The sequence below is a fragment of the Crinia signifera genome, chromosome 2 (genome assembly GCF_055691185.1).
Source record: "Crinia signifera chromosome 2, ASM5569118v1, whole genome shotgun sequence".
Taxonomy (NCBI): Eukaryota; Metazoa; Chordata; class Amphibia; order Anura; family Myobatrachidae; genus Crinia; species Crinia signifera.
This window is the reverse complement of record NC_139218.1, coordinates 223,251,421-223,539,778: the sequence shown is the minus strand read 5'-3', so window position 1 is coordinate 223,539,778 and position 288,358 is coordinate 223,251,421. Positions and strand designations below refer to the sequence as shown.

The 288,358-nt window shown below is 44.5% G+C and overlaps 4 protein-coding genes across 4 annotated transcripts; 3 read left to right on the top strand and 1 right to left on the bottom strand.

Moving 5' to 3' along the window:
* Positions 1-56,434: 56,434 nt before the first annotated feature.
* NHSL3 (NHS like 3) lies at positions 56,435-142,823 on the top strand. Its single transcript, XM_083173846.1, has 7 exons — positions 56,435-57,000; positions 113,267-113,416; positions 115,649-115,698; positions 135,518-135,626; positions 136,797-136,913; positions 137,295-140,105; positions 140,227-142,823. Exons 1-7 carry the CDS (start codon positions 56,826-56,828, stop codon positions 140,229-140,231), a joined length of 3,417 nt encoding a protein of 1,138 aa, XP_083029972.1. The 5' UTR covers positions 56,435-56,825; the 3' UTR covers positions 140,232-142,823.
* Positions 142,824-142,864: 41 nt separating this feature from the next.
* Positions 142,865-190,400, bottom strand: YARS1 (tyrosyl-tRNA synthetase 1). Its single transcript, XM_083173847.1, has 14 exons — positions 190,244-190,400; positions 183,653-183,751; positions 169,596-169,742; positions 169,033-169,208; positions 165,374-165,503; positions 165,204-165,284; positions 154,112-154,204; positions 153,623-153,758; positions 153,452-153,537; positions 146,864-146,999; positions 146,315-146,412; positions 145,417-145,610; positions 143,752-143,893; positions 142,865-143,174 (listed from the first exon to the last, which is right to left on the bottom strand). Exons 2-14 carry the CDS (start codon positions 183,707-183,709, stop codon positions 143,064-143,066), a joined length of 1,587 nt encoding a protein of 528 aa, XP_083029973.1. The 5' UTR covers positions 183,710-183,751; positions 190,244-190,400; the 3' UTR covers positions 142,865-143,063.
* S100PBP (S100P binding protein) lies at positions 190,333-241,455 on the top strand. The gene is made up of 6 exons (XM_083173849.1): positions 190,333-190,491; positions 191,327-192,479; positions 219,322-219,419; positions 227,397-227,497; positions 238,692-238,779; positions 240,793-241,455. Exons 2-6 carry the CDS (start codon positions 191,349-191,351, stop codon positions 240,929-240,931), a joined length of 1,557 nt encoding a protein of 518 aa, XP_083029975.1. The 5' UTR covers positions 190,333-190,491; positions 191,327-191,348; the 3' UTR covers positions 240,932-241,455.
* Positions 241,456-248,850: 7,395 nt separating this feature from the next.
* Positions 248,851-250,827, top strand: LOC146058491 (protein FAM200A-like). The gene has a single exon (XM_083170780.1). The coding sequence runs from the start codon at positions 248,851-248,853 to the stop codon at positions 250,825-250,827; it is 1,977 nt and encodes a 658-aa protein (XP_083026906.1).
* Positions 250,828-288,358: the final 37,531 nt, after the last annotated feature.

The window sequence follows — 288,358 nt, the reverse complement described above, 5'->3', positions numbered from 1 at the left end:
GTGCTGAGGGAAAAAATGTCTTGTTTTACTTACCCAATATAAATTACAATACAAACATATAGACAATTTAAGCATGCAAATTCATATAACATCACCACCCATGTCACAGACATGTTTTATCACAAAAAGACGAGAGCATATTTTTATAAAAATGCTGCTAATGAATTACTCTCATTTAAGCCTTTCGGCGCTACTGTGTCCAGTTTTGCAATCCACCTTGCTTCCCTTTGAAGGAGAGCTCTTTTACGGTCACCACCCCTCTCAGAGGGGGGTTCCCAATCAATAATCATATATTTCAATGACAAAATTTGGTGACCTTCTTTTACAAAGTGGACTGCCACCGGCTTATCCGATGCATCCGTATTATAGGCCAATCTAATCGAAGACCTATGTTGTGTCATTCGTTTGCGGAAAGTCCTAATTGTCTTCCCTACGTATAAATACCCGCAGGGACATTTTAGAAAGTAAACAACGTAGTCCATAAGACAAGTTAGACGGTGTCGTAACATTATTTTGGTGCCTGTCTGAGGATGGTTGAATGTCCTGCCAGTTATCATTGACCGGCAAGTTATACATCCCAGACATCTGTAACACCCAACCTGTTGGGAAAGCCATGTCGGTTTCTGTTTAACTGATGTGATGGGCATGTTCGGTCTCAATAAATAATCTTTGAGATTCCGGCCTCGTCTCACACTCAATAATGGTTGGTTTTTCTCCATCTTTGTGAATGCAGGGTCAGAAGAGAAGATATGCCAATTTCTTTTTATGCCATGCTATACACGTCTTAGGCCTGTATTGCACTCAGTACCCAATACCATGGTTGGCGTTCTTCTCTGTACAATGCCACTTGTATTCTGCATTTGATGTTTTCTTCTGGCTTTAGTAAGGCAATTTTGTATATCCTGTCTCCTGTACCCACGTTCACTAAATCGCTGGCAGCACTCTTGGAGTTGTTCCTCAGCTTTTACTGGACTCGAGTTGTTACGTAAGATCCTTAGGAACTGTGAGATGGGCAATTTGGTTTTCAATGAGTCCGGGTGGTGGCTTGTAGCCCACAACATTGTATTCCGGTCTGTGGGTTTTCGGTATAACGTATAACCCAATTTGTCACCATCCCTAATTAATGTTACGTCTAAAAAGTTTATGGATATACTACTGATTTCAGATGTGAACCTGATAGGGTGATCAAGACTATTAAGGTTTTTTACCATCTCATGGAACGATTGTTCAGTATCTAACCATAACAGGATCACATCATCAATAAACCTTTTATAATACAATATCTGGGTACCATACTTAGAAAGAATGTGCTCATCCTCATACCTTTGCATAAAGATATTAGAGTAGGCCGGAGCCAAATTAGACCCCATAGCGGTCCCGGATAGCTGAATGTAATAATCACCCTGATACAGGAAGTGATTATTACGAAGCACCATATCTAACAATTCCATCATAAATGCTATCGGGGGACCGCTATAGGGCCCTATCAACATTTTGTCTTCAACCGCCCGTATCCCCATATCATGGGGTATTACGGTGTATAAAGATGATACATCAAGTGATGCTAACATACAATTTTTCGGTATATCAGTTAGTTTGTTGATATCATCCAGAAAATGACCTGTGTCACGGAGGTAACTCTTGTCGCTTATTACAAATGGCTGCAGGAAAAAATCCAGGAATTGAGCTATAGGTTGTAAGATCGAGCCGCGTGCAGAAATTATTGGCCGACCAGGAGGGTCGACCAACGACTTGTGCACTTTTGGCAACAAATAGATCAGGGGGCACAAAGGGTATTCAACCGTCAGATAATCGAACACATTATCATCTATCCAAGATTGAGTGTGTCCAATTTTTAACACTGCATCAACTTCACGTTTAATCCTAGGCATAGGATTAAAACCCAGTTTTAAATATGTGTGTGAATCAGTCAATTGTCGTCTCACTTCAGCATCATATTTTTTGGAGTCCAATAGGACTACTGCCCCACCTTTATCAGCACTACGTATGGTTATTGAAGTATTATTTTTTAGATCAATTAGAGCAGTTCTTTCTGCTTTACTAAGATTATCATGCATCTTAGTATTTTTGTTATCATATAGTACTTCATGATTAACCATACGTAGAAAGTTCTTAATACTGGTGTTGTTAGAATGAGGATCAAAAGTACTCCTGTTCTTAAACAATGTATTGGATAATGTCTGAGGTGAGTTCTCCTTGTTGTCGAAGAATTCCCTCAATCGTAATTTCCTACCCATCTTGTGTAGATCAACAGACCACTTAAATGGGTCCATTTTATTGGTTGGTATAAAGGACATTCCCTTCGACAACAAGGATTCCTCAGCCTCAGAGAGCTGGTGTGAGGATAGGTTAAAAATCAATTCCCTTTCTTGCCCTTTCTGTTTCTGTTTCTTTCTAGTGATCCTACCCCTTCTAGGATGGGGTCTCCTGTTGCATTTATCCGGGACCTTGTCCCTGCGCCTAAAAAACCACTAGATGGGGGTTTACCATCAGAAAATTCTCTATCAGAGGATGATGAGTACTGACTACTTTGTCCAGGGCGATCACCACGTGGTCGTCCCTGTCTCCTATTGCCCATAAATTTAGATCGTGTAGTATCACCAGATAACCAGCGATATACACCATGATATTTGTAATCCATATCCACACTTTCTCATTTTTTCCTTTTAAAGGATACCAAATCACCTTGAAATTTATCAACTTGGGCTTGTAGCCTAACTAACCAATCCTCTTTTTTATCTTTTTTTAGAGTTGCTGCATATTCTGCATCAAAACTTTGTATTTCCCCTCTAATTTTGGTTAACTCCGCTCCCACCTCTTCAATCACCAAAATGAGGAGATCCAGGGAACATTTATTCAACACCCCACACCATCGTACACAGAATGCTGGATTCTTGCGCCCGATGGTGGGGGTGTTGTTAACCCTGAATCCCCGAGGTATTTGTTTTTTTCGATAATATTCAGACAAGAACTGTCCATGAAGAACTAGTTCTACCTCACGTCTCTTAAGTTTTAATAATTTATGAAAAATATCAATAGGCGACTGTTCAGGTAATTTGTCAAAATCCAGACGATTAAACAAGACTTTTTCTATTTCATCATCAGTAAGACTGACCAGATGACTTTCAGCCTCACTTAACAAGGCATCATTCAGGATGCCCAAACTATGGGCCATGCTGGTGATTTAAGAGGATGAGCACACTCTATAGCACAAATACAATCTGGGTGGCAATGGAACAAAAACAAGCATGCAATTTATATACTAACACTTAATAAAATACTTATCCAAATTCGATATAATCACTGATCCATGTTCAAAGCATATAATACATCATGATGATTTAGAAAAATCTTCAATTTACTTCATAAACATCAAAATGAGTAGGGTGCCAGTCCAAAAGAGTACTGCCAGTATCCTTTGTATATCCAGGGAATGGGACGACACTCACTATTAAAGTTCATCAATGCTGGGGTGCACACTCAAAAATAGGCTTCCATGGAGGAAGTATTTGGTATAGTTGTGGGTACAGAAGGAGGTCACTCGCCAGACTGGAGTTAAAAATGATTATTTTTATTTCATTTCTTTTTATTTACGCTGCCATCACATATGGTCAACGTTTCGACCCGAATCAGGGCCTTTTTCAAGACTTGTAAGACAGCCATATCAGATAATACATCGAAATAGTAAAGACACCTATAGCAAGAAAAAATATACAAACAGAAAATGTGTATAAGTCACCAGGTGGAATTAGATTATTCATCCATATATTACAATACAGACTATCCCCAAACTGGTAAAATTCTATCAATGTCACCTCCTTGCAAACAACTTAGCAGAATGCTTAACTCTTAACTATTAAAGCTCATATATTATCGATAATACATGCCAAACAGACCAAGTGCTTCATCAATACATACCATAAAGTGTCCAGAACGCTGCACCACGAGCTGTTAACGCATATCAGCGTTTACTATCCACCAACCTTTTAAAGCGTCATTTGGCGTGAAAAACGTCAGCTGGAGCGCACGCCAGCCTCCATAAAAATAATCATTTTTAACTCCAGTCTGGCGAGTGACCTCCTTCTGTACCCACAACTATATATATATATATATATATATATATATATATATATATATATATATATATATGGAGAACAGACTCTTGTTTCGCGCCACTTATTCTGTATTACTATGTTTGGGCTGCCGGACTTACAAAGACCCCTGTTGGATGGGGACAAGGAAAATGTGGACAGCAATTGAAAGTTGGCGCCCCTTATTCAGACCTTTAATGATTGAGTCTGTATAGCCTTTTAACAGATTTCAGAATAATCAAAGTAAAGTCCAAAATTCATATAAATTTATTAAAATGTCTCTTGTTCAATGTGACTGTGGTACTTGTTTCAGACCATAAAAAGTTCAATGGTAAAATTCACAACAATAAATAGACGATCCCAACGCGTTTCGTCCCTACATGGGACTTCATCAGGGGTTCGCTATGAACATAAAAGATACACATAGTTTTTAAATATGACAATTCATACATCCATTTGTTTAAAAATAACATGGTATACGGACTTCACTTTTATAGGATCTATAATACTAACATTTAATTGGCTAAATTAATCTAAGTGCATCGATTGATGGTACATAACGGAAAGATGGAAGAACAGGTGATAGGAAGTTGAAAGAAAAAGGGGGTTTTCATGAGGGTTGTGGATAAAAGACATACCAAAAAGCATAGATACAATTTCCACAAATTTTCTTGAATAGGATGAAGCTTCGACAAGATGTTAATGTACTAAGTCCTTTCCCAATGTGCCTGGTGGAAAAAATGTACCATTTTATAAATATCTTTCTGATAGTTCAGAATGTACATTACGTAAGAATAGGGAATTTCTAAAGGGAAGGACTCTTAACAAATGTTTTATCAATTCTATTCGGGTGATTACACCATTCACAATCGATAGTCCAAAAAGGCACTTACGTTTTGAACTTTTTAGACCTTGTCGCAAGATTTCAATCTGTGCGGAGGGCTTTTTAGTCCATATATAAATGAAATAGCTGTGGGCATATATACAAATTAGAATGTACCGGGCATGGAATTATAATCGGACCCCCCCTTTCAGGAGCTGTGGTTCATTATTATACTGAAACTATTACCTTAGGATTTGGAGGATCTTGAATACTTTTTTTTTTTGCTAATCCGTCAAAAAATATATATATATTAAACCATTGTCCACCATTGCAGTATTCCATGCACTCCTCTCTGCTTGGCCCCATTCAGCTGTTTGTGTGTGTGTGTGTGTGTGTGTGTGTGTGTGTGTGTGTGTTTGTGTATATATATACTTCTTGGAGTGCTGTGCCTGTAACCCTTTGCTGTGTGGCTTTTCTGCAGAGCAAATTGTGCAGGACACAGCACGCCGTGACAACCCAGTCAATTTTGTCCACCCTCAGGTTAATGGCAGTGTGGAAAATGCGAAACCGGCTAGCCAGGATGCCAAAAGCATTTTCCACAACACGCCGTGCCCTGGATAGCCTGTAGTTGAAGATCCTTTTGTCATGGTTCAGGCCCCTTTGCGCATATGGCTTCATGACGTGCTCGTGCAGGCCGAAAGCCTTGTCTGCCACAAACACAAAGTTAAGCCTCTGTTTAGTTTCCTGGGCAGACGGCAAGTGAAGGGTGTTCGCTGTGAGCCTTTCGTAGAACTTTGTGTCCTTGAAAGTGCCACCATCCGATGCACGGCCATTCCTTCCTACATCCAGAAATATAAACTCATAGCTCGCATTAACCACAGCCATCAGTGCAATACTAAAATAGCCCTTGTAATTAAAGTAGTAGGAACCACTATTGATAGGCTGGGCTATGCGGACATGTTTGCCATTGATGGCTCCACCGCAATTTGGAAAGTTCCATCGCTGTTCAAACTCCTCTGCGATGACTTTCCATTCATTCACGCTGGTAGGGAACTGAAATTAGAAGTAAATAGAATTGATTAGTAAACATGTTGTTCTATTTTTTTAAAGCTTGCTGACGACCCACCTCCAACCCTGGACCTGTCTGCGCTATCTGATAATGCATGCACATCGAGTGAAGCTCCTACTCCGGCACGCACTCCGCCACCCACCCTGGAACCCACTCCCCCGTGCAAAAAAATTGCGTGGCAAAGGAAAAAAAGAAGAAGCAGCAGCACATGAAGAATTTGTGATGCGGGCACAGCGAGTCCTGCAAAGAAACCCGGACAAACATGACAACTACTTCACTTATGTGGCAGAGTGTGTTCGCAACATGGCTCCGGACCAGCAACTGACTTTTGAAAAGTTATGCATGGAGTTGGTGTATAATGGCAGTTTAGGGTATCTCAGCAGTGGCACTAAAATAGTTGGCATGGGTAGTGCACCAGAAACACCACTGTCATTAGAATCACCAGTGCCTACTCTGCCTGCCACCGTACCAGGCCAGTCGAGCACACTTCCAACACATACCCAGTCGACACCCACACAGCCTTCTCAACCCTCCAAGTACCGTCAATTCTACAGTTCTTTACTGATAGAAGATCCAGAGTCTCCTGTTTTTGAGGATCTGTCTTAAAATATAGGCTATTTTGTCATTTGCCATCGACATGGTCTCAGCTGCAGGTATGTGATGGCCACTGCTCACATGGCGTACGGCGCACATCAATGGTGCCGGGACCATTGCATCTGCGCCATGCGCCATGTGGGCCGCAGCCTTTACATATCTGCAGCAGACATCCTCTGCCACACAGTACCTTATCCCTACTGTTGTAAGGGCCTGTTTCATCAGTTACCAGAGTGTCTTTTTTCTTGGTTTTCTACGTATATGCTGCTACCTGTACTTGCATTACCAGAGGGAGAACAGGATTCTCCTCAATCTGGAGAGCAAACTCAAATTATTGCCCTTTTTTCTTTGCCAATAGTATGGGGTACTGAGCGACAGACATGGTCTCAGCTGCAGGTATGTGATGGCCACTGCTCACATGTCGTACGGCGCACATCAATGGGGCCGGGACCATTGCATCTGCACCATGCGCCATGTGGGCCGCAGCCTTTACATATCTGCGGCAGACATCCTCTGCCACACAGTAGCCCGTACTTATTGGGAAAGTTTAAACTGGGTCATACATACTTAAATGTTTATATATAGTGTGTTTTTTTGTACAATATCTTTTATATGGTATTATGATATATTTGTGTTGACACAATAAATCTATTTACTATTTTACTATTTACACATGTTTTACATATGAAAGGCCTAAAAAACCTGTTTCTGTCCTAGGCCTAAATTATAAATAAAACAATTTTGTTTGCACAATAAAGTGTACGGTGTATTTTTCATTCTTACCTTGCAATACTGGTACTGCAGCACCTTCACAATGGCTTTGCAGGTCTCCGGGATGATGAGGCCCAAAGCTTGCGGGGAGATGAGGAATCCAAACTTCAGGTCAGCAAGAGACCGTCCTGTCGCCAGAAACCTCAGGGTCACCACCAGCCGTTCCTCAGCAGGGATAGCCATGCGATACTTGGTATCCTGCTTCTCGATGTGGGGAGTCACCATACGCAGCAATTCCTGGAATGTGGCATCATCCATCCTCAAAAAGTTCCGGTAGTCGTCTGGGTTATTTTCCCTGATGTCCCTGAGCAGTGGCATGTGCGAACGAGTATGACGCTGCAGTAGCCACTGCTTTGTCCAGCATGATCTTTCTCTCCTGCGCTGGGCCCTCTGACGTCTGAGATTCAGCACAGCATAATAGAGCAGGTAATCTTGCTGGTGACGACCCATCACTGCATTCTCCATAGTGCAGGGTTAAAAGACACTTTGTAATGGCAGGCAAAACAAAGTAATGTGTAAAATAGCTATGTCCAGCGTTCAGCAGGTATAAACCAAGCCTCACTAGTAACAAAGCAGAAATACACTGGTTTAAAATGGCTGCTGCTATTCCTATCCCCTCTGCTAGTCCAGCCCCTTCATTTAAATTTCAAAGGCCAATCTGACGACGGTCGCATGTGTTCTTGCAAAAAAACAAAAACCAGCAATCTGACCGTCTTAACGACCATCACGGGCGCATCAGGATCGGATCTAGATCGTTCCGCAAAAAAAAAAACATTTTTGCTAATCGTTTGCTAATCGTTTGCTGGGGACTGCCTGCGAGCTCCCGGGAAGTCCAAGGGAAATCGTCCCATGGTCGTCTATCGGTCGTGGACGACGGAGGTCGTCCTGGTATGTACCCCACATAAGGGTCACAGATGTTCATGTCATACTTGCCTACCCTCCTGGAATTGCCAGGAGGTTCCTGAAAATTGGTTGGCCCTCCTGGACACCCCCCTCAAAAGGTGGGCAAGTACCCCGCATCCATGCAGTGTTTCAGGGCGGGGCTAAAATGATGGATGGGGTTTAATGATCTCAGCTTCCGTCCCGCCCCCTGAACTGCATATCAGTGTCATCTCTCCGCTCCGGGCTTCTCCTGGAGAGGAACACTAAATAATAGTAGGCAAAAATGGTAGATGTATGCAATAATTGTTCTCTTATTGCCATCTCAGTATCACAGTTCTCATACGCAAAGGGTCTGATTCAGAGATTAATGCAGATCACACAGCCACTGTGCCTTTGTATGCAGCACCAACATGAGAAGGAGGCATCTTGTGGAAACACTAGATGCCTCCTGCCAGCTTCACTGATCCACTGCTGTGTCTGAGGATGCAGCTTTGGATCGTCTGAGTGAGCATCGGTCATATGAGGAACCCTCAGGTTACTCAGGATGGCTGGGAAATATACACTACTGAAGCGACCGAAGCTGTGTGCACACCCTGAAAATGGGTTTGACACACCCCTGTTTTCTGAAATGCTGCTTGTCACTATTCTGTCACCACCCCCAAATGGCAGCAGGATATCAATCATGCTGCAACAACCAACCAATCAGCTCCAGTCAAACAGTCTGTGACATGGCAGTAGTGGCGTAACTAGAAAATCTGGGCCCCCGCCGGAAAATATCGCTGTCTCCTCCTCTATCATCCTCAAAAATTGTTTGCTGTAAGGGGGCGGACATTTTGTTAGGGCTATTTATTCATAAGCAGCAGGAGCCAGGAGGCGCGCCGGGATGCAGACAAGTAGATCTGTGGGTCCCGACGTGGCAAGCAGAGGGTTAAGGCAGGTCCCGGGCAGTGGCAGCGCAGCGATAGCCCCAGCAGACCCCCGGCACCCACACTTAATCAGCGCCTCCCCGCTATTGCCACTGTTATGCCACTGCATGGCAGTAAGGAGCTGATTGGCTGCTTGTTTATCATTCTAATTTTATCACTTTTGAAGCTTAGTGCACCTGGCCCACTATCTGCACTGCAGTGTGGTTTAAAAAGCAACTTTCAAAGTATTTGTTTAATCAGTTCAATGGTCTGAATCCCCCTTTCACCTTCATTTTCAAGTTCAACATGGTCATGTTATATCTCTGTTGGTATCCAGGGCTAGGGAAAAGTCACATATAATGAATTGCCAGAAGGCACTATATAGGCAATAACAGAGAGTCTGATATCAGCCTGCCACGAGTTACGCTGTGTGACTGTGACAGAGCAGAGTTTGGGTGGTCACATGGTCATTAGGCACTGTTGGAAAAGGAAAGGGAAGCCACTAATGTTATCAGTGGTATTACTATTCTTTGTAAAGGACTTCTAGTAAGCAGTATTTTACTAGGAACATTATAGTACAGTATATGATATCTTACACATTCTGAGTGTACACTATAATCAGTAAGTGTAGCCCAGAGCAAGCTGAGATTGTCCTTTGCACTGACATGTTCCAAGGAATGAAATTGCTGGAGGTGTGTACTCAATCCTACTCATATTTCCCTCCACGCACACTTACACTGTCAGTGTGTCACCTGAGCAGGTGTACGACCCTCTCCTTACTGTGCCTACATTTTGAATTTAGCATAGACTCCTGAAGTCCTTCTAAGGCACTAACCGATGTCTTGGACAGCCGCCTTAGCAGAAGCTGGAGGGAACAGCTGTGCATGATATTCCCCACCTGCCCCAACCTGCCCCTGCTGTGTTGTAGGGGGCAACAGAAGCAAGATTTCATTTCTGCACATTCCTGTTCTCCACAGACTTTTTTTCTGCAAATCACTTCAAAATGTAGTTCTCCAACATAGCATATACATTCCATTGGTGCAAACTTAAGACAGAGGCACACTTTCACTATTCCAACACCTGAACAAGTAGGACTGTACAGTTAAATATTGACTGCAATGATTAATGTCTACAGGGAAAAAGAGAGGAGAAAGCCTCACCCTGAGCAGTGACCTGGCAAAGCTGATAGTTACTTATTGCCTAGAAATCAATCAAGGACTTTGGTACAAATAATGTCTGTGGGAAGGTCTTACAGCACTGTATGAATTATGCTATATTCTGCTGTGAGGATCCTTTCGTCTGTGCCCTGTCTCCCAAAGCCATTCTCCTCTTGCTGTACAGTAGGTAAGGGGTTAATGATCTGTGATCTCACAGGATAAATATATCCGTATCTGGCTGAAGGCCTGGAGCATGGGTGCGTCCTACAATCTTGCTGCAATAAGGCAGGGGTGTACACAATGTGTGTGAACAGTTCAGACGGTGCAAAGCTCTGTGCAATTTAATGTACAAACTGCCACATACTGATTGAATATTCCCTTCAAAGGTATATGACCAATACAGTCCATGCCAATAAGTATCCCTCTTTTTTTCAGCACAGTGTATATGAATTTTTCTGAACAGAGTTATGTACAATGTTAATTTGCACTGTTCTGTATATACTGTAGATCAGCACACCTCCATGTCATAGGTACAACTAAGAGCGGTCTACATGACAGTGACACTATAGGAAACTACCCAGGCTGTCCTGCACTTCCTCTATCCTGTTCATGTCCTGTGTAAGTGATGCCACAGGGGAGGGGACTAGATGATCCTTGTCAAGGACACAGGGAGTCACTTACTGTCACCTGCAGTTTTGTGTTATCAACAAATCATTACATAATGTAAACATTACAATGCAGCCTCTCCCTCTCCACAAACATGCAGTTCTGTACATGGCAACTGAACATGTGTACATTTATTATTAGACACTACTTGTGCACCAAACATGTGAATATCACTTTTTGAGATACAGAAGTTACGATAGTAAAGTCTTTACTATCAAAGCTGCAAATGTGCACTAAACCTATAGCAGCCAACAGGCAATTATCTTTTTCCATCCAATGCATATTTAACAATAAAAGCTGTACTGAGTGGCTTTATTGGATGGGGAGGCTGAGAGACATGAGAGGGGGTGTTGCTGAGTCATACGGGGGTGGGAGACTCAGGCACAGGTGAGATGAGTGCATTGCTGAAAATGGAGAGACATGGGAGTGTATGTGTTTGAGCCAGGACAAACAGGGGATGGTGCTGGAGAGACACAGGTGAGGATGAGGCTGAAGTGATACAGATGATTAGTGAGGATGGACAGATGGGGAATAAGTCAATAGCTGACCAACCTGAACCTACCAAGGAGGTAGCTTCCCGGCGATTGGCTGACAGGTCTCAGCCAATCAGTGGCTACTCATTAATTTGTATGAGCTTTTCTTTTTAAGTGCGCCCGCTGGAGCTGCCCGGCTGCGGCTTCCCCTGCCCGGCTCCCTGGTCCCTCCACATGGCTCTCTGGTCGCCAGCATACCCTGCCCGCTGCCGTCCCCCGCCCGGCACCAGGCTGCACATAAGATTTAGCAAATGTTATGTGCAGCCCGTCCGACCTCCCGACTCCTATCCAATGGGCACAGGACCATGCATCGGGTGGGACAGGATGTCTACATGTGCGATTTGGGCTGATTTCACAGCTCGATTCTTCCGAATCAGGTGAAATCATGGCCAAATTGCATAGTGTATGGGGGCCTTAACTGATATATGTCCGGCAAACCTGGAGGTTATGCTGCTGGTGCAGGGCTGGATGCCTTTAGAGATACGTGCGACTAATAATATGGGCAGAAACATGCTATTTGAAGGTGTGGGTTTTTAGACCTTTCATATGTCCACTAGCTAAGCCGCAAAAGCTTGGAAAGCTAGTCTGCCCTGTTTGTGCATGTGTGAGAGCGAAAGAGATGTAGTTTCACCCACTGCCAACAGACGGCAGTGTTTCAGCTACACACGGATGCTAGACATATATATATATATATATATATATATATATAGATGATAGATTCATTGTATAATTTAGTGTATATAGATGCAACATATATTTGCTGATAATGAGCACATTCCATTCCATTCATAGTCACAAATCAGGTTTCACTTACAATTATTACAGAGCTGCCACCCAATAGCTGACATACTATAATGACCACTAATTTTAGCGCTTATCTAGGGGACTGGATGTATTGCCCAATCACCGGCAGAAACTAGAGCAACAGGCACCTATGTAATGAAGAGTTGTACATGCTGTATTATATTATTATCATGGTGCAGGATGTTGCCGCCACTCCCTGATCTGGACACCGATACTAACCATATGATGTATGCCCAATGAAACTGATGCAACTGTAGTGCAGATCAGTTTAATTGTAGATGATAAAACTGGCTTGGAGTGTATTTAGGGTCTGATTTAGAGTTACTCGCAAAGCGTCTACAGTTGCAGGCAGTTGTAGGAGCCTGATTTACTAACTTGTGCAAAATGCAAGAAATCATTCAAATTATGAAGCATTTAGTGTGTGAACAAGCGGAAAAAAAACGAACCGTCCGTTGATTTTCATCAATTACTTTAACCATCAACACGTCACTTGCACCAGCCCCATGCTCAATGCCTAATTAAGGGTTCCAGCCGCCTAGGCTAATACAGAATTACTCCCCATACAGTCTATTTTTTTTCCAAATTTTATTTAACCTATCTGCTCATTGTCAAGGGGTTACATGCACATTGGCAGGTTCAGGAGAGGAGGTACATTCTGGTTGCCATGGGAAGGGGGTGGGGTACATGCTTGTTGCCAGGGGTGGGGGTTACATGCTAGTTGCCAGGGGGTTACATGCTTGTTTAGCAGGGTATTACTGCTTAGAGCGCACCAGCACTCCCAGGATCCACAGGTCTACTAAGACCTTTAGCATCTGTCTCCTAAAAGGCTGCAACCATTTTTGGGAAGCTGTTTTTGCAGATTCCATGCTGTCCGCAACTCCGCATGGTATCTGTAGTGACCATGTTACTACTGCTGCGCTGATCCCCCCCCAAAAAAAAAATCCAGCACTCCAGGCTGCAGCCTGATCAGCCTTTTGGTTCAGGATACCCTTCTTTGTACACACGACTCAAAACAGAGCTTTTGATACACGCCCATGACACTCCCATAAGTCAGGGTGGCTATGTGCAATCACGGTGTCACCGCCCAGTTCCCATCCAAAAATGCCCTATCTTACTGAAAGAAACAGTAGATTCAGACAAGCTGCATCCAACTCAGGAAGGACATAGGCCATGGCCTGATTAAAGGTTCCAGGTGCCATAAGCTAATACACATGTAGCTCCCCTTGTAATGCTTCTAAACACACGTGTATGGGTGCTCAAGGACTCGCCATTCATACTGCTCATATACGTGTAATAAAGGTTATACAACTGCCATGTAGGATCTAATGCCCGTGGCATGTAAAGGAAACTTTTGGTTTAGACTGCCCAGCTGGCACTGTAGCACAATGTACATAAGGTGATGGTTCTCTCCCCCCCCCCCCCACCCCCTTTCCCCAGTCCTGGCACCCTGGGCAGCAGCCTATTTAGCCTACTGGTTAATCAGGCACTGACATATACAAATATGTGAAAACTCACATTTGTACATATGCTGCATACAAACACTTGTGGCTAACAGATTTTCATCTCATCATGTCTAGGTTAGTTAAAAATTACAGTTGTTTTTCCCACTGTGCCCCTGATGCAGTTTAGCAGTGCTCATAACAGTGGCAGTAGAAAGAGGCACTCTGGGAATAACTTTCGCAGAACAGGAACAATTTTTTTTTCCCTTTCTGGATAGTGGGTTTCCTGGAGTTTGGCAACAAAACGTCCTTGGCCTCACACAATACAAGTGCTGAAAAGTTTGCAGCTTGGGCATTGCCTAATATGTAATCTGTCACAATGTTCCATCTGAACTTCAAATATGTATTTAAAAAAAAAAAACTCCAAATGGTTTTGTTTAGGCCCGGTACTCTCCCAAACCAATATCCTCCCCGGTGCCTTCCGGTAATCAATGGATAGAGGGTATAGGAAACATACAGCAGCACTTAGAGAAATATTTCAAACTTGTATTAATCGAAATACCATAGTTTCAGGGCTGGCATGCCCCTTTGTCAAGGTGTATGAAGAGGACACTGTCAGAGCTCTGATTACTATGACACCTTACTCAGCTGTGTAGTCCTTGTAACGGGTGGGCCGGCCTTGGATACACAGCACTCACCATCCATTTGGTATGCATGCAGTATGCGACCACTTTATTTTAACACAAACCACGGAAGCTCACTATATATATATATATATATATATATATATATATATATATACAGTCTCGTAGGAAGGAACAGACAGCGGCACTCCAAGGGTTTTCAACAGCGTGTATTAAAGCAAACCAACGTTTCGGGGTATCATTCACCCCTTTGTCAAGGTTTAAGTGCACTTAAACCTTGACAAAGGGGTGAATGATACCCCGAAACGTTGGTTTGCTTTAATACACGCTGTTGAAAACCCTTGGAGTGCCGCTATATATACATATATATATATATAGATAGATAGAGAGAATAGGAAATACTCCTCTAAATGCCGCTGTATGTTTCCTATACTCTCTCTCTCTCTCTCTCTCTCTCTCTCTCTCTCTCTCTCTCTCTCTCTCTCTCTCTCTCTCTCTCTATATATATATAGCGAGTGCAGAGCTTCTTCCGTTTAAATAATATGGTCACATACTACATGCATACCAAATGGATGGTGAGTGCTGTATATTCAGGGCTGGCCCACCGATTACAAGGACTACGCAGCTGAGTAAGGTGCCATAGTAATCAGGGCTCTGACAGTGTCTTCTTCATTGCTTCCAGCACCCTGATTACTATGGCGCCTTACTGTGCGCTGCTGCTCGTGGTAATGGGGACAGTTACCTACCTGGCAGAGAGCGGTGGATAGCCCGGCTATATTCACAGGAGGTCCACGGCTATCTCAAATCTCGCACCGCTCCCAAGCCAATTGGAGCTCGAGGGAGACACTACTGCTTCTTCTGATTGGCTGCGGACCGCGAGCTCCAATTGGCTGGTGAGCCGGCTCGATATTTCAAGTAGCCACGGACCTACTCTGAATACAGCCGTTTTGGCCCACCACTCCCGCCCGGCTGTCCCTGCACATACTAGGAATCTATTCCATGACTTTTTGGCACTTCAGAATGCTATATAATATATCACAGGAGAACAATCAGCTGCGACCTGAAATACAGGAAGTGTTTTGAAATACATTATCTGGAGGACTGTACAGACACTGGGTTCAAACACCATAACTGTACCAATGATACGGTGTACCATTCATTAGAAGGTAATTCATTCGCATATCTTAATAATATGGGGATACTCATTTAAGTGCATTGTACAACTAGCAGCAGGTTGGATGCTATAGTTCATATCAAAATTAAGGTAAAAAAGTGGAGCAATAACTTTGCAGTGGCGACTCCAGAGCTTGACAATACAAAATGAATGAAATAGTCCCAAGGCACAAAGCCTGAATCCTGCTGCCTCACAAAGGAAAATGAGGATCACCAAAGTCCTCCAGTCGGGGATATGTTGCAAAAGAAACCAAATGTGACACTATGGATGTGTGTCAGGACTGCCATGTATATCTTGTTTGGTCTGTTGTACCTCTGGTTACACAGAGGTACTGCTGTTATGTTCACCTTGCAGTGCCTCTGGGCGAGATGTACTAAAGGGAAAATGCGGTAAAACCCCCGTTTTACCGCATTTTCCTATGTACTAAAACCCGTTCGCAGCGGTTTCGCAGGGCAGGGTATCGCCACCTTTGGGTGGCGATACCCTATAGAAGCCTATGGGCTTCTTTTCGCCGCCCGCCGCGTCGCCGACCCCCCCTTTCCCCCCTCCCTTGGGCTTACCTTCTTGCAGGTCCTCCTGGACCCCGGAAGGTAAGCCCTTCCTCCCCCTAGCAACGCAGCCGGACGTCCTTCCGGCTGCAGGGGGAGGAGGAAGCGCCGGGGACAGCTTGCTTAGCTGTCCCCGGCGTGAAAACTGCAGAAGCCGGCTGGGAGGTGACGGAGACCCCCCGCAGACCACAGTACAGGTATCGCGGGGGGCCTCCGTCACCGCATCGCGATGCCAGCCGCATATGTTAGTACATATGCGGCGGCATCGCGGCGGGGGGGGGCGCGAAGGGCGGCGATGTATTTTAATACATCCCGCCCTCTGTGTGGTCAGAGGTGCTGATTTATTTGTCGGCAGTACCTGTGGGTGACCAGAGGTGCTGCTAGTGGGTTCTGCCTGCAGAGCAGTGGTCTCTGAGAGCAGTTCCAGCTGGTGTAATTAGCTGGACTGGGCTGCTCTCGGAGTGCCATTCCCAGCTGCAGCACATTCTGATCATTAAAGGGCCTGTCTCTGTGTGCTGCAGCTATTGGTTGGCTCTGGTTTAAAAACTGCTATTGCCCTGAGCTCAGGGCCAGTTATGGAGTTTTTGGGAGTTGTTTGGAGCCTTGTCCTGTACCTTGATTCCTGTACCTTGATTCCTGTACCTTGATTCCTGTACCTTGATTCCTGTACCTTGATTCCTGTACCTTGATTCCTGTACCTTGATTCCTGTACCTTGATTTCTGTACCTTGATTCCTGTACCTTGATTCCTGTACCTTGATTCCTGTACCTTGATTCCTGTACCTTGATTCCTGTACCTTGATTGATTTAACCTGATAAAGCAGTGAGTTTTATCCATCCTGCCTCCGTTTGTCTGTTCCTCCAGCAAGTATCATTGCTTCTTGTCGTGCAGTCCATTGGGACTCCTAACATTATAACTGGCCATACCGACTTTCTGGAGGGAGAACAGTGAACTTTGCTGTGTGTCATTATGGAGCCTAACCCATCTCAAAGCCTGGAAGATCAGATCAGAGACCTGGCCCGTATTATGGCAGGCTTGTATCGGAGGGTGCAGGCTTCCGGAGCAGTGTCCGATGTGCACCTCCCCAAAGCTGCATCCGATGCCTCAGCCGATGGTGTGCCCCCAGGAGAGGTGGACGATCCCGTAGCTGATGGTGTGTTCCCAGGAGAGGTGGCCGATGTCGTTGCCGATGTCGTATATCGCAGTGGGTCCGATGTCCAGGTCTCCGCCAGTGAGTCCGATGTTCCGGTCTCCGCCAGAGGGTCCGATGTTCCGGTCTCCGCCAGAGGGTCCGATGTTCCGGTCTCCGCCAGAGGGTCCGATGTTCCGGTCTCCGCCAGAGGGTCCGATGTTCCGGTCTCCGCCAAGGAGCCCGATGATCCGGTCTCCGCCAAGGAGCCCGATGATCCGGTCTCCGCCAAGGAGCCCGATGATCCGGTCTCCGCCAAGGAGCCCGATGATCCGGTCCCCGCCAAGGAGCCCGATGATCCGGTCCCCGCCAAGGAGCCCGATGATCCGGTCCCCGCCAAGGAGCCCGATGATCCGGTCCCCGCCAAGGAGCCCGATGATCCGGTCCCCGCCAAGGAGCCCGATGATCCGGTCCCCGCCAAGGAGCCCGATGATCCGGTCCCCGCCAAGGAGCCCGATGATCCGGTCCCCGCCAAGGAGCCCGATGTTCTAGCCCCAGGAGGGGGTTCTGTCTGTCTAGCCCCAGGAGGGGGTTCTGTCTGTCTAGCCCCAGGAGGGGGTTCTGTCTGTCTAGCCCCAGGAGGGGGTTCTGTCTGTCTAGCCCCAGGAGGGGGTTCCGTCTGTCTAGCCCCAGGAGGGGGTTCCGTCTGTCTAGCCCCAGGAGGGGGTTCCGTCTGTCTAGCCCCAGGAGGGGGTTCCGTCTGTCTAGCCCCAGGAGGGGGTTCCGTCTGTCTAGCCCCTGAAGGGGGTCCCGTCTGTCCAGCCCCAGGAGGGGGTCCCGTCTGTCCAGCCCCAGGAGGGGGTTCTGTCCAGCCCCAGGAGAAGGACGCTATTGCCCTGGCCTCCGGGCCTGAGGACGCTATTGCCCTGGCCTCCGGGCCTGAGGACGCTATTGCCCTGGCCTCCGGGCCTGAGGACGCTATTGCCCTGGCCTCCGGGCCTGAGGACGCTATTGCCCTGGCCTCCGGGCCTGAGGACGCTATTGCCCTGGCCTCCGGGCCTGAGGACGCTATTGCCCTGGCCTCCGGGCCTGAGGACGCTATTGCCCTGGCCTCCGGGCCTGAGGACGCTATTGCCCTGGCCTCCGGGCCTGAGGACGCTATTGCCCTGGCCTCCGGGCCTGAGGACGCTATTGCCCTGGCCTTCGGGCCTGAGGACGCTATTGCCCTGGCCTTCGGGCCTGAGGACGCTATTGCCCTGGCCTTCGGGCCTGAGGACGTTATTGCCCTGGCCTTCGGGCCTGAGTCTGCTGCCTCCGTGGCCTCCGGGCCTGATTCTGTTGCCTCCGTGGCCTCCGGGCCTGAGTCCGTTAATGCCCATGTCATGGAGCATAAATTGAGAGCCGCCGTGTCGGCTGTCAGTCGCAATGTCCTTTCTTTTAGTACACTATCACTTGCCATGCCAGAGGTCCGTAAGGGTCCACCCGAAGTCCCAGAGGTCTGCAAAGGTCCTGTCTGTCCAGTCCCAGAGGTCTGCAAAGGTCCTGTCTGTCCAGTCCCAGAGGGTCCGCCTGATGTCCCAGAGGTCCGCGAGGGTCCGCCTGATGTCCCAGAGGTCCGCGAGGGTCCGCCTGATGTCCCAGAGGTCCGCGAGGGTCCGTCTGATGTCCCAGAGGTCTGCGAGGGTCCGCCTGATGTCCCAGAGGTCCGCAAGGGTCTGCCTACCGAGTATGATGATCTAGCCCCAGAAGGGGGTCCATGTATCATAGACCCAGGAGGGGGTCTTTCTGCCCTTGCCTTTGGGCATGAGGTCCCGTCTGCCCTTGCCTTTGGGCATGAGGTCCCGTCTGCCCTTGCCTTTGGGCATGAGGTCCCGTCTGCCCTTGCCTTTGGGCATGAGGTCCCGTCTGCCCTTGCCTTTGGGCATGAGGTCCCGTCTGCCCTTGCCCTCGGGCATGAGGACCTGGTTGCGTCTGCCATTGGATATGTCGATCATGGTGAAAAAAATTTCAGAGTGACCAAGATCCAGCCAGTGTCTGCCATCTCGGAGGTCCTGTCCACGTCTGATGTCCTGGTGGTGCCGGAATGGACTGTTGCTCTGCCCAGTGAGAGAAGCCTGAGCTTGAACTTCCAGAAGGCGTCTGGAATCCGCCTTCTCAAGGGGGGCATTATGTCAGGACTGCCATGTATATCTTGTTTGGTCTGTGGTACCTCTGGTTACACAGAGGTACTGCTGTTATGTTCACCTTGCAGTGCCTCTGTGTGGTCAGAGGTGCTGATTTATTTGTCGGCAGTACCTGTGGGTGACCAGAGGTGCTGCTAGTGGGTTCTGCCTGCAGAGCAGTGGTCTCTGAGAGCAGTTCCAGCTGGTGTAATTAGCTGGACTGGGCTGCTCTCGGAGTGCCATTCCCAGCTGCAGCACATTCTGATCATTAAGGGGCCTGTCTCTGTGTGCTGCAGCTATTGGTTGGCTCTGGTTTAAAAACTGCTATTGCCCTGAGCTCAGGGCCAGTTATGGAGTTTTTGGGAGTTGTTTGGAGCCTTGTCCTGTACCTTGATTCCTGTACCTTGATTCCTGTACCTTGATTCCTGTACCTTGATTCCTGTACCTTGATTCCTGTACCTTGATTGATTTAACCTGATAAAGCAGTGAGTTTTATCCATCCTGCCTCCGTTTGTCTGTTCCTCCAGCAAGTATCATTGCTTCTTGTCGTGCAGTCCATTGGGACTCCTAACAATGTGCACCGGCCACTTTTCGCGTTTTAGGTTTTGGGTTCTGATTACCTTCAGGTTCTGGGTTCTAATAGGTTTTGCCAAAACACCCCCTCAAGGTTTTGGATTTTGGGTTCTGATTTAAAAAAAAAAAAAAAAGCATAAAAACTGCTAAAATCTCAATAACAATAATAACTGCTAAAATCTCAATAACAATAATTTCCACTAATTTCCAGTCTATTACGAACACCTCACAATATTGTTTTTAGGCCAAAAGGTTGCTCCAAGGTAGCTGGATGACTATTATAAGCGACACAAGTGGGCGGCACAAACACTGGACTAATATGGCACACTTAGCATCACCCCTGGACTAATACAGCACACCATGAATTATACGGTAGACTTGGCTCACCCCAGGAATTATGCGTCACACAGGTGGGCACCCCTGACCTAATACAGCATGCATGGAGTTATACGGCACAGATGGCACACCCCTGGACCCTGCACATGGCGGCAAACATGGAATTATATGGCAGACATGATATGGGACACTGGGCAGCACAGCTGGACTTATAGCAGGCGGCCATGCACTAAAAATGTAAAATGTTTTTTTCTTCTTTAGTTATCCCCCACAGCAGTTCCATATAGCAGCCCCCCTTAGTAGTGCCCACATAATAGCACCCTTAGTAATGTCCCCTTAATAGTGGTAACTTCAGTAGTTCCCCCTTAGTAGTTGTACCCTGGCCGCTCAGTAGTTGCTCCTTACGAGATGTACCCTGGCCGCTCAGTAGTTCCCCCTAAGTGTCTGTACCTTTTAATTTTCCCAGTCCAGCAGCCCCCATTAAGTTATGCATCCTGTTAGTTCCCCCTTGTTTGTCCCCCACCCGCTGTAGCCCCATAGCTTTCCCCTCTGCTGTTTGTCCCCCCCTGCAGCCCCCATAGTGTCCCCCTCCTGCTGCAGTCAGCACGCTTTTCCCTCTGCCGTTTGTCCCCTCCCTGTAGACCCCATAGTGTCCCCCTCCTGCTGCAGACAGCATGCTTTCCCCGCTGCCGTTTTTCCCCCCTTCAGCCCCCATAGTGTCCCCCTCCTGCTGCAGACAGCACGGACACATCCGTGCTGTCTAACTTTCACACACAGACTGAAGATGGCGCCGGATGCCAGAATTTATATAGAGATCCGGTCTCGCGAAAATCCGATGCGGGATGATGACGATTTGGCCTTGTTTTCGACCCGAATTATCGGCGGGATGACGCGAACGTCTCAAGAAAGCCTCCGATAAGGTAAGTTCGGGGGGGTTTGGATCTCTAGGATTCGAACCCGCTCATCTCTAGATGATAATCAGCTCTACCAAACCTGCCCTGACCTGTCCCCATCTGTATTGAGCCGCGTCTCTAAATGCCTTTCTGCTGTTTCATCCTGGATGTCAACTCGTCACCTCAAACTTAATATTTCAAAAACAGAATTAATTATATTTCCGCCTGGTTAGTTACCAACCTGATATCTCTATTGCTGTTGAGAAGATGACAATCACTCCTACCTCTCAAGCTCGCTGCCTAGGTGTTATCCTTGGCTCTGAACTTTCCTTTGTTCCTCACATCCAATCTGTCTCAAAATCATGCCACGTGCACCTAAAAAACATATTCAATATTCGCCCTTACCTTACAAAATACACTGAAAAAACTCTAATCCATGCTCTCATCTCATGATTTATTATTGCAATAGTCTCTTTATTGGCCTTCCCCAATACAGACTCTCACCACTACAGTCCATCATGAATGCAGCTGCGAGGCTAATCTTCCTAGCCAGATGTTCATCGTCTGCAAAGCTACTCTGTCAGTCACTTCATTGGTTACCTGTATTCTACCGTATTCAATACAAAATTCGGTACATATGTATTATCACGGCACCCATTACGTAGTTTGCGTAGTGGTGTAATGAGAATACCAATACACCACTATGCTCGCTACGTAATGGGCGCCGTGATAATACTGCTACCCTAACTTTTCACAATATTTTAATATTCAAATGCGGGTGGTAGGCAGATGGTGAGCGGGAGACGGAGCTCTAATGCGGTGCCGGAATACATAACTATGTACGCCAGGAAATGGGGAGCGTGGCATCAGTTGCTGTGGTTACTGGGTGACAGGACGAGCGTGTGTCTGGTGAGCGCTCCGCCCGAGCTGAGCGCAATGGTGACCCCCTTCGCACCTGTCATCTCCATCGCTGCTCAGGGATCTCTCCTGAGTCGCCCCAAATCTCCGCCAGGACGCATCGGGGAGGCCTTTCTCGTGGTGCCACCTTTCCTCACCTCACCGCGGCGGATGTTCCCGTCACAGCTGCATCCTGTCATTTACTGGAGGCCCTCGCTGCTTGCCGGTTTTCGGTCAGTTAGGATCCATTCGGTGAGAGGTCAGAGGCAGCCAGGGAGCTGGATTTGGCTGGTGAGAGGCCGCTGCTGAAGGGGTGTATTATCACGGTGCCGGCTACGCTACGCATTGTAACATATACCGGGAATCCTAGATACTGACCTCTATAGTTTTTCTATAGTGGGCAGTACAGATGGTGTAATGGTTAGCATGGTTGTATGGTTAGCGATGGTTGTATATTCTCCTCGTACTTGCGTGGGTTTCCTCCGGGTACTCCGGTTTCCTCCCACAATCCAAAAATATACTGATAGCTTAAATTGGCTCCCAACCAAGGGCGAAATATCAATGTCGATATAAATATGACCAGATGGATAACAAGTGAAGTGCACAGTTTACGTACTTAAGGCCGGATGTACTAAGCTTGAAAAGTGATAAAAAGGAGAGTGATAACCCACCAGCCAAGCAGATTGTAACTGTCATGCTACAGGCTGGGTTTGAAAATTAAAGATATGAGCTGATTGGTTGGTGGTTTATCATTCTCCATGTTATCACTTTTCAAGGCTTAGTACATCTTGCCCATTGTCCATAAACCACTAACCCTTTATTCCTAGCTATGTGAGAACAAAGCGTAGCACAACATAGCGAACCTTGTCCGTGTATGATACACGCTATACCGATACCTATAAAACAGTATATTTTCGCAGTACTTAGTACCCAATTTGAGTTCACCTTTAAAGGATAATGTCTGTATTAAACCTTTGTCGCTAAATGCGAATAAGCCAAGACTCAAGTATAACTCAAGAAATAAGGAGATAGAGTCTCCAAATAATGTATTTAGTCCGTAGCGGACAGCAGGGGGTTACAGAAAGAGAGAAACAGTATAACACAGTGTACAGTTTGTCATACAATACAAAGTATGCTTTAAAATACTAGGGGGAAAAGAATCAGATACAAAATAGAATCAGCCACACTATAGAAAATACACACAGGAATGCAAACAATTACTGTCTCATCTAAAGCGCTGGCGCTACCCGGTGGAGCTCGCTATGGGGTGAATTTATGAAGCTTGGAGAAGTGTTATCTATCCCCATAAAGAACGTTATGAGCAAGGTGATAATGGTTCAGCCAATCAGCTACAATGTGTAAATTGACAGGTAAGAGCTGATTGGCTGAACCATTATCACCTTGCTCATAACGTTCTTTATGGGGATAGATAACACTTCTCCAAGCTTCATAAATTCACCCCTCAATTCTGTCCAGCTTATAGCCCAGGGAAATGGAGGGAAGAACAGACTGAGTTTGGGCTGTGCTCCCACTCTTATAGTGTCCAGAGAGGGGGAGGCAGTGAGGGTCATTATTGGTCATGTGATCAGATGTCGCTTCTTGCGGATTTCTTGCAGGCGAGTGAACTTCAGTGTCCTTTGTCTTCAAGCATCGTCATAGGGGTTGTATATCAACACTGAAACCAGCTGCAAACCTGATTTCCTAAGGTTTCTCAGGGCACTTGGCAAAATGACCATTGATTATGGAATTGATCCATAACTGTTGGCCGTTAGGACTTGCAAACTTTTAACGAGGACCGGAGTGCTGCGCATAAGAGATGGAACCTATAGATGCTAAATATGTCCAGAAAAGATAGTGTATTATCAGTTAAACTATGTGCTGCGAATTAAAACCATATTAACTATATTTTATTACTTGTGAGTGTGGGATATGAATTTATGTGTATTAGTATGGCAGCGCCCTGGGTTCGCCTTATTACAAAACTTGGATGGCGGCCATACCATTCTAAAATGGCGTGTATGCAATTCGACTTTGACAGTAACTACCATAGGTGCAAGGGGTGCAGCTGCTATGGGGCCCATATCTAAGTAATATGTTTTACTTACACCATCAGTAGCTAAATAGGGGGCCCTTACAAACTTTTGCTATGGGGCCTATCTAGTTGCGCCCCTGCTCCCAACAAAATTAACCCTAGAATGTCTGTGTGTGCATGTACATGTGGTAGGGAATATAGATTGCAAGCTCCACTGGGGCAGGGACTGATGTGAATGTTCAAATATTCTCTGTAAAGCAAGGAAACAGTGTGCCAGCGCTGGCTGTTTTAAGAAAAACAATACGCGGTTCAAAGATACAAAATTACAAATTGATTTATAATAACAACAATATTAAAAACACTAGCTAAAGGTGAATCGCTCTAGGTGGTGCTATGTAGCACTATATTATGGCATCACTTGCACAAAGATAATAGATTAAAAAGAGGGCTGTATATTACCATCCCATTGCACCTGGTGGTGTTTGAGCCAGGGTATAGTGAAAAAGTGTCACCTTTCACTATACCCTGGCTCAAACACCACCAGGTGCAATGGGATGGTAATATACAGCCCTCTTTTTAATCTATTATCTTTGTGCAAGTGATGCCATAATATAGTGCTACATAGCACCACCTAGAGCGATTCACCTTTAGCTAGTGTTTTTAATATTGTTGTTATTATAAATAAATTTGTAATTTTGTATCTTTGAACCGCGTATTGTTTTTCTTAAAACAGCCAGCGCTGGCACACTGTTTCCTTTTTTTCTCTATACAATTGGGCCTGACAAACCCAGTGCCAGCAGCTGTTGATAGCGCGCCACACAGTACCTCTATTCTCTGTAAAGCGCTGCGGAATATGTGTGTGCTATATAAGAAGCTGTTAATAAATAAATATAGTGGAAAATATATACAAACCAGGGACTGGAAATTAGAGACCCAGGGTCCTTTGTGTGTATAGATATTATAAAAATGTGTCTTAATATAAAATAAAGGAAAAAGATGGACAAGAAAAAAACATCAACATTCAGCTGGTTAGTTCCCAACCCCCCAACAGCATTAGTAATGGTGGCTAAAAGCTTTTTTTCCTTACTGTAGCAATCAATAACACATCTTCAGCATCACTCCCCAGAGATGGTCCATTTGTATTATGTGACTGATTGGAGCAATGTGGGGGGTGGCTCACACTATCAGCATGCCTAACCCCTGTTCCTTTCCAACTACAAGTGATGTTCCTCTGCAAGTAAAGCTTCTGGAAGGGATACATTTTATATGACCGAATGTGCATAAATCTCACTGCAATCAATATGTAATATATAGTGTTGTTAAATTTGACATATATACATATATATATATATATATATATATATATATATATATATATATATGAGCCAAAAGAGACCGGCACTCCTGGATAGGACACAACTGACTCCGGTGCACATCCAATAAATAAATGCACTGTCCAGAAAGGATGTCACTCGGAGATGAATCAATGCAAAAAGAATACGCGACAACTGTATATATACACACACACACACACACACACAACGAAAAACACGGGCGCTCCATAGTGCAATTATCATAAGTTAAAAAGTATTTTATTTAAGATCAATCCACCACAACGGTCAGTGTGACGTACCACAAGTGGCGGTCTACACACACCGCAAAGATTAAGGCATAAAAAACGGTGCTCAACACGTCATTACCACTGCTGGAGCGGTCACTCACGTCTGGGCTCCACAGTCAGGACGACGCTAGGCCACGCCCCTACACGTTTCATCACATGGACTTCGTCAGAGGGCTGCGTTTTATTCATTCCAGTGTATTCCGAGTTGGATTTTTAAAGAATAAACATTTTATCAAATGATGCTTTGCACCATGGATCGCTCCTCTGTTTTGTTGTTCTAGATATATATGATAGTGTAGGTCTCATTAGTCACATGCTGCATAACTGCGATTGATATACACTGGATGCAATTACATGCAATTGCTTTTCCCATTCATTTAATTTTCTCATTAATTTCAATGGGACAATGTATACAAACTCAATATTAAAATGTCTGCTAAAAAATAATAATATAATAATAATAAAAAATTGTGGATAAGATATGGCTGTCTTTCAGATTCAAGTTGACTATAGTCACAAACCATACTGAGCGATGGATGCTCACAATAAAACAGTGGAGTATAGGCCTAATTCAGACTATCCATGCAAAACCACAACCCATGGCAGCAGGCTGCAGGTGGGGGCGCCTACGGCAAGGCCGTCTGAATGCAATACAATCTAGTACAAAAAATATTTGCAGCACATACATTTTGTGCTGTGCAATGTGATGTGCGCGGGAGCATGCATCACATTGCACCCATTAAATTGTACCTTGTATGAGTACTTTTAGACATATGTCTTCCAGCTAATGCTTAACCCTAACCCCCGTTGCCTTAACCTAACCCCCCACCCCCCTTCTAAATGCCTTACCCCTCCCTCCCACCCTGCAGCCTACCCCTAACCATTTAGGCACTATAGGGAAAGTGCCTAAAACCTCACCCCCTCTTCCCCGGCCTGACCCACCCCAGCATGCTAAGGATCGGCATCCCTGCACTGAGGATTCCAGCGCCGGCAACTGAATTGATGGATTCTGCCGCTGGTCTCCAGGAAAAAAGCAATAGAAGCCCATGGGCTTCTATAGGGCAAGGCGGATATAATGATGGCATTGCCCATCACACCCAAGCCTCGGAATGTATATGTGGTATGCGGCTAAATCTCTGAATACTGAATTTTTGGCCACTTGCTGCATCTCGCCCATTGACTTAAAGCAATAACTGGCCTATTACTAGTGTATGCTGCATCAAAATCCAATAATGATGTAAACAAGTACTATAAATAACCACCACCTACTTTCACCAGTATATCCACTAATTTAATGTTTTAAAATAATTTTAAGAATATTCTTATTTGAAGCACAAAAGTGTTAACTATAAAATTCATTAATTAAATCAACAATCCATGAGCGGGATGAACTAAAGGAAAAAAGGTACTCTTTACCTAGATGGGCGCCCGCGATTGAAATTGCGGGCGTCGGGGGTAAAAATCGCGGTTATCGCGGGCATCGCGGGTAAATCGCGGGTACATAAAAATCTGCTACCCGCGATGACCGCGATTTTCCCATAGGGAACAATGTTAAAAAGGCTGATTGAGCGCGATTTTCATTTAAAATGCCTCAATGCCCGCGATTTGGCCATAGGAATCAATGTTAAATGGGCTACAGAGCCCAAATAGGCACAATTAACCCTTAAATGTCCCCCCACATTTTTAACGCCACCCCACGATCCACGCCAACCCGAAGCGTGGCGAGCGCAGCGAGCCCGCGAGGGGCGGCGGTACGCGTCCTCCGACCTTTTCATGCCCTACTATCCACTAGGGCGTGGAGTGAGAATAGAATAGTGTGGCGAGCGCAGCGAGCCACCGAGCCCGAAGCGTGGCGAGCGCAGCGGATACCTTCACAGGTAGACGCGTCCCCTCGCGGGCTTCACAGGTGTCCGCGTCGCCACGGACACCTGTGAAGCCCGCGAGGGGACGCGTATAACTGTGAAGGTATCCGCGTCCCCTCGCGGGGCTCGCTGCGCTCGCCACGCTTCGGGCACGGTGGCTCGCTGCGCTCGCCACGCTTCGGGCACGGTGGCTCGCTGCGCTCGCCACACTATTCTATTCTCACTCCACGCCCTAGTGGATAGTAGGGCATGAAAAGGTCGGAGGACGCGTACCGCCGCCCCTCGCGGGCTCGCTGCGCTCGCCACGCTTCGGGTTGGCGTGGATCGTGGGGTGGCGTTAAAAATTGGGGGGGACATTTAAGGGTTAATTGTGCTTAATTGGGCTCTGTGGCCCATTTAACATTGATTCCTATGGCCAAATCGGGTCCATTGAGGCATTTAACAGTAAAATCGTGTCCATCGGGCCTTTTAACATTGATTCCTATGGCAAATCGGGAGCATCACGTCGCGGGCATCGCGGGTACATTTATGGCCGGCCGCGACGCGACCGACACGATTTCCATGTTTAACATGGGTTTCAATGGGAAATCGCGGGCATCGCGTCGGTCGCGTCGCGGCCAGACATAAATGTACCCGCGATCACCACGACGGGCGCCCATCTAAGTAAAGAGTACCGGAAAAAATGCGATAAAACCCCAATTTTCAGGGGTTTTACAGCATTTTAAAATATAATAAGACCCGGCCACCGCGTTTTCACCTTATAGGGTATCGCCATCCTTGGATGGCGATACTCTATAGAAGCCTATGGGCTTCTTAATGCCGCCCGCCACCACTTATCACACTCCCGGCCATAACTCCTCCACCTCTTAGAAAACACAGCCGGAGGTCCTTCCGGCTTCAGGAGGGAGGAGAAGGGGCAAAGGGCTTCAACTTCCTGGCCAGAGAGAGTCCAGGGATGTGACGGAAACCCCCGCACACCACATTACAGGTATCACGGTGGCCTCCGTCACGGCACTATGATGTTAATCACATATGCTAGTACATATGTGATCAACATCAGAGCCAACCCTAGCCTAAATGACGCCCTAGGCAAGATTTTGGCTGGTGCCCTCTAGCACCGCCACTAGTTCCGCCTCTGACCATGCTCCTCTTTCCCAGCACCATCAACCCTCATCATAGCAGTCATAATTTTGGTGCTCCTACCCGCAATATTTTAAATAGAAACAGTGCACACATTCGGTACGCAGCCCAAACAGGAGTGTGTTATTGCTGGGAAGAGGCATGGCCACACAATAGTACCCCCAATTAAAATTATGCCACACAGTAGTGCAACTTTATTCACATTATATCATGCAATGGTGTCCCTTATTCACATTACATCGCACAGTAGTACCACTTTACCTTATACAGTATACATTATTCCTCACATTATACCCTTAGAAAAAAATCCTGAGAAAATATTGTATTTTAAGCACCTCCATGGCCACACTGCAACCCAGAACTAAGCAGAGGAGAAGAGCTGCAGCTGCTGCTGTCACTTAAGGGGAGGGGGACCGGGGCCCCCACTGGGCACTTCCATCAGACTTTGGCCTGGGTAATTTGTACCCCCTACCCCTTTCTCTCGGCACCCCTGATAATACCACACAGTAATGCCTCTTACACATGACACACATTATTAATGTCGTTATAAACATAAAGACACACATAATGACCCTTACACACATGCCGAACACTATTGCACAACCAACCCACCCGCAGACAGCACTCACACAGCCGCTACCACAGTGACCTCTGCCTCTGCTTGGATACAGATGTTTCCTCATACATCTTGCCTCAATAGGCCATGCAGCTCCTTGCCAGTTCTGCTAACGTTGGGTGCCTTTTTTGCTGAAAATTCATCTTATTTGCATTATTATGTGACCAGGACACACAAGGAGCTTCCGATGATTAAAATGATATGCGGCATGAATATATTCTGTGTGCGACTGTGGCTGTACCTGAATACAGAATGCTATGTTACAGTGATTTCCATTAATACACTATTTCATATGCAGATACAGCCTCACTCACACACAGAATATAGGCCTGCTGCATATCATTTTAATCAGAAGAAGCTGCTGGTGCCCCTATGCATTCCAAACTCCCTAGGCATTTGCCTATGCCTAGGGCCGGCTCTGATCAACATCAGTGCTATGGGCGGCGATGTCCATGCATATCCCATCGCAGGTACAGATGGCTAAAATTATCGTTTATAACAAGTTCAAGGACATGTCAGAATAGAATGTGAAGCAATACATGGCACAGCATTGTCTGACTGGCAGAAACCTGAACTTTACTTTCTCAGTTCTCACAAGTTCACCATCCTTGAAACCTGATACTGAAACTACCTGATAGTGATTATATCATGTTAAACTGTGAGCTGCACTGATAGTAACCACCATGAACAGGTTGCTAGGAATATTCAAGCAAGTAGACACAAAGGTCATTTGCACGGTGAGAAAAAAAAAGTGCCATTTTGTTCTGTCACAAGCCTTAAACCAATTTAGCAAAGTGTATTAAACCAGGTCTGGAAAAATACATCTCATTTTATGAGAACAAACTGACAGTGTGCACATAAATTTAGCTCTTTGCTATTGTGTACAGTAATATGTGTTTTATGATCATTTGTATCCAAAGGACTGTTGTAATTCTGATGCTTAGAAGAAGTGCATTATTGTATTATAATAAAGTGTCCCCTCTGCCTAATTCTCTGGGGATTAGGCTGCATAAACCTTCCTGTGTGGGCTTCCACCATTACTAAGATGTTTATTTTTTTAAACAGATTAATAGGATACCGTTAATAGGATACTGCCTAAAATAAAAAGTAAAAACCCCCCTGTATTAGCAATTTTGCACCCCTATTTCAGTTAGTCGTATGCGCTGTCTGATTACTCTCAGTATGCAGTATGTCAAAGTACCATAATAAGACACTGTGGTGACTACAGCATACGCAGTGGTGCAAGTAGAAAAACTGTCTTAGTGGTACTGTGCCGCGCGTCGAAAAATGGGCGTGGTTAGGGGTGTGCCATGGGTAGGGTGACCAACTCATCCCTTTAATTCGGGACACATATTAATTACACAGGTTCTATGGCAGTTTAAAACCAGGTGAAATGGAGTCTTGAGGTGTGGCAGTTTAAAACCAGGTGAAAGCCAGCCACAGAACCTGTGTAATTAATATGTGTCCCGGATTAATGGGATGAGTTGGTCACCCTAGCCATGGGCGTGATCATATGACACGAGGGGGAGTGGCTACATGACAAAACCTTAAAACACAATGACATTTCCGTTTGGGCTTGTGCACATATATGTCCCCACAGTGCCGGATATCATTTACCCCACAGTGCCACACATATGCCCCCACAGTGCCAAGTATGCCCACAGTGCCCCCACAGTGCTAGGTATGCCCCCACAGTGTCACACATATGCCCCTAGTGCCAGATATGCCCCCACAGTGCTAGATATGCCCCCACAGTGCCAAGTATGCCCCCAATGCCAGATATGCCGCCACAATGCCACACATATGCCCCCCCCACAGTGCTAGTTATGCCCCCAGTGCCAGATATGCCCCATAATGCCACAGATATGCTCCCACAGTGCTAGTTATGCCCCCACAATGCCACACATATGCCCCCCACAGTGCTAGTTATGCCCCCAGTGCCGGATATGCCCCCACAATGCCACACATGCCTCCACAGTGCCACACATATGCCCCCACAGCGCCAGAAGCCAGCAGCAGCAGTACAAGTATACTCACCCTTCTGACATCTTCTCTCCTCTCCTCCCCCGCCGTTGCTGTGTCTTCCGGTGACAGGGGAGCGCATTGCGCATCTCTCCTTCCCTGGCTTCACTGTGTCTGGGTCGCCAGCCAATCATACCTCGCGGGCTGGCTCCTGATTGGCTGCCGGCCTGCAAGCTATGATTGGCTGAGAGCCCGGTCACAGTGACACAGGGGTAGATTTATTATCTGACGATCAGGGGAATATGCTCTATCCCCATGCCTTATGGCAGGGGATAGCGCTTCCCCTGATCTATGACACCCGCTGAGCGGGTGTCTAGCATGCGGCGTGTGGGGCAGGAGGCATAGCGCAGCTACGATATTTCGTGCTGCTTCCTGCTCAATTTTTAGCGCCGCTATAATAAATCTACCCAACAGGGAGGGGAAAGAGAGATGCGCGATGCGCTCCCCTCCCCTCAGCAAGGAATCAGCTGTGGCGGGGCGGCAGAGGGCACATCCCCCGCCACTTAGATATGCGCGCATGCGCATTAAACACTTTGGAGGGTATTTGTTATGGCGGTATAGGGTACCGGCATAGTATTTTTACCGGTATGCTGTACCACCATACTTACAGCCCTGCTCATACGGTGCTATAAATATGTGTAAAGGGGCATACACACGTAGAGATGGGTGCCAAGCCTTTTTTTGTAAACAATAGTAACAAGATGAAGGAAAAACTATCTGCACTAATTAAGCTGCTCAGGGATCTAATGGTAATCAAGGTGCTGCCACAAAAACACCCAAGAAACTATCAAAACAGAAAATATCACCATTTTTTCCCCCATGCGCTGAAATACTCATTGAAGTATAGATGTTCGTTATCACAGGGATACTCAAATAAAATAAATAAATACAAAAATGCAATAGGGTAATAATGTTTGGTCCCAAGATCCTTAATTTATTAAACATCCTTGAAACAAATTGTCAATGCTCGTACCCCTCTTAATAGTTTTTACATAGTAGACATTAAACTCACTTCTTCCTCTCACTGGTCTCTCTCTCCAACAATATGTGAGGAAAGATAAGGAGGCTCCAATAGCGTAAAATACCCTAGCATGAAATACCCTTTTAACAAACAAAATGTCTCACTTATGTTCATAGGCAAAAAGTGGGAGCTGACGGTGGAGAAGAGATTTGAAACTTACATTCAAAAGACTGGGGGCTGCTGATTGGCTGAGAGAGGGAAGGGAGCGGGGGAATGAATATACAAAAGGGGGGAGTTTGAAGAGAACTAGGGCAAAGGGGATGGATATTATTCCTAACTGGCAAGATTAGTAGGAAAAGACCTGAGGACAATATTCTTCATTAGTGTACCGATTCTATAGAAACATTACTACTAAGGTTGCATTTTAACCCTAAGAAAAAATAGCAAATACAGTTATACTTTTTTTAATCAGGGAATTTCACATTTTGCACTGCACCATAACTTATATTACTATGGATTATATCATTAAGCCACTGCATTGGTTAACAGTTGTCTTCTGAACCATGTGATCTCCTATGTGAATAGTGAACATCAACTTCAAACACCATCTGCCCAGGTTGGAACAATTTCTTCAGAGGTTCCCCATTGCGAAGTAACCACATAAAATTAAGAAGACTGGGGAAGGGGGCCCCAAGAAACATGGGTGTGCAAGGCCCCATGGTTTCTGTTTTTGAAAAATGGGTGATTCCAGAGGATGGGAGGAAAAGATAACAAATTGATTAACCTGATTGATTTGTGCCATACATGCTAACTTATGAACTCCTGCCCTATTTTGGCTGTTGGAATCAACAGCCAAATGTAATGCATAAATTCTTGGTAATGTAATAGGAAACAGTATGGACTAGATGGTTGAATTAGAATTTTGTAGATAAGAGTTAAAGTTTTACTGATAATTAATCAAATATCATAAATGCAGTTTGAGGGACTAGATTTTGTTGGCTCGTTTGCCATGTGTTTGGCTGCAGGAGGGCTAGGCTAGGGGTAAAATACTTCCCCAGAGGTGGTATTCTTGTTGCTGGGATTCCAACTGCCAGGATTTTATACACAATCCTTGTATAACTGAAGTCTAATTTCTGCTATATTCTCCAGCACTGAGTGCTGATCCTGACAGATGTAGGAAAGTTATTTTGGCTGATGAGACTAAATTCGGTTATCAAAAATTCACTATTTCTACTTCTGCAGTGATTTAACAGTTGTGATAAACCTTAAGCACCATAGACACTAGGCGATCCTGACCAATATATTTAATGATATTGGCCACGGGTGGCAGATTTGAGTGTACACACAGAACGTTATCGATAAACTATATTGTTCAGTGACATCACTGGGATTCGCTGAACATGCCGGTCATTGGCTATATAACCAATTTGACCTGCATGTTCAGCAGATGGGAGAGGTTGTTAGCATGCATCAATAATGGTATGGTATCCTCTATCCACTAGAGGATATTGTAAAAGATATCGCTCAGAAAGGGCATTGGGCCAGATGTATCAAGCTTCAAAAAGAGATAAAATGGAGAGTGATAAACAACCAGCCAAGCAGCTCCTATCTGTCATGTTACAGGTTGGGTTTGAAAAAATGACAGGAAGGAGCTGATTGGCTGTTTGTTTAGAACTCTCCACTTTATCACTTTTTGAAGCTTGATACATCTGGCCCATTCTGAGCAATATCTTTTACAATATCCTCTAGTCAGTGTGTATAGAGCTTTAGAGCGGCGAATAATAATGGGAGGCAAAGGTCAGAGCTCTGAGCAAGGATAGCAAGCCCTTGAAAGCTGGAAGACTGATTCAGCAAGGAATGGATCACTATACTGAGTCAAGAAGGAGTGGGAACAGGAATTTGATAGAGCTTAGAATGAAACAAGACTAGTCAGTTTGGTGAAGAACTGGAAAAAATAGGTACCGGAGTAGCTGTTGGCAGGGCCGGTGCAAGGCACCGGAGCGAGGGGGGGGGGTACCTGTCCTGCGGCGCTGTCCGGTGCCGGGGGAGGGGGGTACCTGTCCTGCGGCGCTGTGTATTTAAAGCTGGCGGCGGAGGTAGCGAGGGGTCCCTGCAGTCAATTAGAAATAACGAGCGCTATCCGCCGGGCTATGCGGAAGCGCTTCTGTTGTGAAAACACTGGCCGCACGCTGATTGGCTGAGATCAGCGTGCGCCGTGCTGCCAGTGTTTTCACAACAGAAGCGCTTCTGCCGGATTTCCGGGATTCTCCAGGTTTTGGTGGCAACCCTCCGGGAGGCTTTTTGCAGTTTCCCGGATTCCGGGATTCTTCGGCGCGCGCATTTGCTGCGGAAGGAGGAAATCTCCAGGAATTGAAGATGAGTAAGGTGGCACCCTTGCTATTGGTTTTGTACTGACCTCTGGTGAGAACACTGGCGATCTGACTAGATTTTGACTGCATCTCAAGATCTAGTCAGGCAAATTCAATCCATGGGACTGCACATTTCTGTTGTACACATGGGGCAATCCGTGCTTAATTTCTAAGTGATCTGGGCCTTATTGTGAAACATACAAGTCACAGGAAGGACAGGACTGCGTGCTGATTTGAAACGGCGCACATGACTTCTAGAAGTAGGCTGCAGCGCAAGCCCGGATAAGCACAAGAGGTAAATGAGTTTTATTAATTATCCAAATTGTGACACTACGCATATGCAGGATATGTATATGTACAGACCTCCATCTGCATTGATGCTGTTGATGATTCAATGTATTTGGACTCAGCAGCAGATCAGAGAAGCGACAATTTGCACGAGAAACTTCCTGCAACATTAACATATTGTAGCAACATCGGTGTTACTGCATTTATTACTGAATCAAGCCCAAAGGCAATTATTTGTTTGGAAAACATATGAATACCACCGGCGTTGGGGAGGATGGTGGTCAGAATACAGACGTCTGTATCACAATAGAGGAAATCCTGACAGGGGTTCAGTAAATATACTTACCTGCCCCGAATCCTCCCTGCCCACAGCCTATCCATAACCCTCCCTGCTAGTGCCTAACCCTCCCACCCCCACAGCCTTAACCCCCTTTTAAGTGCCAAACGCTAACCCCACCACCTGAAGCCTAACCCTAAGTCCCTACCTAGTGTCTAAACCTACCCTGCAGCCTAATGCTAATGATACTTACTTATGATTGGATCGCCAACAGTGAGGATTCAGGCTTCGGTATCCTCAGCAATGTCAGGAATCTGATGCTGGTATTCTAGCCTTTTGTCAGGAGGCAGGCGTTAGTATATTAATTGCCAGCAACCAATCCGCCAGGATGCTAACCACATCCCATTTGTTTAGTAAAAGGTTCTAAACCTATAACAGGCAAATCACAGTAGGTCCATATTTGCATAAGCTGCTCCTTATATTTAGTCTATTGAGTTTACAAGGATTGTAGCGAGCAGGGCCCTCCTACATTTTGACTGTCTGTAAACACCCTGTTTGTTGTATCACTGTCTCCTTTGTAAAGCGCAATGGAATATGCTGCGCTATATAAGAAATAAATAATACATTGCCTTGTTCCGATGAAATCGTGGACATGCAGATATCCACAGATCACCACAGACTCATCTCCAAGACAAGTCTTTAATCTTCACCTGCTAATCTTTTGCAACAGGGGTCATCTATTACGACAAATTTTTATCCATCAAAAGTAAACATTATTTAACTGGTTCCTATTTATAAAACAGTAATAACCTTTTATTTCCATTGTTTTCAACGGAAAAATAAGTGATCACCTCATGCAATTTATAAACAGGCTAACCACTGAGAAATCACACATTTTTCAGGCGTCCCCGTAGTATGATAACCGTTTCAGTGCCAACGTTGCTGGGAGAGATCCTCAAAATAGCCACTAAAAATGCCAGCGTCGCGCACAGCGACTGTTCTTTTAGTATAAATAAATACATATATGGCCAAGTCAAGTAATTGAAGTTTATTTAGATATTGCACTAAAAAAGCAAATATAACAGCAACTCATGACAATGTTATGCTGATTTATGTTTGAGGTGGCATGCACAGGCCTCTTGTGATACACTGCACACATTCACAGTACAGTGCACTGCTGCAAGTTCTCACTGGGCATGCCCAGTAAGTAGAAATAGTTACTGAGAATGTGTAGAGTCTATGGGCTTGATTCAGAACTGATCGCACGGCTGTAAATTCGCGCAGTGGGTGATTATCGATACACTGTGCATGCGTATGGTTCACAGTACGTATTTGCCATCTGGCACTGACGGTAAAGTCCATTGGTTCTGCTGCATAAGTCCAGTAATACTGCCAATAAAGTCCAGTGATTCTGCTGCATAATTCCAGTCCAGTGGTACTCCAGAAGGATAATGGAGAACCAAAATGTGGAGGATAAAATAGTGAAAGAACAAAAACCACTTCCTCCTAATGCAGATGCTCCTAATGCTGCCACTAGTCATGACATAGAACATGAAATGGCAGCAACATCGTCTGCCAATGCCCAATGTCATCATAGAGGGCATGTAAAATCCAAGATGACAAATTCCGTAACTTGAAGACATTTTTTTTTAAATTGTTTGAGGAGAAATGTAAGCTTGCCAATATGCCATTTAGGACATGGAGTGGCAAGGAACGGCTAAGGCCCTGACCTATGTTCATGTCTAGTGGTTCAGCTTCACCTGACGATCTAAGCCCTCCTCCTCCTCCCGCTATAAATGTTAAGAAAGTTAAGCTGTCATAAAAACACTGCAAACAACTGTGCTTTCTAAAGACATGGTATCACAAATCCCCAAGGAGAGTCCAAGGGTGTTGGTGGTTGCGATGCCTGACCTTCCCAGCACTAAATGGGAAGAGGTGGCTCCATCCACTATTTGCATGCCCTCTGCATATGCTGGAAGGATTACCCACAGTCCAGCTCCTGATTTTGAGATTGAAGGTGTCAGTGTTGTACACCAGGAGGAGGATATTTATGTAGCTGAGGAGGAAATTGACGAGGATGCTGCTGATGGTTACGTGGTTTGCTTAAATGAGGCAACGGGTGAGACAGTTGTTGTCCATGGGATGAATAAGGCTGTCACCATGCCTGGGCAGAAGACCAAAAAAGCCACCTCTTTTGTCTGCAATTATTTTTATCCAGATCTGAACAACAATTGTCTGACGATATATAGCTTATGTAAAGCTGCAATAAGCAGGGGCCACCTAGGGGACATCCTCGCTTATGCAACACCTAAAGTTCGTTCATAAGCCACTGTTTAGTTCAGAAATTTTGGCTAACCACGGACATGTGCACAAGTGGTACAGGACAAACTAAGGACTATATGACTGTGACAGCACACTGGGTAGATGCATCGCCTTCCGCAGCAGCAGCATCTCCCGAAATTCCATCTTCTTCCAAGGCAGGCTACGCTGTGATTCAGTAAGAGGCACAACGCCAATAACCTCTTAGAGAAATGGAGGGAAATCATTGCGCAGTGGCTTACCCTACTTAGACTCTCCTGGGGATTTGTGGTATCGTACAGTAACATTGTGAGGGCATTACATATGGGCTATTTCCAACATGTGCCATGTTTTGCTCACAGAGTAAATTTGGGGGTGCAGCATTTCCTTAAAAGTGACAGGAGTGTGCAGGAAATGCTTGCAGTGGCTTGCAAAATTGCGGGCCGAAGACTGGAGCAACATCAAAACCCCCTGAACCTGCCCTGCCATCACCTCAAACAAGAGGTTGTGATGTGCTGGAACTCCACCCTCTATATGCTGCAGAGGATGGAGGAAGCAGAAAAAAGGGTTGGATCACAGCGTCTGGGAAAACCAATCAGGTGTATAAAAAATGTAAATAAGATAATAATATCTCTCTCTCTCTCTCTCTCTCTCTCTCTCTCTCTCTCTCTCTCTCTCTCTCTATATATATATATATATAGATAAATAATATAATAATCTTTATGGAATTGCCTGTTTTCATGCAATGAATGGAAACCATGCATGGTCCTTTAAAATAAAAAGATGTAATATATAACCATCAAAATTATCAAGAATAATTTCTGTAACATATACATTTTTTTATATTATAGCGTCCGGGTCAATCACTCGTGCAAGCCGCGTCCACTTCCAGCAGAGCGGCTTCAACATCACAGCCAGCCGGGTGAGCATCCCTCACCTCGGACTGGCACAGGCAGCCCGGGAATCCAGCACAGCACCGCTGCGAACACTCTGCAAATGGACAGACTGTGTAAGACTTCTGGGAGTGGGACGCCGCCACCCAGCACAGCCCACCCAGCCATCCATTGACTTTGCCACCAGCCCCCTGTGCTTTCTGGACTGCCGCACAATACCCACCCGCCTCACAGGCATACCCCTTCCCCCACTCACACGCTCATCTGCCTCCATAAGACATAAGCCATCAGGCTTATGGTTAAAGGGTTCTGCTGACCCCTTATACCCGAAAGGGCTTATCACTGGCTGCATTCACACCACCCTAACCTGCATGAGACATAAGCCTGCCAGGCGTATGGTAAAAAGGGGCCTGCTGGCACCCTAATTCCCCCACGGGGCTCATCCAAGGTTTCTCATTTACCTGCTTTCACCATTTACGTTCTTTTCATATGTACATTTGTATGCACCTTTTTTGAGACAATAAAAACATTTGATTTCACACCGTTAGCATCTTGTCACTCATTTCGCATACTTAATATAACAAGGGAGAGCGCTTAACTAATACTTTTGATTAATACTATTATTGAGCACGGACCACTCAGTTAAGCTGCCCCACATACAAAAGGTTTATAGCGCTGTAACCATCACTATTGATCACATTTTTTTATATAAAATATAAAAATAATGGCAAATTTATATTGCACAACATACAATGGCTGATATCCGACCGTGACGGTAAATAATATTTCAATTGCAATAAAGTGCTTGTTAAGGGTTAAATTCAACAAAAGTTGGGACGGAAAGTTCCAAAAATCACGCTTTAATGTGAACTTTATAGCTGGCATCCCGGCTGGTATTTAGGGGGTTTAAGAGCTGCGGGCTATACAGTACACATTTAAGAGTGATTTTGGAACTTTCCAAATCCCAACTTTTGGTGAATTTAACCCCTTAAGGACTTTATTGCATTTGAAATATTATTTACCGTCACTGATATCAGCCATTATTGTATGTTGTGCAATATAAATGTGACATTCTTTTTATGTTTTAATGATATAGAAATTATTCTGGATAATTTTGATGGTTATATATTTAATGTGTTCATTTTAAAGGACCACGCACGGTTTCCATTCATTGTGTGAAAATAGGCAATTCCCTAAATATTATTAATATTATTTATATACATAGATATTATTTTCCCAGACGCTGTGATCCAAACGTTTTTTTCTGCTTTCTCTGAAACTCACCCATTTGGTAGGAACTGCCAATCCCAGCAATCACACACAGCAGGGAAAATCTATCATTTGTTTGGTTATCTTATTTAATGATATATTTGTTTACTATTCACTTAAACTAAAAACACATTATCCAAAAGCACCAGGAGAACTAGTGTCTTAGGACTCTAGTGTATTTTTTTCTTCCTTTCAGAGGATGGAGGAGCAGAAAAAGGCCATTCAAGCCTACACAGCCACCTACGACACAGGCAAAGGAGTTGGGATACACCTGACTCAAGCGCAGTGGAGACTGTTGCAGAAGCAGCTTGAGAAAATGAAAGAGGAGCTAAAGCATTGCGACTCCGCAAAGAATATAGCTCTTGTGGATGAGGCCCTTCATACACTTTGCCAGGATACGAGGGTGGTCAGTCTATCAAAGTCAGAGGAATACATTCTGGCCACCATGCTTGACCCTCGGTTTAAACCGTATGTTGTGTCTCAGCTCCTCCTTCATTTTCTCCCACACCTGTGGCTGTGAGGAAACAACTCAAATTTCCTACCCAACCCACTGGCGGTGATGCAGGGCAGGCAGGAGCGAGTTTAGACATCTAGTCCGGACTGTGTCTACTGTTACTGCATACAGTGCTGTCACCATTGAAAAAATGGTGGAGGATTATTTTGGTGACAGCATCCAAGTAGACATGTCAGACAGTCCGTACCTGTACTGGCAGGAAAAAAAAGGCAGTTTGGAGGCCCCTGTAAATAACTGGCTCTATTTTACCTGAGTGGGCCCCCCTCCAGTGTGTACTCCGAAAGAGTTTTAAGTGCAGCCAGGCCCGGCGACAGGGGGGGTCAAAGGGTACAGCTGACCCGGGCCCCGAGTATCAGAGGGGCCCCAAGTTCAGCCCCCGCTTGGCCGCCGGGCCACTCATCCTCTAACTGTTTGTGTGGTCGTGGTGCCGCTGAGACAAATGAGCCTGCAGTACACGGGGGCTGCCTGGGGACATTCACCGGGACACGCAGCTCTTGGCTGCCGCGCGAACAGCCTGTATACGGTCCGCCGGGACACGCAGCTTCCAGCCGCCGGCGCTTACACACACTGACATGAGCCGGTGCTGTCAGTGTATCTAAGCAGCGGCCGGAAGCTGCATGTCACAGTGGACCGTCCACAGGCTGTTCGCGCGGCAGCCAAGAGCTGCGTGTCCCGGCGAATGTCCCCAGACAAGCAATGACTGGTGTTGTGGGTGCTCCTTATAAACATCAGCATCTAAGGTGAGAAATCTTTATATGTGGGGTGCACTTTGGCTCTCTACTGCTGCTTCTCTTGTGAATGCTTTGATTTAACATACTGCACTTGAATTGGTCTCTAAGGACGTATGGTAACATGGCTACAAACTGGCAGTAAATATCTTAATTTGGTCACACACGTGTATATATATATATATATATATATATATATACTTCACAAAGGCCGCACATGGATAAGAAAGAAGGAAATCATGCAGTTGAAGTTCAAATGTTTTCGCTGCATTCTACCACATCGTCATCAGGATAATACACGGGTGAAAATCACATACCTTTATCATACCAGCACCAGTGAGAACACCGCCCCCACATCATCCGTACAGAGTGGATGCGCCCGGTGATGATGTCATCCTACCCTGTCGGTTACTATGGAAACGCATGTAACACCAAGCACCTTAACTCACGCCACTTGAAAGGTGATGCAACCCTGGTTAGCATCATCATCATCGTGTGGCGGTTGCCATGGTGCGTAACATCAAGAAAAACATGAAGTGAAAAATAAAACACTGGTAATAAACAACATTAATGGGGGAAGGACCAAGGGGGAGTGACCGTCCACAGGCTGTTCGCGCGGCAGCCAAGAGCTGCGTGTCCCGGCGAATGTCCCCAAGCAGCCCCCATGTACTTCTCTGCAGGCTCATTTCTGTCTCAGGGGCACCAGGGAGCTCCTACCATAGAAGTCGGGCAGTTGCCCATTCTACCCCTGGGCAACAAACATGGAAACTCCCCTGGCAATGAACATTTAACATCCCATGGCAACTAGCATGTTATCCCTTGCATGGCGTTTAATATCCCATGGCAACTAACATGTCCCCTGGGAACAAACATTTAACCCCCGGGCAACAAGTATGTTATCCCCCTAGCCAACGAGAATTTAACTTCCCTGGCAACAAGCATGTTATCCCCCATGGCATTGAGCAGGTAATCCCAACTGGGCAATAAACTTGTACTCCCCCGTGGCAAGGAGCATAAAACCCCCTGGCACCAAGCATGTAACCCCTGACATTGAACAAGAAACCTCTGGCAATCACCATGTAACCCCTGGCAATGAGCATGTGCCTCCTGGCAAAGAGCATGTAGGTAAGTGGCATAACATGTAATGGGCATTATGGCGTGTGGCCTAATGTATCATGGGCATCATGGTGTGTGGAATAATATGTAATGGGCATTAAGGTGTGTGGCATAATATGTGATGGGCATCGCGGCATGTGGTATATTGTCTAATGGGCATTACGGTGTGTGGTATAATGGGGGAAATTTACTAAAGGAAATTTGTAAAAAATAGGTGTATTTGTATCCAGAAATACACTTAATTTTGACATTTACTATCCCGAAAATACGGCAATTCGTATTCGTATTGATAGCACATCAATACGACTACGAATTGCCGTATTTTCGGGATAGTAAATGTCAAAATTAAGTATATTTCTGGATACAAATACACCTATTTTTTTACAAATTTCCTTTAGTAAATTTCCCCCATAATGTGTATTAGTTGTCAGTTCAGAAGTGAGACTATCTGCGCTGGGGGCAGCAATTATATGGGACTTCTTGCCACCAATATGCCAACCATTCCTCCCTGCTCCACACAACTACTAGTGCTTGAGGGGGTGGGGGCCCCCCAGAAATATCAGTGTATGGGGCCCCAAGATTTCTGTTGCCGGCCCTGAGTGCAGCTGGGAACCTGGTCAGCGAGTGGTGTAGGAGGTTGCTTCCCCAAAATGTGGAGAAGATGATGTTCATCAAAATGAATTATCAATTCTTCAACGAAGACCAGCAATTGCCTCTAGAGACTAAAGAGGGACCTGTAATGGTGGATTATGGTGGGACTAATTGATAATTTGTGAGATAGAGGATGTACGTACTGAAGGGGGTGATGAATCAGAGGATGAGGACGACATCTTGCCTCTGTAGACCCAGTTGGTACAAGGAGAGATTAATTGCTTCTTTTTTTTGTGGGGCCCAAACAAACCAATCATTTCAGCCACAGTCATGTGGCAGACCCTGTCGCTGAAATGATTGGTTTGTTAAAGTGTGCATGTCCTATTTACGAAATATAAGGGTGGGTGGGAGGGCCCAAGGACAATTTCATCTTGTACCTTTTTTTGTCATTATGTTCTCCTTGGGGCCTAGTTTTTTAAACTGCCATCCTGTCTGCCACTGCAGTGCCACTCCTAGATGGGCCACGTGTTTGTGCCGCCCACTTGTGTTGCTTAGCATAGTCACCCAGCTACCTTGGAGGGATGCAGTTACAATCCCTGTAGTCGGAATCCCGGCGTTCAAAGCCCCCACGCCGGGATCCCGACCGCCGAAATCCAGATACTTTCTCCCTCTATGGGTGTCCACGACACGATAAATTAGTGTGCCGGGCGTAGCGAGGCACCGGGCCTGCTGCGTGGCGAGTGCAGCGAGCCCGCAAGGGGGGTGATCCACCCCCCCTTGTCGGGATTTCGGCGGTCGGGATTCCGGCGACTGGATTTTGAACGCTGGGATTCCGACCGATGGGATTTAGGACCAATCCCGTTCAGGATAGACTGGAAATGAGTGGAAATTAATGTTTTTGAGATTAATAATAGTTTAGGAGCATTTAAAAAAAAAATCTGCAATTTTCAAAAGAATTACAGATCCAAAACATGAAACCCTTAAGGGTGGTGTTTTGAAACAGATTCAGATCCACTGATGCAGATTAACACTGCCAGAGATACAGACCAAAAACACGTTTCACGAAACACTAAAAGTGTCCAGTGCAGATCCGGTATATATATACAGGTACAACCCCGATTTTCCGGAATCCGTTGGTCCGGAAACTTCTTTAATCCGGACACACCGGGGGCCTGCCGGAAGTATTGTTTGCCTTTTAGACATAGTGGGTACTGTGGGAGGGCTTAGAAGTAGTCGCGATGGCAGTGGGAGGATTTAGAGAAGGAGTGGGATGGTATTGGGATGCAGGGGGGGGGGGGATTAAGTTGCGGGTAGGGGGGTTGTGCTGTGGAGACCAATAAGCGCTGAGGGAGGTGGAATGCCCAGTGAGCTGGACACAAGCTGCGGGTGGTGTGGCGGAGGTGAGAGCCGGGCTGCAGGGGTCACACTGCGAGGGTCACGGTGCTCTAAAATAGTATCACTGATAATCCGGCAAATTCGGTAATCCGGCTCAGTGCTGAAACCGACAATGAATATATGCATATATATATATATATATATATATATATACTTGTTTCCTAGCACGGCGCCCATCCCATAGCATACTTAGTGGTATGCGATGCGTGCGATATTCATGCTAATTTAACAGGAGTGCTTGTACAATGCTTCTTCCTCTCTAAAATTGAGATAATCCGACATGATATCTCCTCCCATACCCCTTCTGCTGCCCACCCACCCCAATCATCCTCCCCTCCCAACTACCCCACTCTGTCATCCTTCTGCCCTACTACAGCTGAGGAAGTCTGCTCCCTCATCTCATCCTCTCCCCCCTCTACCTGTCCCTTGGACCCTCTCCCCTCCTCAGTTCCCTTTCCCCCACTAGTCGCTCCCACCTTGCTCACCTCTTTAACCTATCTCTTTCTACTGGCATCTTTCCCTCACCCTTCAAACATGCTCTGGTCTCACCTATTCTTAAACCAAACCCTTTATCTCCCACAAGCTACCACCCTATCTCTCTTCTCCGATTTGCCTCTAAAATACTACTGGTTTACAGGCGTCTCACCAGCTACCTGTCTGACCACTCCATCCTTGATCCCCTTCAATCTGGCTTTCGCCCACTTCACTCCACTGAGACTGCCCTAGTGAAAGTCACCAATGACCTGCTGTCAGCCAAATCCAAGGATCACTTCTCCCTGCTTATCCTTTTGGACCTATCTGCTGCCTTTGACACTGTAGATCACCCTCTCCTCCTCCACACACTCCAAAACATTGGCCTCTCTGGCACGGTCTTCAACTGTTTTTCCTCTTACCTCTCCAACTGTTCCTTCTCAGTCTCTGCCTCTGGCTCCACCTCACCACCTTCCAACCTTTCCGTCGGGGTCCCTCAGGGTTCCGTCCTTGGCCCCCTTCTGTTCTCCTTGTACACCTCCTCTCTGGGTGCACTCATTAACGCCTTTGGCTTCCAATATCACCTCTATGCTGATGACACCCAAATCTACCTCTCCTGATCTGTCCCCCACTGCTTTCTCTCAGGTTTCCAGCTGCCTCTCTGCCATCTCCTCCTGGATGTCTGAGCGATTTCTGAAGCTGAATATGGACAAAACAGAACTTATTATCTTTAACCCACCCGAGCTATGCCCCCTACTAATATCTCTATCACTGTTAACAACACCATCATCTCCCCCGTTCCCCAACTCTGCTGCCTGGGTGTCACTCTCGACTGCTCCCTCTCCTTTGCACCCCACATCCAAGCCCTGGCCCATTCTTGCCGGTTCCAGTTACGCAACATTGCTCACATTAGGCCCTTTCTCTCACAGAGTGCAACTAAGCTTATCATCCACTCACTGGTCATCTCACGGCTTGACTACTGTAATGCTCTCCTCACCGGCCTCACTCGATCCCAACTGGCTCCTCTCCAATCTGTCCTCAACTCCGCAGCCAGGCTTATCTTCCTCTCCCGCCGCTCTAATTCTGCCACTCCCCTTCAACAAAATCTGCACTGGCTCCCATTCCCCTACATAATCCTCTTCAAACACCTCACACTCACATACAGGGCCATCTCGAATTCCATTGCTCCATATATCTCTAACCTCATCTCCATTCATACACCCTCCCGCCCTCTACGGTCAGCTGACGACTGTCGTCTCTCCTCCACCCTGATCACTGCTTCCCATGCTAGAGTACAGGACTTTGCCCGTGCTGCACCCCTTCAGTGGAACGCACTCCCTCGCTCCATTAGACTCTCCCTGACCTTGCAAAGCTTCAAACGGGCACTGAAAACTCACCTATTCATCAAAGCGTACCCTTCCACTGCATAAACTAGCCGGTTCTCCGACCCCTTGCCTGTTTACATCCTGCTATCTAGCCACCACCCACCTGCTTGCACCTCTTGTAATCTGTCTGTCTCCCCTTCCTACTAGATTGTAAGCTCCTCCAAGCAGGGCCCTCTTCCCTCCTGTTCTCAAAGCCCACTTCTCTTCACATTTCACTCACAGCTCTCCTATACTCAAACACTCAGTGACCATCTTCGACTGCATACTCATCTCCATCATTGGCCTTAAGCCTCTAGTTGTATGTTGATTGAGTCCTCACTTCTTATATTTAAGCTGTAATGTGTATTGAACTGTGGCGCTCTTTATTTGTACTCTTGTTATTTATTCAATGTAATACTGTTTTGTCTCCCTGTACTGTTCCTTTGTACGGCGCTGCAAAACACTTGTGGCACCTTATAAATAAAATTATAATAATAATAATAAAGTACAAGGAAATATCGCAAAGCATTGCATGCCAGCAAATGGCATGCGATGCAATGCAATTTTTACTTGTACAAGCACCCTGATGGGTGCTTACAATGTTAAATGCACCCCCATTGTCAACGCCACCCCCACTATCAAAGGCAACCCGAATGTGTGGCGAGCGCAGTGAGACCGTGAGGGGGCCGTGGAATACGAGCCCGAAGCGCGGCGAGCAAAGCGAGCCCCGCGAGGGGACGTGCAATACATGTAAAATAATCCGTGTCCGCTCGCCACACTTTGGGCACTATCTAAAATCGACTCCACGCTGACGTGGATAGTGGGGGTATGGAAAGGTCAGAGGACGTGTACCGCCACCCCTCGCGGACTCGCTGTGCTCACCACGCTTTGGGTTGGCGTTGATAGTGGGGGTGGTGTTGCCAATGGGGGTGCATTTAACATTAAAAGCACCTATCAGGGTGCTTGTACATTAAAAAATTGGATTGCATCGCATGCCGCAATATTGCATGCGATGCGATTGTATAAGATGTAATACAATCAAAATCGGGTGCCGTGCTAGGAATCAAGTATATATATGTATATACTTGATGTATATACTTGGTATATACGTCTCCAGATTCTTTTTGTATAGGACACACATAGGTATGTGTACAATTGTAAACCACCACGTGGTGTTTCTGGGTTATTATACTATTTGTGTACCATGGGTGTTACATCCATCTTTGTTATTGCTCCTCCTCCATCTCTTGTACTTTGTCATCCTTGTTTCTTTCTCTTTTTATGATTGTAAATTTATTATTGACTTTATGTACTATTATAACTTACAGTTACTGCCGGTTGCAATGTCTGCCCCTGATGAAGTCATGAATTGACGAAACGCGTTGGGCTATCTCTTTTTCTGACCAAGATCTTCTGAATTGAGCAGCATATACCTGTATTTGTTCACCATATGTATATCTGTGATACCCTGATATGGGTTTTTTATTTCTGTACATTTTATATTAAATGGTAAATTTCTATTTGAATTGGTTGATTACCTATTAGCGCCCTCTGAAACTCCCCTCTTTTCTCCATTTCTATTTCCGGGTCTTGCCTAACAGAGGACCCTTCAGAGGTGCTGCTCTCACTCCACAAGCGCAGAAAGGGGTTCCCCCATTTGTTATATATATATATAAATAGATAGATCAGACGGCACTCTCAGGAACTTTGAAGTGAAAAAAAAGGTGCTTTATAGCTTTTTCACTTCAAAGTTCCTGAGAGTGCCACTTGATCTATCCATTTGCATACAGGGACCTGAGGGTCCAGCAAGGAAGGCACCGGGCAAGTATAGGGTGAAGTTTGGAGGAGTGCCGGGCAACAGTGGACTTTTTTTATATATATATATATATATATAAGGACTGACGGTCCGGCACTCCACTCCTATCGAAAATTACCCTGGTGCCTTCTGGATACGATTGATACAGGGACGCTGCTTAGCTAGCAGACAAACAGCGGTATTCAATGCTGTGTGCAAGCAGCGACAGCAAGCAGAGCTTCCTGCTCGCTGTCACCACTCACCCTGTCAGTATTCAACGCAGCCCCCCTCATATGCCAATTCCCCCTCGCTCCATTTTTTGAGTGAGTGGCGTATGCGGCTCCTGAACCAGCGAGACTCGCGGCTAAATACAGCCAGTTTTCTGCATTAGCTGTTTTGGGGAATTCTCGCTGTTTTGGGGAATCCTGTGACGGCAAGGATTTCCCCAGAACATTGAATAGAGCGAGCGGCCGGCACGGGGGTTAAACAGCGAGGATCGCTGGTTTTCTGCAATCCTCGCTGTTTAACCCCCTCGCCGGCCGCATTGAATACCTGCCAATGGGTTTTTTCAAAAACGTGTATTTGGTTCTGGACCGTTCCAGTTATTATTACACTCCCAGACCATGCAGGGAGGCTGTCTTTTCCCCCTTCTCCTCTCCCTGGTGACAGGTGTCAGAGCAGCCCCATCGGATGGGACACCGTCGGCAAAGGGACAGTTAGGAGCTGATTGGCCGGTGATAAAGTACCAGGCACTATCACTTCTCCTCCCTTATCACTGCTTCAGACATCTACCACATTGGGCGGGATTCTCTAATACCTCCCGCAGCACATCTCCGGCACTCGCAGTTTTAATAATCGCATATGCAGTAACATATGCGATTATTAACGCAAAAGCGATGACCGGCGATGTGCTGTGGGTCCCCCCCCTCCCTGAACCCTCACACGGCTGTGTGAGGGCTCCTTTTCCTCCACACAGGTGAGGGAGGGCATTGCAGATCAGCGGGGGGGGGGGGGGAGGGGAGAGACGCGCGGGGCGGCGGGGGATACGAAGGGAAGCCCATAGGCTTCCATGGGGTTATGCCATATAGAACTGGCGTAACCCCCCGCAGTGAAGCCCCGGCGGTGGAGCTTTGCTGCATATGAAAATGCGGTAAAAACCCCGAAAACTGGGTTTTTACGGCATTTTCAGTTTAGTGAATCTCACCCATTGGGGGAAATTTACTAAAGGAAATTTGTAAAAAATAGGTGTATTTGTTTCCAGAAATACACTTATTTTTGACATTTACTATCCCGAAAATACGGCAATTCGTATTCGTATTGATGTGCTATCAATACGAATACGAATTGCCATATTTTCGGGATAGTAAATGTCAAAAATAAGTGTATTTCTGGATACAAATACACCTATTTTTTACAAATTTCCTTTAGTAAATTTCCCCCAATGTCTACAGATTCTAGCTTGAGCTACATCTACCGTATGTAAAGCTGGGTACACATATGTACAATCGTCGGGCCGTTCTTCCGATCTGCGGACGAACGGCCGTTCGATTGTATATATGTGTACGCTGTCCCGATCCCTTCGTTGCGATCGATAAACGGCCAAAAACGCTCTTGGCCGTCCACGGTCGGTCGGTCGCAGGTTCTTTGCTGCTTAATATTCTTCCGACAGGACGGCTCCATATCGAAAGAAAAGTGACATGTGTACGCACGTTCGATCGATATGCAGCCCGTTCCTGCGATCATTCCTCCCAAAAGCAGCACGCCCATGTGGGTGTTGACTAGCTGCGTCATCCCTCCATCAGCGCAGCATGTAAACAACAGGAAGTCTTCTCCCCCGTACTTTCCGCGCCATGCTGTTAAAGAATATTCGTTGTGTGTGCATTCCTTTTGAAATAAATAATCGTTGTGTGTGCATTCCTGACAGATATAGTTATAGAAGATAGATAGATAGATAGATAGATAGATAGATAGATAGATATGTGATGTTCATTGTTCTGCATAAACACTTAACATTTATTAAGAAATACTGACAAAAAATACTGTGAACACTTTGTTTATTTGGGTGGTCGGACCTGAACAGAGTATATCACATACAGGTGCTTGCATTAAGGTGTAGCAGGAACGCCCACCCACCCAAAAAACATAAAAACACATTTGAACATGGTGGTGTATGTAGTGGAAAGCGGTCCCACGGCAGCAACGCATCACATGGGAACATCCCGGCCTGCTCACATGTGATGCGTTGCTGCCGTGGGACTGCTTGCCATGACATAAGTGCCACGTGTGAAGGTTTAGCAGGAAAGCCCACCCATCCAAAAAACATAAAAACACATTTGAACATGGTGGTGTATGTAGTGGAAAGCGGTCCCACGGCAGCAACGCATCACATGGGAACATCCCGGCCTGCTCACATGGGATGCGTTGCTGCCGTGAGACTGCTTGCCACGACATGCACCATGCTTCTGGCCTCCAAATAAACAAGAAGGAGAAAAAAAGTTAAATAAAGTACACAAACTATTTTTTGACTTTACAATGCAAACCGTTATAAATTTTTTCGTATAAAGAGTGTACTACTGCTACGCCTTTTTGGATTTTTGAAATTTTTTGGGCTACGGTATGGACTTTCCCGCTAAGTTCTTGTAGACATTTATGGACTTGTGTCATGTTTTCTTGCATTGTGCTTTCGTCGCTGGACGTGTCAGGTGATGGTGTGTTCTTCTCCCCCTCTGCACTGACATCTGAAATCTCGATGATATCTATAATAAGTACAGATAAAGAAAGGTTTACCTTTCCACAAATGATACGTCACTATCCCATAAAGATGATTTGCAGTATACACTCACCATCTACACTGCTGGTGATCGCAATCACTTGGTGGCCCTCTGCGGTCCCTTCCATCGGCTGCGCAGCCTGGATATCATCTATAGTGACAAGGTAAAGTGACATATTACTACCCCTTGTTGTGTGTATAAAACATGTGTTCTGTTGGTGTGCTGGTACAAAACCTTACCTGTTGTACTCTCCTTCTTTATTTTTAGGTTGGAGGCCCTGTCTCTGCCTTCCTCATGTCTTCTCCTGGGATGGATTTCCTCTGAGTAAAAACAAGCAACATGTCAGCAAAACACACAAAATGTAATGGATCATGACAGTATATTAATAAAGCTACCTAGGGCATTGGACTCACTTCTTTTAATAATTCCACGAATTTTCTTGAGCTTGGCCTGCTCCTTGTGCTTCAGGTCCGACCACCGTTTTTGGAGCTGGTATTTGGACCTTCTTTTCCCAAACTTCTCCTTTATCTCCTTGCATACACGCTGCATAATAATTTCTTTTCTATAATTTGTCTTGGGGTATGTTTTTCTCGAACAATCGTAGTCCCTTCTATCCAGCATTTTGACCATCAGTTCCACCTCTGCAGATGACATGGCGGATGCGCGCGTCACTTTTTTCTCCTTGTTGTCAGCGATTTCTTTATCTGTTGTTATCAGTGCAGAATTGGAAAACAAAGGTTCTGTAGGTTCTGTACTGGCCTCCCCCATATGCGGTGGCGCCAGACCCTCCGACATGGCTCCTCGATGTCCCGTGTCTGTGTGACGCGAAGCACGTGCGTGGGGCGGAGATTCGTGTGCTCATCCAATCACTGTGTTTCAAGCCACGTTCAGCACGAAAGAATATTCCGTCGTTGCTGTTGGATTGATCGGAGCAGCGCAGCGAATTTTCCGGACTGTATCGACAATTATTTCGGTGAGTATTAACACAAAATGTGTAGTTTTCTATGACAGGGACTTCAATCTGTGGGCCATGGGTATGCTGGGGCTTGTAGTGACCGTGTATCCTATGTCCCACAGAGTTTCAACTCCTGTACTATAGCTACAGTATATCTAGTGTCCCACAGACTGAACACCTGTACATTAAATGGTTTATGGTGTAATAATATGCCTTTTTATTTTATTTTTTGGAACAGAAATTCAACCATGGCAGAAAAAAATGTCGAATTTATGAAGGACTTCATTGAGGCCTACAGGGATCAGAATTGTCTCTGGAATACCAAATCCAAAGACCATTCGAATCGGCAGAAGAGGCTATCTGCTCTGGAGGAGCTGGTGAGGGTGAGCCAGACCTACTACCCCACAGCAAATGTAGAGTGGGTCCGGACTCGGATCGCTAATATGAGGACCGTATTTAAAAAGGAACTAAATAAGGTGGAGTCCTCAAAGCGGTCTGGGGCAGGGGCAGACCAAGTCTATGTGCCCAGGCTGTGGTACTACGACCTGCTGGCCTTCACGGTGGACCAGGAGCTGCCCAGGGATTCGGTCAGCAACACTACAAGGAACCAGCCTGCCCCCTCCACCTCCGCGTGCAACCAAGAGCTTTCTGATGACACCATTTGCGGCACAGTAAGTAGACGTATTTTATTTTAAAAATTTTTTTTTAAACCAGATAAATATAACAGCAAGTACAGTATAAAAATTGTGAACATGTAAAATGAAAAGGGGGGGTATCGCCCCCTGCAACTGACCTCTCTGTTGGGCACAACAGAGAGGTCAGTTGCAGGGGGCGATACCCCCCCTTTTGGTTATACATCGTCAATTTGACCTTCTCTGTGGCCCTAATTCTGGTTCTTCTCAGTGGTGGAGGTATACTGTTATCCGCCTGAGAACACAGTGATCAATATTCAGACATCGCAAGTGCATTTACCACATTTTTTGTATTTGGAACTTTTGGTTGTCATTGGTAATCCCTGGTATCTACACTGTTGTAGTCTTTCTGGCGCGGATTATTGTAATATTTTTTGTTGTCTAAAATTAACGGAATAATATCATTCTGCCAATCCACAGCGCCAACACCAATAAAATACTGCATGTATTCATCCCTGTTAATTTAGCACGCATAGATGCATTTCTGGTGTTTAAATTAGTATTTGGTATGTCTGGTATCTAAATAATTAGTTTCCAGAGATGCCAGTCATAACGCCTCTTCAACTAGCTCACTTTCATCCATGGCAGCAACATGGTGGTGTATGGGCTGCGTTCTTCTGCGTAGATATAAAAATATATGGAAGTCTTAAAAATCGATAGTGATACATCATTGTCATCTTGTTTTGTTACAGCCATCGCTATTTGCCGAGGATGAATCTTCGGCATCGCTGGAGGTGGCATCACAGCTGCCTTCACCGGCCCTCTGCTCCACCCCCACACCAACCGCCACGACCAGCGCTGAACCGCAAACAAGCGCTCAACCTCCAGCAGAAGCGCCATCAAGAAGAGGGCGCAAAAGGCCGAGGCAGACTCCAGATGCTGCGGACGTGGCAACCACCAAGATCCTGGAGTCTGCCAACAGATTGATGACCATGGATGAGGATGATGCGGACCGGGTGGGGAGTGTATTAGCTGACAATTTGCGAAAGTTGGACCCGGCTACAAGGGTGGAGGTAGAGCGCATATTTTATGAGACGCTGTACCGGGCCCGTGTGGGGACTCTGTCCCGGCACACACGTCTCACCGATGAGACCCCTCTGCCTAGGGTTGAATTTCAACCCATCAGCCCAGCTCCTATACCCCAACAAGCGGTATTTCACCCGGTGCAATATCCGCAGTATCAACATTTACAGCCACCAACTGGGCAAAGGCAGCACCAACCGGCAACGTTGGCTAATACGCTCCCACCAGGTCCACCTGGTGGCCCCTTCCAGAGTTTATTGGAAAGTCCATCTCCCTCCCAACCACCGATGGATACAGGGGATTATGGGGTGGGACAAGTTTACCACCATATGTAAATATTTTATATAGTTTATTTAAGTGCATTATTGTTTTAAATATTTTTATGTTTAAGTATTTCTTTATTATTTATTTACTTGTTATTTATGTTATATTTTTTATAAGTTTATAAGTTAATAATTTATATAAAAATAAAAAATTCTGTAATCTAGTTGGTGTCCGTGTGAAAATATCATTTACCATGCAGGGTGACTATAGGGCACAGATATACATACGTACAAAGTACCAGGAGAAATTGGCATAGAAATAGGTGTGGTGGAGCAACTACTTGCTAGTACATAAACACCAGTACTGGGTACAGTCTGCACTCCAGGTGCCGTGGCATTGTGCCCTCCAGGAATGCCTGGCACCTGAGTACTACCACTCACTTGCCGTGATTCGGCCTCCACCTCCCCCTCCTTGCTGCAAGAAGACGCAGAGGACAACTTGTGCGGAACTGTGAGTATACAAATTTTATTGGCAAAATATGGATTATTACACACCAAAAAACAATATATTTACAATGACAAAAAGGTACATTTTTAAGCAATCATGTCATTCTGCCACTCCACAGCCCCAACACCATTGAAATAATTCAAGTACTCGTCTCTTGACAACTTTGCTTGCGTTGATGCATTTCTGGTGTTTAAATTAGTTGCCAAAGCTGTCAGACCAATAGGCTCGTCAACAACTTGGCTCTCATCCACTGTAGCCCCCAGTTGTTGTGTGTGCACCGCTTTTCTGCGCAGGTAGTTGTGCAGCACACAACAGGCCAGCACCACTTTGTCAATCTTATCTAGGCGCAGATTGATGGGACTGTGAAAAATTCTGAATTTATTACTCAGAATCCCAAACGCATTTTCAACCACTCGCCTGGCACGTGACAGGCGATAGTTAAAAATGCGTCGTTCCCTGTTCAGCGCCCTTTGTGGGTAGGGTTTAAGGACATTAGGGTGCAATGCAAAGGCCTCATCCGCCACAAAAACAAAGTTCAAACCGTGCTCATTTTCAGTCCGCTCTGGCAGATTCAGTTCATTTTTTTTCAGTTGGTCGTGGAAAAAGGTATTCTCCAGGGCTCCTCCATCTGAAACTCTACCATTTTTCCCAATGTCCACAAATACAAACTCGTATCGGGCATTAGCGATGGCCATTAGAACAATGCTGAAGAACCCCTTATAATTATAATAAAAAGATCCACTCTTTGCAGGGGGCATGATCCTGACGTGTTTGCCATCGATAGCTCCACCACAATTAGGGAAATTCCATAGATCACGGAAATCACGTGCAATATTTTGCCACTCCTCCTTGGTCGATGGAAACTGCAATATAAAAGTATATGCGTATTAATAATCTGTTTGGTTGATTTTAGACCCATCAGCCCTCCCCCATTGCAGCCTCAAAGCTATTACCCGCCTTATCAAAAAGACCCCCCACCCACTGGTGTAAAAGATTAAATCAACAGGCATTGTAAAGATATACATGTAGGGTACAGGTATGTGCACAGCTATACATATGGGGGACATGTATGTAATTTCCATATTTACCTTCATGTATTTGTCCTGAAGAACTTGGACGATGGCATCACAGGTGTCTGGTATTATCAACCCCAGCGCTTGAGATGAGATTGCGGTGGTGAATCTCAGGTCGGCAAGGGTCCTGCCTGTTGCCAGGTAACGCAGCGTTGCCACCAGTCTCTGCTCTGCAGAAATGGGCCTCCTGAAATAGGTGTCCTCTCTCTCTATTAAAGGGGTAACCAGTGTCAGCAGCTCCATAAAGGTAGCGTCATCCATACGGAGATAATTCCTGAAATCATCAGGATTGTTCTCCCGTATCTCCTTTAGCAATGGCATGTGGGAGAAGGTGTCTCTCCTCAGAAGCCAGTCTCTGGTCCAGCAGCTCCGATTCTTGGTCCTTTTTCTTTTTTTAATAGCCCGCAATCTAATGGCCATAGCAGCCAAAATGCACGCACGAGCCTTCCTTCTCCTCAAGCTCATGATTAAAAAGGCCCAAATGCACCGATAGACGAACGAACGTACGTATATCCAGTACAGCTAGCAATGATCTGAATAGTCACGGCTCTATTCACTGTACTACACGAACGATTCTTTGTTCCGTGATCACGCCTCGTTTTGGTATGCTCTTTTAAATCCAGCCCATTATGATAATGTTGTGTACATTTTTATCGTGCGAATAGCCAGAACGGGAGAGTGTGTACGGTGGTACAATCTTTTTCTTGCGATTGTTTGGACGGGAGTACATCGGACGTCGCAAGTACAATTGTACATATGTGTACGCGCAGATCGGTCGTATGTTTCGGACGGCCGAACGTGTATTCGGTCGATCGAACGGTCGCAAGAAAAATTAAATTGTACATATGTGTACCCAGCTTAACTTATTTGTGCGATCCATGTGATAAGATAAAGCTTTATGACCTTTACATATCTCTAAAGTCAACTTTTAAAAATGATCCGCCTGAATCTACTTTCCAGTGCTGTGTGACATTGTCTGTATTTGTGTGACCTCGCAGTGTGTTGTGTATGTACTTTCCCCCCTCCTCTCTCTGCTGCAGACAGTGGTGCTATTCTTCTAACGTGTCTAATGGGGCTGGAAGAGATTTTAGGACGAGCCCAATGTTATGACAACGGATCATGTTTACTGAGGGTGGAGCATGAAAACAATGGGTTAATAAGACACGGCCCTTAGCCCATATTTTAACCCTTATGTACCGAAATCACCATAAAGCTATATGTACGTGTACGCATACACTTGTATGTTTAACGTGCACGCCGACAGATCATATATGTCATGTGTGTGCTGTATAGTGTGTGCTGACAGCTGTGTGATGCATTTCTGTGTACATGCTGGGCAGCCTCCGTGGGCATGCAGAGCAGCAGGATGGTAGCAGTAGGAATCGGATAAGGGGAGGCTGCAGGCGCTGGGTATCTGGGGCAGATCTGGCAGCTTCGGGACAGGCGCTGGGAGGGAAGGTGAGCAGGAGATAGGCCACAGCGCTGTCCCAGGCGTGATGTCCCCGGTGTCCCAGGTGTGTCGAGCTCCGCCTCCGGGGCTGGAATGCGGAAGCTGCGGGAGGAGGAGCCCGGAGAGAACTAGCGGGGAGACTCCTGGAGAGTGAGAGAGCCCGGCGGGACACTGGGGGGGCAACCGGGGACGCGCAGCCTGCAGTCCCGGGGAGGATTAGAGCGCAGCGCCGGACACGTGGATAGCATCCCGCACCACACACGGAGACTGGTCCAAGGAGCCGCCCGAGTTGGAATTGTGCGCCCGATGCATCAGCCTGGCAGCTTCAGTGGCAGCATGCCCCCCGCCATCTGAAACATGTCTGCCCAGACCGCCCTCCCGCCAGACCATGACCCCTTGCCCCCTGTCCCAGAATCGGGCGCTTTAGAGCCCAAGAAGAAGAAGCACAAACCTGGCACCCTGCGGCGGGCACTGAGCTGGCTACGTGGGCGCAAGAAGAAAAAGTCAGAGGCCAAGTTGCAGGAGAGCAAAGGTGAGAGCGCCGGGTGGGAGGCGGCGCGCTGCTGGCTGTACCGGGCACTGCAGGCAGGGTGGCTGCTGGAAGGGAGGGTACCCAGACAGGCAGGTGTTTTGCTGCTTTTAGGTCTATGCTGCCATATGGGTCTGTACGGGTTGCGCTAGATTGCTACGTCGCACCATGGCGCACTACATACTTTAAGGGGAAGCCTGACAGCGAAGCCTGCAAATCTGGGCAGCAGTGAATCCAATGCACTTGTTCTGCTCTGTATAGTTTGCAAGAGCAGCTGAGGATGTTGCTTCTAGTGCTTCAGAATCTAGTACAAGGAGGTTGGGCAGTGCCAGACTCCAGGCCTCACAGAGGTGCCTCTACTGAGTTATTCGTCATTCCTGGGAGAAATGAAACAGCAGATTTTCAATTTTCGGATGAATCATTGTGTTGCTATTTAACCATGTTCTAAGATCTAACCATTATTGGTGAGACATTTTATGGAGAATACAGTATATTAAAAAGTCACAGGCTAAAACATCTAAATTTGATTATTTATTGACACTGTTGCACAAAGTGTGGATGATTTAGTTTGTCCTGTCATTGAAATGGAATACAAATTTGACCCCCAGGAGTCACATGATAAACTTTTTTTTTATTTTTAAATAATATCTACTAATTCATGGATAAAAGATTTAAGTTTGGATTAGCTTCTTTCTAATAAAATTTAGTTGTTTTTAAGAATATTTCTTGCAATGTTTTTTTATGTACAGTAGTTATCGGTTATCTAAGCAATTTCTGTGGAAGTGCAAGAACACGCAATTGAGGTCAAAGGACATTCAAAATGGCTATCTCCAGTGATTCTTATAGAGTGACTTTGCAGAGAAATATCATGAGGTGACACATGCACTCCCTGAAAACAGTGCTGCTAGGAAACCGCACACACTTAATTACACTTGCATTATTTTGGTGCAATAACCTTCTACAGTAGTCACAGGACTGTATTAGTATAGCTGTACACAGTGAGTAGGGTGAAGTAATGTACATCATCTCTGACATGGGGAGACAAGTGGCAAATTGATGCCTAACATCTCTCTATGGATAATGGGATTTATTATACTTCATGTATAAAAGCTCCAACATTACGCAGTACTGAATGCAAACAGGATCATAATACAATTAAAATGATTGGAGCCTTTTAAAAATCATTGGGATGCTATCATTACCCCTTTACCCACATGACCTAAAAATACCTGGAGAAAAGGTTAGGGACAAGGGCAGCACAAAGATTGGGGGTCCTGTACCTACTGGAACAGAAGCACAGATGTGTATGTGCCATGAGTTCAGATCTTCCTATTACTTAGGAATATGTAAGTAGTTGGCCTACCTGAGGCGCTGTAGATCCATATTCACGTTTGTACATGTTCTGCATGCTGTTATATACAGCTATCTAGGTTGGGCCACAACATGTTGTCTAAGCTCATACATTCAGAACTGCTGTGAGCAGACCATTCCATATTGTTCTTGTTGCTCATGGTTTTCTGTAGGGAATAAAGGTCTAATATTTGACATAGATTTATACAGAAGTATGTATTTCAGTGGAATCCTAACATACAATGAGGTATACCAAACAGCAGTCACAGCTAGAGAGCACTGAAACCTATCATCTTCTCTAAATTTATTACATGACCTATATCAGTAATGATAATCCCAACACCGCATACAGTACTGATTAATGCAAGACGCACCCTGTTAGGGGAGTTATTAAGGGGATGTACTAAAAGGATGATTGCAGAAAGGGATGATCGGGATGATTGAGTGCAGTTCACCTCCAATACACTAGATGTCACAATTTTTACTGATTTCAACCTTAACGAACTAAAAAAAAAAGGTGTAAACATCAAATTATATGTCATTCAGACCATCTAAGTGTCTTTTGTCCTTATAATTTGCAGTAAAAAGTGCATTATCCCATTTTTATTGTATATTAAACTACACATACCTATATTGTTTATTTCCAGTGGAATGATGCTATATATTTTCTATTTAAATGGGATGATCATGTTTTTTTCACAGGTAATTATACCTGGGACTGTTTTCTATGTCTAAGCAGTGGGATGATGGCTATATCTTTTTTATTTACGTGGGATGATCATCTTTTTATCGCAGATAATTAAACCTGGGACAGTTATCTATGCGTTTCCATGGGGATGATAGCTATATCTTTTCTATTTAAGTGGGATGATCAGCTTTTTATCGCAGATAATTACACCTGGGACAGTTTTCAATGCGTTTCCATGGGGATTATGGCTATATCTTTTCTATTTACGTGGGATGATCACAATTTCATCGCAGATAATTACACCTGGGACAGTTTTGAATGCGTTTCCAGGGGGATGTTGGCTATATCTTTTCTATTTACATGGGATGATCACAATTTCATCACAGATAATTACACCTGGGACAGTTTTCTTTGCGTTTCCAGGGGGATTATGGCTATATCTTTTCTATCTATGTGGGATGATCAGCTTTTTATCGCAGATAATTATACTTGGGACAGTTTTGAATGCGTTTCCAGGGGGATGATGGCTATATCTTTTCTATTTATGTGGGATGATCACAATTTCATCGCAGATAATTACACCTGGGACAGTTTTGAATGCGTTTCCAGGGGGATGGTGGCTATATCTTTTCTATTTACGTGGGATGATCAGCTTTTTATCGCAGGTAATTATACCTGGGATGGTTTTGAATGTGTTTCCAGGGGGATGGTGGCTAAATCTTTTCTATTTACGTGGGATGATCACGTTTTTATCGCAGATAATTACACCTGGGACCGTTTTCAATGCGTTTCCAGGGGGATGATGGCTATATCTTTTCTATTTATGTGGGATGATCAGCTTTTTATCGCAGATAATTACACCTGGGACAGTTTTCAATGCGTTTCCATGGGGATTATGGCTATATCTTTTCTATTTACGTGGGATGATCACAATTTCATCGCAGATAATTACACCTGGGACAGTTTTGAATGCGTTTCCAGGGGGATGTTGGCTATATCTTTTCTATTTACATGGGATGATCACAATTTCATCGCAGATAATTACACCTGGGACAGTTTTCTTTGCGTTTCCAGGGGGATTATGGCTATATCTTTTCTATTTATGTGGGATGATCAGCTTTTTATCGCAGATAATTACACCTGGGACAGTTTTCTTTGCGTTTCCAGGGGGATTATGGCTATATCTTTTCTATTTATGTGGGATGATCAGCTTTTTATCGCAGATAATTACACCTGGGACAGTTTTCTTTGCGTTTCCAGGGGGATTATGGCTATATCTTTTCTATTTATGTGGGATGATCAGCTTTTTATCGCAGATAATTACACCTGGGACAGTTTTCTTTGCGTTTCCAGGGGGATTATGGCTATATCTTTTCTATTTATGTGGGATGATCAGGTTTTTATCGCAGATAATTATACCTGGGACGGTTTTCAAAGCATTTCCAGGGGGATGATGGCTATATCTTTTCTATTTATTTGGGATGATCAGGTTTTTATCGCAGATAATTATACCTGGGACGGTTTTGAATGTGTTTCCAGGGGGATGGTGGCTATATCTTTTCTATTTACGTGGGATGATCACAATTTCATCGCAGATAATTACACCTGGGACAGTTTTGAATGCGTTTCCAGGGGGATGTTGGCTATATCTTTTCTATTTACATGGGATGATCACAATTTCATCCCAGATAATTACACCTGGGACAGTTTTCTTTGCGTTTCCAGGGGGATTATGGCTATATCTTTTCTATTTATGTGGGATGATCAGCTTTTTATCGCAGATAATTATACCTGGGACAGTTTTCAAAGCATTTCCATGGGGATTATGGCTATATCTTTTCTATTTACGTGGGATGATCACAATTTCATCGCAGATAATTACACCTGGGACAGTTTTCTTTGCGTTTCCAGGGGGATTATGGCTATATCTTTTCTATTTATGTGGGATGATCAGCTTTTTATCGCAGATAATTACACCTGGTACAGTTTTCTTTGCGTTTCCAGGGGGATTATGGCTATATCTTTTCTATTTATGTGGGATGATCAGGTTTTTATCGCAGATAATTATACCTGGGACGGTTTTCAAAGCATTTCCAGGGGGATGATGGCTATATCTTTTCTATTTATTTGGGATGATCAGGTTTTTATCGCAGATAATTATACCTGGGACGGTTTTGAATGTGTTTCCAGGGGGATGGTGGCTATATCTTTTCTATTTACGTGGGATGATCACGTTTTTATCGCAGATAATTACACCTGGGACAGTTTTCAATGCGTTTCCATGGGGATTATGGCTATATCTTTTCTATTTACGTGGGATGATCACAATTTCATCGCAGATAATTACATCTGGGACAGTTTTCTTTGCGTTTCCAGGGGGATTATGGCTATATCTTTTCTATTTACGTGGGATGATCACAATTTCATCGCAGATAATTACACCTGGGACAGTTTTGAATGCGTTTCCAGGGGGATGATGGCTATATCTTTTCTATTTACGTGGGATGATCAGCTTTTTATCGCAGGTAATTATACCTGGGATGGTTTTGAATGTGTTTCCAGGGGGATGGTGGCTAAATCTTTTCTATTTACGTGGGATGATCACGTTTTTATCGCAGATAATTACACCTGGGACCGTTTTCAATGCGTTTCCAGGGGGATGATGGCAATATCTTTTCTATTTATGTGGGATGATCAGCTTTTTATCGCAGATAATTACACCTGGGACAGTTTTGAATGCGTTTCCAGGGGGATGTTGGCTATATCTTTTCTATTTACATGGGATGATCACAATTTCATCGCAGATAATTACACCTGGGACAGTTTTCTTTGCGTTTCCAGGGGGATTATGGCTATATCTTTTCTATTTATGTGGGATGATCAGCTTTTTATCGCAGATAATTACACCTGGGACAGTTTTCTTTGCGTTTCCAGGGGGATTATGGCTATATCTTTTCTATTTATGTGGGATGATCAGGTTTTTATCGCAGATAATTATACCTGGGACGGTTTTCAAAGCATTTCCAGGGGGATGATGGCTATATCTTTTCTATTTATTTGGGATGATCAGGTTTTTATCGCAGATAATTATACTTGGGACGGTTTTGAATGTGTTTCCAGGGGGATGGTGGCTATATCTTTTCTATTTACGTGGGATGATCACAATTTCATCGCAGATAATTACACCTGGGACAGTTTTGAATGCGTTTCCAGGGGGATGTTGGCTATATCTTTTCTATTTACATGGGATGATCACAATTTCATCCCAGATAATTACACCTGGGACAGTTTTCTTTGCGTTTCCAGGGGGATTATGGCTATATCTTTTCTATTTATGTGGGATGATCAGCTTTTTATCGCAGATAATGGTACTTGTGAGTTATCCGGGCGTCCGATTTTGAAATCGGGTCGGATCGGGGCATCGCATCGCATCGCATGCGACCATCGGATGCGATGCGATGACCCGATTTTTCCATAGGAATCAATGTTAAAATGGACTGAGTCCATTTTAACATGGAATTCAATGGGAAAAAGGGTCCTTTTCATACCCCTACTATCCAAGTGGGCATGGAGTTGGATATAAACCTGTGGCGAGCGTAGCGAGCCACCGAGCCCGAAGCGTGGCGAGCGTAGCGAGCCCCGCGAGGGGACACAGAATACCGTCCCCTCGCGGGGCTCGCTTCGCTCGCCACGCTTCGGGCTCGGTGGCTCGCTACGCTCGCCACAGGTTTATATCCAACTCCATGCCCACTTGGATAGTAGGGGTATGAAAAGGACCCCTTTTTCCATAGGAATCATTTTAACATTGATTCCTATGGAAAAATCGGGTCATCGCATCCGATGATCGCATGCGATGCGATGCGATGCGATGCGATATCGCATCGCATCGCATCTGATTGTATGCCTTAACTTAAGGCATACAATCAAAAAATCGGACGCCCGGATAACTCACAAGTACCCAGATAATTATACCTGGGACAGTTTTCAAAGCATTTCCATGGGGATTATGGCTATATCTTTTCTATTTACGTGGGATGATCACAATTTCATCGCAGATAATTACACCTGGGACAGTTTTGAATGTGTTTCCAGGGGGATGATGGCTATATCTTTTCTATTTATGTGGGATGATCACAATTTCCTCGCAGATAATTACACCTGGGACAGTTTTCTTTGCGTTTCCAGGGGGATTATGGCTATATCTTTTCTATTGACGTGGGATGATCAGCTTTTTATCGCAGGTAATTATACCTGGGATGGTTTTGAATGTGTTTCCAGGGGGATGGTGTCTATATCTTTTCTATTTACGTGGGATGATCACGTTTTTATCGCAGATAATTACACCTGGGACCGTTTTCAATGCGTTTCCAGGGGGATGATGGCTATATCTTTTCTATTTATGTGGGATGATCAGCTTTTTATCGCAGATAATTACACCTGGGACAGTTTTCAATGCGTTTCCATGGGGATTATGGCTATATCTTTTCTATTTACGTGGGATGATCACAATTTCATCGCAGATAATTACACCTGGGACAGTTTTCTTTGCGTTTCCAGGGGGATTATGGCTATATCTTTTCTATTTATGTGGGATGATCAGCTTTTTATCGCAGATAATTACACCTGGGACAGTTTTCTTTGCGTTTCCAGTGGGATGATGGCTATATCTTTTCTATTTACGTGGGATGATCACGTCTTTATCGCAGATAATTATACCTGGGACGGTTTTGAATGTGTTTCCAGTGGGATGATGGCTATATCTTTTCTATTTACGTGGGATGATCACGTCTTTATCGCAGATAATTATACCTGGGACGGTTTTGAATGTGTTTCCAGTGGGATGATGGCTATATCTTTTCTATTTACGTGGGATGATCACGTTTTTATCGCAGATAATTACACCTGGGATAGTTTTCAATCCGTTTCCAGGGGGATGATAAATATAAAAGTTATAGCCATGTGGGATGATCAGGTTTTTATTGCCAATATGTATACCTGGGACTGTTTTTTATATGCGTTTCCAAGGAGGTGAAGGCTATAACATTTTTATTTACGTGGGGTGATCAGGTTTTTATCGCAGATATGTATACCTGGGACCATTTTCTATGTGCTTTTATGGAGATGATGGCTATATGTTTTTTTTTATTTACATGGGATGATCACGTTTTAGGGGCCTTATTCTGATTCACTCCTTCTGCCAAATTCCTTCTTAGTTGGACAAATCCATGTGCACTGCAGGTGGGGTAGATGTGACATGTGCAGAGAGAGTTAGATTTGAGTGGGGTTTTACTTCATAGTGAGATCTATATTGCAGTGTAAAAATAAAGCAGTCAGTATTTGCCCTGCACAGAAGCCAAATAACTCACCCAAATCTAATTCTCTCTGGACATTTACACCTGCAGTGCACATGGTTTTATCCATCTAAGAAGGAATTTGCCAAAAGGAGTGAACCAGAACAAGGCCCTTAACCCCTTGAGTTGTATGCCCGGAGATATTCCTGGCTCAGCTGCGCTGCCGCAGCGGGCTGTCCCGGAATATTTCCGGTCATATCACTAATGCAGAATAGGTGTGCACCAGTGGTGTCCAGGTGTGCAACACTGGTGCAGCACCTCTAGAGCCCTCTCCCACACCCTTCCAGTCCCCCCGTCACCTTCGCTCCGTCAATCGATACCCTGGACCTCCGGTGACCCGCCAGCCAGCCGCCCGTCGGCGGCAGGCTCGGGTGTGGTCGGCGCGGCTCGAGGGGACTCGGGAGTGCTCAGGCACCAGACTCCTCCCGAGCCGCCGCGAACATCCCCCAGCTTGCCGCCGACTTCACTGCTGAATGTGACAGGCGGCTTAGGCAGAGGGGACAGCGGCAGCACTGCAGGGAAGCGCTGGCGTACTATCGCCGGAGCGGAGGCGAGGGAGGGGGGCTTGCAACTTAATGTGGTGGGTACTTCTGGGGCAGGACAAACCTGCCCTGATAGGTTTGTCCTGCCCCAGCAAAACCCACCACTCAAGGGGTTAAAGTAGCTATGTATACCTGGGACTGTGTTCTACGCGTTTACAGTGGGATGATGGTATTACCAGCGGATGAACGACAGGGTGGAAAGTCGTCCACCCCCGGATAAATCACTGATAAGGGCGAAAATCGCTCAGAGTGTATGCACAGAGCATCAATTTTCAGGTCAGTAATTTTCCTCATCATCTTTATCGATAGTCTGGGCAACATCGCCCAATGTGTATGGGTCAGCGATTATGTGGGAGCGCTCATTAGCACTCACCGCTGCCCCATACACACTGGGGGCCAGATTCTATAAGCTTCAAAAGTGATCATATGGAGAGTGATAAACAGCCAGCCAATCAGCTCCTGCCTGACATTTTTCAAACACAGTCTGTGGCATGGCAGGTAGGAGCTGATTGGCTGTCTGTTTATGACTCTCCATTTTATCACTTTTGAAGCTTATAGAATCTGGCCCCCAGTGTATATGGGGCAGCGGTGAGTGCTAATGAGCGCTCCCACATAATCGCTGACCCATACACATTGGGCGATGTTGCCCAGACTATCGATAAAGATGATGAGGAAAATTACTGACCTGAAAATTGATGCTCTGTGCATACACTCTGAGCGATTTTCGCCCTTATCAGTGATTTATCCGGGGGTGGACGACTTTCCACCCTGTCGTTCATCCGCTGGTAATACCATCATCCCACTGTAAACGCGTAGAACACAGTCCCAGGTATACATAGCTACTTTAACCCCTTGAGTGGTGGGTTTTGCTGGGGCAGGACAAACCTATCAGGGCAGGTTTGTCCTGCCCCAGAAGTACCCACCACATAAAGTTGCAAGCCCCCCTCCCTCGCCTCCGCTCCGGTGATAGTACGCCAGCGCTTCCCTGCAGTGCTGCCGCTGTCCCCTCTGCCTAAGCCGCCTGTCACATTCAGCAGTGAAGTCGGCGGCAAGCTGGGGGATGTTCGCGGCGGCTCGGGAGGAGTCTGGTGCCTGAGCACTCCCGAGTCCCCTCGAGCCGCGCCGACCACACCCGAGCCTGCCGCCGACGGGCGGCTGGCTGGCGGGTCACCGGAGGTCCAGGCTATCGATTGACGGAGCGAAGGTGACGGGGGGACTGGAAGGGTGTGGGAGAGGGCTCTAGAGGTGCTGCACCAGTGTTGCACACCTGGACACCACTGGGGCACACCTATTCTGCATTAGTGATATGACCGGAAATATTCCGGGACAGCCCGCTGCGGCAGCGCAGCTGAGCCAGGAATATCTCCGGGCATACCACTCAAGGGGTTAAGGGCCTTGTTCTGGTTCACTCCTTTTGGCAAATTCCTTCTTAGATGGATAAAACCATGTGCACTGCAGGTGTAAATGTCCAGAGAGAATTAGATTTGGGTGAGTTATTTGGCTTCTGTGCAGGGCAAATACTGACTGCTTTATTTTTACACTGCAATATAGATCTCACTATGAAGTAAAACCCCACTCAAATCTAACTCTCTCTGCACATGTCACATCTACCCCACCTGCAGTGCACATGGATTTGTCCAACTAAGAAGGAATTTGGCAGAAGGAGTGAATCAGAATAAGGCCCCTAAAACGTGATCATCCCATGTAAATAAAAAAAAACATATAGCCATCATCTCCATAAAAGCACATAGAAAATGGTCCCAGGTATACATATCTGCGATAAAAACCTGATCATCCCACGTAAATAAAAATGTTATAGCCTTCACCTCCTTGGAAACGCATATAAAAAACAGTCCCAGGTATACATATTGGCAATAAAAACCTGATCATCCCACATGGCTATAACTTTAATATTTATCATCCCCCTGGAAACGGATTGAAAACTATCCCAGGTGTAATTATCTGCGATAAAAACGTGATCATCCCACGTAAATAGAAAAGATATAGCCATCATCCCACTGGAAACACATTCAAAACCGTCCCAGGTATAATTATCTGCGATAAAGACATGATCATCCCACGTAAATAGAAAAGATATAGCCATCATCCCACTGGAAACACATTCAAAACCGTCCCAGGTATAATTATCTGCGATAAAGACGTGATCATCCCACGTAAATAGAAAAGATATAGCCAACATCCCTCTGGAAACGCATTCAAAACTGTCCCAGGTGTAATTATCTGCGATGAAATTGTGATCATCCCATGTAAATAGAAAAGATATAGCCATCATCCCCCTGGAAACGCATTGAAAACGGTCCCAGGTGTAATTATCTGCGATAAAAACGTGATCATCCCACATAAATAGAAAAGATATAGCCATCATCCCCCTGGAAACGCATTGAAAACTGTCCCAGGTGTAATTATCTGCGATAAAAAGGTGATCATCCCACGTAAATAGAAAAGATATAGCCATCATCCCCCTGGAAACGCAAAGAAAACTGTCCCAGGTGTAATTATCTGCGATAAAAAGGTGATCATCCCATGTAAATATAAAAGTTATAGCCATTATCCCCCTGGAAACGCATTGAAAACTGTCCCAGGTGTAATTATCTGCGATAAAAAGGTGATCATCCCACGTAAATAGAAAAGATATAGCCATCATCCCACTGGAAACACATTCAAAACCGTCCCAGGTATAATTATCTGCGATAAAGACATGATCATCCCACGTAAATATAAAATAAATAGCCATCATCCCCCTGGAAACGCAAAGAAAACTGTCCCAGGTGTAATTATCTGCGATAAAAAGGTGATCATCCCATGTAAATATAAAAGTTATAGCCATTATCCCCCTGGAAACGCATTCAAAACTGTCCCAGGTGTAATTATCTGCGATAAAAAGCTGATCATCCCACGTAAATAGAAAAGATATAGCCATCATCCCCCTGGAAACGCATTCAAAACTGTCCCAGGTGTAATTATCTGCGATAAAAAGCTGATCATCCCACGTAAATAGAAAAGATATAGCCATCATCCCCCTGGAAACGCAAAGAAAACAGTCCCAGGTGTAATTATCTGCGATAAAAACGTGATCATCCCACGTAAATAGAAACGATATAGCCCTCCTCCCCCTGGAAACGCATTGAAAACTGTCCCAGGTATAATTATCAGCGATAAAAAGCTGATCATCCCACGTAAATAGAAAAGATATAGCCATCATCCCCCTGGAAACGCAAAGAAAACAGTCCCAGGTGTAATTATCTGCGATAAAAACGTGATCATCCCACGTAAATAGAAACGATATAGCCCTCCTCCCCCTGGAAACGCATTGAAAACTGTCCCAGGTATAATTATCAGCGATAAAAAGCTGATCATCCCACGTAAATAGAAAAGATATAGCCATAATCCCCATGGAAACGCATTGAAAACTGTCCCAGGTGTAATTATCTGCGATAAAAAGGTGATCATCCCACGTAAATAGAAAAGATATAGCCATCCTCCCCCTGGAAACGCAAAGAAAACGGTCCCAGGTGTAATTATCTGCGATAAAAACGTGATCATCCCACGTAAATAGAAAAGATATAGCCACCATCCCCCTGGAAACACACTCAAAACCATCCCAGGTATAATTATCTGCGATAAAAAGCTGATCATCCCACGTAAATAGAAAAGATATAGCCATCATCCCCCTGGAAACGCATTCAAAACTGTCCCAGGTGTAATTATCTGCGATAAAAAGCTGATCATCCCACGTAAATAGAAAAGATTTAGCCATCATCCCCCTGGAAACGCAAAGAAAACTGTCCCAGGTGTAATTATCTGCGATAAAAAGGTGATCATCCCATGTAAATATAAAAGTTATAGCCATTATCCCCCTGGAAACGCATTCAAAACTGTCCCAGGTGTAATTATCTGCGATAAAAAGCTGATCATCCCACGTAAATAGAAACGATATAGCCATCCTCCCCCTGGAAACGCATTGAAAACTGTCCCAGGTATAATTATCAGCGATAAAAAGCTGATCATCCCACGTAAATAGAAAAGATATAGCCATAATCCCCATGGAAACGCATTGAAAACTGTCCCAGGTGTAATTATCTGCGATAAAAAGGTGATCATCCCACGTAAATAGAAAAGATATAGCCATCATCACCCTGGAAACGCAAAGAAAACGGTCCCAGGTGTAATTATCTGCGATAAAAACGTGATCATCCCACGTAAATAGAAAAGATATAGCCACCATCCCCCTGGAAACACATTCAAAACCATCCCAGGTATAATTATCTGCGATAAAAAGCTGATCATCCCACGTAAATAGAAAAGATATAGCCATCATCCCCCTGGAAACGCATTCAAAACTGTCCCAGGTGTAATTATCTGCGATGAAATTGTGATCATCCCACGTAAATAGAAAAGATATAGCCATAATCCCCATGGAAACGCATTGAAAACTGTCCCAGGTGTAATTATCTGCGATAAAAAGGTGATCATCCCACGTAAATAGAAAAGATATAGCCATCCTCCCCCTGGAAACGCATTGAAAACTGTCCCAGGTGTAATTATCTGCGATAAAAACGTGATCATCCCACGTAAATAGAAAAGATATAGCCATCCTCCCCCTGGAAACGCATTGAAAACTGTCCCAGGTGTAATTATCTGCGATAAAAACGTGATCATCCCACGTAAATAGAAAAGATATAGCCATCATCCCACTGGAAACGCATTGAAAACTGTCCCAGGTGTAATTATCTGCGATAAAAACGTGATCATCCCACGTAAATAGAAAAGATATAGCCATCATCCCACTGGAAACACATTCAAAACCGTCCCAGGTATAATTATCTGCGATAAAAACGTGATCATCCCACGTAAATAGAAAAGAGATAGCCATCATCCCACTGGAAACACATTCAAAACCATCCCAGGTATAATTATCTGCGATAAAAAGCTGATCATCCCACGTAAATAGAAAAGATATAGCCATCATCCCCCTGGAAACGCATTCAAAACTGTCCCAGGTGTAATTATCTGCGATGAAATTGTGATCATCCCACGTAAATAGAAAAGACATAGCCATAATCCCCATGGAAACGCATTGAAAACTGTCCCAGGTGTAATTATCTGCGATAAAAAGGTGATCATCCCACGTAAATAGAAAAGATATAGCCATCATCCCCCTGGAAACGCAAAGAAAACGGTCCCAGGTGTAATTATCTGCGATAAAAACGTGATCATCCCACGTAAATAGAAACGATATAGCCATCCTCCCCCTGGAAACGCATTGAAAACTGTCCCAGGTATAATTATCAGCGATAAAAAGCTGATCATCCCACGTAAATAGAAAAGATATAGCCATAATCCCCATGGAAACGCATTGAAAACTGTCCCAGGTGTAATTATCTGCGATAAAAAGGTGATCATCCCACGTAAATAGAAAAGATATAGCCATCATCACCCTGGAAACGCAAAGAAAACGGTCCCAGGTGTAATTATCTGCGATAAAAACGTGATCATCCCACGTAAATAGAAAAGATATAGCCACCATCCCCCTGGAAACACATTCAAAACCATCCCAGGTATAATTATCTGCGATAAAAAGCTGATCATCCCACGTAAATAGAAAAGATATAGCCATCATCCCCCTGGAAACGCATTCAAAACTGTCCCAGGTGTAATTATCTGCGATGAAATTGTGATCATCCCACGTAAATAGAAAAGATATAGCCATAATCCCCATGGAAACGCATTGAAAACTGTCCCAGGTGTAATTATCTGCGATAAAAAGGTGATCATCCCACGTAAATAGAAAAGATATAGCCATCCTCCCCCTGGAAACGCATTGAAAACTGTCCCAGGTGTAATTATCTGCGATAAAAACGTGATCATCCCACGTAAATAGAAAAGATATAGCCATCCTCCCCCTGGAAACGCATTGAAAACTGTCCCAGGTGTAATTATCTGCGATAAAAACGTGGTCATCCCACGTAAATAGAAAAGATATAGCCATCATCCCACTGGAAACACATTCAAAACCGTCCCAGGTATAATTATCTGCGATAAAGTCATGATCATCCCACGTAAATATAAAATAAATAGCCATCATCCCCCTGGAAACGCAAAGAAAACTGTCCCAGGTGTAATTATCTGCGATAAAAACGTGATCATCCCATGTAAATAGAAAAGATATAGCCATAATCCCCATGGAAACGCATTGAAAACTGTCCCAGGTGTAATTATCTGCGATAAAAAGGTGATCATCCCACGTAAATAGAAAAGATATAGCCATCATCACCCTGGAAACGCAAAGAAAACGGTCCCAGGTGTAATTATCTGCGATAAAAACGTGATCATCCCACGTAAATAGAAAAGATATAGCCACCATCCCCCTGGAAACACATTCAAAACCATCCCAGGTATAATTATCTGCGATAAAAAGCTGATCATCCCACGTAAATAGAAAAGATATAGCCATCATCCCCCTGGAAACGCATTCAAAACTGTCCCAGGTGTAATTATCTGCGATGAAATTGTGATCATCCCACGTAAATAGAAAAGATATAGCCATAATCCCCATGGAAACGCATTGAAAACTGTCCCAGGTGTAATTATCTGCGATAAAAAGGTGATCATCCCACGTAAATAGAAAAGATATAGCCATCCTCCCCCTGGAAACGCATTGAAAACTGTCCCAGGTGTAATTATCTGCGATAAAAACGTGATCATCCCACGTAAATAGAAAAGATATAGCCATCCTCCCCCTGGAAACGCATTGAAAACTGTCCCAGGTGTAATTATCTGCGATAAAAACGTGATCATCCCACGTAAATAGAAAAGATATAGCCATAATCCCACTGGAAACACATTCAAAACCGTCCCAGGTATAATTATCTGCGATAAAGTCATGATTATCCCACGTAAATATAAAATAAATAGCCATCATCCCCCTGGAAACGCAAAGAAAACTGTCCCAGGTGTAATTATCTGCGATAAAAACGTGATCATCCCATGTAAATAGAAAAGATATAGCCATAATCCCCATGGAAACGCATTGAAAACTGTCCCAGGTGTAATTATCTGCGATAAAAAGGTGATCATCCCACGTAAATAGAAAAGATATAGCCATCCTCCCCCTGGAAACGCAAAGAAAACGGTCCCAGGTGTAATTATCTGCGATAAAAACGTGATCATCCCACGTAAATAGAAAAGATATAGCCACCATCCCCCTGGAAACACACTCAAAACCATCCCAGGTATAATTATCTGCGATAAAAAGCTGATCATCCCACGTAAATAGAAAAGATATAGCCATCATCCCCCTGGAAACGCATTCAAAACTGTCCCAGGTGTAATTATCTGCGATAAAAAGCTGATCATCCCACGTAAATAGAAAAGATTTAGCCATCATCCCCCTGGAAACGCAAAGAAAACTGTCCCAGGTGTAATTATCTGCGATAAAAAGGTGATCATCCCATGTAAATATAAAAGTTATAGCCATTATCCCCCTGGAAACGCATTCAAAACTGTCCCAGGTGTAATTATCTGCGATAAAAAGCTGATCATCCCACGTAAATAGAAACGATATAGCCATCCTCCCCCTGGAAACGCATTGAAAACTGTCCCAGGTATAATTATCAGCGATAAAAAGCTGATCATCCCACGTAAATAGAAAAGATATAGCCATAATCCCCATGGAAACGCATTGAAAACTGTCCCAGGTGTAATTATCTGCGATAAAAAGGTGATCATCCCACGTAAATAGAAAAGATATAGCCATCATCACCCTGGAAACGCAAAGAAAACGGTCCCAGGTGTAATTATCTGCGATAAAAACGTGATCATCCCACGTAAATAGAAAAGATATAGCCACCATCCCCCTGGAAACACATTCAAAACCATCCCAGGTATAATTATCTGCGATAAAAAGCTGATCATCCCACGTAAATAGAAAAGATATAGCCATCATCCCCCTGGAAACGCATTCAAAACTGTCCCAGGTGTAATTATCTGCGATGAAATTGTGATCATCCCACGTAAATAGAAAAGATATAGCCATAATCCCCATGGAAACGCATTGAAAACTGTCCCAGGTGTAATTATCTGCGATAAAAAGGTGATCATCCCACGTAAATAGAAAAGATATAGCCATCCTCCCCCTGGAAACGCATTGAAAACTGTCCCAGGTGTAATTATCTGCGATAAAAACGTGATCATCCCACGTAAATAGAAAAGATATAGCCATCCTCCCCCTGGAAACGCATTGAAAACTGTCCCAGGTGTAATTATCTGCGATAAAAACGTGATCATCCCACGTAAATAGAAAAGATATAGCCATCATCCCACTGGAAACGCATTGAAAACTGTCCCAGGTGTAATTATCTGCGATAAAAACGTGATCATCCCACGTAAATAGAAAAGATATAGCCATCATCCCACTGGAAACACATTCAAAACCGTCCCAGGTATAATTATCTGCGATAAAAACGTGATCATCCCACGTAAATAGAAAAGAGATAGCCATCATCCCACTGGAAACACATTCAAAACCATCCCAGGTATAATTATCTGCGATAAAAAGCTGATCATCCCACGTAAATAGAAAAGATATAGCCATCATCCCCCTGGAAACGCATTCAAAACTGTCCCAGGTGTAATTATCTGCGATGAAATTGTGATCATCCCACGTAAATAGAAAAGACATAGCCATAATCCCCATGGAAACGCATTGAAAACTGTCCCAGGTGTAATTATCTGCGATAAAAAGGTGATCATCCCACGTAAATAGAAAAGATATAGCCATCATCCCCCTGGAAACGCAAAGAAAACGGTCCCAGGTGTAATTATCTGCGATAAAAACGTGATCATCCCACGTAAATAGAAACGATATAGCCATCCTCCCCCTGGAAACGCATTGAAAACTGTCCCAGGTATAATTATCAGCGATAAAAAGCTGATCATCCCACGTAAATAGAAAAGATATAGCCATAATCCCCATGGAAACGCATTGAAAACTGTCCCAGGTGTAATTATCTGCGATAAAAAGGTGATCATCCCACGTAAATAGAAAAGATATAGCCATCATCACCCTGGAAACGCAAAGAAAACGGTCCCAGGTGTAATTATCTGCGATAAAAACGTGATCATCCCACGTAAATAGAAAAGATATAGCCACCATCCCCCTGGAAACACATTCAAAACCATCCCAGGTATAATTATCTGCGATAAAAAGCTGATCATCCCACGTAAATAGAAAAGATATAGCCATCATCCCCCTGGAAACGCATTCAAAACTGTCCCAGGTGTAATTATCTGCGATGAAATTGTGATCATCCCACGTAAATAGAAAAGATATAGCCATAATCCCCATGGAAACGCATTGAAAACTGTCCCAGGTGTAATTATCTGCGATAAAAAGGTGATCATCCCACGTAAATAGAAAAGATATAGCCATCCTCCCCCTGGAAACGCATTGAAAACTGTCCCAGGTGTAATTATCTGCGATAAAAACGTGATCATCCCACGTAAATAGAAAAGATATAGCCATCCTCCCCCTGGAAACGCATTGAAAACTGTCCCAGGTGTAATTATCTGCGATAAAAACGTGGTCATCCCACGTAAATAGAAAAGATATAGCCATCATCCCACTGGAAACACATTCAAAACCGTCCCAGGTATAATTATCTGCGATAAAGTCATGATCATCCCACGTAAATATAAAATAAATAGCCATCATCCCCCTGGAAACGCAAAGAAAACTGTCCCAGGTGTAATTATCTGCGATAAAAACGTGATCATCCCATGTAAATAGAAAAGATATAGCCATAATCCCCATGGAAACGCATTGAAAACTGTACCAGGTGTAATTATCTGCGATAAAAAGGTGATCATCCCACGTAAATAGAAAAGATATAGCCATCATCACCCTGGAAACGCAAAGAAAACGGTCCCAGGTGTAATTATCTGCGATAAAAACGTGATCATCCCACGTAAATAGAAAAGATATAGCCACCATCCCCCTGGAAACACATTCAAAACCATCCCAGGTATAATTATCTGCGATAAAAAGCTGATCATCCCACGTAAATAGAAAAGATATAGCCATCATCCCCCTGGAAACGCATTCAAAACTGTCCCAGGTGTAATTATCTGCGATGAAATTGTGATCATCCCACGTAAATAGAAAAGATATAGCCATAATCCCCATGGAAACGCATTGAAAACTGTCCCAGGTGTAATTATCTGCGATAAAAAGGTGATCATCCCACGTAAATAGAAAAGATATAGCCATCCTCCCCCTGGAAACGCATTGAAAACTGTCCCAGGTGTAATTATCTGCGATAAAAACGTGATCATCCCACGTAAATAGAAAAGATATAGCCATCCTCCCCCTGGAAACGCATTGAAAACTGTCCCAGGTGTAATTATCTGCGATAAAAACGTGATCATCCCACGTAAATAGAAAAGATATAGCCATCATCCCACTGGAAACGCATTGAAAACTGTCCCAGGTGTAATTATCTGCGATAAAAACGTGATCATCCCACGTAAATAGAAAAGATATAGCCATCATCCCACTGGAAACACATTCAAAACCGTCCCAGGTATAATTATCTGCGATAAAAACGTGATCATCCCACGTAAATAGAAAAGAGATAGCCATCATCCCACTGGAAACACATTCAAAACCATCCCAGGTATAATTATCTGCGATAAAAAGCTGATCATCCCACGTAAATAGAAAAGATATAGCCATCATCCCCCTGGAAACGCATTCAAAACTGTCCCAGGTGTAATTATCTGCGATGAAATTGTGATCATCCCACGTAAATAGAAAAGACATAGCCATAATCCCCATGGAAACGCATTGAAAACTGTCCCAGGTGTAATTATCTGCGATAAAAAGGTGATCATCCCACGTAAATAGAAAAGATATAGCCATCATCCCCCTGGAAACGCAAAGAAAACGGTCCCAGGTGTAATTATCTGCGATAAAAACGTGATCATCCCACGTAAATAGAAACGATATAGCCATCCTCCCCCTGGAAACGCATTGAAAACTGTCCCAGGTATAATTATCAGCGATAAAAAGCTGATCATCCCACGTAAATAGAAAAGATATAGCCATAATCCCCATGGAAACGCATTGAAAACTGTCCCAGGTGTAATTATCTGCGATAAAAAGGTGATCATCCCACGTAAATAGAAAAGATATAGCCATCATCACCCTGGAAACGCAAAGAAAACGGTCCCAGGTGTAATTATCTGCGATAAAAACGTGATCATCCCACGTAAATAGAAAAGATATAGCCACCATCCCCCTGGAAACACATTCAAAACCATCCCAGGTATAATTATCTGCGATAAAAAGCTGATCATCCCACGTAAATAGAAAAGATATAGCCATCATCCCCCTGGAAACGCATTCAAAACTGTCCCAGGTGTAATTATCTGCGATGAAATTGTGATCATCCCACGTAAATAGAAAAGATATAGCCATAATCCCCATGGAAACGCATTGAAAACTGTCCCAGGTGTAATTATCTGCGATAAAAAGGTGATCATCCCACGTAAATAGAAAAGATATAGCCATCCTCCCCCTGGAAACGCATTGAAAACTGTCCCAGGTGTAATTATCTGCGATAAAAACGTGATCATCCCACGTAAATAGAAAAGATATAGCCATCCTCCCCCTGGAAACGCATTGAAAACTGTCCCAGGTGTAATTATCTGCGATAAAAACGTGGTCATCCCACGTAAATAGAAAAGATATAGCCATCATCCCACTGGAAACACATTCAAAACCGTCCCAGGTATAATTATCTGCGATAAAGTCATGATCATCCCACGTAAATATAAAATAAATAGCCATCATCCCCCTGGAAACGCAAAGAAAACTGTCCCAGGTGTAATTATCTGCGATAAAAACGTGATCATCCCATGTAAATAGAAAAGATATAGCCATAATCCCCATGGAAACGCATTGAAAACTGTACCAGGTGTAATTATCTGCGATAAAAAGGTGATCATCCCACGTAAATAGAAAAGATATAGCCATCATCACCCTGGAAACGCAAAGAAAACGGTCCCAGGTGTAATTATCTGCGATAAAAACGTGATCATCCCACGTAAATAGAAAAGATATAGCCACCATCCCCCTGGAAACACATTCAAAACCATCCCAGGTATAATTATCTGCGATAAAAAGCTGATCATCCCACGTAAATAGAAAAGATATAGCCATCATCCCCCTGGAAACGCATTCAAAACTGTCCCAGGTGTAATTATCTGCGATGAAATTGTGATCATCCCACGTAAATAGAAAAGATATAGCCATAATCCCCATGGAAACGCATTGAAAACTGTCCCAGGTGTAATTATCTGCGATAAAAAGGTGATCATCCCACGTAAATAGAAAAGATATAGCCATCCTCCCCCTGGAAACGCATTGAAAACTGTCCCAGGTGTAATTATCTGCGATAAAAACGTGATCATCCCACGTAAATAGAAAAGATATAGCCATCCTCCCCCTGGAAACGCATTGAAAACTGTCCCAGGTGTAATTATCTGCGATAAAAACGTGATCATCCCACGTAAATAGAAAAGATATAGCCATAATCCCACTGGAAACACATTCAAAACCGTCCCAGGTATAATTATCTGCGATAAAGTCATGATTATCCCACGTAAATATAAAATAAATAGCCATCATCCCCCTGGAAACGCAAAGAAAACTGTCCCAGGTGTAATTATCTGCGATAAAAACGTGATCATCCCATGTAAATAGAAAAGATGCTACATAAATCCTGTAACTTTTTTTAACTATAAATATCATTGAAAAGCTTAATGTGATTTCTGTATTTTCTATATTCTGTTAAAGTAAAAAAAAAAATAGTGACATCTAGAGGTGTGAACTGGAACTGCAGGCAATCATCCTGATCATCCCTTTTTGTGATCATCCTTTTAGTATATCCCGTTATTAAGTACAGTAGGCTTCTGCTACGGAAATGCTTACATTCACCCGTTATACCTAAAACTAATGCAATTGAGGAATGAAGCAGTTGGGTCGGGACACTACTGTAGTTAGCTTATCCCTCTGCTTTCCACACAGCAAGAATTCAATGCTGTTTTGGTACTTGTGTAGTTTCACGGCACCAGCTACTTCCGGTTTGTACGCTCGGCAAACTATCTAAAATAAAGTAACTTAACTCCATGCCAACGTGGATAGTTCATACCCCCACTATCCATGTTGGCATGCAGTTGATTTTATATAGCGTGGCAAGCCACCGAGCCCGCAGTGTGGGCGAGCGAAGCGAGCCCCGCAAGGGGACTCAGACGCACGGCGCCATGCTGGCACCGTGAAACTACACAAGTGCCGCTTTTTTCAACACATAAAAAAGGTCAACATCCATTAGGTTGACATGGTCAAAAGGTCAACACATAAAAAAGGTTGACATTAATTTTTCAGGATTTTTTATTTTTATTTGTTAACTGACTTGTTCTTACTTTACCATCCCAGGGGGCATAGAGGAAGAATCTAAAAGTGCCCAAAGCATGCTGAGCGCAGCGGTACACTATGGTGTCCATGTCGACATCTGCCGACAGACACCCCAAAAACCGTGGAAAACTGTCAAACTTTTGTGTTGACATGTACCTTTTTTTCCTGTCGACATGTCAACCTTTTTGCTGAGCCACAAAACTTTGGGGATGCAAACTTTGCTACACTGACAAATCTCAGGTGATTATGGGACTCCTGGTTACAAGTAGAGGGATGGCACAAGGTTCACCTTGACTCTTGGGCCCATGTACACATCACACCTTACACCCTTGGTAAATCTACAAGTGCATGCTTTTCTTTTATATATTGAATACAGCAAATCTTTGTACCGGCAAAGTGTCCCAGATGAGTGCTGCTTATACTTATGGCTTCTGTTTTGCAATGCTATTGCTACAAATAATTATTCAGCCTGGGGGTGATAGCAACTGTAGAGACTCCATACCCTAACATCCTAGTGTGGGAGAACACCATGTGATTTTTTTTTGTGTGGTTACATTTATGAAGTAACACACATGTACGGGATTTTCCATAATTTCTATATTGTCCAACGTGACACAGAAGCACTTTCCTTCCTGCATTTGTTACACACCCTTTTTTCCCGGAGCTTCGCACCACATGCGGTGTGTATGTGTGTGGTATCACAGCTCACTCACACTTGCTGTATGGAGTGTTCTGTTATCTGTATAGCAGTAAGTTTATAATCAGAAGTTGTTACCTCTAAAGGTGAGTACACACGGGCTATAATCGCCTGGCAGGCGCTCCCGTTTTTAGCCCCCTTCTGGACGCAGGAGCTTTCTCCTGCGACCAGCTGATTCCCTCTGCGGCTCCCCCGGCAGAGGTTACCTTTCATCAGCGACCATCTCTGGTCGCGGGATGCAGTCAAAATCCTGACAGGGTCAAAATCCCGAATGGGTCATAATACCGACAAGGACAAAATCCCGACATATAGAATGTACAGGTGAAACAGTCAACATGACTTTTGGTCGCAAGGTCAACATGGGTTTTTTCACTGTTTTTTGTCCCGACATGTACCGACAGGCGGTATTTCATGCCCCACCATCCACTAGTGCAGCGAGGCACCATGCCCGAAGCATTGCGAGCAAAGCAAGCGATGCGAGGGGCTGCGGTTCACTTCCAACTGTGTCCATGACTGTGTCGACATTCGGGTAAAAAAACCTATGTAGACCTGTCAACGGAAAGTCATGTTGACTGTTTCACCTGCACATTCTGTGTGTCGGTATTTTGACCATGTCAGGATTTTGACCCTGTTGGGATTTTATACCGAATCCCTGGTCGCTGATGAAAAGGAGACACTGCGCAATATATTGCCCCAGTGTTTACACAGCTTTACATAATTTTCTGTCTTTTATACACTGTCAGGTACTCTTTACCTAGAACGGCGCCCATCGGGGTGATCGCGGGATCGCGGGCAGTACATAAACGGCCGCGACGCGATGCCCGCGATCACCGCGATTTTCCCATAGGGAACAATGTTAAAAAGTCAGATTGACCGCGATTTTGCATTCAATGCCTCAATGCCCGCGATTTTACCATAGGAATCAATGTTAAATGGGCTACAGAGCCCAAATAGGCTCAATTAACCCTTAAATGTCACCCCAATTTTTTGACGCCACCCCACGATCCACGCCAACCCGAAGCGTGGCGAGCGCAGCGAGCCCGCGAGGGGCGGCGGTACGCGTCCTCCGACCTTTTCATGCCCTACTATCCACGTCGGCGTGGAGTTGAGAATAGAATAGTGTGGCGAGCGCAGCGAGCCCCGCGAGGGGACGCGGATACCTTCACAGTTATACGCGTCCCCTCGCGGACTTCACAGGTGTCCGTGGCGACGCCGACACCTGTGAAGCCCGCGAAGGGACGCGTTTACCTGTGAAGGTATCCGCGTCCCCTCGCGGGGCTCGCCACGCTTCGGGCTCGGTGGCTCGCTGCGCTCGCCACACTATTCTATTCTCAACTCCACGCCGACGTGGATAGTAGGGCATGAAAAGGTCGGAGGACGCGTACCGCCGCCCCTCGCGGGCTCGCTGCGCTCGCCACGCTTCGGGTTGGCGTGGATCGTGGGGTGGCGTAAAAAAATTGGGGTGACATTTAAGGGTTAATTGGGTCTATTTGGGCTCTGTAGCCCATTTAACATTGATTCCTATGGGAAAATCGCGGGCATTGAGGCATTTTACATTAAAATCGCGATTAATTAGGCTTTTTAACATTGTTCCCTATGGGAAAATCGCGGTCATCGCGGGTACACGATTTTGATGTACCCGCGATTTACCCGCGATGACCGCGATTTTTTACCCCCGACGCCCGCGATTCTGATCGCGGGCGCCGTTCTAGGTAAAGAGTACCCACTGTCATAACAAAAATCACCATGTGCACACTATTGTTGTTATATTGTAGGTACAGAGAGAGATACCATATAAAGTATACACATCCTGGGGAGACTGCTCCAATGCATTTAATTTAAAACACAAAAGTACTCCATGGAAGGGGCACCTAGTTATACATGTGGCTGAGATAACCTGGTAGTTCATTCAGATTTAAGGTGCATACACACTACAATTTTTTTGACCAATTTTGTTGAAAGACATTTACATTGAACCCAAGAAAGATGTTTACGAAAGATACTGACAAGAGACAAGCAAAGAATGATTATGCGCATACCCGCCAGTTGTTCATCAAGGTTGTTCATCAACTGTGCATGCAGCTCAATTTGGATATCTTTCAAAAATAGCCTATAAACTGTGACTAGATCTTTCGTCTTTCGTCTGTCGTCCACATCTTTTGTCAACATCTTTCATCCAGGACACTGGGTTCAAAGGAAATGTCTTTCAGCGAAATTGGTCAAAAAAATTGTACAGTGTGTATGCACCTTTACAGTAAAGGTGTGTACACAAGGATTCGGTATGAAATCCCGACGGTCAAATCCCGAATGGGTCATAATACCGACAAGGACAAAATCCCGACATTTAAAATCCCGACAGGGTCAAAATACCGACATATAGAATGTACTGGTGAAACAGTCAACATGACTTTACGTTGACAGGTCGCGAAGTCGGCATGGGTTTTTTCACTGTTTTTTTTATCCAAATGTCGACATGGACACAGTTGGAGGTGAACCGCAGCCCCTCGCATAGCTTGCTTCGCTCGCAATGCTTTGGGCACGGTGCCTCGCTCGGCACCCTATTTTATTCTCCCACCATGCCCTAGTGGATGGTAGGGCATGAAATACCGCCTGGGTCAATACCGGGTCAAAAGATAGTGAAAAATCCCATGTCGACCTTGCGACCTGTCGACGGAAAGTCATGTTGACTGCTTCATTTGTACATTCTATATGTCGGTATTTTGACCATGTCGGTATTTTGTCCTTGTCGGTATTATGACCCATTCGGGATTTTGACTGCATGACTAGATTGATGGCTCAGGATATCAGTCCTGACTGATTGGGCAGCATGTATGGAAAACACGGTGCCCGATCTGTATGTAGATATATTTGCAGATCAATATATGTACTAGTATGTACCCGGGTTAAAGTGTGTATACTTACCTGAATTTGCCGCTCAGTACACGAGTGGGCAGATCCACAGACATCTCAGTCAGGTGTGTACACATTACACTTGCCCATTTTTCCTGGTCCTAACACAACTTTAAGAACAGAGTATTTACTTGCTGCCTTATATATCCAACTTCTTGAGAGTTGCCATTGTAACAAGATAATCCGTGTTATTTACTTTACCTCTCAGTGGTTAATGTAATTGGCGTTTTGAGTTATACATATCTTTTATATAGCATATATTAGGTGCTTGTACTTTCTCTTTAATAAATGTATAAAAGAATGTTCGTTTTAGCAGCCATTGTTGGAGGCTATGGTTCAAATGTCAAGAGCACATATTGTGTGATTCAGTATGTGCTGCATTTGTCAGATCCCTCCTAATCTCAGAATTCTGACTCAGCTGTGTTTGTGGTTTAGAGAGGAAAACATTGCAGAACTAGCCATGTTAATTATGACCTGCAGATTAATGTTTGTTTGAATCCTTGATAGTGTTTATGTGGCAAAGGGAGTGGTTCTCTCTCAGGAGAGGCTACAAGAATGCTTTAATGGTCCAGTCTCCTGCTCACCGTGAATCCACTTTGTTGTCTGAAACAGTTTATTTGAGAACGAGTGATATCGATAAAGCAATACTGGATTTATATTCATGATCAGGCACAACTTTGCTTTTTAGACAAATAATTGGTTAAAATCCTACATTAGTTAAGCTTTCAAAATGTATACATGACACAGGTGACCGATCCACTTTACCAGAATACACTAAACAGCTGCACCTGGCGATAGAATCACTATCCTCCAGCCGACGGAAGGAGACGCTTGTGCGCCCGTTCCGTCGGAGCCCTCCGCCGATGGTCCCCAGCATCTCCCCGCAGCCCCTTCCACTCTGCCCGTCTCCCTAAAGCGGAGGTTGGCAGGGAGAGCGCTCCCCACTGCCATACTGACTGGGATCTGCGTGCGTGTGAGAAGCTCACGCATCTCTGCCGTCCAAGGGAATCTGGCGATTCCCTGCGCTGCCTGAGAGGTGCTCCATTTGTTTACTTTTGTAGCTTTTTGTTTAAAGAGAGTGCCATTACTTTTAAAAAGGGGAAAAAATTAATTCCCCTCCATATAGTGTTGAAAAGATGAAAAAAGGTTAACAAAATTGTGCCTTTTCTGAAAATGAAACTTTTGTTGTATATGATTATTTATTTATTACCATTATTTAAATAGCGCACACATATTCCGCAGCGCTTTACAGAGAATATTTGAACATTCACATCAGTCCTTGCCCCAGTGGAGCTTACAATCTATATTCCCTACCACATGTACATGCACACAAAGACATTCTATGGTTATATTTTTTGGGAGCCAATTACCTTACCAGTATCTATTTGGATTGTGGGTTGAAACCCACTCATGCACGTGGAGAATATGCAAATGCCACACAGTTAAGAGCCATGTTGGGAATTGAACCCATGACCTCAGTTCTGTGAGGCAGTAAACCATTACACCATTCACCAGACTCTTCAAAAGTGGTGGTTCACGATTTAACTAAAATTGCGATATCATGGTGAAAGTGCTCAAATATTCATGTACAACCTTATCTTACAGTGAAAAGTACACCTCAAATGTATAATCCACCCTTCTTTTTTTTTCCAATGTTTATAGTAACACATCGGCCCTTATTCTGGTTCACTCGCAAAAGCAAATTCTTTCTCAAATGGACAAAACCATGTGCACTGCAGGGTAGCAGATGTAACGTGTGCAGAGAGAGTTACATTTGGGTGAATTATTTTGTTTCTGTGCAGGGTAAATACTGGCTGCTTTATTTTTACACTGCAATATATCTCACTTTCAAGTAAAACCCCACCCAAACCTAATACCCCTTTTACACCAAAATCCCTGGTCGGACCCTGGTCTTTGAACATGGGAGTTTCCAGGGTTGGACCCAGCTTCATACCCCATTTACACAGCACTGTGACCCAGGTCTGTGCCGTTTACACTGAACCTGGGTCAGCACTGCTTTTCCCTATGGATGACATTCAAAATGTCCATTTAGGATAAACTGCCATCCAACTTTCCCTCAATGATTTAAAATAAAAATTAAAAGACATGACAAGTTAGCTTTGAAAAATGTTGGTTTGTTTATTTAGTAAAATATTTTTCAAAAAGTTTTATTCATTGCTCAAGCATACATAGCGGTATAAAAGTGCAGCATCACCCATGTGCTCTCCCCAGCCCATTCCCTTGCAGCAGCAGACAGAATTCCCCCCCCCCCCACAAAAAATATAATATAAATGATACTGCATCCAATTATGATTTCTGTGTGCACTGCCCGTATCCTTCCTGGCTGCTGTCTTTTGCCACTGTGAAAAGGCGTCCAGCACTTCTGGTATCCTTTCAGCACTACCCAGATGTCCCAACCTGGGTTGGGACCATTTAAACCGCCCACGACCCAGGTCCAACCAGTGTTCATCCCTGGTCAGGACCTGGGTAGGAGACCAGTGTTACTGGACCTGGGTTGACCCCTTTTACACCAATGCTGACCTGGGTCCAACCTGGGTTATTCCTTGGTGTAAATGGGGTATAATTCTATCTGCACAAGTAACATCTGCCCCACCTACAGTGCAATGGTTTTGTCCATTTGAGAAGGAACTTGCCTTTGCAAGTGTACCAGAATAATGGTCATTGTGCAAGGAGACCTCTAAAGGGGCATGCACACTGTGTGATATGAACTACTGATATGGACTATATAGTCCACATTGGTAAAAAGCACAGTGTAATTACAGCTTGTGATGCCAATGTTTGCCACCACCAGGTCGGTATAGACTGTGCAGACACATTAATTTTGACTAGAAAGTGTACATCTAGTATCAGCTATTTCTAGTATAGCCAAAATCAGACATAGCCAAAATAGCATCATGTGTATGCACCTTTAGATCACAAGGCCAGTTTAAAATAAAAGGCACATACTTTTTTTTTTATAGGTTATTGCAAACTGCACCTGTTTTTAATTTTGAGCATTCTAGCACGTGAATTACTTTAGTGATCATATGGTGTAGTTGCAGAGAATAAGGCGTTTTTGTCATTATATATATATATATATATATATATATATATATATATATATATATATATATATATATATATATATATATATATATATATATATATATATATATATATAGTTCTCACATATTGTGCAGCACTTAGCAGATATTTAGTAATTCAAATGAACACCAGTCCCAGTGGATGTTAGTCTATACTCCCTGAACCCAAACAGTCATACAATGGAGTTAATTTGGTCACACCAAATAACCTACTAGTACACTTATTGGATTGTTTAAGAAAACAGGTGGTTCCAAAATGAAACCCACACAAACAGAGAACATACAACCTCCACACATATGGGATCCTATTGAGGCAAAAAGACTTACATTGTGCTGCACAATTTATTACTGTAAATAATAATGGTAAACTTTGGCAGTTTGGTTAGCATTACTGCCTCGCAGCACGGAGGTCATCAGTTCAAATAATAAATATACCTTAGACAACTCCTATCCTTCTCGCTCATAGGCTTGTCAAGCCTACACATGTAGCCTCATACCTTTCCCTTTTTTCTTCATTTAGCACAAACGGCTTAGCATTACTAGGATGCAACACCAGTACAAATGTTTTTGCCACAAAATAATTTGTATAAAGTAGCAGATTAAGTAGCATATTTTAAGAAAAAGCACACATTGCATTTATACCAATCGCAGATGTACGAACATATGTGATCAGTATCACAAATGACAGATCTTCCAATAAGAGGAGCCCTTTGCGATGCCAAGATTAGATTTCAGCCCTGAGAGCCTGTCTGGATTGGATCACTTTCATGAAGAATATAGTGTGAAGGTCCATACACACTGGGTGATTAGGCCCAGTGATGACAGCTGTCATTGCTGGGGGGGAAAGCCACTCAGTGCATACACACTTTGAGGCTTTCCCTCTGCCCAGCACTGTCAGCAGGGGGGGGGGGGGGGGGCGGGGGGAGGAGATGGCTTTGCATAGCCATGGGCGTTCCCATGGGCGAATCTCCTGGCCTGCCACCCCAAACCCCCTGCCCGGACTTCGGTGTGCAAGCGCTCTGATCGCTCGCACACAGCAGCTGCACATAAATAACTTTGCGCAGTCACCAAAAATCTGTCCCCCATGCAAACCCATGGGGGGACCAATTAAATCAGAATCACCCACTTTATTTCATACAGCGATGCATTTGACCCACAATCTCCCGGCTTCATAACACCTGATTCAAAGGTGGAGACTATGCCAAAGTATTTTTTTTTTTTTTTATACTGTGCACCTTCATTGTATCCTAATGGCAATCGGATTTCTAAACAGGGATTGATTTATGGGTGGTAACAGGGAGTGGTCAAATGTGGGCTGGATGCATTTTGGACTTGCTAGTCCCGGCAGCTAAAGGTTCATACACACTGGGTGATATTTTGAACAATATTGCTCATTTTTGGCCTTTCTGAGCGATATCGTTCAAAATATCAACCAGTATGTATTCAAATAATGATGAACTCTGCATGCTCCTGCGGGTCAATAATGAGTGGTTCTGTCATCTGTACATGCAGTTACATTTTGGCTATGTCATTCAGCAAAAACTGCATATTATAGACTCTAGCCAGATCGTTCATGGTATTGTTCAGTGTGTATGCACAATATCGTTTGTCCAGGACCCTGGAAAGTTCAAAGGAAATTGTTCATTGAACACAGTCTAGTACAGTGGTAGCCAACTCCAGTCCTCCAGAAGAGCTAGCTGCTGCACAGGTGCACTCATTACTCACTGACACATTTGAAAAAATCCATAGGTGGCTCTAATTACTTCACTTGTGATTCTGTGAGAAGATCTGGAAAACATGTAAGCTGTGTACACAATATGGGCAATATGATCGCTGGCAATATATTGCTCAGTGTCCCATTTTCATCAGCGACCAGAGATTGTAACTGATGAAAATGACACACTGCTGAGAAAAGAGGCAGGGGAAGTTGCTGGTTGGAGGAGCATTCTCCTCCAACCAGCGACCATTAAGGGGCTGAAAACGGGAGTGCACACTCCAAACGCTGGCAATATGGTTACTCACGACCATATTGCCAGCGATTTTTGCACATGTGTACGCATCTTAACTGTTGGTAGCTCTCGAGGACAGGAGTTGGCTACCCCAGGTCTAGTATATGTGTGTGTATGGTCCAGTTGCTGGTGTGATCAATGTGCATCTTCCACCGTCTGTTGCATTAGTACCGCTGCCTACTATGATTCTCTGAATCAGGGAGGTTATTCTAATTGATTCACTCCCCTGTACATTCACACAGAGGAGCAATTTTTTAGAGACTGCATCTGCTGTAAATGGATATTTATGCACAACAGCAGGGAGATTCACGGTGCGGGCAGCGTTTAAATGACTCTCAAAATTCACAGCTTTGCAAGTCAACCAGAATAACCGCCCAGGTCCCTAGTTGCCTATCAACTCACAAATGTTCTGCTGGATCAGCATACACTTTCCCAGCTGGTTTTGTCATGCAATTTGCAGTGAATACTATCATTGTTACCCTACACCAGGCATGTCCAAACTGTGACCCTCCAGCTGTTGTAAAACTACACATCCCAGCATGCCTTGCCATAGTTTTAGCATTCCCTAATAGCAACACTGTATCAAGGCATGATGGGACTTGTAGTTTCACACCAGCTGGAGGGCCATAGTTTGGACATGCCTGCCCTACACCTATTCAAATGTCAGCAACTATGTTCTGATAAAAACGTAATCCTATAATATAGTGTACTAGCACTTGTGTAGGCAATGATTGTTTTCTGTTTTAAGTCCTGTTTATTCCAATAGGACTTTAGGCTGCTTGGACCTTGAGCTAGTGTTTACATATGTCATTTAGGAATAATAGAGATTTAAATGAACGACAATGTGCAAATCACACTATCACCAATAGCTTAAAAGATACAGTAAAGCTCCGTACACACTGGGCGACAATGCCCAGTGTGTATGGACAGGGATTATCGCATTCATCGATGGGGGGAAAGCCGCTCTGTGCATACACTCGGAGAGGCTTTCCCCCGGCCTAGCGCCGACGGAGGGGGGGGAGGACGGTGTTGCATAGCGGAGTGCTATGCAAAGCCATCCTTGAAAGCCGCTCATCTGCTGGTGTAACCAGCAGATGAACGGCTTTCCCGGTGTTGTTGCGGGAGCGGCATACACACTGGGCGGCTTTGAGCTGAAAGCCTCTCCAAACCTGCTGTTTCGAGCGGCTTTCCGCTCAAAGTCGCCCAGTACGTATGGGTTTAAAGTGTGTCAATATGGGATGATATGGTAATCCCAACAGTCAGAATGCCAATAGCACCTTCCCAATGTTCAGAACTCCATGGACCCCAGTGAGTTTTTTTGAACCTACCCCTAACCCACTCCTCCTACAGCCTAATACTAACCATCATAACCCAAACACTCCCCCTAATGCCTCCACTGTAACACTTTCTATTGTTATGTCACGGTCTGCATTCTGATGTCATGCCGGGAATATGGCATATAGGAGATTGCTTTTTCAAATCCATAGATTGGGGTGTATTGAAGCTCGGTAACATCAGAAACCAAAATCATCAGTGTGTGTAAACCATTGTTTAGAACTAAAACAATGCTTTTTTTTGACCATTGTTGAAAACATTGGTGTAACAAATGTTTCCTTTTGATTCTTTGTTCACTGCTTGTTTACAATTTTAACATTATGATATAGCTTTCAGATGCAGATCAGCCCTGCTCAGCTCAGAGCACTTCCCCCATTAGCATAGTCCACTTATTTCTGTACACACATAAGTATTGCAGACTAGAGCGGTGTACAACAGGGCGTATCTGCCAGGCAATTTTGACTAAATAGCCTAGAAGCTTAGGCAGAATCGCCCTGTGTGTGCACAGTGGGTGATCGCGATGCACGGCCTAGCAGCATAGATATCGCCCGCCAAAAAGAGTGCAGGCAGAAATATTTTCACTAGATGCCGCCTGCACTGTGTATTTGGCCATGGCTGGGGAAGGCAGGATGTAGTTAGCCGTGTAATCTGACACCATGCCTGAAGTTGGGGGATTCATGTTGACAGATGTCAACAGAAAAAACTCATGTCCACTTTTTCCCTGTTTTGACCATTTCCATGTCGACCTACTGTCTGTGTTGACTGTTTGTCAATGTTGACCTAGTGCATATCAAACTTTTTCATGTGTCGACCTTTAACTGTTGATCATTCATGGTTCACACCCAAATCTAAGTGAAGCAGATCTATCTTCATTTTAACTGCATTGTTAGCATTTGTTTATGTTAGTAAACCACAGTTTGCGTTCATCCATTGTTCTTCAAAGTAAATTAACAGTTCTACAGCGTCAGTATAAATCTATGGTCTGAATAGCTAAATGGGAAATCCACTATGGGAAACACAGCTATCTAATGAAGGGGGAGTCCATTCTGTGCTGCCTGCACGGTTACCAATATTACATGTTTTTTGGGGTATATCCTAAAAATGGCAATATCGGTATTGTGGGTACAATTATCACCCGAATAAAAGCCGCATATCTCCAAAGTGTGCACTTACATATTTGAAAATGGGTGACCTGCAATGTTTTATCCAGAAAAAAGTACAGGTGAAAATGGGGAGATCAACATATACCTCCAAAATGGCAAATTACATGGGATAGAAGTATATTAGAGGACATAATGAAAGATTTTGGGGACGTAAAAGGTGCATTCTTTTTCTAAACCATGAAAAAGATGAAAAGCAAGCTTTTTATGTAAAATCATAACATTTTGGGTACATGAAAATGCATAAAGTATATATTTGGTTCAATTAAAGACACTTGCCAAAATAACCTATTACTCCCACCTGCAAGCCTAAAACACTTGTCTCACTCAAAGTATCTCAATAAACCTGTCCTATACCTTGTACCCCCATTTTCATCACTTTGTACTTTCTCACTCCAAACCCGACTTCTAATTATTGGCTAATTAAAGATACTTAAAAACTTCAAAGTGTCTAATTAGTCATTAACCCCTTCCTGACACAGCCAGTTTTTGCCTTCCTGACAGAGCCCTTTTTTTCAAATCTGACATGTATCACTTAAGTGGGGATAACTTTTTTTTGCTTTTACTTATCCCAGTGATTTTGAGATTGTTTTCTCGTGACACATTGTACTTCAAATTAGTGGTAAATTTGGGTCGATACAGTCTGTGTTTTTTTGTGAAAAATACCAAAATGTCGTAAAAAAATGGAAAATTTAGCAATTTGCAAAATGTTAAATTTTCTGCTTGTGAGACAAATAATCATACCACTCAAAATAGTTAATAACTAACATAGACCATATGTCTACTTTATGTTTCCATCATTATTTCAACTTCCTTTTAATTTTTTTGGACACTAGGAGGCTTACAATATGAATAGCAAATTCTCAAATTTTCAAGAAAATTTCAAACACTGATTTTTTTAGGGACCAGTTCAGTTCTGATGTGACTTTGAGGGACTTGTATGTGAGACACCCCCATAAATGATGCCATTTCAAAAACTGCACCCCTCACAGTATTCAAAACAGCATTTTGGAAGTTTGTTAACCCTTTAGGTGTTTCACAGGAATTAAAACAAAGTGTAGGTGAAATTTCAAAATTTAATTTTTTTTGCAGATTTGCAAATTTAATACATTTTTCTAAGGAACACAGTAGATTTTACTAGAGAAATGTGACTAAAAATTGTTTCCCCCAATTCTTTTGTTTTCATAAATATCCTATATGTGGCCCTAGTGTGCACGTTGACCAAACCACAGGCTTCATAATAGAAGGAGCACCTACTTGATTTTGGAGCCTCCTTTTTATGAGATTATTTTTTAGGCACCATGTAGGTTTCTAGGCACCATAAGATGCTAAAATTTAGGAACCCCCCCACAAGTGACCCCATTTTGCAAACTACACCCCTCAGGGAATTCATCTAGGGGTATAGTGTACATTTCAAACCCCCAGGGGTTTCACCAATTTTGATACAACTGGGCTGTGCAAATGAAAAATTACATTTTTTACACAAAAATGCAGTTCTGGCTCAAAATTTTTCATTTTCAGAAGGTATGAAGGAGAAAAAGCACCCCAAAATCTGTGCCCCAATTTCTCCCGAGTACGGCAATGCCTCACATGTGACCAAAAAATACCATTTGGGTGCATGGCAGGACTCAGAAGGGAAGGAGTGATTTTTGGATTTTGCAGCTCAGATTCTGGTGGAATGTTGGTGGGTGCTATGTCGCATTAGCAAGACCCCCCAAGCACCAATACAGTGGAACCCCCCCACAAGTGACCCCATTTTGCAAACTACACCCCTCAGGGAATTCATCTAGGGGTATAGTGTACATTTCAAACCCCAGGGGTTTCACCAATTTTGATACAACTGGGCAGTGAAAATGAAAAATTAAATTTTTTTACACAAAAATGCAGTTCTGGCTCAAAATTTTTCATTTTCAGAAGGAATGAAGGAGAAAAAGCACCCCAAAATCTGTGCCCCAATTTCTCCCGAGTAAGGCAATGCCTCATGTGTGACCAAAAAGTGGCAGGACTCAGAAGGGAAGGAGTGATATTTGGATTTTGCAGCACAGATTCTGGTGGAATGTTGGTGGGTGCTATGTCGCATTAGCAAGACCCCCAAAGCACCAATACAGTGGAACCCCCCCACAAGTGACCCCATTTTGCAAACTACACCCCTCAGGGAATTCATCTAGGGGTATAGTGTACATTTCAAACCCCCAGGGGTTTCACCAATTTTGATACAACTGGGCAGTGAAAATGAAAAATTACAGTTTTTTACACAAAAATGCAGTTCTGGCTCAATTTTTCATTTTCAGAAGCTATGAAGGAGAAAAAGCACCCCAAAATCTGTGCCCCAATTTCTCCCGAGTATGGCAATGCCTCACATGTGACCAAAAAATACCAGTTGGGTGCATGGCAGGACTCAGAAGGGAAGGAGTGATTTTTGGATTTTGCGGCTCAGATTCTGGTGGAATGAATGGTGGGTGCTATGTGGCATTAGCAAGACCCCCCGAAGCACGGTGAAATGATGAACCTAATAATCCATAGATGTGTGGTATATTTTAAAACACTCCTTTATACATAGGCCGGGTTTGTCGGGGCAAGTGTCACACTGGAAAATAGTTTGCTTTCTTATTCCCTTTTTATAGCAAACTTTGCACCTTTTTTGTGTCCTGCCCTTTTTTCCAGTGGAGGGGATTTCATCAGGAAAATGCTGCCCTGGTACAATACGGGGGCTAGTACTAGAAGTACTGGGGCCCTCTGCCTGCTGGTTCCCAAATATTAGGCCCTTTATGACTTCCTCTTGAAAGTGCATAAATGTCCCCCTCTGGCTGGTAGAACGGAATAGCACGTAAGCGTTATACAGTGCCATCTGGATGATATACACGGCCAGCTTCTTGTACCAGATTTTTGTTTTCCGCAGGGCACTGTACGGCTTCAGTACCTGATCTGAAAGATCCACTCCGCCCATGTACCTATTGTAATCTAGGATACAATTAGGTTTTGAGGTGTGGGTACTGGTACCTCGTACAGGGATGGAGGTGGTACTGTCTCCATGAATTGTTGTCAGTATAAGGACATCCCTCTTGTCCTTATATTTGACCAACAACATATTTTCGGTGCATATTATTGCCTTCTCATTACTTGGGCAATGTGCGTTTTTGGGAGGCCTCTTTGGTTCTTGCGCACAGTACCGCAAGCTGCTGTACCTCTTGAACCAAGGGCCTTAAACAGGGGGATGCTAGTGTAAAAGTTATCCACATAGAGGTGATAACCTTTATCCAGGAAGGGGTGCACTAAATCCCAGACAATTTTTCCACTAACACCTACGAGGGAGGGGGGGCATTCTGGCGGTTCAATTCTTGAATCCTTCCCTTCATATACCCTAAACCTGTGGGTTTACCCTGAGGTGCTTTAACACAGCTTATACATTTTTATGCCATACCTTGCCCTCTTACTGGGAAGGTACTGGCGGAATTTAACCCTTCCTTTAAAATGTATAAGGGACTCGTCTATGCAAATGAATTTATCTGGGATGTACATCTCAGCAAATTTGGCACTGAAATGATCAATGACCGGCCTGACTTTAAATAGCCGGTCAAAGGTGGGATCATCTCTGGGTGGGCACTGTGCATTATCTTTGTAATGCAAAAATTTAAGGATTAACTCAAAACGAGTCCGGGTCATGGCCATACGGTAAAGTGGGGTGCTGTACAGAACATCTGTACTCCAATATTGCCTAATTTCTGGCTTTTTTACTATGCCCATATGAAACACCAGACCCCAAAACGTCATCATCTCTACTGCATCTACAGGGGTCCACCTAGCAAATGATGACGTGGGGTTTTGAGCAATAAACTGCTGGGCATATAAATTAGTTTGGTCCACCATTAAATTTATAAAATCATCAGAGAAAAATAATTTGAAAAAGTCAATTTCTCTGAGACCTGTGGAATCAAATTGGATTCCTGGGATGGCCAAAAACTCAGGAACCTGGTGCTCAAAATTGTCTGGTGGTGGGGTCCATACGAGATCAATTATTGGGGGGGGGGGTCTCAGCTGCTCTACGGGGGCGTCTTTGAGGGGGTCCCTCATCACTAGAGGAGGAAGAGGAGCTTAAGATGAATCCTTCAAATTCCCCGCTTGCCTCACTGGCTGTGTCAGAGTCAGAGGCAAGCATGGCATATGCCTCCTCCGCTGAATACATTCTTCTGGATGACTGGGATGACATTTGGGATGCCATTTTTATTTTTGTGTTTCTGGTAGTGAAATGTTTCAACACGTGTATAGTGTAGGGGGGGTACAAACTTTATTTCAACACGGGGGGTGTGTAGTGTGTATGTAGTGCAGAAAAAAAAAATACTTTATACAGGAATTTGATCCCAATAAAAAAAAAAAAAATTGAAGGGGTTAAAAAAAAAAAAAAAAAAAGGTCCTGCGCCAAAAATTGAGCACAGATGTTGGTCAGTAACGTCCGTCACTGAACAGCGCTCAAAGGCAACAGGAATTTGATAAAAAAAAAAAAAATAGATCAACCCTGTGCCGAAAAAGCTGATCAGTGATGTACGTCACTGATCAGCGCACAGTGGCCACAGGACACCCACAAAATCACAGTGTGTGCAAAAAAAAAATTAAAAAAAGACCCCACAGCACCCTCAAAAAAAAAAAAAAAGTGATCAGTGATGCGACTGATTACCAGTGAGGGGCAGCAGGTGCACAACCTTTGGTGCAACTGGCAGCAACTGACAGGTATATATAAAAAAAAAAAACCCTGCACCCCCAAAAAGTTGCTGATCAGCACAGATATACTGATCAGCACAAAAGGGGGGGTAGCAGACACAAAATATAGCACTCTCTATCACTCTCTGTCACTATCTCTCTCTATCTCTCTATCTCTCACTATCTATCACTCTATGACACTGCAGCAGCAGCACTGACAGTTATATATATATAAAAAAAAAACCCTGCACCCCCAAAAAGGGGGGGTAGCAGACACAAAATATAGCACTCTCTATCACTCTGTCACTATCTCTCTCTATCTCTCTATCTCTCACTATCTATCACTCTATGACACTGCAGCAGCAGCACTGACAGTTATATATATAAAAAAAACCCTGCACCCCCAAAAAGGGGGGGTAGCAGACACAAAATATAGCACTCTCTGTCACTATCTCTCTCTATCTCTCTCTATCTCTCTATCTCTCTATCACACTGCAGCAGCAGCAGGAAGTCACAAGAAGTCAGATCCAGGAAGCATCCAGCACGCTACAAGCAGTGATCAGGTGATCAGGTAAGTATTTTGCAAGGATCAGGTCAGTATATCACGGCAGATAGGTACGGTGACCGCACTGCACGCAATTCCAGACCGGAATGGCGTCTGCAGTGCAGTCACCGTTAGTTTAAATCACCCTCCATGGCTGTGATTGGTCCGTCGGTCCGACGAACCAATCACGGCCTTTGGGGGCGGGTGGGGTGACACCAGTGTCACCCTTACACCCCGTGGTGATTGGTGCTGTACTTTACAGCACCAATCACCACCGATCCCTGTGTCACCGGCGAACGTTATTCGCCGGTACACAGAAAACGCTGTAATTGGCTGTTCACATTTGAACAGCCAATCACAGCGATCGCCGACGGGGGGGAGGCATCGCCACCCCCCCTGGGCATGCAGGGACATGTCTGCTGTCAGGGACAGCAGACATGTTTAAACTGTCACCGCGTCTATAGACGCGGTGACAGTTAAATGGCATGACGTACATTTATGCCATGTGTCGGGAAGTACATCCCGGCCATGACGTAAATGTACGTCAAATGTCGGGAAGGGGTTAAGTGAGGTGGTCAAGGGGTTCTGAATAGAGTCCCAAGATTTTTAGCCCAAAAATACGGTTTCTCCCCAAATTTTCACCTGCTCAGCGTAGGTTAAGAGAATTTGTGGTACACTCTATGGAGAATTATCACATGTGAATAATAGGATATCTGCGATAAAGCAGTTTACAAAAAAAAAAAAAAAAAAAGATGCATTTTCGTTATTTTTACTGTGAAAAGTGTTATCGCTGCTAATAGGATATCCACCTTAACGTGGCCATACATTGCTGTGATTGATCGCATGCAAACCTGCGCCCCGCCCAGCCCACCGCCTGGAGGGAGGTTCGTGGTCGGACGGCCAGCAGGTCCAACCACTGACTCAGGTCCGATGCACATGGGCCCACGCATCGGACCTGAGGGGACATCAAACTGTATGTATGGGGGCCTTTAGAGTGCAGTTTTAGTTTACAGTATAGGCAGCATTGCCTGTAGGATAGCGTCACTGGATTAAATGGCAACCACCCTTGTGTTTTTTTTGTCCTTCAAAGAGAAATGTAAAAGCTAAAGTAATGGAGACAATAACCACCAAGTGCCAGTGCACAGTATAATGACATTTGCATGTCTATTTTCAGAAGTAAAAGGTGACAAACAAGAATGTCAGGTATGGGTCATAAGATCGACTTAATTAAGGTAGACATACATTGGGTCAACCACTAAAGGTTGACAGAGCTTAGACATACATTGGGTCAACCACTAAAGGTTGACAGAGCTTAGACACCTGAAATGTCGACATGGCTGAGGTCGACAGTGTTAGGTTGACAGTGAAAAGGTCGACATGAGTTTTTCACTTTTTCTACTTATACTGCTGCGCTCGCCATGCTTTGGACACACTGATATATTATCCCACCACGCCGTAGTGGATGGTAAGGTATGAAATACCCCCTGCAGAGACACACACAAAAAAAGGTGAAAAACTCACAGCGACCTTTTGACTGTTTACCTAATGCTTGTGTCGACTTTCCAATACTGTCGACCTTAGCCATATTGACCTATCTCAGGTGTCGACATAAGCCATAAGCCCTGTTAACCTTCAGGCATGCGTCTACACATAGCATTTTAACAGGTCCCTTTTAAAGGGACCTGTTTGGCAGGAAGGAGCCTGCACATGTAGGCCAACAAGAATACAGAGAGACAGTATAAAACAAGTCTAATGGTGCCCATACAGGTAGCAATGTGCTACAGCAGCGTGGTTTTTTTCTACATGCAATACAATCTAGTGCAAAAAGTATGGACTGCACAAACTTTTTGTGATGTGCGCAGGAGCAAGCATCGCATGGAAATAACACAAATCCAAGTATGGACACCTTAAATTGCCATCTGCATTGTTAGTGCAAGGGTTCAATTGCCATACACTAAGCTTCAAAAAGTGATAAACAACTAACCAATCAGACAAAGACAAGAGATACAGTATCCTACTGGCGCACAAGGAGCAGCAATAGAGACAGGAGAAGGAAGGTCACCCAACCCTCAATATAGACAATGGATACAAAAAAAGGTTTCTCCTGTCGCAAACCGCGCTCACAACTTATTACTATAGTATGGAGTAGTACAATCTTAAGTTTAGTCCAATTCCAGATGCAGGCTTTTTCTGTTTCTTTCTTTCGCAATTTTTCTTATTTTCTCCAAGAGGGAGTATGAAAAAAGAAAGAAATAGAAGATGATATATTATATGTTCTCAAAATCGTATAGAGGGAGATGGCCACCACCGCTACACGGAAGTGGATATGTAAATTCAAGAAGGGTAGCGTACCCTACTCACACCAAAAAGGGGTTGTGCTCCACACATAAAGGTATCTTTTATCCGTGATAGGGAAAGTAGACTCCAATTCAAAACACGACCTTTGCCCTTTCTGGTATATATAAATTCACCCAGTGTGTTTTCAAATAAATAGCGAGGGGGACGTACCCCACTTACACAGCACAGTGTGTTGTCAATCCTATCTCGGTTTCTTTGTGGGAGTATCCTCCTCCCAGTATTGGTGTATTTCTTTCTCAATAAATATATATAAGAGAAGAGAAAGCGTACTTGAACATATAACAAATGTTTTATTTTTCCAAAGATACAATAAAATAGGACAACAATGGACCACAGCCCCTGCACAACAAAGATGAAAAAAGCACTTAACTTTGTTCAGGGGATCAGGTCCGGACTGATACCCCTGAATTGAGAAGTGAGGCAATGCAGTGGTGTAGGTCTCTTAGATATGTCCCAGACTCTCCATCAACGCGTTTCAACCGTACCAGGTCTTCCTCAGGATGTGAGAGTCTGGGTCTGCAGTAAAGGTATATATACACCCTTATGCCCCTCCCCTTCCTGTGGGGGGGGGGTTAGTAATTAAAAAAACTGAAGTAATACGAACGCTGTATAATGCGTTTTAAAACAGCCCTTAAAGGTATTAAAACTGGTATATTGTAAGCTAGTGGTTCACCCTGTAAGTCCTCTGTATAATCATAGGACAGTAAGTGCTGTCTGAGTAAGGGGAACGGAGGTAGCACGGTGGAACGCATACCTACCCGGAAGTCCGGCCGTGACACGCATACTGACGTCAGCGGTCTCGGACTTCCTGGTGTTTTCGTATCTCCGCCGCTCAACAAGCTGAGAGCGGCGGGGCCGGCTAGGTGATCTGGGTATGACGCGCATCCCGGAAGTCGCGCTGTGGAGCGCAATCCGGAAGTGCACTATGAAGTGTACTCCGGATCATGGAACGCAAACACAGCGTTTCAGACGTACCCGGAAGCCAGGGTCATTCTCTTCCCATATCAATTATAAAATATAAATACGGGCAATGCATTTTTAGTAAAAGACCATTATTCCATAAAAAACATTAAGGCAATAATATAAAGCATTCACTTAATATAACAGTAATGTAAAATACCATAAATCTGACAAGACATATTTAAAATCCGGTATAAATATAATAAAAATGAATAAAAATATATATGAAAATGAGAAAGGAGCATCTATAGGTAAATAGGAAAATGAAAAATGGATAATAAAGCTAGGAGAAGGTGCATAAAGACTGAAGGTTTGGTGAAGGGAGTGTTTATAAGAACCATTTTGTTTCAAAGTCCAGATTCAATCCTTCTGGGTGCAAGGTTCCCAGATTGAAGATGGACCTCATTTCTGTTTTTGCTAAGGATTCTTCCAAGATATCCTTTCTCCAACTCCCCACTACCTTCCTAATTCCGCAAAAAGATACCAATTGATCTGTTTTACACTCATGATGTTCTTTAAAGTGAGCTGATACATTGTTAGACAAAGTTCCTTTTCGGATATTTCGAAGATGTTCCCCCATACGTTCCTTTAATTTTCTACTCGTCTTTCCAATATATTGTTTGGAACAGGAGCAGGTCAAGATATAAATCACGTTCTTGCTATCACACGTAATGAAATCCTTTATCTGGTGGGTGGTGCCTTTACAGGTGGATGTAAACTCTTTTATAACTGAATTTTTGCTCTTACAATTCCTGCACATCATGCATGAACCGCATCTATAAAAGCCCGTTGATTTTACATCTTTTTTTGTTGGTTTATTTATAGTACTTTTTACCACCATATTTCTCACATTTTTAGCCTTGCGGTACACAAATTTTGGATCTGATTTTAAATATTTTTTCATGACGGGATCTTTTAGTAACATACTCCAGTGTCTTTTTATAATCTTCTCTATATCCCGATGTTGTCCATTAAATTGTGTGATAAAAGGTATTCCAATATCTTCTTTAATTTGTGGTGCTAATGCATCAATTTTTAGTAGCTCCTCCCGATTTTTCTCCTCAAACAGCTCACAAGTTTTTTCTATGGTTTTCCTATTGTACCCTTTTCCCACGAATTGTTCAGTAAGGATGGCTCCCTGTTCTTTGTAATCCTCAATTTTGGTACAGTTTCTCCGTGCCCGATGGAATTGGCCGGAGGGGATTGACTTGAGCCAATTAGGGTGGTGATTACTCTCTGCTTGTATATAGGAGTTGCAATCGGTGGGTTTACAATAGGTTTTTGTACATATCTTACCATGGTAAGATATGTACAAAAACCTATTGTAAACCCACCAATTCTTCTTTTTGAGGATTACAAAGAACAGGGAGCCATCCTTACTGAACAATTCGTGGGAAAAGGGTACAATAGGAAAACCATAGAAAAAACTTGTGAGCTGTTTGAGGAGAAAAATCGGGAGGAGCTACTAAAAATTGATGCATTAGCACCACAAATTAAAGAAGATATTGGAATACCTTTTATCACACAATTTAATGGACAACATTGGGATATAGAGAAGATTATAAAAAGACACTGGAGTGTGTTACTAAAAGATCCCGTCATGAAAAAATATTTAAAATCAGATCCAAAATTTGTGTACCGCAAGGCTAAAAATGTGAGAAATATGGTGGTAAAAAGTACTATAAATAAACCAACAAAAAAAGATGTAAAATCAACGGGCTTTTATAGATGCGGTTCATGCATGATGTGCAGGAATTGTAAGAGCAAAAATTCAGTTATAAAAGAGTTTACATCCACCTGTAAAGGCACCACCCACCAGATAAAGGATTTCATTACGTGTGATAGCAAGAACGTGATCTATATCTTGACCTGCTCCTGTTCCAAACAATATATTGGAAAGACGAGTAGAAAATTAAAGGAACGTATGGGGGAACATCTTCGAAATATCCGAAAAGGAACTTTGTCTAACAATGTATCAGCTCACTTTAAAGAACATCATGAGTGTAAAACAGATCAATTGGTATCTTTTTTTGCGGAATTAGGAAGGTAGTGGGGAGTTGGAGAAAGGATATCTTGGAAGAATCCTTAGCAAAAACAGAAATGAGGTCCATCTTCAATCTGGGAACCTTGCACCCAGAAGGATTGAATCTGGACTTTGAAACAAAATGGTTCTTATAAACACTCCCTTCACCAAACCTTCAGTCTTTATGCACCTTCTCCTAGCTTTATTATCCATTTTTCATTTTCCTATTTACCTATAGATGCTCCTTTCTCATTTTCATATATATTTTTATTCATTTTTATTATATTTATACCAGATTTTAAATATGTCTTGTCAGATTCATGTTTTTTACATTACTGTTATATTAAGTGAATGCTTTATATTATTGCCTTAATGTTTTTTATGGAATAATGGTCTTTTACTAAAAATGCATTGCCCGTATTTATATTTTATAATTGATATGGGAAGAGAATGACCCTGGCTTCCGGGTACGTCTGAAACGCTGTGTTTGCGTTCCATGATCCGGAGTACACTTCATAGTGCACTTCCGGATTGCGCTCCACAGCGCGACTTCCGTGATGCGCGTCATACCCAGATCACCTAGCCGGCCCCGCCGCTCTCAGCTTGTTGAGCGGCGGAGATATGAAAACACCAGGAAGTCCGAGACCGCTGACGTCAGTATGCGTGTCACGGCCGGACTTCCGGGTAGGTATGCGTTCCACCATGCTACCTCCGTTCCCCTTACTCCGACAGCACTTACTGTCCTATGATTATACAGAGGACTTACAGGGTGAACCACTGGCTTACAATATACCAGTTTTAATACCTTTAAGGGCTGTTTTAAAACGCATTATACAGCGTTCGTATTACTTCCGTTTTTTTAATTACTAACCCCCCCCACAGGAAGGGGAGGGGCATAAGGGTGTATATATACCCTTACTGCAGACCCAGACTCTCACATCCTGAGGAAGACCTGGTATGGTTGAAACGCGTTGATGGAGAGTCTGGGACATATCTAAGAGACCTACACCACTGCATTGCCTCACTTCTCAATTCAGGGGTATCAGTCCGGACCTGATCCCCTGAACAAAGTTAAGTGCTTTTTTCATCTTTGTTGTGCAGGGGCTGTGGTCCATTGTTGTCCTATTTTATTGTATCTTTGGAAAAATAAAACATTTGTTATATGTTCAAGTACGCTTTCTCTTCTCTTATATATATTTATTGAGAAAGAAATACACCAATACTGGGAGGAGGATACTCCCACAAAGAAACCGAGATAGGATTGACAACACACTGTGCTGTGTAAGTGGGGTACGTCCCCCTCGCTATTTATTTGAAAACACACTGGGTGAATTTATATATACCAGAAAGGGCAAAGGTCGTGTTTTGAATTGGAGTCTACTTTCCCTATCACGGATAAAAGATACCTTTATGTGTGGAGCACAACCCCTTTTTGGTGTGAGTAGGGTACGCTACCCTTCTTGAATTTACATATCCACTTCCGTGTAGCGGTGGTGGCCATCTCCCTCTATACGATTTTGAGAACATATAATATATCATCTTCTATTTCTTTCTTTTTTCATACTCCCTCTTGGAGAAAATAAGAAAAATTGCGAAAGAAAGAAACAGAAAAGGCCTGCATCTGGAATTGGACTAAACTTAAGATTGTACTACTCCATACTATAGTAATAAGTTGTGAGCGCGGTTTGCGACAGGAGAAACCATTTTTTTGTAACTAACCAATCAGCTCCTGTCTGACATTTTTCAAGCACAGGCTTTAACATGATAGGTAGAAGCTCTCCATTTGATCACTTTTTGAAGCTTAGTGCATCTGGCCCTTTATGTTTATTTTTTGCCTGTTCCCAAAGACTTCCCAAAATGATACATTTGGCAAAAGAGTGTATTTAACGGCATAACATACTTTATGTACAAAATAATTAAAAATCCTTTTTTACATATTCAAGGACAAATGTCACAAAGCGTACTAGATGAGGCAGCCATGTTGGGCACCCTACAAAGGTTACACTGTGGGAGGTGAGCCATAGAATGACCCAAGGTATGTATGGGGGAAACAGACAAATGTAGGTGCGAGAATGTGGGGAACATATGTCAAATAGGAGTCCTGATGTTCTAAGCAGAAGATGTATTCGGGATGGTCACATGGTAAAGGTGAGGAGAGGCCTCATAATGGGGCAGATGTATTAATCTGCCTATAACGTTTGGAGAATAACAATTCCCGCTTCTCCAGCATAACGTGGAGAAGCGGGCAAACGTTATAGGCATATGTATTAACCCCATCCCAGCTGATGAGAGCCGTTATCCCCAGCGTGAACGGCTCTCCTTATAGTCTCCCTCGCCGCCCCGCACATGCGCACTCGCCGCCGCGCCCCCCCCTCCCGGCCGGCTTTCTGGGCATGCGCGAGATCTCGCTAAAACCGCGAGATCTCCAGCGCAGCCCAACCCAGACGCAGGGCTAGCGTTGTCCCCACAGTGGGGGATAGGACAACGCTAGCCCTGAGCTGGCGAAGCGGCCGGGGTGAATTAACGCCTTGAAGGCTGTTAATACATCGCCCCGGCCGTTAATCCCTGGGGGGGGGATTGCAGGGGACAGCCCTGCCAAGCGTAACTCGGCGGGCTGTTACTAGCGCATGTTAGGTGCGCTAGTAATACATTGGAGGAATTGTAATCCCCCCCCAGTTAACCAGCGTTAAGTGCATTTTTGCACTTAACGCTGGTTCATACATCTGCCCCAATTATCCTGAGCTGCAAATTAAGAAGAGATGGATCCAGTTATAATGCTGCATCCTTTGAAATACATATGTAGAATGCAGTCTTCTGAAATGCAGACCAAAGCTTGATTGCAGACCTTGGAAGTAGTTCTCTTAAAGTACTATATGGGCCTGATTTAGCTGAAAAGCAAAACCGCACACAACCATGCTGCACTGCAGGAGGGGCTGATATAACATGTGCAGAGATATTTAGATTTGAGTAGGGATGATATTTTTTCTGTGCAGGGTAAATAGTGGATGTTTTACAGTTATACTGCAGTTTACACCCCTTCCCAGCCCACCAAATCTACCTCTCTGCACATGTTACATCTGCCCCACCTGCGATACAACATGGGGTTGCCCAGTTTTTTGTTTTTGTTTTTCTAAAAAAGCTGAATCGGGCCATATATCAACAGTCACAGGGGAAGAAGGCTTGCAGGTTGAGCCCTGATGTGAACACATGCACCTATTCCACAGGCGCAGCCAAAATATTTTCCGAAAAATAACTTGCTAGAGGACTAGTTTCCCACTGACAATTAGAGGATCTACAGAGGTGACCATTTCATATTAGTTATAATTGGACCCCAGTATTATACTGTATGAGGGACCTTATTTAGCTGAATAGGGACGACTAATCCCATTAAAAAGGGGTACCCTATTAGGAGTCCGTATTAAGGATTTGTAAACGAAAGCATTATCCTGACTCTAGAACTGGGGAAGCCAACCCTAGTCCTCGAGAGCTACCAACAGTGCATGTTTTGCAGGTCTCCTCACAGAATCACAAGTGAGCTAATTAGCTCCATCTGTGGATCTTTTAAAATGTGTCAGTGATTAATGAGTGCAGCAGCTAGGTTGTCTGGAAAATGTGAACTGTTGGTAGCTCTCGAGGGCTAGGGTTGGCTACCACTGCTCTAGACTGATTACAAGTTTGCACCTAAATAGGTGGCCCACCTAATACAGAAGGATTCATTCATTATACCAGAGGGTCAGCATATGTAACCTACTTTATACAACCGGAAAAAAAACCCTTATTAGACCCATTAAAGATTTGTTTAAAACATTTACACCCCTGATGAAGTCTCATAATGAGACGAAACGCATTGGATTTAGTTTTCATCCATAATCTTGTGAAAATTACACCTCTGACAAGAATTTGACTTGGAAAAATGGTTTTAAATGCCTTTTTTTAATAAATGTTTTAAGTTCATTGTGTAAGAATTATAAAGCAAAGAGATAGGAATTACAATTTAAACACTATAGGGCGCCTGGTAACACTATTGTGGGTATATTTGGATTGTGGAGCCCCAATAGTAAGGGGCTAAGTGTTACTGGCAACCGTTTTTTTAGACACCATAATTAGCGCGGCATAAGAGATTTTGTTTGTTGTACAGGGGAAGATGTGTTAAGTAAATTAAAAGAGGGCGTTCTCTACGCCTTAGTTGGGGGTGGGTTGTACAGGGGGGGGGGGGGTTCCGGGAGGTTTGCTTTAGGTTTTCTGGATGTTTTATTTTAGTAGAGTTAGCGGGCTTAGGATAGGGTTTCTGACAGATGATTGATTTTTGATATCCTACATCCCCATAAAGGAGAAACATAATTCAAAATAACTATCCTGTAACTGTGCTCCTCTATCCCCTGATGCTATGTATGCCCGGATGGTGCCTTTGGGCAAACACGTTTCAGTTATAATGGAAGGGGGAGTCTGTTCCATCTTACCTACCTTCATACATACATATACTATCCTGTGTACATTCAAATTTTTGCTTATTCCTATATGCAAACTGTTAGTTTTGTCTCTGTCGGAAACTTGTATGTTCTTATGTCTTAAAAAAGACTATATTGTCAACCAGGCATGCAGCCAATCTCGTTTGCCTGGTCTTACCACCTGTATCATTGATATCAGCGGTAAGGCCAGTCGTAGATTGTATGAGGCTTTAAGTATAGTCAGACATATGAAAAATTCAGATATATAAACGTGAAGATGTTTCCTTTTTTTTGAGAGATTGAGTCCAGTTATAACTGCATCTTTGGTATTACATCCTTAAGCTGGGTAGACATAAGTCTATCTTTGCTAACATCAGGCACAATAATTCATTTTCATGCATATTGACTAGTGTGTGTACACCAGGGCTGGGCAACACCGGCCCTCCAGATGTTCGTGAACTACACATCCCAGGATGCTTTGCATTAGTTTTGCTATGTGGCCATGCTGAAACTGATGCAAGGCATGCTGGGATGTGTAGTTCATCAACATCTGGAGGGCCGGTGTTGCCCAGCCCTGGTGTACACTATATAGTTAACAATGCACAATATCATTTTTTCACCTGGAATGTAAATGTGTGCAAGTTCCATTTACATTTCCCTGAAGAGGTGTGAGCAAAACAGTGATTTTCATCCTCAAAAGAAAACTACAACTGCATGGTACTCCTTCATCTCTACAAATTCCCAGATACTGTATCACTCCCATTGCTTAGGTGAGACAGTAGCATGGTTGGATGCAAGATAGCAGAAGGTATAGTGGAAAATTAGGTACTTGTGTATTATCACGGCGCCCATCGCATCGCATCCCACTAATTAAGGTATGCGATGGACCCGATTTCAGCCTTTTTTCCGGGCTGAGTATACAATTTTAAAATCGGGTCATATCGCATGCCATTACAATGGCATGCGATGCGACTTGCCATTGAGTCCCATGTTAAATGGCACCCCCAGACCCAATTTTTAATTGTATACCCACCCTGATGGGTAATAAATATGTAAAATGCCCCCACATTGTTAACGGCCCCCCACTATCAACGCCAACCCGAAGCGTGGCGAGCGGTACGCGTCTGCCGACCTTTTCATACCCCCACTATCCACGTCGGCGTGGAGTTGATTTTATAAAGTGTGGAGAGCGGACGCGTATTACTTCACAGGTATACGCGTCCGCTCGCTGCACTTTATAAAATCAACTCCACGCCGACGTGGATAGTGGGGGTATGAAAAGTTCGGAGGACGCGTACTGCCGCCGCTCGCCACGCTTGGCGTTAACAATGGGGGGCATTTCACATACTCATGACCCATGAGGGTGGGTATACAATTAAAAATCGGGTCGGGGGGGGGGGGGGCATTTAACATGGTAATAAGGCATCTGGGTGCCTGTACAATAAAAAATCGGGTGAAATCGCGTTGCATCGCATGCAATCATATCGCATGCGATGCGATTTTTCATCGTACAATGCCCTGCAATGAAAATCGGGAGCGCCGTGATAATACACAAGTACCGAAAATTAGGGGGAAATTTACCAATATGAAAAACCTAGTTTTTCGTATTGGTTGTTTCCCTACGACTGCATACGACTGTTTAAGTCGTATGCAAAGTCGTGTTCCGGAGGGGGATTTACAAAGCAGTCAGATACGACTGCTTTGTAACCCTCCGATGGTGTAATGATTCGTATTAGCGGCCGTATATACGGCCGCTAATACGAATTATTTCTAGCAGTCTGCACGGATCAAGTCAGATCCGTGCAGGCTGCAGTGTGTAAAAAAAATAGAAAAATAAATAAATAAATAAAAAAAAACGGCGTGGGGTCCCCCCCACAGCCATAACCAGCACCAGGCTGAAGGAGCCGGGGCCGGTAATTAAAAATCAGGGAACCCGACAAATAGGGGCTCCCCGATTTTTAACAACCAGCTCCAGGTCCGGGGCTGGTTCCCAAAATACGGGGGACAAAATGAGTAGGGGTCCCCCGTATTTTAAGAACCAGCCCCAGGCACAACCAGCCGGCAGGGTAACCATGCACACAACCATGCTGCACTGCAGGAGGGGCTGATATAACATGTGCAGAGATATTTAGATTTGAGTAGGGATGATATTTTTTCTGTGCAGGGTAAATAGTGGATGTTTTACAGTTATACTGCAGTTTACACCCCTTCCCAGCCCACCAAATCTACCTCTCTGCACATGTTACATCTGCCCCACCTGCGATACAACATGGGGTTGCCCAGTTTTTTGTTTTTGTTTTTCTAAAAAAGCTGAATCGGGCCATATATCAACAGTCACAGGGGAAGAAGGCTTGCAGGTTGAGCCCTGATGTGAACACATGCACCTATTCCACAGGCGCAGCCAAAATATTTTCCGAAAAATAACTTGCTAGAGGACTAGTTTCCCACTGACAATTAGAGGATCTACAGAGGTGACCATTTCATATTAGTTATAATTGGACCCCAGTATTATACTGTATGAGGGACCTTATTTAGCTGAATAGGGACGACTAATCCCATTAAAAAGGGGTACCCTATTAGGAGTCCGTATTAAGGATTTGTAAACGAAAGCATTATCCTGACTCTAGAACTGGGGAAGCCAACCCTAGTCCTCGAGAGCTACCAACAGTGCATGTTTTGCAGGTCTCCTCACAGAATCACAAGTGAGCTAATTAGCTCCATCTGTGGATCTTTTAAAATGTGTCAGTGATTAATGAGTGCAGCAGCTAGGTTGTCTGGAAAATGTGAACTGTTGGTAGCTCTCGAGGGCTAGGGTTGGCTACCACTGCTCTAGACTGATTACAAGTTTGCACCTAAATAGGTGGCCCACCTAATACAGAAGGATTCATTCATTATACCAGAGGGTCAGCATATGTAACCTACTTTATACAACCGGAAAAAAAACCCTTATTAGACCCATTAAAGATTTGTTTAAAACATTTACACCCCTGATGAAGTCTCATAATGAGACGAAACGCATTGGATTTAGTTTTCATCCATAATCTTGTGAAAATTACACCTCTGACAAGAATTTGACTTGGAAAAATGGTTTTAAATGCCTTTTTTTAATAAATGTTTTAAGTTCATTGTGTAAGAATTATAAAGCAAAGAGATAGGAATTACAATTTAAACACTATAGGGCGCCTGGTAACACTATTGTGGGTATATTTGGATTGTGGAGCCCCAATAGTAAGGGGCTAAGTGTTACTGGCAACCGTTTTTTTAGACACCATAATTAGCGCGGCATAAGAGATTTTGTTTGTTGTACAGGGGAAGATGTGTTAAGTAAATTAAAAGAGGGCGTTCTCTACGCCTTAGTTGGGGGTGGGTTGTACAGGGGGGGGGGGGTTCCGGGAGGTTTGCTTTAGGTTTTCTGGATGTTTTATTTTAGTAGAGTTAGCGGGCTTAGGATAGGGTTTCTGACAGATGATTGATTTTTGATATCCTACATCCCCATAAAGGAGAAACATAATTCAAAATAACTATCCTGTAACTGTGCTCCTCTATCCCCTGATGCTATGTATGCCCGGATGGTGCCTTTGGGCAAACACGTTTCAGTTATAATGGAAGGGGGAGTCTGTTCCATCTTACCTACCTTCATACATACATATACTATCCTGTGTACATTCAAATTTTTGCTTATTCCTATATGCAAACTGTTAGTTTTGTCTCTGTCGGAAACTTGTATGTTCTTATGTCTTAAAAAAGACTATATTGTCAACCAGGCATGCAGCCAATCTCGTTTGCCTGGTCTTACCACCTGTATCATTGATATCAGCGGTAAGGCCAGTCATAGATTGTATGAGGCTTTAAGTATAGTCAGACATATGAAAAATTCAGATATATAAACGTGAAGATGTTTCCTTTTTTTTGAGAGATTGAGTCCAGTTATAACTGCATCTTTGGTATTACATCCTTAAGCTGGGTAGACATAAGTCTATCTTTGCTAACATCAGGCACAATAATTCATTTTCATGCATATTGACTAGTGTGTGTACACCAGGGCTGGGCAACACCGGCCCTCCAGATGTTCGTGAACTACACATCCCAGGATGCTTTGCATTAGTTTTGCTATGTGGCCATGCTGAAACTGATGCAAGGCATGCTGGGATGTGTAGTTCATCAACATCTGGAGGGCCGGTGTTGCCCAGCCCTGGTGTACACTATATAGTTAACAATGCACAATATCATTTTTTCACCTGGAATGTAAATGTGTGCAAGTTCCATTTACATTTCCCTGAAGAGGTGTGAGCAAAACAGTGATTTTCATCCTCAAAAGAAAACTACAACTGCATGGTACTCCTTCATCTCTACAAATTCCCAGATACTGTATCACTCCCATTGCTTAGGTGAGACAGTAGCATGGTTGGATGCAAGATAGCAGAAGGTAGAGTGGAAAATTAGGTACTTGTGTATTATCACGGCGCCCATCGCATCGCATCCCACTAATTAAGGTATGCGATGGACCCGATTTCAGCCTTTTTTCCGGGCTGAGTATACAATTTTAAAATCGGGTCATATCGCATGCCATTACAATGGCATGCGATGCGACTTGCCATTGAGTCCCATGTTAAATGGCACCCCCAGACCCAATTTTTAATTGTATACCCACCCTGATGGGTAATAAATATGTAAAATGCCCCCACATTGTTAACGGCCCCCCACTATCAACGCCAACCCGAAGCGTGGCGAGCGGTACGCGTCTGCCGACCTTTTCATACCCCCACTATCCACGTCGGCGTGGAGTTGATTTTATAAAGTGTGGAGAGCGGACGCGTATTACTTCACAGGTATACGCGTCCGCTCGCTGCACTTTATAAAATCAACTCCACGCCGACGTGGATAGTGGGGGTATGAAAAGTTCGGAGGACGCGTACTGCCGCCGCTCGCCACGCTTGGCGTTAACAATGGGGGGCATTTCACATACTCATGACCCATGAGGGTGGGTATACAATTAAAAATCGGGTCGGGGGGGGGGGGGCATTTAACATGGTAATAAGGCATCTGGGTGCCTGTACAATAAAAAATCGGGTGAAATCGCGTTGCATCGCATGCAATCATATCGCATGCGATGCGATTTTTCATCGTACAATGCCCTGCAATGAAAATCGGGAGCGCCGTGATAATACACAAGTACCGAAAATTAGGGGGAAATTTACCAATATGAAAAACCTAGTTTTTCGTATTGGTTGTTTCCCTACGACTGCATACGACTGTTTAAGTCGTATGCAAAGTCGTGTTCCGGAGGGGGATTTACAAAGCAGTCAGATACGACTGCTTTGTAACCCTCCGATGGTGTAATGATTCGTATTAGCGGCCGTATATACGGCCGCTAATACGAATTATTTCTAGCAGTCTGCACGGATCAAGTCAGATCCGTGCAGGCTGCAGTGTGTAAAAAAAATAGAAAAATAAATAAATAAATAAAAAAAAACGGCGTGGGGTCCCCCCCACAGCCATAACCAGCACCAGGCTGAAGGAGCCGGGGCCGGTAATTAAAAATCAGGGAACCCGACAAATAGGGGCTCCCCGATTTTTAACAACCAGCTCCAGGTCCGGGGCTGGTTCCCAAAATACGGGGGACAAAATGAGTAGGGGTCCCCCGTATTTTAAGAACCAGCCCCAGGCACAACCAGCCGGCAGGGTAATGTCACAGCCGGGGGACACTTATAATATAAGGTCCCGCGGCCAAAACATTCTCCCTACCGACCAGTCAGCCTGGCCAGGGGCCCTGGGGGAGTGGGGACCCCCCCAATGAAGGGGTCCCCCCCCTCCCAGGACTTACCTGACCAGGCTGAAGCCTGGTGCTGTCCCCGATGCCCCTGGGCGGTGGGCATCGGGCTGATTATGTTGTAAAAAATAGATAAACCATTGTTTTTTACTGTGGCACTACAAGTGCCAGCAAGCCTCCCCAGCAAGCTGGGACTTGGAGAACCACAAGTCCCAGCCTGCTGGGCATTAAAGGGCCCGCTGGCACTTGTAGTTCTACAGTTAAAAAAATAGTGCACAAAACACACTGATACACTTTTAAAATAAAACTTTATTACACACAAAGCCCACACATACTAATACTTACCTATCTTCTTCCCATAGGTCGCCCTGGTCCTGTGTCGGCGTCTTCTGGTCCTGTGTCGTCTTCTTCCTCCATGTCGACCGTCGCTGTCGCCGTCCGGATCCGACGAAATCCATTTGGGAAGCTGTGGAAGGAAACCATACTCACCTGTCCCAGCGCGACGTAGTCCAGGTAAGTGTCTTTGCAAAAAAACAAAACGAACACCCCGAAACCAGACCGGACTGACGGAGACGCACGGTGTTTACATCGTGCGGCTCCGCCTCCCAAATGCCGCTATTGGCCGCCTTGCGGCCTAGCGGCCAATCAGGAGCCGCTAGGCCGCAAGGCGGCCAATAGCGGCATTCGGGAGGCGGAGCCGCACGATGTAAACAAACACACGTGCGTCTCCGTCAGTCCGGTCTGGTTTCGGGGTGTTCGTTTTGTTTTTTTGCAAAGACACTTACCTGGACTACGTCGCGCTGGGACAGGTGAGTATGGTTTCCTTCCACAGCTTCCCAAATGGATTTCGTCGGATCCGGACGGCGACAGCGACGGTCGACATGGAGGAAGAAGACGACACAGGACCAGAAGACGCCGACACAGGACCAGGGCGACCTATGGGAAGAAGATAGGTAAGTATCAGTATGTGTGGGCTTTGTGTGTAATAAAGTTTTATTTTAAAAGTGTATCAGTGTGTTTTGTGCACTATTTTTTTAACTGTAGAACTACAAGTGCCAGCGGGCCCTTTAATGCCCAGCAGGCTGGGACTTGTGGTTCTCCAAGTCCCAGCTTGCTGGGGAGGCTTGCTGGCACTTGTAGTGCCACAGTAAAAAACAATGGTTTATCTATTTTTTACAACATAATCAGCCCGATGCCCACCGCCCAGGGGCATCGGGGACAGCACCAGGCTTCAGCCTGGTCAGGTAAGTCCTGGAGGGGGGGGACCCCTTCATTGGGGGGGTCCCCACTCCCCCAGGGCCCCTGGCCAGGCTGACTGGTCGGTAGGGAGAATGTTTTGGCCGCGGGACCTTATATTATAAGTGTCCCCCGGCTGTGACATTACCCTGCCGGCTGGTTGTGCCTGGGGCTGGTTCTTAAAATACGGGGGACCCCTACTCATTTTGTCCCCCGTATTTTGGGAACCAGCCCCGGACCTGGAGCCTGGGGCTGGTTGTTAAAAATCGGGGAGCCCCTATTTGTCGGGTTCCCTGATTTTTAATTACCGGCCCCGGCTCCTTTAGCCTGGTGCTGGTTTCGGCTGTGGGGGGGACCCCACGCCGGTTTTTTTTTTATTTATTTATTTTTCTATTTTTTTACACCGCAGCCTGCACGGATCTGACTGATCCGTGCAGGCTAAAACGCAAATAGAACAGGAAAATGGTGTTCTATTTTCCTGTCGTATTTGCGTGGGTGTTTCACACCACTAAGCAGCCGTATTGTCAGTACGGCTGCTTAGTAAATCAGAAACCACCATTCTTTTGAATGGTGATTTCTGTCGTATCCTATCGATGGTGTAGGGCATTCGTATTTGTAACTACAAATACGAATGTTCCATCTTTAGGACTACGAATTGTTGTATTTTTGGGATTGTAAATCCCGAAAATACAAATTCGTAAAAAAAAGGTGTATTTCTCCCTACGAATACACCTTTTTTCTACGAATCCATTTTGGTAAATGTCCCCCTAAACGTCAGAACTTGAGTATAGAATGTCCATGTGATTGTGTCGATAGTGAAATACGAAATGACAATTAATAGGCACATACTGTATCTAGTATTTTTCATATCAGAGGTTGTGTATATGCACAGAATGAGGCAGGAATGAATGAAACAATACTAGTAGCATTATTTCCACAATTTACATGTAAGCCTGTGGTATGCAAGGATTATGCAAATAGCATTCTGTGCTGCATTTCATACTATGCAATGAATTATGGTGCTGCTGATTCATGGGGAGTGTTAAACAGGAAAGGTTGTGTTACAGGAGTACTCTCATAGGACTGCTGCTGCAGTGGGTAAACCAGCAATGCTACACAGTGACAGGATACAAGGTGCAGCCACCAATGTATGAACATTTAAAAAAAAAAAAAAAAATACCCTATTGTTTCTGCTAATCTTTGCTGGTCAGGCTCCAGGGGAAGTGCTCCGTGGGTAGCCCCATCCCAGTCTGATTAACAGTGTGCTGATGCTATACTCGTGACATTAAAGCTTGTGTCCTCTATGCTGTGAGTGACTCATCGTAGAATACAGCAGTCAACTGCCAGATAACATGATCTGATTTAAGGTGGCTGTCTAATGATAGAGCTTATAGCAAGGGAGAGTTTGCTGAAGTATGAAAATGAAGTTTCTTTTTACACAGATACTCATTTGATAATGTTGTTTTCTTTTAAGAGCAGTGTTCTCTGTACCAACACTGACCCAGTGCATCAGAACATGACATTCGCACAGGGTTTAGAAAGGACATTAGAGACATATGGGTCATGTCATCCTCCCCACTTATGTTTCTTACAGATAATGCAAAACCCGATGGTGATCCCCAACCAAACCCAGCACAGGAGAATGAATCGGTGGACAGTACGTTCTTCCCCATCACACGCACACCTCTTCTTGATGAGATTCACAACCAAGCTCAGGAGGGGCTCAAGTCCCTGCAGAGGAGAGGTAAGCAAACACCAAGGTGTTCTAAATGGTATAACAGCTCCGTTCACTTTCATCTTTATCTGCAAACTTTTTGGTAGAATTAAAAAATAGTCTAAAGCTAGGTAAACAACTGAGGTGTACACATTACATTGTATCGTGTACACATTACATGATCCATCCAATGACAGCGTAATATTTTTTCATGCTTAATGTAACACTGCATTATCGGTGGAATTGTCCTTTCGGACTTGCAGCACATCAGATTGGGTGTACATTCTATATGATGATTTAGCAAATTGGTAGAAAGAACAAAGATTGCACAATATATCATAGTGTGTACCCACCTGATTATAAAACTTTAAATACGTAAGCAATGCCGAAAAACAAAACATAGTCACATAGTAGTTAAGGCTGAATAAAGACATGCGTCCATCAAGTTAAAATCAGAACAACTATGTAGGTAACATCATACAGGTTGAGTTTCCCTTATCCGAAATGCTCTGGACCACGAGTATTCTGGATAAGGGATTTTTTTGGTTTTGGGAATATTTTTTTTATAACATACTTACCTGGTGGTGCTCAGACGGTCCCCCGGCGGCCATCAGGATCCTCTTCAGTGGTTCCAGGGGTGCATTGTGCGAATATTTTGATTCCTTGCCAATATACGAGGCTGGATTAAAAAGTAATGTTGCCATAGCTATGAGTTTTTGATTTGTGAACGCATTTGAACACATTTTTTGTGTACTTCAGTGGTTCCCAACACTGGTCGCCAACAGTGCACGTTTTGCAGGTCTCCACACAGAATCAGTGAAATAATTAGCTCCACCTGTGGCACTTTTAAAATGTGCCTGAATAATCTGTGCCCCTGCTGGGTGACCTGGAAAACGTGTACTGTTGGAAGTACTTGAGGACCAGGGTTGGGAACCACTGGTGTACATGAGCACTCAGTTTATCCTCTATGTAATGCACTATTCACTTTTCAAAGTAGTCCCCATGCCTTTCTAAGCATGTGCGCCAACACTTGACGAGTCTGGCGAACCCGTCTGAGAAGAAAGCTGGTGGTTGTTGTCGACACCAGGACCAAACGGCAGCTTTCACCTCAGAGTTGAAGTGTTGACCCTTAAGGTGTCAAGTGTTAGCACATTGTGAAAAGGGATGGGGACCTATGTTGAAAAGTGAATAGTGCATTATATAGAGCAGCGGTTCCCAACCGCTGTGCCGTGGCACACTAGTGTGCCTTGAGAGATCAGGGGGCTCTGCTGGAAGCCGGATGTGAGCCGCAGCATAGGAGAACCTCTGGCGCCGAGCACTGGCGCACAACACACCCGCCACTTCCGACGCACAGGAGACCCTCGGGCACCGGAACTCAAGACACTACCACTACCGGGGCAAAAGAGACATTCCAGCACAGGGGCAAAAGAGATCGCTGCTGGAGCTGATGCGGGGCACAGGAGAACTAATACCGCTGTCCGAGCCTGCTGGAGCAGAGGAGACCTAGTACTTACAAGGCAGGTGAGAAGTAGCCCTGCACAGCGCCGCTAGTACTTTGGGAGATCAAAGTGATGCCTGACAACTTTATCAAACCCCCCTCTCTCACACCCCATCTCCAGGTAACTCCTGGGTACCTGAGCAGAAGCTGTTTTGCCCTGTCTCTTCCCCATGCCTCTCGCTTCCTATACCCCCCCCCCCCTCTCTATTCATGCACTCTCTCTCTGCCATGTCCCCTCCTGTCTGTCCCCCAGCATTTGGGGGTACACTTGCCCATTTGTCAAAGTGCTCCTCCATGGGACATTGGGCAGTATAGCCTTCAACAGCACCTTCCCCCCCACTCCCTCAGGTAAACTCCCATCTTTATTGGGATCTGGGGACAGAAAGAAGTCTGTGGGGGACTGATAGTGTGCCTTGGCAAATTTAAAGTCTTGTCCAGTGTTCCGCGAGCTGAAAAAAGGTTGAAAATCACTGATATAGAGGATAAACTGAGTTAGTATGCACAAAAAAAAGACGTTTAAATGTGTTCACAAATAAAAAAAATCTTCTAGCCATGGAGGCATTACTTTTCAATCCAGCCTCGCACTTACAGTCATAAATCGTGGAGACAGAGCTATAGTTTTTGGTCCGTCCAGTCTCATTTTGATTGTAGTCATACTAGAGCAAGAGCTCTACATAAAATGTGACATTTGTTAATGCATTTGTTTCGCTGACAATGTTTTTGTTTCCTAGTTCTGTTCTAAGTCCAAACACTTTCTTTCTCAGAAAAACAGCAAAACAAGCAACCCTCCCAGGAAGAAGACAAGACCTCAGAGGTAAAAATGCATGTATGACTGTTTGTAGTCTGACAGACTGCCCTTATTGCAGGCATTCCCAACCATGGTCCTCAAGGCACACCAACAGTGCAGGTTTTAGTGATATCCAGGCTTCAGCACAGATGGTTTAATCAGGATCACTCAGGTACTAATTAAGTCACCTGTGCTGAAGCCTGGATATCTACAAACCCTGCACTGTTGGTGTGCCTTGAGGAAAGTTGTTGGGAATGCCTGCCTTATTGGGATGACTATATAGCTTAGCCTAATAACAGGAATTTAAGTGTAGTGCAAATGTTGGAGGACTCAACAGAAAAGATCTCAGCACTTTCTTAAAGTACACGGATAGATTTCTCCAGTCTGCATAACATCCTGATCACAGAATGAAAACAAGAACTGCACTGTATGCAACAAATGCATTACTGTATACTACCCTCTTTGGGCCTCGAGTCCATGCATAGGTTTTGCCATAGTTTAAAAAAGCAAAATACAAAAGCAATTAACACATTGCTCAAATAAATTAGACTATCCAATTAGTCCCAATGTATTATGGATTATAAATATATATAGTTAATGAATCTAGTAAAGTATATAAAAGGTTTTGGGGTCTTGCCTATCCCGTCTTCAGAATAGCAATGCCGTGTTTTACCTTACCAGCATACTCTCATTTGGATTTTACTTATTACTGCACGGGCACATAGCGTTCAATGTTATTTAACTTTTAGCAGTGCAAAATAATTTTTGCAATTCAAACAGTCTGGTCTCCATTGAATGTTGAACAGTGTTAATGTTCTAATTTTAAAGTGGCTCACCATTGGATCTGCTATTGGCGCTAGGGCTGTTGTGCCTGACTAGACTTGAAAGGGTTAAGGGAGTGCCAAACCAATGCTAATATAATATTAGTTATATATATATATATATATATATATATATATATATATATATATATATATATAGACAAATCACAATAGAGGGCACTCACAAGATTTTCAAGCTGCACGGCGGCAGACTAGCAATAAGTATCACAACTGACACAAGTAGATGTGAGTCAACGTTTCGGGCTGGTCGCCCTTTATCAAGACATAAAGAAAAGGTGTACAGTACTTACATTTATAGGTGCAAACAAGGTCAATCAATACTGTGCTCCCACCACCTGTGCTGCTCCCCTGGCCCGGGGTTGATGACATCACCGGCGCACCTACACCCGTGTGTGCAGTGTCACCAGGGGGCGTGTGTCCTCTCTGTGAGCGGGTAACCAAGGTAACCCTGTAAACAGTAATAAAAAACCCAGTGATAGATCAACCACTTAATAATGTGCAGAACGAGTCTGAAAACCACAGAGAAGCTAAACAAAAGCGAAGAGATGCGGCTGAAAGTAGCTGTTTAAGGTCCTAACTGCGAGCGCCCCGTGTCGGAAGAGAAAGTGCTGATATCAATGTTCCGTAGTGAGCCTGCAAACGGTGCGCAAAGAAAAGCCAGTGCCGGTCAAACAAAAAACAGTGTTGTGCGTTACGTGCGCATGTCAATGGTAGCGAGTGTCGACTATGTGTCTGCGCTCCTAATGTCAGTGCTAACATATGTGTCCGTGTATATACATAAATCTGTGGCTATAATGTGTGTCCTAAACTACGTACTAAGAGGTGAGGTGTGCGGTGCTGTGCAGAATGGTGCGGAAACATGAAGAGAATAATGAGACATACTGGTAAATCAAGACAATACATCAAATCTCACAAGGGCAATCGCCTTAATGGAGAGAATTCATGCAAATATAGAGTCCCAAATGTAGCAGCGACAGAGAGCCATGGAGTCAAATGGCTAATAGTAAGTTCTAGGAAGGCACAATGTCTATTCAAGGGAAGTCAGAAATATGGTAATGTCTGTAGAGCAACCTTTGCTCATATCAATGTCAATACATCTTGCAAGAAACAACACTGATCTCTGTTGTAGTAAGGTGCCATGTCACCTCAGAGAAAACATGACATGGGTAGCATTTCATTCAGACCGTGGGGCTGGAGGGTTCCAAGTGAATGTATCCATTTCGCTTCCAATCTTAGGAGGGCTCTTCCTCTATCCCCTCCACGCAGATTAGGGGGAACGCAGTCAATCATTTTATAACGTAAGCTAGGTAGAGTGTGTTTATGGGCTTTCCAGTGCCTAGCAACCGGCTGGTCAGACCCCTTGTCACTCAAGGCAGCCCTGATGCTGGATTTGTGCAGGGCCATTCGTTCTTTGAACTGGCGTATCGTTTTCCCTACATACATGTGTCCGCAAGGACATTTAATATAATACACCACGTAGCTGCTGCTACATGTCAAAGCATGTCTAATGGGTATTTTTACTCCCGTTCTGGGATGTAGGAAAAAATCACCAGTTTCTAAACCGCTGCACGTAACACATTTTAGGCAACGGTAATTACCATTCTTCCTTTTGAGGAAGGTGGTAGGGGCAGTGTCCTTCAGCTTGGATACATCGTTATGTACTACAACGTCTTTAATGTTTTTGCTGCGTTTGTAGGCTGGCATGATTTTCGAGTCTTTTAATTGTTTAAGATTCGGGTCTGAAGTGATTAGCGGCCAGATCCTTCTAGCAGCTTTCATCAGTTCAGTACTGGAAGTTGAGTAGCACTGTGTCCATAATATACGGTCAGACCGTGGGTCCTTCTCTTTTCTGTTGAGAAGACTGACTCTATCCAATGCCAGCACTTTTAATTTGGTATTTAGTAGCAATTTTCTGGGGTATCCCCTTAGCAAAAATTTTTTAATCATTTCTGTGATCTCCAATTCTGCTGCCTCCAGCTCTGAACATATTCTGCGGGCTCTCAGAAACTGCGAATATGGTAAACTCCATTTGGAGGCTGTCGGATGGAAACTACTGCCCAGCAGGGCCGTGTTCCTGTCCGTCGGCTTGTGGTATACTGTGGTAACCAGGCGCAAATCTTCAGTGAGTGTAATGGTTACGTCCAAGAAATGTATACTGCTGGTACTGGAGCTGGTAGTGAATTTGATGTCATCATCCATCTTATTAATATTCTCCATCAGGTTATTGAAGCTTTCCTGGTCACCATCCCAAAGCAATATAATATCGTCTATGTACCGATAGTACATTTTGATGTTGGAGACTGTGGCTGGGTTAGTGAAAAACAGGTCTTTCTCAAGTTCATACATAAAAATGTTAGCTACACTTGGAGCCACACAGGACCCCATAGCTACCCCCGACAGCTGTAGAAAAAATCTGCTGTCGAACATAAAAAAGTTGTTGGTAAGGGCGAGGTCTAATAGATTGATGAAAAAGTCTGAGTCTGGTCCTTTATAAATTTCACTGTTGTGAACTGCTCTTCTTACGGCTGCAATGCCTCTGGCATGTGGTATGCTGGTATAAAGTGAGACTACGTCAATGGTGCATAATAGCAGTTTGGAAGGCAGGGGGGAAAGTTCTTGCAGATGGATAAGAAGTGATGTAGTGTCCTTGAGATAGGTGTGCTGTTTTTGGACAATGGGTTGTAAGAAAAGATCCAGGAACTGTGCTGCTGTATAATATAGTGAGTCTCTTGCTGAGTTTTTCACTAACCCAGCCACAGTCTCCTACATCAAAATGTACTATCGGTACATAGACGATATTATATTGCTTTGGGATGGTGACCAGGAAAGCTTCAATAACCTGATGGAGAATATTAATAAGATGGATGATGACATCAAATTCACTACCAGCTCCAGTACCAGCAGTATACATTTCTTGGACGTAACCATTACACTCACTGAAGATTTGCGCCTGGTTACCACAGTATACCACAAGCCGACGGACAGGAACACGGCCCTGCTGGGCAGTAGTTTCCATCCGACAGCCTCCAAATGGAGTTTACCATATTCGCAGTTTCTGAGAGCCCGCAGAATATGTTCAGAGCTGGAGGCAGCAGAATTGGAGATCACAGAAATGATTAAAAAATTTTTGCTAAGGGGATACCCCAGAAAATTGCTACTAAATACCAAATTAAAAGTGCTGGCATTGGATAGAGTCAGTCTTCTCAACAGAAAAGAGAAGGACCCACGGTCTGACCGTATATTATGGACACAGTGCTACTCAACTTCCAGTACTGAACTGATGAAAGCTGCTAGAAGGATCTGGCCGCTAATCACTTCAGACCCGAATCTTAAACAATTAAAAGACTCGAAAATCATGCCAGCCTACAAACGCAGCAAAAACATTAAAGACGTTGTAGTACATAACGATGTATCCAAGCTGAAGGACACTGCCCCTACCACCTTCCTCAAAAGGAAGAATGGTAATTACCGTTGCCTAAAATGTGTTACGTGCAGCGGTTTAGAAACTGGTGATTTTTTCCTACATCCCAGAACGGGAGTAAAAATACCCATTAGACATGCTTTGACATGTAGCAGCAGCTACGTGGTGTATTATATTAAATGTCCTTGCGGACACATGTATGTAGGGAAAACGATACGCCAGTTCAAAGAACGAATGGCCCTGCACAAATCCAGCATCAGGGCTGCCTTGAGTGACAAGGGGTCTGACCAGCCGGTTGCTAGGCACTGGAAAGCCCATAAACACACTCTACCTAGCTTACGTTATAAAATGATTGACTGCGTTCCCCCTAATCTGCGTGGAGGGGATAGAGGAAGAGCCCTCCTAAGATTGGAAGCGAAATGGATACATTCACTTGGAACCCTCCAGCCCCACGGTCTGAATGAAATGCTACCCATGTCATGTTTTCTCTGAGGTGACATGGCACCTTACTACAACAGAGATCAGTGTTGTTTCTTGCAAGATGTATTGACATTGATATGAGCAAAGGTTGCTCTACAGACATTACCATATTTCTGACTTCCCTTGAATAGACATTGTGCCTTCCTAGAACTTACTATTAGCCATTTGACTCCATGGCTCTCTGTCGCTGCTACATTTGGGACTCTATATTTGCATGAATTCTCTCCATTAAGGCGATTGCCCTTGTGAGATTTGATGTATTGTCTTGATTTACCAGTATGTCTCATTATTCTCTTCATGTTTCCGCACCATTCTGCACAGCACCGCACACCTCACCTCTTAGTACGTAGTTTAGGACACACATTATAGCCACAGATTTATGTATATACACGGACACATATGTTAGCACTGACATTAGGAGCGCAGACACATAGTCGACACTCGCTACCATTGACATGCGCACGTAACGCACAACACTGTTTTTTGTTTGACCGGCACTGGCTTTTCTTTGCGCACCGTTTGCAGGCTCACTACGGAACATTGATATCAGCACTTTCTCTTCCGACACGGGGCGCTCGCAGTTAGGACCTTAAACAGCTACTTTCAGCCGCATCTCTTCGCTTTTGTTTAGCTTCTCTGTGGTTTTCAGACTCGTTCTGCACATTATTAAGTGGTTGATCTATCACTGGGTTTTTTATTACTGTTTACAGGGTTACCTTGGTTACCCGCTCACAGAGAGGACACACGCCCCCTGGTGACACTGCACACACGGGTGTAGGTGCGCCGGTGATGTCATCAACCCCGGGCCAGGGGAGCAGCACAGGTGGTGGGAGCACAGTATTGATTGACCTTGTTTGCACCTATAAATGTAAGTACTGTACACCTTTTCTTTATGTCTTGATAAAGGGCGACCAGCCCGAAACGTTGACTCACATCTACTTGTGTCAGTTGTGATACTTATTGCTAGTCTGCCGCCGTGCAGCTTGAAAATCTTGTGAGTGCCCTCTATTGTGATTTGTCTACATCTCCTGCCGCCGCGCATGGACAGAGGGACACCCAAGTCTTTGTTATTTTCGGATTGAGTGCCAGGATTTCTACTATATATATATATATATATATATATATATATATATATATATATATATATATATATATATATATATATATCAGTTCCACTTGAGGCGGCACTCAGACAACTTGAAATGATGACAGCAGACCCTGTAGTATTGTCATAGTTTCAGAACCACCGTTATATATTTTTTGGCAGGATTATAAAAGTGGTCTTAAACGATGACCATGCTACAGGGTCTGTTATCATTTCAAGTCATCTAATTGTCCACTCAAGTGGAATTGCTGTTGGAGTACTGCCGTTCGGCAGAAGTTACTAAGAAGTCAAGGATTTGGTGTTGCATGCGCTGGCTTATGTGGTTTCTTATTATTTCAAATGCTCCTAATCACAAGAGGTGCTACAGATGTGTTCTCATACACCGAGCCTCAAGATATGCTGCTCAAGGTGTCACAAGTGAGCCATCTGCTAACGTTGGGTGTCTTCTTTTGACAAAAGTGACTTAAGGGGTTATCACAATCCTTACCGAATTACTCACCGACCCACATGGTTTAGTCGAACCCTTTTACATTGGACTACTTCACGTGGATGTAGATTAGACTTTATACAAAGTCGAACCTGCATCAGCCAAAAAACAGCCACATTGAATAGGTATGTCTGGATCTTTCAGCATTGAATACCCCTCTATATTACAATGCTGCTAGGACACATGGGAGACTGATTATTAATTTGCAATGACACTTGTATATTGGTGTGACTGAGTCGAAGCAGGACAGAACTTGTATTGGAAAAAGCTCACAGGGGCCCTGCACTCATATTAACTAACAATAATAAAAAGCAGAGATTTAGTTCATGTATTGATCTGTAGGCACCAGGTATAGACCCCACTTTTCTTCAGGTTCCTACTCTATTACTCATTACCATAAACATTGCTATCACATTAATGTAAGTCTCCAGATATGCTATAGGTTCTAAAACTCACAGCAACTTTGCTTTGAAAGGGGAGGCAGTTACCAACATACCTGTTGTAAAGCACCTAGGAGACTAGTTGACACAAGTTAAAACAGGGTGCAAGCTAAAATGTGATGACATAAAGACTAAATTAAAAAATTAATCTAATAAACAAAAAGCATTGTGATCGCAATGTTTAAACATAAATCACTGGGGCTCTGCACTCACTATATTAACAATAATAAATAGTGGAGACTAATGCCACCCATACACGGTGCGACTGACAGGTGCAATGCATGCTTCCATGCACATCACAAAGTATGTGCTGTCTGTACTTTAAATAGATTGCACCACATCTAGTTAAAAACGTATGGGTACTTTTAGCACATCGGATGCGTTTTGAACAAGATGCAATGCAATCTACTTCAAAATGCATGGTGTGCATCACACGTGTATGGGCAGCGTTAGTTCATGTAATGAGCAATGCATTTTAAGCCTGCAGCCCCCGGGCAAGGGACCCCACTTTTCTGTAGGTTCCTACTCTATTGCTCAAAATGATTACCATAAACATAACTATCACATTAGTGAATATACAAACACAAATTTATCGCACAATATATTACAATTATTAGCTTTTATGGTAATCACTGCAAAGCCGCATCCTACCCATATAAGTGCAGTAGAGCAAGCCGTAGTTGTATATTCTAAATTGGTCACAAAAATTCTATTTTTCAGATGCATTTTATGATCCCATGTGTCCACAACTAAACTATGAATATGGCCCTTTACCTTTTTTCATAAACCCACCCCCCCCCCAGAATTTGAATTTACTTATTTTTAAATACAATTGTTCGTACTGGAGTTTCTTTGATCTTCGTACATCATTGTCAACTTATGCCCCGGTCACACTGCCATGCAAATTATTGGGTCAAGCAGGTCTACTCTGTAATTTGCCTTTCAACACTGGTCCTTTTCGAATGTGAAAAGGTCAACCCGGATCAACATTCTGGGATAAAGCATTGTTGAAGACCTGGGAATGTTGATCAGAGATGACCCTTTCACACTAGAAAAGAACCAATGTTAATAGATAATTTGCCTGCAGTGTGAATGGGGGTCAGGACGGCACATGGCAAAAAGACCTGGCATTTAAATGCTGGATAAAAGATGGATTTTCCAGATTATCAGTCTGAGTTTAGCATCAGTGAAAAATATTACTGTCAACCTGTGGAACAGAAAGACAAAATGTGTTCTGGATCACACTCACATGTCCGAATAGTCTTTTATGTAGTCTTAATTAAGCACCTTTATTCATTTTTCTTTTAAAAAATGGGTTCTTCAGTATAATAGTACTTGAGCAAGCTTTCCTCCCTTCACTGTACTAGTACCTTAGCAAGGTTCCCCACTTTTCATTCCCTGTAATAGTATTAATGTGGGGCTCCCTTTCTTACTTATAAATGTTGTTCTAAGTGTGTTCTGTGAACTACTCTCCCTTCCCTATAATAGTGCTCTGATGAGGTACTCTTTCTTCCCTATACTAGTGCTCTGGTGAGGTGCTCTCCCTTTCCTATACTAGTGCTCTGGTGAGGTGCTCTCCCTTCCCTATACTAGTGCTCTGGTGAGGTGCTCTCCCTTCCCTATACTAGTGCTCTGGTGAGGTGCTCTCCCTTCCCTATACTAGTGCTCTGGTGAGGTGCTCTCCCTTTCCTATACTAGTGCTCTGGTGAGGTGCTCTCCCTTCCCTATACTAGTGCTCTGGTGAGGTGCTCTCCCTTCCCTATACTAGTGCTCTGGTGAGGTGCTCTCCCTTCCCTATACTAGTGCTCTGGTGAGGTGCTCTCCCTTCCCTATACTAGTGCTCTGGTGAGGTGCTCTCCCTTCCCTATACTAGTGCTCTGGTGAGGTGCTCTCCCTTCCCTATACTAGTGCTCTGGTGAGGTGCTCTCCCTTCCCTATACTAGTGCTCTGGTGAGGTGCTCTCCCTTTCCTATACTAGTGCTCTGGTGAGGTGCTCTCCCTTCCCTATACTAGTGCTCTGGTGAGGTGCTCTCCCTTTCCTATACTAGTGCTCTGGTGAGGTGCTCTCCCTTCCCTATACTAGTGCTCTGGTGAGGTGCTCTCCCTTCCCTATACTAGTGCTCTGGTGAGGTGCTCTCCCTTCCCTATACTAGTGCTCTGGTGAGGTGCTCTCCCTTCCCTAGAACAGTGCTCTGGTGAGGTGCTCTCCCTTCCCTAGAACAGTGCTCTGGTGAGGTGCTCTCCCTTCCCTAGAACAGTGCTCTGGTGAGGTGCTCTCCCTTCCCTAGAACAGTGCTCTGGTGAGGTGCTCTCCCTTCCCTAGAACAGTGCTCTGGTGAGGTGCTCTCTCTTCCCTAGAACAGTGCTCTGGTGAGGTGTCCTAGATTACTTAAATAAAGTTCCCCTCCCCCTTGAGCTCTCCCATCACTTGTTTAAATTGTCAAGGTCCACCAGTTCCATATATGTAGAACCCATTTCTTGGGTCCCTATGTAGCAGATAATGTCGGAAGTAGCAGCTACAAAATGAAAGCTGCGATGACAGGGCTGTGATTTGGAAAAATCAAATGTAAAGTGGAAAACCCCTTTAGCATTAAACATTCCTCACCAACAATGTAGGGTTTGTTTCATCTGCAATTCATTGCATTCAATAGAAATGGCTACATGTTCTCTAACTCTAGTATATCTTCCTTATACAAAGCACTGCCTCCTATTTAAAAAAATATAATTTTTTTTTATATTGAAGTAACGAGTGATACGATCAGTATTAAAGACAAGCTATTGTACATAGAAGTGGACATTTCTACAGGGCCCACGGCAGATGACTCAAGTATACAGTCATACATCGCTACATGTTTTAACAGAACATGCTCAGATGCATTCCTGCCATCTTTATGAATGTGGGAACAGCTATGTTTACTCAAAATTACATAAGTTATTCAATTCACTACTGCTATATTTCTGTGCACGTGCAGATCTGGACAAATTTGTATGTACCCTTCCCCCTGGAACACTCAAGGGGGTATACATGAAACAATAGTTTTTAATTTCCTAAGTTTGGAACAACGCATTGAGTGAATTACAGAAACTGAAAAGAGATAAAAACATATAGCTTATTCGCTAATTATATCCTTAATGGCTTTGGTAGATTTGCTGGTACACCTTATTAGAAAATATTAAATTATACTGATATTTAAAATTGAGAAAAAAAAGTAAGTTATATCTCTTCAGTTTCTGTAATATATTCTATGACCAAAAAAAGTCATGCAGGTATACATGAAACAATAGCTTTTAATTCCAGAAGGTTTACCTCTGGTATATTGAAATGGAGAAAAGTAGTCACTGTTTGGTATCATCATTTGAAATCAAGCCGAGCATGTACCAGAGAAAGCAAGAGAGCTGTCTGAAGAAATCTGGAAAAAAAGTATAAAGTACGATAAAGGTAAATAAGACCATCTCCATCTCCAATTGGCTTAAGGTTCCTGAGATTACAATTGCATATTAAGAATTTTAACTTCCATGCTACTATAGCCAACCTCCCTAGACATGGCCGTGAGGGGAAGCCAAAAAGAGTTTTCAAGCTGTACTCGCAGGTGAAGATTCAGTGATTGAACCATCCAAAGCTTTCTGAACAAGAATGGGCTTCATAGAAGACACAAGAGAACCCCCCCCAAAAAAACAACCCTGCATGTAATTATTATTATTATTAACAGTTTCTTATATAGCGCACACATATTCCGCAGCGCTTTACACAGAGTCCCTGCCCCAGTAGAGTTCACAATCTATATTCCCTACCACATGTACACACACACAGACATTCTAGGGTTAATTTTTGTTGGAAGCCAATTGACCTACCAGTATTGTGGGAGGAAACCGGAGTACCCAGAGGAAACCCACACAAACACAGGTAGAATATATAAACACCGCACAGTTAGGGCCATGGTGGGAATCAAACCCATGACCTCAGCACTGTGAGGCAGTAATGCTAACCATACACCATCCGTGATGCCCCAAATGTAATAGATACATGCAAGTTCAAAAGCCACATTGCCTCTGTAAAAATGTCCTTGGGACAAATGATGGGACTTCTTGGCAAGTCCCATCAGCTCTATGGTTTACAGATGAAGAAAAGACCACCCATACCTACTATGAAACACTGAGACAGGCTCTATTATGTTTTGGGGCTACTTTTGGCATAGGTTGCCTTTGATGACAGCTCGGCGAGTATATGTCCCCAGTGTGATAACTGTACTGTCTCTGCTTGTATTGTTACCTGCCTGGCTGCTGCAATGACGTAGCTCCGCTGATGGCTGCCTAGGCACTGGGCTGCTTGGCGGGTATATGTCCCCTGTATGATGTATTGTCACCTACCTGACTGTTGCGGTGACCAGTGGAGCTGCTGATGGCTGCCTAGGTGCTGTGCTAGGTGCTGTGCTACTCAGTGAATATATGTCCCATGTCTCCTATCCCCCAAGGCACATCTAGCCTATGCCTGTATGTGTTATGTATATTTGTACCATCACTGTTGAACGGTGTCTAATCTGGCTGTTGCACAGCAATCCAAATCAAATTCCTAGTATACACAAGTATACCTGGCCAATAAAGCTAATTCTGATTCATCAATGAAAGGTACAATGAAATATCAAGACTGTCAAGGCATTAATAGACTAATAAACAAAACAAAAATTGGATTATTTTGAAGCAGCCTTCCATGAGCCCATATCTGAATCCCATTGAACATCTATAGAAAGAACTGAAGCATGTAGCCTGTAGAAAGCACCCATCCAACCTGAGACAGCTGAAGAAGTTTGGTATGGAAGAGTTGGCCAAACTACCTGTTGACAGCTGTATCAGACTCTCTGGATTGCCTTTAAAAAGATTGTGTAACAAAACATTAGGTTTAGAATTCAACCATTTTTGTTCATCCCATTTTCATTTATTTTATTTAAAATATGCTGTTAAATTAAAACTCAAGTGCAGCATTCTGATTTCTATTAAATATGCAACAATAATTAGGGGCGTGGCTTGGCCGGCATTGAGAGGACGCGGGGACCGGGAGCTCCGACACTATCCTTTAAATATATCCTGCCCCGGGACCCGTGGTTGCCCTGTACTTACCTCCTCTGGCTACTGCATTGTTCCTGAGTTCCCTGCGCCACTTGTGGACCCCCTGGACGGCTCGTGGAGACCTGGTTGACTGTCGGGGCCTGCTGAAATCCGTCGGTCCTCCTTCTTGGGTGCGGGCGCTATCTTTGATTTCCCGGCGGCTCTGGGCTCCGGTGCTTTGCTGGTGCCTCCTGTCGGGGGACTCGTCGGTGGGTGCGCTTGGAGACTCTCTGGAGGAGTGGCGGAAGTGAGCTGGAGTCGTCTCTAACGAGGCGCGCTGCTTGGCCGCACGGGGGGACTGGCGCCATCTTGCCTGCCTGCCTGCCTCCTGGACGGGGACACCTGCATAGAGACACTCCTGTGCCCCTGGCCTGCGCCTGCTGGCTGTCTTCTGGTGCAGTGATCGGCTGGCGATGTCCTCCTGCTCCGCTGTTCTGTGCTCTGGGGCTTCTTCGCGGACAGCCTGCGGAGACCTGCAGTGACTTGGTCCCCGGTGACTGTTCGTTCATTGAGGAGATTCTCCTGATGTGCTGAGATCCGCGGTCATCTAGGTCTACATCGATACTGTTGAGGTGACAGGCTCTGGCGGCGTGCTACCCGCTGTCATCTTGTTGCCTCATTGTTTTTGGATAGTGATCTCGGCTCCCTCTATCCCTCTAGTGAGATATTTGTTCTGAGCCATGGAAAACTCATTGCAACTGATTCTCTGTGCCATATCAGCTTCAACCCAGAGGATTCTCGACATATTTGATGCTGTACCAGGGGTTACTGCTTCCCCCTGCTATTCATATGGTCAGAGTTACGGTGAGGACGTGCAGGATTCGTGTCCATTGCCTGACATAACTCCTACTACATCTGTGAATGAATGGGTTGTAGATCCTGGACTCTCTTTGCCTGTGCCCGTGGATGTATCATTCTGCTGCCCTGTTGCTGAGGGATTGGTCCTGTTTCTCCATGCCTCTACTGCCAGGCTTCTGGACAAGCTGGATGATGTTAAATATGTTTCCCCAATTCCTGCGTGTACCCCGGCTGACATTGTGGAGGATGTGGTGAAGGCGGAGATCGGCAGACATATCCTCATTTTACCTGGGAACTTTATTCCTCCTGTACCGACCCCAGCTCTGCGCCCCTTTATGGCTGTGTTAGATGGGAAAATTACTATGGGAACTAGAACTCTCTGGGTCCATATGTTTGTCCTATCTGATTGCTGCCCAGTTCATCTTCGAGCTCCTGAGGACAAATTTATTTCTATTGTTATTTTTCAGGGACAGAAAGACTGGCCGGATTAATGATTTTTTTTTTTTTATTGTCTCTTTGTTCCTTTTGTTAACTCCCTACAATGATGGCCTAGTTAGTGTCAAGATACCTTTTATGATGCTCTCACAATCCTGTACAGTGATCTACTTATTGATGACACTTGATTACTGCCTCATTCTGTACATATGTTGAGTCTCCTCTTTTTGGGGGATAGAGGGCTCAATCTGTGTTGCTTACATCCTTTCTTTTTGTTTTTTTATTCACCTACTCTAAGTCTAACTTGTTTAATGTAGAGCTACGCATAAGGAGAAGGTTTGACCTATCCTAATACTCTCTAGGCTAGGGACATATCCTCGTAGCCCCCGACACATCCTGCTCCTAATCTCATATGATTTCTTGGGGGCGGGGGGGGGGGGGGGTAGAGGTTGTTTAGGGTTGCAATGGGGATCCAGGTGCGCCTTAGTTGGGGTTGGGTTGTGCAGGGTGGGGGGTTTAGGGGTGGTTTGATTTGGGCTTTATGGGGGTGTTATTTATTTGAGTTAGTGGGTTAGGTTTATGTTGTAGGGCTCCAGGTACACCTAAGTTGGGGATGGGTAGTACAGGGTGGGGGATATGTGGAGGGTTGCTTTGGGTCCTTTGGGAGGTTTTTCCTTTTTGGGGTTTATTTTTTCTTTATTGGCATTGGTAGTCCATTTAAGTTTGACAGTGGTGTTACTGTTAGATTATTATTTCACGATGCAGATTAAAGGTGCTCAGTGAATTGTCATACGTCATATCTATTATCCTTGTACCATCCAATTATTTTCCTGCTTCTGGGAACCCGGATGGCGCCTTCGGGTACTCGACTTGATATATGCTCGCCTATATGCTGTGAGGATGGTCTTAATTTTGCATATGTCCTACATGATGTGAATGAATATGGTTGCTATTCTATGCTTATCCTTCTACAATGTATTGAAGGATACATATCTCCTGTATGCACCTTTTGAGCTACCACTACACTGTTGTCTGCAAGGTTATTTGTTTGTTATTGCAAAACCAATAAAAATGACTCAATAAAAAAAAAAAAAAAAAATGGAACAATAATTAATGGCAATTACTTTATTTCATAGAAAAACAATCTCCTGTGGAAGAGTAGCAAAAAATATGTCTGTCCAGCATCTTAGAAAGTGATTAAACAAAAAATTGTGGTAGGGAATATAGATTGTACGTTCCACTGGGGCAGGGACTGATGTGAATGTTCAACTATATTGTAAAGCGCTGCGGAATATGTATGCACTATATATGAAAAATAGATCAATTGTACTGCCAGCAGCGATATAAAAAGTATCTGATTTTTTTTTTGTATGCAGAACAATTTACTTATACAGTGTGTGCATTGATGTCATGAACTCAGTTTCCATTTACTACATTATTTTCATGCAATGAAAATTAAGTGTATAATTGATGGTATTAGTATTCATTGCTATAAAACACAAAGATCTAACAAGTACCCAAAGCTTTAAACATGTACACTAATCTATTATATAGTATTTACATAGTTAGACAAGCATCATTGACTTTTTCATACAATTGAAACTAAGCACCCAGATCTGCCACTGAACATCACCGGAATAGTTTGTGCACTCCAACCGCACATAATCATTGTAATCCACTGCAAACTATGGCTTTTAAGCACAAAATCCTAATCATTCGCCCCAAAGAAACATCTGGTGCGAGAAACTTAGGTTTTGTCTGAAATTCTTCCACACCTTTTTTTTCTGATACTTTGTTCTGGGCTATCCAATTTGATAAAAAAATAAAATGTACTCCAGAAGAGATACAGGTTCAATGAAACACGCGTTTGTATTCAGCCGCCACATCCCCGATTTTGCTTGAAAACTGGTCTGCTTTAATGGATTCAGTTCCGCAAATTTTGTTATAAGCTACAGCACACGCTGGTGAAAAAGGACTAATTGGATAGCCCCCTGTAGGACAATTTATATTGTATATATATCCCCCTCCCCATTTGGAATTCAATGCTCTGACTGTCGAGTGTCTAAAAGTCCATGAACTGCTGCAGTGAAAACTGCTTCGGATTGTCGAGAGACAGACGCAGATCTGACAAGCCACTGCCGTTTCTGACAAAACAGTTGTCTTTAAAAACAAGATGAAACAGTCTTTAATGCGGTCACAAACAGCAGCATTGAATGGTGGCCTGACTCACAGACATGTGCTGAGTTGGTATGTGGAGATGAGATCTTCTACATTCTTGTGAACGGGACCCGGGTTGTATCGCCCTGCACAACGACTCAGGTTGAACCAGTGTCCAACCCTGGTTGCTCCCCAAATTGCAATGCCAAGTGCGTTAATCTAGGTTAATTCAACTGGGCCCTTTTAGGGCAGTATTCATTGCGGAGGGCAAAGGAGTTAAACGGCGGGGATCGCCGAAAACATGCAACCCTCGCCGTGTAACCCCTGCTCCGGCGACTCACTCTATTCAATGTTCCGGGGGAACACTCGCTGTCAGAGGACAGCGAGGATTCCCTCAAACAGCAAGGTTTGCGGCTATTGCAGGGAGCCCGCTGCGTTTAGCCGCGAGCCTTGCTGTTTAGGCGGCCACATACACCATTTCCATGTCACTGCAAAAACCCAGTGGGGTGGAAATGGTGGGTGCAGGGGGGTCAGTTGAATACTGACCAGCATTGCTCACAGCAAGCAAAAAGCACTGAATATACTCCTTAGACTATGCAAAAACCCAGGTTGCTGTACTGTACATTCACATACAATAAAACGTGTTGTTGCCTACAGTGTGAAAGGGGTATCAGATTAACTATGAAGTCACATTACCAATGGCACATCCATTAATAACTTACCCAGATATTAACAATGCTTTTCTCATCGCCCAGCATTCAGTCATAACAGCTGTCACTTCTTCTCCCAGGCTGATTGGTCAAACTCCCTAGACCAGGCATTCCCAACCACGGTCCTCAAGGCACACCAACAGTGCAGGTTTTAGTGATATTCAGGCTTGAGCACAGGTGATTTAATTAGTATCTGAGGGATTATGATTAAACCATCTGTGCTGAAGCCTGGATATCACTAAAACCTGCACTGTTGGTGTGCCTTGAGGACTGTGGTTGGGAATGCCTGGTCTAAACATTTTTCTTCAACAACCAACCATTAGAAGGTGGGAAATCTGTGTCCTACAATTATATACAAACTCATTTAGATTAATTCATCTCTCAAGGTGGTACCATGGTATAGATTTTTGCAGAATCTGAAAATCGAAGATCTAATAAAAGCTTACACTAGATCAGTGGTCTCCAACCTTAATTGAGCGAGAACTTCTCGTGACAAAAAAAAAATACAAAAAAACCCTCCTGAAAACCTACTAAAATTTGACCAATGCCCCTGATACTATGTCGCACACTGTAATGCCCAACACATTATGACACACACCTCAAATTCTCTGAAACATGATGCACCACACCACAATGCCTATGATACTATGTTGCACACTGTAATGCCCCTGACACATTATGCCACACATTGCAATGCCCCTCACACCTAATGCATACCTGCCAACTGTGGCAGTGGATAAAGGAATATATGCACGTGCCACAGGCTGTTTTGTCACTGTGAGGGCATGGCCAGTGCTGTGTGAACTGCTGGCCATGCCCCCCAGCCCCTCTGCCGGCCTGATTAGACGCATGCACAGTGTCTAATTCCCGCAGGACCATCCCCAAAAAATGGGATGTCACACAAAAATCGATACATACCCCCCAAAGTAAGGCTTCTAATAAATTGTAAATTGCCTGCTTGTTGCCAGGGGTCAGTACTTTTTGCCAAGGGGGAATTTACAACTAATATGAAATGAAGGTAAGCATTCTGGATATCCAGAGATGCCAGGCATTACTCTAATCTCATGGCATGAATTACTGATGGGGAAAATTAGGAATCCTCTAATGATTTGGGGCATGGCACATGACTGCAGCATCTGACAGCTCTTTAATAATAGATAGCATTTATGCACGCTGGGTTTCTAGGAAACCCATTGGTTTGTATGGAGTTTTGAAAAAGATCAGATGATGACTGTAGGCTATCAAACATGAATCACCCAAAGGAGGCAATAAGCCCAAACCATTAGTACATGCTTTGGCCCTAGCCAATATAGCCTGCAAACCTTTTTTTACTTATGTATTTGAGGAGATACAATGCGATGTGGAGGCATGGTCCGGATCCTCTGTTCAGGGAGGTAATGGAGTAACTCATTTGGGTCTATTCTGGGTATGGGTAGGTTTTCAATGTAAATTTGGAACTTTTATTTGTCACTGTTCGTGCTCCATAATCACATTGCAGATACACAGTGATTGATTTGCCATAGCGCACACACATAGGGGGGTATTAAAAGTTCAGATTCTGAAACACACACACACCACCCACCACCCCCCTCCCCCTGATTTTAATGGATCCATATATTTTTCTGCAGAAATGGCTGCTAAGTAAAAAAATGTAGCAGCATTTTGGGGAAGACAGATTCGGCATTTCAATGAGCAGGATCTGCAAACATGAATCCTGGACAGTATCCTGGTAAAAATGTCAGGGATTGAATTGTGAAATCCCCTTATTTCACAAAATCGGAACCATTCTGTTGAGGCAGCATAGACCTACCCAAAAGTTTGATGGTCAGCCAATCAATGTTTGTATGTAAGCAGATGTGAGATCATAGCAGCGAAAATTTTGATGTACTGCACAAGACAGTGTCCGAGTCATTAGTATATTTCTTGCATTTACACAGCAGGCAAAATGGCAAAGATATATATCTTCTGCTCAAGTTTAAAGCCAAAGATTTTAATATCACTGAAATGGGGATGAGTTTAACCAGGTTTTCCTCCCTAGAAGGCTAACCATTGCCAAGTATGAACCATCCTCAGGAATTTAGTGGATGGGGAAATAATATCTCTGAAGGGCTTTAGACTTTCTTTGTAAAATGAGCAATAGACTGATTAGGGAACTAAGCCGATAAGTGAGATGGAAATGCCTCAGGTGCTTGGGTCCTTCCCACCATTCCAAAGACTAGACTAGTTGTACTATGGCTCAAATGTGTTTCGGAACACATGGCTAGGCTGCCTTTAACTCTGGACGGATGAAAAGAATACAAAGGAAGCTAAATTGTCCAACAAATTAAGACTGGCTTTTGGCCAGACAAAGCAAGGTATCTACATCCCTTTCTTTTGGAATGTTGATTACTGGAAATAAGCATAACTTCATCCTAAATGGGAAAGGGCAGTTACAAGCTAAACATAGTGGAACGTAAGGGGGTTATGCACTGCACACCCTATAGGCCCATACACACTGGGCGACTTTGAGCTGAAAGTCGATCAAAACAGCAGGCAACATCACCGGGAAAGCAGTTCATCTGCTGGTTATTCCAGCAGACGAGTGGCTTGCAGGACAGCTTTGCATATCGCTCCGCTATGCAATGGCACTACCCTCCGTCGGCGCCGGGCAGGGGGAAAGCTGCTCTGTGTGTAGGCACTGAGCGGCTTTCCCTGCAGCGATGATTGTCATCATCGCTGTCCATACACGCTGGGCATAGTCGCCCAGTGTGTATGGACTTTAACTGTAAACCTAATGAGCTGCTGATGCACTCTTTGAACATCACTAATCCAAATAATTGTAATACATTCTGCAGTTCTTTGTATCATTTTGGCCCAAAATATGGGCCTAACTCCAATATCCATGGGACCTCATCAGGTACATCAGTAATATTCTCAAATTTGAAGACTTTAGAGGTTGCTAAATTCCAAACTAACCTCCAACATATAATGTCATCATACAGTAGTCTCTAATACCCGTTTCACATCACAAATTCCAGGTTGCACCCGGGATTCGGATATGGGAGCAACCTGGCATTTGCGAGGTGAGATCCCCACTGATGTCAGAAAGGGGGCAGAGCGGCTCTGGGTCATTGGGGGGTGGGTGGAGGAGGCAGCCCTTGGAGCGGATGCTGCCTCCTCACTATAGTGTGAACAAGACCCAGTTTGCTCGACCCGGGTTACCAGTTCACACGGCACAGCAAACCGGGTCCGACCCGTGATTAACCCTTCTTTTAACCCGGTTTGGAATGCTGGGTTGCTGGACCAGGGTTTTTTTCCCAGATGGTCCATTACGCAGCACAGCGACCCGGATCGACCCGGCAACAACCTGGGCTTTTTGTGCAGTGTGAAAAGGGTATAACATGGCTAGCTAGATTACCAGGGCAGGTTTGTCCTGCCCCAGAAATGCTCACCACGCAAGTTGCATTAGCTGCCTTCTAGAGCAGCCCTTGCTTACCTGGGGCAGCTTCTTCTGGCTTCGGCTGTTCATGAACGCACAAGTGGCCCTGAACTTCCACGCACGGAGACTCAGACGTGGTATGCTCATCGGCAGATGGGGAGTGCTATAGTAGGCAGAGAAACCAATGAACTTTTCACAGAAATATGTTAACAGCACTCCTACTGTTATTGGTTGGCTTGAAGACACTTACAGTTTTTTGAAGGGAATCTATTTCTACCATAGAGTTCAATTTAGTGTCAAATGTTTTGTTAACTTGTAATAAAAATTATGACTGCTTAACAAATTATTTAGCGTTTTCTATGAAAAGGAAATTGTGTTAACTTTTTTTCTTCAACGATCACAATGTGATCACTTTTACTTCCTATTTTAAATCTTCCCTCCGTCTCACAGCCCACCCAAGAAACGAAAGACGATGGATTCCGTACACGCTCTCAATCCTGCACCACTGAGAATACGGATGATACAATGTCAACTCGGTCTGAGATGATCCAACGCAAAGGTTAGCGGAATAGTTTGAGAGTACACCAATGATGTAGTGTAGGCATATAAAGAAACCCAGGTCAGGTCCAGGCTATCTCTGGTCCTTCTATGGCTCATTAAAAGATCATCGCAATTTACTGAATCATTAGTTTGGGAATCTATACAGATAGCAGGACTCTCTCACTCCTCGTTCTATGCTTAAAATAAAACGAGTGAGCAGCTGACACCTGTGAGACCACCACTTTCTGGGACTTCATACAAATTGCTTGACGCTCTCACTCGTCCTATGCTGAAATGTAAGACGAGTGAGCAGCAAAATACCTTTTCAGCACAGTCCCAACTGGATATTTATATACAATTGTTTATCTTTGATACAGTACAACTATTTCCAAAAAAATAAAATATCAGAATTGGTACACAATTGAAATATTAGCGCACCATTACCTGAATCCGTGGGTTTTCTAAAGCGATACAAGTATCATACATTGATTGTTTTGAACTGTATTTGATGCTAAATGTCCAGAATCAAGCGTGCATCCCACCAGAGTTTATTTTTCTACTTTATTTAATCCTACAATTATATCCAATGAAGAGGGCAAATTAGATCTGTGATACGATGTAGGCAAATAAAAATAAACTGCTGCTTGATGCACAGGTCTTGCTGAAAAGCACAGAGGCAAATCAGGAGGAGATATATATAATATAGATTTGAAAATTGAAAGTTGCAGGAAAGGCATGTAAGGTGCTCATACACTGCGCGATATGTGCCATGTGCATTTTGTCCTAGATTGCAGCACATCTAGTGCAAATTACATGTGATGTGCTACAACAGCGTGAACTCCATGCGATCTAGCACAAAAAGTACTCGCTGCACATACTTTTTTGGCTTGTTATATGAACTATGTGAGAGCGTGCATCACAAGCAAAAATAAACACGTGCGATGTGAACTACGCGCAAAGCGTTTTTGAACTTTATCTGAGAATTGTGAATCATGTGTGGGCACCATAATAACTAATAACTTAGTCACGCGATGTCGAATAGTTGAATGAATTTTAGAGATAATCCTAACACATTATGCATACTGGTAGTTAATACTTCATATTTGCTATGAAAGGGGTTTAATATAAATAGACAGACATTACAGAATTGTACAAACTCATGCCACATTTTCCTGTGTTTCTTTTCTAGGCTCCACATTTAAGCCTCATGACTCACCCAGAGCTCCATCAAACAGGACAGGACGGAGACGCAAGGAGAAGAGAGCTACAGTGGTGGGAGTGCCACAGCACATTGCTGCAGAGCTTGGTAAGACTTCCTTAAAGAGATTCTTTTTTTAAGAAAACCCATTTAGCAAGAATAATATTCACTGATCTTTTTTACTGTATTTAAATCACCAATAAGAAAAACAAAAAGTTGTATTAGGTAACCCATTCTTAAGTTTTAAATAAATGGAGGGCCTAGAAATGCAATGAGAGATACATTTACAAGGATATCGTCCACTTCAGTTGACCTCTCTTTAAACTATACGTTTTCCCACCCCTTTTAGATTAAATAACCAAATGCTTCTTTTGTGTTATTTATTTGTCCAATAAAGGAGGAGTTGCAAGCATAGATTATTATTCAGAATTGTTATTTCAAGTTGTTGCTCACAAATACTAATCAGCATACTAAACTCTTTATGTAAAGGTCTCCATTACTCGTCATCACACCGTGGCATCCACGAGCTCTTCTCCAGAGGAAACATTAAGACAAATGAAAAAGGTGCAGCAGTTCCCGTGGCGAATGGGGTCCAAGGAGAAAAGGATGAATTTGTAGTTATTCCTACAGTAGATGGAACACCTGCTCCGGCACCACGTGGTGGAGCCTACATTTCACTTGCTGCTCTAGAACACACAGAAGCCGCTTTACAGAGACACATAAACAAAGTTTATCAAGATGACAGTTGCATTGGTCGGAAGTCTAACCTAAAGATATCTCCCATGCTCCTTCGCCCAAAGTCTCTTGCTGTCCCTGGCATGACTACGCATTCACCTCACAGTGACCCTGTGAGTCCCGTCATGTCCATATCACCCCAAGCCACATACATGTCTAAGATTATACCAAATGCAGTTCTTCCTCCAATGGTTGATGTGGTTGCTCTGAGTCGCTCCAGTGTCAGAACTCTGAGCAGATGCAGTCTTGCTACAGCTAGTCCAGCTTCAATTCGTGGTTCTTTGCATAGGGGGCGAGGGATGTCTTCCTCTAGTGACACATGGAGCCGTTCCCAATCCACAGAAACTATAGTATCAGATTCTTCCACCATCTCCTCTAGAGGTGGGGATAATATGCTTGAAGCTGAAACACATGAGTCTGGATTAAGCACTGGAAGAACATCTCCTGCTCCCAGCACAGGCACCCAAGATGGCTCTGATGCAGCCAGCTTGTGTAGTGGTCGTTCATCTGTACGTAGTGTTTCACTACGAAAAAGAAAGAAAGCTCCTCCACCTCCTAAACGCACCTATTCATTGCAAAAGCAGAGAGAAATGGGGCTTCCTCCCAGGCCAGATAAAAAGTCCACAGCCAAGATTAGCAGTGCTCGAGACCCATGGGTGCCACGAACAGACAAAGGTACAGTAGAAAACGATGCGTTTTTACCTTCTTTGGCTGGGCCACAAGTAAGCTCCCCTAGTCGGTCAGATCGAACGTTGTCTCCATCCAGTGGCTACTCCAGCCAGAGTGGAACACCGACAATGCCCGTTAGATCTCTGCTAGAGTCTCCAGGTTCTCGCAGAAAAACCCCACCCAAACCAGAGAGAACTAGTCTCAAGTCTGCATCATGTATGCCCATGAGCTCCTCTACTACTTCAGAGAACAATTCCCCCATTATCAGTCCCCAAAGAGCTGGTTCTTCTGTGGGAGACAAAGAACAAAATCCAATTCCCCCACATCCAAATGTGCCTGCCCCTACTTGCCCCCCACCTAAAAAAGGAATGGACCTGGTTGTGACACCAGCTGCAACTCCAAATCCATCACCACCACCATCCCATCATCCCACACCTCCACCTGCCAGAAAGTCTGAGTCAGACACAGATATTACACCATTAACCATTGAGAAGGCTTCCCAAAAAGAACCCTTGTGGCCTCCTCCTCCACCAGACACTTCCGATGTTCAGGACTTATCCATGGCAGACTTTCCTCCTCCTGATGAGGAAATGCTTTTACCCCCACCCTTAGATTCAGTATGTGGGGGTCTTACAAGTTCAGACAATACCACTCTAAACACCAATACTAAAATGGATGTTCCTGAAGTAGAAATGCCTACTACCATAACTACCAAGAATGAAAAGTCTTTGAACATTGTTGGGGATCCACAACCTGAATCTGTGCCTTCAACTTCTATAAAGCCTCCAGATACAGTTATGGATGCCACTGTTACAGAGATACCATCTGTATCTGTGCCTCATGTAGCCCAAGAGACTGCAGAGCCTGTTGTGCCTCCCACTACAGAACATATTGTGGTGCCTCCCTCTACAGAACATACTGTGGTGCCTCTTGCTGCAGAGTCTTCAACTGCTACAGCTGTAGCTTCAACCATTTACAAGCGACATTTTGTCACCACAACATCAACCACTGAACTCAAAGAAACACTTGAAACCACTGTGCCACAAACCACTAAAGGGAGTGCGTCTGTAACCACTTTAGAGTCTAAAGATTCCACTGCATCTTCAGTACCAACTGTATCATCTTATGTGGAATCACCTGTATCTACTTTGTCATCATCTGTTGTTGCTACTAACATAATCCTTCCTCAAGCGCCAGGCTCACCCCGTCCCAAGTCAAATGTGTGGAAACCAGCCACTGAACCTAGAAAACAGTCAGCAAGCAATCAGGTCACTGAAGCTGTACAAAAAGAAGATGCAAGCTTGCCAATCGTTACGCCATCTTTGCTGCAGATGGTTCGTTTGCGATCTATACAAGCCAGGGGCCCACAGATTCCATTATCTCATCACCTATCTGGACTTCCTGCCCCCCAAAAGCCTGTTCGCAAGTCTCTGTCTCAAAGATCCTCTCAGGGGTCTGACTCTTCCCCAGCAGAAAGTCCCACAGCACCACCTCAGTCTCCGTACAAACCCCCTGATTCCCCTTCTGCACACAGATCAACAGCTTCAGCCGCTAGCTTTGTATTTTCTCGAGGATCTAAGAAGTTTGTCTTTGAGCCTCCTGCATCCCAGGAGGCCGAATCCACATTAAAGAGGGACTTGGTGGCAGAGCTCAAATCACATGGGAGTCCTCGCAGCCCAGATGGGAAACCTCCACTACAGAGAAAACCCAGCAAGATTCCCCCACCTGTAGCAAGAAAGCCATCAATAGGGATACCCAGGACACCTACAAGCCCTGCAAACCCTACAGTGGGCACAAATGGCAGTGTGTTCTCACCCTGTGATCCTCTAACATCCGAGACCAATGCCACGGTGACCCAGGCAGGACATGAGAAACACAAAAGCCAGACGGAACAAGGTAATGATACAAATACTCTCTATGTAGTGTCTGCACAGGAACAGTGGTTGTTTATTAGTTATGTTTTATAGAACATTTAAGACACATTAGTAACTCCAGGTATAACCCTTCTCTCTTTCAGCCTAAAAAACGACATGATGAATATTCGGGTTTTGCCTTCTCAGGGACACCTCTGATGTTCTGCTAAACCTCCCATGAACTGATGGATTCCCAAGATTCGCCTTAAATATGTATAGTCTTGGTATTTATACAACTGGTGTTGGTTCTCATGTTAATTGATCTTTACTTTATGATTGTTGGACTACTGTAAATGGTTCAAACTGAAGTACTGTGGTTGGAGTGCCATCTGGTGGAAAGAACATATCCTGCAGTCTGCATCATGGTAACTTTGGTACTGCACCTCTGAACTGACTTCAGTGCACAAAACCACATTTTGGTGTAAATTTTATTTAAAAGAAAAGTCCCTGCGGAAGCAGGTAGGACAGGTCTGTGGTTCATATGTAAAAATAGGTGTCATGTCTGCTGATTTAGTAGTATATATTCTGGTGTTAGTCTTAGAATACTGCACAATAAGTAAATCAGCACTTCTTTATAATACTGCAGGATTTAACCCTGTGGTATTCAGACAATCCTTTCAGGCTTGGAGCTACTTTGGCAGTCTAAGACTGAGCTCATTTCTTAATTATCTGTACTTTAAAAATACTTTTATATGTGTTTAGTAAATTTGCTAAATTAACCTATTAAACCTTATAAAGTCATGCCCTAGCGATCACAGTAACTACTGAACTCAATCTAAACTATACAAGTACATAGTGGGGCAGGTTTGAAGTATTTAAAAGCACATTGCCTGAACATAGCCTTATCCGCTTGCATCTGCAGCACTGTAATGCCACGTTTCCTTGTTCTGCTACACATGGCAATTCAGATACTTGTATTATAGAAACAGGTAAGCACAATAAAACTATCCTGATGGTTACGTTACATCTAAAAAAGGACCCATATATCCTTTCTATTTAACCATGTAGTAACGCCTCCTGTGTGTATTTGTTATAGATTTGAATATGCACCTTACGGTTCAGTGTTAAAGTTATAAAGCACACTATGGGCTAATTGCTTTGTGAGAATAGTAGCTTAATTCTGAGATCAGTGTAAAGCTGGCCACACATCAAAAAGATTCTCTCCATCCAGCCAACTGGTTGCAATAAAAATCTAGAAATGCATGGAAGCTAATGACAATCTGTGTTTGGTCCCGAATGGCAGAACACAGACACAATGGTCATTCAGACATGTTGGTTAAATCTATTTGATTTAATAAAGTTAGTTTTCCAGCCAATAAGTTTTTAGATGTGTGATCAGTATCTATGTCCTGCTGATCTACAAGACAATGTATTAATCAAATAGGCAAGCCAATGTATGTATTCCATGCATGCTATCATTATAATTACACTGAAACGAAGTACTGTAGTAAACATCTCTTCTACTTCATTGTACAGCAGGGAGGCCAATGGTATGCTATTTTTTGGCTGTTTGATAACAATAATTAGTAAGAACACAATCAGAATGGGTACTTGTTTCCTAGCAGGGCGCCCAGATTTCCTACGTACGCTCAGTAGTTAATTTGTTCACTGCACCTTGAGTGAAATCGCATCGCATTGCCCTTTTTTGTGGCTTGAGATGAGATCTCAGTAGTTCATATGGTAAAACACCTAAAACACCTCCACTCTCCACGTCACTCCGAAGCGTGGCGAGCGCAGCGGAAAGCGTCCTCTGACCTTTTTTATACCCCCACTATCCACGCCGGCGTGGAGAGCCCGATGCGCGGCGAGCCCCGCGAGGGGACGCAGAATACATTTAAAGTAATCGGTGGCTCGCCACACTATATAAAATCAACTCCACGCCAACGTGGATAGTGGGGGTATGAAAAGGTTGGAGGACGCGTTCAGACGCCCTTTGCCACGCTTCGGGGTGACGTGGAGAGTGGTGCTGTTTTAGGTGTTTTACCATATGAACTACTGAGATCGCATCTCACGCGATGTGATTTCACTCAGGGTGCAGTAAATAAATTAACTAAATTAACTACTGAGATCGCATCAAGGCACAAAAAGCCATGCGATGCGATTTCACTATGCAGAATAGCCCACTAAGCGGGCGCCCTACTAGGAAATAAGTACCTCAGAATGCTTGGTGTAAATTGCTAATAGTTGTTTAAGCACAACAGAGGGATGTGGTTAAATACAGATCACCACACTGCCTTAAAGCTAAACTGCCTTCACCTGTGTGAATAGCTAGATTGACAAGTTAACTTTATCTAGTTTTATAGGTTTCCCTGAATCTTATGCTGCTTCCATTTGGTGTATATTTATATTGGTACATATAAATCCCACCTTGATAGTCGTACCCTATATTTCTAAACACAGGTTTGAAAGGTTTTCTATTGGTACTGTATTTAACCTCTGATCCCTGTGTGTCAGCCTTACCTGCATCGTGATATATACAAGAGTGGGGCTGTGCCACCTCTTAACTGCAAATGGAATGGTTTCTGTATGAACAAAATAAATGAGTTTGTATGACTAGAATATATACATATACAGAGCTTTTCAGTCCCAGCCCCCATAGTAGAGACCAAATTGAAGTTCTGCTTTTAGTTGATGATATGTCATAGGCTTTGACTGAAATCTGTATGAAATAAGCAATCTTTTTATAAATGCTGTTACGAAATCAGTGTTGTTTTTTGGAGACAAGAAATACATACACTGCAGTAAATGAGATGACACTTTATTTCATTACTATACAATGAGTGCTCAGGATCAGGTGGTTGGGAATGCGGTGTGGGCCCCATTGCAGATTACATAAATAACACATTCGGTTTCTCTCTGGATTCAGGTTACATTCCTCCAACAGTGAAAAGATTAAAAGATGACACCCAAGGGACGGGATGGAATAAAAGGTTGTGCACAATCAACTAATGCTGCCACCACGTAGGGTTTTACAGGTCACTGGCCCCTGTTTAGTCATAAATTTGTTTTCTTTCCACTGAGCACCCAACTCATCAGAAATCCTAAAGTCAGCCTGGAAAAAGAGAGAGAGTGGGATATCAGGAGTGTGATAACAGAAGACTTATGGTGTGTACACACTTGTACAATCTGCATGAGATCCAGATGAGATTTTGACTATATAGTCAAAATCTCATCTGGATCTCATGCAGAAAGTCTTGGCTGCATAGACTATATAGTGCAGATCTGCACTATATAGTCTAAAATGTATGCAGATAGTCTAAATTGTACACACCTTATAAGTGTAATAAAGGGGTGTACACACTGAGAACTTTTAACAGGAGATTTTGACTAGATAGTCAAAATCTCCTAGAAGATTAGATAAAATCTCCCTATGTTTCTCCTGCTTAGTCAATGTCTAGCAGAAATTGCTTAGTACAGATTGACTGTGCAGGCAAGGCAATTTTGACTAGATCATAGACTATCATTGTTTAGACAAAATCGCTTAGTCAAAATCTCCAGTGCATCTAGCCAAAATCGCTTAATCATAATTGTCCATTAGTCAAAATCTCCCCGTGTGTACACCCCTTAAGAAATGGCAGAAAGTGCAGGGGGGGGGGGGGGTGGTGTGTGTGTGTGACTTATAAAATTACCTGCAACTTCTCAAAGACCTTCTTCTTCGGTTTGAGTTCACCCTCTGGTTCTCCGTTCTCATATCCCTCGATATACACTCGCTCACCAGGTGCACAATCTGCAGGTGGGTCCAAAGGCTCCACCTGTCTATTCTCCCCCTCGCTGAGAAAGACAGATACAAGTTATAATAGATGCAACTATTCTTCAAAGTAAAAGAAGGAAATAGATCAGTCTAAAGCAGGGGTTCCCAAACTTTTATGAATTATGGCACCCCTAGGTCAAAAAAATAATGGGTACTTGTTTCCTAGCACGGCGCCCGTCGTGGTTTATCGCATACTTTAAGTTTAGGTAATTTAAGGTATGCGATGGATGCGATTTTCTGTCAATCTAGAACCTTTATTGCCGCCAAGGATGAAATTGCATTATCGCGTCCATCGCATGCCATTATAATGGCATGCGATGCGATCAAAGCGATTTTACATAGGAATCAATGTTAAATTAGCTGTCAATGTTAAAATCGCATTGATCGCGTCCATCGCATGACATTAGGCATGCGATGGACGCGATTTTACATAGGGAACAATTTTTTATTGTATACCCACCCTTATGGGTAATTTGTATGGGAAATGGCCCCCCATTGTTAAAGCCACCCCACTATTGACGCCAACCTGAAGAGTGGCGAGCGCAGCGAGCCCGCGAGGGGCGGCGGTACGCGTCCTCCGACTTTTTCATACCCCCACTATCCACGTCGGCGTGGAGTTGATTTTATAAAGCGTGGCGAGCGCAGTGAGCCACCGAGCCTGAAGTGTGGTGAGCCCCGCGAGGGGACGTGTAATACCTGTGAAGTAATGCGCGTCCGCTCGCCACACTTTATAAAATCAACTCCACGCCGACGTGGATAGTGGTGGTATGAAAAGGTAGGAGGACGGGTACCGCCACCCCTCGCAACACTTCGGGTTGGCGTCAATACTGGGGTGGCGTTAACAATGGAGGGGGCATTTGACCCATACAGGGGGGTATGCAATAAAAATTGGGGTGTACGGTGTATTTTGCATTGGTCCCAATGTAAAAATGGGTCTCAGGGACCACTTTACATTGATTCCCATGTAAAAATCGCGTTCATCGCATGCGATTTGGTTGCATGCGATGGACGTGATTTTTTAGGTCCCGGATCAATGCCATTAAAATCTCTGGCGCCGTGCTAGGAAACAAGTACCAAAATAATGTAGAAAAAAATTATAGAATTAAGTAGATTGGGTCTATCTGGGATACTAAAGTATGTGGTAAAGGGCAGGAGGTGCTTCTGTTTGTACAGATAGTTTATGATGGGCAGCCACTAGCACTGGTTTTGTCCATAAATAATTGACCATAAATAAATTTGAATTGGTCCTGGACCCATGGCACCCCTACAAGTGTCCCAAGCCCCCCCAGGGAGCCACGGCACACAGTTTGGGAATCACTGGTCTAAAGCCACTGCTCTAAAGTACTGCCAATTAGCCTCATTCAAGGAGTAATTTTAAAGATTTTTAAAATCTTAAATTTATATAAAGTGTTTTCACATTTTTCGGTTAATACATATCTAATATTACTGTACATGGGGAAATTGCTCAGTAAGTTGAGTAGTTTGACCATTTTTATAAAACGCGATAAGTTGGGTATATACTATTTATATATGATGGACTTACATGGATGCACAGAGTAGCATGCCTTGTGACTCCACGCCACGCATCTTCTGTGGCTTTAGGTTACACAGGAGTACAACAGAGCGACCCAGCAGCTCTTCAGAGGACACATACTTCACTAATCCACTAACAACAGTGCGAGGATTCTCCTCACCCACATCTATAGTTTGCACATACAAAGTGTCTGCATCTGGATGCTGTCAAAGAATATCATACAATTAGATTCACATGACACACAGTCTGTTTTTAATTCTTATCGACCAACAGAGAAAATTATTAGTACATTAGCGACCCGGTATTTACAGTCTGAAAGGTCGGCATCCAACTGGGCTTATTGCCGGGTCAGTGAGGTCACATGGGGCGTGGCTAAGCAGCGGCACATCATCAGGGGCAGCGCTTGGAGCTGACAGCCCTGCCTCCTCCACACGATGAACGGGACCCAGGTAGCTCGACCTGGGTTCCCCATTCACATTGCACTTGACATGGGTCAGAGCTGTGTTGGGGTGTGAAAGGGCCACCCCAAATTGAGCAACCCGAGAGTTCAACCCAACTCGACCCGGGTTGGTGACTTAACGACCTAGCAATAACCAGGGTTGAGAGTGCAGTCTGAAAGGGGTTTAAGTGTTCTAAAACCAAGCACACCTTGGCTATGGTTTACAATAGGCACACCTTAACTATGGTTTACAATAGGGTTTATTGGAGAGTTCTATGGGGCTAATTCAGATCATGGTGGCTGTGTAACATCATGCGTGGGTTGGCTCGTACATCTCTACAATGCCCACTTACCAGGAATGAGTACCAAAAACTCTGAGCCTTATTTTTTTTTTTTACGAATGAATTGATCACCACATTTGGCATATGTATGCATGTCTCAGCATTACTTCTATTACGGCTTACTTACCCTGCTCACAGACAGCACCTTTCCAACTCGTAAGTCCAGGAGAGATGGACAAAGCTCTTCTGCATTACTGCTCTTATTTGGAACCTTAGATACAGGCTCTATGAACGAAATACTAAAATAAGTGGATATACAGAAGCACATAAATAATGTACAAAAATAATGTACAAAAGTAACATTCTTAAAAAGTTCTCGGAGTGACCATCTTCAGCAGCATACTACTGCATATAATGGCAGGAGGACGTGCATTGGTGCCTGCATAGTGATCAGACAATATTCACAACACAAAGGCCAGTATTCAATTGTTTTTCACCAGTATTTCAGCTTGCTATTCCTAAGGATGGGGAGCTGAAATGTGTGATTAAACCTGACCATAATGGAGGGGGATATGTGGGGGGGGAGGATCTAGTGATCATCGCCCTACGATCTCCTGTCATTTTAGATGGGAGATTGGGTGCAATATAACAACTGAATACCACCTAAAATGTTTAAAGCATGACTGGGTAATCATGGTATAAAGATCACAACCAGAAAAGCAAAGACAAAACTCACTCTGTTTTGTGGGGTCAGGATAAGCATCATTACTTAATTTCTTTAATTCGGGGCTGTTGAATTTCTCTCTAATTGGGTCCAGTAGTTTATTTAGGGCTTTCTCCAATGAGGCCTTAAGATCTCCAGGATGGACTTGCTGCAGGAATCAGATAAAATAAAAATGAAATACAATGAGTATTATACCTCTAACCCTTTTCTGGTACACAAGACCTCACCTGTGATTGACCACAAGCTGTGCAAGTGCAGATTGCTCACTGGCAAATATATTGCCTGACAAATTCAGTGTCTCTTCTTTATCTTGAAAAATAAATTTAATCTTAGAACTGGTATAAGTACTTACAAGTATATATAATGAATGTCCTAATTAAATACCGAACCTTTAATATATGAACACAAGGAGGTCTCTTATTTTTCTAGTTGTTCTCCTATAAGTGTACCCCCACAAGAGAGTCTACATTCTCTTGCATAACATAGCTCACCTAAAGGCCAAGCGACAGGATCATTTTATTCTGGCTTCATTACAGACTGTGTTCTCTGAAGAGTCTGAGAGCAATAATAGTCTATTTACCACCTTGCTCAATAATAAACTCTAGTGGATCAAAACCTGGCATTGGATTAGTTATGGGGTCACACTGGATGCAATAGTGAGGATTTGGCCAACATGAGCGGCACATGATCTTTCTCTTCTGCAGGACCCTTAAGGGGCATACACACGGAGCAAATTGTGCTATTTTCTAAGCAATCTGACTAAATTGCTTAGAAAGTAAGCACAAATCTCTCCATATGTATGCTCCAAGAGATTAAATATCTCCTGCTAACCAAGTCAGTGCATGCAGTCAAAATCTAGTCAGATTGCTTAGCAAATGACTACAAAATAGGATTTTCGGTACCTACCGGTAAATCCTTTTCTCGTAGTCCATATGGGATACTGGGTTCAATAATATGGGGATAGAGTTCCTCCGCAGGAGAGACCTGCACATTAAAACTTTCAGTGTGGGTGCACTGGCTCCTCCCCTCTATCTCCCTCCACAAGTCAGTTAATGAAAAACTGCGCCGAAGGAGAGCAATGTGAGGAAGTATGTGAATAAGTAACATGGTGAGATTCATACCAGCACACCCAAAAATAAGAAAAGAGGTGAATCATATCATCTGATGTCACCTATAACTGTTGAAGAAGGTCATAATTGACAACAAGCCCTAACATCGTAAGAGTAACAGTGTCTTACAGCAGGAATGCCGCACAGATGCGAGCTCCCAGTATCTCATATGGACTACGAGAAAAGGATTTACCGGTAGGTACCCAAAATCCTATTTTCTCTACCGTGCAATGGGATACTGGGTTCAATACTATGGGGAGGTCCCAAAGCTACCAGAACGGGCGGGTATGTGCAGAGCCTGCTGTAGAACCACTTGTCCGAACTGGGAATCCTCCCTGGTCAGGGTGTCAAATCTGTAAAATCTTACAAATGTGTGTTGACCTGACCAAGTTGCAGCCCTGCAAAGCTGCAGGGCCGAGACCCCTCGGGCAGCCGCCCAAGAAGTCCCTACTGATCTGGTTGAATGAGCCTTCAATGATGGTGGAAGGGATAAACCAGCCTTTGCATATGACTGTTGGATTGTGCAACGTATCCAACATGCTATGGTCCGCTTAGAAGCGGGAGAGCCATTCTTCTGCACGTCGTAAAGCACAAAGACTATCAAGTCTTTCGGATTCTAGCTGTGCGCTTAACATACACTCAGAGTGTGAACCACATCCAAGGAAGGAGGTATATCCGGATGTGCCGAGCTGGAAGGGACCAAAATAGGTTGGTTGAGGTGGAACGCAGACACAACCTTTGGTAGGAATTGCGGCCTTGTCCGGAGTTTTGATCGTTCCTCGTGAAACACCAGGTAAGGGCTCTTACATGACAATGCCCCAAGCTCAGATACCCGGCTAGCTGAAGCCAAGGCCAGCAGGACAAAAGTCTTCCGTGTGAGATGCTTTAAATCAGACTCTTCCAACAGATCAAACCAAGAAGACTGCAGAAAGGTTAGAACAACATCCAAGTCCCAAGGCACAGTGGGCGGTACAAAGGGGGGATGAATCCTCAGGGCCCCTTGCAGAAAGGTTTGTACCTCAGGCAAGGCTGCCAGCTTCTTTTGAAAGAAGACTGACAGAGCCGAGATCTGGACCTTTAAGGAACCCAAATCAGAGTCCCAGATCCAAGCCAGCCTGTAGAAATCTCAACAAATTGTTCAGATGAAATACCGCTGGTGGTAAACTTTTCTGCTCACACCAGGCCACATATCTTCTCCATATGAGATGGTAGTGGGAAGCTGTAACAGGCTTTCTGGCTTTAGTCATTGTGGCAATGACCGAGGGATGTAGGCCCTTGTGGCCTAAGATCTGCCGCTCAACCTCCAGGCCGTTAAATGCAGCCGCTGTAAGTCCTGATAGACAAACAGCCCTTGGAGGAATAGGTCTTTCCTTAGAGGTAGACGCCACGGGTCTTCCACTTGCATGGCCTGAATGTCCCTGTACCCGGCCCTTTGAGGCCAATCTGGAGCCACTAGGATGACTTCTGCTCCTTGATGCCGAATCCGCTTTAGCACCCGCGCCAGTAATGGGAGCGGTGGAAACAGGTACACCAGCAGTTAATCCCAGGACCAAGTCAGGGCATCCACAGCTACTGCCCCTGGATCCCTGGTTCGTGCACAGTACCTGTCCACCGTGTGATTCCGCTGCGAGGCCATGAGGTCGATCTGAGGGAGCCCCCACAGATCCACAATGGCACTGAACACTTGTGGATGTAACCCCCACTCTCCTGGGTGGAGGTCGTGACGTGGCCTTCTCCACTGGTAGGAACACTTTGTTCCATCGTGTCCAGAATCATGCCCAGGAACACCATTCTTTGGCTCGGGGTGAACGAGGTCTCTCAGAAGCTGCATGGTCAGAGAGTGCACTCCTCAAGGCCTCTTCCAATCCTGCCTTGATCAGCAGGTCTTTTGGTGGGGGAAAGAGGGATGGGCGGGGAATCTGGGAAGGGATATAACCTGAGCACAAGTGACACTGAAATATTTTTAGATATACATGCAATGGTTCAAAATTTGTGTAATTACCACAATAGAGTTAAGTAGTCGACCTATTGTATGGTAGGTAATGACGTGGCGGTGCTCCCCTGAGAGTAAATATAAAGTACAAAAGTAGAGTACTTTTTTCTTTTCTACTTTGATCAGCAGGTCGTCTAGGTAAAGTATCACGTTTACCCTTTGCAGCCTGAGAAGGGACATCATTTCCTCCTTTATCTTCGTAAAGATGAACTTCTTCCCAGCAGTCCTTTTCTGGGTCTGACCTGTGAAGGCGTTTTACTGCAATGGGTGCTGACGGGAGGAAAGTGGATCTACCTGCCGTAGCCTTGGCGGCCAAAGAGCCTATCTCCTGTGAAAGGAATGCTTTCCACACTTTTCTTTGAATCCACATCAGCAACCCACTGACGAAACCACAGTGCCCTCCGGGCCGACACAGCCATGGCTGAATTCCGCCCGTTTATTGTGCCCAATAACTTTTGCGCCTCGCAAAGCACCCTTGCTGCATCTTGAATGTGACGTAGATTGTCACCTATCTGAGCCACAGACATGTCCCCCAACAAACCCTCCTAGATCTGTGTGGACCAAGTGTAAATGGCCTTGGCCATCCAACAGCTGGCCAGTACTGGGCGCTGTGAAGCCCCGCTGGCCATGTACATGGACTTGAGCGTAGCTTCAAGTCTTCTATCCGCCCCGTCCTTAAGTGTGGATACACCCGGGACCGGTAGCAGTACCTTCTTTGAAAAGCGGGAAACTGACGAGTCCACCACAGGTGGCTCCTCCCACTTCTTTTGTCCTGCAGGATCAAAAGGGTATGCATTATCAAACCTCTGAGAGCTCTTTTCAGGGTTCTGCCAAGCACTCTTGAATGCATTTTCCAACTCTGCCTGTTCTGGAAAATACACTGGCTGCCTTTTCTGGGTCATAAAGAAAGGATCCCCCTCAGTGGGTTCCTCCAGAGAAAGATCTAAAACCTCTCTAATGGCTCTAATTAAGGGCTCAGACCCCTGTGCTGAAGCCGGTTCCAGAACCCTGTTCTTCTAGGGCAGGCTTTCCCAACCACGGTCCTCAAGGCACACCAACAGTGCAGGTTTTGTAGATATCCAGGCTTGAGCACAGGTGACTTAATTAGTATCTGAGTGATTCTGATTAAACCATCTGTGCTGAAGCCTGGATATTACTAAAACGTGCACTGTTGGTGTGCCTTGAGGACCGTGGTTGGGAATGCCTGTTCTAGGAGGTCATCATCATCCTCAGTATCTGGGGCCATTGCTGCAGCAGGCCTTTTCTGAGGCTGTGCAGGGGGAGGGGTGAGAATATCAACCCTTGTGGACAAAATGGCCAATTCTCTCTGTACCCTCTGGTTCTGCTGAGTATTAGTAGACAGCTGGGAAGAGACAGAGTCCAGTAGGGTTTTAATGCTAATGGCCCATGCAGGTTCCTGACTATCAACCTACGACACACCAACCAGTTGTGGGGGTACCCACTAGGCTGTGGTAACATACATGGTTCACAGGTAACCTGTGATTGTGAAGCTGGTATGAACTTAGTGCTGCATACCATACCGGTCAGTTTCTTCACCATGATGAAGCTGCACCTGTACTACACACTGCACTCACACTGTTACTATAAACAGTATAAGGTTTCAGTGAAGACTCAGTGTTAGAGGCATTGCGATGTGTTAAGGTGCTTAACTAGCCAGTGGGGTAGAGACACAGAGCTATTTGGGGGACCAGTACACCCTGTAACCTTAGCTCACAGATTAAAAGAGCTGGTTGCAAACAAACACATTGATATTATCATACACAGTGTAATACAATGTTAAGCAGCGCTAAATAGCCTTTCAACTTGCTGTCTCTGCCACTGTAAGGATCAGAATCCACCACTGAGTAGCTGTAATGGCGACCACAGGGAGTGAAGAAGCAGGAAGCAGTGAAAATGCGCACCCAGCAGAGCCTGGTCCCACTCTGAGTGAAGCCCCGCCCCCTTTACACGGCACTGGCGCTTCTCTTAGCTTATACTGGCGTAACAGAGTTTTTTTGGTACTTATGTAATATCTGGGCTCCCGGTTTTCTTATGAGACAGTTTTCGCTCGCCACGCTTCGGGCACGGTGGCTCGCTGCGCTCGCCACACTATATAAAATCAACTCCATGCGTAGTTGGATAGTAGGGGTATGAAAAAATGGGGTGCATTTAACATGGGAGTCCAGATAATACATAAGTACCGTTTTTTTACTTGCAAAATAAAAAACATGACTAGCCCTGGTGGTCCAGCGGCTATCACCCATGCCAGTGTGATGTGGGGGGTTTGCGCGGTCCCTGCGTGAGGGCCCCCGCTACTACCGCCCGCCATCTTGCTGCACAAGCCGTTGGAGTAGCCCCTAATGGGAACTCCGATGAGTACTCACCACAGACGTCTTTAGATCTGTGTCAGGGTTGTGCGGCAGCTGGGGGGCTTGCTCGCTCAGCACAGTGCTGGCGGTGACAAGCCCCACACAGGACAGAAGTCCTGCAGCAGGGTCAGCTCTACACCTTAAGAGGCCGGTGACTGACCCTTCCCCTGGCTCCCCCGAAGCAGGACAGCTGCTTAGATCTGCAAGCAGCTCCCCAAAATAACAAACTAAAATAAATTTAGAAGAAAACTCCCTGAAGCATCCAGAAGCACTGCCTCTCCTGAGGCACATTTTTCTAAACGGACTAGTGGAGCCAGTGAGGGGAGGAGCCAGTGCACCCACACTGAAAGTATTAATGTGCCGGTCTCGCCTGCGGAGGAACTCTATCCCCATAGTATTGAACCCAGTATCCCATTGGACGGTACGGAAATCTCTGTGTACAGATTGAGAGATACTGATCTCAATCTCTCATTCTGAACCACTACCCGGCCTTTTTTTTGCTTAAGGAAAATTGCTTAGCACAAATATGCCCTTCATGGGAGATCTTGACACCAGCAAAATTGCTTAGCACAGATCTCTATTTGTATATGCCGATTTTGAAGTACTCCGGCTGTTCAGCTACAGTTACAACATGGGCTGTCATTGGCAGCATCTGATCTGTCCCTCTCCTCATGTACAAACTTCCCTATATGTCTGGAATTAATGTAAAATACAATACAAAATAATTGTGTCTCAGATGAGTAATAGATACTCCAATAATCCTACTTATTTTAACAACATTTGCATTTTGTGCAGTGCTTTTCCTGCAGCATACAATAGTAACCTCAGGTTGCCTCATTTCAGGCCCAACCCAGGTTAATATTGTAATTGTACTAATAGCTGTGTACATGGCGACTATCTTGATGGTTTATTGTTTTGTCATTAATTGAGGGAGATGTAATTTTTACGGCCGTATTTCATTCCTTCTAGGTTAGCGGTGTTGACAGAGCACTTTTACTGGTAGCTAGGATACATTAATGAATGCATTATATTCTAAGGTATATAAATATGCTTCATTTAAAACACACGGCAGAATTATTCACTTTGTCCAATACAAAAATAGAGGGTACATTGCATCTGATCATCTGACCTGTTCAGCAAAATCTTTCTCCAGTGCATCGAAGTCTGTGTAGGTTTTATTCCCACCATATTTCTCATCACGAAGAATGACAAATTCTGAAACAAAACCAAATAATCACATGTGAGAGAGTTCAGCATCAGGTTAAATGAGGATTTGTGCTTAATCCATAAACAGGCGTACCTGACTTTAGGGGAAATAGGACATGTCTCACAAAGCTCAGGACTCCATTGTTCTCTATGTTTCCCGGCTCACAGAAAGCTTTCTTTAACTTCTTCTTTACATCTGAAGCAGAGTCCAGGAGATCGATCTTCGATTCCTGAGAAGTAGTTGTCGTTAGATGGGAATTGCAGTACACCGCAAAATCATCAATGAATACAACAAAAACAGCATTAATTGGAAACATTCCATAAATGTAGTATTATTATTATCAGTTTCTTATATAGCGCATAATTATTCCGCAGCGCTTTACAGAGAATATTTGAACACTTAGTCCCTGCCCCAGTGGAGCTTACATATAGGAGTTAAACCTGTAAAAGATCCACTAACAGACTAATTTATTCAGCATAACATTGCACCATATATTCATAGTTACATGCAAACATATTTCATAAGAACTGCTTAAGTTCTTCCACAACACTGCTTTTTAGTCACTACACTAGCCACCTTTACCTCTTCAGATGAGCTCATCTTGACTCCAGTAAGTCCAGGAACCATAGGATTCATCAGATGGACACGCTTTGTATAACCGAGGGCAGGTAGGTACTGCATTGGAAAACATGAAAAGTAACTACAACAATACAACATCTCTTAGCAACATTTAAGTATAAAGAATATGCAGGAGGGCTCAGGGAAGCCAATTAAACTAAATCTAAACGAGCAGTCCTTGCAGCTATTAATTGGACTTTATTGAAATTCTATATTTTCTTAAAGGTGCCCATACACGTTACAATTATTGTATACAATATCGCATCTCATTGCATCGGCTTTGCAATGCAATGAGATGAGATCTAGTAAAAAAAAGTATGTGCAGCACATACTTTTTGAGCTGTGCGATGACATATGTGACAGGAGCAAGCATTTCATCGAACCCAGGAATTGTACAGTGTATGGGCACCTTTATTTCTACTAAACACAAAGTTTTACAAATTTTAATCAATTAAGGTCAATCAATAAGGATGTGAGAGACCCAATTCCACACAAAAAAAAAACCACCACAACATCCTTGAAAAACTTGGAGCGCAGCTCCCTGAGCCATCGGACCTACTGGCTGACTGCTACATCACTTCCTGTCTAAACTGGAAGCCACCTCGGACAACATAGGTAGACAACAAAGTTCACCTTTAATCATATATTTTAAATGAAAGTATCATGGAAGCTGGCTTTTATTTTTGTAAAACCTTTCCATTGCAGCTCTAATGTAAAATGAGCTTTACAATTACAATAGAATAAGTGGTAAAACTTCAGTTTTAAATCAAATTAAGCAATAATCAAAAAGTGAAACTAACCTCCCAACAACATGGAAAACCAGATTACTAGTGACCTGCAAAATTAAATATCAAACTTTTACTCCGCTTCAAAAGTGACATGGCAGGTAGGAGCTGATTGGCTGGCGGGTTATCTCTTTTGAAGCTTTGTGCATCTGGCCCTATTGCTGGCCATACATATGTGAGATATTGCATGCAATCATTCGATTTCTGCCACATATGGCCAATAAATCGAATGATTGCATGCATTTTGAACGGGACATTCGACGCGATGCGCAGGCACGCCGTCAAATGTTGCATCGATAGATATTATGTGCTGCACAAAATATTTATCGAATTGCATGAGCAATTGCATGTGGTTTTTAAACACATGCGATTGCTCAAATGCAATCAGCGTGAGGATTGGTGCGGGGACCAGAGCTGGCGGTGGAGCTGGCAGCGGCAGAGGAGCGGTGTACATACCTGGCTGGGGATCAGAGCTGTCAGGCGGCGAGACTCAGCAGTGGCAGAATGTGACTTGTTCTTGATGGCCCTCTGATTGTCTGAGGCTGCTGAGAGAGAGCTCTCAGCCAATCAGCGGCCATCTGAATGTGAGGCCACTGATTGTCTGAGAAAGCACTCAATCTCAGCGGCCTCGGCCAATTAGAGGGCCGTCCAGTGTTTCAAAGTCCTGCTGAGTCCCGCCGCCTGACAGCTCCACCGCTCTGGTCCCCAGCCAGGTACGTACCCCGGTCCCCGCCAGCACTCCACACAGCCACTTCCAGCACCCGATGTCTGGCATGCGTCATCGGGTGCTACACTGGGCACCACTTGATGCGATCAGATGCGATGGGACATCGCATTGCGATGTTGCATCGCATAAGTGTATGGGCAGCATAAGAATGCCAAAATTACTGAAGGTTATTTTGACAGTAGGTATTCTGTATATGAAACACTGATAATTCAACAAGTAAATATTATGACCACGTGCACAGTCTCGTTATTATAATTGTTCACTTTCTATAACAAAACCTAATCCAGAGAAGACTAGATCCACTAGTGCGACATGGCCATCAGATTCTCATCTTCCGGAACGAGGGATCTGATAAAAAGGGGCAATATCGCATGCATTTTACGCTGATCCAAGGCTCGTGCGTCTCAGTCGCAGATAGTCATGGCTGCCATGAAAATGTTATTGTACTCCACAGCCATAACTGGGATCTCATATGATACAATGTATGCAAAAGGACCGCATACGATGTATGGTATGCAGTTCAGCCACACAGGAGCTGCCGGGTGAACTGAGTAAAGTTCCTGTAGGTGGCGCTTTACAGTCTATTCTCTGACATTATATTTTTACTGTAATTACATTTTCCAGCATCCCGGCTCTTAGACTTTCTATAAATAGGCTAAATAAAGCGGAGTTCCAACATATGCTGGTATGTGTGTCATTTCCCGATGTCCATTCCTCAGTGCAAAATAAAATGAAAACACATTTTAAAGGTGTATTTATAACCAGTGTTTTAGTAAATGTTGAAGCATACAGAAAGAAATATACACACAGTCACAAAGAAATGTTACAAATAAAGTCACAGTGCGCATACATGCATACATACACACACAGTGCAATTTTATTTCATATCTCTGGAATAATCTTTTTCCACAATAATCTTTTTGACCAAAAGTGCGACTGAGCCAAATTCAGGGACTAAAATCCCATGTAATTTAAGGAGATTACTGGAAAGTAAGGACATTAGGGTCAGTCAGCAACATACCAGAATGTGCAGATTATAGAAAGGATAATGTATATAATGATTTCCTGGTAGCCGAGGTCTGGGAGGAAAAAGCAATAATCTCAGAAATATGCAAAGGTTATGATGACCACATTCATATACTGCTTACAAAACGCTGACCACCAAGAATATACTCTGCAAAGCCTGACTGTCACGAAAAGAATAGCATATGTGCTCACAAATAGAATCCTATTAATTGATGTAACACAACCTGTGTGTCCAGCATATTCTATTCATTACACACTATAGGCAACAAGATTCCCTGCATGTAAATACTGTCATTTCAGTTTAGTCACAATGTACACATCAGGGGCAGCTACTCATGCCACTACCTGGGTTACGGTATAGATGATAGGCAGACAATGTCTAGGTCGATAGTGACTAGGTAGTCACCGAAAAAGGGTCAACATATCTTAGGTTGACATAAGCTTATGGTCGACAGTCAAAAGGTCAACATGAAATGCTCAACATGGACACTCTATATGTACAGATTCGCTCGCCATGCTTTGGTCATGGTGCCCCGTTGCGCATGGCACACCATCATATTCCCACTTGGTTAGTCAAGTATGAAAAACCACCTTTTTTTAAAAAAAATATTGAAAAACTCATGTCGACCTTGCGTCGACCTTTTGGCTGGGTCAACCTAGTCACTGTCAAGGATTAGTGGTCAACCTGACTGTCAGCCTAGACATGGTCTATCCACTGACTGCATACCCTGCTACCTGACCCATATGCCATTACGGTACTGTTTACCTAGCACGGCGCCCATCGCGTTGATCGCATGTACATCGCATGCCATTATAGTGGCATGCGATGCGTGCGGTTTTACATAGGAAACAATGTTAAATTCCCTTCCAATCAACCAGATCAACCCAATGGACACGGTTTTACATAGGGAACAATGTTAAATTCCCTTCCAATCAACCAGATCAACCCAATGGACACGGTTTTACATAGGGAACAATGTTAAATAGCCCCACAGACCACAAATTGAATAGAATAACCGCCCTGAAGTGTGAAATGCCCCCCCCCCCCCCCCATTGTTAACGTCACCCCACGGTCAACGTCATCCCGAAGCGTGGCGAGCAAAGCGAGCCCGCGAGGGGCGGCGGTACGCGTCCTCCGACCTTTTCATACCCCCAGTTAAGAATAGAAAGTGTGGCGAGCGCAGCGAGCTACCGAGCTCGAAGCGTGGCGAGCGCAGCTTGCCCCGCGAGGGGACGCGGATACCTTCACAGGTACCCGCGTCCCCTCGCGGGCTTCACAGGTATCCGCGTGCGCTCGCCACACTTTCTATTCTCCACGCCGACGTGGATAGTGGGGGTATGAAAAGGTCGGCGGACGCGTACCGCCGCCGCTCGCCACGCTTCGGGATGACATTGACCGCTGGGTGACGTTAACAATGGGGGGGGGGGGAGCATTTCACACTTCAGGGTGGTTATTCAATTCAATTTGTGGTCTGGGGGCTATTTAACATTGTTCCCTATGTAAAATCGTGTCCATTGGGTTGATCTGGTTGATTGGAAGGTAATTTAACATTACAAACACATAAGATGCATGCGATGCCTGCGATTTGCGGCAAGATACCCACGATATAGATCGTGGGCGCCGTTCTAGGTAAACAGTACCGCCATTACTAGTCTATTAATAGAGTGTCCGGTTCCTATTATATACCATCAGTCACAGCACTCACTGCAGATCGGCCAGTGAGGGGAACCCAAGAAAGGCATGATGGAGGTCAGAACCTCATGCTTTCTGCTTCTAGAATACTGCAACCGGTTACAAAAATGTCACTTCTCCCTATGAGACAACAATGAATCTACCATACATAGTTGGTCATATTGAACAAATCAATCCAATCGGCATATTTATTGCAGATAGATCTCTAATGGTACTACTTATCTGGACTGTAAATGATCGCTCACACAGGCAGACTGGTTATCTGTTGGGCATGACAGATGATTAAACCCACTTTCACAGTATCTTCCAACATGCAATTGGCAACACTGGGCAGGTATAAAGCCAGCATTACTAGCATACAGCAAAGTCCAATTAACTACACTGACTAAACAAACTTGCAATCCAAATACACATGCATTTAATACCAACAGCACAGACTAGTAGCCAATCAAGCATGTAGTACTGACAGCATAGACTAGTAATCAATCACAAGCTCTCTTCCCCAACATAGATTTCACTGGGGAGGTTGCAGTAACTGCGGTTACACAAATATGATAAAAGCAGGTGCAACATGCTAAAGACATGCAAGAACAAAGACCAAGAAAAATAGTTTACTCTCCGAAAAAATACTTAAAACCACAAGAAAGAAAAAAAAAAAAAAAAAAAAGGATTTTATATACCTACCAGTAAATCATTTTCTCAGAGTCCATAAAAGGGATACTGGGGATTTACTTTGTACTATGAGGTGACACAAAATGAACCAACACACCATTCATAACTCAAAACAACAAACTGTTGTAAAAACTTGCAAGACAAGTTTCATTTCCACCTGCAGAATGGCGAGGCACTGAGGAGGGAACCCAGTATCAGTTATGGACACAGAGAAAAGGATTTACCGTTAGGCATATAAAATCCTCTTTTCTATATCATCTATTAGGGATACTGGGGGATTCACTTACTACTATCGGGAAGTCCTAAAGCTTCCAGAACGGGTGGGAACACGGTGAGACAGTTGCAGCACCACTTGCCCAAACTGGGTATACTCTTTGGCCGGGGTATCAAACCCTATAGAATTTAACAAACGTGTTCTTCCCAGACCAAGTAGCAGCTCAGCAAAGTTGTATGGCAGCCACCCAGGAGGAGGCCACAGATCTAGTTGAGTGGGCCTTCACAGAATTCAGAACAGGCAAAGCCACCAAATAAAACTTGCTGAATAGTCTTTCGTATCCAGCAAGCAATTGACTGCTTTGAAGCAGAACAATCCCTTTTGTGAGCGTCAGACAACACAAAAAGGGAGTCAGACTACCTAGTCTCAGAACTTATCCGCACCAGAGTCCAACGACTCAAACCAGGAGGACTGCAAAAACGTCAATACCAACGACAGGTCCTATGGAGCTGTGGGTGGCACGAAAGGAGACTGGATGTACAGAACACCTTGTAAAAACGTTTGAACCTCCGGTAACACAACCAACTTCTGAAAAAAGATGGTCAAGGCTGATCTCTGCACCTTGATGGAGCCCAAAACGTAGCCCTATACCGACTCCAGACTGCAGAAACCAGAGGAACCAACCCACTCGGAAAACCGTAGGAGAACAAGGTCTCCCTTCACACCATGACACATATTTCTTCTAAATTCAATGATAGTGTCTAGACGTCACCAGCTTTCTAGTCTGAATCATGGTAGTGATTAGGTTTCCTGGAATACCCTTCCTGGCTAAGATCAGCTGTTAAACCTCCAAGCTGACAAATGAAGCCGTCGTAAACCTGGATAAACAAAGGCCCCTGCTGAAGAAGATGGCCAAGGTTCGTCCACCGACGTGGACAGAATATCGGCGTACCATGCTCTTCGTGGCCAGTCCAGGCCAAATCAGAATTGCTTGCACCCTCTCCCTCCTGATCTTGTGGAGTACTTGGGACAGCAACAGAATTAGTGAGACTAAGTATACCAGCTGGTACGACCAAGTCGTTGACAGTGCGTCCACCATGTGAGGGTCCCTGGTCCTGGCATAGTAAAGCTGCAGCTTCTTGTTGAGCCAGGACGCCATAAAATCTATGTCCGGACAACCCCACTGGTCCGTAATCAGCTAGAACACCTGCAGGTGGAGACTACACTCCACTAGGTGTAGGTCGTGGCGACTGAGAAGTCTGCCTCCCAGTTTTCCAGTTTTAGAAGCAGATGGGAGGCCTAAATCAGAGCCTTTTAAATCGCCCGAAGTTCCAGGATGTTGATTGGAAGGAGAGACTCGTGGCTTGACCACCTGCCCTGAAACTGTACCCCTTGGGTTACAGCTCCCCAGGCTCTTAGGCTCGCATCCATCGTTAAGAGAACCCAATTTTGTATTACAAACTGTCATCCCTCCAAAAAGTGAGAAGAGTGAAGCCTTCATGCCAGAGAAACTCTGGCCCAAGGGGATAGCTGTATCAGTCGATGCATGTGTAGGTGGGAGCCCGACCATTTGCGCAGAAGATCCAATTGAAAACCGTAGTGGATGGCCTCGTAGGATACCACCAACATTCTCAACAGGCAAACACAGAGATGTACTGAGACAGAATAAGAATAAGTACTTTCCTGACCAATTCCTGAATGGCCGTTGCTTTGTCCAGCAGAAGGAGGATCCTCTGGGCCACTGAGTCCAGAATCATCCCCAGAAAGAGAAGTTTCTAGGTAGGCAGCAGGTGAGACTTCTGATAATCAGTGGTCTGAGGATGATGTTGATCCCCTGCAGCCACAGCATCATCTATTACCTCTATGAACACCCTCCGTACTGTGGACAGCCCGAAAGGCAGGGCACAGAACTGGTAATGATCCTCCAGTACGGCAGAGGTATGCTCGATGGGGCGACCAGATCAGGATGTGCAGATACACATCCCTGAAACGCCCTGAAACGCCCCCTTTTCCAGGCCAGAGATTACTGTCCTCAAGGACTCCATTCTGAACTTAAAACACTTGTAGTTACGACAATGACCCTGGTCCGAACCAACTTAAATAACACCATTAGTAGTGTATCCCGAGCAACATGGGAAACCGGCAAACCTGACATGAAAAATCTGTGAGGCAGGCGAGTTCTGAACAGTTTGTACCCTGGAAAAAAACATTCTGTACCCAGGAATCCTGACAGGAAAGACGCCAGATATGACCGGAGAACAGAAACCATCGCCCCCACCTCTAGTTCCCCCAGGGACTGAGGTATGGCATCAGGCTGAATATTTGGAGGAGGCAGAACTCTAAAACCTGCCCCCACGAAAGGACTGCAGGGGATGGGTTCGGAAAGGACCCCCTGACAGGCGTAGTTGCTTAGGGAAGGAAGGTGGATTTTCCCGCTGTTCAAGCATCCAATTCCCCTCCAAACAACCTCTCCCCATAAAAGGGAAGTGCCTCTATGCTTTTTTTCAATTCAGCATCAGCCATCCACATACGCAGCCATAAGTATCTGTGTGCCGAGACACATGACATGTTGGAGGTCCTGACGTTAAGGACGCCGACCTCCTTCAAGGTATCACAAAGGACATGTGTAGTATCCTGAATATGTCTTACCAGGCTTGTCATATCAACCAGGGTCTTTCCACCCGCCAGGCCTTCCTGAATTTGACCCGCCCATGAGTGAATAACGCGAGTCATCCAGCAGCCTGCAATAATAGGCCTCTGGGACGCACCTGCAGATAGATTTCAACATGCCCTTAATCTTTTTATTAGCCGGATTCTTTAAGGCAGCCGCCCCAGGAACTGACAGGACTGTCTTTTTCAACAGGTGTAAGACTGAGGCATCCACTGCTGGCAGCATTTCCCAGACCCCTCTGCCCTCTGGAGCAGAGGGGAAGGTGGATCCTAGACGCTTGGGAATCTGGAATTTTCTTATCCGGGGATGCCCACGCTTTTCTGAAACGGTCATCTAAATACTTGAGAGAGTTGACATTAGCCCTTTTCGGTGTAAAGAAAAAAAAGATTGCTGCACCTAAGATTCTTCAGCAGGGATATGTAAGACATCTCTGATGGCCACAATAAGAGGTTTGGGGCCCTGAGTTGGATAAACCTTTTTCAAAACAGGCTTTACATCCTCGCGCTCCTCCTCGGGAGCTTGCTCCTGTGACCAGCCGTTTCCCTCTGCAGCTCCCCCGGCTGAGTCTCCTTTTCATCAGCGACCATCTCTGGTCTCCGATGAAAACCTGACACTGAGCAATATATTGCACCGTGTATACACAGCAATAGGACTAAGCTTTAGCGAAACGTACGTTAGGGTGAGGCAGGTCGGGATCACTGAGAACGTGTGACCGACCTGACCTCGTTTCTCTTACACGCTGTGTGTAGAATGTATTGTACAGGGACAGCCTGGTAGCCGGCGGTAATATAGGGACATACATATGTAATATATGTAAACTGTATCAGAGAGGGACAGTTTGGTAACCGCATTAAGCGGCAGTTATATAGGGATGTGTACCGCTCACTAAGTGTATTTTAAACAGATGGTTTGGTTGCTGCACAGTGGCGGAAATACAGGGACTAAAGGGCCCCATACATCAGCAATTAATTGTGACAATTTTCAGATATGGAGATAATTGCCACAATTAATTTTAGATGTGCGGGCTCCCCTTTTGGCAATCCCAATCAAAATCGCCAATCGATTGCTTAATCAGGCAATTGGGCAATTTCCAGATATGAAGATGCAATCTTTAGATGGAAAAATCTGCCGATCACTGAAATAAATCTGTAATGTGTGGGCAAAGTCAGATAGATTGTAAAATCCATTTATCTGGCCAAAAAATCCCTGTATCTGGAAATCCATAAATTGTGATTGCTGATGTATGGGGCCCATAACACTGCCTATAAAATCAACTAAAAGGGACAGTTTGGTTGCCGCATAGTGGCGGTAATATAGGTATATATATACTGCCCTCAAGAGCTATGCACCACATGTAAAACATATTGGGAAGGGAGACTGATTACTGTATAGCGGCAGTGAGAGAAATACACCAGAGCCGCATAAAACATTATTAACCTGTCTGTGAGCTGACTGTCAGCAATAACAGACGGTGCAACTTTAGCAGATCTATCCCTGCGAGCCACTATACAAGTGACAGCGGGAATCGCCAGTACAATAGCCACAAGTACTTGGAAAATAAATAGCATACTTGATATCATACTTACAATTCAGAGTTTATAGCGGCTAACAGACAAGAATATAAAGGGACACATACCCCTATCATATGCGGCTTATGAGGCAAAATAGGGATGCCTAGATTGCCTGGTGTGTATCCAAGTCACTGAAAAATAGATTGTGTACACTGCAGCAGGATATGATAGCCGCTTACAGCGGTAACAAACTCCCACAATTATAAATATAACAACTATTTTTGGTGGAGACATAAAGGAGATTTGACCAAACAACCCACAAATTGAAGTACATTCCCACTGATTATCAACAGTTGTGGTGGCGAATGACTATGGTGCAGTATGGATTAGTATAGGGACTGCAGCTAACAGCCCATATCTGTCCGTCCCCCCCCCCCCCCACTCTTTTCCCTCTACTAAAGACTATACCAACTATCAATATACATATCTCTCTATGTAGACCTCATTTGAGGCCACAATGGATACATTGTTGAAATATGAACAACATTCAGTGATCAAGATACATTAGTATCTAGCGGTTTCCTTACAACAGAGGAGAACACGGAGTATTTTGTGGTACATATCCGCAATATCGAATCTATAAGCACAAACTATCCCCAATATCAAAATTGGAATTACAAAAACGGATGTCCAGCAATAAAATACACACAGCGGACTTGTTTTAAAATAATTTTATTATTAGTGTACTGCACTTCGCAACGTTTCACTAATATCACTATCACTTGTGGCTTTCATATTTTGCTAATTCTAAATGTGTAATTAAAAGTTATATTTTATGTCTACCTAATTATCTTGGGAAATTCATCAATGCAGGAGTTGATACAAATCAACACGATTGATTAAAATGGTCTAGAGCGCCCCAAGCAGGAATACCTTTTTCTCCCCCCCCCCTTTTTTTTTTACACTGCAATAGTGTCAGCCGGGGGGGGACCTGGTGTTACACAGTGCACTTTCCCCCCATGATGAAAGAAACATTCGCACTAGTACACAGAAATGAACACAGTGGGAGAGGGGGAGTGAAAGAAAGTCTGCCCCAACCTTGTAAGGGTCCCAGAGGGAAGGAAACCAGCACACTTACCAAACAGCCCCCCTCTAGTTTAAAACCCCTGTACCAGTGAATCCGTAGACTGGAGTGCCTTGGAGGAGCCAGAACAAGCTGCACGCTGATAGAGGAAATAATGTAAAACCATGCCTGAAGGTCATTGCTTACTGAAAGGGAAGTTCTGGGTTCCCAACAGGGTCCGTATGCCCACCTGCGAGTGTGCCACACAAATTAACCAGGATACCCGGCTTCTGCTCACCATTCAGATGTTTTTAGGGGTGTGGGGGTAAGCTGGGGACGTGTGAGTCGTGGCGCAATGCCAGGCGGTACATTAACCCATTCCAGGATGTGTTCCGGCAGCGGGGATCAGAGCAACACCTGAAGAAGTCTGTATCCCCCCCCCAAGCGCCCATGCCCAAATAAAAGTTTCAAAACCATGAAGAAATTCTCTGGAGTGTGAATCCTCTACGGAGGGCACATTTTTCTAAACTAAGCTGTGGGAGGGGGCAAAGAGCGGAGGATCCAGTACACCCTGTTTTAAGTTTTATGTGCACAGGCTCCTTTGGTCCCATCTATACCCTCATAGTATTAAGTGAATCCCCAGTTTTCCTTATGGATGATAGAGAAAAATAATTCCATATGCCCGAATATTCACCTTTTCAGCAAATGTGAAGATTTTTCTTTGATCAACGCCTCCAAACTGTGCATCAACTTTCAAGTACTCCTCATCCAAAGCCTGTATAGATTAATAAGAACAGCCATAAGTCAGCGTGATCTGATGAGGCTATGATCATCTTCTTGTCTCTAGGTCTTCACCGGTCCCACCTGCAATCCTGGGTACAGGAGACCACTGAGCAATGGGTGCTCTACTTGTTTCACCACCTCAGCTCCAGCTTTCTTAGCATCATGCTGAGTGACGACTGAGGATAGCCTATACACATCCAATGTATACTCCCTGTAACACAAAGCACATACAATAAGACAAACTAAAAAGATATAAAATACATATATACAAAATACACAGGAAAATGTTAAAAGCAAAATGATTGTCTTATGAATTAAAAGCAACTACTGCAGGATGCGAGTAGAAATACTTCTAGGGGGCGTGGTCTGGGGTAGCTGGTGGCTGGACAGGTTTACTGGTTCCCCCACAAACATCCTTATTAAATATCCGGTTTGAGCCACAGGTTCAGATATAAACTGGACATTCACTCCTGCGGCCCCCGGACAACCCTAGTAGCTTTTATCCTTGCCGTGCACACATTTACAGCTCCTGAAGTTTGGCCGCGACCTGAGGCCTTTGCTCCAGACTACTGACGCGGTGGTTCCGTTTCTGCAGAGTCACTCCTCTGTATGTCAGCAAGCTTGGCAATAAGCCGGTCGCTGGAGGCATGTATGGCCCGCAGGATATATTGAACATTTGTTTCCATACTTTTAGATAGAGCAGATGTAGTTGCACTCATATCCGCATTCCTGCTGCTAGAGGGTCTTTGATAGGGACTGGCAGCGGCTAGCACGCTGCCAAGCAGACAGGAAGGACTGACAGCAGAAACATAAAAGTATACAGTTTTGCGGGTTCACAGGAGATGGAGCAACTGCAGGCTGTCCTCACCAGGCCGAGACAGAGAAGTGAGGGGGTCGCAAAATGGCCACGAACAAACTCAGCCCGCAGAAGCAATTCGCTGCATCGCCAACCAGCACCCGATGGAGGATCAATTCGAAGCCCGAACGGTCACCAGCAGGACGAGGATACAAGCCGCACAGGATAGCTGCCGCCGATCACCCCGAAACGCCGAAGCAATTCAGCGTTTCGGGTGATCGCGGCGGCTATCCTGTTCGGCTTGTATCCTCGTCCTCCTGGTGCCTGCTGGTGACCCTTCGGGCTCCGAATTGATCCTCCATTGAGTGCTGGTTGGCGATGCAGCTGAATTGCTTCGGCGGGCTGAGTTTGTTCGTGGCCATTTTGCGAGCCCCTCACTTCTCTGGGGAGGACAGCCTGCAGTTGCTTCATCTCCTGTATCCCATCCAGCTGTGACCCGCAAAACTGTATACTTTTATGTTTCTGCTATCAGTCCTTCCTGTCTGCTTGGCAGCCTGCTAGCCGCTGCCAGTCCCCATCAAAGACCCTCTAGCAGCAGGAAAGCTGTTCCTCTTCGGATATGAGTGCAACTACATCTGCTGTATCTAAAAGTATGGAAACAAATGTTCAATATTTCCTGCGGGCCATACATGCCTCCAGCGACCGGCTTATTGCCATACAGTGGAGTGACTCTTCTGTTTCCTATACTTCTGATAGGATCTGGAGAGTCCCAGCAAGTGACATATCCCCTGTGACGCCTGTGGCACCTGTATGGGCCTACACATCAGTGGGGCCTTCCATGTTGGATCGCTATGGGTCTGATTGTCTAAATCCTCTGGCTCCTAAGACGGCTGTCTATGTGGACATATATTCTACTGCAGTTATGTCCGCACCTAGGACATGTACTACGTTTTCACCTGGCCACCTCATTCATACTGGTTTTTTATTAGGGATGGCCATTGGCACATCCCCCATCGATGGTTGCCATCGCTTAGCCGCGCATGTGCAGAGCAACGGGACGGTTCGCTGTGGGCAGCCTGCCCGACCGGGATCCGTGCGCATGCGCAGAAGAAACTTTAGCCATTAATCCAGTTTAAGTTTCTTTTGCGCATGAGCGCACCTCCCGGCGGGGCGGGCCCCCCGCAGTGACGCTGCTGGACGCAATGACGCTGTGCATGCAGTGCGCATGCTCCCCCCAACTTTTACCATCGGAAGCCATCCATCGATGGCATATAACTATTCGACCATCCACTATCAATGCCCAAAACATCGAGCACTAGGTCCCAACCATCGATGTTTAGGGAACATAGTCGATGGCCATCCCTATTTTCTATCCTTTTACTCTTACTGTTATATTGGCTTGCGCACCCTAGATGCTATCCTGGATACCTCCGTACGATACGGGCTGTGACTGCTGTTACCTGGGTGGCACTTCTGGACTTTGAGCCATGGCTGGACTGATGGTCCAAGATTTTAATCCTACAGTCGTTTGATTTGTCACCGCTAATCTTGTTTTATTTTTACATACTGTGTTTTCTATTTATTTCTAATCCTGTTTAAATATGCTCATACTGGTTTGAGGGGGTCTCGGTAGGAGTCTTTGGCATCCATGCCCAGACTGATATGACTTAACTTGTGCATACAGGCTACCCATTATCCTGACCTGTTGGCTCTACATACTTGCTTGATGTGGGGGAGCTGGGGTCCACCCAGCTCTAACCATTAGTATTTTGCCTCCATTTCTAAGGGGGGTGGGTCTGGGTACTTAGTTTTAGTGGGATAGAATAGAAGTTAAGGGATCCAGGTACACCGTAGTTGGGGGCGGCTATACAGGGGGGGGGGGGGGGGTTATAGGGTAGGGTTGATTTGGGGATTATTACTTTTTTTATTTTTTCATTAATTGGTGGCTCAATTGACAGTTTGTAGGACAGAAACATTTAACTATTATAGTTCCTATCAATATTTGATTACTAGAGTGTACACCACGTGGTAGTATGGTGTTTTTCTGTTTATGTACCATTTTCTTGATCATACTTCGTTGATTCTCATATAATGCTACCCGATTGGCGCTTTCGGGTATCAAAACATCCTGTACTGATGTAAAGTTATCCGACTTATTACAAATCATCCTGTTCGGCATCTCTTCTTTTGAATGTCACCATACTCTACATGTTTTACTGCAAGCATATGTTCACTACTCTGTCCACCTATAATATATTTGTGGGTTGTGTTGATGTTAATATGCAAAAATGTAATACAAATTATTGAATTTAAAAAAAAGAAAATAAATACTTCTGATGTAGGAGGTTTTAACATAACTGGATATTTGTCAAAACAAGTTATATAAAACTCAAGGGAAAAAAAAATAAAAATGATTGTAAAATTACCTAATGCAATGTAGTAATCAGACCTCAGTAAATCATTGCAAACATAAACCTTACAAAATTTCAAAAGTAAAAAACTTGTCCCAAGGTTTAGACGGCTGTGCTATAAAAGTAACCAGGACCTTCGTGGAACATAAAATCAGCCACAAAACCACTGAATACAGATAAAGACGTATGCCAATACAGTACAGAGAAGTTACCAAGGCACAGGGTAAGTTTTGTTACAGTGAAATGGGTTTCCCTTACATTAGAACAGGCATTCCCAACCTCAGTCTTCTACGCACGCTATTACAGTGTAGGTTTTGGGGATATGCATGCTTAAGCATAGATGGTGAAATCAAAATAACTCAGGAACTGATTAGGTAACCTGTGCTCAAGCATTCAAAACCTGGACTGTTAGGGTGCCTTGAGGACAGAGGTTGAGAACACCTGCATTAAAGGATTTAGGAATGGAAGCAGGTAGACTCCACTCAAAGGAGCAATGATGAAATGTGGATGGTTTCACCTTGTAGAACACATACTTGCTAAGCTGGTACTCTGTCCCCCTAACAAAGCGCAGTTTCTCCAATGGAACGCCAATACTTTGCAGCATAGCTTTGATAACCTGTTCATAATAACGAGTGCGGAGTTCTAGAAGTTCCCAGGGAGCTTTCATATTATCCAGATAAGCATGGAGGTCTGCAAACAAAATGGTTACCTAGAGAAAAAAAAAAAAAACACATCTATTAAAAAGAAGGAAGGAAAACAAAACACAGGCTTGTGAATGTAAACAAGAAAGAACTGTTCTTAAGGGGCATACACACAGGGCGATGTAAGCACTACTTATATGCAATCTGACTAAATCGCTTAAAAATAAAGCGCTGATCGCTCCATGCTTATGCCCCCCCCGGCAAAGCGCAGTACCCCGTGTTGCCATCGCCCGCAGAGCTAGATTTTGCATCCACTATCTATACTGCTTAGATCGCAGGGTTTTTGCCTAAAACCATACGCAAAACACTGGTGAGCACATATCGCTCAGCACACATCGTGGGTGCATTGCACTGTGTACAGAATCTTAATTGTCCAATAACCAGTCAGTACCCACCTCACACCCAGCTTTTAGGAAGTCCGCGATTTTGGACATTGGCACAAAATAAGCCACATGTGGTTTTCCTGTGGTCGCTGTGCCCCAATATAGTCGCAGCTCTCGCTCCTTCAGGATTTCCAACAGCTTGTCCTCTCCAAGAACCTCCTGTAACAAGAAAGACATTTTCCATTTCCAGACCTTGATTTAATTTTATACAGGTTGAGTATACCTTATCCAAATTATTCCGAAAACTATACTTGTCAAAATGTACTTTTTTGGGGGGCTAAAATCCTACTGGGTACATCTGCAACTGGCACCACTGAGGAAATTATATGTAACTGGCACTAAATATGTGCAAGACAATGATTGCTTGGCATTTAAATTCAGTGTCTGATTGTATACAAACTTTGTTCCATGTTTTAAAACCTGGTTTCATGCACAAATAAAATATATTTGTGCGTATTTCATGTGTTTGATTTGTTGTACAACATAAATGCTAGATACCCCAAGATACCTCATTCAAATATAAAAATATTCCAAAATACGTAATAATCCGTTATCCAAAATTCTTCTGGTCCCGAGCATTTTGGATAAAGGGATTTTTGTAAGAACTTACCGTTCGAATCCCTTTCTCTGATATGGTCCTGGTGACACAGCTCACATTGGGATGTAGGAGGGTCCGTAGGAGTCAGGCACCTATCCTAAAGCTTTTCAGAGGGGTAGGCTCCTCCCCCTGCATCCCAGACTCCTCCGTTCAACTTGCAAAGCCACTGGAATACATTAACTCAGTACAAACGCCTGCACATATTATATGCACAACTTTAACATTTCTTTGTAACCATTACAACATGAACCATCATGAACACTGGCATACTTACTGAGCGTAACGGAGGGATCGCTGTGTCACCAGGACCATATCAGAGAAAGGGATTTGAATGGTAAGTTCTTACAAAAATACCTTTTTCTCTTTCAATGGTCCTGGTGATATAGCTCCCATTGGGACGTTCAAGAGCCGGTCCTTTGGGAGGGTACGCTCAGGTCTGCAGCTCCCATCACTGCTCGCCCGAATGATGCGTCCTCCGACGCGAACTCATGGAACCTGTAGAATTTGGCAAAAGTGTAAACAGATGACCAAGTGGCGGCCCTGCATACTTGCTCAGCTGTAGCCCCGTGGCGAACCGCCCAAGAGGTGGCAACAGACCTGGTGGTATGTGCGTTAATCCTGGCCGGCACAGGCCTACCAACCTTAGTATACGCAAAAGCAATGACTGAATGCAACCACCTAGCAATTGTCTGCTTAGAAGCAGGCCAACCAATGTTATGCACATCATACAAGACTAATAAGGTATAAGTTTTCATGAAACCTTTCACCCTGTCCACATAAATGCGCAAGGCGCGCACTACATCCAAATTCCGCAATTTGTCCCTTTTCCTTGAACCCTCTGGGGGTTGAAACACAGGCAGAACTTTCTCCTGGTTCAAAAGGAAAGCAGAAACTACGTTTGGCAAAAATTGAGGAACTGTTCGAAAAACAGCCCTATCGTCATGAAAAATAAGGAAGGGAGGCTTACAGGACAATGCTCCCAACTCCGAAACCCTCTTTGCAGAGGAAACGGACAATACAAACACTAATTTCCATGTAAGGAACTTAAGGTCAACCGACCTCAACTGCTCAAAAGGCGGCTTTTGAATACACTCCAGCACCAGAGACAAATCCCAGGGTGCCACTAGTTGCTTGTATGGTGGTTTCAACCTGGAAACTCCTTGAAGGAAGGTCTGTACCTCCGGAAGAATCTCTATCTTCTTCTGAAAATATATTGACAGAGCGGATATCTGTACTTTGAGCGATTGAAGACTGCGGTCAGACGAAAAACCATCCTGCAGGTATTCAAATAACTTGGAAAGCCGGAATCTGGACGTATGAGATTTTTGTCTCTCACACCACCTAATATAGGTCTTCCAGACACTATAGTAGTTGGCAGAAGACACCGACTTCCTGGCCTTGATCATAGTATTCACTACAGCCTCTGAGAAACCCTTGCTTTTAAAGATGGCGGTTTCAATAGCCAAGCCGTCAAATTTAGCCGAGCAAAATCCAGATGAAAGAACAGTCCTTGGCTTAGCAGATCTGGCATTTGAGGCAGTCGCCACGAGTCCACAGAGTCTCCGAACACTTGAGTACCAGGACCTCCTTGGCCAATCTGGAGCTATCAGAATCACCGGAATTTCTTGGGACTTGATTCTCTTCAGAACTCTTGCCAGCATAGGAAATGGGAAATATACGCTAGACTCCCCACCCAGGGAAGTCATTGCATCCACCGCCTCTGCTAAGGGATCCCTTGTCCTGGCATAGTACCTGGGCACCTGATGGTTGAACCTGGAGGCCATAAGGCCCACCTCCGGGGTCCCGCAATGCACTGTAATCTGCTCGAATATCTGTGGGTTCAGACTCCATTCCCTCTCGAGCAGCTCCTCCCTGCTCAGGAAATCGGCCTAGACGGTTTTCACCCCGGGGATGAATATCGCCGATAACGCCAGAACTTTCTGCTCCGACCACAAGAAGATCCGGGAGACCTCCCACATAGCCAGGCTGCTGCGCGTGCCCGCCTGATGATTCAGGTACGCCACAGCAGTGGCATTGTCTGACTAAGGGCCTTATTCGAGTTCACTCTTTCTGACAAAATCTTTCTTAGACGGACAAAACCATGTGCACTGCAGGGGGGCAGATGTAACATGTGCAGATAGAAATAGATTTGCTGATTTTTTGGTGATTCTTTGCAGGGTAAATACTGGCTGATTTATTTTAACACTGCAATATAGATCTCACTTTGAAGTAAAACCCCACCCAAATCTAATTAGATCTGCACAAGTTACATCTGCCCCCCTGCAGTGCACATGGTTTTGTCCATCTAAGAAGGATTTTGTCTGAAAGAGTGAACTCGAATAAGGCCCTAAATCCACAAGGGGAGACCCTGCAGTTTGTCTTCTGCCAGGGATAACAACATCCAAACAGCCCGCAGTTCCAGAATGTTTATCGGCAAGGCTGACTCCTCCGTAGTCCAAAGGCCCTGAAGCCTTAAGTCCAGGACTACTGCCCCCCAGCCCCTGAGACTGGCGTCGGTAGTGACTACCAGCCAGTCCCAAGACTGCAGAGACCGACCCCACTGAAGGGAATCCACCTCTGTCCACCATTTCAGGGAAGACCGGGTTTCTAGAGTCAGTACTATCCTCTCTGACTTCATGGTCTGCGTGTTCCCCGACCAAGATGTCAGAATGTTCCATTGAAAGACCCGTGAATGGAACCTGGCAAACTGTAGCGTCTCAAAAGTCGCCACCATTTTGCCCAGCAACTTTAAACACCTCCAGACCGAGGGATTCGGAGACCACAGAATCTCACATACAAGGAGGGAAAAGTCCTTGGCCTTTGTCTCCGGCAGAAATACCCGATGCAAATGGGTATCCAGGATCACCACCAAGAATTGGATCCTCTGTGATGGCACAAGCTGAGACTTTTGTAAGTTTAAAAGCCAACCGTGAACCCGCAAAAACTGAATAGCTTCCTCTAGATGTTTCTGCAAAGTCTCTGCCGAATCTGCTTTTGAAAGCCTTGCCACAGAAGCATCCACTACAGGCAATTTCTCCCAGAGGTCTGCATGTGCCTCAGGCATAGGATAGAGACTCAAAAAACTCTTTGGCATCTGAAGCTTCTTATCGGGCGTTTTCCAAGCCCCTTCCAAAATATCCTGTAAACCTTCATCTGCAGGGAAGGTAACAGCCTCTCTACGCTGCAACACCCCTTTGACAGGAGTCTTGTCCTCCTCGGATAAATTTAAAGCCTGCTTAACAGCAGCAATCAAATCCTCCACCCCAGGGGCCGAAGCATCCTCAGAATCATCACCCTGATCCCAGGGAATGTCTGAGGTGCATTCTCCTTCCTCTCCAGACTCAACAGCAAGCAAGGGTACCGAATAAGACCTCTTAGGGGGCCCCACGGCATCACCATCAAATCTATCCAGCAAATCATTAAATCTGCTAATCCCCTTCGCAGTGTCCTGCATAACCTGCAAGAGTCCAGGATCTGCTTGGGTCAGAGGCAAGGAGCCTGAAGACTGCTGAGAGGATGACATAGGTTTTGGGGAAGACACCATAACATCACTACTTTGCCTGTCCAACAATTGCACTAAGGCATTAACAGACCTGCCCAGGGCACTGGCCCACGCAGGCTCCGGTTGCTATACCCTCTGGGGTTCACTGCCCATGGGTCTCACACCAGCGCAAGCAAGGCACAAACCCCCTTTGGTCATCTGTTCAGAGGCAAATTTGAGTGTACAAACACTACATGCGCTCAATGTAATAAGGGCTCCCTCCCCCAAAGCCACAGACTGCTGCTCAGACATGCTGCCAAAAATCTGACACAGTGCACAATGTAACAGGCGTTCTATACAGAGCCAATGTACAATGGCCACTTATCTGTCTGATGCTTCTTCCAAGAAGAGGGGAAAGCGATGCCCAGGAAATCCAAACACACTGTCAGAATTCAGCCAGTTCAGCTCCGCAGCAAGCGGGAGCGTAGCTTTTAGCGCCAACCACCCCCAGACAGCCGCTCCCACTATAGGATTTCCTAGTTCCCAGTGTCTCCCCCTCGGCTGGGGACCACTTGGAACAAGCTGCTGTCCTCTGGGAAAGGAGCTCAGCGTGTAAGCTCCTCAGAAAATGGCCACCGGCATCACAGAGCATCTGTCCCCCATGATCCCCACCTAGCGTGAAGCCAGTTTCAGAGTGCCCCGGAGCACAGGCAGTTTCTCAACAGAAACTGTCAGCGCCGCACAGGGAGACCAGACATTGGGCGGTATTCAATGAGAATACCTGCGAGGTGCAGCGAATCCTTTTTAGGATTCGCTGCACATTCGCCACGTTCCGGAGCCGGCGGGCTCCGGTATTCAACGTGTCAGGGGCTCGCTGCCCCTGACTGGCGAATATGAGCTCCTGCGGCGATTGCCGCAGGGAGCCTGAGAACGGTGCCAGGCAGAGAGATGGTAGTCTCTCTGCCTGCCCCAGAACTTTGTGGGGGGTAGGTGGGCTCCCCGGGTGCCAGGCAGCACAGGCTGCCCCCCGGGGGTGCCAGCAGGGGAGCGTATATTCACTATACCCGATCGTAACGATTGGGTGCAGTGAATATATGAATATGTAATGAGCGGCTCGGCTCCGGCTGCTGTGTAAAAAAAATAAAAAATTTTGTGCACATGAATAAAAATAGCATGCCCCTCCTCAGAATAAAATTCCTGATTTTTTGACACCAAATGTAAAAAACAAAACACTTTATTTTAAAAGTTCACATTCCACTTCACCATAAAAAGATAGCGATTGCTACTCGGTGAATCATGGTGAAAAAAACCTTGAAATGTATTCGCCATGTGGTCATTGAATAGGGTGATTCACCGTTTTAGTCAGAAATTCGCCAAACAGCACAAATTCGCCATAAAAACATGGCGAATCAGGCTCATTGAATACCGCCCAGTGTCTCCTCTGTGCGCAGTGAGCTGACAGGACGCGCTTTTGTCAGCTCCTGCTGCGCTGTCAGTGTGAGGATTCAATGAGAATCCTCACACTGTGCCTACCTAGCTAAGTGTAAAAGTTAATAAAATGAAAAAACACCTAACTATCTCTAAACCTTCGGCTGCCCCAGCAGCCCTTTAGAATAGCACCCACTCCGGTGGGCACCTAACACGAACAGAGGAGTCTGGGATGCAGGGGGAGGAGCCTACCCCTCTGAAAAGCTTTAGGATAGGTGCCTGGCTCCTACGGACCCTACTACATCCCAATGTGAGCTGTGTCACCAGGACCATCGAAAGAGAAAAGGGATACTCAACCTGTAAGACAAAACAACCAACAAACAAACAGGAGGTGAGTAATCAGAAAGATTACACAGTAAAAAGTGAACAAGCACAAGCCATCCTTGTGATTGTTCCTCACACTCTCAGGTACTTATGTCACTATTTAAAACAAAGCTGCATACGGGTTATGCAGCAAAATACGTCAATTACCCATTCTACCTGTACTTTTACCCTCCTGAATTGTGGCTCATCAAGTCTGAACGGTACTTGTTTCCTAGCACGGCGCCCATCGCATGCCTTAATTAGTGGTATGCAATGGTATACAATGGGACCCGATTTTCGGGTCCTAAGAACCGCAATGTACAATTTTAAAATCGCATGCCATGCGATGCGATCAAAACGATGATTTAATTGTACATGCACCCTGATGGGTGAGTAGTATGTTATATGCACCCCCATTATTATCGCCACCGACACCATTAACGCCAACCCAAAGCGTGGTGAGTGCAGCGAGCCCGCGAGGAGCGGCAGTACGCGTCTGACCTTTTGATACCCCCACTATCCACGTCGGCGTGGAGTTGATTTTATATAGTGTGGCGAGCGCAGCGAGCCCCACGTAATACATGTGAAGTTATCCACGTCCCCTTGCTGCACTCGCCACGCTTCGGGCTCGGTGGCTTGCCACACTATATAGAATCGACTCCACGCCGACGTGGATAGTGGGGGTATGAAAAGGTCGGAGGACGCGTACCTCCGCCCCTCGCCACGCTTCGGGTTAGCGTTATTAGTTGTCATGGCATTAACAATGGGGGTGCATATAACATACTAATCACCCATCAGGGTGATTGTACAATGAAATCATCGTTTTGAGCGCATCGCATGCGATCAAAACTATGTAACAAGATTAAAATCGTGGGCGCCGTGCTAGGAAACAAGTACCGTCTGAACATTACATATTACCAGCTTATTGAAGAACTGCACCTTGCTGATCTAATACCGGTTTGAGGATCAGGCCTACCAGCATACAGACCTCCTTTTGGTACAAGCACTGGCCAGTATACCAGAGATTTTGCCCTGAGGTCGAGAGCAGCTGGATGTCTACTTCTCCATTGACTGACAGCAACACCTTGCAGCGCTAGCTGTTGGTCCTAAGGGTGTCATAGTAACAGTCAAACTTTAACCTCCGGGGAGTCACGATAAGTGTGTTTTTATTTGCTTTACAAGCTATTTTATATGAGAGACTGTAGTTTCCAGTTTTATTCTACTTTATTTAAAAATGAGAATAACTTAATTTGCCAGTTCTGTATTTTAGAACTTGTAGAGGCCTTGGAAATACATCTATATGTAGCAGCCATTATTTACTAGACAGTTCTGTAGTTTAATATGCAAACCATAGTCAATAAAGGAGTATTCATTGTGGCTGGCAAAGGGGCTTGTACGGGGAGGATGGCTTTTTCGCACCAAAAATAAGCCATCAAACCCCCTCGCAGCATGCATTGTTTGGGCAGAATCCTCGTCATGAGAGGTCAGCGAGGATCCCTTTAAACGGAGAGGTTCACCACAAATGCAGCGAGTCTACTGCATTTTGTATTGGGTGTGGATCAGTTGGTCAGCAAGTAGTTAAACAGTCATTAGATTGACACCATTAGGTCGACATGTGTCTAGGTCGACAGTGTCATGGGGTTTTCACAGGTTTTTTTACCCGAATGTCGAAATACCGCCTGTTGGCACATGTCTGCTCAAAAAAAACAAAACAGGAAAAAAAAAAAAATAGGATTTTGGGTACCTACCGGTAAATCCTTTTCTCGTAGTCCATATGGGATACTGGGCTTCACTACTATGGGGATTGAGACCTCCGCAGGAGAGACAGGCACATAAAAGAACTTTCAGTGTGGGTGCACTGGCTCCTCCCCTCAATCTCCCTCCACTAGTCAGTTAATGCAAAAACTGTGCCGAAGGAGAGCATGTGAGGAGTATGTGATAATGTATTGTGGTGAGATTCATCCAGCACACCCAACCGAACAACAACATATAAAAGAGGTGAATCCTAACAACTTAAAAGGACACCTGTAACTAGAAACAAATCTATAGACATATCTATCCTATAGAAAACAAGGCAATAAGCCTAACAATGAAATAGTATCTGACAGCAGTAAAAGCCGCACCGAGGTGGGCTCCCAGTATCCCATATGGACTACGAGAAAAGGATTTACCGGTAGGTACCCAAAATCCTATTTTCTCTACCGTCCAATGGGATACTGGGCTTCACTACTATGGGGAGGTCCCAAAGCTACCAGAACGGGTGGGAACGTGCGGATTCTGCTGTAGAACCGCATTCCCGAACTGGGAATCCTCCCTGGCCAGGGTGTCAAACTTGTAGAACTTCACAAATGTGTGTTGCCCTGACCAAGTTGCGGCCCTGCAGAGCTGCATTGCCGACACCCCTCGAGCAGCCGCCCAAGAGGTACCTACAGACCTGGTTGAATGAGCCTTTACTGAAAAAGGAAGCGATAAACCAGCTGATGCATAAGCCTGTTGGATAGTACATCTTATCCATCTGGCAATGGTACGCGTTGAAGCAGGTAAACCCTTCTTCTGCGCATCATAAAGCACAAACAGGCTGTCCGTCTTACGGATCCTAGCTGTGCGCTTGACATACCCCTTAAGGGTGAGGACCACATCCAAGGTATCTGGTATATCAGGGTGTGTCGCGCTAGAAGGAACCACAATAGGTTGGTTTAGGAGGAATCCTGACACCACCTTTGGAAGGAATTGTGGTCTAGTCCTGAGTTCCGCCCTATCGTTGTGGAACACAAGGTAAGGGCTCCGACAAGATAAGGCCCCTAGCTCGGACACCCTCCTGGCCGAAGCTAGAGCCAGCAGAACAACTGTCTTCCACGTGAGGTGTCGCAGCTCAGACTCCTCCAGTGGAACAAACCGGGCTGATTTCAAGAAAGTAAGAACCACTTCCAAATCCCATGGTGCAGTGGGAGGCACAAAGGGGGGCTGAATCCTCAGAACCCCCTGTAAGAAGGTCTGCACTTCCGGCAAGGCCGCAATCTTTTTCTGGAAAAACACAGACAGTGCGGAGATTTGGACCTTTAAGGAACCCAATCTGAGTCCCTTATCCAAACCAGCCTGAAGGAAACGTAGCAGGCTGTTTAATCGAAAACTGGCCGGAGGCAAGTCATTCTTCTCACACCAGGCAATATATCTGCGCCATATTACATGATAATGAGAAGCCGTCACCGGCTTCCTGGCTTTGATCATTGTAGTGACGACCGAGGGATGGAGACCCTTATGGACTAAGATCTGCCGCTCAACCTCCAGGCCGTTAAACGTAGCCGCTGTAAGTCCTGGAAGACGAACGGGCCCTGGAGGAGCAGGTCTTTTCTTAGGGGCAGACGCCACGGGTCTTCCACTAGCATGGCCTGAATGTCCCCGTACCAGGCCCTTCTTGGCCAATCTGGTGCCACCAGTATTGCCTCCGTCCCCTGATGCCGGATCCGCTTTAGCACCCGAGCCAACAATGGGAGAGGTGGGAACAAGTACACCAATTGGAAATCCCAGGTCCAGGTGAGAGCGTCCACCGCTATGGCCCCTGGGTCTCTGGTCCGTGCACAGTACCTTGCTACCTTGTGGTTCAAACGTGAAGCCATCAGGTCGATCTGAGGGAGCCCCCACAGATCCACTATGGCATTGAACACTTGCGTGTGAAGGCCCCACTCCCCCGGGTGAAGATCGTGGCGACTCAGGAAGTCCGCCTCCCAATTGTCGACCCCCGGGATAAAAATGGCAGACAGGGCCAGGACATTATGTTCCACCCAAGACAGAATCTTTGACGCTTCTCTCATGCAAGGCATGCTCTTGGTACCACCCTGCCGATTTATGTAGGCCACAGTGGTGGCATTGTCCGACTGGACCTGGATCGCCTTGCCCTGTAACAATGGAGCTGCCTGTAACAGGGCATAGTAAACCGCCCTCAACTCCAGCTTGTTGATATGAAGGCCCGACTCCAGTGGAGACCATCGACCCTGTAGGCGGACTCCCTGTGTCACAGCTCCCCAGCCCCTCAGGCTGGCGTCCGTGGTTACCAGAATCCAGTCCTGGATCTGGAACCGTCTGCCTGCCAACAGATTGGATGAATCTAGCCACCACTGTAGCAAGATCCTGGTTCTTGTTGCAAGGCCAATCCTTCTGCGCATCTGCAGGGGGGAGCCGGACCATTTTGTCAGAATGTCCAATTGAAAAGTCCTGGAATGGAAGCGGCCAAATTGTATTGCTTCGAATGAAGCCACCATCTTGCCTAGAAGCCGGAGGCAAAGATGGATCTGTACCAGAGGTGACTGTAGTACCTCCCTGACCAGCTGTTGTATTGCAGTGACCTTTTCCATCGGCAGAAAGACTTTTTGTTCCGATGTATCCAGGATCATGCCCAAGAAAACCATCCTCTGGGTCGGAACCAGCGATGATTTGGGCATGTTCAGGATCCACCCGTGGTCTCTTAGAACCTGTATGGACAGATTGAGAGCACTGCTTAAAGCCTCCGCCGACCCTGCCTTTATTAGCAGGTCGTCCAGGTATGGCACTACATTGACCCTTCGGAGCCTGAGTAGTGACATCATTTCCGCCATTACCTTTGTGAAAACCCGCGGGGCTGTCGACAGGCCGAAGGGCAACGCCCGGAATTGGTAATGGTCGTTCCCCAAGGCAAACCTGAGATAGACTTGGTGTGGGGGCCAGATAGGAATGTGTAGATAGGCGTCTTTGACGTCTATAGAGGCCAAGAACTCCCCTTTCTCCAGACTGGCGATCACAGAGCGCAAGGACTCCATCCTGAACTTGAACACACGCAGGAAGGGGTTCAGTGACTTTAGATTCAGGATGGGCCTTACTGAGCCGTCTGGCTTCGGTACCAGGAATAAGTTGGAATAATATCCCTGGCCCTGCTCCGTGTCTGGCACCGGTACAATTACCTGAGACTGAAGCAGCCTGGTAATGGCCCCCTGAAGGAGCACCTGATCTTCCTGGGATGCTGGAAGTGCCGACCTGAAGTATCGTCTGGGAGGAGGTTTGTCGAATTCCAGCCTGTAACCTAGAGAAATGAGACCCCTGGCCCAGGAATCCAGACCCGATGCGTCCCACACATGGCTGAAATGCAACAATCGCGCTCCCACCGTGAGAGAGTCTCGTGGCGGGAAAACCCCGTCATGCTGCAGGCTTAGAGGAAGCCGCGGCATTTGGACGGTCCTGGGTGTTGGAGGAGCTAGGCTTCCTAAACTTGCCTCTCGTGCCCCTGCTGGCATTGGAGGCGCCCCTGGCCTTGGGGCGAAACCTGTTCCCACGAAAGGACTGCTGGGGAGCACCTGTGAAGGTACGCTTTGCAGCCGTGGGAGCTGATGGAAGGAAGGTAGATTTTCCTGCCGTGGCTTTGGAAATCCAACCGTCTAATTCACTCCCAAACAGCCATTCTCCTGTAAAGGGAATACCCTCCACACTCTTCTGTGAGTCTACGTCTGCAGACCACTGACGTAGCCACAAGGCCCGTCTGGCTGAAACTGCCATGGCTGAATTGTGCGCGTTTATTGCGCCCAATTCCTTTTGCGCCTCGCACAGGATCTTAGCGGTATCCTGAATGTGACGCAGACTGTCACCTATCTGGGCCACAGTCATGTCACCCAACAACCCTTCCTGAATTTGGGTTGACCATGTATGAATTGCCTTAGCCATCCAGCAGCTGGCTAAAACTGGGCGCTGAGATGCCCCACTAGCCGTATATATATGGACTTGAGGGTAGCTTCCAGCCTCCTATCCGCCCCGTCCTTAAGGGTGGATACCCCTGGGACTGGTAGCAACACCTTTTTAGAAAGGCGGGAAACAGAGGAGTCCACTACCGGTGGCTCCTCCCATTTCTTTCTGCCCAAAGGTTCAAAAGGATATGCATTTGTGAACCGTTTTGAAAGAGTAAACCTCTTATCAGGGTTTTGCCATGCAGCCCTGAAAACAGTTTCTAACTCTGCCTGCTCAGGGAAGTACACTGGCTGTTTCCTCTGAGTCATGAAGAAAGGATCTCCTTCTGCGGATGCCTCTACTGGGAGATCTAAAACATCCCTAATGGCCCTGATAAGGGGTTCGGGACCATGCACTGCCGCCTCAGGAGCTGGTTCCTGCAGACCCTGCTCCTCACCCTCCTCCAATATGTCCTCATCGTCATCATCTGTGTCAGGATCCATCGCAGTAGCCTGCCTCTTTTGAGGCTGTGCGGGGGGAGGAGGTACATTAAGGGTATGAAGAATATCCACCCTGGCAGCTAACATGGACAATTCCCTCTGAACCCTCTGCGTTTGCTGAGTGTTAGTGGAAAGCTGTGAAGCCACAGAATCCAACAAGGTCTTTATGTTGGAGGCCCAAGCAGGCTCCTGCTCGTCTGCCTGCGACGGCCCCACAAGCTGTGGGGGTACCCCACTGATCTGGGTGTCAGCACTACCGGGCTGTGGTGACATACAAGCCTCACAAGTAACCTGGGACTGTGACTTTGGCACAAACTTGGTGCTACACACCATACAAGTGAACTTTTTCACCATGATGAGATAGTACTACAATGTCTGCAGTACAACACAACCCCCACGCAGTCACACACGTGCACACACCACACTGCTGGATGTGAAAAAACAGACTATGTGTTTGTTTTATGCTGTGCTGTAACTAATCAGTGGGGAATAAACAGAGCAATTGGGGATCCAAGTGCACCCTTAACCTGAACTCACAGATCTGGGTGAGCTGGTAACGCTAAACACAGTGATATGAACAACACAGTGTCTGAATCAGCCAGATAGCGCAGCAGCGCTAAATAGCTATAAAAACCTGCTGTCTCTGCCGTGCTGCAAGTACCCGGATCCACCACGCCAGTGAGGAGCCCTCTGTAATGGAGTCTGGCAGTGTGTGAAGAAGCAGGAAGTGACAGCGCGCGCCCAGCAGAGCTTGGTCCCGCTCTGAGTGAAGCCCCGCCCCCTGTACACGGAGCTGGCGCTTCTATATATTTATACTGACATTAGGTGTAAATATATATATATATATATATATATGTATGTATCATACATTTTAACCTGAGGGGTGTCCCTGGTGGTCCAGCGGCAGCACCCCTATGCCAGTTACCAGACGCGGTGTTCACGCGGTCCCTGCTGGAGGGCCGCCATTACTAGCCGTCGTCTTGCCGCACCAGAAATGGCTGCGGGGACCCCTTCTTAAGGTGTGTACACATGGTGCGATTTTGGCTTACAATTTTGACTAGCGAGTCAACATATTGAAAGTTAGCCAAAGTCTTACAGTGTTTCCCTTGCTTGCGATACCGAAGCGTGGCCCCACAAGGTTAGTATCGCATGGATAAATATACTATTTTGATAGGTAACTGGTAATGTATTTGGCCATAGGCCACATAGAATCAAAATCGCAAGTGAAGATAGTCAAGATCGTATGGTTCTGGGATCTGCGGAGTTGCAATGGAAATCACATGGTCATTTCAGGGCACGGGGGTTCCACGCCCTGGACTTATCCCAATGTAGTGTTAGGGACTTGTTATGGACATAATTATGGCCATCATTATGCCAAGAACCTCTGAAATGCAATTTAGCAATGTTAATAGGTTTAGAATTTATATTTAGTGCGCAATTGCAATCTCCTCCTCCTGCGAGCTAAGAGGTAACCCTGACCAATGGTTAGACAACAAGAAGGCCAAGGTCTGCCTAGAAGCCAGACAGTCGTCTTTGGCAGCACCATAAAAGGACATAGAATCCAATATCCGGAGCTCAGCCAATGTACTGTACATACATGCAACGAGCCCACACCACATCCAGTGAAGACAGGGACTCCTGAGAGTCCACAGATTTGGACGCTCAGATTTTGCACATCGGCACAGCATCTATTCACAGGAGACTGACAGACTTTGGGCCATGGCAAGCAGTTCACATTTGGTGCTAACAAGTGATAAAGTGGAGAGTGATAAAGTACATGCACCTGTCCTTTCTTAAGCTGATTGGCTACTACTTTATCGCTTAAGGCTTAATACATTTTAGACCATAGTGCTGAGCATGCCCCTATACTGATGAAAATGGGGGCATGGCTCGCACTTGTAACATTCCCCTTTTGGGCATTGCTTCATTTGTATAGAATGTTGGGAGGTATGTATTGTACCCGCCCCTTCCTAACTGGCCCCTGCCCCCCCAAAAAAGGAAGTCTACATACCTGCAGGTTGCGTGTGATGAGCTGAGCTTTTTCCTCAGGCGTTAGACAGTCACCCATGCTGCCTAGTTTAAAGGAAAATCTATTTCACCTACACAGAAGCTGGAAAACAAAAAAAGTGATGAATTAGATTGGTATTTATCTCCCATCAATCAACACATAGAAATGGTGCAGAAATCCCACCAGCCCGATTCATGAAATTACAGTTATCATCTGACCCACAATCCATGTGAGACGCAGCCTCCATTCATACACTGCCTCTCAGCCCTGACGGCAGCATCCACCCACCCGGCAATACCCGCTAACCCCCAGCGGACGGTCATACATACCAGTATTGTTCTCACGACACATGTCCAGGGGATGACTGCCACTGCCCAAAGCACGGGGACAGCTGCATTGCCAGACAAACTGCCTGCTTCCTCTACCCCCAAAGAGACCTGTCCGAGGGATCACTGCTGTTTCCCACACTGCCAGTAAAGCTGCAGCACTGGGGAACCCGCCGACTTCCACTCACAGGTGCTATCCCACAGTAGTTCTCCTGGCATCAGGGAACTCATCTGAACACAGTCAGTGCCCACTTCCACTGCAGGCTGTCACAATAACACAGCTAAAACGGACTCCACCCATCCCCCCTCTGATGCACCTTACTGGCTACTGCACCATACAGTGAAGGGAGGCCCTCTCACCCATGGAGTCACTGGAGTGAATATGCCAAAGCAGCCCCAGCACGTCCCCTCTCTGATGCAGTTCCACAAGCATCTTCACCAAAGAAGGCATTACCACACAAGTATCAGTGCAAGCAGTAAAGTTTTGCCCACATTGAATAAAAGGTTGTTGTACTCTCATGCACTGGTATTCGTTCTGTCAATCAATGCAGATACGATCCTAGCCAACTGTTGGTCCCATACAAACACTTGGAATCGCTCTGCTTGTCAGATTACAGCCCATATAAAAGTTATTTTGAGAACTTTATTGAAATTTGGACATTTACCTCATATTGCTCCTAGAAAGCATAGTCTATTACAGCCAAAAACTGCAATAATATTTTGCCCCCTTTTTTCATGAAATTCAGAAGAGCAATTTAATGTTATAAGGACACGTACATAACTTATACAGAACTTGGTTGGAAGTTGGGCATTTACCACATATTGCTCTTAAAAAGCGTTGTCTATTGAGGAGGGGCGGAGCTAACTACATCTGAAGACGGAGGTGCCTTCCTGGAGCTCCCACTAAATCAGGCCTCCCAGTTTATACTAAGGGACATCACAGCCTGCTCTCCGGCCCCCGCAGCCCCTCCTCACCACCTCCACCCTGCAGGACACCGCCGGTAAGCTTCTCACTGCCCCCGGTGTCTCCCAGTGACCGAGGCCTACCTCTACTCTGAAGCCACAGAAATCAGATACCAATGGGGATTCCCTTTCAAGCTCATTGTTGACCTAAACATCAAAACAGTCCTCATTCACGATCTTGGTGAGTGCAAAGATCTACTCTACCACCTGGGAGAAACTGGTCCTCCTTCTGCAGGAAATTCCTCGGACTCGTAAAACGCCGCCCCCCCCCCCCCCACCACCACACACACACACATGTTGTTACTGGAACCAGGACTGTTCCCCCCCCTACTCCAACCCCCCTCCTCACATGTTCACTTATTATGCCGAGACTCCTCTCTAATTTGTCAGTTATATTGGTTTATCTATAGTTACTATGTTACTGATGGTCATTTAATTTTCTTTTTCTGTTTTATATTTTCCATTTATTTACCTATTTTTTATTTTTCCACTATGGGGGCATGGCCAGCACTCTGAGCGCTGCTGGCTACGCCCCCAGCCTCTCTGAATAGACGCTGTGCCATATATATATATATATATATATATATATATATATATATATATATATATATATATACACATATACACACACACACACACATGCCACCAGCAGTGCCAGTTACACAATGCCCCCAATACCCACAGTTATGCCATAAACACAATGGTCCCCAGCAGTGACAATGCCCGTCTGATACTGTTTGTTGATCGTTGGCAATTTGAGGCATGATATATAAATTAAAGAAATATAGATATACAACGCTTGAGCTCTGATTGGCTGACAGGCCAGTCACAGGGATACACAGTGAGGGGAAGAAGGGACCTGCAATGCGCTCTCCTCCCCTCAGAAGGCAAGCGGTGGTGGGCAATAGAGGGATGGATGGGCGGGAAGCTGCAGTGGTCAAACTACCCGGATCACTACCAGTAGTTTGCGATTGACGGGTTGGCGACCACTGCACTAGAAATACAAAGGTGAAGAAATCTGTTACACCCATTTTTTCAAATTAAGGGAAGTTGATCTAAACCAGGGCTCGACAAATCCCAGGGGCCAGGTCACCATGGCGACTAGATTCTGCTTCCTGGCAACCAGATTTTTTTGCATGTAGGAAGCAGAATCTAGTTGTGGGCAGACCAGGACACCCTCTCTCCCCTCCTGCCCGACCCTCCCTTTCCTGCTGAAAGTTAACGGTAGCACGGGCAGCAGAGCCCGACCCCCCCCCCCCCCTCACCCATGCTGGAAGTCAGCGGCAGGCGGAGTGATCCTCTTCCTCCTGCTGGCGAAAGTTCATGGTAGTGCAGGCAGCAGAGCCGACCCCCGACCCCCCCCTCCAGTCCTGCTTGGTCAGCGGCAGCAGAGTCCGATTCCCCCACCCCTGCTGGAAGTAGGAGAGGGGACAGCAGAGCCCGACCCCCCCTCTCCCCTGCTGGAAGTCAGTGACAGGCGGAGTGCCCCCCCCCTCCTGCTGGTGAAAGTTCATGGTAGCGCGGGCAGCAGAGCTGACCCCCCCCCCCTCCAGTCCTGCTTGGTCAGCGGCAGCAGAGTCCGATCCCCCCACCCCTGCTGGAAGTAGGAGAGGGGACAGCAGAGCCCGACCCCCCCTCCTGGAAGTCAGCGGCAGGCAGAGTGACCCCCCCTCCTCCTGAAAGTTCATGGTAGCACGGGCAGCAGAGCCCGATCCCCCTCCCTCCCTCCCTGCTGGGTCAGCGGAGTCCGATCCCCCCTACCCCTGCTGGAAGTAGGAGAGGGGACAACAGAGCCCGACCCCCCCTGCTGGAGGTCAGCGGTCAGTGGCAGCGTGGGCAGTAGAGCCTGACCATCTCTCCCTTCCTGCTGAGTGTCAGCGACCAATTTAATTTAAGGGTCAACCTAGTCTGGTTTGCTTGTTGCAACCCTAAATAACGGGGGGGGGGGGGGGGGGGGGGGGGGGAATGAAGTAACATGCAATTCTACTGATTTTTTCAGACTCCTTGGAACACTGACAGATCAGAGAAGTAATCAGCCAGACGGTCAGCAACATGGAGTCATGACCCTCTTTGGGGCAGGACCCACAGTTTGAGAACCACTGGCCTATTAAATGGACCATAAATCATTTGAATTGGTTCTGTGCCACCAAACTGAGGCACCCCTGCAAGTGTTACAAGGCACCACAGGGTGCCACAGCACACAGTTTCGCAACCACTGCGTTAATGTTTTAATATAAACTTAAATATATAGCAATTTGTACAAACCAAGCATGTGTTCATAGAGAAACAAAATGAAACAGAGAAGCACCTTGCTGCCAACCAACTAAAAATTTCCTGGGACATACACAGGTGTTCGTGAAAACGTCCATATTGTTCAATTCCATCACAAGTATAATTCACATTACACACAATTACTATTTTCTGTTCTTCCTTTGTGTCCTTTGGCTGCTACTGACAATGTATACGGTATATATATATATATATATATATATATATATATATATATATATATATATATATATATATATATATATACACACACGAGGGTTTGTTCGGCACTCCGGACAAAAAGATTAAGCACCGCGGTGCCTTCCTACGCAATCAGTATAGAAGAGGTGAACCAGGGGCTTGTGGTGGGGCTCCCAGAAATAAGGCGGCACTCACGGAATTGGTTTGAAGCAAATCAATGTATTAGAAGTGACACATGGGTGTCAGTCGTCTTGTCGACGTTTCAAGGTCACGCAGGACCTTTTCATCAGGACGTGCAGGGGTGCATAAAGTGCTGTGCAGCACTTTATGCACCCCTGCACGTCCTGATGAAAAGGTCCTGCGTGACCTTGAAACGTCGACAAGACGACTGACACCCATGTGTCACTTCTAATACATTGATTTGCTTCAAACCAATTCCGTGAGTGCCGCCTTATTTCTGGGAGCCCCACCACAAGCCCCTGGTTCACTATATATATATATATATATATATATATATATATATATATATATATATATATATATATATATATATATATATATATATATATATATATATATATATATATATACACACACACACACACACACACACACATATAAATAAATGTTAGGGTCTGGCACTTCCAAATAAATGAGATACTTCAGCCGGTGCCCTCAAGAAGATAGTTACCATCATACTTGCCTACCTGACCCTCTCCATGCAGGAGAAAATGCTCTGCTCCTGGACATGTATGATTGCCATCACCTGTGGTGAAACACCTTTACCTAGCTCCCCACAGGTGATGACAATCATACATTACCAGGGAAGTCCAGGAGCAGAGCATTTACTTCCACATTGGAGAGGGTCAGGTAGGCAAGTACGTTATTATATTTGACAGAAGTGTGGCACTCATAGCTTAGAACAAACAGGCAAAACAAAGTTGTATGTATCAACGTTTCAATTTCATTTGTGATGAAAATTTCCCAAATGAAAGTGAAAAGTTGATACATACAACTTCGTTTTGCCTGTTTGTTCTAAGCTATGAGTGCCACACCTCTGCTATATACAAACACACATATATATACACATATACATATATATATATATATATATATATATATATATATATATATATATATATATATATATATTCAGCTGTGTAAACCAGTGGTAGAACTTAACAGGTCTGTTTTGAGTATGTTGGTCTATGGAAGCAGGATGAACTCAACTTCAACTGCATGATACGGATTAGGGTTGAAAACCATAGATCTAAACTGAGAGCCATAGCTAAACCTTGTATGCACGGATAACAACTACACAGCTTCCTAGGGGACTATCAAAATCTGCAGTCCGGAGCTTATAGGGTCCGGTCCGGGGGGTGTCCTGTCCGGGGGGGTCCCTGTGATAGCTATCACCAGGGACATGGGGGAGATTACAGCCTCCCCGTGTGATCCGGACCGTCCGTTTTTTGCTACATGCCAGGACCATTCAGGGAGACTTTATTCTAGCCCTCCTGCTCTCCCTGGTGACAGGCAGCCCCCCCGGACAGGACACCCCCCGGACCGGACTCTACAAGCTCCAAAATGCAGAGTTTAATGTCCTGTCCGGGGATTTTATCCTGGTCCGGTTTTCACCCATACCCGCTTCCTAGTACAGCAAACATTACCTGTGGGGGGAAACTGGGATGTCAGGCCGGATAGACACAAGTCTACGTACACTTATGCTGCTTTCAGACCGCATAACTGGCTTTGACCCTGTATTTGGAAACGTTTCCAAAAACGGGTCTGCCAGATAAAACCCCTTTCACACCGCAGCACTTAAACGGTATATTACCGTTTAAGTGCCGATTTTTTGACACTGGCAGACCCGTTTTTGGAAACTTTCCAAATACAGGGTCAAAGCCAGTGCAGCCTTCAGCCCTCCCCTCCGTGCAGCTCCCCCCCCCCCCCTCGCGTGTCGACCGAGAGCATGTCGACGCCCCCCCGCGCATGTCGACGCCCCCGCGCGTGTCGACGCCCCCCCCACCCCGCGTGTCGGCGCCCCCCCCCCCGTGTCGACTTACCCCGTGCCGGTACCTCCGTTGTGGACTGCAGCTCAGTATGCTCGGAAAGCACTTATGAAAAAAGTGTCTTCCAGAAAATGGCTGCCCCATAGGAAACCCTGTTTAAAAAAACTGTCTTCCGTATGGGGGGCAGCCATTTTCTGAAAGACACTTTTTTCATAAGTGCTTTCCGAGCATACTGAGCTGCAGTGCCGGGAACCACAACGGAGATACCGGCACGGGGTAAGTCGACACGGGGGGGGGGGCGCCGACACGCGCGGGGGGGGGGGGGGTCGACACGCGGGGGGGCCGTCGACACGCGCGCGGGGGGCGTCGACACGCGCGCGGGGGGGCTCCAGTGCTGTGAATACTTAATGAGCGCTCATTAAGTATTCACTGTGCTGAATTTAGGACCCAGCTCATTGGCTGGGTCCTAAATACCGTTTCTGAGCCGATTTTTGCGCTAAAATACCGGTTCAGAAACGGGTAGGACCCTGCATTTTAACCGGTTAGAAAAAACTGCATTTTCTAACCGGTTAAGTGGGACTGGACCTTTCAGACCGCACACATTACCGTTTTAAAACGGTAAAAAAACGGCAATTTACCGTTTTAAAAGTGCGGTCTGAAAGGGGCATAATAGAACATGACTGATGCAATTCTAGAACGGCATGGCTGCAGTGCACAGGCGTTTCTCCCAGAACATTAGTCCTATACATCGATACATAAGTCTGTCTATAGGAAACCTATGCTGTAAACTGGTGCATATACCCACCCAAGCTGACCGGGTGTATTACCTGCGTCGCTATTGCACGTGGTGTGTATGCAGCAGGAGAAACAGAGAGCCCACTTCACTTCCAAGTCGCCGGCTCTGATTGCGTCAGACGTTCAGATCTATTTGCTCGGCGCTTAGCTCGCTGGGGCTGCGCTCTCCTGCTCTGCGATCATGTGATTGGTTGAGCGCGCCGAAGATGTTAAAGGCACATGCCGCTCTGTACCCAACATGGCGCCTGCCGAGCTGAAACGAAAGAGAAGTCGCAAAGTGGTAAGTAACCCATCAGGAAGGGTCTTTTGAGTAATATCGGGCCCCCTTCCCACCCCACTCCTCGGGGGGGCGAACGAACATCTCCTGATTTCCCTTGTTGCGTTACCTGTTTCTCAGCCACTTGCGAGGCCCATGTTATAGTAACGGTTCATCATACCAAGTGGAAATAGTCCATGGTTGCCTACCTTACCCTCTCCTTCAGGGAGAAAATGCTCTGTTCCTGGCCTTCCCTGGTAATGTATGATTGCCATCACCTGTGGCGAAACACATTTCTTATCAATTACCTAGCTCCCCACAGGTGATGGCAATCGAAAGAGAGGGTCAGGTAGGCAACCCTGAAATTTACAGTAAGTTGGGAAGCATACAGGTACTGGCGCTAGATGTGTGTGTTTATGAAGGGAGGAATGGGACATTATACATGTCCATAATGTTATTGCCCTTGGTATAACGGGATGGCACTTCCCTTCTTCATGACTTTTGGAAATGAAAGGAACACAATAGGTAAAATGCAGACATACTTTATGGCAGCTACTGACCACATTCTCCCAGGTAATCCGATTAGTTACTCTCCCATGAAGGGCACATTATTTGCAGAGACTTCAATCACTTTTTTGTAACTGGATTATCTGCAACCTGATAAATATAGAAACATAATATACACAATGAGTAAGGAAATGCATTCATATTATTCTGCCTTTGTTCCTGTACAAGAAAATATTCTAGTCTACAGCGGGTTCACATCACGCGATCCTGTGCAGGGTAACTTTCACAATCGTCTCCTCCCCAGCTGAGCATGTAACTTAGTGCTGTTAATTAACTCAAATTCCTTCTGCAGAACTACTGGTGCAAATCATCCAATGAGAGCCATCAATGAAAGCTGTCATCGGTCTGTGCAGAGAGCAGGCTCTGAGCGGCAAGTGCTGCTGTATCCTTCAGACGGCAAAGACTTTTTTCCTGAGACCATGGAAGAGCTAAAGATCTGTTTTGTCAATGATCGAGCAGCTGGATCCAAGCGAGAACGAGGCGAAGTTACATCAGGGACCCCTGAATCTAAGAGACTGTGCACTGGTGCATTTAGCTGTAGCACGCCACGGCATGCATCTGTCCATTCATTGACCTCTGCTTGCACCACGCAGGCTGAATTTACAAAACAGGATCAGGTTGATAATGATTGTCATTCACAGGCACAACATCCTGAGTCATGTGAAGAATGTGATGACTCCTTGTTGGAGGCTTCTGATAATGAGGATAATTCCCCTCTATACCTGACCCTAGATGAGATTAATACGATACTAGCTGATGACTCTGCAAATGAACCTTCTGGATGGGATGATGAGAATAACACATATGTGGCCCCACTTATTTCTTTAGGTCCTGAAGATAATGGGGTAAATGGGAGTGCGTCACTTAACAGGAAACTGGATCTTTCTGGCACATTGTCTGAAAATTCAGAGAATGATGAAGACCAAAACTATGCTACCGAGGCTCCTTCGCCGTGTAAGAAAGTCCTAAGTCCTGAAGAGCATGATTCTTTATCGAATCAAAATGACTCGTTTAGTTCTAGAGTAAGGTATGAGGAAGTCATTTCATCAAATGAGAAGCCATGTCCTGAACTTACTATTTCCAACATGAAACAGAACACCTCTACAATAACAGAGTTCAAATTATCTTTACAGCCTTTAGACCCTGGTCAGGTGTCCGCTGCATTCATCAATGCGCAAGCTGTAGTCCAGAATCTATCATTATCCCATAATAAACCAGACTCACTCAGGGCTTGTTCGCCACCTTCTAATCACCCTGACACTCTGAAAGTAACTTCATCTCCAACAACCTCACCAGTGGTCATCTGTGAACCTCATGGAAGTACAAGTGGGTCTATAGTGAGACCAGATACAAAACCCATTAAATCTGAAGAGCCTAATAATAGACAAGACGTTGCAGCTACAAGTCCGACTGATGTGCCTTTAAGTTCCAAGAACAAGATTCAGGTATGCTTTCGCACTCTTCATTTGTTAACCAACTGTTTCACGGACAGGGAAAACAAATTTCATTAACCCTTACAAATGACTGTATAATGAATAAAGTAAAAAATATATGTATATATAAATATATCGCTCATCTCGATTTACTATGGGCAGTATTTAATGCTCCTAGGTCGCTGTTTTTTCCAGCCAGTTCTGGCCAGTCCTCTCGCCAAAGATGGTCCTCTCCCTATTCAACGCTCCTGGTCCTCATTGTTGTCACCACTTTTTCCTTGCCATTATTTTCTTATTTGAAATGTTGCATACCTCGATGTTTGAGTATTAAATTCTAGAAGTGAGAACACTGCTCACTTTTTTTTTTTTTACTTGGGGGGGGGGGGGGGGGGGTTGCCTCTTGGTTTTGCTCTCGGCATCTTTTTTTACTTGCCAAAAACAGAATTTTTTTTTTATAACAAGTCTATTTTTTTTATTTGAAGGATCTATATTATTTTTTTTTCTTTAGAAGCGCCACGCCAATATATTTTAATTTTTTGTGGTCATTTTTTTTTTTCCCCTCCATGATGCATTTTTGTTTCCTCAATGTTTATTCTACCCATGATTCACCTCTTCTACCTCACTCCTTCATTTGGCCTTCGAGTAGATAAACATCATTGGCAGTCTGCTGATTTGGAATGGGTCTTTTTTTTGGGCTAATTTGCATTTTTCAGCATTTCTCTGCAATAATTGAAGACTGCCTGCAAATGGAGCCATTTACTCCTCATATGCCACATTGGTCAGTGCTCAGGTGGCAAACAGCTGATGTGTTCTATAGGGTGAGCGGGATGCAGGGCAATGGGTGGAAAAAACTGCACATGCACAGCTGCGCTCTCCGGAGCATTGAATACTGCCCTATAACTTCTGTTTTAGTTGTCTTCTTACTTGTTCAGCCACCTTTTTAAAATCTGTTAAAAAATTGTGTGAGAAACATTGGACATTGATCGGCCAAAGGATTTTCGTGTAAAATAAAAATGAACTATGTGTAAGACTTCAATTTGTACTGTGTTCCCACCCTGCTGTGAATACTTTTGGTGGTTGTAAAATTTGGTTTCATGTACACTGACCGGTACCTGGAAAATAGTTTTGTCTGACAACAGCCAGTGGTGATGTTATTGAAGGCCTTGATTAGGTTTCTTTAGACAGTGAACATTCCCTGTTCTTTGTTAAAGATTACACTACGTGGTGAGGTTCTGAATGATAAATTTTGGCCGGTCTACCAAGTTCAAAACATTCTGGATATTGAGGAGCCAGATTTAAATAATATATATATATTTTTTAAAGCAAAGGAAGTAGATTTCCTTCTTACCAAAGTTAAAAGATTTATATTCAAAGTGTGGTCCAAACCTGATTGGATATTCCCAATATCACGTATGTGGCAGAACCTTTTACTCTTCCTTTTTATAAGAGTACAAATAAATGATCATACCCTACCAAGGCAGCTGTTCTTGCATGGATAGAAAACTTTAGATCACAACGGATGATTTAGCTCCTGGATGCATTCATGGGCCATCTTTTTCCTGGACTTGTGGTTCAGTGCATTGGCATGATGGAAAAGGACACCACAAGCATGAGTTCTTGGACGGTACCTGGAAATGGTTTCCGGCATTGGTTGCAGTACCAGTCCCCTGTGACTGTGTGCTGCTGCAAAAGTGGTACAGTAGCTATAGTACATGATCAATCTTGGCCACAAAAACAACAACCATCTGCTTCTCCACGATACACTCACATCAAAACTGGGGTCCATTGGCCAATCTGTTGTTTGGTCTTGGGGTTGAAATTGTAGATCCCAATTCTTTGCCACTGATGATCTCCCAGGCAGAGTTCGAGTGACCACCTTCAAACCTGGCAGGCATGTTGCGACACCAAGTAACCTCAGCCGCCTCCTGCTCTCAAGACAGTTGATGTGGCACCCAGCGATCACTTCAACTAGTGTTCCTTCTAGGAACAGGGGCGGGCAGGGCAACGTGAAGGGGGCGGACCGGGTCTGCCGACGTCACAAAAGGGGCGTGCCGCACCGTGATGAAAAAAGGCGGGGCTGGCCGCCACCGTCAAGAAAAGTGGCAGGCCCGGCCGCCGTCATCACTGAAGGGGGCGGGCCCGGCCGCACCGATGGCTCTCCACTGCCGGGGAAGCGCCGGGCACCGCTATATACTGCGGTGCCGGTCTTCCCCGGTATCACCATAAGGGTAGGAAGCAGGGTGCTGCCAGAGGGGCAGGGCGCATTTTACCCTTTAAAAATCAGGCAGGGCGCGGCGCCCTGCTAAAACAGCCTAGCGGGAACACTACTTCAACTATGGCTCACATGGTAACAGCATTGTCCTTGATGATGGCATACACAGGCCTGCCTCAGCGCTGATCATTTTCCAGGAACAGTCTCCTCCACCAAAATTCTGCAAGCTACTCACAGTGGTTCAGGAAGGTGCTCTCTATCCAGAACCAGCTTGCAGTCAGGGGGGTTACTGTTGCATTCTGACTCCCATCTCAATTCGTGGCTCCTCCCCTCTCCGTCACACCGATAATAACCCACAACATAAACTTTCTAACCCTATTACTGTCCAGCTCATCCACCTTTCTAAAGAAAACAATTAAGGAACCTATACACTATTCCGATTTCACCCGATTCCGATGTTTGACATCAGGTCTAATGCATGGTCCCGTGTGCATCGAATGGGAGTCGGAGGTTGGACCTGCATGAGGGTCCAATTCCGACCCCCTCCTGGCAGCAGGGAATGGGGTTGCATGCGACACAACGGATGTGACAGGACTGCATGTGATGTGTCGCATGCATTCCTGCTGACCAGGAAGGTTCTGGGTGGCTAGAGGTGGATCGGATTTCCATACCCTGCTGCGAGACATGACAGTAGGGTATGGCCACCTTAACAAACCATAACTGAGAGTTACCACACTATAATTACAAAGCAAGCCACTTTACATACTTGGGCTACAGAACACTGGCTGACGCTACAGCTAGTACCTCTGCCTGGTGCTGGTTTTAGAGCAGATTTTAGAGCAAGAAATCAAGCTAGCTGTTGACATAATGGCATTCTCAAGAAGGTAAAAAAGAGACCTATCTTTAATAGTCCTGGCTTGAATGGTCTGTCTGATGAAGCTATATTTCTTAAGGTATGCTTTTCCAAAGATTTGGCCAGGAACATACTTTAATGCTAGAAATCCTTTTTAAGGGAAAAATTATCATAGGGTTCTTAATGCAATAAGGTGTCACCATTTCAGGGGACTTAAAAGCAGGTAGGCAATGTAACAAAGCAATGAAGAAGGCAAGTCAGATGCTTGGTTGCATAGGGAGAGGTATCAGCAGTAGAAAGAAAGAAGTAATAATGCCACTGTATAGGTCATTGGTACGACCTCACCTAGAGTATTGTGTTCAGTTCTGGAGGCCATATCTCCAGAAGGATATAAATACATTAGAGACTGTACAAAGAAGAGCAACTAAAATGGTGCATGGCCTACATCACAAAACGTACCAGGAAAGACTAAAAGATATTAATATGTATACTTTAGAGCAGAGAAGGGAAAGGGGGGACATGATAGAAACTTTCAAATATATCAAGGGCTTTAACGAGGTACAGGTGGGAGACATTCTTCACAGGAAGAGGAGCAACAGAACACGAGGACATGCACTGAAACTAGAGGGAGGAAGATTCAGGGGAAATGCGAGGAAGAATTTTTTCACAGAAAGAGTAGTAGATAAGTGGAATAGCCTCCCAACAGAGGTGGTAGACGCAAATACAGTAGTACAATTTAAACATGCTTGGGATAAGCATATTGATATCCTTACAAAAAAATAAGGATCAAATATGGTTTGAGGTAACATGTTTAAAAAAAGGGGCAGACTAGATGGGCCAAGTGGTTCTTATCTGCCGTCAAATTCTAAGACAACATTCCTCTTCTTCTCTTCCTTTCAATTAGCCTGTTCACACATGCCTCGCTGCCTGCAAAAATAAGCAATTTCTATACAATCCTCCAATGGCTTCATAGAGCTTAAGCTGTGTACACACGGTGTGATTTTTGCCTTCTGATTTGACTAGATAATCAACATCTTGTAGGAAGTTAACCAACATTGCACAGTGTTAACCCTGTGATAACAATGCGCAACCCGTGTGGCTGGTATTGCAAGTAGAGATAAACTGTGCAGGCAAGACCATTTTGGCTATGTCTATCTGTACAGTTTATTGGGCCATAGCCCAAATAGTCAAAATCGCATAGTCAATATTGTATAGTGAAAATTGTCCATGAGCCAGAACCGCACCCTGTGTACACATTTACAGTTTTACAACATCCTCCTGTATAAAGCTTTGATTCCGTGGAGTTGAAAGGCCAAATTTTACTAAATTTGTCATTACATACATTACTGTGACTTCTCTGAGGGGATAAGTCCCAGCCAATTCCCCTTGAACTGTCCCGGAGCCTCCCGTACGATATGATAGCGGTCCTTTTGCATGTGGTATATCACGTGCGATCCCAGTGGATCCCACGTCCAGCAATTGCGATCTCGGGGCTCCAAACCGATGAGCATGGGACCGCAAATTGTATCTTAAACAGATGCAATTTGCTACTTTTGAACTGATTTCTCTGCCCCATGCATCAGTATCTGGTGAAATCGAGCAAAATCGCATAAATGTATTGCGCACATTTAGATGGGACAGATTCTATCTATCTTATAGAAGGTTATAAATAGGATGTAGTATCTGATTGGGGCTATGGGCAATATCCCATCTTCAATAGAACTTCCGTCTTTGTAAACTTACCCCGAAGTTTCTTACAGAGAAAGTGGCTTTTAAGGTCTTATCTATGATCTTCATTTTCATATATTTTTTTTTCATATTTAATATTTTGTTAGGGCTCTAAAGTTCTATCTCATTTAGGACTCTGTAGTTTAGGAGATGATGCCCCCAAGAGATGTGGTACTGCTCTGAAGCAAACTAGGTAGATTGATATTTCTGTTTCTCAATCCTATGTTGTGGTAAGGAGTCAACGCAATGGCACCTTGGGTTGTCCTTGTTGCTTATGTTTTAACATGTTAAAAGTTCAGTAGTTGTTGTATTCAAAGATACCCAAAGGTTCTGTGGACCACAGCTTCAGAGCATAAACAAGGGCCATGATGAAAAAAAACACCATTTATTGTGTGGAACGGTGGTAAATTCTTTATTCTGAAAAAGTCAATCAAAATGTGTTGGTTTGTGGTATGATTCACCAACAGTCGGGATCCCGACAGTCATTATCCCGACGTCGGGATCCCGACTGCACGATCTCAGACAGCGTCGCCAGCGCAATAAAGCCCCTTGCGGGATCGCTGCGCTCGCCACGCTGCGGGCACGGTGGCGAGCTACGCTCGCCACCTATTCTATTTTCCCTCTATGGGGGTCGTGGACCCCCACGAGGGAAAATAGCCGACGGCCGTCGGGAACCCAGCCGTCAGTGTTTTAACAGTCGGGATCCCGACGTCGGGTTAATGACTGTCGGGATCCCGACTGTCGGGACCCCGTCCGGCAGCCAATGTGTTGGTCTCCCAGGAAATGCATGCTGCTTGGGATGTAGCTAATTTCTGATTTCTGAAGTTCTGCAATCTTTTTAACAGTGTTTATAATTAATTTCTCAATGACTGGTCACTCGTTGCTAGTGTAATTGCTTTCATGTCTGTGCAGCTCTATTTTGTTCCTCACCAGTACTCTGGAACTATTGCTGCTAATAGTGGTTGGTTTAATAATACCCCTTTCAGATCGCACCTTATTACCAGGTTAATGTCTGTTTGTCGCAGGGTCGACCTGTAATAGGTGCAATCTGAAAGGGCTTACCAGGTCCATCAACCCGGCATTATGAATTGGAAAATAAAGAAAGGTTCTTACCAGTTTGCTTCTTACCAGCAGTGTCTGCTCCAAGCGCGGCCTCCTTCACAGCCCCCAATGATGCCCTGGATGATGTTGGCGAACCAGCAATGAGTGATCAAAATACAGAGTCGCACCGGGACTGAGCAGTTTCAAAGTCCTGGTGCGACCCTGCATTTTGCGATCTAAAAGCGGTGTAAAGGCCCATACACACTGGGTGACTTTGAGCTCAAATTCGCTCAAAACTGCAGATTTGAGTGGCATTCATCTCAAAGACGCCCAGTGTGTATGCCCCGGCAGTGAGCGCTGCTGCTCGCTCCTGCATCATCTCCGGGAAAGCCGTTCATCTGCTGGTAATACCAGCAGATGAGCGATTTTGAGGATGGCTTTGCATAGCGCTGCCCTGTGCAAAGCCGTCCTCTCCCCGCTGACGGCGCCTGGCAGGGGGAAAGCCACTCAGTGTGTATGCACTAAGTGGCTTTCCCCTCAGTGGCAGTTAGTACCCACCAGGTACTAACTGTTCTTTTTGGATATCTATACCAAGCTACAAGGTTGGACGGAAGCTTATTTAGGGCCTTACTCTTTAGGGTTCACTCTTTCTGACAAAATCCTTCTTAGATGGACAAAACCATGTGCACTGCAGGTGGGGCAGATGCTACTTGTGCAGAGAGAATTAGATTTGGGTGGGGTTTTACTTTAAAGTGAGATCTATATTGCAGTGTAAAAATAAAGCAGTCAGTATTTACCCTGCACAGAAAAAAAATAACTCGCCCAAATCTAATTCTCTCTGCACATGTAACATCTGCCCCCTGCTGTGCACATGGTTTTGTCCATCTAATAAGGATTTTGTCAGAAAGGCCCCCATACACTGCGATTTTGGGACGATTTCGGCACTTTGGGCCAATAACCGGATGAAATCGCCCCAAAATCGCAGGTGTGTGATATATGATCCGATCCGATGCGCGGTCCCGTGCGCATCGGACCGGATCAGGGAGGTCGGACGGTCAGCACATAAGATCATCCGACCTCCCTGTATGCTATGCATATGCATGCCCACCTGACAGGCATATGCATGCAGACACCGGGGGAGCACGGCGGACAGACACTCTGACTGACCTGGCCGGGCATGCTGTGATCACAAATAGCAGCGCTGCTGCCGCTACGGGACGGGACGCACAGTGGCGTCTATTAGATTTTTAAAATACCTGTCGAATGACAGGCCGTTCTGTGATTGGCTGAGAGCTCTCTCAGCCAATCACAGAACGGCTGGTCATTTGACAGGTATTTTGAAAATCTAATAGCCGCCACTGTGCGTCCCGTAGCGGCAGCAGCGCTGCTATTTGTGATCACAGCATGCCCGGCCAGGTCAGCATCACTCGCCGCACCCGGCACCCGCCGGGAACTCATTTGAGAGCCGCCGCCCGACCCCACTACTGCCGCTGCCGGCCCCACTGCTCCACACCGCCCTGCAGCTCCCCATTTGTTTTACATGTGATAAATCGCAAGCGATTTATCACATGTAAAAACTGGCTCATCAAGTGCCAAATTGTATGTGAGCCTCCCGGGGAGCTGCCGGGCGGCTCACAGGAGAATTGGGTCCGACTTGTCCTAAGGACAAGTCGGCCGAATGTATGGGGGCCTTTAGGCTGGTTTCACACACTCCGGCTCCTGCCGGACGGTGAAATCCCGCACGGCCAGGGAGCCGTGCCGCACACACTAGTTTATCATGGAAGGGATGGCCACAGCCCGGCAGCCGTCCCTTCCAGTGGTGGGATCCGGCTGCAGCCGTGCGGCCGGGCCGTGGCCGTCCCGTGTGAATGGACACAATAGTGTCCATTCACAACTAATGTGTGCGGCACGGCTCCCTGGCCGTACGGGATTTCACCGTCCGGCAGGAGCCGGAGTGTGTGAAACCGGCCTTAGTGTTTGGTGGAGACTTGAATACAATCTAATGTAGGGTATACACCAGAACAATTTGACAAAATGACCCAATTTAGATACAATCTAGACCAATTGTATGTAAATTGGGCATGTTTTTAATTTAGTTAAGGCAGCCATGAGTCACAAGCCCATTTCATCTATAAAAACTGAGCGGGATGGGATTACCACTGACCCAGCTCAGATAGCGCCTACCTTCTTGACTTATTTCAAATCTCTATACCAAGCACCTCCAGTTTACAAAATTTTTAGACAAGCTCACCTCCCCCTACTGTCACCTGAAGACAGGGATCTTTTGATTCCACCTGTAACTGATTTTGAAGTAGATAACTTTATCAATTCTCTACCTCACGTAAAACTCCTGGCCCAGACGTCCTCTCAACTTCTTATTCTAAACTGCTGACTGACCATATTACCCCGTATTTGGTAAAATTGTACAATTCAATTCTCACTGGACATCCTGCCCCTGATTCTTTTAATGAAGCATGGATCATACTACACCCAAACCTAACACTCAAATCTTATCTTATCAACCTCAGAGTTGTCACCAGTGGATTTGGCACGTGTCTCTGAATGCCCCTCTGTCATCTCATCTTGGATGTCTTCTCGCTACCTCAAACTTAGCATTTCCAAAACTGACTAAATTATATTCCCACCAGCCAGGAGCAGTTACCATCCTGATATCTCCATAACTGTTGACTTTGCGCCAATCTACCCTGCCTAGGGGGTCACCCTTGACTCTGAACTGTCCTTCATTCCCCACATTCAGTCTGTCTCAAAATCATGTAACATGCATCTAAAAAACATATCCACGATATGACCCTACCTTGCACATGACACTGCTAGAATGCTAATCCATGCACTCATTATCTCTCGCATTGATTATTGCAATAGTTTCCTTGTTGGTCTTCACAAGAACAGACTCTCGCCACTGCAATCTATTTTGAACACTGTAGCGAGGCTGATCTTTCTAGCCATCTTCTGCTGATCTGCTCTGACAGTCCCTCCATCGGATGCCCATATTCTACTGTATTCAATACAAAATACTTCTACTCATATATAAAGCTATTAACCAAACCACACGACCTGTATCTCCTCACTTATCTCAAAATATCTCCCAACTCGCTCTCTCCACTCTGCGTGGATTACTAGCTCCCGTTCACTGTTATAGGACTTTCATAGGGCTGCACCCAACCGATGGAATGCCCTCCCGCGCACAATTAGACTCTCATCAAGCTAAATACTCATCAAACCCAACATAGAGACACAATAGTTCTCAGTTGTAATGCAGATAAGGCCTTTGACCGAGTGACATGGCAATATTTAATGGCTTTATTCCTGTCCCAAACCAACGGTTCGGAATTTATCCATCCATTTCAAACTTTATATCACACTCTGCATTCCTGGCTATTAACTCAAATACCAATTGCTATCAAATATTTAGGGGTACCTGTCAAGGATGCCCACTTTTCCCCTTACTGTTCATTATAGCCCTAGAACCATTTCTAAAGGTCCATATACACTGGGCGACTATGCCCAGCATGTATGGACAGCGACGATCACTGTATCATCGCTGGGGGAAAGCCGCTCAGTGCATACACACTGAGCGGCTTTCCCCCTGCCCAGCACAGTCAGCGCAGCTCTATTCAAAGCCGTTTATCTGCTGGTATTGCGGGAGCGCACAGCAGCAACAGCGCTCATCGCCGGGGCACTTGGTAGCTTTGAGCTAAAAGCTGCTCAAACATGCTGTTTTGATCGGCTTTCAGCTCAGTCGCCTAGTGTGTATGGGCCTTTAGACATTTTTTGGCTAGCAATGTGTGGAAGGGTGTCCAGTTGGCACACATGGAACTCAAGGTATCAACATTCGCTGATGACCTCTTATTATGCATGTGTAACCGCAAACAGGCGATCCCAATATTGCTATTGCTCCTGTCAGAATTTGAAAAGGTGAGGGGATTTGAGATAAATTACACTAATACCACTTTCAGACAGCAGCGGACGAATAACCCGGCTTTTCAAACGCCGGATAATTTGGCCGCTGCTGTTAGACCCGGAGATTTCCTCTATTACACAGGTTGTTTGCCTGTGTGAACGTGTTGATCCGGATCTTAAACTCCGGGTCTCTGACCCTGGACTTTTGCAGGGTCGGGGACCCGGAGTTTAAGATCCAGATCGACCCTTTCACAGAGAAAAAGAACTTGTTTTTTAATGAATTTCCTGGTGAAACTGCTTCACCCATGAATTTAATTTTCTGTATGAAAGTGGTATAAATCAGAAGCAATGGCTTTTTTTCCAGAAAAAAAGTTGTGCTGGGATAACTCATTTCCTTTCAAATGGGCCCCCAGAAATGGGATTACTTATCTAGGCATAACAATTCCCTTGCATCCCTCCCTGCTATATTCATTAAATTATAAACCACTATGGTCTAGAACCTTGATGGCTAACCTTGACACTTCAGCTGTTGTTGAACTAAAGATCTCAGCATGCTCTGCTTCGGTTTTGCTATTTGGCTAAATCTGATGCAGAGCATGCTGGTTATGTGTAGTTCAACAGCAGCTGGAGTGTCAAGGTTAGCCATCAAGGGTCTAGAACAGGCTTGTCCAGCCCGCGGGCCGCATGCGGCCCAGTTCGGGTAGTAATGCGGCCCAGTGCATTTTATAGGCATTCTAAATATAAATTATAGGGCAACTCTGCCCGCAGCAGCGTCTTCGTGCTGGCCGCGGCACTGTGCCCAAAGTAAAGATGGCCGCGGCCAGCATCTTGTTCTCCCAAACTTAAAATGGACGCGGGAGCGCTGGTGTGCATGCGCAGGCGCACTCAGCTGCTCCCGCGCGAAGGACGTCTGTGCTGGCGCTTTCCCCACGTGCAGCGCGCAGGGCTGGATGATTATTTGATGCGTGGCGGCGGCGGCGGCAGGAGCAAGCAGGCAGCCAGGACAGCGGTGACTTATCATACCCCCACTACCATTAGCTGTGGTTAGTAATCACTACAGGGGGCATTATGAATATAAGTGGCATTACCAGGGGGCATTATATTCATAATGCCTCCAGGTAATGCCACTTATATTCATAATTCCCCCTGGTAATGCCACTTATATTCATAATGCCCCCTGGCATTACCAGGGGGCATTATGAATATAAGTGGCATTACCAGGGGGCATTATGAATATAATGCCCCCTGGTAATGCCACTTATATTCATAATGCCCCCTGGTAATGCCACTTATATTCATAATGCCCCCTGGCATTACCAGCATGTGTGTCACCTGGCACTGTGGGGGCATGTGTGTCACCTGGCACTGTGGGGGCATGTGTGTCACCTGGTACTGTGGGGGCATGTGTGTCATCTGGCACTGTGGGGGCATGTGTGTCACCTGGCACTGTGGGGGCATATGGCACTGTGGGGGCATGTGTGTCACCTGGCACTGTGGGGGCATGTGTGTCACCTGGCACTGTGGGGGCATGTGTGTCACCTGGCACTGTGGGGGCATGTGTGTCACCTGGCACTGTGGGGGCATGTGTGTCATCTGGCACTGTGGGGGCATGTGTGTCACCTGGCACTGTGGGGGCATGTGTGTCACCTGGCACTGTGGGGGCATGTGTGTCACCTGGCACTGTGGGGGCATGTGTGTCACCTGGCACTGTGGGGGCATGTGTGTCACCTGGCACTGTGGGGGCATGTGTGTCATATGGCACTGTGGGGGCATGTGTGTCATATGGCACTGTGGGGGCATGTGTGTTATCTGGCACCCTGTGTCAGAATGTGAATTTTTTACTCATTCCCTGTGTCAGAATGTGTATTTCAGCTTATTTTCTGTGTCACAATGTGAATTTTGGCTTATTCTCTGTGTCAAAATGTGAATTACGGCTTATTCTCTGTGTCAAAATGTGAATTTTTACTCATTCCCTGTGTCACATTGTGAATTTTGGCTTATTCTCTGTGTCAGAAAGTGAATTTCGGCTAATTCTTTGTGTCAGAAAGTGAATTTTGGCTTATTCTCTGTGTCAGAATGTGAATTTTGGCTTATTCTCTGTGTCAAAATGTGAATTTTTACTCATTCCCTGTGTCACATTGTGAATTTTGGCTTATTCTCTGTGTCAGAAAGTGAATTTCGGCTAATTCTTTGTGTCAGAAAGTGAATTTTGGCTTATTCTCTGTGTCAAAATGTGAATTTTGGCTTATTCTCTGTGTCAGAATGTGAATTTTGGCTTATTCTCTGTGTCAGAAAGTGAATTTTGGCTTATTTTCTGTGTCAGAAAGTGAATTTCGGCTTATTCTCTGTGTCAGAAAGTTAATTTCGGCTTATTCTCTGTGTCAGAAAGTGAATTTCGGCTTATTCTCTGTGTCAGAAAGTGAATTTCGGCTTATTCTCTGTGTCACAATGTGAATTTTGGCTTATTCTCTGTGTCAGAAAGTGAATTTCGGCTTATTCTCTGTGTCACAATGTGAATTTTGGCTTATTCTCTGTGTCACAATGTGAATTTCGGCCTATTCTCTGTGTCAGAATGTGAGAAACAATGTCAAACATCTCACTAACTTCATTTCCAATTAAGTTTAATATGTTAACTATGTTTTCTATGTTTTTTTGGATGATCAGGTATCGTTACTGTTATTTTATTTTATGTGCGGCCCAAACCAAATTTTCATCTTCTAATGTGGCCCAGGGAAGGTGAAAGGTTGGACACCCCTGGTCTAGAACAATTGCTGTATTTGCTAGATGGACTCCTTTACCTCTGTGTTACGTGGGTAGATGTTACCTGTATAAAATTATTTCCTTCCTCCAATTTCTCTGTCCTACAAATGCTCCCAATTATCCTGCCCCAAAAAAATATTGTTAAATTTAACAAAGACCACGAAATTTCTGTGGTCTGGCAAACGGCCAACGGTATCTTTGTTCAAAATGCATCAAAAAGGGGAACTGGAGGGACTCAATTTACCGTGCCTCAGAAAATATGCCATAACGGCACACTACAGGATAGTTATAGACTGGATTACGGGAACCAAAACTTTTACTAATTATTCTGATGAACAGAGTTTTTAGGGATGCCAATCCTGTGGCATTTTTTCAATCCTGGGATTCGGGATTGAAAAATGCTCAATCCCGGCATTCCCGGGATCCCGGGATTGGCCTCCCTAATCAAAAAAAACCGGCCCCTCCCCCAGATGGCAATATAAATTTCTCCTAAAGCTGCCCCCCGCACTGTCACTTACGGCGGCGGGGGTTGTGGTGACAGGGCAGCAGCAGGACGGCTATCTCTGGCAGGTGGGCGGAAGGCTGGGGTTGGCACATCGGGCGTCTGTCCGGCTTTGGGACAGTGTGCTGTGCTGACAGGCAGAGCAGCGACCGGGCTGCGCAGCGTGACGTGATGTCAAGGGTCACGCTGCGCAGCCTGGGCGCCGCCATGCTTGTCAGCACAGCACTCAGTCACTCCCGACAGCAGCACCGGGGGTAAGAAACAGTCAGCCGGGCAGCGTCTGAGCCATATTCTGGTGCTCAGTGCTGCCCGGATTTAAACCAAAACTAATGGGGTTACTAATCCCGGAATCCCGGGATTGGAAGCTTCAATCCCGGGATTCAAATCCCGGCAATTTTAGGCCAAAATCCCGGGATCCCGCCGATCCCAATCCCGGGATTGGCCTCCCTAAGAGTTTTATCCCTGATATTCATCTAATATCCCAATTTCACTTGACTCCCCATTCTCTTCCAGACTTGTGCGGGATAATGTCCTCCTTAACTCCATATGCATGGTGTGGAGACTGGCCAGGTCCTCTGTGAAAGCCTCTAAAAATATATCAATTTTTCTCCCTATATGGGGGTAACCCTAATTCCCCTCCTAATCAGTTCACAAATGTATTTAGATGGTTTCAAATATGTGGCTCATGTTTTCAGTGTGGATTCTCTAATTACACACCGCTACGAGAGAAGTACCCACATCTTCAGATATCACAATTTGTGTCAAAACAGATTGAGCATAATTCTGTGTCTGTTTATATAAGCAATCTCCGTTAGATAACGCATTATGCACCTTGGACACCCTTCATTCTAGCAACCTGCTCCTTGAAAAATCTTTGCAGTTCCTCCTTCCTGCCTGGGGTGTCGCTGTCTGCTGTGGTACTTCAAGAACAGTCTGGATTGTATCTCAATGCAGAGATACAAACAAGACTGTTGTAGAAATGCCACAGCAGAGAGTGACACCCCAAGGATTTTTCAAGGAGCATGTTGCTAGACTGAAGACTATACATGTAAGATTGGATAGGTCTATCCCGTCTTCTAACATATATGACCTCTGTCACTCAGGTTTTCATTGGATTAAACACCAAGAGGTATGCTAAAATGGCAACTGTACTTTCCTGACTTAACTATGAAAACTATGTTAAAATATTGCAAAATTGAGAACTAAAAAAATACTAAAAACTACAGATCCACATAGCGCTGATTGAGCGGAGTGCATATTATTTGTATTTAGATGTTAAAATCTGACCAGTATTTAAACAAATGCCTGGTCTCAGGCTTGGAGAATGAGATGCACCAGAGGATCCTACATAGATCTTATTTTACCCCAAGACAAGCACCTCATAGGGGAGGCTAACTGTTATATGTGTGGAAATCCTAATGCAAATCTTGTCCATTGCATGTGGTCTTGCACTGTTGTATAATCACTTTGGTTCTCCGTTCAGGAATATAAAAAGTCGATACTGAACATAGACTTTAACATCTCCATGTTTTGGGAATTCTGAGGCACTTATTCCTCTATTGACTGCAAGAAATTAACTCCTGCCAATTGTTTATTACTTGTCAAACTGGCAGCGACCATTAAAAAAACTATCCGATCAGAATGGATCTCCCCTGCTCCTTCCCCCATTTTCTTGACCTTCCCTTGAATATCCCATCTGTTCACGATGGACTGGACATAAACAACACTTAAGAAGGAGAAACTGATGGCAATAGTTGCCATACGTTCGAACCCATTAAACCCCCAGTATTCACATTGCCTGATTTTTGTCTGGCCCTTGCTTTATTTACCTGCAATATGTTATTATAGTTGAGATGACCATCCTATATTTGCTTTACTGACTTTAATGCAGGGCTCGCCAAATTTCTTTAAAATGTAGGAGCCAGATGAACTAATAGGGACAGTGCACGCCGAAGGCGCGCCCCAAAATGTACACTCGCCATAATGCCCATAATACCACACGCCGTAATGTCCATTACACATTATACCAAACATTGTAATGCTCATTACATATAATACCACATGCCATAGAAATATTATGCCACATAAGTTCCACTTACCTACATGCTCATTGCTATGGGTTTCATGCTTGATGCCAGGGGTTAATATGCTCTGCCAGGGTTAAATTCTTGTTGCTATGGGGTTACCATGGTCTGCCAGGTGTTAACCTGCTCTGCCTCTATGGGGTTACCATGATCTGCCAGGGGTTAACATGCACTCGCTCAGTGACCTGCAGCTGCAACACTACTCTTCTCATTCTCCAGGCTCCATACCTGGTCTATGGCGGTCATTCCACTGTTGCAGTTCCTCTTTCTTCTGCAGGCGGGAGATGCGGGTTGGGCTGAGCAAGATGCTCATGCTGCAGCGCCGGCCGGACTGCCGGGTGGGGGTGGCCATAATGGCCTGTGGAAGCGAGGTGACAGCGGGCTCCACATGAGTGGACTACAGTCACACAGCCGGCATATAGACCGCAGCTAGTACGGAGAGCCCAAAAAAATCTGTTTGCCAGGAAGCAGAATCTGGTAGCTGTGCTGACCTGGCGCCCGGGGGTTTGTCGAGACCTGCTTTAATGGATTTTATTATATTACTTGATCATAATATTTTTGTATTGTAGTGATTCTTTTCCTGTCAATAAAAAAACAAACAAAAAAAACAATCTCATTCAAGTGATGTCTCCGGGCTTGAGATTGAGCAGCATGCTCTGTCGCTGCTGCCATCGACAAGTATGTATGCACTTTCCAATGCTGGATCTTGTTTGTTGCAATCTTGCTGGACATATATATATATATATATATATATATATATATATATATATATATATATATATATAGTGCAATTATGTGCGGCACTCTCGGGATTTTTAGTGAAGAAATGACACTGCGTACAAGTGCTGAATTTCTACGTTTCGGTTTTATTCACAAAACCGTCATCAGGATTCCTGATGACGGTTTTGTGAATAAAACCGAAACGTAGAAATTCAGCACTTGTACGCAGTGTCATTTCTTCACTAAAAATCCCGAGAGTGCCGCACATAATTGCACTTTATCTACACCCTCAGGTGAGGGCACCGGGTGAAGTTTATAAAGTCTCAACGGGTGAGTGCCAGATACCAAATCGAATATATATATATATATATATATATATATATATATATATATATATATATATATATATATATATATATATATATATATATATATATATATATATATATATATATATATAGGGTTCGCAAATACTCGCTATAGCGAGTATTTTACCCACTTTGGAGCACCAGGGACTCATTTTTTATGAATGGCTGGGTCCCCTGGGACCCGCTCCGCCCATTTCGGCATGCACACCGTGTTAATATGCGACCGTGGAGAAGACACAGCGTGACTTACGGCCGCTTCACACATCTGCTGGGTGCGAAAATGAAAGGGTCCCTGTCACTGTAGAGTCATAGGCAGCAGTGTACGGAAGCCGCATAAGCTGGCTCCTGCACAACAGACGGCTGGAGCCAACACCAGAAGCAGCTGCTCAGCAGGGGAACAGCTGCGGCTGGTGTGAGGACAGAGCACAAGGAACTGAAACCAGCATTGGGGGCCAGAACCAGGGAGGTGTGACAGTGAGGACGGAGCAGACCTGGGCAGGAAGTAGAAGAGGGGTGCGTGGTCCATTTAGCAGGCTGCTTGGCTGTGTCAAGTAAGGGGATTTATTGCTAGAAGGACTCGGGCTGCAGACTTCCCTCCTCCTCTCCTACCTCGCGGTGCTGCTCTCGTGTGTCACTGTCACCTCCTCCAGGCTCTGAGTGCTGGCTGTTATTGGCACACTTGGCCCCTCCTCCCCTCACTGCACAGCTGGCAGAGAGGCTGCAGCTCACCAATTAACTCTTAACAGGCAGAGCTGCCTGTAGGAGAGGAGCCTATAGACTCTGCTGGGATTTCCCTAACCCTATCCCTCCTGTTCCTGCTGCCATTACTTTTACAATCCTGATCGGTGCAGTACAGGTGTCCCTATTCCGACAGTATGCCTTTTTCTAGTATATGTGTATCTTGCTTTAGGTGAGTGGTCAAATTGCTAATTGATCCCCCCCCCCCCAACCCACAATAGCCACAGTTTTGGGGGTGCCCAAATTTATGTTTGCTTACCAAAAAAATTAGGCTCAGGCTGGCCCTTGGCTCAGGGTATATGCCATATGGAAGAGAGGAGGAGGCTTCTGTATGTGCCATGCTGGGGAAGGGGAGAGGAGGCTTTATTCTGTTGGGACCCAGAAAAGGTCAAGTAGGACCCCGATTTTTGTAAGTGAGGGGTCCCAGGGACCCATAGTTTTTGAGGGTTTTCGCGATCACTGATATATATATATATATATATATATATATATATATATGTAGGAGAAAAAACCAGAAAGCGCACGATGTGATTATAAATGTAAAGAACACTTTTACTGTAGTAATATAGTCACATACATGTAAGGTTTAAAACAGCAGGCATGCAGAGGTATATTAACCCGGTGAAGCAGTTCAGGCATCAACACGCTGACACGAATAGCGCGGCGGCAGCTGAGAACTCCAAACCGGGACCAAGAACAGATCAGACAACGTCACAGCGTCAACACGTCATCCAGGACCGCCCCAACGCGTTTCGTCATGGGATGACTTCGTCAGGAGGCGTATCCCAACATAATCATGGATGCATTTAAATACCTTCAGCTAGCTAATTGACATGAGGTAAAATTTACATTTAAAGTGACCATGCATAAAAGTAACAAATAATGTGCAACATACTGCGATACAATAATACATGAATGGTATCAAACAATATACCAGAATAATTCGCAAAACATTTAGATACCGTATATCGGAATAATTCGCAAAATATATAAATACAATATATCGGAATAATTCGCTAAGTATATAAATACAATATATCAGAATGGTTCGCAGAATACAAAAATACATAAATACATATAAAAAGTACAAAAATATACAGATATACAAATATATAAAAATACAAAAATACAATAATATCGAAATACACACAAAAAAAAAAAATATATATGCATAAAATCCAGCTAAGGTAAAAACGAAGGATGTCGACACAGAAACCACACGCCAAAAGTCACCATCTACAGACTATAGCAAAGATAAAGGGGTAACAACCCAACAACAGTATCCCGCCAATCTATAGAAGGCTTCAGATGGTTCAGTGTAGAAAAGGGACTATGTCGACACCCTCATTAAGACCGGCTGGGGACATGGTGTTCATAGTAAAAATCCAATAGGTCTCCCTACGACTTAATTTATTTAAAACATCACCACCTCTTTCGTCGAGGGTGACATGTTCCAACGCTTTAAAAGAAAAGAAATCAAGATTAGAATTACAACAAGATGCAAAATGTCTAGGAACACTATGTAACAAAGATTTGTTTCGAATACTCCTAGTATGTTCAAGTATTCTAAGCTTAAGAGGACGCTTAGTCTTCCCAATATATCGCTTGCCACATCTACAGGACAACATGTAGACAACACAAGGTGTCAAACATGTCATTCTGCTTTTAATGACCCAATTCTTATTACCATCATTGCTAAAAAATTTGTAATGATCCTTATCAACATATTGGCACATCTTGCACTTATTGCAAGGAAAAAAGCCATTACAATTTCTTAACCAACCATTATTGACATCAGTAATCTCTTTTATCCTACTGGGAGCCAACATAGATCTCAAAGAATTGGCTTTCCGAAAAACAACTTGGGGTTTGGGGGGTAACAGATCTTTTAAAAGGGGATCTAACAATAAGATATCCCAATGTTTGACAAGAATATCTTTAATGGCAGAACTTTTAGAATTAAATTTCGTTACAAATGGCACAAAATTATCAGTTCTTGTTTCACGATTCTTATACTGTAGGAGATCATTACGATCTCTGTCACGAGCTTTCTTTTGACAGTTTTCAACCAGTCTAGGAGGGTATTTCTTATCGATGAACCGCCTACTATAAATAGCAGATTGTTCATCGAATTTTTCTAGACTGGCACAGTTCCTCCGAACTCTGACAAATTGGGAATATGGGATATTGTTAACCCATTTCCCGAAATGGCAGCTATTAAAATGCACATAACTGTTACTATCGACCTGTTTAATGAAAGTAGAGGTCTCTATTCTATTAGTAACAGGCCAATCAGAGGAATCTAAAAGCAAATCTAGAAATTCAATTTTATTTTCATGAATTTTAGAAGTGAAGCGGAGGTTATAAGAATTAATATTGATTTCAAACATAAATTGATTGAATGTATCCTCATCGCCATCCCAGACGATAAGAATATCGTCGATGTATCTATGGAATGATACGATGTTATCGCGATATTTATGATTGATCTCATTATTGAGTTCCTCCCATTTCCCAAGGTATAGATTCGCTAAGCTAGGTGCGTATGGGGTCCCCATTGCGACCCCACACTGTTGGATAGAAATTACCAACCACGCAATAATTACAACAGATCTAATATGCCACATGATAATCGATCCAGATACGAAGTACCTGTATCGAATAGGTATCAAATGTTGAATACCCCTAATAGACCCAATCGGGAGGATTTTTTAGAGAGACCCCAGTGGAGAGAACGGAGAAAACCGAACCCCACATCAGCAGACAGTCCTGTGATTTCCACCAAAAGGAAACAAAACATACTAGACGTGGAAAAAGAGGAGGGAAGAGAAAAAATAAGAAAATACCGACTTTGAAAGAGTTAGGGATTTTTAATCTCTCTAATTATCAACTGTCCAGTGATGAAATTTCTCTTTTAAGGAAAGGTTTATCTTTCGCTCCTAAAAATGGCCCTAATGCTTTCGATTTATTCATCGATAGTAATAAGTTTGTTAGATCACTAACATTAAAACGCCACTTTGCTAAAAATAAAAATAAATTTGAACATAACACTCTAAATGAGCCAATTAATAAAACCAACCTTAAGCCGAAATCGATATTTTACCCCATTGAATCTAGGGGAAATTATGTAGATACCTTTTTCAATCTTATTAGAACCGATTTTGATAAAATGTGTTCTGAAAAAAATCATAGTGTTGATAATCTCAGTAACATCGAGAGAAAGGCTCTTAAAAATCTTGAAGATAACCATCAAATAATAATAAGGATGGCTGATAAGGGGGGGGGGGATTGTTGTTTTAAATCGTGATGATTATTTTGATGAAGCTTTTCGTTTGTTGAATGATTCTGTCACGTACACACGGGTCAAAGTAGACCCGACTCTACTAATTGTTGAAAAGGTTAAAACCCTCATGAATGAGGGAGTGTTAAAAAACTTTGTCACCATCAATGAGAGTAAATACATTGTTAATGAGTTTCCACCTTTAGCAATTTTTCATTATCTTCCTAAGATACATAAACGATTGGACCGACCACCAGGTCGGCCAATCATTGCCGATATTAATTCTGCTACCTCACGACTTTCAGAATATATTGATTTATTCATACAAAAATTTGTTGTTAATTTAAAATCATATACTAAAGATTCTACGCAGATTTTGCTTTTTTTGAAGGACTTTCAATGGCGCTCCACATACAAATGGTGTACCATTGATGTGGAGGCGTTGTACACGTCTATCCCCCATGAGGGGGGCCTCGAATCCATTAGATATTTTTTGGATAAAGACGTTAACATCCAGTCCGACTATAAAGAATTTTTTATCAATTGCATTAAGGTGGTGATGTATAACAATGTGTTTACTTTCCAAGGTGAATTTTTCATCCAACAGTGTGGGGTCGCAATGGGGACCCCATACGCACCTAGCTTAGCGAATCTATACCTTGGGAAATGGGAGGAACTCAATAATGAGATCAATCATAAATATCGCGATAACATCGTATCATTCCATAGATACATCGACGATATTCTTATCGTCTGGGATGGCGATGAGGATACATTCAATCAATTTATGTTTGAAATCAATATTAATTCTTATAACCTCCGCTTCACTTCTAAAATTCATGAAAATAAAATTGAATTTCTAGATTTGCTTTTAGATTCCTCTGATTGGCCTGTTACTAATAGAATAGAGACCTCTACTTTCATTAAACAGGTCGATAGTAACAGTTATGTGCATTTTAATAGCTGCCATTTCGGGAAATGGGTTAACAATATCCCATATTCCCAATTTGTCAGAGTTCGGAGGAACTGTGCCAGTCTAGAAAAATTCGATGAACAATCTGCTATTTATAGTAGGCGGTTCATCGATAAGAAATACCCTCCTAGACTGGTTGAAAACTGTCAAAAGAAAGCTCGTGACAGAGATCGTAATGATCTCCTACAGTATAAGAATCGTGAAACAAGAACTGATAATTTTGTGCCATTTGTAACGAAATTTAATTCTAAAAGTTCTGCCATTAAAGATATTCTTGTCAAACATTGGGATATCTTATTGTTAGATCCCCTTTTAAAAGATCTGTTACCCCCCAAACCCCAAGTTGTTTTTCGGAAAGCCAATTCTTTGAGATCTATGTTGGCTCCCAGTAGGATAAAAGAGATTACTGATGTCAATAATGGTTGGTTAAGAAATTGTAATGGCTTTTTTCCTTGCAATAAGTGCAAGATGTGCCAATATGTTGATAAGGATCATTACAAATTTTTTAGCAATGATGGTAATAAGAATTGGGTCATTAAAAGCAGAATGACATGTTTGACACCTTGTGTTGTCTACATGTTGTCCTGTAGATGTGGCAAGCGATATATTGGGAAGACTAAGCGTCCTCTTAAGCTTAGAATACTTGAACATACTAGGAGTATTCGAAACAAATCTTTGTTACATAGTGTTCCTAGACATTTTGCATCTTGTTGTAATTCTAATCTTGATTTCTTTTCTTTTAAAGCGTTGGAACATGTCACCCTCGACGAAAGAGGTGGTGATGTTTTAAATAAATTAAGTCGTAGGGAGACCTATTGGATTTTTACTATGAACACCATGTCCCCAGCCGGTCTTAATGAGGGTGTCGACATAGTCCCTTTTCTACACTGAACCATCTGAAGCCTTCTATAGATTGGCGGGATACTGTTGTTGGGTTGTTACCCCTTTATCTTTGCTATAGTCTGTAGATGGTGACTTTTGGCGTGTGGTTTCTGTGTCGACATCCTTCGTTTTTACCTTAGCTGGATTTTATGCATATATTTTTTTTTTTTTTTTTGTGTGTATTTCGATATTTTTGTATTTTTGTATTTTTATATATTTGTATATCTGTATATTTTTGTACTTTTTATATGTATTTATGTATTTTTGTATTCTGCGAACCATTCTGATATATTGTATTTATATACTTAGCGAATTATTCCGATATATTGTATTTATATATTTTGCGAATTATTCCGATATACGGTATCTAAATGTTTTGCGAATTATTCTGGTATATTGTTTGATACCATTCATGTATTATTGTATCGCAGTATGTTGCACATTATTTGTTACTTTTATGCATGGTCACTTTAAATGTAAATTTTACCTCATGTCAATTAGCTAGCTGAAGGTATTTAAATGCATCCATGATTATGTTGGGATACGCCTCCTGACGAAGTCATCCCATGACGAAACGCGTTGGGGCGGTCCTGGATGACGTGTTGACGCTGTGACGTTGTCTGATCTGTTCTTGGTCCCGGTTTGGAGTTCTCAGCTGCCGCCGCGCTATTCGTGTCAGCGTGTTGATGCCTGAACTGCTTCACCGGGTTAATATACCTCTGCATGCCTGCTGTTTTAAACCTTACATGTATGTGACTATATTACTACAGTAAAAGTGTTCTTTACATTTATAATCACATCGTGCGCTTTCTGGTTTTTTCTCCTACATGTGCTGCTTCTTGAGGTCTTGGTGCTACCTCTCGCCAGAATTCAGCTGCACTACATGACCTACCAACATATGGACAGTTCTCCTATTGCTATAAGGGATTATTTGCGCTCATTAACCGGATCCTTCTGTATGTATATATATATATATATATATATATATATATATATATATATATATATACACAGTTTCTTATATAGCGCAGCAGATTCTGTTGCACTTTACAATAGTAGACCGTGATAAAACAAAACTGGGTAACAGACAGACTTGGAGGAAGGAGAGCCCTGCTGCAAGCTTACAATCTATATTCTAGAAACTATTTTTTTTTTAATTATTCCCTCTGCAGTGAAGATTGCTAAAAAAAATTGGCTGCATTGCCATAGTTATTAATACGTTCATCTAGTGACGTGTACACAAATCCTATGTATTAGGTGGTTGGTATAGAATAGAACCAGTGATTTTGCCCAGTTCTTTTTGCATTTGTTTCTTCCAGTTAAGCAAACGGCAAACCAATATGGAAGCAATGTTCCTAACCATGACTGTTGTTCACTTACATCACACATGGTGAGGTTAACTTTTGTATATCGAATGTTTATCATAAATAACCACTCAAGTCCCCTGCATTTTACACTCCTAAAATCCTTCTTGTAGATGAACTCGTGGGACGTTTGCTTTACTTGCATCAACCTACAGACAAAGGAATCCTCATTTGACTTGGCTTGTGAGAAGGATTGTATAGCATCTGTGTAAATACCATCTATAATCAATAAATATTTAACTTCTCAATTACAAGAAAGTCGTTTGTTAAAGCTTTAGATGCATTGCTCATTTATGCTGTCTTTCCTGTAAGTATGCTACAACAATATATCTAAAAAAGTGTTCAATATATTTGAGAGTCTGTCAAGTTCTATACAAAGAGAATAAAAACTGTTCTTCCATGAGGCATGGTACTGCTTGATACAATGGTAGAGTGAGATGACCTTGTTACTAATAAACATGCTTTGTCTGAGTTTTTCTCTTGGTTACGGTCTTAAGATAAGGAAACTTGCTGAACACTCAAAAAAAATACTTTATCTTTTGTCTATTTACATATACATTTAGTGGGAAATATACTTCTGTGTCAGTTCAGTCATATGCAAACCTGCATATGAAACTTACTGACGCTGTGCCTGCGAGATCCAATTAGAATTGGTGGTTTGCAGGATTCAGTGTCTAGATTGCATTTTTCTAGATTGACTTTTCTACAATAATGCTGTGCACACACTAGACGTTTAACCACTTGAATGGTATGCCCGGAAATTTTCCCGACTCAGCTGCGCTGCCACAGCGGGCTGTCCCGGACAAATTTCCGGGCATACCACTAAAATGAAGGTGTGCATCACCTGCCTGGGCACCCCCAGTGACCGCTCTGCTCTCCCGTCCCATCAAGCCACCTCACCTCTCCGGCGCATTGTACGCCGGAGCTACCCTGCCCCCCGCTGCCATTAGTTCAAGTAATAAGCAGGCGGCAGGCTAGGGATTTCGGGCACCCGAGTCCTCCGGAACCACCCCGAACATCCCCGAGCCTGCCACCTATTATGATCAGCAGTGGCAGGGCACAAGAGCTCCGGTGTACGGTGCTGGAGCAGAGAGGAGGGAGGGGGGCACAACTCTGGTGGCTTTTGCTGGGACAGGACAAACCTGCCCTGGTAGGTTTGTCCTGCCCCAGCAAAACCCACCACTCAAGGGGTTTAAAAAAAAATCACTCATTTTGGCCCTATGCAGCAATATGTAAACGATTTGCGCATTCCATAGGTCGTTAACGTCATCGGCAGTGGCCAGAATCGCCCAGTATGTACGCACCTTAAGTGACAAGGCAACAGTTATATAAAAATCTGGGGAAAACCACCCTGGCAGCTATGGTAGCTGGACTATACAGAATTAGTGACCATAAGGAAAGTCCTGGAGGTTTGGCATTGAATTGCATAAATGTAATACACTATGTAAATTCACCATGAAAACCGCTTGCAGGAACCAACTCTCCTGATGAAATTGTTTGCTAAAACACTATGTGTAGTAAGTGTTTCAAAAAATTTTGGCAAGTCAAAAACCATTAGAATGGGTGCTGGTCTCTCCTAGTTTTACCAAACATACAATATAACCTATGAAAACAAACCAAAAACAATTAGAATGGGCGCTGGTCTCTCCTAGTTTTTTGGCAAGTATCCAAATACAGCATGTGATTAAATCAAGAAGCATTTTGCAGAAGGTTATGAACATAAATAATTGTAACCTGTATATATGAGGAATGTGGTACTTACTAGCATGGGTTAACAACAAATGCTTTGGTGACAAACTTATGACCTGATTCTAAGTCGCATTTCATTGCCGATCAAGAATGCAAGTGGAGTGATCCTCCCTCTTCACATGTTTTAAGTTGCACTGCACAGGCATGCATAGCGTCAGAGTTGCGCTTGAGGCAAACTAAGCATTCTGGTGAAAGGAAGGTGACATAGTGGATACAGGGAGATGGTTCCTCCTTATTAGCGTGTTATGGTAGTGTAGCGGATAGTGGTTGAATACAGTCTCAACTGCTTATGTAGGAGGCCATACTTGATGGAGACACTGCACCTATGGGTCTTTCAGTGTCTCAGTCCTTGCATAATTGGACACATGGATGTATACCTGGTCATGGCTTTGTAGTGTCATTAAGTCTCAGACAGATGACCATCTATAGAATAAATAAGAATGCAGCAGCATCCTTTTCAAAATCTGCCCCTTAATGTCATCATTGGTCCTGGAGACCAGAAACCATGATTTGTGTGTAGGTTGTGCTCTCACCCCTCCATCCATCATCTGCATATGCCAACTGCTCTTTCACCCTCAACTGTATGTGCTCTCTCCACTCTCTTTCTCCTCTGTATGCCCATTAATTCGTTCTGTACCTTTTTTTTATATATTCCGGTATATTATTTTTTTTTGGGGGGGGGGGGGGGGTTTGCCATGTCCATGGTGCACTCTCTGCAGCTTGAAGATGGTTCCTCCAGCCAAGTCTCTGCCCATCGACTGACCTGATAGCACCAACACATCGGTGACAGGAGATCAATAAATCAACATTGCTGGTTTGAGTGTCACATGAACGTGTCTATGGTTATTGGCTACGTAGATGTGTGAGTGTACTCCAGCTCAAATACAATGTAGGTTGGCTAACCATACCACTGGCGCTATGCAAACTACTAGTTTAAAAACCCTGGTCTATAGGATTGTCAAGGGAAGCATTAGGAGGGTAGATTCAACTGTTTTTCAGTTTCCGGTGTCCTGTCTAAAGGTGCCCGCACACTAGAAAAGATATGTGGAAAAATTTCAATTGAACTCCTTGTCAGTCCAGGACACAAGATTTTGTGCAAAGAGTACATACTGTATGATAAAGATATATCCTGTCGTGGTATGCCTGGAAACTTTCCAGCTGCACTGCTGGCGGGGGGGGGGGGGGGGCTCCCGCGGAAGATTTCTGTACATGCCACTAACATATAGGTGTGCACCAGTGGTGCTTTCAGTGGTGTACCATTTTGCAGCATTACCTGCGTGGCCACTACGGGTCCATTAGGTCGACATGGTCAACTTTACCACCCACATGGACTATGATTGGGAATGGTAAAACGTATTACCACAGCAGTAGAGGAGCAAGAAACCTTACCCAAAGCATTGTGAGTGAAGCTCTACTAATTGGTGGTCCATGTGCTACAAGATACAAATGGATAAACCTAAAAATAAAAAAAAGTGTCAACATCTTTTCCCCATGTCAACCTATACACTAGCCTTTTTTTTTTTTTTCACGGTCTACCTAATTATTTTAACCCAATTAGGACATAAGATTTCCTGCTATTGAATTACTGGAAATGTTTGTAGGTTAAAACATAGTCAAATTTTGTCAACAGCATGAAACTGTTTATTTGTCATTAATGTGTTTTACTTTCTTCTACGTAGATTTTATCCTCTCAAAGAAGCAAGAAACCACATTCATCAGCACCAGCCAAAGAAAAGTCACTTGCCACTGTCCAGCCAATACCTAGGCCAGATTTCAGGTACCCTTGGTTTTTTGTTGTTTGTTTTTTGTGGGTTTTTTGTTTTTATACTGTACATCAGTTATACAAAATTCCATTTCACTTTTACTTATACACCGTTTTTAGGCAACAAAGGTTGTAGGCTTAACAACAAGGCATAGTCCTAAAATCTGATGCCATTGATCCATATTTCTATGATTTATTAATATTGTATATTTCTGAGAATCCATTCTTTAGCTGGGTACACACTGTATCAATGTCGGGACAATTTGGTGTTTGGTAACGACATATCGCCTATATTGCTCTGTGTGTGTAGGTGATTGTGCTCTCCTGACGGGCGCTAGGTCTGCCATGCTACACATTAAAACTAGCAATATCGCTAGTGACCTGTTTATGCTAATGGAGGACAGAACATTATCCGTCCTTCATCAAAGTCTCTTTAGTGTGTACACACAATGTGGGCTGACTGACCATTTGTTCATTCAATTTTAATCTCTTAACCAGTGTTGCTCTTGTCAACCATTAGGGGAAACTGGAGGGGAAAATAAACATTTTTATAGTAGAATGTCAGTGGCGTAAATCTCCTAATCCAAGCGGCTTTCTCACTTATAAGACTATCTACCACTCCTATCATAATGCCCTGGACACTGCCAAACAAATATATTTCCACCCTCTCATCTCTGCTAACCCCAAGCAACTTTTCGATACCTTTTGAATTACTTTTTTAACCCTCCCTCAACAAACCCACTATCAATGCACAAGATCTTGCTTCCTACTTAAAGAACAAGGACAAGATTGATTAGTTTCAAAATGAAATGCTTTATTCCCTGCCTGAACCTCTGCCGCCTCCTTTTTTTTTTTTTTATCCCACAATGAAGATGACGTGTCAACACTCCACATCTTCCTACTGACTTACCTCTCCACTACATCCTTACCCCTCACAATTTGTCTCCTGTGCTCATCCCAACCTTAGCTCAAATCTCTCATCTCTACTGATGTCTTTCCATCACTGTTGAAACATGCAGTGATTACTCCCATTCTGAAAAAAGTATATTCTGACCCCAACTCTCTCGCTCTCTTTCTCTCGCTCTTACGCTCCCCAACCCCCCCCCCAAAGCTACTTGACAGAATTGATCTAGTCACTGCTAAAAAGTGACTAGAAAAAAAAGCGGTACTTCTGTATTATCACAGCGCCTGGTTGGATTGATTGTATGCCTTAACTTAAGGCATCCAATCATATGTGATGGACGCGATTTTTGCGGTAAAATCGCATCGATCGCATGCGACCAAATCGCGCATGTGATGCGATAGACGCGATTTCCCCATAGGAATCAATGTTAAATGGTTCCAAATGCTCCCTGACACCCGATTTCACTTTAGGGGAAATGTTAAATGCCCCCCAGGGCCCCCCATTAGGTGTATTAGCCCAAATGCCCCCGCATTGTTAATGCCACCCCACCATTAACGCCAACCCGAAGCGTGGCGAGCGACGGCGGTACGCGTCCTCCGACCTTTTCATACCCCCACTATCCACGTCGGCGTGGAGTTGATTTTATATAGTGCACCGAGCCCGAAGCGTGGCGAGCGACCAAGGAATGGCAGCCCGAAGCGTGGCGAGCCCCGCGAAATACATGTTAAGTAATCCGCGTCCCCTGGCGGGGCTCGCCACGCTTCGGGCTCGTCTTTATTCCCTTCACATTCTCCTAACCCCAGGAAACATTGTAGCTTCTGTTGTGAAGCTCAACAGAACATGCTGCGCTATACTTTAGACCCAGCTTAGCTCAGTTGAAGTCAATAGGGCTGTAAGGATTCTAGTGTAATGGGTCAATGCAATCAGCTGCAATCTGACAGGTGCACTTTATGTTGGCCTGAATTTGCCTGTGAAGGGTGTGAGATTGCACCCTTCATAGTTTATAGGATGACTCTGAACAATGATGCAGCTGACGCTCCCCCTGCATCCCTCACCATCCTCCCTTATTAAACCCCCCCCCCATTATTTCATTGTATTCATTGTTCACTGTTTGTCGAAAGCGAACAGTGAATGCCGGACAGTTCTCCATTTCATACTCACTGCAATTCGCTGATGTATTTCAATGGAGTTTTGACTCTAATTCGCGGGCGGGCGGGCGGGCTCAAAATCATAATATGTGATGGGACCCAGAACCAGTGGAGTATGACCCTATCTGTATAAAGTCCAGAGACCCACACTTTTTTTTTTTCACCGAGCGCTATTGCTGCTATTAACTACATCTGAATTGTGGATTTTTATGTTCCTCAATGAAATGTTGAATGTTTTGAAACCACACTTGTTTAACCCCTTCCCGACATTTGACGTACATTTACGTCATGGCCGGGATGTACTTCCAGACGCATGGCATAAATGTACGTCATGGCTTTAAACTGTCACCGCGTCTATAGACGCGGTGACAGTTTAAACATGTCTGCTGTCCCTGACAGCAGACATGTCCCTGCATGCCCAGGGGGGGTGGCGATGCCTCCCCCCGTCGGCGATCGCTGTGATTGGCTGTTCAAATGTGATCAGCCAATTACAGCGTTTTCTGTGTACCGGCGAATAACGTTCGCCGGTGACACAGGGATCGGTGGTGATTGGTGCTGTAAAGTACAGCACCAATCACTACGGGGTGTAAGGGTGACACTGGTGTCACCCCACCCGCCCCCAAAGGCCGTGATTGGTTCGTCGGACCGACGGACCAATCACAGCCATGGAGGGTGATTTAAACTAACGGTGACTGCACTGCAGACGCCATTCCGGTCTGGAATTGCGTGCAGTGCGGTCACCGTGCCTATCTGCCGTGATATACTGACCTGATCCTTGCAAATACTTACCTGATCACCTGATCACTGCTTGTAGCGTGCTGGATGCTTCCTGGATCTGACTTCTTGTGACTTCCTTGGTTGTGCTGCAGTGTGATAGAGTTATAGATAGAGAGATAGTGACAGAGAGTGCTATATTTTGTGTCTGCTGCCCCCCCCCCCCCCTGTTGTGCTGATCAGTATATCTGTGCTGATCAGCAACTTTTTGGGGGTGCTGGTTTTTTTTTTTATATATATACAGCTGTGCTGCGTGTGCAACTGACTGCTGCCCCCCCCCTTTTGTGCTGATCAGTATAAATTAACTGATCAGCAACTTTTTGGGGGTGCAGGTTTTTTTTATATATATATATATATATATATATATATATATAACTGTCAGTGCTGCTGCTGCAGTGTCATAGAGTGATAGATAGTGAGAGATAGAGAGATAGTGACAGAGAGTGATAGAGAGTGCTATATTTTGTGTCTGCTACCCCCCCTTTTGTGCTGATCAGTATATCTGTGCTGATCAGCAACTTTTTGGGGGTGCAGGTTTTTTTTTTTATATATATATACCTGTCAGTTGCTGCCAGTTGCTGCCAGTTGCACTGTCAGTTGCACCAAAGGTTGTGCACCTGCTGCCCCTCACTGGTAATCAGTGTCGCATCACTGATCACCTTTTTTTTTTTTTTTTGAGGGTGCTGTGGGGTCTTTTTTTAATTTTTTTTTTTACACACACTGTGATTTTGTGGGTGTCCTGTGGCCACTGTGCGCTGATCAGTGACGTACATCACTGATCAGCTTTTTCGGCACAGGGTTGATCTATTTTTTATTTTTTTTTTGATCAAATTCCTGTTGCCTTTGAGCGCTGTTCAGTGACGGACGTTACTGACCAACATCTGTGCTCAATTTTTGGCGCAGGACCTTTTTTTTTCTGCACTACATACACACCACACACTACATACCCCCCCGGGTTGAAATAAAGTTTGTACCCCCCCTACACTATACACGTGTTGAAACATTTCACTACCAGAAACACAAAAATAAAAATGTCATCCCAAATGTCATCCCAGTCATCCAGAAGAATGTATTCAGCGGAGGAGGCATATGCCATGCTTGCCTCTGACTCTGACACAGCCAGTGAGGCAAGCGGGGAATTTGAAGGATTCATCTTAAGCTCCTCTTCCTCCTCTAGTGATGAGGGACCCCCTCAAAGACGCCCCCGTAGAGCAGCTGAGACCCCCCCCCCCCCAATAATTGATCTCGTATGGACCCCACCACCAGACAATTTTGAGCCCCAGGTTCCTGAGTTTTTGGCCATCCCAGGAATCCAATTTGATTCCACAGGTCTCAGAGAAATTGACTTTTTCAAATTATTTTTCTCTGATGATTTTATAAATTTAATGGTGGACCAAACTAATTTATATGCCCAGCAGTTTATTGCTCAAAACCCCACGTCATCATTTGCTAGGTGGACCCCTGTAGATGCAGTAGAGATGATGACGTTTTGGGGTCTGGTGTTTCATATGGGCATAGTAAAAAAGCCAGAAATTAGGCAATATTGGAGTACAGATGTTCTGTACAGCACCCCACTTTACCGTATGGCCATGACCCGGACTCGTTTTGAGTTAATCCTTGAATTTTTGCATTACAACGATAATGCACAGTGCCCACCCAGAGATGATCCCACCTTTGACCGGCTATTCAAAGTCAGGCCGGTCATTGATCATTTCAGTGCCAAATTTCCAGAGATGTACATCCCAGATAAATTCATTTGCATAGACGAGTCCCTTATACATTTTAAAGGAAGGGTTAAATTCCGCCAGTACCTTCCCAGTAAGAGGGCAAGGTATGGCATAAAAATGTATAAGCTGTGTGAAAGCACCTCAGGGTACACTCACAGGTTTAGGGTATATGAAGGGAAGGATTCAAGAATTGAACCGCCAGAATGCCCCCCCTCCCTCGTAGGTGTTAGTGGAAAAATTGTCTGGGATTTAGTGCACCCCTTCCTGGATAAAGGTTATCACCTCTATGTGGATAACTTTTACACTAGCATCCCCCTGTTTAAGGCCCTTGGTTCAAGAGGTACAGCAGCTTGCGGTACTGTGCGCAAGAACCAAAGAGGCCTCCCAAAAACGCACATTGCCCAAGTAATGAGAAGGGGTGAAAGCAGGGCACAATCCACCGAAAATATGTTGTTGGTCAAATATAAGGACAAGAGGGATGTCCTTATACTGACAACAATTCACGGAGACAGTACCACCTCCGTCCCTGTACGAGGTACCAGTACCCACACCTCAAAACCTAATTGTATCCTGGATTACAATAAGTACATGGGCGGAGTGGATCTTTCAGATCAGGTACTGAAGCCGTACAGTGCCCTGCGGAAAACAAAAATCTGGTACAAGAAGCTGGCCGTGTATATCATCCAGATGGCACTGTATAACGCTTACGTGCTATTCCGTTCTACCAGCCAGAGGGGGACATTTATGCACTTTCAAGAGGAAGTCATAAAGAGCCTAATATTTGGGAACCAGCAGGCAGAGGGCCCCAGTACTTCTAGTACTGGCCCCCGTATTGTACCAGGGCAGCATTTTCCTGATGAAATCCCCTCCACTGGAAAAAAGGGCAGGACACAAAAAAGGTGCAAAGTTTGCTATAAAAAGGGAATAAGAAAGCAAACTATTTTCCAGTGTGACACTTGCCCCGACAAACCCGGCCTATGTATAAAGGAGTGTTTTAAAATATACCACACATCTATGGATTATTAGGTTCATCATTTCACCGTGCTTCGGGGGTCTTGCTAATGCCACATAGCACCCACCATTCATTCCACCAGAATCTGAGCCGCAAAATCCAAAAATCACTCCTTCCCTTCTGAGTCCTGCCATGCACCCAACTGGTATTTTTTGGTCACATGTGAGGCATTGCCGTACTCGGGAGAAATTGGGGCACAGATTTTGGGGTGCTTTTTCTCCTTCATACCTTATGAAAATGAAAAATTGAGCCAGAACTGCATTTTTGTGTAAAAAATGTAATTTTTCATTTGCACTGCCCAGTTGTATCAAAATTGGTGAAACCCCTGGGGGTTTGAAATGTACACTATACCCCTAGATGAATTCCCAGAGGGGTGTAGTTTGCAAAATGGGGTCACTTGTGGGGGGGTTCCACTGTATTGGTGCTTTGGGGGTCTTGCTAATGCGACATAGCACCCACCAAAATTCCACCAGAATCTGAGCTGCAAAATACAAAAATCACTCCTTCCCTTCTGAGTCCTGCCATGCACCCAAATGGTATTTTTTGGTCACATGTGAGGCATTGCCGTACTCGGGAGAAATTGGGGCACAGATTTTGGGGTGCTTTGTCTCCTTCATTCCTTGTGAAAATGAAAAATTTTGAGCCAGAACTGCATTTTTGTGTAAAAAATTTAATTTTTCATTTTCACTGCCCAGTTGTACCACAATTGGTGAAACCCCTGGGGGTTTGAAATGTACATTATACCCCTAGATGAATTCCCTGAGGGGTGTAGTTTGCAAAATGGGGTCACTTGTGGGGGGGTTCCTAACTTTTAGCATCTTATGGTGCCTAGAAACCTACATGGTGCCTAAAAAATAATCTCATAAAAAGGAGGCTCCAAAATCAAGTAGGTGCTCCTTCTATTATGAAGCCTGTGGTTTGGTCAACGTGCACACTAGGGCCACATATAGGATATTTATGAAAACAAAAGAATTGGGGGAATAAATTTTTAGTCACATTTCTCTAGTAAAATCTACTGTGTTCCTTAGAAAAATGTATTAAAATTGCAAATCTGCAAAAAAAAAGAAATTTTGAAATTTCACCTACACTTTGTTTTAATTCCTGTGAAATACCTAAAGGGTTAACAAACTTCCAAAATGCTGTTTTGAATACTGTGAGGGGTGCAGTTTTTGAAATGGCATCATTTATGGGGGTGTCTCACATACAAGTCCCTCAGTCACATCAGAACTGAACTGGTCCCTAAAAAAATCAGTGTTTGAAATTTTCTTGAAAATTTGAGAATTTGCTATTCATATTTTAAGCCTCCTAGTGTCCAAAAAAATTAAAAGGAGGTTGAAATAATGATGGCAACATAAAGTAGACATATGGTCTATGTTAGTTAATAACTATTTTGAGTGGTATGATTATTTGTCTCACAAGCAGAAAATGTAACATTTTGAAAATTGCAAAATTTTCCATTTTTTTTACGACATTTTGGTATTTTTCACAAAAAAACACAGACTGTATCGACCCAAATTTACCACTAACTTGAAGTACAATGTGTCACGAGAAAACAATCTCAAAATCACTGGGATAAGTAAAAGCAAAAAAAAGTTATCCCCACTTAAGTGATACCTGTCAGATTTGAAAAAAAGGGCTCTGTCAGGAAGGCAAAAACAGGCTGCGGCGGGAAGGGGTTAAAGATTAAGGGGCCCATTTATCATGATCGCATTTACAATCTGATCTGAGCGGAATATTACCGCCCAGGATCGCATTGTAAAATGTGATCATATCGGGGCAATGTATCAAATTCAGGGCGCAGGGACAGGGCTCTGATAGGAGCCCGTCCCTGCGAAGCCCTAACCCGGGAGGTCAGCTCATGCTTGGTTATGCGCTGACCCCCGCCGACCCCTCTTACCCCGCACTGCCCGAGTGGCCATAGGCTAAAATGGGCTATCACCACATTACAATGGCGATAGCCCAGGGGTGCAATGCCGGGCTGCCCGATGTTGATACATCGGGCAGCTTCGCATCCCCCATAGGAACCTATGGGGGATGCAGCCGGCAGCGCTGCAGGGAGATCCCTGCTGCGGTCCCCCTTTAATACATTTGGGGGATACTAAATATTTGCGGTGAACCCCCGAAAAACGGATGTTTTCGGGGATTTAACTGCAAATATTGCTTGATAAATGCGGCCCTAAATATTTTCCAAAATAGCACAATGGGTTGTCACTTTTGACTAAGTAGATCAATGCAAAGCCCTTTCTAATGTGTATTGCTTAGACCCTTCTATTACTGGAAGATAATCCTATAATTTTTTAATCTAGTATTTTTATTGATTGATTTCAATGACTTTGCAATATGAACACAGGAAACTGTAGTCTCAACATGAACAGTGAATAGGTAACAGGTCAAAGACAGTAGCTGCATAATATTTATGTCTTCCAGACATATTCTGCATCAACCTGACTTGGAGAAAAATAAAGACAATTACTGTTATCAAGTTCGGATGCACATAGAAGGCCCGGAGGGACTACATAACTCGCAAGGTAAGAAAACCTTTATGAGCAAGTCGCAGATAATGGTTTGTACAAGCTGAGAAAATGGCTCTCTTGCCATGGCTGTGTACTTCTTCATGGTTCAATACATAGCATTAACTCCTAGAAACATGAGGGCGAAATGTAATAGGGTGGGATATTTTAGACATGTGCGATTTTTGGGTAAAAACGGACGAATTCACACGTTTTAAAAAAACCGCACATGTAATTGGGTGCGATTCGCGACAAAAAAATCACACTTTTTGCCGCGAATTTGCACATTTTGAAGTGGCGATTTTTAGTCACACGTCAATTCGCATCCAGATGTTTTCCCATTTGAAAGCATCTAACTCGCACATGTAATAGGGTGTGATTTTTGGTAGACCAGGTTCTGGCTGGCGAATTTGACAGAACCATGCACAGATCATTGTGATCTGTGCATGGTTCTGTAAAAAAAAAAAAAAAAAGGGTTAATAAAAAAAAATGGCGTGGGGTCCCCCCTCCTGAGCATAACCAGCCCCGGGCTCAAAGAGCCGGTCCGGGTTTCATAAAATCACAGGGACAAACAAGTCGAGGTTCCCTGGATTTTATAAAACCAGCCCCAGGCTCAAGGGCCAATCCTGCAAAAATACGGGGGACAAAATGACTAGGGGTCCCCCGTATTTCAAGAACCAGCACCCGGCCCAACCAGCCAGCAGGGTAATGCCACAGCCGGGGGGAGACTTTTTATACATTCACCCTCTTGACCAGTCAGCATGGTCAGGGGTCCTGCGAAAATGCGTACATTTTCATGACTAAAAATCACCCGACATCGCACCATATCGCACTTTTTTGCCGCAAATTTGCATCTCATTACATATGCGAATTTGTGCCAAAAAATTTGATCTTTTTTAAAGGTGCGAAGAATCGCACCCTATTACATTTTGCCCACTATGTTCTGTAAGTTGATATACCATTTCAAGCAAGACTAACTTACACATGTGTGCATGTACAGTTAAGAATGTTTTGAACAGTTTATGGTCTGGATTCAATTTGCTCCAGTTCATTACCACGGGCTATTTGAGCCCCTGAGGCTATTCAGTTATTCTGTGATCAGACTGCAGGATGCACTTAACACCGATTTCTGTCCGAACCTGAGAAGAATCCAATGGTAATCTGCATTAGGGGCCTGATTCAGCATGGATCGCAAAAACGAGATCTTTCTCTATTAGGCTAAACCATGTGCACTGCAGCTTGGGTAAATGTGACGTGTGGAGAGAGTTTCAATTTTATGTGAGGTGTGTTCAAACTGAAATCTGAATTGCAGTGTCAAAATAAAGCAGACAATATTTACCCTGCACAGAAACAACATAACTCAAATCTAACTCTCTATGCACATGTTATATTTGCCTCACCTGCAGTGGGTATCCGGACTCATGATAGACTGGCTCTTGGTCGACAGGGTCCAAAGAACATCATGAAAAAGGTTGACATGAATGCTTCCTTGGTTGCAGTAGCAATGATAGCACTTACAGATGGAGCGCCTCTCAGCCAGCGCTGGACATCGCCAGATTCCCATAGCTGATAATTGCCGGTGGAGAGGCGCTGCATCTGACGGGGATGCGCAAGCGTCTCACACTCACGTGCATCCCCGTCATCACGGCGACGGGGAGCACTTTCCCTGCCCATCTCCGCTGCAGGGAGATGGGCTGGGGTGCGCTGCAGCAGGCAGCAGAGAGCTCCATCTGAGTGGGGCGCGCAATTCGATCGCCAGGAGCAGCTCAAATGAAAGCTGCTCCATCTGTATATGGTAATGTAGCAGGAGGTGTCTATTATAAGCAGACGCCACCTGCTGAAAAAGTGATCCGAGCTGCGTCCTGGAACACGACATCGGCTCTCACCATTGTGCTGCGCAAGTCACCCTCCAACCTCAGAGGACCCTAGCCGCTTCCCTTCCCCTAAATGGCACTGACACACCTTTGTTTTTACAAACCAAGGCTATCACTGTATCTCTAATCACCAAAAGTATTGTTGAGAAACACTGTTCCAGCAGTTCCTTCCTACAAGTGTTGCACTTTCAAGCTACTTTTCACCATTGTGTTCAGTTCATCCCTAACCAGTGGGATTAAAGGCCCTCCATACACCATGCGATTTTGGGACGATTTCGGCACTTTGGGACGATTTCGGCACTTTGGGCCGATAACCGGCTGAAATCGGCCCAAAATCACGGGTGTGTGATATCTGATCCTATGCGCATCGGACCGGATCAGGGAGGTCGGACGGTTAGCATGTACGATCACGTCCGACCTCCCTGTATGCATATGCCTGCCCACCTGACAGGCATATGCATGCAGACAACTGGGGGAGCAGTGGGGCGGGCAGCGGGTCCCTGAGCGCTTGGCTGGCGGCGCCGGCGAGTGCTGACCTGGCCGGTGTGATGATCAGTCTCTCATTCAGCAGCGCTGCGGGACGGGAGTGGGATGCGCAGTGGTGGCGGGTATTAGATTTTTAAAATACCTGTCAAATGACTGGCCGTTCTCTGATTGGCTGAGAGCTCTCAGCCAATCAGAGAACGGCCAGTCATTTGACAGGTATTTTAAAAATCTAATACCCGCCACTGCGCGTCCCGTGCCGCTGCTCCTGCAGTGCTGCTGAATGAGAGACTGTGATCATCACACCGCCCCGGCCAGGTCAGCACTCGCCGGCGGCGCCAGTCAAGCGCTCAGGGACCCGCTGCCCGCCCCACTGCTCCCCCTGATGAGGATCACCGCCGCCCCCCCTGCAGCTCACCGCCCGCCCCCTGCTCCCCGACATGTGATAAAACGCAAGCAATTTATCACATGTAAAATTTGGCTCATCAAGTGCCAAATTGTATGTGAGCCTCCCGGGCGGCTCACAGGAGAATTGGGTCCGACTTGACAAGTCGGCCTAATGTATGGGGGCCTTAAGGTTTGGAGAGTGTGCTGTCTGTTCATGATTTGAAGTCTGTCTTTTTCTTACAGTTCTGTACAGTAGTTATGACATAGCCTGGTGGTATGTTTAGGGTCCTTATCTTGCTGTAGGATCAATTGTTGACCAACTGTAATGCAGAAGTTATTGAATGGTGTTGTTAAATGCCTTGGTAGTGATCAGGATATATAGATACAAAAGATTGCTGTTAAAAGTAATGTTGTGAGTGTCATCTGTAAGGTCTGTGTCACATGTGGGATTCTTAAGGTAGCCAGATTCTGCTGCCCACTAGCTCAAACAGATAAATTGGGCGAAATATTAAAAGGTTAGCCATAACTGTTGTACCATCTCTACAAGTACAGTAGCTAGGGCCCAGCTGGCGACAGCTAGGCTGCTGCAGACTTAGATTTGTTTATTGAAACTGCAAGGTAAGCAGGTACTGCATACGCTAAAGAAAATTACTCTGGCAGATTAGGTCAGGATGTGTCTGGTGGTTCTATGAAGGGTGTGGTGAGTATCCTGTCGGTCAAGGTTTCCCCCTCCATGTTGTTGAACATCCCAGCATGCCCTGCAACATTTTTAGCATGGCAAAACTGTAGCAGAGCATGCTTGGATGTGTAGTTCAACAACAGCTGAAGTGCCAAGGTTAGCCATCACTGCCTAATACCTTCTCTTTGTCCCAACATGAATGTATGGCAAGGCTAAACTAGTTGCACTAATAAGCTGTTGATTGAAGATTCAAAGAAATGTTACAAGTTGCTGGGGGAGAATTTGCTTGAGATAATATTTTCTTTTACGATCCCCATGGCAGCCATAACACTGGGATATCCTCCCTTCTCCTAGTTCAGACAGAATGTTTTTCAGGGACCGCCCACCTTGGGTATAATAGCCTCCTCCTCCCTCTCCTCTGTGTCTTTTCTTTCTGTCTCCGTTAGTTAGACAGTACAGGGTGTTTTATTTTGTTTGAACGGGTGCCTCAGAATCAGCCTCAGCTGAAGGGTAGCTGCCCGGGAAGAAGAGGAGCATGTAAGGAGTGTGGACTGGTTCCTGCCATACAGCTAAGTATACCTGCCTAAAGAGAGTGAACGCCGCTTGGTACCTGTAGTGCGCCGTTTATACGCGCGTGGTAGGAGGGCGGCAGGTGACTCCCGCTGGTGAGACCATAGCGGAGAGGCAGTAGCAGCGCCTGGAGCTGGCCTGTAGTCTTACAGCAGTCATCGCGGCAAACGGATTTGTAATAGTGCCGCAGGCAGAAGGGGCGGAAGCACGCTGATGCCGCACTTCCGCCCAGCGTGCTCACAGGTGCACCGGCTAAAGAATCCCCCGGGTACTCGGCTGGATAACTTGGTTCCGCCTGGCTATACTATGCTTTGCCAGAGCGGAGAGCGCAGGGTTAAAGCGCGCTATTTAAACCTGTGCTGCCAGCAGACTGTCACTCGTTTTCTGGAGTCTGCGAGGCTGGTTCAGAGATGGATCTGCCTTCTTCCCCTAAGCCTACTGATGCCCAATTGAGGTAACCCTGGTTTTTATGGGCATTAGATTGTTTTGTTTTCAGGATAGATAGTAATTATCCTTTTGCTTATAGTGTGCCTTCTTCACCTACTCCTAAAAAGAGGACCGCAAAGAAGAAGGTTGTTTCATGTACCTGCATGACCTGTGATATGCTGTTCTCATCTGTGGATAGGGCTACAGTATGTGGGAAATGCTTGCAAGCCCAATCAAAAGTCACTAAACAAGTGGAGCAAACAGATGTTCTGAAGAATCTGATGGAATGGATGAAAAATTCATTTGTGTCTAAGGAAGAGTTTGCACAGAGTCAAAATCCTAAAAGATCCAGGGAACAAGCTGAGTTATCACAGGAAGCAGATCCAGGAGAAACCATAGAGAAGGAGGACTCTGAGGATGAACCTGGGGAAATTGAGGATTCCAGGACATTTAACTTAGAGATAGTAGAAGGCTTGTTAAAGAAAATTTATAAAGCGATGAACTTTAAAGAGCCAGTAGACACTGAGGAAGATAATCCATTGTTTCAGGATAAGTCCAAGAAGAACAGGTGTTTTCCGGTCCATAAGATGATTAGGGACATGATAACCAAGGAATGGTCAAATATTGATAAAAGAACAGGAACAAATAATAGATTGGAGAAAGTGTACCCATATAAAGATGAGGAGCTCCTCAGTTGGTGTCTTGTCCCGAAAGTGGATGGTGCAGTAGCCGAGATTGTATCCAAGACCACGATCCCAGTAGAAGATGGGGCGGCTTTCAGAGATGCGATGGACAGGAAGATGGAGAATGCTTTGCGTAAGGTACATTCTACAGCTGCTACATCACTCAAAGCTAGCGTGGCTACAGCGTCAGTGGTGAGAGCACTCAGACTGTGGTCGACTAACCTACATACAGACATTGAGGAACGTATTTCCAAACAATATCTGATAAAGAGTGTGGAGATCATGCAGAAAGGCATAGAATATTTATGCGAATCTTCTCTGGACACGGTCTCATTAGCGGCAAAGACCATGGCAGCTGGAGTCTCGGCAAGGCGGGCCTTATGGCTGAAACCTTGGAGTGCGGATGCAGGGTCTAAGAATAGACTGATTACCCTTCCATTTGAAGGTACTTACTTATTTGGGTCCAAACTGGACAGTATGATCCAGAAACTTTCTGGGGGAAAATCAACCAGGTTACCCCAAGACAAAAGAAATAAATTCCCTATTCCGAATGTCGGCAAACAGGGTTATAGAGACGCGAAGAGCTACAGGCCGGGGTGTCCGTTCTTCAGAAGAGGCAGTGCCAGTACATCCAGGCAGACTTTCCACCAGTCCTTTCGGAGAGGAGGAAGGTCATGACTATCCACTGAAGGTGGGAGCAAGGTTATTAAGGTTTGCAGAGGTCTGGAGAGAGACCATAAGAGACAAATGGGTTCTGGACATTGTCAAGAATGGGTACAGGATAGAATTTACGAGGGTACCCTATCACAACAGGTTTCTGGTCTCAAAGACCCCGAAAGACTTAAGACAAAGGCAAGAGCTGCTATTGAAGATCCAACAGTTGGTGGATATAGAGGCTATAGAGACAGTACCAGAGGCTCAGAGGAAGCAAGGGTTCTACTCGAACCTGTTTTTAGTGAAGAAGAACACAGGTGGTTTCAGAACCATTTTGGATCTAAGAGACCTCAACACATGGATAAAGACTCTAAAATTCCGCATGGAATGTGTGAGTTCGATTATGACGGGGCTGAAGAAGGGCGAGTTCTTAGCATCAATAGATTTGCGAGACGCCTACTACCATGTACCAGTGTGTCATCGAGACAGGAAATTCCTCAGATTTGCAGTAATGGGAAGTCACTTCCAATTCACATGCATCCCCTTTGGTCTCAAAACATCACCCAGAGTATTCACGAAGGTGTTAGTAACCCTAATGGCAGAATTGAGACAAAAGAAAATCCAAATCTGGCCATATCTGGACGACCTTTTGGTGACAGGAGAGTCCAGGCAGAAGGTGCAGAGAGACATCGAGACAACTATCAAGTTCCTTCAGAGGCACGGATGGGTGGTCAATACGGAGAAGAGCCAATTAGTACCTTGTCAAAAGATCCAGTTTCTAGGGTTGAGAATAGACACCAGAAAGTTCACGGTGGCTCTATCATTGGAGAGGTGCGTGAAGATTCACCATCTAGCAAAATTACTGTTTCAAAAGAAGAGATTTCCTTTGTGTCAGGTATTCCAGTTATTAGGCATGATGGCATCATGCATTCACATAATACCATGGGCTCAGTGGAGGATGAGAACTCTCCAGTGGCAGTTCCTTCACTACTCAAGAGACAAAGGCAGCGAAAAACAGCTAGTGTCCCTGCACGACAAAGCAAGAAGGTCATTACTTTGGTGGACGAGGGATTTGGACTCAAAATCCACAAAGCTGGAAAATCCAGAATACCTGATACTGACGACAGATGCGAGTATGACGGGCTGGGGAGCTCATCTTCAATCAAGGTCAGTCCAAGGAACTTGGTCGACAGAAGAGAGTCAGAGATCCTCCAATGCGAGGGAGTTGCTGGCAGTATGGAGGTCAATAGAGCGACTTTCCCAGGTCATTCGAGATTCACACCTAAGGGTCATGTCGGACAACAAGACTGTAGTCTCGTACCTGAACCACCAAGGTGGTACCAGGGCCAAGATACTGATGGCGGTATCAGAAAGGATTCTAGCTTGGGCAGAAATGAACCTTCAGTCGATATCGGCAGTGTACATTCCGGGGTCAGAAAATGTACTGGCGGATTTCCTGAGTCGCAGGGAAGTGCTACCCGGGGAATGGGAGATAAGCAAGACAACATTCGACTCAATTGTGAGAAGGTTTGGAAGACCAGAGATAGATCTCATGGCGACGTTTGGCAACAGGAAGGTGAAGATCTTCTGCTCCAAATTCTATCACCCGCAAGCTCTAGCTATGGATGCATTATCGGTAAAGTGGGAATTCAAGCTGGGGTACGTGTTTCCCCCCATCCCGATGATAAGCAAGGTTCTAAAGAAAATAGCAGAGGACAAGGTAGAGGTGATCATCGTCCTGCCAGACTGGCCCAGGAGACCGTGGTTCTCGAAGGTCCTCAACATGATGGTACAAGAACCTTGGAGTGTACCAGTACAGACCGATCTGCTGACACAGGGGCCAATTTGTCATCCAGATCCAGCCATATTTTCCTTAAAGGTGTGGAAATTGAGCGGAAAGTCCTGAAGAGATACGACCTATCTAACCAGGTAGTAGAGATGATTCTGGAAGCCAGGAAGAAAGTGTCATCATTAGTGTACTACAAGACTTGGCTTAAATTCCTAAGTTGGGGAAGATTTAAGGAGGAATTTCACGAAATACCGACTTCAAAAGTATTACAATTCCTAATGGACGGATTCAAGATGGGCCTAGCAACGGCTACAGTTAAATCACAAATCTCAGCTCTAAGTATCCTTCTGGATCGTAGTTTGGCGGAGGAGAAGATGGTGAAAAGGTTCTCTAGAGCAATGAGAAAGATTCGTCCACCGATAAGATCTCTGGTAGCTCCCTGGGACCTGAATTTAGTTTTGCAAGTGTTGGCAAAAGAACCGTTTGAACCACTGTCAGTAATCCCCATGAAATTTCTGATCTGGAAGGTGGTGTTTCTCATTGCAGTAACTTCGGCAAGAAGGATCGGAGCACTTCAGTCCTTGTGGGTTGAAGAGCCCTACTTGGTCATCTTTCCAGACAGGGTAGTTTTAAGAACAAACCCAAACTTCCTTCCGAAGGTGATATCATCTTTCCACCTTAACCAGGATATAACTTTGCAGAGTTTCTTCCCAGAACCAGAAAATTATGAGCAAAAGACTTGGCATATGCTAGATTTGGTGCGAGCCATATCCATTTATAAGGAGAGAACAGCCAGTCTAAGGAAGACAAATCATCTATTTATCATCCCAGAAGGTCCAAGGAAAGGGTTATGTCCAGCCAAACAGACCATTTCTAGATAGGTCAGGGAAGTGATAATGTACGCCTATCAACATGAAGATAAAGTAGTACCTTCTATCATAAAGGCACATTCTACTAGGGCAATCTCAACGTCATGGGCTAAGAAGGCCAAGGCGTCGGTGAAAGACATATGCCTCGCGGCAACATGGTCGTCGCGTCATACGTTCTCCAGGCATTATGCCCTGGATATAACAACTGCCCACTTTGGGAACCATGTGTTAAATGAAGCTCTGTCAGTGAAGGTGAACTGATTAGAGGAATAAATCTTACTTGCATATATCATGGTCTCCCTCCCATTTGTGGTAAGCTTGGGTATGTCCCAGTGTTATGGCTGCCATGGGGATCGTAAAAGAAAAGTACGAATTATAACTCACCGATAATTCCTTTTCTTGTTAGAGATCCCATGGCAGCCATCTAGATCCCTCCCAGATATATGTGTTTTTCAGAAACCGGTGGAGACGGAGACAAACGAAAGACAAAGAGGAGAGGGAGGAGGAGGCTATTATACCCAAGGTGGGCGGTCCCTGAAAAACATTCTGTCTGAACTAGGAGAAGGGAGGATATACCAGTGTTATGGCTGCCATGGGATCTCTAACAAGAAAAGGAATTATCGGTGAGTTATAATTCGTACTTTTTTTAAATCTCAAAATCAGAATCTGCTTTATTTGGCCAGGTAAACTTGCGTATACTAGGAATTCGTTTTGGATTGCTGTGCAGTAGCCAGTATAGGAACAGGTCAAACCGTTACAGTACAGATATATATCGCACATACAGATATGCGTATCCTGATGAGGGACACTGGACATGGGGAACATATATTTGCTGAGCGGCACAGCACCCAGGCAGCCATTCAGTGGCGCCACTTGGTGATTGGACCAGACAGATAGGTAACAAGTAAAAACAGTGACAGTACAGATATATATCGCACATACAGGGGGTCTCCGCGGACCGATGGTGCTGCTGGCGGGGAGGCGCAGCGCCGCCTGATGGTGTTGCCAGGGAGGCCACAGCGCCTCTGACCGGGTGCCACCTCATCGTGCGTCAGGGGACACGGCACTCGCTTCCTCCAACCTCCTCCGCTCTGCTCGCCACAGCCGCCACGCTGCTCCGCAAGCCGGGGATGGTGGAGCTCCGTGAATGGGAGATCGGAGCTCCATGTGTATGCGATCATCCCCAGCCCCCACCGGAAGTGATCTATATGGGTTTTGACAAAGTTCAGATAGTAGACTATTAGCACTTGAAGTTGTAGATTTCGGCTCAAATTGGGGTTGCAGTCTATGGGAAAGCAAGAAACAGGTTAGGTTGCAGCTCTTTTATAGAAATTTTTTATGTAGTGGCTTATTCTGACCTTTAAATAGAAATTCTAGCAATAGATCATTTCACATGTGGTTGGACCAAGGGCTGCAGAGGTGGAACCCTCAGAGACAACGGGTGGAATTTGTTATCCCTGTGGAGAGATTTGAATCTCTCTCAGCCAAAATGGGGTCCCGTGTGAGCATGCCAAAAGGGGCCTGGCAAAGGAATGCAGTGGCCAAAATGTTTCCTATGCAGAGGTTTGTCTTTTTGTTTGTTTGTGGTTGTTTTACAGGACTTCATGGACTACAACCTGATGTTGGTCAGTTTTTGGGGGGGACTTAGGGCCAGATTCTCTAAACTTCAAAAGTGATAAAATGGAGAGTGATAAACAGCCAGCCAATCAGCTCCTACCTGCCATGTCACAGACTGTGTTTGAAAAATGTCAGACAGGAGCTGATTGGCTGGCTGTTTATCACTCTATATTTTATCACTTTTGGAGCTTAGAGAATATGGCCCTATATCTGTTGAATCCTACAGCCTGGAAGCCCTAGTTTTTTGTCTTTTTTTTTTGTGGGGTTGTAGTGCAGACATGTCGTACAGACATTGTAGTGCAGCAAGTAAACTCGCCCTGTTCTTCAGCACAGTTCTACCTTTGACAATCATTTTTTTTTTTTTTTTTTAAAGATTCTGAAGTGCATGACAGAACCTTTTTTATCGGTTATAATTAAATTTATAAGAAATAAAGGTAGAAGACACCATAGTGCCTGGGCTACCATATTTCTCTTTCCTATCTTTGGTAAGTTCTTCCAATAAATGGAATAAAGGTTGCTTGTAGCCTGCAGTTAGTCTTGGTACCAGTGTGGGGGGGAATTGATGGTGAACTAGGTGGCTAATAAGATAGCAAGTTGGACTATGTTAGACGTGTTAGGGATTGGCAAAAAATAAGTGGTTTCTTATTTTGGGAAAGTTGTGTGACACTTGGACAAATGCAGCAGTTTGCAAAGTTGCATTGTGTTGCTATAACATAGATTGACTCATGACTGCTGGGATTTGCATCTATTCGGCGTGAAAAAGCGTTAACAAGGCTGGGCACTGAAGTTGGGTGATGATGCATGGATTCCATTCAGTGTTTTAATTCATACTAGAGGTGAGCCACCTGTGGCTCTGTACAGGTCAGCTAAGTAATTCCATCCCGTGCAGAGCGTTTTCTGATGAATGTAGGGGACATTGTAATATTAAAAAAAAAAATACATTTACACTAATCCAGAGTGATTTGTCAGGTGTCTTCCAATTTGGCTCTTTTTATATCTAAAATTAGTTCTTTATTTCAGTCAAGCATTTGGCTAAATGCTGAACTGATTGATTTTGAAAGTACTGTATTCCTAATGATAAAACGTAATGGTGTTTCCTAAATTTGTTGTAATTATTTTCATATCTCCTCAGATAATTTTGTTATTGTTCAGCATGCTTGTCTCTCTGCTTACGTATGTAGATCCATGTTTTGAGTTGGACTCTTTATTGAAGCGAGTTAACAGCAAAGACAGTCAGACCTGGCAGCACCCAACTAATTTTACCAGGAGGTACAGTATGCAAAGCAAAAACACCTTTCTCTTAGCCTCTTGTGACATTCCTTACTATTATTACAAATGCTTGAAAACATAGAAATGTGGAAATGGTTAAAGCAGTTACCCATGGTAATGCTTCAAGGGATCTTTTAGGTGTTAATGTAAAGACAAAGTGTAGTTATATCTGCATATTCTTTTCAAATGCTATAGCAGCTTTCACAAACACCTAAGTTTGTGGAGTAACCCAAAATAAAATAACCCCCACTTGTCTCTCAGACGAGTTAATACCACTTTTACATCAAAATCCTGGATCCGACCTGATATATTGGAACATGGTTCCAATCTGGGTCGGATCCGGGATTTTCCCTGTTTACACTGCAATGCCAACCCGGAATATTCCCAGGCCGGCACTGTTTACACTGCACATGGGTGCAAGTTGCGGTGCTCGGAGATGACATCATCTCAAATTGCTGCGCTTGGGGAACCTGGGCTGCTCCCAGCCTCCTTGCACCCCCTAGCCCTCCCACCCTTCCGCAAGGTGTATGGATGCCGCACACAGGCATTCACCTTTTAGCTGGCTCTGCTGCTGTACAGTACAGCAGTGGAGGCTGTGAGTGCCCCCCGCCCAACCTCCATACTGACCACAGGATGCTACGGTCGGGAGATTGGGCTTCCCCATTGGTGTAAGTGCGAGCCGGGTCAGTACCCCTTTTACACCAATGCTGACAAGTCCGAAACCCAGTTTTTGCCTCTGTGTAAAAGGGGTACTAGTGTTTGCTAGATTTCACATTTCCATTTTGCAGGTACTCCGTTTTACCCATTTAACACACCTCAGGTAGCCTAATCAAAGACAGTGGTGGCTTTCAGGGGACTCTAGTTGCTATTTAGTAAGTGCAAGAATTTATCATATGGTCTAATGAGCTCTCCTGAAGGGCTCAAGTTGGGAACAAATATTTGTTTAGCAACATTTTTTGTTTGAAGAAATAAGAGACTTAATGATTCAAACCTTCCTCATATCAACATGTTACACAAGCGCAAAGTGGTCTGCTAATAAAACTGTGTGTTTTGGCAGTTTTTGGAACTGCATTTTTACAACTTTGTCATCCCTTCAAGTAATGTGTGCTAAAGTCCTCCTTTGGGTGTAAACTTACATGGGTGCTCACCTTTCAAGATCAATGGGTTGGTGGCATTCACAACCAAGGGTAATAAATTCTACTATTTAGCTGGTGGAATTGTCCTTCTGAAAACCTTAGTTCCATCCCTGGACTCCCCACATTTTTATTTGTAGTGGTTAACAGCTGCTGATCAAACCAACCAATAATTTCTGTGGGGGAAGCTAGTTTGGAGGAGTGAATTAGAAGTTTTGCTCACACTTTTCCAGTTTTTTTTTTTAATTTTTATTTATTATTATAAATAACACAAGTTCAGCAAACCCCCATAAAACTGATAAGGAGTGGGGCTGGTCATCCACAATTGAAATGTAGTTATGGACGATGAGTATCACAGCTGCGTTCTCGTGTTGTCATGCTGATATATAAAAAGTTAAGCCCAGCATAGAGAAGCTGCCAACACACTAGGCAAACCTTCCAGGCCTGTTTTTTTTTTTTTTTTAACTAATTGATTTACACAATAGTGCAATCATGGGCAAAATAAATATAATGGACAATTTAGTACAAACAAGCCACTAATACCCCTTTCAGATCATAAACACAGGTCGGACACGGGATCACAATCCTGGGTCCAACACATTCACATTAAACCTGGGTCGCCCATTATACAGAGGGCGACCAAGGTTTAACCGTTCTTCTAACCCAGGTCAAATGCTGGGTTGCTTGACCCAGGTTATAAGTTTTGGTGCTTTGCCTGGGTTATTTTGGCAATGTGAAAGGGGTATTAGAAAAATGTTACTTCTTGTGTTCACTTCTTTGTTAGATTTGTTAGATTTCTGTAGTGTTACTAATATAGCCTTCAAAGTGCTGTTTACAATCAAATCTTCTCTGCCTCATGTGCTGTAGTATTGCCTTGTAGGAATTATCCTAGGTCTGGAAAGAAATCATCAACACTTTACACCTTAAATGAATGGGTGGAAAAAAATGGAGGTTCAAAGCAGCGCTTTGCGGATACACCAGCTACATTCCACAGAAGCCCAGTTCCTGAAGATTTCTAATTTGGTTCCTCCTAATAAAAAAATGTGAATTTAGAGTTTTGTTTATATACAAGTTTGTTGTTCATTTATTCCAGTGAAGTGTTATGCCCCGTACACACAGGGTGACGGGGAAGCCTGTGCTGAGCATGGGCTAAAGCACGATCGCTCAGCACACATCGCGGTACACCTGCGATGTGTGCTGAACAATCTGTGCAGAGTGGAACTTTGCCTACTATTTATATGCAAAGCCCCATGATCTAGCAGGAAAGACTCACAAGAACTCAGGGCTATGCACATGGAGCGATCAGTGCTCTATTTCTAAGCAATCTCGTCAGATCGCTTAGAAATTAGGTGAAAATCGCTCTGTGTGTATTTCCTATATATGCCAATAAATGCCTTAATGTATGTGAAAAATTTTGGGGCAGTTTTAGAAAAGTTATTGTACTTTAACAGTCATTTTATGTTTGTTTGATATCTCCATGGTTCATTTGTTTAGTGGTATTTAAATGTTGTTTGCATCTTCAATAAACCTTCCTTTTTCCATATTGAGTTGTATTTTATTTAGTTTATTGTATACTGGTGAATCTATTGTGTGTGTGTTTTTTATTTTTTTATTAAATTTCTTTATTTTTTTTTATTTATTTTGTTTTCTTAAATGTAATCCTTTTTTTTTATTGCCCTGTTTGTCCTATCCTATTTGTTTAACCATACAGTTGCCTTTCCATATTTTTATTATTCATCTAAATGGAAGACAATAGAAATGTTGGGCTATTTAGACCTTACCACAGATGACTGCGAATAGATGGCTGCCACCCAGACAGAAAACGCCCAGTGCAAATCTGTTTGCAGATCGCTATCCACACACACAACCAATACGTAATTCCCACATCATCAAATGATTTTTTTCCAGTCTATGCAAATGTGAGTAAATCTGACCCTTCCAACTAATGCTGTGTACACACTTGTACAATCTGCTTGAGATCCAGATGAGATTACAATTTAAGGTGCCCATACATGTTACAATCATTGTATACAATATCGCATCTCATTGCGTCTTGGTTTTGCGATGAGATCTAGTACAAAAATTATGTGCTGCACCTACTTTTTGTACTAGATCTCATCTCATCGTATTATATATATATAATAGTTTTTACGTATATGGGCACCTTTAGACTATCTGCATACAATTTAGACTATATAGTGCAGATCTGCACTATATAGTCTATGCAGCCAAGACTTTCTGGCTGAGATATGGGAGCACGCATCTTGAACGCATCTGGATCGCTTGGGATAAAGCCCATACAATCTGCATGAGATCCAGATGAGATTTTGACTATATAGTCAAAATCTCATCTGGATCTCATGCAGATTGTACAAGTGTGTACACAGCATAAGACAGACAGATCGAGTCCGGCACTGCTGACACAGACTCTCCCTTAAAATTCCTGGGCATGTCCTGTGTTTTTCTCTAACACTCCCATAATACGTGAGCCAACGTCTGTCAACATTGCATTATGATCAATATCCATTTTCTGTTGTTGCTATTCAGGTTTGCGCATGCACAATACGATCCGTGTACACATGCGGTCACCTGGTAATCCATTGATTTGCGAATTTGCTCATCACTCAACTCTGGATTTGGCCCAAGGATCCAGAAATTTCATTTTCAAAGAGCTATTTAGCTTTCCCCCTTCCCCATAGCAGTCACAGTTTAGTTTAATGATCTGGCAGTGCAGTTGTCAGCTGTCTTACGTTTTATGTATTGTGCACATACAAAAGACCACTGAAACAGTCAAATTGGAAGGTAGGCAGTGCTCTGAAATGGAGTGTGGAGGTCTTATTGTGGTACCTCCAATGAAGGCCCTCAAGCTGCTGATAGAGACCCCCCTGGGGTCTGCATATTCATATGGGTAATAGATAAGAATTATTACAAAGCACATATGAGCTAATAAATTTCACAATAAGTTAAACAATGTGATTTGTAAGCTGATATTTGGCTTTTGCAGCGTTTGCTGAAACATTAGAAGTTACACCCAGGTTTGAGGAAGTACTGTATTTCCAGACAGTGGTCAGTGACCACAGGAGGCAGCTAGAAGCAGATTTCTGCCTATGTAAGGCATTAGGTGTTTTCCAGACAAACAGCATTAGGGGGCAGGAATATGGGAGGTCTAGGGTAATCCAGTTTACTGGAAGACCACTCCTTTGTTACAAAATGGAAGTGCACGTCTGCTACGCAAATCATGTTTGAACCAATATTCTGGTTGAAGCCCAACCCCATTGAGGAGGGTCATAATGAATATGTATGAATTTCCTGTAAGACCTACCCCTGAAGGGAGGTCCATGCTTTTGTTACTATGTACAAATATGTGTCCGTGCAAATAAACGATAGAATACTTGCAATGATGAACCTGTGTTGTTTATTATTCTTGTATTCTCCTGATCAGATCAGTAAAGGTAAGGTAAACCAGAGGTGACTGAATATATCGAAGGTAATTATTTCACGCTATTATATGGGGGCTGCAAAGTCCGGGATGGCAAGCAAAGGGGAGGCATCTAATGGTCTCAGTTCTATGCTGGATAACGCAGGGAGACTCTGACAACCCCGGGTAAGCAAACAGAAGATTGGTTGATTTACGATCACTGTTGCTTAGTCAGACCCTCTCTGTGCATCAGTCTAGCCACGTTTATATAGAACAAATTATACATTTGTCACCCTTTTTACGCCATTTTTTAACCCGAAATATTCAGATCACACATTTTTAACAATGCATTGTATTTTGAAATAGTTTTTTGTGACAGTAGAAATGTTTCTTATACTGTTCTGTCTAAAGTAAATGTTGAATGAACTATGGTTACCTTCACGGAACCAGCATGAAAGATTACACCCTGTGGTATCACTTCGGTAAAGGAAATCTGTAAACATGTTTTGTGTTGTCTGACTGTCTGGTAAATATTAAGGTGAATAAGGTTCAGTGTCATCTAAAATGTCATGCTAAATTGTGCTGTGTGTACACAGTGTTATATTGAACCAATTAGGACATAGCCCTTATGGAATAGTAGTCTCTATGACCTATGTCACTATGTGGAACTTGTGTAAAGTGTAAAAATAGTATAGTCCTATGTTATAAGATAAAAGATTATTAAAGAGAATCACAATTGCGGTAGCAAGACCAACAGATTTTAAAACTACAGTTAATGTACAAAATGATGTGATCAGACAAACTTTCCTAGTATTGGGTTGTCATATTTGAAACAGAGGTTTTTGAAATGAATATAATGAGGTTTTTTAATAGAGAATAAAGAAAGGAGACTTGCAAATTCACATTGTCACATTGTTCCATGTCACACCTTGTTCATATTGTAAATGTAGTATTGTATTTTGGTTTAATAATTTTAGTGGGCATTATTTTAAGACAAAAATAACGGCTGACATCAAAGAACCAGTATAAATTCAGTCAACTGTTCAGGTCACTGATGAACACAAAGTAGTAGATTTTGTTATTATTGTTGGTTGCCATTTAGAGACAGAATTTGTGAAAAAAGGTTGTAGGTCGCGTTTATTCTTGGGGTTTAAATGCATTCAAAATAGCAGCACTCTCACAGGTACTATTGGTCAATGTCTCATTCATAGAGATAGATTGAGATGGTGGAAGGGGTTTGTTGATTTTCATACAGCAGCCTTAGACAGATCCATAACAAATCCGAAGCCAGTAATACACAGTTATACTTCCTTGCACAACATCACATCCTGCCTCGCCGCAAGTGGATAAGGCCACACTCATTGGATTTGATCGATCCATTGGAGAGGGAGCAGGACTTGAATGGAGCGTTCCGATTGTCAGGTTGTTGCAGATAAAGAAAGGAAGGGGAGCCAGGTTATACACGGTTATTGGTTACAGCAGGGGTTCTCAAACTGTGCGCCGCGGCTCCCTGGTGTGCCGCGACGCTGTGACAGGGGAGCCGCGGCGCCAGAGTCCCTACACACGCAGCCGCAGTTAGAAGCAGGAGCGGGTGCCGTCAGTGAGTGACAGGCAGCTCCTGTCACTGTGCGCCGGACGGCCCGGGTGCAGGAGTGAGCGCGGCAGGAGGGGAGGGGGGAGGACTGCTTGCGCTCGCTCCCTCAGGATTGGCTCCCTGGAGGGTGTCAATCAATTGTGCAGCCACTGGACATGGGTAGACTGCACAGGACATCCGGGGCTCCTTGGAGGTGCGTCTGCGTTCCTGTGTGTTTCCTGAAGGCTGCTGCTGATCATATCTGGTGAGTGGCAGTACATTTGACAGTTGGGGGGGGGGGAGGGGGGTTAGGGGGGTTATGTCTGAGTTTGTAAAGCCACACAGTTGCTTTAAGTGCTACGGGGGGGGGGGGTGTCTAGGAGGTTTGTAAAAGCCACGCTGTGAGTGCTGGGCTGTGTGCCAGGCCCACAGCAGGGGTGTGATGTCCCTGCTGTCCCTGTCCCTCTTGGTGTCCCTGCCATCCCACTGACTGTCCCTGCTGTCCTAGTCCCTCTTGGTGTCCCTGCCATCCCACTGACTGTCCCTGCTGTCCTAGTAGTAGTAGTACGTTTATTTATTTATAAGGCGCCACAAAGTGTCCGCAGCGCCGTACATAGCAAACAAAAAAAATTACGAGGTAACGTACAGGGTGTGTTGAAAAATGTCCTAGTCCCTCTTGGTGTCCCTGCCGTCCCACTGACTGTCCCTGCCGTCCCTCTTGGTGTCCCTGACGTCCCACTGCCTGTCCCTGCCGTCCCACTTGGTGTCCCTGCTGTCCCACTTGGTGTCCCTGCCGTCCTACTGCCTGTCCCTGCCGTCCCACTGCCTGTCCCCGCCGTCACTCTGACTGTCCCCGCCGTCACTCTGACTGTCCCCGCCGTCACTCTGACTGTCCATGCCGTCACTCTGACTATCCATGCCGTCACTCTGACTGTCCATGCCGTCACTCTGACTGTCCATGCCGTCACTCTGACTGTCCCCGCCGTCACTTTGACTGTCCATGCCGTCACTCTGACTGTCCATGCCGTCACTCTGACTGTCCCCGCCGTCACTTTGACTGTCCATGCCGTCACTCTGACTGTCCATGCCGTCCCTCTGACTGTCCCCGCCGTCACTCTGACTGTCCATGCCGTCACTCTGACTGTCCATGCCGTCACTCTGACTGTCCCCGCCGTCACTCTGACTGTCCATGCCGTCACTCTGACTGTCCATGCCATCCCACTGACTGTCCCTGCTGTCCTAGTAGTAGTAGTACGTTTATTTATTTATAAGGCGCCACAAAGTGTCTGCAGCGCCGTACATAGCAAACAAAAAAAATTACGAGGTAACGTACAGGGTGTGTTGAAAAATGTCCTAGTCCCTCTTGGTGTCCCTGCCGTCCCACTGACTGTCCCTGCCGTCCCTCTTGGTGTCCCTGACGTCCCACTGCCTGTCCCTGCCGTCCCACTTGGTGTCCCTGCTGTCCCACTTGGTGTCCCTGCCGTCCTACTGCCTGTCCCTGCCGTCCCACTGCCTGTCCCCGCCGTCACTCTGACTGTCCCCGCCGTCACTCTGACTGTCCCCGCCGTCACTCTGACTGTCCATGCCGTCACTCTGACTATCCATGCCGTCACTCTGACTGTCCATGCCGTCACTCTGACTGTCCATGCCGTCACTCTGACTGTCCATGCCGTCACTCTGACTGTCCCCGCCGTCACTTTGACTGTCCATGCCGTCACTCTGACTGTCCATGCCGTCACTCTGACTGTCCATGCCGTCCCTCTGACTGTCCCCGCCGTCACTCTGACTGTCCATGCCGTCACTCTGACTGTCCATGCCGTCACTCTGACTGTCCCCGCCGTCACTCTGACTGTCCATGCCGTCACTCTGACTGTCCATGCCGTCACTCTGACTGTCCATGCCGTCACTCTGACTGTCCATGCCGTCACTCTGACTGTCCATGCCGTCACTCTGACTGTCCATGCCGTCACTCTGACTGTCCCCGCCGTCACTCTGACTGTCCATGCCATCCCACTGACTGTCCCTGCTGTCCTAGTAGTAGTAGTACGTTTATTTATTTATAAGGCGCCACAAAGTGTCTGCAGCGCCGTACATAGCAAACAAAAAAAATTACGAGGTAACGTACAGGGTGTGTTGAAAAATGTCCTAGTCCCTCTTGGTGTCCCTGCCGTCCCACTGACTGTCCCTGCCGTCCCACTGACTGTCCCTGCCGTCCCTCTTGGTGTCCCTGACGTCCCACTGCCTGTCCCTGCCGTCCCACTTGGTGTCCCTGCTGTCCCACTTGGTGTCCCTGCCATCCTACTGCCTTTCCCTGCCATCCCTCTTGGTGTCCCTGCCGTCCCACTGCCTGTCCCCGCCGTCACTCTGACTGTCCCCGCCATCACTCTGACTGTCCATGCTGTCACTCTCTGTCCTGACCAGAGCCTCCTCTTCACAGCTGCAGAAGCCAATTACAGCTTTTTCCACACCACCGCTGACCACAGCCTCCTCCTTCACACTACCGCCGCTGAATCCAGCCTCCTTCTCCACACTATCGCCGCTGAACCCAGCCTCATCTGCAAGGTATTATACATGTGGGGCATAACATGTAATGGGCATTACGGTGTGGCGTCGTGTAATAGGTATTATGGTGTGTGGCATTATGTGTAATGGACATTATGGTGTGTGGCGTCATGTGTAATGGGCATTGCGCTCCTATTGTCATGTAGCTACTCCTCAAGCTTTGTGTCACCACACCCCCCTCATGCCATGTGTCCACACCTACAGCGTGTGCTTTGAGTACCACCAAGAAAAATGTACTTGTTGCACCACTGGGTATGTGAGCTACAGTGCTATAAGTGACTTTTACAAGCTGGCAAAGGGGGGTTGTCTAGGTGCTGCTTAATAGGGCACTTAGCATTCTTGCCTTTTCTGCATCGATGTACAGATTTCCACCTTCTGAGATGGTGAATCTGAACGCCATGGAGTAGAAAGCATTACTTTCCATTCCTTCATGAATCACACTCGCCATACTAAAGTATGGTGATGCGATTCAGACGCAGGGCTGGAGTACCACTGGAGAAGTCTAAGCCACTCTATACTTACAGTCAGGATGCCGGCAGTCAGGATTTTGGAATTGGCATATCTGTTGATGTCAGTATTCCAGTATCCTGCCTGCTTTCACAAGTAAAATCACATTTGCCTAGTCAGGTAGGAACAACAGTGCAAGGGTTTCCGGTGGCTTAAAAGGGCTGACCCAGTTTATGCATATTCCTACCAATCGTACCAAACCTGTACTTTATTATTTATAGAAGGGGATTTTTGGTGTCAATCCCATTTTAAGCAAAATCGATAAATGAGGTACCATTGTAAGATTAAGTTCTCTGCTTCTGACGAATTGTTAATTTGCAATTGCACATTGTATTTTTTGTTTGAAATCTATGTTAAAAATTTACTTTTGGCCCCTAGAGTTCTTTCCCTGGTTGCGTCGATATGTCACGGCTAACAGGGCCTTCACACGTAGTGGTTTAGGGGCATTTTGTAAGTGATCTCACTAGATTGCTTACAAAATACCATAGTGATAGTGATGCATTGACCTGCACGCCGATATTGCCCAGTGATTAATATCCACCATGTGGGATATTAATCGGTCAGGGCCAGTGTTTGCTGTGTGCTGAGCAATCTTACTGAGCGATCTAGCATCAGTCAGTACGCTTACCTGCATCTCCCCGTGTGTAGGCCCCTTAAGAGGATCAGTTTTGCTCAGCTACTCGAAATGGCTACAAATTAACTGTCTTTTCTTTCATCCTACTACAAACCACCAACCTCGCTATAACACCTAGTTACCTATATTTGTATGCTAAGCAACTGCGTATGATCCATTGCTCAGCCTTAATTGTGTGACTAAATTATCAGTAAGGGGGTGTATGGATTTTATAATTGTAACCTGTAGCATTTCCCCTGTTTTTATGGTGTTGCTTTTTGGAACCACAATTTACAGTAACTTATCGGATAGAAGCTACAAAGGATTTGCCTTCAACTTAAATTCATTTATTGTGATTGCTCCAGTACAGAATTATTTTGTTGCACAAAAAATGGAAAGGTTTTTGAACACTGGAAAGAAGACTGGTAGTGAAGAAAAGGATGAAGAACCACAGACCAGTGGTGCAGTTGGAAAGAAAAGGAAACATCGCAGATACGACGATTCTTATCTAGACATCGGTTTTACATCTGTAGATGTCAACCATGAAGAGCGTCCACAGTGTGTACTTTGCCTGAAGATATTATCAGCAGAAAGCATGATTCCAAGCAAACTAAGACGCCATTTGGAGACAAATCACCCTAACATGGCTAAGAAACCGCGTGATTTCTTCATCAGAAAGCTAAAAGAATTAAAAGAACAAAAAGGCTCATTTTTTAAGCAAGCATCCATACCAAGCAATGCTTTGCTTGCATCCTACAAGGTGGCACATAGAATTGCGATGTGTAAAAAGCCTCACACCATCGCAGAAGAACTGATTCTACCGGCTGCAGTGGATTTGGTTAACATTATGGTTGGGGAATCAGCTGGAAAACTGCTTTCGAAGGTACCTTTATCAAACAGTACCATCAGTCGCAGAATCCAACATATGGCTGAAGATCTACAGGACCAGTTAATTGAAAAAATGAAAGGGAAGGATTTTGCACTGCAACTAGATGAGGCAACAGACAGCAATAAGGATGCTCATCTGATTTGCTACACACGCTTTATAGATTGTGGCAATATTGTGGAAGACCTTCTCTTTTGTAAAACTATAACCGCCGGTATAAAGGCACAAGACTTGTTTCAGATCATTGACACTTTTATGAGTGAAAACCAGTTAGACTGGACAAAGTGCTGTGGTGTCTGTACTGATGGTGGCCGTTCTATGTCTGGCTGTTACGGAGAATTGCAGGCACTCATACGAAGCAAAGCTGCTGATGCACTGTGGACCCACTGCATTATCCACAGGGAAGCACTTGCATCAAGGCATCTGAGTCCTCCACTGAATGCAGTGATGGAAAGTGTATTGAAAGCTGTAAATTTTATAAAGACTCGGCCACAGAAGGCAAGGTTTTTTAGAAAAATGTGTGAGGATATGGGCTCTGAGCACACATCTTTGTTGTACTACTGCAGCTCACGATGGCTCTCCCGTGGCAATGTACTCTCTCGTGTTTATAGATTACACCAGGAACTCTACTCCTATCTTGCTGAGGAAGAACACGAGTGTGCCAATAATTACTTGGATACCGGGTTTTTGTCCAAGTTAGCCTACCTTTGTGATATCTTTGACAAACTGAATGCACTGAATCTCTCACTTCAGGGAAACAACACCCACATTCTGAAACTCTCAGAGAAGGTATCAGCATTCAGGAAAAAATTGTTTCTTTGGAGAAGAAAAGTAAATGAAGACTGTTACGATGACTGTTTCCCCATGTTGCATCAGTTTGTTACATCCAATGATGTTTGTTTGACACATGAACTTAAATCAGTTTTTGAGCAGCACCTAAAAAACCTCAGTGACTGGTTTGAAAAATATTTTCCCGAAAATATGGAAAAGTTTGTATGGATCCAAGATCCATTCAATACTAGCGCCCCAACAGAATTTACTTCTGTAGAAGAAGAAAAACTAATTGAGCTTTCCTGTGACAAGACCTTGAAAGTAAAATTCAGCAGCATGGGACTTCAAGAATTTTGGATATCCATTAAAGATGAATATCCGATGCTCAGTGCTAAAGCACAACAAATCCTTGTTCCTTTTGCCACAACATATTTGTGTGAAGCCGGGTTTTCAGCAGTTGCTGTAATTAAAAGCAAGTATCGTTCAAAAATCAATGTGGAACAGGAAATGAGGGTGGCCGTGTCCAAGCTGATCCCAAGGTTTGAAAAGTTGTGTAGTGCACAACAGGCTCACATATCCCATTAATAAGTGTTGTCATTGTTGATCACTCTTTAATAAATGTTATTGTTGTTTATTTTGTTTGATATTATTCCTGTTAACGAGTGCTGTCAATTGTTCTTTGAAAGAAATCAAATTAAAGAAATATATTTTTTTCTTGAATTTATGTTTATTATTTTTACAAGCAAGCTAATAATAATTTTAGCATTGTTTTATTCCAACTACTTTAAAAAAGGGACAGTTCGGTAATTATTTTGGCTTAGGGGTGCCTTGTAAACGTCATGGAGACCCAAAGGGTGCCTTGGACTGAAAAAGTTTGGGAACCACTGGGTTACAGGATTATTTGGGTATTTGAGACTTACAGTATCACAACAAGTAAATAAGTACTTACAGTATTGTGATAAATGAACCCACCAGAGCACAATATTACTCAGTGTAGCGCAATCAGAACTCATACCACATACAAAAGACAGAGATGTATTTCACAGTCCAGATGCTTCCTGTGACACAAAATAAAAAATGGGAACTAATTCCAAGACCTGAATGAAATGCTTAATATTGTTAAGTCCTCTAGAATTTAGTTATAATAAGCTATTGTTATGTGTATGTATATGTATATATATATGTGTATGTGTAGATTTTTGTTGAATAGATTTAGAGCAAATTGTCAGAAGCAGACCATTTAAAATGGTACAGTATAACACTATAATGACAAATGCTGCTAACTATAGATTGTTAGCATAAAAATGTTTTCAAGGCACCCCTAGGCCAAATGTTTCTTATTCAGAAAATATATAAAATTATGTACATTGTGTTTATGTGTCACAGTTATCTGGTGAGGGACAGGATTTGCTCCTGTTTGTCTACATATATTATAATTAGCAGCCACCAGCACTGTTTTGCCTGTTACATTGCACATAACTAATATGAATTGATCCTGGTCCACCAACCCAAGGCACCCCTGCAAGTGTCCTGAGGCACCCCAGGGTGCCTAGGCACACAGTTTGGGAACCACGGCTTTATGCCCTGAATTAAATTTGTTCATATGTAATATTAAGTGTAATTACAGATTTTTAAAGATTTAGAGGAAGTTGGAAAAAAAATATAGAAAAGAGGAAATATGTATATGTATTAGAACAAAGCGTCCGTATAAAATGTTGTTCAACTTTAGGGACAGACCTTATAGTTGATCATCAAATAAACCCAAAAGGTAATGTTTTAGCACAGATAGATATTCAAGGAAAAAGAACATCTTGACTAACCTCGTGGGAAGGTATGAAGACGCAGTACTCCATGTTGATCTTCACACAGGGCAGAAACTACAGTCTCTTAGTAATACAATTATGTGTAATGTCTGTGTGTGAAATAGAAATATCAAATGAACTAAATGAGGAAGTACATTAAAAGGTACTTGGGTGGGCGGACAGACACTCCTACTCCAGAAGAGTAAGCCAACCCCTTAACCTATCAATGATAAATGAACGCCCATACAAAGTTTAATTCCTCACATCACCAACATGTTGTGTTAACCTATTAGGAGCTGATATTCTGCAATTTATGCAAGCATCAAAGACAGGCATGAAATAAAGGTCAAATAGTATAAAAAAACTATATGCCAGAAATAGAAGTTGCTGTATTCTGTGCTCTTTTAGTTTTTTTACTGCAGACTTTGCTGATACCATGCTACCCGATTTGAAAAAAAAAAAAAAAAGAATGAATATTGGATGTCAGCATGCAACTGCAATGTCCACTCACCACAGAACAAACAGCAGCCAGCAGCCATCAGCAAAAAAGTCCAAGCCTTCCTGTGGTCTGGTGTCCTTGTGCAGTGCAGATCTCCACAGCAATACACCTGTTCTGTCCAGAAATATGATGTCACCGGTTCTGGTGAAGTTCAATACAGACTGGTACAAGAGAAGTCATTGAAAGACTGCTAATAAACTGTCCCATTGTGCCTAAAATCGACACACCTTGCTGGATCAGATCCCACCATCAGGGGCCTGGTTTACGGTGAATGATTGGCCAATGCACTCTGCTCTATGCTTATCATCAAAGACTCACAAGAACTGTTAGCAAACAATACTGTTGTACATGATTAACTGCATGTCACTGGTTCTCCAGGCTTGGAGACCCCTCTACACAGAAGACACCCAGCTTGTGATGATGACCTCCTGTTAACCACAACAACTAAAGCCAAAATGCCATAAGGAAACAGTGTCCCTACTCAAGTTCCTGGAAGAGCAAGACTGCAGGGCATCGAAAGACAAATTACAGCTCTGCAAACACAAAGTCATATTCTTGGGCCACTGCATTTCTCAAGGCATCAGATACCTGACAGAAGAGAGGTATAAGCTCATACTGCAAGCCAAGGTACCAAAGACTGTTAAACAAATAAGGTCATTCCTAGGCCTGCAGGGACTGGATCCCTCTTGCATCCGTTTATATGCAAACCTTGTACGATGTTACAAAGAAGTCCATGCCCATCAGATGAAGAAATGTCTCAAGTGATTCAGCAACTAAAGGCAGCCATAGCTTCTTCACTGGCTCTAGGCTTTACAGACTATTCAAAATCCTTTTTCCTCTACTGTCATAAGGAAAAGGAACACGCACTGGGAGTCTTTACGCAGCTACATGGGACAAAACAAAGACCTCTTGCTCAAGCCTGAAAATATTATCCAAGAAGCACCTGCGGCTGTATTAAAAGACATTGTTCTCAATCATGAACTGACTATACAAGTACCACATGTGGTAACTGAAATTCTGCAATAAGCCAGAACTAAGCACCTATCAGCAGCCAGACTCACCAAGTATGAAGTTCCATATTGAGTGCAACCGATGCGACAATAAAGAGATGCATCTTAACCCACCAACAATTCTCGTGTGAACATCAAATGTTCAAAATGGGGGAGAATATTGGAACAAGCACCTTCTACAAGCACACCTTTATCTACAGCAGCCCAGAGAATGGAAGTAGATTCGGAAGAAGGTGGAGGTGAGAAGCGAATATTCATGTCATAAATTTTTCCTATGATTGACTTGCTTTGATGAAACAAGAGACTCAGACATTCCCATACGTCCATGACACCCCCATACCCAATGCTCATTATGAACTGTATATTGATGGGTCCAGATATTATGAAGATGGCACACCCTACATTGACTATGATGTCACCACAGAGAGTGAGGTGGTGATTTCTAGAGCCTTACCAGTACAGCTGTCAGCATAAGCAGCAGAACTTGTGGCCCTCACTAAAGCATTGAAACATGCGAAGAACACAACAGCAAACCTTTATACAGATTCCAGATACAGCACGCTGACCTCATAAAAAAACTTTTCCAAGCATTGATGAAGTCATACAAAGTAACTATCATAAAGATACAAGCACACACAGGGAACCAGACCAAAGAAAACAATCTAGCAGATGCTGAAGCAAAGCAAGCTGCAATGACAAGTCCACAGAAAGAAAGAAGCAGTTACAGTACCAAAGAGCACAGAACTGCAGTATATGCCTGAACTACAAGTCCAAACTGACTACTCCAACATCTGCAAAGCTCAAAAGCTGAAAGTTAAGTTCAACGATGCAGTTTGCTAAAATGTTATTAAGGCCCAAACCTAATAAGGGTCTGAGGCTGTATTTTGTGCCTAGCAGCTACGATAAGTGACAGTAATATGGTTTATGGTAATGATAATGAAGATACCTGATTACGTTTCTGATAAAGCAGAGAAGCCTCAGACATGGGCTGACTCAAATAGTACAGGCCCATTACCAAGTAGCAAAAATTAAAATTAAGAGATTGCTGGGTCTGTTCACTTTCCCCTTTTAAGTCAAGATCCATGCATTACCACAGAAAAGGACCTTGGTATGTTTCTGAGTGCTGAAACTCTAAATCAAATGGTCTTTCGGGTCCAAACAGTCCTCCCACATGGGGTACCAAAAAAGGAAACAAATTATACCCAACAATAGTGATATACTGTTTAAACGATAATTATTATCAATTAAAAGGAATATTGTCAGAAAATAGCGCATAGGGAGGGACAGTGAAGTCACCATAGGCACTCCGGATCCTCAGTATGAGGTCCAAATTCACTGTCCTGTCCAAATGTATTATTATTATTATGCATAAGGAAAGACAAATATGATGGTCTACAAAGAATTGCAGACAAAAATAGCATGGGTGGTTAAACAAAACAGGCCCTGATAAGTTCTCCTTCCCTTTGGATGGAATCCACTGCGCTGGTCCCCTTCTGGCCAACCGGTTTCGATAGACTAGCTATCTTTTTCAAGGCATGGGATCCAAGCGTTGGTTAGGAGTCCCATTAACTACTATAGAGTTGATAAATATTAGCATCACTGGGTATCTTTGTAACTCCTCACTAGCTAATAGACTAGGTAGACATTCTGATAAGCAGAATGACCAAAAAGGATTATTTTTATGTCAGTGCCACAGATCAAAATTATTTGTAAATATTCAGATGGTACCGTGCAGCTAAAAAAACAGATATGTGTTTGGCTGTACCAAGAGCATGTTATAATTACCAGTCTGATGTAAATTAAAGATACTATAGAGCAGCGGTTCTAAAAAAAGTGGGTCCCGACTTTCTCAGCATGGGGTCATAACTCCCTATTGCTGCCCATCAGGCTGATTATTTTTCTAATCTCAGTCAGTGATTCAGGGAGTCTGGAACATCTGTTGAATTGTCTGTTATTCTAGACTCCTCCAATCACTCTGTGCCTCCACAAATGCTGCCATGCATGTGCTGTCTGCTGACTACACATGTGATGTTATGACCTTCTGCAGTAACTTGCTGGGGTCCAGTCATTATTTTTATTTCCTGATGGGATCCCAGACAAAGATAGTTTGAGGAGCCCTGCTATAGAGGAACACAGCTAGAGTCAAGGATTTGAAGAAGCAGATTATTAAAGGGAATTCAGGATGGTTAATTTAGCTTAATCCAGCAACATGAATTACAGGAATTATGGGACATATAGTAGGTATAGCGATGTTTGCTTTAAATATTATAGAAATATTGTTACTTGCTTACAGTATGTCACTTTCAATATACTCATGTGTATGTTCTCTGTTTGCCAGAAGAAATGCAAATCAGCAATGACCAGATTGGTTTGGGAAACTCAGGAATGGTGGAGCACAGAAAGCAGAGAATCAGTCTGGCCTGATGGATGTGAGAGAATGGTCATCAGCCCTCTGAGACACGAGCGACAAGTGCAAAATGTTTCAGAGAAATATCCACTATCACTATTAAGTTAGACTGTTTCTTCTGCAGTTAGGAAGATTTTACTGTATGATGCTCTCACCTATTCTGAGTATTCCTGGTCTAGGTAGTCCAGCTAAAACCATGTATGCAATATGTAGTTTGCGAATGAACATGACATCATGTTTAATTATTGTACAAAATGAGGGAATGATAGAGACCCCCCTGGGGTCTGCATATTCATATGGGTAATAGATAAGAATTATTACAAAGCACATATGAGCTAATAAATTTCACAATAAGTTAAACAATGTGATTTGTAAGCTGATATTTGGCTTTTGCAGCGTTTGCTGAAACATTAGAAGTTACACCCAGGTTTGAGGAAGTACTGTATTTCCAGACAGTGGTCAGTGACCACAGGAGGCAGCTAGAACCAGATTTCTGCCTATGTAAGGCATTAGGTGTTTTCCAGACAAACAGCATTAGGGGGCAGGAATATGGGAGGTCTAGGGTAATCCAGTTTACTGGAAGACCACTCCTTTGTTACAAAATGGAAGTGCACGTCTGCTACGCAAATCATGTTTGAACCAATATTCTGGTTGAAGCCCAACCCCATTGAGGAGGGTCATAATGAATATGTATGAATTTCCTGTAAGACCTACCCCTGAAGGGAGGTCCATGCTTTTGTTACTATGTACAAATATGTGTCCGTGCAAATAAACGATAGAATACTTGCAATGATGAACCTGTGTTGTTTATTATTCTTGTATTCTCCTGATCAGATCAGTAAAGGTAAGGTAAACCAGAGGTGACTGAATATATCGAAGGTAATTATTTCACGCTATTACTGCTTTTTAGATCAGGTGTTGTCTCATTTGGATCTTAAGTGCATTGGTTATTCCCAGGCCCTGACAAATATTCTTGATTAATTATCCCAGACCAAAAGGTTCCAGGTTTTGTGTTTTGTGAAGAGGTCAGAAGACAGCCTGTCAGCCAGCCTCAAAGAAGAATAATGGGGCCTACACACAGAGCGATTTCAGGGCATTACTAAGCGGTCTAATTAGATCACTTAGAAAATGCCCTGACACTGCTCCGTGTGTAGGATCTATAGGAATGCAGGGCCCCATGTGTCGATATCGCCCGGCGATTAATATCCAGCATACTGGATATTAATATAGTTAATTACCGTCAGGTCTGTGTTCTCACGAAAGAACACTGGCCTTGACAGATCACTCAGCACACAGCACTGACAGATTGCTATGCAGTGCTGTGTTCTGAGTGATTGACATTTCTCAGATCGCTCAGCAGTCTCACCCCTTGTGTAGGCACCTAAAAAAAAAAAGTCCTGTCCACCTTCAAGGCCACTAATGATCTCCTGTGGTGAGAGCATTGCTGCATTTCTTCTATGACCATGGCTTTGATTTCACAGCAGATGTCCAGGTAAGAGTATTTGTGAGACAGATATATATGACTTGGAAGTCCTGAGATATCCTCACCACCATCTTGCCCTGAAGGGGCCTACACATGGGGAAATGAGTATTCTGAGTGATGCTAGATCGCTCAGCACACAGCACTGCACAGCGATGGGCCGCTGAAAAATCTGTCAAGGCCAGTGTTCTTCATTACATATGCAATAAACCTGGACCAAAAAACAAATAAGGGGATCTCTGGACGCTTCACCAGCGTTGGTATTTTTCTTGATATCTCGCATAAAACACACAAAAAAACCCCCAGAAAAATAGTGTGCTACTTTTAACACAATGTATATGTGATTGTGATAAATGGAATTGTACCGAGCAGACCCTGATCGCGTATGGGAGGAGGGAATGACCTCAATGGTGGAGTCCTTTTTCCATCTTTCCATGGAGGTTTGTGGTGCTGTAATAGAGCTCTGAAAGAGGAATACTTGACTGTTGGACTGTTCATTTGATTTGACCAGGGTCTTAAAGATTTAGCTCATTGGAGAGGTTACAGTTTGCCTGCAGGATCACACTATCTATGATCGTTTCATTGCTTAGTCTAGTGGATCCCAAATTTTATCGAATCACGGCACCCTTCGAGTATCTAAAATCTTTTTGTGGCACCCCTAGGCCAAACTTTTATTATTGAGTACTTTAGAAAAAAATATAAAATTAAATAAATTGTTTGTCATCCTTAGGTTCAGTTTTGTGATGAGGGACATGATTAGCTAAATTTTATGATTGGCAAAACCAGTGGCTTCCAATGACATTGACCATAAATAATTTGAATTGATCCTGAACCACTAACTCAGGGCACCCCTACACGTGCGCCACAGCACCACAGGGTGCCACGGCACACAGTGGGTCTTTGGCAATCTGAAGGAAGGCACAATATGCCAGCGGCTTCATGTGTTTGCTTGCAGAGATTCCAGTTTTGGAAGGACAGTCCTTTGCACAAATAAGACAACAGGAATTGTCTCATTCTGCTAAATTTGAGTCAGTTCTGGCGCGGGACACTGTGTGCCTATCCTGTAACTTTCTTTTTCTGTTTTGTTGTATAATGAATTTGAATTTTTCCTCCTGGATTGGTTTTTTGCTTTGAAAATCTTAGAATGCTTGCACTTTTCGGGTCAGTGTACTCAAGAGTGCGCATCATCAGTGACATAGGGACAGAGGTACTAATCTTCAAAAGTGATAAAACGGAGAGTGATAAACAGCCAGCCAATAAGCTCCTACCTGCCATGTCACAGGCTGGGTTTGAAAAATGTCAGGCAGGAGATGATTGGTTGGTTGTTTATCACTACATTTTTGTCACTTTTGAAGCTTAGTGCATCTGGCTCATAGTGTGTACACACTGAATTATTTTAATGTTTGCCCTTTAGAACCATCTGAATCTAAAAAAATAATAATAAAGTAAAGCAGAGGATAGTACATAGGGATTTTAAAGGTACTGAATGGAATGGCGGGAGGGATTCCTGCTGTGGGCATGTTAAAAAGCTTACTTTGTAGGCAAGTTTTGCTAACCATTTCATTTATGTAAATATCAAATTGAATTTGCTAATACTTTTGATTGAAAAATCAAGTTAATGGGGTACGTGATTTGCTTGAGCCCTTTTACAACCTCTCTAGGAACACATCTGGGGGATTTTCTGTGGCTTCAGTTCAATATGAATACCACTTGCATATGCCAATCTGTCCTGCCATCTGTCTCCAGGAGATTGGCACCTGCATGCATATTACCTACGCTCCCCCACATGTGCATTCACCAAACTCAGGCTCACAATGATGCTATACAATCTTCTGGTTCTGTAAATGCTCACAATCTGTAACATGCAAGACTACTGTAGCCATCACCAGGAACTTACAGTATATCTGCTGCTGTGCATTCTGGGAATGGCAATAATATGTAGACACAATATGCATAAGCAAAACAGAATTTATGCAGAATATGTGACGGACAAGCCAATATTTCCTGTTTATATGAAAATTCATAATGTTTCCTTATGAAATTAATTACATTGTTACACTTCTGTCCCGGACCCGCCGGGACAGACAGTGTAGACGAGTGCCGGGGGAGACGTTAGCGGCGTCGCGCAGCAACGCCCCTAGCTTCCATCCCCACGGCATCGTCAGCAGGCATCGGGGCGTTGCTGGGCAACGTCCCCGAGCGTCTCCGTCGGCGTGCCGGCGCGCTGAGGTCATGCGCCCGGCAGTGCGGCGCACGTCAGCGTCAGCGGGGATTTTGAATAAAGAGCCGGCGTCTGCCCAGGACAGGCGCCGGTTATAGCTTTTGCACCTCAGGGTCTCAAGTGTTCCTGGTTCCCGCCTATCCACTGCTCCTGGTTCCTGTGCCCAGTCGTCCTGTGTCCTGTCGTGGATTCCCAGCCGTGTCCTCCGTTCTGTCTCTTGTCCTCCTGGTGTCCGTGCGTTGTCCAGTTGTCCGTACCCTGGTTCCCGCTGCCGTTGTCTCCTCGGAGCACAGATAAGTGGGGTCTTCCCCCAGACTGCCCTTACTCGTATCTTGATTTTGATGAAACACCTCTGTGTATTGTTACACCTGTTTGGTATAGTTTTGTGTTACATCTTTACGTATTGTTACGTCTACCCTGTTTGCTACAGAGCAAGGGTGACCTCGCCTTCTTGGGGTAGTTAGTCATCCCCTTGTTCATCCTTGACATTGGTGGCAGCGTTGTCAACTCTCAAGACCTGGTGGCATCGGGGGCGGAGCCTGACTAACGGGCTCTGTCGAACGCGGCTATTATAGGCGAAGCCTAGCACTAGCACGCAGCCACCAATCCCATTCGATGACAACGGAGTTAGGGTTGGCGAGGACACCCGGATATCATAACATTATAACCGGCCAGACCATACTCTGGGACTGTTGTTGCCCCTACAGCCCAGAGGTTCGGTAGTCGTGGGGAAACCCAATCATGGATCCGTCACAGCAGGCTGCTGCCCACTCTCTTGCAGGACAGATGCACACGCTGACGCAGAAATTGCAAGAGCTCACCCTACGGGTAAACTCACACGAGCAACGGTCTCAGTCTAGCTCCTCCTCCGGTGGGAGTCTGGAGCCCAGGTTAAATCTCCCTGACCGTTTTTCAGGTGACCAGTCTTTGTTTTTTAATTTTAAACAGTCATGCAGGCTTTATTTCAAATTGCGCCCAGGATCTTCTGGTTCTGAGGCTCAACGGGTTGGAATGGTTATATCACTCCTGCAGGGAGATCCTCAGTCTTGGGCCTTCGGCCTTCCAGATGGTGCTGAGGCTCTCTCTTCAGTGGATGCATTCTTCTCAGCAATGGGGTTATTATATGATGACCCGGACCGGGCGGCCTCGGCCGAGTCAAATCTTAGGGCCCTGCGTCAAGGGCAGGACACAGCTGAGGCATACTGTTCTAAGTTCAGACGTTGGGCTATTGATTCTGGCTGGAACGACCCAGCACTTCGTAGTCAGTTTCGGATTGGTTTATCCGAATCCCTTAAGGATGCATTAGTACAGTACCCCACTCCCAAAGACATTGATGGGATCATGCAGTTAGCCATTAAGGTGGATAGGAGATTTCGGGAGCGGCAGAGAGAGAGACGGTCTGGAGTGTTGCCTTCCTCATCTGTAGACGAGTCTACCGAGGTACCCGGAGACGAGCCTATGCAGTTGGGGGCCACTCGACTATCTTCCTCCGAAAAGAACCGCCGACGTCTCAAGGGCCTCTGTTTGTATTGTGGGGGTCCCGGTCATCTTGCTGTTGCTTGTCCGCTGAAGGCGGGAAAAGACAGGGGGTTCACTTGGGCCTGTCGAGCTTTTCTCCCTCAGATTCTGTATTAATTCAGGTATCAGTCTCTGTTACCGACCGTTCTTGGAACGGATCTGCCTTCGTGGATTGTGGGGCGGCCGGTAACTTTATAGATGAAGGCCTGGTGCAACAATTGGGCCTTATGCCCATACCCTTGGCCAATCACGTTTCTGTTTGTGGGTTGGATGGCCGTCCACTGTCTAAAGGCGGTATATCTTTTAGGACTCCCTCCCTTCGTCTGTCGGTGGGGGCTCTTCACTCCGAAGATATCACCTTTCTTATTTTTCACTGTCCCCTCACTCCTATAGTCCTGGGGCTGCCCTGGTTGAAAAAACACAACCCTGAGTTTAATTGGGAAACTGGTGAGATCACTCGGTGGGGAGGGTCCTGTTCGGATGTTTGTCTCACTCTCCCTCTCCGTGTGATGCACTCTGATTTTCAAGCTCTCCCTCCTCAGTACCGTGATTTTTCAGATGTTTTTTCTAAAAAGGAAGCCAACACCTTGCCTCCTCATCGCCCCTTTGATTGTGCCATTGATTTAGTGTCTAATGCCAGACTTCCTAAGGGTCGTTTATATGCGTTATCCGCACCTGAGTCCCAAGCCGTGGACCTCTACATTAAAGAAAGCCTTGAAAAGGGGTTCATTCGGCCCTCAAAATCACCGGTGGGGGCGGGGTTTTTCTTTGTTGAGAAGAAAGATGGGTCTTTACGGCCCTGTATTGATTACAGAGCCCTTAACAAAATTACGGTAAAAAATTCCTACCCATTACCCCTCATCTCCGTATTATTTGACCAGATTCGGGAGGCAGTGATTTTTTTCCAAAATAGACCTCAGGGGGGCCTACAACTTAATCAGAATTAAAAGTGGTGATGAGTGGAAGACCGCGTTTAATACCCACTCGGGGCATTTTGAGTATCTTGTGATGCCTTTTGGTCTAGCTAACGCCCCGGCAGTCTTCCAAGACTTTATCAATGAAGTCCTTCGACCGTTTTTAGGGGGTTTTGCCGTAGTTTACTTGGACGACATTCTCATTTTTTCCAAATCTCTTCCTGAACATCGGCAGCACGTCCGCCTGGTGCTGCAGAAGCTACGGGAGAATCATCTATATGCCAAGTTGGAAAAATGTGAATTCGAAGTGTCACAAGTGACTTTTTTAGGGTATATTATTTCCCCTAAAGGTTTCTCCATGGATCCATCTAAGGTTCAGGCCATTCAATCCTGGGCTCGCCCAACCACGCTCAAGGCCATTCAGCGATTTCTTGGTTTTTCTAACTACTATCGCAAATTTATCCGCTCCTTTTCGGACATCGTGGCACCCATAGTGGACTTGACTCGGAAAGGGGCTGACCCAGGACAATGGTCTCAACGGGCGATGGATTCTTTCAAAAAATTAAAGAAGGCGTTTTGCTCAGCCCCAATTCTGCACCACCCAGATCCCAGGCTATCCTTTTTAATCGAAGTCGACGCCTCTGATGTGGGTGCTGGAGCAGTCCTGTCTCAGAAGGGGCCACTGGATCTAAAGATTCATCCCTGTGCTTACTTCTCCCGCAAATTCTCTCCAGCCGAGAGGAATTATGATGTAGGCAATCGTGAGTTATTGGCCATCAAATGGGCGTTTGAGGAGTGGCGTCACTGGCTTGAGGGAGCTCAGCATACCATCACCGTGATCACCGATCACAAGAATCTCTCTTATATTGAGTCCGCCAAACGCCTCAACCCACGACAGGCTCGATGGGCACTATTCTTCACCAGATTCCGGTTTATCATCACCTTTAGGCCGGGATCTAAGAACGTGAAGGCGGATGCCCTCTCCCGCAGTTTTCAGACTTTCCAGGGGTCTGAGGTGAAAGCATCTCCCATCGTCCCTTGCTCTGTAATCATGGCGGGCCTGACCCAAGATTTAGCCACCTTAGTTATTGCTGCCCAAGCGTCGGCTCCTCAACAGACCCCACAGGACCGTTTATTTATTCCCCAGAAATTACGGGAGGCGGTTCTCAGGGACTTTCACTCGGCAAAAAGCTCCGGGCATCCAGGTATTGCCAAAACTTTTGAACAGTTAGCCAGGACTGTTTGGTGGCCCTCTATGAGGCAAGATGTCGACAGATTTGTGGCCTCATGTCTGGTCTGTGCGCGACACAAATCGTCTCGACAGTCTCCTATTGGGCCGCTGTTTCCCTTGTCCATTCCAAAAAAACCATGGTCCCATATTTCTATGGACTTTATAGTTGACCTGCCTCCGTCTAGCAAGTTCACCACCATCTGGGTTACTGTGGATAGATTTTCCAAAATGGCTCACTTTACTCCATTACATGGGCTCCCTACTGCTAAAATCCTAGCAAATTTATTCATCACCAACATCTTTAGGCTTCACGGACTCCCGGTCGATATTGTCTCGGATAGAGGTTCCCAGTTCGTGGCCAGGTTTTGGAGACAGTTTTGTGCAGCCTTAGGGATTCAGGTCAGTCTCTCCTCTGGCTACCACCCGCAGTCGAATGGACAGACCGAGAGGGTCAACCAGGCTTTGGAACAATACCTCCGCTGTTTCGTTTCAAAGTGCCAGGACAATTGGGCTGAGCTTATTCCATTAGCAGAGTTCGCATACAATAACTCTTATCATTCAGCTATCAAGAGCTCTCCTTTTTTCTGCAACTCAGGTTTGCACCCCAAATGTAGTTCATTCATGCCCCCGGTTGATCCGTCAAGATCCTCGTCCACTGTCTCGTTTTTTAGGAAAGCCTGGAAGAATGTACACATAGCCCTTAGACAATCCTCAGCCCGGTCTAAGATTTTCTTTGATAGGCACAGAAGACCGTGTCTCTTTAAAGTGGGTCAGAGAGTATGGTTATCCACACGCCATATTAGACTTCGACAGCAATGTCCCAAGTTGGGTCCCAGGTTTATCGGTCCATTTCCGATTATCGGACAAATCAACCCTGTGGCATTCAGACTTCAGCTTCCCAGGTCTCTGCGCATCAATAATGTCTTTCATTGTTCCCTGCTCAAACCTGTCATCGGAACCCTTCCATCCAGCTCTACACGTGCTCAAAGACCTGTCTTGGTTCGAGGGCATAAGGAGTATGTGGTGGAACATATCTTGGATTCCAAGGTAGTCAGGGGTCAGCTCAAGTTTCTTGTCCACTGGAAGGGGTTTGGAGATGAGGAAAGATCTTGGGTCCCAGAAAAGTTTTTGCATGCGCCCAGGCTAAGAGCGGAGTTTTTTAGAAAATTTCCCTGGAAACCGGGTTCTAAGGGTTCGGTGACCCCTCCTCAAGGGGGGGGTACTGTTACACTTCTGTCCCGGACCCGCCGGGACAGACAGTGTAGACGAGTGCCGGGGGAGACGTTAGCGGCGTCGCGCAGCAACGCCCCTAGCTTCCATCCCCACGGCATCGTCAGCAGGCATCGGGGCGTTGCCGGGCAACGTCCCCGAGCGTCTCCGTCGGCGTGCCGGCGCGCTGAGGTCATGCGCCCGGCAGTGCGGCGCACGTCAGCGTCAGCGGGGATTTTGAATAAAGAGCCGGCGTCTGCCCAGGACAGGCGCCGGTTATAGCTTTTGCACCTCAGGGTCTCAAGTGTTCCTGGTTCCCGCCTATCCACTGCTCCTGGTTCCTGTGCCCAGTCGTCCTGTGTCCTGTCGTGGATTCCCAGCCGTGTCCTCCGTTCTGTCTCTTGTCCTCCTGGTGTCCGTGCGTTGTCCAGTTGTCCGTACCCTGGTTCCCGCTGCCGTTGTCTCCTCGGAGCACAGATAAGTGGGGTCTTCCCCCAGACTGCCCTTACTCATATCTTGATTTTGATGAAACACCTCTGTGTATTGTTACACCTGTTTGGTATAGTTTTGTGTTACATCTTTACGTATTGTTACGTCTACCCTGTTTGCTACAGAGCAAGGGTGACCTCGCCTTCTTGGGGTAGTTAGTCATCCCCTTGTTCATCCTTGACATTGGTGGCAGCGTTGTCAACTCTCAAGACCTGGTGGCATCGGGGGCGGAGCCTGACTAACGGGCTCTGTCGAACGCGGCTATTATAGGCGAAGCCTAGCACTAGCACGCAGCCACCAATCCCATTCGATGACAACGGAGTTAGGGTTGGCGAGGACACCCGGATATCATAACATACATAGAATTTACAGTAAATTAGGTACTTGTTTCCTAGCACGGCCACACTGATTTGTATCGGGGTGATCGTGTCGGAAAAATCGCGTCGGTCACATTGCTTGCGACCAAATCGCATGCGATGCGACCGACCCGATTTTTACATTGAATCAAATGTGAATAGGGCCCCTGGGACCCTATTTTACATTGGATTCAATGTAAAGTATTCCCCAGACCCCCAATTTTACCCCCTCAACGGCACCCCACGATTGACGCCAACCCGAAGCGTGGCGAGAGCAGCGGTGCGCGTCCTCCGACCTTTTCATACCCCTACTATCCACGTTGGCGCGGAGTTGAGAATATAAAGTGTGGCGAGCCACCGAGCCCGAAGTGTGGCGAGCGGACGCGTATAACTTCACAGGTATACGTGTCCCCTCGCGGGGCTCGCCACGCTTCGGGCTCGCTGCGCTCGCCACACTTTATATTCTCAACTCCACGCTGACGTGGATAGTAGGGGTATGAAAATATTTTAACATTGAAGCCTATGGCAAAATCGCGTCGGGGGGCACGCGACCGACGCGATGCACCCGATTTTGCCTTTGCCGGCAAAATGGACCTGATTTCAAAGGAAATCGGGTCTATCGCATCCATCGTGTACCTTAACTTTAAGGTACACGATGGAAAAGATTGTGGCCATGCTAGGAAACAAGTACCGTAAATTATTTTACTCCTTACATGTAATCTTTGTTCACATGTAATGAAGCAGGGCATGTTTTGCTCAGGCACAGAGGTGACCTGGTGTCCTTGTCTGACCCATCCCCCTCTAGACCACTGATGGTTTAATATTGATATAAAATCTGATTTCAGATACACTTTAATCCTAACAGATTATCTAGAGTCTGAAAAACCAGTTCATGGATTAATCCTGTTCAGGAGAGTATAAAATCTGATATACACACTACACATACATATTTGTGTGATGTTTAAAATATTAAGAAATGTATATATATTTAGGGTCTGTGCATTAAAGTGGATCATATTTCCATAATACTCCTAGCATTAATCCTAAATACAGCTAGAAGTGTAACATATACACATATTATTTGCCTGGCAGCATATTATAGCCACATCATCAGACCCTCCTTGCTGGCATCACTCTGTTTTGTAATACATAATCGTCTATTTGGAAGCATCCAGTGTCGTGCACAAACAAACTCTGCGGCTGATGGGACAGCTTGTTGTCATTTCCAGCATGCCAGGAATAGTGTATAATTAATACTGCTTTCCAGCGATGAAAAAATCACAGTACACCAAATAGACCCATTCTATTTATACTGTTGGAATGACTTACCCTTGGTTGCACACACACTTATTGATTAACAGATACTTATATAGCACACACATTTTCTACACCACTTCACATCAGTCCCATCCCCAGTGCGCTTGCAATCTAGATTCCCAAGCACAGGCACACATTAGGTTCATTTTTACCAGGAGCTAATTAACATCTATAATGTGCCATATTTTATTACAGTATATCCATGTCTAATTTATTTACTTTTGTTTATTTTCACTAACTTGTAATAAAAAATAATATTGAACCTGAACACATATGGAAAAGCTTAGCAATAAAAAGCGAATACAGCAACTGAGGTGGAACATTTGGGTAAAGCACCTGCCCATTGTGCATAAATGGGTCCTGGCAGGTGGGTGAAACCGTTTTACATAGCAACTTGTTTACTGTGTGTGTAAGAAAAACTGTACCTCCCTATTCTATGCAATCCCCCCTTCAGACTTCAGGTCTGTAGTATAGCAGACACTGGGCATGTCAGATGCAAGACACCAGAATTTGGTTTACATTGTACAATTGTGACCAGAATAAACTGTGTATACTTAGAATAAGGGACAAGACCGTACTACTCCACATTGTAGGGGCATCAATGTAAGAAATAACTAGGTGCTTGTGAGGATTTAGGGCTTGTTATACTTATTATCTGCAAATAGCAACACACTATGGGCCTGATTCTGGTTCACTCAATAATGTTACATCTGCCCCACCTGCAGTGCACATGGTTTTGTCCATTAAAGAGCGAGTTTGTTTTTGCGAGTGAGCCAGAATCAGGCCCTATATTTGTGCTGAAATTTGCCTAAATATAGAAATAAATGAGCCTTGCACTAATTATGGATACAGTAAATCTGCTGCACTACCTTCGGCCATGGTGATGTTTTCCCTCATAGGAATTTGCATATGTCAGCAAACGTTTACATTTTTATCACTGTGACATCACTCCTGCTATCATACTTTATAGGACATACCATCCAGAATTGACCACCTTTTTGCGGTTATCTGTTGTCCCCCTAGACCCAACTTTTTTTCTCTACTGTACCCCTTGATTAGGCTTTTTATTTATTAGTACCCCCTTCTCTCTATTTGAAATATCCATACTACTTACGAGTGGAATGGAAGTAAGCGGTATGTGTGTCCATATATTAAGTAGTGGAGGAGTAATGTGCTGTCGCTGATGTCTAAGGGCAGTGCAGGCCGCTCCCAGTGGATTACTGGTCAGGCAAAAGCACAAGGAGATGATGATGATGATGATGCAGACGGAACCAGAAGTGACGCAACATCTGTCATCGGGAGATTTCTTCTTCAGCCATTACCAATATTTTTAAGTACCCAAAATTGGTCTGCAGAGTACCCCCAGAGGTACTAGTAACCCAGGTTGGGAACCACTGCCCTTGACCATCCTAATAATTACTTAACATTTTTTTCTGCCTTTTTTCTTGTCGCTTACTATAGGACCACCCAACTCCCATAACCTTTAAGGATTTCATCATCCCAGTTAAGTTTCAATTGTATTTCTGCCTAGAAACATTGCTTTCTCTTTCAATGGTCCTGGTGACACAGCTCAACACTGGGATGTAGGAGGGTCCGAAGGAGCCAGGCACCTATCCTAAAGCTTTAGAGGGTAGGCTCCTCCCCTACTGCATCCCTGGACTCTTCAGTTCGTGTTAGGTGCCCACTGGAGTGGGTGCTATTCTAAAGGGCTGCAGGAGCAGCCGAAGAATTAGAGTAGTTAGGGGATTTTTATTGTTTTATTAACTTTTACCCTAGCTAGGTAGGCACAGTGTGAGGATTCTCATAGTGAATCCTCACACTGCTAGCGCAGCAGGAGCTGACAGAAGCGCGTCCTGTCAGCTCACTGTGCACAGGGGAGACACTGTCTGGTCTCCCTGTGCAACGCTTATAGCCTTTTCTAAGAGGCTGCCTGGGCTCCGGAGTACCCTGAAACCGGCTCCACATTTAGGTGGGGATCATGGGGGACAGGCGCTCCGTGATGGCGGCGGCCATTTTATGCGGAGCTTACACGCTGAGCTCCTAGATGAGAGGACAGCAGCGTTGTGACAGGCATGTTCCAAGTGATCCCCAGTTGAGGGGGAGACACTGGAACTAGGAAATCCTACCTAAGGAGCGGCTGGCTGGGGGTGGTTGGCGCCAAAAGGTCACGGACCCCGCAGCAGCAGGGACCTGTGGTCTCTTCCTTCACTCTGACTTTGGCGCCTTTCAGAACGCTTGCAGCGGAGCTGAGCTGGCTTACTGATCCTGGCAGAGTGACTTGGATTTCCTGGGCATCGCTTCCCCGCAGTTGAAACCAACAGACAGATAAGTGACTGGGTGCATTACCTCTGTATAAACGCTTGTACATTGTTTGCACTGTGTATACTGATAGATATACATTTATCACTTGCATCATGTCTGAGCATCAGGCTGTGGTTTTGGGGGAGGGAGCCCTTAGTGCACTGAGCGCGTGCAATGTTTGCACACAAAAGTTTGTCCCTGAGCAGATGGCCAAGGGGGGCTTATGTATTACTTGCGCTGATGTGAGACCCATGGGCAGTGAACCCCATAGGGCAGAGCAGATGGAACCTGCGTGGGCCAAGGCCCTAGGCAGGTCAGTAAACGCTTTGGTGCAGCTTTTGGACAGGCAGAGTGATGGGCTGGTAGAATCACAGAGACCTATGCCATCATCTCAGCAGTCGTCTGGCTCCTTGCCTCTTACCCAGGCAGATCCTGCGCTGATTCAGGTGATGCAGGATACTGCTAAGGGGATCAACAGGTTCAGTGAAATGCTGGACAAAATGGATGATGTGGCAGGGACCCCTAGAAGGTCTTATGCTTTGACTACTGTGGTAGATGAGGAGGAAGGAGAGTATACTGACATCCCCTGGGATCAGGGTGATGATTTGGAAGAGAACTCTGCTGCTGGTATAGAGGATCTCATTGTAGCTGTGAAGCAGGCTTTAAAGCTGTCTGTGGAGGATAAGACTCCTGTTAAAGGTGTTTTTAAGCGACAGCGGAAGGAGGCTGTTACTTTTCCTTCAGATGAGGGGTTACAGGAATTGTTAGAAGGGGCTTGGAAAACTCCTGATAAGAGGCTTCAGATGCCTAAGCGATTCCTTAGTCTGTACCCCATGCCAGAGTCTCATGCGGAGCTCTGGGAAAAGGTCCCAGTTGTGGACGCTTCAGTGGCACGGTTGTCCAAGGCTACTGTATTACCAGTACAAGGCGGTGCAGCTTTTAAAGATTCTGTGGATAAAAAGCTGGAGGGAAACCTCAAGGCTATCTTTGAAGGGGTGGGGTTTACCTTACGGCCCCTTATTGCTTCAGCCTGGGTCTCTAAGGCCATGATAGAGTGGGCTGGTGAATTATGCACCATGCTGCAGGCTGACCCTGGTGCGTTACTGCTTGCAGAAAAGATTAAGGCAGCTGCAGAATATGCAGTGGAGGCAGAGGAGGAAGCTATTAAAATGGCAACCAGAGTGTCCACAGTCTCCATTAATGCCAGGAGAGTGCTTTGGCTTAAAGCCTGGGAAGCAGACAATGAGTCCAAGAAGGCTCTGGAAACATTAGCCTTCAAAGGAAAGGTACTCTTTGGTACCGAATTAGAGGAGATTATAAAACAGGCCACGGGCGGCAAAAGTACATTCCTGCCGGCCTCCTCAGCAAAGCAGACGTCCAGATTTTCTGCTTTTAAGCCGTCCTTTCGGCCCTCCCCTAGAGGTGGTGCGTCCTTTCGAGGACAGTCTTTCAGGGGAAGGTTTCAGTCCTCTAGAGGCAAGACACAAAAGTCAAAATTTGGCTCTTTTCACAAGAAGCCTGCCACAAAAGGAGAGGACAAACCCTCTGCATGACTGTCAGGGGCTTCGCCCGACAGTGACAAAAGTGGGGGGGCGTCTCACACTCTTCAGGGACGCTTGGGCTTCTCTAGGCCAGGATGCCTGGGTGTTAGATATTATAACACAGGGTTACAAAATCCCTTTCAGAGGGCCGCCTCCGAAGAGGTTCATTCCCACATCCTTACCAAAGGAGGCACGGCTTCGTACAGCTCTTGTGAGAGCAGCTTACTCCCTTTTGGAAAAGGGGGTGGTTACACTAGTCCCCAGGGCAGAGTGGAAGAAAGGCTTTTACTCCACGCTGTTCCTGGTGCCCAAACCAGACGGGTCTTTCAGACCAATACTAAATTTGAAGTCTCTAAATGTTCATTTATGGGTAGACCATTTCAAAATGGAGTCCCTACGGTCAGTACTCCTGAGTCTGGACCAGGGAGAATTTTTGGCGTCCATGGATGTCCAGGACGCATATCTGCACGTCCCTATACACCCGGAGCATCAGACCTTGTTGAGGTTTGCCATAGGAGACCTGCATTTACAATTCCGGGCGTTACCCTTTGGGCTAGCAACCGCGCCAAGGGTATTCACAAAGATAATGTCAGTGATGGCGGCGATGCTGAGGCTCAGGGGAATCACAGTAATACCCTATTTGGACGATCTCCTGTTCAAAGCAGAGTCAGCAGCCATGCTGCAGAGTCACTTGGCAGAGGCCATCAGTTTTTTGCAGGCTCACGGCTGGATTTTAAATTTGCAAAAATCTCAGTTGGTACCGTCACAAAGGCTCCAATTCTTGGGAGTCATACTGGACACCCATCTTCATCGGGTTTTCCTCCCGGAGGTAAAGGCCAGGGATCTGGTCACCCTAGTCCAGGAGATTCTCAGGGCTCAGAGCATTTCAGTATGGAGGTGCCTCAAGCTCCTGGGGAAAATGGTGGCGTCTTTCGAGACGCTTCAATTTGCCAGGTTCCACTCTCGGAGGTTCCAATGGAACATTTTGTCAGCCTGGTCAGGAAACACTTTGACCATGAAATCCGAGATGATAGTGCTGTCTTCGGACACTCGGGAATCCTTGAAATGGTGGACAGAAGTAGATTCCCTTCAGTGGGGTCGGTCATTACAGACCTGGGACTGGTTGGTAGTAACTACCGACGCCAGTCTCAGGGGCTGGGGGGCAGTAGTCCTGGATCTCAGGCTTCAGGGCCTGTGGACGGCAGAGGAATCAGCGTTACCAATCAACATCTTGGAGCTGAGAGCTGTCTGGAAAGTGATTTCCTTGGCGGGAGACAGGTTACAGAACCTCCCTTTGAGGATTCAGACCGACAATGCCACAGCTGTGGCGTATCTGAATCACCAGGGAGGTACACGCAGCAAATTGGCCATGTGGGAGGTGTCCAGAATCTTCCTATGGGCGGAACAGAATGTTCCAGCTGTATCGGCTATATTCATTCCAGGAATAGAGAATATAGAAGCCGACTTCCTGAGCAGGGAGGAGCTCAAGGAAGGGGAATGGAGCTTACACCCTCAGGTGTTTCACCAGATCACTTCGATGTGGGGAACTCCGGATGTGGACCTGATGGCATCCAGGGTCAACCGTCAAGTGCCCAGGTTCTATGCCAGAACGAGGGATCCACTAGCGGAGGCAGTGGATGCCATGACTATTCACTGGCAGGGAGATCTCCTTTATGCATTCCCACCAGTACCAATGTTACCGAGACTTCTGAAGAAAATACAGGGGCAGAAGGTTCCAGTGATTTTAGTGGCCCCAGATTGGCCAAGGAGGTCCTGGTACTCGAGGCTTCAGAGGTTGTCTGTGGACTCATGGCGTCTACCTCTGAGACCAGACCTTCTAAGACAAGGCCCATTCAATCACCTGGATTCCGATCGATTGATTTTGACGGCCTGGCTATTGAAACCACCATTTTGAAAAGGAAAGGGTTTTCTGAGGCAGTAGTACAGACGATGATAAAAGCCAGAAAAGCTGTATCTTCGGCAAATTATTATAGAGTCTGGAAGACTTACATTCGATGGTGTGAGAGAAGAAAGGCTCATACATCTCATTTTAAGCTATCAAGAATGATGGAATTCTTACAAGATGGTTTTTCATCGGGTCTAAGCCTTCAGTCACTGAAGGTGCAGATTTCGGCCTTGTCCATCTATTTCCAGAAAAAGATAGCCATTTTGCCGGAAATTCAAACCTTTTTACAAGGAGTATCCAGGTTGAAACCTCCATACAAGCAACCAGTAGCACCTTGGGATCTATCACTGGTTTTGGAATGCCTTCAGAAGGCACCATTTGAACCTTTAAGGTCGGCTGACTTTAAGTTTCTCACGTGGAAGCTAGTGTTTTTGTTAGCAGTAGCATCTGCTAAAAGAGTTTCAGAGTTGGGAGCCTTGTCATATGTAAATCTCCCTTCTTAATTTTTCATGATGACAGGGCTGTTTTGAGAACAGTGCCTCAGTTTTTACCGAAGGTGGTATCTACCTTCCATTTAAATCAGGAGATAGTTCTACCTGTGTTTCAACCCCCAGAGGGTTCTAAGAAAAGGGACAAGTTGAGAACTTTGGATGTTGTGCGTGCTTTACGCATATATGTGGACAGAGTGAAGAGTGTCAGGAAGACTGACACATTGTTGGTATTGTATGACGTACACAAAATTGGTTGGCCTGCATCTAAGCAGACTATTGCTAGGTGGTTGCGGTCTGTGATAGCCTTTGCATACACCAAAGTGGGTAGACCGGTACCGGCCAAAATAAATGCGCATACCACCAGGTCAGTTGCCACCTCTTGGGCGGTTCGACATGGGGCCACAGCTGAGCAGGTTTGCAGAGCTGCCACTTGGTCATCTGTTCACACATTTGCCAAATTCTATAGATTCCATGAGTTCGCGTCGGAGGACGCATCATTCGGGCGAGCAGTGCTGAGAGCTGCAGACCTGAGCGTACCCTCCCAAAGGACCGGCTCTGGAACGTCCCAGTGTTGAGCTGTGTCACCAGGACCATTGAAAGAGAAAAAGGGATTTTTGTAAGAACTTACCGTTCGAATCCCTTTCTCTGATATGGTCCTGGTGACACAGCGATCCCTCCCTTACGCTCAGTAAGTATGCCAGAAGTTTCATGATGTTCATGTTAAAATGGTTAAAAGTTAACAGTTTCTGTTATAAAATGTGCATATAATATGTGCAGGCGTTTGTACTGAGTTAATGTATTCCAGTGGCTTTGAAAGATTGAACTGAAGAGTCCAGGGATGCAGTAGGGGAGGAGCCTACCCTCTAAAGCTTTAGGATAGGTGCCTGGCTCCTTCGGACCCTCCTACATCCCAGTGTTGAGCTGTGTCACCAGGACCATATCAGAGAAAGGGATTCGAACGGTAAGTTCTTACAAAAATCCCTTTTTTTAACCCCCTCTCTTGGAATATTTACAGAAAATCCTTTTTTCAAACATTTTTTCTCAGAAAACAGACTTCTTTACTTAGAATAAATCCACTATCTTGACCTTCTTTTCTTCAAACTTTGTTTTCTCCTTTCTCTTGTACCATTGACTGATCATCTGAAAACTCTTTTCCTCCGCAAACTGACACAAATTTCAGTTCTGTTAATTAAAAAAAAAACGTACGCCCCTCTGTAACAACCTCCTCCCCAGTTATGCACTCATGTACTGTTCTGATAGCACCACATCTTAATCATACCTTTATACATTTCAGTCTCTTCTCAACCCTCCTACCCCTACTCCCTCTGACCTTGAACCACTGTCCAAGATATCTCTCTTATTTTATCACTAAATGTCAACTTTACCCTATCAGCTTTAAAAAAAAAAGAAAAAACAGTTTATCATTCTCATCTTTGCTCATTTCAAGTTTAATTAAAATCTGTAATTTCTCACTGCTGGTTTCTCTCCATTATTATTCATGCATGTATTATTATTCATTGTTCAGGTATGAATTCATTATTCATGTATGCAAATATTAGGGATATTATGAATCTTTTATCTGGTCTCTCCTCTCCCATACCCCTTTACAGTTCTTGCAGAGTTTGCCTTCATGTGAAGACTTACTTTCCACATACAATGTACTGAATTCCCTTTAGTCAGGCTTTCATTCTTAACACTCCATAGAGACCGCACTGACTAATTACTTGATAGTACTAAACATAAAGGACACAACTTTCTTCTAATGTTCTGCTTCATGTATCACTGTTGACCACTGACTATTTATGAATTGAATATGTTGCATTCCCTAAATCTTCAGAACATTGGGCCCGATTCAGACCTGCTATCTAGGCTGCGAGTAATCTGAGCCCATCAGCAGGTAAATGCTGCCCTGCTGAACTACCTTCTTCCCCTGTGCACACATGCACAGGGGGAAATCACTCAATCATCTAATGATTCCCAGTAGTCCAGACTATCAAAGCTGTGGGGTGAAGGAGGCCACTGCTGACATTGTCCCTCCATCCCAAAGGCCGGGGAACGTATGCGTTTTCCATGATATGCCCAGAAAATGCCGGCATAACATCCCCAAACGTCAACCATCTTGCAAGCAGCCAGAAAAGGCTAGTCTTCACATGGTTCGTATGCAAGGGGACACTGTGCATGGGTCCAATCCATACTGATACTCAGGTTGGGTTCCAGGGTCACTAAACATTGAGGGTTTCTTTTTTTCCTGGGACCTTTACACACTGAGCCGTGATCCAGTTTAACCTGGCAATAACTTGGGTCAAAACGACAATGTGAAAGGGATATATGTTGCCAATTTTATATATACATATATAATAAGCACAGAAACTGTAATGATAGCAATGCTTTATTCTGATTGTTTATTTTGATAAAACCTCTAATTTGTTCAGGAATGGAAGCCAACTGGGATATCTACTGATGGGTGAAAGGTACTAAAGATGTGGTTTGAATATATGCCAGCAGTATGCAGTGAGCAATTTCAGATTAATTCCTGATTAAACACAGCTATTCTGACATCAAAGGAAAGGACAGAGATTACAGGTTACCCTCCACTAAGCAAATCCTAACATTTTCACATTTTTGTTTTCACATTAATTCTTTGCTGCCTAGAATGGCTGTGCATATTAGTGTTGGGATTGATGTTATTGTGTCATCTACTAATTAAGGTCTGATAACCCGTCCTACAGTATTGTGGCTTTCAGTTTTATCAGTAACCTCTCTATGCCGGATGGGAATATATGTACACACACACACCTGCATAGTGACAAGGTTTCATTTAGGACAATGCATACTTCGCACCCCTGGAGGCTGCCCTGTTATTATATAAAGTCGTTTATGAAGAGAACATTCAGAACAGAGTGGAACCCGCAAGAGAGAGCATGGCCTAGATATACATACTACTGTCTCTAATCTTCAGTATTACTATTGCAAGGTAACCTTAACATAAACTAGACAGTAAGGTCATTCCAGTTGTGCCGGTGCAATTTAGAAGAAATGTTGGTACTTATGTAATATCTGGGCTCCCGTTTTTCTTATGAGACCGCGTCCCCTCGCGGGGCTCGCTGCGCTCGCCACGCTTCGGGCGCGGTGGCTCGCTGCGCTCGCCACACTATATAAAATCAACTCCATGCGTAGTTGGATAGTAGGGGTATGAAAAAATGGGGTGCATTTAACATGGGAGCCCAGATAATACATAAGTACCGAAATGTTAATGTGCACATCTGTCTTAACATCACATAGAAATATGTCATTTTATATAGTACATCTCCATCATATTCATACGCATATATAAATATTCATATACACACATGTTAATGCTGCCGTAGGGTCACACCAAAGACTAGGCCTGGCCAACCTGTGGTTTCCCCTCTGTTGCAAAACCACAAGTCCCAGCATGCCTTGCCACAGTTTTGCTAAAACTGTGGCATGACATGCTGGGATATGTAGTCTCACAACAGCTGGAGCTATACCTTGGCCAGGCATGCCAAAGATGGGCGAGATAGAATAGGTGTGTGCCAATATTTCCAACAGTCGGTAATCTCGGCACGTACCTATTCAATCTCGCTCATTTTCAGCCGTCTTTCCCCTATACAGATTTGAAAAGTCGAATCTGCATTGTCGAAAATGGCCAATAGCTTTCTGAATTTGTGTCCATTTTTTACAAAATACACGTCGATCGGCTAAAAATGTTTCCAACAGTCAGAGATTGAATTGCTTTGAATGCATTGCCCAATATTTCTGACTTTCTGAAATGCTTCGACAGTCATAAAAAGAGATTGGATTCCCCCATGTAATGATAATGAGTAGGTACTCCATGGGGGTATCCATACATACTAATACATATTGTGTTAAACTAATACTAAAACATACTGTGTTTAATATTTTAACATAAATAAAAACGTACCTATGCCCTTTATTCCATGCCTGAGTTATTCAGACCTGATCACACAGCTGTGAATTTGAAAGGCTGGGTGATAATCGAATGACTGCGCATGCATACAGCTTGTAGTGCTGTATCCTACAATAAAATCCTGCTACTTTGTTTTATCCCTGACCCTATGCAAATGGCCGTTTTCTAGGAGTGTCAGGGAAAGCCAGAGGTGTGCCCAGGCAGTAAACGAAAGTCGGTACTTATGTATTATCTGGTCGCCCGATTTTTTTTCATTGCATGCCACTACTTAAGGCATGTGATGCGATTTTTCATTGTAAAGACCCGATTTTTAATTGTATAGTCACCCATGGGTGATTTCACACCCCCACTATCCAACTACGCATGGAGTTGATTTTTTATAGTGTGGCAAGCGCAGCGAGCCACCGAGCCCGAAGCCTGGCGAGCGCAGCGGATTACTTTACATGTATTCTGCATCCCCTCGCAGGGCTCGATGTGCTCGCCACACTTCGGGCTCGGTGGCTCGCTGCGCTCGCCACACTATATAAAGTCAACTCCATGCGTAGTTGGATAGTGGGGGTATGAAATCACCCATGGGTGACTATACAATTAAAAATCTGGTCTTTACCATGAAAAATCGCATTGCATGAATTGTATGCCACTATATTGCATGCGAGGCGATGAAAAAATCGGGCGCCCAGATATTACATAAGTACCCGAAAGTCATGTGATGTCAGCGCTGACCCCGATCAGCCTGTTTCTATCACAGCCATCGAGCAAGTCCTTGTCTATGCACAAGTCTACACATACTGGAAAAATCATTCGATGTGAGTGGCTTGTGTAGGGATTTGCTGCTATTTGCCAATCTATGTAATTTGTGCAAGCCTTGCTCATAGCAAATAGTTCAATAATCGGTACACATCTTATTAAGAACAGCATGACAAGATAAAGCAATGAGATACCAAAGTAAAATACAACGGTCAGGAATTAGGTCAAGAGCCAATTTCGATATTAAATCAGTAAGATCAGTTAAGAGCAAGAACCATCACCTTCCACTGACTGTTAGGTGAAGCACAACTAGAAAGGATGTTCATTAGTTTTGACTGATGGATATTAAATGACAGCTAAACAACACTGATTTAGCAATAATTGCCAGTCAGTGCTATTTGAAAACCATTGGTGGATTTGAGAAGATAACAGTTTGTAAACCTAACAAACATATATACAAATGATAAAAATGGAAAGCAAAGAATGGTATCCAATCAGTCCTGATATTGCAATACACTCAAAAAATGTGTTTTGCACATTTTTGCTTAATATCCCTATAATATTGTAGTGTGCGAAAAACAATCAAACATTTTGTTGCTTAAAAATACATAGGGTCCGCAAAAAGCCGCAGACCTAAGCATTTTCACTGTACTTATCATGGCTTTTAAGTACTCTGATCAGGACAGTCAGAACTCTTATTGCGGCAGGCAAACCAAATCCCTGGTAAGTGTCAGACCTGATCGCATGGCTGTGAATTTGAACAGTGGGCGATTTTTTATACACTGCGCATGTACACAGTTCTCAATACGTATGCCTGAGGCTGTCCTGCGATAAACTCCTGCAACTAGTTCTGTTCGCTGGCAGTTCGCAAGGTGATTCCCAGGCAGAGGGTGTTTATTGTTTTAAAAGATGTATCTATTATCAAGACATGCATTTGCCATGAACATGTGAGTAATTAACTTTTTTATGCAGCTTTTATATGAGGTTCAATTTCTACTGCTGCTGCACAGTGCATGTTGTACTACTGACCAACCATAGGGCTCACTGGATGCTTCACACCCTGGGTACTTTGGCATCTGTGGTACCTGAGTCCATAAGATGTTTGTGAATCCTATTGGTGTATGAAGGTCGACATACATTACGTCGACCACTGAAGGTCAATAGGGCTGAGGTCGACACCTGAAATATGTTGACAATGGGAAGGTCGATAGTCAAAAGGTCGACATGAGCTTTTCATGTTTTTTTTGTCCCAAATATCAACAAAGTCAACATGGACCAGTGGTAAATGCAGGATATTAGAGGTTTTTTTTTTTAAGGGATGCAGTTGAAATCCCGGTGGTCAGAATCCCGGCACTGTGGGCCTTATTCTAGTTCACTCTTTCTTACAAAATACTTCTTAGATGGACAAAGCCATGTGCACTGCAGGTGGGGCAGATGTTACTTGTGCAGAGAGAATTAGATTTGGGTGAGGTTTTACTTCAAAGTGACATCTATATTGCAGTGTAAAAATAAAGCAGTCAGTACCATGTTACCATGCACAGAAACAAAATAACTCACCCAAATCTAATTCTCTCTGCACATTTTACATCTGCCCCCTGCAGTGCACATGGTTTTGTCCGTCTAAGAAGGAATTTGTCAGAAAGAGTGAACTAGAATAAGGCCCTTTGTCCAGGACACCCATAGAGGGAGAATAAATTAGTGTGCCGAGCGTAGCAAGGCACCGGGTCCGCAAGGGGGGGCGATCCACTTCCCCCCCCTTGTCGGGATTTCGGCAGTCGGGATTCCGGCGTTGGGATTTTGACCGCCGGGATTTCAAACCAATCCCGTTTCCAAATGTAATTTAAAGTCTCCCACTCTGCAGCACATTGGAATAAGTACGGGAGTCGGGGAGTGGAAACAGCCCTGATAATGGGTCTTTTTATACACTGGATACTGTATGGAATATAGTATTAATATTTAAGAGTACAGGTGGGTTATAGTACAGGCTGTTTCAAACATTTAAATAAGATAAGTGGTCAAGAAAAGGTTAAATATGCCATAATAAATAAATACACAAGCATAATAGAACCAGTACTGCACTTTGTAAGCTCACATTCTCCCACCTCATGTTAAGGCTCCTGTCTCTTCCTCCCAACAGCTACTCTCTATTGCGATGTTTGAGGGCTTAGATCCACACACACACAGGAAACTTGGTAGAAGAAGCTGGTACACTAGGCATGTGCAGCAGCATTGCATGATCATGATCATATTATATACCAGTGCTATTGTCAAAATTTAGGGGGGGGGGGGGGGGTTTCTGTGCAACCAGAAACACCCCCCCCCCCTGCCTTTGCCTATGTGGACATGTGGTCTACGTGTACTGCGTCCCCTCGCCAAGCACAGCAAGGCACTGTGCCCGAAGCATGTGAGCCATTCGCATGCTTTGGGCACAGTGCCTTGCTGTGCTTGACATACTATTATATTCTCCCACCACACCATAGTGGATGGTAAGGTATAAAATACCTCCGTCGGCACATGTCAGCTCTCAACAACAAAAATTTGAAAACCTCATGTCGACCTTTTGACTGTCGACCTTCCAATTGTTGACCTCATGTTTGTGTCACACCTTAGACCCGGGTTATTGCAGAGTTGGTGATATATAGAACCGGGTCTAAGGTGTTAGGGAACAATTTTTTGATTGTCAGTTGCTCCCTCCAGGTTTTTGTTCCCGCTAGATAGATCAGACAGAAAATCTGTACGTGTGTACGCACCTTAAGTTTTAAGAAATCATGTCTTTTGTTTCTACCAATTTGAACTATCTGTTAAGAAACAATTAAAGCATCTCTAATTTTGAGTTAAACAAAAGAAAACACTTGTGGGACAAGTTGCTTATAATGGGTGTGATTCTGGTTTACTCACAATTGTGCGAGTTCGGCCCCATCCCAATGTTTTTTGGAACTGCAAATGCGCTATTATGTGCATGTGCAGCCCACTTGTGCAAACGGCTATTTGCATAGTTGTCGAGCCACATGCAACCATCGGGGCAGGCCGGGGGGTGGCGAATGGGGCCTGCCGTGGGAGCGCCCAGCATTTTATGTGCATCTCCGGGGATAGGCGGCTGATGTCACAGGACATCAGCCATCCTCCCCATCTTCGTCCAGGCACAAGCAAATAAAAGTCAGTTTTCCCTGACTTCTATTTGTGAAGGCAAGAGAAATCATTCGATGGTTGGTGACCATCGAATGATTTCTTCTGAAGTGGAGGCATGCGAGGGTATGTGTTTTCATTACACATCCCCTCGCATGTTACTGTGGGGAATCGGTGGTGGCAGTTAGAACAAGTGGCATCTCAGGTGCCCAGGAGGCTGCAATGTTCGCAGCTTATCGTGCCAACCAGAATCGGACCCAATATACAAATGGTATTTTTTCTAGGGAGAACAGTAAGAAGTGGGATTACATAGGTGTGCGCACATTGAGTGTTAAGGGTGCACAGGCACCCCCTAATGTTGTGCCCCCACACTTATTGCTGCTAGTAATACAGCAATACCTTTTACCAAAGACTTTTGCTTTTTAGACCTGTATTCCATTAAAAGAAGTGCCCATCAATCAATTATGTTTTGCATAATTAATTGTATTACACCATTGTCATATCATTACATATCTGTGTCATCCAGATATGATTTTGACTTTATTTGCATGTACTGTTATACAGAGTAACTAGAAGATTAAAACTGAAACAGGCAGGAGATTATGGTGTGGCTGAGACGTATATTGTAGTGAGTGCACGCCTGATTGGTGGTGTTAGACAGACCCAATGGCGGTGTAAGACATGCCCAATAGGTGGTGCTAGGCACACCGCTTTGACAGTGCACCCCTTAATAAAATGTGCTGCGCACGCCTATGAGTGGGAATAGCTACATTGAAGATAGTACTGCAAGTGTGTAGGTACATACATCTTACAGGGCCAGAATTCTATATGCAGACTTACCTACAGTATATTCTGGGAAAATCAAATTTGCATTCAGCTAGCTGACATTCATATTATGATTATAACTGATTACTTCATTTTCAAGTTCTTTCCTAGACATAGAAATCAAAAAGCCTAATTATCCATCTAGATTCACAATGTACTTAGCTAAAATGATGACTTGTGTGGCAAGCTCAAAGGGAAGTGGATGGACTACCGCCAAGATAATGCAAAACACGTGGGAGATGCGTTGGTGTTCTGGTAGACAGATAAATTGGTTCTTTGAGGAAAAATAATATTGTTTGAAAAAAGTCAGCTGAGTAATGGGATGGATGGGTAAGTATATTACAAAAATGATGGCACATAATTGAAATCCCATTTGCTGAGGATAATGAGCTCCACCTGTCATCCACATGAATGTTAAAACTGCAGATGACGAGTGGTCCTCCTTGAAAGAGGACCACTACCACTTGTGCCAGTAACAGCTGATCACCAACCGGAGGTCTGTATGACATCGCAGAGTGGTAATAATTCCACAACACCCATGGCAGAGATAGTGAACGGGATGTGCAGTACCGGTAATAAGATTGCACGACTGTAACCAATAGGTCTTTACCACAATACAAGACCACAGACAATAAATAATGTCAGCATCTGGTAGCGAGCCTTTAAAACAGTTTGCATTATCTGACACACCAGTGATATAGCACCGTTTAAGAGTATAATATGCCCTATGCAATATCTTACTGCATTTCTGTACAAGATGCGGAAACAAGTTGTTGGTGGATTGGGCAGGAAAACCAATTTTTGGAAGCAGTCCTAATTGGGGAGGGGGGGTGGCAATGAGGGGTGGGGGGGGGACTTGTGAGGGTGTGGGACAGTTTTTCCTTGGATGCAAAAGCTTTTACTAAGCCGAAACTGCCAATTTTTATTTTTTGAGGTGTTTTATAGGTGTTTTGTTCATATGTTTGTAAATCCAGTCATAAGGACACAGAGACATATGAGTTCACTGCTGTGCTGTTTTATTCCATCCAACTCCAGACACACTGCCTCAGGACCACCCACTTCCCAGCATTCCCCTGGTCCTAGGGACAGATTCAGGCTTACACATATTAGTAAGGGAGTGTCTACAAATATTAAGCATTCTAATACACTAACATCACAATAGGAATGCAGATCTGATGTGATAAAATTGTCCCAATCCACAATGCAATAATTAATTACATTGCACAGATGTATCAATAGTTGCATGCAGGGATTTACTATTTCAGGAATGCACCTTTTCTACTGTTTTGTGCTGGCACAGTGGATACAGTGGAGGGGAGATGGTAAGGGTCGAGGTGCGGGAGAGAGGACATTTAATATATAATGTTTTATTACAGGTTTAATATACCTGCCTCCTACAGTGTACCTCCTGACAAGCTTGCAGCAGTAGCAGAGCCGGCCTTAGGCATAGGCAAACTAGGCAATTGCCTAGGGCATTTGGAATGCCTAGGGGCACCAGCAGCTTCTGCTGATTAAAATGATGTATATATTCTGTGTGTGAGTGAGGCTGTATCTGCATATGAAATAGTGTATTCATGGAAATCACTGTAACATATGCAGGTACAGACACAGTCACACACAGAATATATTCATGCCACATATAATTTTAATCCTCGGAAGCTCCTTGTGTGTGCTGGTCATAACAATGCAAATAAGTCGAATTTTCAGCAAAAAAGGCAGAACTGGCCAGGAGCTGCATGGCCTAATGAGTCAAGATGTATGAGGAAACATCTGTATCCAAGCAGAGGTAGAGGTCACAGTGTTAGAGGCTGTGCAAATGCTGTCTGTCGGGTTGGTTGTTCAATAGTGTTCAGCATATGTCATGTATAAATACATTAATAATGTGCGACATATGTGTAACAGGCATTATGTGTGTCATGTGTATAAGGGCATTAATAATGTGCAACATATGTGTAATGGGCATTATGTGTGTCATGTGTATAAGGACATTAATAATGTGCAACATATGTGTAAGGGGCATTATGTTTGTCATTATGTGTATGAAGGGCATTAATAAAGGTTGCATTATAAGGGGCATTATGGTTATAAGGACATTAATAATGTGTGTCATGTGTAAGAGGAATTACTGTGTAGTATTATCAGGGGTGCTGAGAGAAAGGGGTAATGGGGTACAAATTACCCAGGCCAAATACTGATGGAAGGGCCCAGTGGGGGGCCCTGGCCCCCTCCCCTTAAGTGACAGCAGCAGCTGCAGCTCTTCTCCTCTGCCCAGCACACACTGCTTTGTGCTGGGTTGCAGTGTGGCCATGGAGGTGCTTAAAATACAATATTTTCTCAGGATTTTTTACTAAGGGTATAATGTGAGGAGTAATGTACATAAGGTAAAGTGGTACTACTATGTGATGTAACGTCAATAAGGGACATCATCGCGTGATATAATGTGAATAAAGTTGCACTACTGTGTGTCATAATTTGAATTGGGGGTAGTATTGTGTGGCCATGCCCCTTCTCAGCAAGAACACACCCCTGTTTGGGCTGCGTACCGAATGTGTGCACTGTTTCTATTTAAAATATTGCGGGTAGGAGCACCAAAATGATGACTGCTATGATGAAGGTTGATGGTGCTGGGAAAGGGGAGCAGGCTCAGAGGTGGAACTAGTGGCGGTGCTAGGGGGCACCAGCCAAAATCTTGCTTAGGGCGTCATTTAGGCTAGGGCCGGCTCTGAGCGGTAGATTAATAGGAGACAGTGGTCAGCGGTGAGAGATGATGGCCTTACAGCCGCTATGGGCTGCCTGATCACTGCTTGCTTACCACACACCATAATGCCCTTTACACTTTTCACCACAAACCATAATGCCCATGCCGCATTATACCACAAACCGTAATTCCCATGCCGCAATTGGCAACATAATGCCAATTACACAACATGGCATATACCTAATGCCCCAGTACTCCTGCTAAGTTTAAAAAAAAACTCAGAATGGTGTAAACAACGAGAAATCTTAAAGCATGACTCAAGTATAACATCCCATTCCTCCTCTGAGAATGACTTATTCAAATCCCTCTCCCAACTCAACTGGATAGCGGATTTAGCGCTATCCTGGGAGGAGAGAAAGTAAGAATACCACCTAGAAATTCCTCCTCTGTGGGAGGGAGCACATACCAAACTTTTGAGGCTAGACGGGAAATAGGGAGATTTAACTGGGGTGTGTAAGTGAGATTGAAGCCAACTTCTGAGTTGTAGGTAAATTAAGAAATCTCTCTTTGAAATGGTGAAGCTATTCTGCAGATCGGAGAAGGATCACAATTGTCCGTCTGTGTATAAATCTCCCAATGAGGATATGCCCAGATTGATCCACTTGTCCAGTTGGGGGATAGGAATTAGTGCCTTAAGGGCCTTGAGTGATAGAGGGGGGGCTGGGAAGGTTGCCTTTTCTGTAGAGTCCACTAGTTTGTGCCAGACCTCTAGTGAGGATTGAATAGCTTTGCACCTAGATGCATAACCACGTTAAATAGAGGGAAGGAGCCATAGAAGGTCAGCTAAAGGGACGGGGTGTGAGTAGGAACTCTCCAAGGACACCCAGGGCTTTTGGGCAACAGAGGCAGTCCAGTCTCTAATCTGATTTAGAACACAGGCAGCCATAGGGGGGGGGGGGGGGAGCCTTGGGACAGCTCTAAAAAGATACATTAATTTTGGTAATAACACCATTTTGGCCGCAGCGATTCTCCCAAGCCAAGATACGTCTTGTAGCATCCAATCCCCAATTAAATTCGGAAACGCCTTCAACAAGGGATTATAGTTACAGTCAATAACATACTTTCCAGATGCTAAATGTATCCCTAAATATTTTAAGTAACTAGACTGCCATTAATAATTGTATGTTGTTCTCAACTCAGTGACTGCATCGATGGAAAGGCCCAGTGGGAGAGCCTCCGTCTTGTTAGTATTAAGTCTATAGTAAGAGACCTCTGAATACTCTTGTAAAACCTTATGTAAAGCAGGAAGGGAATGGATGGGGTCCAGGATGCACAGTAGGACATCGTCTGCAAATATTACACTGTTACAACACAGCGTAAAGGTAGTATAAACTTGGTCAATAGGTAACTGCAGGGGGCATATATGTATATATATATATATATATATATTATATACACTTAACATCGGCACTCACCTTTCCTAGTTTTGGGGTGCCCTATGGCTTGTGACCACATTGTTTAAACAGACATTGTAGGGGCTCTGCACACACTAAATTAACTGATAATAAATAGTGGAGATTTGGTTTATGAATTGATCAATGCATTTAAGCCTGCAGCCCGCCTGCAGTCTATATATATATATATATATATATATATATATATATATATATATATATATATATATATATATATATATATATATATATATATATATTATCCTTGGATGAGTGGCGCCACTTTATGCTTTAATAGATATATTCAAAAAACAACAATATTCCCTTATTGATGTAGGGTGTCAGCCCGTCTCAAAGTAACAAAGTACCGGTATAATACTTATAAAGAAATGTGCAGGGAAGAAATAAGACCTTGGCGACTAATTGTTGTAATAAATAGTATATAAAAATATCAAATATAAAAAATTTTATTATGACAATATAAGACAAATATATAAAAACGACCAGAAGGGGGCGGACTGCTACAAAATCAGACTTAAAATATTCGGGAGTCAGGGATATATAAAAGCATATATAAAACAAAAAGATATATATATAGAAAATTTTATATATAAAAATTTTCAAGAAGAAGAAGTCACATAGACGAAACGCGTCGGGTATCTGACCTCCTACCTTCTCAAAAAGATAAGCGTTCTTTATTGAATTTGCTGCTATTACTTCTATTTTTTATCCATTGTATTTTGTACTTTTTATATCCCATTCCCCCTTTTTTTTTTTATATATAAAATTTTCTATATATATATCTTTTTGTTTTATATATGCTTTTATATATCCCTGACTCCCGAATATTTTAAGTCTGATTTTGTAGCAGTCCGCCCCCTTCTGGTCGTTTTTATATATTTGTCTTATATTGTCATAATACATTTTTTTATATTTGATATTTTTATATACTATTTATTACAACAATTAGTCGCCAAGGTCTTATTTCTTCCCTGCACATATATATATATATATATATATATATATATATATATATATATATATATATGGATTTGGATGCTGTGTTGTGATTTCTACCACCATTCTTGAGCCGCACAAACAGTCATTGATGATAAAAGATTTTTTAAGCATTTTTAATAAAATGAAAAAAGATTTTAATTGATTCCTGTTGTTCTGCATATCACATTCTTCGTTCAACATTATAAGGTGTGTTAAGTGTAATAAGGAGGTGGTACCATTAGCGCTCGCCATTCTTTTCCATTTTATATATATATATATATATATATATATATATATATATATATAAAAATACCACATGAAAAGCCTGGATTTGTCCCTCTGTACCTTACTCTGTAGGAGCCCTGACATGCTCAGCGCTGCCTCTGGTTTAAAACCCTCCGCCTCTGGTTTAAAACCCTCCCATGATGAGGCCGCTGCTGCTGTCCTCCATGGGCGTGTGAAGCATATGATGAGCTCCACCAAGCACAGCTCAGCACAAGCCGCTCATCCTCTGACCTTTGGTGCAAAATCCCCCCCCCCCCCCCTTAATCTGGCCCTGTTCCTATATAGGAAAGCGGGAGATCAGTCCATTTGCCAAAATCATGTTGCATCAAACTCATATTTTCCAAGTATAAATTGTATGGGGTCAGCCGGAATCCGCAATCCCAATTAGGTCAAAAGGCCAGGGGCCCAACAAAATGGAAATGAGGTATCTCACCCTAATCTGGCCTCAGCATATGCCTCTGTTTTGATCTAATTTACTAAAAATCCAGAAATAGCATGAAAGTTGGACAAAATATTTAATAATGAAAGAAGGGCAATTGTAGGTTTGCTAAAGTATAATAGTAGATAATCTGCAAATTCTGAAACCTGCACCCTGCTTTTACCTACAGTAGCATTATGCCCTTCCACAAATTGTTTTTGAGAAAAAGATGTATTGATGGATCTAGGGGAGTGGTTCCCAAACTCTTTTGAATCACTGCACCCTAGAGCATCAAAATGTTTTCAAGGCACCCCTAGGCCAAATATTTCTTATTGAGAAATTTAGAAAAAATATATGAAATGAAGTACATTGTGTGTATATGTCACAGTTATGTGGTGAGGGACAGGATTTGCTCTTGTTTGTCCACATATATTATGATTGGCAGCAACCAGCACTAGTTAGTTACATTGACCATTGATAATATGAATTGATCCTGTCCACCAACCCAAGGTACCCCTGCAAGTGTCTTGAGGCACCCCAGGGAGCCTAGGCACACAGTTTGGGAACCACTGATCTAGGGCAAGATTAAAAAGGAGTGAAAGGCAGCCTTGGCGTGTGCCCCTGAATAATGGAAAATATGGGGAATTAAGACCATTAATGTTAAGTAGGCTGTGGGGTGGGAGTATAGCATTCGGAAAATATTAATAAACTCAGGGCCAAATTGTTGCATGTGGAGTGTCCTTAGGATATAGAACCAAGAGACATGGTCAAAAGACTTGTAAGCGTCACAACTATTATGGCTCCACTGTTATTAGTCCCTGTTATTAATGCGGAACATAGCAGCAATGAGTATTTTTTTTTTAGTAAAAAAAATTATCAGGGCTAATTGAATACCCCCAACGATTTCCCTGTATCTAACT

Excerpts from the sequence above, each read along its gene's own strand:
- NHSL3 (XM_083173846.1), top strand. The coding sequence starts at position 56,826 with ATGTCTGCCCAGACCGCCCTCCCGCCAGACCATGACCCCTTGCCCCCT. Across the intron at positions 57,001-113,266 it reads CAAGTTGCAGGAGAGCAAAG|ATAATGCAAAACCCGATGGT; the intron begins GTGAGAGCGCCG and ends TGTTTCTTACAG. Across the intron at positions 113,417-115,648 it reads CAAGTCCCTGCAGAGGAGAG|AAAAACAGCAAAACAAGCAA; the intron begins GTAAGCAAACAC and ends TTTCTTTCTCAG.
- YARS1 (XM_083173847.1), bottom strand. The coding sequence starts at position 183,709 with ATGGGTGACTGTCTAACGCCTGAGGAAAAAGCTCAGCTCATCACACGC. Across the intron at positions 169,743-183,652 it reads TCATCACACGCAACCTGCAG|GAGGTTCTTGGAGAGGACAA; the intron begins GTATGTAGACTT and ends TTCTTGTTACAG. Across the intron at positions 143,175-143,751 it reads AGGTCTTTGAGAAGTTGCAG|GCTGACTTTAGGATTTCTGA; the intron begins GTAATTTTATAA and ends CTCTTTTTCCAG.
- S100PBP (XM_083173849.1), top strand. The coding sequence starts at position 191,349 with ATGAGAGCCATCAATGAAAGCTGTCATCGGTCTGTGCAGAGAGCAGGC. Across the intron at positions 192,480-219,321 it reads GTTCCAAGAACAAGATTCAG|ATTTTATCCTCTCAAAGAAG; the intron begins GTATGCTTTCGC and ends TCTTCTACGTAG. Across the intron at positions 227,498-238,691 it reads GGGACTACATAACTCGCAAG|ATCCATGTTTTGAGTTGGAC; the intron begins GTAAGAAAACCT and ends TTACGTATGTAG.
- LOC146058491 (XM_083170780.1), top strand. The coding sequence starts at position 248,851 with ATGGTGTTGCTTTTTGGAACCACAATTTACAGTAACTTATCGGATAGA.